At 47.1% G+C, this 224,274-nt stretch overlaps 1 protein-coding gene across 2 annotated transcripts; it reads right to left on the reverse strand.

The window, feature by feature from the left end:
- Positions 1-45,638: 45,638 nt before the first annotated feature.
- On the reverse strand, positions 45,639-194,574 carry LOC147116901 (uncharacterized). Of its 2 annotated transcripts, XM_085987347.1 has the most exons (6): positions 194,366-194,574; positions 165,773-165,961; positions 158,156-158,242; positions 148,883-149,086; positions 113,168-113,301; positions 45,639-46,016 (listed from the first exon to the last, which is right to left on the reverse strand). In XM_085987347.1, the coding sequence occupies exons 1-6, from the start codon at positions 194,529-194,531 to the stop codon at positions 45,708-45,710; spliced, it is 1,089 nt and encodes a 362-aa protein (XP_085843473.1). In that variant the 5' UTR covers positions 194,532-194,574; the 3' UTR covers positions 45,639-45,707. The 2 variants fall into 2 exon arrangements, with proteins under 2 accessions (XP_085843473.1, XP_085843474.1); XM_085987348.1 differs by lacking the exon at positions 158,156-158,242.
- Between the last annotated feature and the right edge of the window lie 29,700 nt (positions 194,575-224,274).

Here is a 224,274-nt window from a genome sequence, read left to right on the forward strand (position 1 = left end):
ACCATTCTAGTAAATCTCCTCTGCACTGTTTCCAAGATCTTGAAATCCTTCCTAAAGTATGGTGTCCAGAATTGGCCACAATACTCCAGTTGGGGCGCAGCCAGTGTTTTATAAAGGTTTAACAAAACTTTCTTGCTTTTGTACTCTATGGCCGCAATATCCCCTACCTCGGCGGGTCCAGTGTGGCCGGGGTCGGTGGCGGGTCCCGACCTCGCTACTGGCTCTAGCCCGCTGTCCAAAGTGATTTTACATTGATTGGGCTTGTTAAGCCCGCCCAGCGTGTTTGCCGGCCAATTGAAGGAAGATGGTCGGATGACGTCATTTGATGATGCGTCATCAGCCGGTTTCCTTAAAGGGACCATGCGCAAATTTATTTTGACAGTTGTGCTGTCAGTGTTCTACAGCATTCAGATGCTGCAAACACTGACAAGCACTGCACAGAGGTGCACAGCTGCACCCAGGCTCTCCCATTACTCCCTCCATATGCATACGGAGGGAGTCATAGCACGCAGGGAGATTCTCTTCCATTACAATGGACGGAAGAGACCTCCCCAGGAGATCAACACAGTCTGGTTGCACATTGCACAGGAGGACACAAGCAGGGATGTTGTCAGGAGGACCAGGCTGCAGTGGCGCAAACGTTTCAACAATCTCAGTAGATCACGAAACATTACTGCAAAGCCACACTCAACCTCATCCTGCTGTGCCACTCATCACATCCCCATCACTCTGTCTTCCCTACCCAACTCCTGCACATCCTTACTCACACCAACTTACTTTGCACCTCCACCCATCCCTCTCTATCTACATTATCACTTCATAAGAACATAAGAACAGAAGACGTAGGAGCAGGAGTAGGTCATTTGGCCCCTCGAGCCTGCTCTGCCATTCAATAAGATCATGGCTGATCTGATCTTGGCCTCAACTCCACTTCCCTGCCCGCTCCACATAACCCTTGACTCCCTTATCGTTCAAAAATCTGTCTATCTCCACCTTAAATATATTCAATGATCCAGCCTCCACAGCTCTCTGGGGAAAAAAATTCCAAAGATTCACGACCCTCTGAAAGAAGAAATTCCTTCTCATTTCTGTTTTAAATGGACGACCCCTTATTCTGAAATTATGCCCCCTAGTTCTAGATTCCCCCACGAGGGGAAACATCCTCTCTGCATCTACTCTGTCAAGCCCCTTCAGAATCTTATGTTTCAATAAGATCCCTCTCATTCTTCTAAACTCCAATGAGTATAGGCTCAACCTGCTCAACCTTTCTTCATAAGACAACCCCTTCATCTCCGGAATCAACCTCGTGCACCTTCTCTGAACTGTCTCCAATGTAAGTATATCCTTCCTTAAATAAGGAGACCAAAACTGTACATAGTACTCCAGGTGTGTTCTCACCAACACCCTGTACAGTTGTAACAGGACTTCCCTACTTTTATACTTCATTCCCTTTGCAATAAAGGCCAATATTCCATTTGCCTTCCTAATTACTTGCTGTACCTGCATGTTAACTTTTTGTGATTCATGTACAAGGACCCCCAGATCCCTCTGTACCTCAGCATTTTTTAATCTCTCCCCATTTAAATGATAATTTGCTTTTTTATTTTACCTACCAAAGTGGATAACCTTGCATTTTCCCACATTATACTCCATCTGCCAGATTTTTGCCCACTCACTTAGCCTATCTATATCCCTTTGGAGATTCTTTGCGTCCTCCACACAATTTTCTTTCCCACTTATCTTTGTATCATCAGCAAATCTGGCTACATTACACTCGGTCCCTTCATCCAAGTCACTAATATAGATTGTAAATAGTTGAGGCCCCAGCACTGATCCCTGCGGCACCCCACTAGTTGCAGTTTGCCAAACTGAAAATGACCTATTTATTCCAACTCTCTGTTTTCTGTTAGTTAGCCAATCTTCTTTCCATGCTAATACCCCCAACTCTGTGAGCTCTTATCTTGTGCAGTAACCTTTTATGTGGCACCTTACCAAATGCCTTCTGGAAATCCAAATACACTACATGTACTGGTTCCCCTTTATCCACCCTGCTCGTTACATCCTCAAAGAACTCCAACAAATTTGTCAAACATAATTTCACTTTCATAAAACCATGCTGACTCTGCTTGACTATATTATGATTTTCTAAATGACCTGCTACCACTTCCTTTATGATGGACTCCAGCATTTTCCCAATGACAGATGTTCGGCTAACTGGTGTATAGTTGCCTGCTTTCTGTCTTCCTCCTTTCTTAAATAAGGGCGTTACATTTGTGGTTTTCCAGTCCGCTGGGACCACTCCAGAATCCAGGGAATTTTGGTAGATTACAACCAATGCATCCACTATCTCTACAGCCACCTCTTTTAAGAACCTAGAATGCAGGCCATCAGGTCCTGGGGACTTGTCCACTTTTAGTCTCATTAGTTTGCCTAGTACTTTTTCTCTAGCGATAGTGATTGTTTTAAGTTCCCGCCCCAATAGCCCCTTGATTATCCATTATTGGGATGCTTTTAGTGTCTTCTACCGTGAAGACCGATACAAAAAATTTGATCAAAGTCTCCACCATTTCCCTGTTTCCCATTATTAATTCCCCAGATTCATCCTCTAGGGGACCAAAGTTTACTTTAGCTACTCTCTTCCTTTTTATATATCTTAAGCTCTTACTGGCTGTTTTTATATTTCTTGCTAGCTTACTCTCATAGCTATCTTCTCTCTATAATTTTTTTAGTTGTCCTTTGCTGGTTTTTAAAAATTTCCCAATCTTCTGGCCTTCCACTATTCTTCACAACATTGTATGCCTTTGTTTTCAATTTGATACCATTCTTTACTTCCTTAGTTAGCCACGATGGTTCATCCTTCTCTTAAGAGTCTTTCTTTCTCACTGGAATATATCTTTGCTGAGAGTTATGAAATATCTCCTTAAATGTTTGCCACTGCTTTTCTACAGGCTTACCCTGTAATATATTTTCCCAGTCCACTTTAACCAAGTCTGCCTTCATACCTTTGTAATTACCTTTGTTTAAGTTCAGGACACTAGTTTGAGACCTAGCTTTCTCATCCTCAAACTGAATTTGAAATTCTACCATGCTATGATCACTCTTCCCAAGAGGATCCTTCACTTCAAGATCATTAATTAATCCAGCCTTGTTACACATTACCAGATCTAAAATAGTCTGCTCCCTGGTTGGTTCCACAATGTATTGTTCCAAGTAACCATCCCGTATACACTCTAAGAACTCTTCCTCAAGTCTACCTTTGCCAGTTTGCTTTGTCCAATCAATATGAAGATTAAAATCGCCCATGATTATAGCCGTACATTTCTTACAAGCCTCTATTATTTCTTGATTTATACTCTGTCCTACAGTGTAGCTACTGTTTGGGGGCCTGTAGACCACTCCCACCAGTGATTTCTTACCCTTATTATTTCTTATCTCCACCCAAACTGATTCTACGTCTTGATCTTCTTAGCCAATGTCATTTCTCACTACTGTATTGATCTCATCCCTTATTAACAGAGCTACACCACCACCTATTCCTTTCTGCCTATCCTTACAAAATGGCAAATATCCCTGAATATTCAGTTCCCAGCCTTGTTCATCTTGCAACCACGTCTCTGTAATGGCTATCAGATCATTCCCATTTATTTCTATTTGTGCTGTCAACTCATCTATCTTGTTACAAATGCTGCATGCGTTCAGATATAGAGCTTTTAATGTTGTCTTTTTACCATTTTTCCCTACTCTGACCCCTCTTTCTGATGCACTCTTATGTGTATACGCTCTGTCCCTTCCTGTCACACTCTGGTGATCATTACCCCTATCGCGACCCTGCACTTTTGCCTTCTCATTTTTCTTTGACTTTTTAAATTTCCGCTCAGCGGATCCCTCCCCCCCACTATTTAGTTTAAAGCCCTATCTACAGCCCTAGTTATTCAATTCGCCAGGACACTGGTCCCAGCCTGGTTCAAATGAAGCCCGTCCCGACAGAACAGCTCCCTCTTACTTCAGTCCTGGGGCCAGTGCCCCAAGATTCGAAATCCATTTCTCCCACACCAATCTTTGAGCCACTCGTTCATCTCTCTGATCCTATTTACCCTATACCAATTTGCACGTGGCTCAGGCAGTAATCCAGAGATTATTACCTTTGCGGTTCTGCTTTTTAATTTAGCCCCTAGCTGCTCATACTCCCTCAGCAGAACCTCTTTCTTTGACCTACCTATGTCATTGGTACCTACATGGACCATGACAACTGGATCTTTCCCCTCCCACTCCAAGTTCCTCTCCAGCCCTAAGGAGATGCCCTTAACCCTGGCACCAGGCAGGCAACACAGCCTTCAGGACTCACTCTCTCGACTACAGAGAATCGTATCTATCCCCCTGACCATACTGTCCCCTACCACTACTACATTCCTTTTTACTCCCCCAACTTGAATGACCCCCTGTACCATGGTGCTGTGGTCAGTTTGCTCATCCTCCCTGCAATCCCTGCTCTCGTCCACACAGGCTGCAAGAACCTCGTACCTGTTGGACAAGTGCAACGGCTCAGGCTCCTCCAATGCTAACTCCTGGATCCCCATACCAGCCTCACTTGCAGTCACACCCTCCTGGCCCTGACCATGGACCAGATTTGAAGTACTTAACCTAAGGGGTTGTGACTGCCTCCTGGAACAAAGTATCCAGGTAACTTTCTCCCTCCCTGATGTATCGCAGTGTCTGAAGCTCGGACTCCAGCTCATCAACTCGGAGCCGAAGTTGCTCGAACTGCAGACACTTACTGCAGATGTGGTCGCTGTGGATCACACAGGTGTCCACCAGCTCCCATATGCTACAGCTGCAACACATCGCCTGCCCTGCCAACACAATGCGAAGACAACTCCCGACCTCCTTACCCGACGTGATCTCCAAGCAGCGTGGAACCCGTGGGTGACCTCGTAAACATAAGAACATAAGAAATAGGAGCAGGCATAGGCCTTTTGGCCTTTCGAGACTGCTCCGCCATTCAATAACATCATGGCTGATTTTCTACCTCATCTCCACTTTCCTGCACTATCCCCATATCCCTTGATACCATGAATATTCAAAAATCTATCGATCTCTGTCTTGAATAGAGTGAACGACTGAGCATCCACAACCCTCTGGGGTAGAGAATTCCAAAGATTCGCCACCCTCTGAGTGAAGAAATTTCTCCTCATCTCAGTCCTAAATGGCCGACCCCTTATTCTGAGACTGTGACCCCTGGTTCTAGACTCCCCAGCCAGAGGAAACATCTTCCCTGCATCTACCCTATCAAACCCTGTAAGAATTTTGTATGTTTCAATGAGATCACCTCTCATTCTTCTAAACTCCAGAGACTATAGGCCAAGTCTACTCAATCTCTCCTCATAGTACAATCCCCCCATCCCAGGAACCAGTCTGGTGAACCTTCGTTGCACTCCCTCTATGGCAAGTATATCCTTCCTTAGGTAAGGAGACCAAAACCGTAGACAATATTCCAGGCATGGTCTCACCAGGGCCCTATATAATTGCAGTAAGACGTCTTTACTCTTATACTCAAATCCTCTTGTAATAAAGGCCAACATACCATTTGCTTTCCTAATTGCTTGCTGTACCTGCATGTTAACATTCAGTGATTCATGTACAAGGACACCCAGGTTCCTCTGAACACCATTTCCCAATACTCTGCTTTTCTATTTTTCCTACCAAAGTGGATAACTTCACATTTCTCCACATTATATTCCATTTGCCATGTTCTTGCCCACTCACTTAGCCTGTCTATATCCCCTTGAAGCCTCCTTGCATCCTCCTCACAACTTACATTCCCACCCAGCTTTGTATCATCAGCAAACTTAGATATATTACATTTGGTCCCCTCATCCAAATCATTGATGTAGATTGCGAATAGCTGAGGCCTAAGCACTGATCCTTGCGGTACCCCACCAGTTACAGCCTGCCAACCCGAAAATGACCTGTTTATTCCTACTCTGTTTTCCGTTATCCAATCCTCAATCTATGCTTGTATATTGCCCCCAATCACATGAGCCCTAATTTTGTTTAATAACCTCTTGTGTGGCACCTTATCGAATGCCTTCTGAAAATCCAAATACACCACATCCACTGGTTCCCCCATATCTATTCTGCTAGTTACAACCTCAAAAAACTCTAACAGATTCATCAAACACGATTTCCCTTTCATAAATCCGTGTTGACTCTGCCCAATCCTATTATTATTTTCTAAGTGTCTTGTTACCACGTCCTTAATAATAGATTCTAGCATTTTCCCTACGACTGATGTCAGGCTAACTGGTCTGTAGTTCCCCGTTTTCTCTCTCACTCCTTTCTTAAATAGTGGGGTTACCTTTGCTACCTTCCAATCTGTGGGAACCATTCTCGAAACTATGGAATTTTGGAAAATGACAACCAATGCATCCACTATCTCTATAGCCAACTCTTTCAAAACCCTAGGATGTAGGCCATCAGGACCAGGGGATTTATTGGCTTTCAGTCCCATTCATTTCTCCAGTATTTTTTTACTAATACTAGTATCTTTTAGTTCCTCATTCTCGCTAGACCCTTGGTTCTCCACTATTTCCGGGAAGTTTTTTGCATCTTCTTCCGTGAAGACAGACACAAAGGGCTCGAATTTCCAAGCCCCATGGAGTTGGGTTTGGAGGCGGGAGTGGTGGGAAAATTGCAGAATCGGGGGGGCAGGAACCCATCCCGCCCCCAACCCACCTCCGTGCCAATGTCCCAGGAGGCAGGTATCCGACCTGTGCTGGGAGCCACCTCCACGAGGCGGGAAGGGGATTAGTGCCAACTAACTGCCTGTTAACAGGTAGTTAAGAGGCAGTTTTTTGCCTAATCCCTATTTTTAGCCCTGAAGTGTGGGCTTCCCAATGGTGCCGAACCACGCCAAGTTAGCGAGGTGGACCGTCAGTCTGAAGGGGTTGGAGGGGTCAAGATGTCCGTTGTGCAGGTGAGTGATGGGTGCATGTGTGCAGAGGTAAGTGTGTGAGGTGTGTGTAAAGTGTTTTAATAAGTTTTACTTACCTTTACTTTCTCCTGCAGGCTTCCTTCCTTCAGTTCTCGGGAGTCCCTCAGTTCACCGGCACAGAAAGCAGAATGGCCGCTGAACTATCAAAAGCTGCAGCATTCTGCTTTCTGGTCTGGAGAGATCTCTAACTGAGTCAGTAGAAGGGCTCAAGTTAGAAGACAGATTGTCAGTGTTTGACAGCTTCACAGAGCTGTCAAACGCTGATTTTTCATCTGTCAAAAGCTCTTGACGGATGAAATGTCAATCACTGACATCACCAGTAACCAGGTGTCCCTTAATTGGCCTGCTGAGCCCAGTGGGCGGGCTTAACAAGGTCAATCAAGGTAAAATAGCGTGAGTTGGCCACAAGTCGATGGAGACGGGACTACAACCCAAAAAAGTGGGAGTCCCGCCTCCATCACATCCCCATTGACAAAATCCAGCCCAAAGTATTTGTTTAATTTCACTGCCATTTCCTTATTCCCAATTATAATTTCTCCTTTCTCAGCCTGTAAGGGATCCACATTTACTTTCGCTAATATTTTCCTTTTTACATAACTATAGAAGATTTTACAGTCTGTTTTTATGTCTTCCGTACATACGTAGTTTGCTTTGTTTAGATTTAAGACCCTAGTTTTGGATTTAACCAAGTCACTTTCAAACTCAATGTAAAATTCTATCATATTATGGTCACTCTTCCCTAAAGGCCCCTTTACTACAGGGTTATTAATGAACCTTTTCTCATTGCACAATACTAGATCTAAAATAACCTGTTCCCCAGTTGGTTCCTCAACATACTGATCTAGAAAACTATCTTGCATACATTCCATGAATTCTTCCTCCACACTATTACTGCAAACTTGGTTTGCCCAGTCTATATGTAGATTAAAGTCCCCCATGATTACTGTATTATCCTTGTTATACGCACCTGTAATTTTCTGATTTATACTCTGCCCTACATTACAACTACTGTTTGGGGGCCCATAAATAACTCCCACCAATGTTTTCTGCCCTTTGCTGTTTCTTAGCTCCACCCAAACAGATTCTACTTCTTGATTTTCAGATCTAAGATCTTTTCTCTCCAGTGTCTTTATCCCATCCTTTATTATCTCCTCCTTTTCCATTTTGCCTTTCTCTTCTAAAAATTAAGTATCCTGGAATATTTAGTTCCCAACCTTGGCCACTTTGCAACCACGTCTCCATTATGGCTATTAGATCAAACCTGTTAATTTCTATCTACGGTATTAATTCATCGATTTTGTTGCGAATGCTTCGCGCATTCAGATATAGTGCCTTTAGCTTTGACTTATTTCTATTTTTCCCTGATGTCACCTTAGTCACTGATGCCTTATTACCTTTGTTACTCTCTCTGTCCCTTCCTGACCTACTCTGCTTATTTTTACCCAAAACGCTTCTCTGCTCCTATAGCCTTGACATTTCTCTTGCTGCTTTTAAATTTACTCTTTCTTGAATCCTCCCACCCTCCCCTTCATTAGTTTAAAGCCCTGTCTACTGCCCTAGTTATTCAGTTCGCCAGGACACTGGTCCCAGCCCAGTTTAAGTGGAGCCCGTCCCAATGGAACAGCTCCCTCTTTCCCCAGTACTGGTGCCAGTGCCCCATAAATTGAAACCTCTTCCTCCCACACCACTCTTTGAGCCACGCATTTAAACCTCTAATCTGTTTGTCCCTATGCCAATTTGTGTGTGGCTCAGGTAACAATGCAGAGATTATTACCTTTGAGGTTCTGCGTTTTAATTTGGATCCTAGCTCCTCAAACTCCCTCAGCAGAACCTCATTCCTAGTTCTACCTATGTTGTTGGTTCCTACGTGGACCACGGCTATTGGATCCTCCCCCTCCCACTCTAAGTTCTTCTCCAGTCGCAAGGAGATGTCTTTAACCCTGGCACTGGGCAGGCAACACAACCTTCGGAACTCTCGGTCGCGGCTGCAGAGAACAGTATCTATCCCCCTGTCTACACTGTCCCCTACCACAACTACATTCCCTTTCACTCCCCCCACTTGAATGGTCTCCTGCACCATGGTGCCATGGTCAGCTTGCTCATCCATCCTGCAGGCTTTTCCCTCATCCACATAGGCAGCAAGAACCTCATACCTGTTGAACAAGGGCAAAGGCTGAGTCTCCTCCAGCACTACACCCGGGGTCCCCTTACCTGCCTGAGTTGCTGTCACACCCTCCTGTCCCTGACCACGAACTAGACCTGTACCACTACCTAACCTAAGGGGTGTGACTGCCTCCTGGATCAACGTGTCCAGGTAACTCTCCCCGTCCCTGATGCCCCGCAATGTCTGCATCTCAGACTCCAGCTCAAAAACTCTTGAGCTGAAGTTCCTCAAGAAGCAGACACTTACTGCAAACATGGTTGTCCGGGATCACAATGCTCTCCACAAACTTCCACACGCTGCAGTTGCGGCACACCACCTGCACTGTCATCCCTATATGACCTTGTTTTATTTAATTAAATTTGTAATTAGGTAACTTAGTTTACAGTGTAGTTTCTTGACTACTTACCTGCTCTAGATTAAGTTAAGAGTACTGAAATTAAAAATCTACCTGTAACACAAAGCACTACAAGTAGTGTAGGCAAAAAGCAACAACTCCTTCCCCCTCTTCTCCAAATTCACACTCTTTCCAAATTCCCAAATAAAGCACTCTGTTCAAGTCCACTCCATTTAATCCCACTCTGTGCAGACCCAGTAGGCTCTGGGCCAATGGCCGAGTGGGAGTCAGTGTCAGTAAAATTTAAAGGTGAGCTCAAAATACTTTTTACATAGATACATAGAAGATAGGAGCAGGAGTAGGCCATTCGAGCCTGCTCCGCCATTCAATGAGATCATGGCTGATCATCCAAATTCAATACCCGGTCCCTGCCTTCTCCCCATATCCCTTGATCCCTTTAGCCTCAAGAAATATATCCAACTCTTTCTTGAATATACTTAATGAACTGGCCTCCACCGCCCTCTGTGGCAGAGAATTCCACAGGTTCACCACTCTCTGGGTGAAGAAATTCCTCCTCATTTCAGTCCTAAATGGCTTACCCCTTATACTTAGACAATGACCCCTGGTTCTGGACTCCCCGGCTATCAGAAACATCCTTCCTGCATCTAGTCTGTCCAGGCCTGACAGAATTTTATAGGTTTCGATGAGATCCCCTCTCAATCTTCTAAACTCCAGTGAGTATAAGCCCAATCGACACAATCTCTCCTCATACGTCATTCCTGCCATCCCAGGTATCAGCCTGGTGAATCTTCACTGCACTCCTTCCATGGCAAGAACATCCTTCCTCAGGTAAGGCGACCAAAACTGCACACAATACTCAAGGTGTGGTCTCACCAAGGCCCTGTACAACTGCAGCAAGACATCCTTGTTCTTGGACTCGAACCCTCTTGCTACGAAGGCCAACATACCATTTGCCTTCTTAACCGTCTGCTGCACCTGCATGCTTACCTTCAGCGACTGGTGTACAAGAACACCCAGGTCTCTTTGCACTTCCCCTTCTCCCAATCTATTACCATTCAAATAATAATCTGCCTTCCTGTTTTTGCCACCAAAGTGGATAACCTCACATTTATCCACATTATAGTGCATTTGCCATGTTTCTGCCCAATCACCCAACCTGTCCAAATCGTGCTGGAGTTTCATGACATCCTCCTCACAGCATACCCTCCCCCCCAGCTTTGTGTCGTCTGCAAATTTGGAGATATTACATCCAATTCCCTCGTCCAGATCATTAATATATATTGTGAACAGCTGGGGTCCTAGGACCGATCCTTGCAGTACCCCACTAGTCACTGCCTGCCACTCGGAAAATGACCCGTTTATTCCAACTCTTTGCTTTCTGTCCACCAACCAGTTCTCTATCCAAGTCAATACCTTGCCCCCAATCCCATGTGCCTTAATGTTGCACGCTAACCTCTTATGCGGGACCTTATCGAAAGCCTTCGGAAAGTCCAAATACACCACATCCACTGGTTCTCCCTTATCTATTTTACCAGTTACATGCTCAAAAAATTCCAGCAGATTAGTCAAGCATGATTTACCTTTTGTAAATCCATGTTGACTTTGTCCGATCCAGTCACTGCTTTCCAAGTGCTCTGCTATTACATCTTTTATAATGGACTCTAGCATTTTCCCCACTACTGATGTCAAGCTTACCGGTCTATAATTCCCCGCCTTTTCTCTACCACCTTTTTTGAATAGTGGGGTAACATTAGCTACCCACCAATCCATGGGTACCGTTCCAGAGTCTATCGAGTTCTGGAAGATGACCAGCAATGCATCTACTATTTCTAGGGCCACTTCCTTAAGTACCCTGGGATGTAGATTATCAGGCCCTGGGGATTTATCGGCCTTCAGTCCCATCAATTTTCCTAACACCATTTCCCTACAAATACTGATTTCTTTCAGTTCCACCCATTCATCAGACCCTATGTTCCCCGGCATCTCTGGGAGGTTATTTGTGTCCTCCTTTGTGAAGACAGAACCAAAATATGTATTTAGTTGGCCTGCCATTTCTTTGTTCCCCATTATAAATTCCCCTGATTCTGACTGCAAGGGACCTACGCTTGACTTCATCGATCTTTTTCTCTTCACATATCTATAAAAGCTTTTACAGTCAGTTTTTATGTTCTCTGCAAGCTTACTCTCACATTCTATTTTCCCTTTCTTAATTAATCCCTTTGTCCTCCTTTGTTGAATCCTAAACTGCTCCCAATCCTCAGGATTATTGCTTTTTCTGGCCAATTTATATGCCCTCTCCTTGGACCTTATGCTATCCCTAATTTCCCTTGTTAGCCACGGTTGGGTCACCTTTTTTGTTTTATTTTTATGCCAAACTGGGATGAACAAATTCTGTAGTTCATCCATTCGGTCTTTGAATGTTTGCCATTGCCTATCCACCATCAACCCTTTGAGTGCCATTCCCCAATCAATCCTGCCCAACTCGCTCCTCAGACCATCATAGTTTCCTTTATTTAAATTGAGGACCCTAGTCTCCGAGTCAACTACTTCATTCTCCATCTTAATGAAGAATTCGATCATATTATGATCGCTCCGACCCAAGGGGCCTCTTACAACAAGATTGCTAATTAATCCTTTCTCGTTACATAATACCCAGTCTAAGATGGCCTGATCTCTGGTTGGTTCCTCGACATATTGGTCCATGAAACCATCCCGTAAACACTCCAGGAATTCCTCCTCCACAGTATTGTTATTCATTTGGTTGGCCCAATCTATATGTAGATTAAAGTCACCCATGATGACTGCTGTGCCCTTATTGCACGCTTCTTTAATTTCTCTTTTAATGCCATCCCCAACCTCCGCCTTACTGTTTGGAGGTCTATAAACCACTCCCACTAACGTTTTATTCCCCTTAGTATTTCTCAATTCTACCCATACAGATTCCACCTCATCAGAGCTAATATCCTTCATTACAATTGTGTTAATCCCTCCTTTAACCAGTAATGCTACCCCACCTCCCTTTCCTTTTTGCCTATCTTTCCTGAATATCGAATACCCCTGGATGTTGAGTTCCCAGTCCTGGCCTTCCTTGAGCCACGTTTCTGTAATCCCAACTAAATCGTATTTGTTTCCTTCTATTTGCGCAGCCAATTCATCCACCTTATTACAAATGCTCCTCGCATTAAGACACAAAGCCTTCAGGCTTGTTTTTTTAACGCTCTTAGACCTATTAGAATTATTATTTACTGTGGCCATGTTTGATTTAAACCGTTGATTTCTCTGACTGCCACTTTTGTTTTTCTCCTTCCTATCTTTTGCTTTTATCCTTGTTTCCCTTTCCTCTGTCTCCCGGCTCAGGTTCCCAACCCCCTGCCATTTTAAGTGGTTCTTAACAAGGTCATAATGACCTAAATTGCCTCCCCTGCCGCTGCATGTCGGATCTGTTCAGCGTTAACAGACCTGACATCTGGGAAAATCACGTGGCAGCAGGTTGACAGCAGGTTTCCGACCCGCTGTCAAAAAAAAATTCCCACCCGACCCGCTGCCAAGCATGCCCGCTGATCCCCCTCCCCCCCCAAAAGATTCCCCCCAAGTCTCTTTTTATAAAGCCAAGGAACCCTCATGCCTTTTAGTAGACTTCTCAACTTTTCCTGCCACCTCCAAAGACTTGTGTACGTACACCCCCAGGTCTCTCAGTTCATGCACCCCCTTTAAAACTGTAACATTTAGTTTATATTGCCTCTCCTCATTCTTCCTACCAAAATGAATCACTTCACACTTCCCTGCATTAAATTTCAGCTACCATGTGTCTGCCCATTTCACCAGTATGTCTATGTCCTCCTGAAGTCTGCTACTATCCTCCGCACTGTTTACTACATTTCTGAGTTTCGTGTCATCTGCAAACTTTGAAATTATGCCCTGTATTTCCAAGTCCAGGTCATTAATATATATCAGGAAAAGCAGTGGTCCTAATACCGACCCCTGGGAACACCACTGTGCACCTCCCTCCAGTCTGTAAAACAACCGTTCACCACTACTCTCTCCTTTCTGTCACTTAGCCAATTTTGTATCCACGCAGCCTCTGCCCCTTTAATCCCACGGGCTTCAATTTTATTATATGGTACTTTAACAAACGCCTTTTGAAAGTCAACTGCCCTACCCTCATTACTTCATCAAATAATTCAATCAAGTTGGTCAAACACAATTTACATTTAACAAATCTGTGCTGGCTTTCATTTACTAACCCATATTTTTCCAAGTGCCAATTAATTTTGTCCCAGATTATTGGGCTGGATTTTAACTTCACAATGCATCTCGTTTTAGTGATGCCTCCCTGGCAATGTTCCCCTCATTTTTTTTTGGGTGTGCGGTCCCTTTAACGGGATGCGCGGTCCATTCAAAGTTTCATGCATGCGCAAGATTTCACATTTGAAAAGCCAGTCCCAGGCTGCGCGGGACCGACAAACAGCTGTGCGGCCACGCAGCTTAGCTGGAACGTTGCTACCTGGATGTGCTGCTGAGGGCTATTAGGGCCCGCAGGGCGTGGCTGGAGATTGCCCATGAGGTCAGCAGCAGAAGCATGGTGTCACACTTGTGGATTCAATGCTGAAGCAGTTTAATGACCTAAGCAGAGCAGGAAAGGTGAGTATAATAGTGGCACATTCACCTACATCCTGATGTGTGTATCATCTCAACCGCCTCACTCTGCCTTCTTAAGCCTACTCTAGCACATCACTCCTTACACCAACTCACCTTGCAGGTACGCTTCCTCACATCCCCATCTGACAATCCACCACTGACACTCACCCTCCTCCTTATGTAATGTCATGCTTCTCCCTCATAGTCACCCTCAACAAATGCTCTCTATCTATCCGTTCAACACATGCCATTACTCTCACTCATAGGTCTCTTCTTTCCCCCCTTGAGGAGAGGCAGAGAACCGGAGGTGACCCTCTAGCCATCTTCAAACTGACAGGTGCAGGGGAGGAGGCGCTGGACATCAGTGAAGTCTCGGTGTGCCTGGCCATCGGAGATGGGGAGATAAGGGCCTCCCAGCCACCTGGTGGCAAAATTAAATATCAGACAGCCACAAGGCATACAACACTTACTCATGTTGACTTGCAGCGAGTGAAATATGGTCATGTGCATAATGATCACTTAAAACATTCTTACCTTGACAGGTCTAATTCATGTCTTTAATCTCCAACAGGGCCATTAAGAACCCCACAGGAGGTGGTCCAAGAGGACGATGACGACTCATCAGAGGTCACTGCCTCTGAGTGTGCGCCGTCACAGGACTTATGCAGAACATGCACCAGCTCAGATACTCACACTTCGGTGGGACCAGTAAGGTAGGTTTTTACCTGGTAACTCACACATCACAAGTAATCAAGAGGAGATGGTGAAGACAGGGAGAGCAGTGGAGAGTCCACGCTGGAGGACGCAGGATGCTTCAAGCTCTGCTCAGCTGAATGCAGATGCTGTAACTCTGGGGCCACCGACGAACAAGATACTTCTTGAGCAGCAGCAAAGAATGTGCAACGTACTGGCAGGCGTTCCAGCCGCACTCTGCCTGCTTGCAGAGAGATTGGAGGAGTCAGTCTCAAGCATGAGTGGCGATGATGTAAGAACATAAGAACATAAGAAATAGGAGCAGGAGTAGGCACTCAGCCCTTCGAGCCTGCTCCGCCATTCAATGAGATCATGGCTGATCTTCTGCCTCAACTCCATTCACTGGCCCTATCGCCATATCCCTTGATGCCCTTACTAGTCAGAAATCTATCGACTTCTGTTTTAAATATACCCAATGACTGAGCCTCCACAGCCCTCTGGGGTAGAGAATTCCAAAGATTCACCACCCTCTGTGTGAAGAAATTTCTTCTCATCTCAGTCCTGAATGGCCTACCCTTTATCCTGAGGCTGTGGCCCCTGGTTCTAGACTCCCCAGCCAAGGGAAACATTCTCCCAGCATCCACCCTATCAAGCCCTGTAATAATTTTGTATACTTCAAAGAGCTCCCCTCTCATTCTTCTGAATTCAAGAGAATACAGGCCTAGTTTACTCAATCTCTTCTCATACGACAGTCCCGCCATCCCAGGAATCAATCTCGTGAGCCTTCGTTGCACTCCCTCTACGACAAGTATATCCTTCCTTGGGTAAGGAGACCAACATTGTACACAGTACTCCAGGTGCGGTCTCATCAAGGCCCTATATACTTGGAATAAGACTTCTTTACTCCTGTACTCAAATCCTCTTGTAATGAAGGCCAGCATACTGGAATTTTTTGAGGATGTAACTGGTAGAATAGATACCCTCCAATCCATGGGAACTGTTCCAGAGTCTATAGAATTTTGGAATATGACCAGCAATGCATCTACTATTTCTAGGGCCACTTCCTTAAGTACCCTAGGATGTAGATTATCAGGCCCTGGGGATTTATCGGCTTTCAATCCCGTCAACTTGCTGCAGTTGTACAGGGCCTTGGTGAGACCACACCTTGAGTATTGTGTGCAGTTTTGGTCGCCTTATCTGAGGAAGGATGTTCTTGCCATGGAGGGAGTGCAGCGAAGATTCACCAGGCTGATACCTGGGATGGCAGGAACGACGTATGAAGAGAGATTGGGTCGATTGGGCTTGTATTCATTAGAGTTTAGAAGAATGAGAGGGGATCTCATTGAAACTTATAAAATTCTAACAGGACTAGACAGACTAGATGCAGGAAGGATGTTCCCAATGGCGGGGGAGTCCAGAACCAGGGGTCATAGTCTAAGGGGTAAGCCATTTAGGACAGAGATTAGGAGGAATTTCTTCACCCAGAGAGTGGTGAACCTGTGGAATTCTCTACCACAGAAGGCAGTTGAAGCCAATTCATTAAATATATTCAAGAAGGAGTTAGATATATTTCTTAAGGCTAAAGGGATCAAGGGATATGGGGAGAAAGCAGGGACAGGGTACTGAATTTGGATGATCTCATTAAATGGCGGAACAGGCTCGAGGGGCCGAATGGCCTACTCCTGTTCCTATCTTCTATGTTTTTATGTTAACCATCCCAGTCAGAGAAGCAAGAGAAAAAAGACAGTGAAGCTGAAGAGACACCGGCACTCGATCTTACACTCGCAGCCAGCACCTCAGAGACTGATGACCATCTATTTTTGAGCTGAGGATAGAGGAGCGATCTGCACGTGGTGAGGCACTGGGCACAAGTGCAGAGGAACCAGAACAGGGGAAAAGTATAGCACAGGTGCCAGCTTGCCCAAGTGCATGGTTACACACTGGTTCTGCTGCAGAGGAGTCAGATGAGGACTTCAATGGGCCAGATTACAGAAGATGGGTGTATATAACCAAATGCTTGGTGCACTGGAAAGACTGTGCTCAATGTCAAGGAGCATGGAGGACTCCAGCACCAATTTGGCACAGAGCTTTGCACAGACCTTAGACCTCATCCTTTCCAACATGGAACGGATGGTCACCTCCATCAGCACACCTGTGGAACCCACCATGATGCAGCGTCTGATTGCTGATGTCACAGTTTCCATTGCAGCACAAACAGCTTCCTCAGAGGTCTGAGTGCTGCAGTGGAAGCTCAGACTGCTGCCATCATGGCTCCGGATACCACTGTTCAAAGGGGCCTCCAGGGCATCACAGCCGTCCATCAGTGTGCTCTCCAACAGATCAGTATGGCTACCCCAGGAGAATGGCAGTAGCTCCACAGAGCACAACATTCCTGCTCCCACCCTGCCAGTGCCCTTGTTGTTGCCTGTCAGCCAGCCAGCCCAGACTGCTGCAGCCCAGGCCGAGATGGTGCAGTCTGAAGCTGGGCCTTCTAGACCCAGAGCTGCTCGAAGGTGCCCTCCAAGGATATCTGCAGACTCCTCAATTGAAGGTCAGCAGTCTTCCACCAACCATGTTGAAGCCACTGGGGAAGCACCTCGTAGGAGCACTAGGACAGGTACAGGCACACAGAAGATAGGCACGAAGGGAATGCACAAGGGTGATTCGTTTATTTTTCTTTAAATATGTCATGATTAAATTTATAAAATTGGATTAGAATGTGCATTTTCTGGTGGCTTTTATTTTTGTGTTGTCGGAAAAAGGTAAAGGTCAGTGATAGAAGAAAGGTAAACAGCATGGGAATGTTGGAGAATGGGGAGGTGTGGTTGAGGTTACCCATATTGCTCATGAATTATCTGATCATGTAGAGCCCGGGCAAAAAAGGGCTGACGACATTACAGTCTTCCCTCCTCTTTGTGTTCCTCCACTTCCTGTTGCACTTTCTCCTCCTCTACTTCCTCCTCCTCCTCTTCCTCATGCTCCTGCTCGTCAGTTTCTCGCCTGATAGGTGGTGGCAAGGGCTGCTCCCTTATAATGGCCAGGTTGTGAAGCATACAGAATACTAGTAAATCTTGATACCTGCTCAGCTGAGTACTGTAGGGCTCTTCTAGAGTGGTCCAGGCAGCGGAAGCTTTGCTTAAGGACACCGATGGTGTGCTCTGTAAGCTTCTTTGTGGCAGCATGGCTCTCGCTGTAGGCCTGCTGTGCACATGTGCATGGGTTCCGGACTGGAGTCATGAGCCAGGTCATGAGTGGATAACCACTGTCGCGGAAGCTCCGGAGTGGTCTCTGCTACATTGGGGAAACCAAATGCAGATTGGGTGACCGCTTTATAGAACATGATGATGATGATCCGTTCAGTCCACAAGGGTGACCCCGAGCTTCCAGTCGCCTGTCACTTTAATTCTCTGCTGCACTCCCACTCTGTCCTTGGCCTCCTACATTGTTCCAATGAAGCTCAACGTAAGCTCGAGGAACAGCACCTCATCTTTCAATTAGGCACTTTGCAGCCTTCCGGACTCAACATTGAGTTTAACAATTTCAGATCATAACCTCTGTCCCATTTTTTCAGACAGCAGCTGCAGATAATCTGCTATTTCCATTTACGCCTCTTCCAGACCCACTTGTTTCTTTACTTGCCTCATTACCGGTTTGCTTGCACCCTCATCCCTTTTGTCATTTAATCTCTCCTGCCTTCCACCCTATCACAGACCTTTTCTGCCCCTCCCCCTTTCTCCTTCTGTACTTGCTTAAAACCTGTTACATCTCTTAACTTTTTCCAGTTCTGATGAAAGGTCATCGACCTGAAACATTGGGCTGGATTTTGCAAGGGGGTCAGCGGGCACGATCGGTGGTGGGTCGGGTGGGAAAGTTTTTTTTGCCAGCGGATCGGGACCCCGTTGTGAACCCGCCACCACGCGCCTTTACCAAATGTCGGGTCTGTCAGCGCTGAGCAAACTCAACACGCAGCAGCGGGGGAGGCAATTCAAATCATTAGTGGCTTGCTTACAGCCACTTATCAATGTTTTTCCCCCAACTTTTTGGATTGACAGGTCGCCCACCAGTTTCCCGCTGTGCCTAGACCTCATCTTTGAAGCTGAGGTGGGAGGTCAGTAGCCACTGAATCAGCTGATGAGTTGGCAGCTTCAAATGTCAAGTCAAAGCTCCCAACTGATTGAGAAATGTTCCCTTAACCACTAGCTTCTCTAAACTGCATTTCCACTACAGATTCAGGATGCTGCAAGTCTTTACACAAGTCTCCATCCAGTCTGACCTAATTACCTCTCACCATTGACAGATCGCTTCTGTCATCTCTACTTCACCTGCCATCTATTCCATCAGCATGGGTGCCCTTGAAACTCTCTCACCTTGGTCCTCAGAATCCCACCACGATCAGCCCCAAAACCAGCATCACCAGGCACAGAAGCATCACCAGGCACACCAGCAGCGCCAACAACAACACCAAACTTCTCACAATCAACTGCACAGGACACAGGGCATCAGCACCGGACCACATTGCTGCCCAGGAGGCCAGGGATGGCATCACCATGGCCAGATCTACTTCAGTTGATGCTGTACACCCTGGATGCCACATGATGCGCCAGGTTGGCACCACCCCACATCAACACCATAAAGCATCCCTACAATGCCCAAGCCATTCTTTCACACTCATCACCATTGCAAGGGGCACCGTTATGTCTCACCATTCACTGTAACTCACTAAGCCACTTCCAAAGGTGCACACAAATCTGTCCAAGAGCGCAAAGTGTTGAAAATAAAGATTTCAATGTTTGACACCACATTAACAGAAAATTTACATGAACATTGCATAAAACACTCAAGTGCCTACCCTTTTGTGTTGTTAGCTGGTATGATTGCACTAGGATGAGGGTGAATGTGAGGGGTGGCTAGTGAGATGGGGATGTGATATTGTAGATAAAGAGGAATGGGTGGAGGTGCAAGGTAAGTTGGTGTAAGGATGTGTAGGAGTAGGGTAGGGAAGGCAGAGTGATGGGGATGTGATGAGAGGCACAGCAGGATGAGGTTGAGTGTGGCTTTGTACTAACGTTTCATGACCTACTGAGATCATTGAAACGTTTGCGGCACTGCACCCAGGTCCTCCTGATCAGATCCCTGCTTGTGCCTTCCCCTGCAACCAGGCTGTGTTGATCTCCTGGGGAGGTCTCTTCCGCCCATGAGAAGGGAAGAGGACCTCCCTGTGTGATGTGAATCCCTCCTACTTCTTGTGTTCTAATTATGTGTTAGATTTCAGGAGATGGTTCTATTCCTGTTCCTGGCTGGGGTGGAGATCACCTTTTACAGAAGGTAAGTACTGTAGAAAATATAGGGACAGAGTGATCTCCTGGACGAGTTTCGATCGCCTAGATGGGTCGGAGAGGAATTTCCCAGATTTTTTCTCCCAAATTGGCCATTGGGTTTTTTATCTGGTTTTTCGCCTCTCCTGGGCGATCACATGGGTTCAGGTGGGATGTAGAGTGATAGTAGATTTGAGGTTAGGATCAAATCAGCCATGATCTTATTGAATGGTGGAGCAGGCTCGAGGGGCCGATTGGCCTACTCCTGCTCCTATTTCTTATGTTCTTATAAGCACATGGAGGGAGTCATGGGAGAGTCTGGGTGCAGCCCTGCACCTCTGTGCAGTGCTTATCAGTGTTTGCAGCACCTCAATGCCCTCAATGCTGTAGAACACTGACAGCACAAATGTCAAAAGAAAGTTGGCCATGGTCCCTTTAAGGAATGCGGCTGATGACACGTCATCAAATGACGTCACCAGACCCGCTTCCTCTAATTGGCCAGGAAACGCGCTGGGCGGGCTTAACAAGCCCAATCAATGGAAATTCATTTCAGAGGCCGAGATGAAGGCAGCAGCGGGGTCGGGACATGTCACCGAAGTTGCACGCCACGGACCTGCCGAGGTTTGCAAAATCCAGCCCGTTAACTCTGTTTCTCTCTCCACAGATGCTGTCTGACCTGCTGAGTATTTCTAGCATTTTCTGTTTTTATTTCCATCATCAGCAGTATTTTGTTTTTGTTTTAGTGTTAATATAGGCCTTTTTCTCTAATAAGTATATGCATTTTGGAGTCAGAAGGTTTTCCTTTTTTATGTTGTTAAAGCACTTCTAAATCATGTATGAGCTGTAGATATTGAGCCAAAATTTACTGTAAAATTAATGATGAGGCTAACGACACTCACCGTTATTTATGCGCAAACTTCAGCTGAGCACAGATGAACAGTTAAACGCAAAAATCCGGAGGTTGCTGTCCAAGATGTGCCGCTCCTCCATAAGCTGCGCGAACCGGCATCTCAACATCTGGCCCCCCATTCAAATGTATTGGACGCGTGAAATTCCTGTACTTGCAAGGTAGATACGAACTGAACTCGCCACAGAAAGTTAGGGCTTGTCCATTTCAGTTTAATTACTCTTTTTAACGGCGTGTTGTTTTAATTACTGCCAAACAACTCTCTGGCACTGAAAATTAACTTTTACAAGTTTGGAGTCTCATTCCTTCAGCTTTTAATTGTTCTTGAAGATTTAAAAAGAAATGGAAATTTTGTTTTTTACTTTTTCTTTCTGTCTCTTTTTCCTCTCTCTGTTAATCCAGTCTTCCTTTCCCTCTCTTTATTTTACTTTCTGTACCAGATTTGAGATTGAATTCACTATTTTAACTTAACTTCCTGGTTCAGACTGCGCTGTTCATTATCAGTTCTTCAATCTGATTGGTTAAGGGGACACACAGCTGCTTGCCCTGGCCACAGAGGTCCCAGAAAAAAAAGATGCCCTGTAGATGGTGCCTCGCCACTTCACACCATCAGCAACTTGCTGTGCAAAAGTTCATGGAAATTAAAAGGGAACAAACGGTGGCCATTGTTCGTTCACAAATACAGTAAATTCTGCCACATTGTTTAACTCTAGGTCCATATTTATCTGGTATATAATAAATGATCCTTTCTTTTAAAGCCATGGTTTATGTCTGGAGTTTTTTATTAAGATAAAGAGCCCATTACATAGGTACATAGGAACAGGCCCTCGAGCCTGTTTTGCATTAAATTAGTTCATGGCTGATCTGTATCTTAATTCCATCTACCCACCTTGTTTCCATAACCTTCAATACCGTTGCCTAATCAATCTCAGTTCTGAAATTTCATTTGTCCCTCGGCCTCAACAGCTTTTTGGGGGAGGAAGTTCCAGCTTTCCACTACCCTTTGTGTGAAGAAGTGCTTTCTGACATCACCCCTGAATGAGCTAGCTCTAATTTTAAGGTTATGCCTCCTGGTTCTGAACTCGCCCAACAGAAGAAATAGTTTCTCTCTATCGACCCTATCAAACCCATTCATCATCTTAAACACTTCAATCAGATCACCCCTTAATCTTCTATATTGAGAGGAATACAAACCTAGTCTCTGCAAACTGTCCTCATAATTTATCCCTTTCAGCCCCGGTATCATTCTGGTAAACCTGTGCTGCACCCTGTCCAAGGCCAATATATCCTTTCTGAGGTGCAGTGCCCAGAACTGAATGCAGCACTCCAGAGGAGGTCTCTCCAGAGCTCTGTACAGCTGTAACATAACTGTCACCCCATTCAAGCCAATATTCCATTAGCCTTTTAAATTATTTTTTGTACCTGTCCACTAGCTTTTAGTGATTTCTGTTCTTGGACCCCTAAATCGCTCTGCTCATTCACAGTTCCTAGCTTCTCACCATTTAGAAAATACTCTGATCTAGCTTTCTTAGATCCAAAGTGGATAACCTCACACTACCCCACATTGAACTCCATCTGCCACAGTTCTGTCCACTCACTTAATCTATCAATGTCGTTTGCAACTTTCTGCTCCGATCTACACTATTTACTGTGCCTCCTAACTTGTCATCAGCAAATTTAGATATACAGCTCTCTACTAAATTAAATATAAAATTCAGATCTTGTGGAGATAAAAAGGCATTTCCCCAAATTAAAGAATAAAATCACATTGCACCTTCGCTCCCTACACAGCCATGTAACAACCTTGTTAGTAATATTGAGATAAATTATTGGAATGATTTCACGCTGTGTGCTAGAAAAGCCGGTGAGCAACTAGCACAGAGGAAGCACTGAATTAGGAGAGCAGACCCAGGCCCAATTTTTTTCTGGCCCAGAATTCCCTGCTCTTGTATCTTGGTGATATGAGGAAATGGTTTGCACCAATTTCCTGCAAGAGCCTCAATAAGGACCCAGATTTAATGCAAAAATATTTAAATTCACACAGAGCACAATTCAGTGGTATTTGTTACAGCTTTGCTTTTTTCTTTGTACACCTATTTGGAATGGGGGCAAGGGAAGTTCCATGGGTGCAGGAGCTCTCAAAACACCCTGTAGATGATTTTTGTAATGATTACAATAGCTTTATGGAACAGGATTTTTTTCATATTTCTGAATTTTTTATGAAAATAGGGAGCCAATTAAACCCTGGAATCATTCAAAAAATAATTGGGCATTGGGTTTTATCTGGATGGATGAATTCAGATGGGTTGAATGTTCCTCCTCACTTGTAATTTTATTGTTATCTTTCCCACCGAATACATTTGAACAGGTCCTCGAGCCTGTTTTGCATTAAATTAGTTCATGGCTGATCTGTATCTTAATTCCATCTACCCACCTTGTTTCCATAACCCTCAATACCATTGCCTAATCAATCTCAGTTTTGAAATTTCATTTGACCCTCGGCCTCAACAGCTTTTTGGGGGAAAGATTTTTACCCAATATCAGCACTTTGACGCTTTTCTAAAGGCAGGGCTATTGATGGTTGCCAGAGGATGATTTTGTTCTCCCAGCAGGAAATGGGCAAATAGTGGGGAAAGAGCAAGGGCTGCCAATAAGATTTGACAGGGAACGGGTCGCAGTTACCAAGTTGCCCCTCATTTGTATGGCGGAGCTGCCAACATGAAATGGGCTCCCCATAGGTAGCTTGACAATTAGGAGGTGGAAAATCAGGCATTGCTGCAAATTAGGGGTCTGCAGTACCTTAAAAAGAGGGTGCTTTTTTGGTGGGTAAAAGAGCAAAGCAAGTGTCCCCAGGTTTTCGAATGCTGCCATGGAGACTCAGGTAGAGCAAGTGAACAACCAAAAAAGAAAATCCTCTTCTGCACACATGTTAGACGTCTGCCATGGAAAACTGGTGAGTGGGCATGGGGAGCATTTTTTCATGATCTGACTGAAATAAATTTAATGATCTCACCAAGAGTGTCAAGGAGCACTCCCCTTCACATCTTTCGTACCTTCTTTAGAGCCATTAAAGGCCCTACCTTTCACTGCTTACAATGGTGCCCCATAAGTCAGCAGAGACAACTTTACTGTACCTCCTTTCTGCCTGCACGCACACCTTCAAAAGCTTCTACAGCCCTCACAACTATTTCTCCCTCTTGGTCTCATTTGCAGCTTCTTCCTATCATTATGCACACTGCTGGCTCATATATGTTGAAAGCCCTTGCCCAGGGCTCATATTAACTCACATCTACTCTTTCTACATGAGAACCTGGCATATAACAGGCAGAAAAAACCCAGCACAAGAGGAGCACCCGGTGCACTACAAACAGTGACACTATCTACATCATTGGAAGTCACACAACAGTCAGCATAAGAACATAACAAATAGGAGCAGGAGTAGACCATACGGCCCCTCGAGCCTGCTCCACCATTCAATAAGATCATGGCTGATCTTCGATCTCAACCCCACTTTCCTGCCCTATTCCCATATCCCTTGATTCCTCTGGAGTCCAAAAATCGATCTATCTCAACCTTGAATATGCTCAACGACTGAGCAACCACAGCACTTTGGGGCAGAGAATTCCAAAGATTCACAACCCTCTGAGTGAAGAAATTCCTCCTCATCTCAATCTTAAAAGGCCGACCCCTTATCCTGAGACTATGCCCCCTAGTTCTAGACTCTCCAGCCAGGGGAAAAAATCTCTCAGCATCTACCCTGTCAATCCCCCTCAGAATCTTATATGTTTCAATTAGCATTGAAGCACAAACAGGGCAGTAAAGAGACAAAAATTGCCCCACAGAATTTTACCGCACAGAACATGCCATTTGACTGATCAAGTTTGTTTTCAAAGCAGCTGAAATATATACTTCATGGTTGAGATGGTGCAAGATGAAAGAAGGCATGCTGGGAGATCATTAGGCCCCAGACCATTATGTAGCCCTCAGCATATTTGCCTGTCAATGATGCAGGAAAACTATAACAGGTCAACCGCACATTACTTTTTTATTTGCAGCAAGGGTACTTGCAACAAACTTACAATATAGGACAGCACTGCTGGTGCTTGGCAAGATCACCAGTGCTCTCAATTGTTAGTTATATGGATCATTCTTAGCCAGCAATCCAATATCAGGTATTGTATAGATCCAGGGGACTGGGAGAGATATAAAGAACAGCCAAGAAGGACAAAAAGGTTAGTAAGAGCGGCAAAAATGGAATAAAAAAAGAAATGGTGAGAGATATCAAGATTAACACAATAAAGATTTTACAATTATTACAAAATATTACAAGGTATTTACAGCACAGAAACAGGTCATTTGGCCCAACAGGTCCACACTGGTGTTTATGCTCCACACGAGCCTCCTCCCACCTTCCTTCATCTCACCCTATCAGCATATCCTTCTATTCCTTTCTCCCTCATGTACTTCTCTAGCTTCCCCTTTAATGCATCTATGCTATTCACTTCAACCACTCCATGTTGTAGCGAGTTCCACATTCTAATCGCTCTCTGGGTAAATGAGTTTCTCCTGAATTCCTTTTTGGATATATTAGTGACTATCTGATATTTATGGCCCCCTAGTCATGGTCTCCCCTGTAAGATTCGAAATTTTCATTAATAATCACGCAGGAAATTAGGGTTAATAAGACAGTTTTATTGACCAAAAGAAGCTTGTATAGAAAACCTTTGATAAAAGGGCACACAAAATGGCCGCCAGACCTCGTGACCAGCTTCTGGGACCATTTGAATTTCTGTTACTGCAAGCCAGACAGGCTTGTGGATTGAAGACATTAAGCCCGCGAAAACCAGTTTCGGGAAACCGAAACTCATGGAACTGAGTATACATATTGATTAGATTATAAGTACAGGACAGATTTGGGTAGCAGGATGAGGCCCATCAAGGAATGGGCGGACAAGTGAATGAACACTTTAACCCATTTACTGTACAAAGAAAAGCCGTTTAACAGCCATCAAGGGCAATCTCCAGACCGATCAATATACAAACCGAGTTACGGTGACAAAGCAAAGACATTATCGGCCCAGGAAGGCCAGTTAAGCTATCACCGGCTCCCGTTATGAAGACAAAACACCCCTGCAGAGAGTTCTGCCCGCCAAAATTATTACAAAGACAGGACTATGATTTGGCGGGAGATAAGAATGTTCCAAAAGGGTATAACTGTGGACTGAAAAAGTCCATCAGTACGCTTCGACGCTTCACTTCAACTTCACTTCTTCAATGCTTCAGAAACGCTTCGGGACAGACTTTTCGGTTGAGACCTTCGCACAGCACTTCGGTGCGGAACGGAAGACGACGAGAAGACTTCGGCTTGGAAGCCAGCTCGGCCAGGCAAGGCCCGGCCACGACGGGAAGACGACGAGGGTGGCCCGGGTACTTTTGTCGGGAGATCATCGACGACCCAGGCCGAAGGAGAAGACACCCTGTACTCCAGCTCTGCTTCAAACCAGAAGGACAATTATTATGACTGTATAAGACTTCTTGGGACCAGCGTCCCGCCCCGAGGAAGACTATCGAGAGACCGACGACCCAGGTCGGAGAAGAAGACACTCAGGGTCCAACACTCCAGTGTCTCAACATCACATCGGTGGCGGATTCTTCCATGTGCATCCAGTTCTTAAAGTCACGTCGGTAATGGATTCATCCATGGCGAGCGCTCACCAAGGCTGTATCGGCTGCCCCATCGCAGGAGAACCAAGAGGAAAACAAGCTGCACCAGAAGTTTCCAAACCCACGTGACAACGGAAAGCTGTGTCGAAAGGCTGTGAACCCCTTTTCGCAATTCAAATCAAATCAAATCAAATCAAATCAACTTTTATTGTCATTGTTAGTGCACAAGTGCAGTACAACGAAATGTAGGCTTGCGGCTCCCGAGAGTGTACAATTTGGATTAAGACACTTAAACATTTCAACATACATTTGTACATATATATTAGCATAAATATGACCATAATAAAGCGCATCGGCAGATGTGCAGGCTTTAGTGTTTATTTGTGGAGTTCAGTAGGATGACAGCCCTGGGAAAGAAGCTGTTCCTAAATCTGGTCGTACGGGTGCGAATGCATCTGTAGCGTCTTCCAGATGGTAGGAGGGCGAACAGACTGTGGCTGGGGTGGGTAGGGTCTTTGATGATGGACCGTGCCCTCCGTAGGCAGCGTTTCTGATATATATGTTCTATGGTCGGTAGCCGGGTGCCGGTAATGCGTTGGGCAGTTTTGACTACCCGCTGCAGGGCTTTCCGGTCATGGGAGCTACAGCTGCCATACCATACCGTGATACAGTTTGTCAGGATGCTCTCTATAGTGCAGCGGTAGAAGTTAGAGAGGATCGGGGGTGACAGATTACATCCCTTCAGCCTCCTCAAGAAATATAGGCGCTGCTGGGCCTTCTTCACCAGAGAGGAGGTGTTGAGGGACCAGGAGAGGTCTTCTTAAAGTGGTGAGCATGATCCCGAGTTCCTCAAGTCGAAACTTAGTTAGGTCTAGGGGAGGGGGTTAAGGGTAGTTGTATTGTGTTACCCCTTTTACGATGTGCCGTGTGTTCCCCATTTCCATAGAGTTAAGTTTATAGATGTGTGCATGCTTGTAGTTGTTTTAATCTGTGCATATGACATGTATTTTATAATGCTGCAAACTGTTTAATAAAGGCATCCATTTTGTGCTATTCAACCTGGTCTATTGAGTTTTTCTGCACTACAGCTCCCTGCACCTAAGTCCAAGGTCGAGAACCGTAGGGGCGAGTGGGTCGAACCACTCACGGGTAATTATTGCAAGAAGCCTGGCAGGAGACCAGAGCAAGCAAGAGAAACCCCCTACACCCCCGCAAGTGGAAACATCTTCTCTATGTCTACCCTATCGAGCCCTTTCATAATCTTAAAGGTATCTATCAGGTCACCCTCGGTCTTCTCTTTCTTGATGGGTAAAACCTCTCGTAAACATAGAGATATAGAAACAAAGAAGATAGGAGCAGGAGTAGGCCATTCGGCCCCCCGAGCCTGCTCCGCCATTTAATGAGATCATGGCTGATTATCCAAATTCAGTACCCTGTCCCTGCCTTCTCCCCATATCCCTTGATCCCTTTAGCCTTAAGAAATATATCTAACTCCTTCTTGAATATATTTAATGAATTGGCCTCAGCTGCCTTCTGTGGTAGAGAATTCCACAGGTTCACCAATCTCTGGGTGAAGAAATTCCTCCTCATCTCTGTCCTAAATGGCTTACCCCTTATCCTTAGACTGTGACCCCTGGTTCTGGACTCCCCTGCCATCGGGAACATCCGTCCTGCATCTAGTCTGTCTAGTCCTATTAGAATTTTATAAGTTTCAATGAGATCCCCTCTCATTCTTCTAAACTCCAGCGAATATAAGCCCAATCGACCCAATCTCTCCTCATACGTCATTCCTGCCATCCCAGGTATCAGTCTGGTGAATCTTCGCTGCACTCCCTCCATGGCAAGAACATCCTTCCTCAGATGAGGCAACCAAAACTGCACACAATACTCAAGGTGTGGTCTCACCAAGGCCCTGTACAACTGCAACAAGACAACTTTGCTCCTCTACTCGAATCCTCTCGCTACGAAGGCCAACATACCATTTGTCTTCTTAACCGCCTGCTGCACCTGCATGCTTTACCTGTGCTAAATGGGATAGATTCAGAACAGATCTAGCAGCTCAAAACTGGGCATCCATGAGGCACTCTGGTCCATCAGCAGCATCAGAATTGTTTTCCATCACAATCTGTAACCTCGTGGCCTGGCATATCCCCCACTCTAATATTACCAACAAGCCAGGTTCAATGAGGAGTGTAGAAGAGCATACCAGGAGCAGCACCAGGCACACCTAAAAATGAAGTGCCAACCTGGGGAAGCTACAACATAGGACTACATATTTGCTAAACAGCGGAAACAGCATGCTATGGACTGAGCTAAGCAATCCCACAATCAAAGGATCAGATCAAAGCTCCATGAACATCCCCGTCCTCAATGATGGTGGAGCCCAGCACGTGAGTGCAAAACACAAAGCTGAAGCATTCGCAACCATCTTCAGCCAGAAGTGCCGAGTGGATGATCCATCACGGCCTCCTCCTGTGGTCCCCACCATCACAGAAGTCAGTCTTCAGCCAATTCGATTCACTCCACATGATATCAAGAAATGGCTGAGCACACTAGATAAGCAAAGGCTATGGGCCCCGACAACATCCCGGCTGCAGTGCTGAAGACAGTGCTCCAGGACTAGCCTCGCCCCTAGCCAAGCTGCACAGTACAGCCACAACACTGGCATCTACCTGACAATGTGGAAAATTGTAGGTATGTCCTGTCCATGAGAGCAGGTCAGAGGCTGGGTATTCTGCGAACAGCTTCATAATTTTGAAGACCTATTTCAGGTCACGTCTCAGTCTTCTCTTTTCTAGAGAAAAGATCCCCAGCCTGTTCAGTCTTTCCTGATAGTTGTATCCGCTCAGTACCCTATCATCCTTGTAAATCTTTTTTGCACCTTCTCTGGTGCTTCTACATCCTTTTTGTGCTTCTTTATCCTTTTTAGTCTCTTATTTAATTCTCAGATACTAAACCTCATCATCACACTAGTGCAATTTGGTAGAAAGGGCTAGTAGTTGGTAACTACATGATGGTGCTCAAACAAGTTGTCAAACGGATTGGCAGAATTGCCACTACAAAAATAGACTCCTGTGTATATATGTATATATATGTGTGTGTGTATTCACATCATAACTGATGGCATTCGTCTAAACTAAAGTCCGGTTTTGATAGCAATGTACTTACCTTCAGACAGCAGCTTTACTCTGTTATACATTAAGCTCTTTAATATTCTTCGCACCCATGAAAAACTCCTCAGCAATAAATTTTTAATGGACATAACATAATTTCATAAAGAACAAAGCCCTGTGCAACAGATATGAGAACTGTGCGGGCACATATCAGCCGGTGTAATTGATTGGCCCTGTAACTCTCATCTGAGTTAGGGTTTGATTAAATGTCAGGGTCTAAACTGAAAACTGATATTCCAACATTTGGTGACAATTTAAAATGCATCAATAAACTAGATGATACATGTAATGATTTTAAATAATTGTGCGAATTATATCCATTCCAAAAATCACTTTAGTCAACTAGGGCAGTTTTATGTATCTCGGCCCTGTGTGAGTGTGTGTGCACATGCATGTATGTGAATCTCAATCTTTTGAAACTGTCAGGATCTAGAAAAGAACACAATCCCTTATCACTTCCAGAACAGGTAGCCATTAAAATAAATCCTGAAAAATAAAAGACTTTAGACTGGATTTTAACGGGGAAGGCGGGTTGGGGGGCTCCGAGGCAGTCGGGAAACCTGGGTTTCTCGCAGGCCCTGCCGATTTTAACAGCATGGTGGCCGGGGTTGGCTGGAGGAGCACGGGGGGAAGGAGGGTAGGTTGGTAGGGATCAAGGGGGAGGGAGGTAAGAGGATCATCGGGGGCCGGGTGGCAAGAACAGCCAGGGGTTGTGAGGAACATCGGGGGGGTGCAAGGATCATCGGGGTGGGTGGGGGGGGGGGCACCGAGGATCATCAGGAGCCGGGTGGCAGGAACATCGGGGTAGAGTGCGAGGATCATCACGGGCCGGGCGGCAGGTATAGAGGGAACAGAATTCTTAAAATGCATTCAGGAGAATTTTTTTAGCCAGGACGTTGCAAGCCCAACAAGAGAGGGGGCGATTCTGGACCTAGTTTTAGGGAATGAAGCTGGGCAGGTAGAAAGGGTATCAGTGGGAGAGCATATTGGTGGTGGTGATCATAGAGTCACAACGGCACAGAAGGAGGCCATTCGGCCCACCGAGTCCGTGCCGGGTCTCTATGGAGCAATCGAGTCAGGCCCATTCCCCCGCTCTATCCCTGTAGCCCTGCAAGTTTATTTCCCTCAAGTGCCTATCCAGTCTCCCCTTGAAAACATTGAGTGTGTCCACTTCCACCACTTCCGTCTACAGTGGGTTCCAGGTCATCACCACTCGCTGCATAAAAAAGTTTTTTCTCACAACTGTAGGATTCTCAAAATTAACAGATCCCCCAAAACAAAAGAAAACCCTATTAAAATTGACTTTGGACCCTTGCTAAAAACTTCAGGAGGATAAAAGGAATATTGGGCCTACAGAGGGAAATTCAAGTTCGAAAACCAAGATTTTACATTTTTAAAGGCATGTTTGGGCTTGTAAAGAAAAAGGCTGTAACAGGAAATGGGATCAACCTCTGTAAAGACAGTTTGGATATTGGTGTTAATCAGTTAATCAAGCTGTCTGGGTAACTATCTAAACATCACTCAGCCCCTATCAGACAATTTACATTCTAACAATAGACCCACAGAAGAACAGCCTCACCCAAAATACAGAACCCATCCAAAAACATGCATAAAACAAATCGCTTCGCCAACCTACAAAGAATCTCAGACCCCACGGGAAACTCAAACACTCAGGACATTTCACTACAATTAAATAAGAGCTCAACAGCTCAGGAAACCATCCCGAAACCACTTCTCACATTCTTAAACAACTTCAACAGCTCAGGAAACCATCCCGAAACCACTTCTCACATTCTTAAACAACTTCAACAGCTCAGGGAGCCATCCCGAAACCACTTCTCACATTCTTAAACAACTTCAACAGCTCAGGGAGCCATCCCGAAACCACTTCTCACATTCTTAAACAACTTCAACAGCTCAGGGAGCCATCCCGAAACCACTTCTCACATTCTTAAACAACTTCAACAGCTCAGGGAGCCATCCAGAAACCACTTCTCACATTCTTAAACAACTTCAACAGCTCAGGGAGCCATCCCGAAACCACTTCTCACATTCTTAAACAACTTCAACAGCTCAGGAAACATCCAGAAACCACTTCTCACATTCTTAAACAACTTCAACAGCTCAGGAAACCATCCCGAAACCACTTCTCACATTCTTAAACAACTTCAACAGCTCAGGAAACATCCCGAAACCACTTCTCACATTCTTAAACAACTTCAACAGCTCAGGAAACATCCAGAAACCACTTCTCACATTCTTAAACAACTTCAACAGCTCAGGAAACATCCAGAAACCACTTCTCACATTCTTAAACAACTTCAACAGCTCAGGAAACCATCCAGAAACCACTTCTCACATTCTTAAACAACTTCAACAGCTCAGGAAACCATCCAGAAACCACTTCTCACATTCTTAAACAACTTCAACAGCTCAGGGAGCCATCCCGAAACCACTTCTCACATTCTTAAACAACTTCAACAGCTCAGGAAACATCCAGAAACCACTTCTCACATTCTTAAACAACTTCAACAGCTCAGGAAACCATCCCGAAACCACTTCTCACATTCTTAAACAACTTCAACAGCTCAGGAAACATCCAGAAACCACTTCTCACATTCTTAAACAACTTCAACAGCTCAGGAAACATCCAGAAACCACTTCTCACATTCTTAAACAACTTCAACAGCTCAGGAAACATCCAGAAACCACTTCTCACATTCTTAAACAACTTCAACAGCTCAGGAAACATCCAGAAACCACTTCTCACATTCTTAAACAACTTCAACAGCTCAGGAAACATCCAGAAACCACTTCTCACATTCTTAAACAACTTCAACAGCTCAGGAAACCATCCAGAAACCACTTCTCACATTCTTAAACAACTTCAACAGCTCAGGAAACCATCCAGAAACCACTTCTCACATTCTTAAACAACTTCAACAGCTCAGGAAACCATCCAGAAACCACTTCTCACATTCTTAAACAACTTCAACAGCTCAGGAAACATCCAGAAACCACTTCTCACATTCTTAAACAACTTCAACAGCTCAGGGAGCCATCCCGAAACCACTTCTCACATTCTTAAACAACTTCAACAGCTCAGGGAGCCATCCCGAAACCACTTCTCACATTCTTAAACAACTTCAACAGCTCAGGGAGCCATCCCGAAACCGCTTAAACAAATTACACAACTCAATGTTAAACGAGCCCGCCAAAATCTAACAATGAACCGAGACTGATTAGGCGCGCAGATTAGCAGGCCTCGATTAGTATAATTGGAGGCTTGTTCAAGAAGTAAAACAGTTCCAAGTACAAGTTGAAGAAAGGAGTTCAAGAAGAGCCATCATCGAGTAACATCAAGATCAAGGAGCAAGCATCTCGAAGCAGTTCTCTCTCTCTCTCTCGAAGAAGAAGAAGTAACACACCATCGGGCACCTCGTGGCACCAAGGGCCCCACGAAACAACCAACCGAATATTACCCTCAGTCAACCGGGTAATATTGGGCCACCACGACCAACGGAAAACCAACTCGGAAGAAACCAAAGATCCGCAAGTTTTTCCACTCTACAAACTATCCTGACCTACCCCTGGGTAAGATTTTATTCAAAAAGACTCTAAGCCCTATTTCTAACCAAAGAAAATTGGGTACTCACCTGATAGATCCAATACGCATCCTACCGCATCTGCGGACTCGCGAAGACTGACCAGATACGCAGGTGAAGTCCTCTACCGCGTCTGGGGTACGGCAGGCCCCAACTGACACATCCAGCAAAGCCCGAAACCGCGAACCAGCCCAACTGTCAAGGATTCGTTTGGTGAGCATTATCCCTGGTCCTTTAGAGTCCAACTTAGCTAGTAAGGTAGGATTGGGAGGGGTGAGGTATTTTTCTACTGTAATTCCCTCGTGTGTATCGAAGTGTTCCCCATTTTATTAGAGTGTTAAGATTATTGTGTTGTATTTTCTTTCTCAAATAAAGATCAAAGTTTTCTTGCACCAAAACCAGTTGTCTGCTGCACTTTTGTCACAACACCCAAATAAGTCCAAGGTCTAGAACCAAGGGAGTGGGAGCGATTCGAACCGCTCATAAGTCAAAGGTGAAGCTGACCCCAAACACCACCCCCTACAGATCACCCCTGTATCTCTTGCCCAAAACCTTAAATCTGTGTCCCCTAGTCCTTGTACCATCAACTAGCCTTTCCCTGTCTAGCCTATCCAAACCCATCATAATCTTGTACACCCCTATCAAATCACCCCTCAACCTCCTTTGCTCTAATGAAAACAAATCCAGCTTCTCCAACTTGTCCTTGTAGCCAAGATCCCCCATCCCCAGAACCATTCTGGTAAATCTCCTCTGCACCCTCTCAAGGGCCTTCACATCCTTCCTAAAGTGTGGTGACCAGAACTGGATGCAATACTCCAGTTGTGGCCTAACCAGCGCTTTATAAAGGTTCAGCATAACTTCTCTACTTTTGTACTCAATACCTATATTTATGCAGCTCAAGATCCCATATGCTTTGTAACCCACTCTCTCAATATGTCCTGCCACCTTCAGGGACCTACACACATTAACTTCCAGGTCCCTCTGTCTCTGCACACTCTTTAAAACTGTACATCATCATGAATGGATTCATCATCTGAGAGCAGTGGACTAAAATAAATTTTATAATAATATTCAAGGGACAGATGTAAAAATGTCACCCTTTATGTGCAATCTTTGCACTTATTACAGAGAGGTGCACACATAAGCACACAAGGATAGAGTTTCCACTTTGGGCACAGTCGCTGAAACGGGCACATATTGCGCCCGTTTTGAAAAGAGTATTTTTCTCCTCAAGTTTCCACTCAAATTTATTTGCATATTGCCAAAAGCAAAATCTGCCATGGACCAGCGAATTAAAATGTAATTTTTTTTTTAAATTGCTTTAAAAAATATTCCTTGATATCTTTAAGAGTGGTAACCAGGTGCAGTTTGATTAATACAGCTAAAAATGGGTTTATAACAAAAAAATAAGCAGTGTCAATCCATTACCTGTGAGTAGTCTGATTTTAAATGATTGAAAATGACTTTTAAAAAATATACCGAACCATTTCCTAGTTATATTGGGGTACAGTAGTTAGTTTCCTAGTAAATTAAAAAAATTATATTCAATAGCTTTTGAAACGTTCCTATTACATAGATACATAGATACATAGAAGATAGGAGCAGGAGTAGGCCATTCGGCCCTTCGTGCCTGCTCCGCCATTCGATGAGATCATGGCTGATCCTTTAATTCAGTATCCCGTCCCCGCCTTCTCTCCGTAACCCTTAACCCCTTTTGCCCGTAGAAATATATCTAATTCCCTCTTAAATATATTTAATGAGCTGGCGTACACTGCCCTCTGTGGCAATGAGTTCCACAGGTTCACCACTCTCTGAGTGAAGAAATTCCCCCTCATCTCTGTCCTAAATGGTTTAGCCCTTATCCTTAAATTATGTCCTCTAGTTCTGTTCTCACCCGCCAAGGGAAACATTCCTTCTGCATCCAGTCTGTCTAGACCTGTCAGAATTTTATACACTTCTATGAGGTCCCCTCTCAATCTTCTAAACTCCAGTGTGTACATCCCTAAACTACATAGTCTCTCCTCATAGGTCATTCCCGCCATTCCTGGTATCAGCCTGGTGAATCGCCGCTGCACCCCCTCCATGGCAAGAACATCCTTCCTCAGATGAGGTGACCAAAACTGTACACAGTACTCGAGGTGTGGTCTCACCAGTGCCCTGTACAGCTGCAGCAAGGTATCCCTGTTCCTGTATTCTAACCCTTTTGCTATGAAGGCCAGCATACCGTTTGCCTTCTTGACCGCCTGTTGCACCTGCATGCTCGCCTTCAGTGACTGGTGTACAAGAACACCCAGGTCTCTCTGTACTTCCCCCTCTCCCAATCTATTGCCATTTAAATAATAATTTGCCCTCCCGTTCCTGCACCCAAGGTGGATAACTTCGCACTTGTCCACATTATAGTGCATCTGCCATTTATCCGCCCAATCGCCCAGTCTGTCCAAATCGCTCTGGAGCTTCCTGGTCTCTTCCTCTGAGCCCACCCCCCCTCCTAGTTTAGTGTCGTCTGCAAATTTGGAAATGCTGCATCCGACTCCCTGATCCAGGTCATTAATGTAAATTGTGAACAGCTGGGGGCCCAGGACAGATCCCTGTGGTACCCCACTTGTTACTGCCTGCCATTCAGAAAATGAGCCGTTTATTCCAACTCTCTGTTTTCTATCTGACAGCCAGTTCCCTATCCACGCCAAAACTTTCCCCTTTATCCCATGAGCCTCAATTTTCCATGCTAATCTTTTATGTGGGACCTTATCGAAGGCCTTTTGGAAGTCCAGGTACACCACATCTACTGGCTCTCCCCCATCTATTCTACCAGTTACTCCCTCAAAAAATTCCAATAGATTAGTCAAGCACGATTTACCCTTTGTAAATCCATGTTGACTCTGTCCTATCCTGTCCCCATTTGCTAAGTGCTCCGCTATTTCATCCTTAATGATGGACTCCAGCATTTTGCCCACAACTGATGTAAGGCTTACAGGTCTGTAATTACCTGCTTTTTCCCTACCCCCCTTTTTGAATAGTGGGGTAACGTTAGCTACCCTCCAATCCATCGGCACTGTTCCCGAGTCTAATGAATTCTGAAAAATCATCCTTAGTGCATCCGCTATCTCTAGGGCCACCTCCTTCAGTACCCTAGGATGCATGTTATCAGGCCCTGGGGATTTGTCCACCTTCAATCCCTTTAGCTTCCTTAACACCATATCCTTAGAGATATTGATTTGCGTCAGTTCCTCCTTTGCCAATGTCCCTATTTTTCCCGATATCCCAGGGAGGTTTTTTGTGTCTATTAGTGTCCTTGCAACAGCTTTATTTTCAGAGCCACCTCGAAGGCCTGCAAACGAGCACAATTAGCAGAAACTCCCAAAGGTGCTTAATTTACCCTGGCCAGTTTTGTGAGCGGGGCCTGCTTCTAGCAACAACAACTTGTATTTCTATAACGTCTTTAACGTAGTAAAACGTTCCAAGGCACTGCACAGGAGTATTTTAAGCACGATGTTTTTAAACTACCGCAAAAGATCGTAGAGTCTCAATTTGCGCTGAGCATAATTTGCAATTAAAATTCCTCAATCTTTTTTTTATTCGTTTATGGGATGTGGGCGTCACTGGCAAGGCCAGCATTTATTGCCCATCCCTAATTGCCCTTAAGAAGGTGGTGGTGAGTCACCTTCTTGAACCGCTGCAGTCCGTGTGGTGAGGGTAGGGAGTTCCAGGATTTTGACCCAGCGACAATGAAGGATTGGCGATATACTTCTAAGTCAGGATGGTGTGTGACTTGGAGAGGAACTTGGAGGTGGTGGTGTTCCCATGTGCCTGCTGCCCATGTCCTTCTAGGTGAAAGAGGTCGCGGGTTTGGGAGGTGTTGCCGAAGAAGCCTTAGTGAGTTGCAGCAGTGCATTTTGTAGATGGTACACACTGCAGCCACGGTACGCCAGTGGTGGAGGGAGTGACCGTTTAAGGTGGTGGGTGGGTTGCCAATCAAGCGGGCTGCTTTGTCCTGGATGGTGTTGAGTTTCTTGAGTGTTGTTGGAGCTGCACTCATCCAGGCAAGTGGAGAGTATTCCATCACACTCCTTACTTGTGCCTTGTAGATGGTGGAAAGGCTTTGGGGAATCAGGAGGTGAGACACTTTCCACAGAATACCTAGCATCTGACTGGCTCTTGTTGCCATAGTATTGATGTGGCTGGTCCAGTTAAGTTTCTGGTCAATGGTGACCCCCCAGGATGTTGATGGTGGGGGATTCGGCGATGGTAATGCTGTTGAATGTCAAGAGGCGGGGGTTAAACTCTCGCTTGTTGGAGATAGTCATTGCCTGGCAATTCTGTGGCGCGAATGTTACCTGCGACTTATTAGCCCAAGCCTGAATGTCATCCAGGTCTTGCTGCAAGCGGGCATGGACTGCTTCATTATCTAGATATTCACCATCTAGAATCGGGGCAGAGGGTATTTAAGAATAATATTAATAAATTTAATTAAATACATAGAATGGGAGATCAGGTGATGTGTTGCTGCTGCAATATGTGGGAGCTGGTGGACACCATTGATGCTCACGGTGATCACATTTGCAGTAAGTATTGGCTGCTCGAGGAATTCTGGCTCCATGTTGAAGGGCTGGAGTCCGAGCTTCAAACACTGAGACACATCAGGGAGGGGGAGAGTTACCTGGACTCTGTGTATCACGAGGTATTCACACCAATTAGATTAATTAATTCAGATGTAGTCCGTGGCCAGGGTCAGGATGGTGTGACTACAAGTGAGGCAGGTACGGGGATCCAGGAGGTAGTGTTGGAGGAGCCGCAGCCCTTGCACTTGTCCAACAGGTTCGAGGCTCTTACTCCCTGTGAGGATGGGAACAGGGACTGCGGGGAGGATGAGCAACCTGGCCACAGCACCGTGGAGCGGGGGGCCATTCAAGTGGGGGGAGTTAAAAGAAATGTTGCAGTGGCAGGGGATAGTATCGTTAGGGGGATAGATAGAGTTCTTTGCAGCCGAGAGCGAGAGTCCCGAAGGCTGTGTTGCCTGCCCGGTGCCAGGGTTAAGGACATCTCCTCTGGACTGGAGAGAAACTTGGAGTGGGAGGGGGAGGATCCAGTTGTTGTGGTCCATGTTGGTACCAACGATATAGATAGGACAAGGAAGGAGGTTCTGCTGAGGGAGTTTGAGCAGCTAGGGGCCAAATTAAAAAGCAGAACCACAAGGGTCTGGATTATTACCTGAGCCACGAGCGAATTTGGCTAGGACAAATAAAATTAGAGAGTTAAATGCGTGGCCCAAAGACTGGTGTGGGAGAAATGGGTTTTGCTTCCTGGGACACTGGCACCAGTACTGGGGCAGGAGGGAGCTGTTCCGTTGGGATGGGCTTCACTTGGCCAGTGCTGGGACTAGAGTCCTGGCGGATCATATAACTAGGGCTGTAGAGAGGGCTTTAAACTAACTAGTGGGGGGGAGGTTCCTAGAGAGCAAATAATAAAAATGACAACAGAGAAGGTCATAGGCTTAGGTAGCAGTGGGGAAATTAAAAACCAGAGCGTGTCAGGAAGGGGCAGAAGGTATGGAGTAAAAGGTAAAGTAATAAAAAGGGCAAAAGCAGGAACTAAGTGTCACAAAACATCTTTGAAAGTTCTCTATCTGAATGCACGTAGCATTCGTAACAAAATAGACGAGTTAATGGCACAAATAACTACATATGGGTATGATCTTGTGGCCATTACAGAAACATGGCTGCAGGGTGACAATGCCTGGGAATTAAGCATACCAGGTTATTTAATGATCAGGAAGGACAGGCAGGAAGGAAGGGGAGGTGGGGTGGCTATGTTAATAAAGGAAGGAATCACTGTAATACAGAGAAATGATATTGGGTCAAAAGATCAGGATAATGAAACAGTTTGGGTGGAGGTAAGGAATAATAAGGGGAAAAAAACACTAGTGGGCGTAGTCTATAAGCCTCCGAACAGTGGCAACTCTGTTGGATGGAGTATCAATCAGGAAGTAGCTGAGGCTTGTAATAAGGGAACATCTATAATTATGGGGGATTTTAACTATCATATTAATTGGACAAATCAAATTGGGCAGGGCTGCCTTGAGAATGAGTTCATTGAGTGTATTAGGGATGGGTTTCTTGAGCAGTATGTAACTGAACCGACCAGGGGGCTAGCAACCTTAGATCTGGTCCTGTGTAACGAGACAGGATTAATTAAAAATGTCCTAGTAAAGGATCCCCTTGGAATGAGTGACCATAACATGGTTGAATTCCATATTCAATTAGAGGGTGAAAAGGTTGGATCTCAAACAAGCGTGCTAAGCTTGAATAAAGGAGACTATGAAGGTATGAGAGCGGAATTGAGTAGAGTGGATTGGGAAAATAGATTAAAGGGTAAGACGATACATGATCAGTGGTGTACATTTAAGGAGTTATTTTACAACTTCCAAAAAATATATATTCCACTGAGAAGAAAAGGGTGTAAAAGAAAAGACAGCCATCCGTGGCTAAGTAAAGAAATTAAGGATAGTATTCGACTAAAAACAAGGGCATATAAGGTAGCCAAATCTAGTGGGAGGATAGAGGATTGGGAAAACTTTAAAAGACAGCAAAAAAATAACAAAAAGATTGATTAAGGGAAGATAGATTATGAAAGTAAATTAGCAAAAAATATAAAAACAGATAGTAAGAGATTTTATAGTTATATAAAAAGAAAAAGGGTGGCTAAAGTAAATGTTGGTCCCTTAGAGGATGAGACCAGGAAATTCATGGTTGGAAATATGGAGATGGCAAAAACACTGAATGAATATTTTATATCAGTCTTTACAGTAGAAGACACTAAGAATATCCCAACACTGGACAAACAGGGGGCTAAAGGGGGGGAGGAGCTAAACACGATCAAAATCACTAAGGAAGTGGTACTCGGTAAAATAATGGGACTCAAGGCGGATAAATCACCTGGACCTGATGGCTTACATCCTAGGGTCTTGAGGGAAGTGGCAGTCGGGATTGTGGATGCATTGGTAATAATTTTCCAAAACTCCCTGGACTCGGCAAAGGTCCCGGGAGACTGGAAAACTGCTAATGTAACACCCTTATTTAAAAAGGGCAGTAGACAGAAGGCTGGAAACTATAGACCGGTTAGCCTAACATCTGTGGTAGGTAAAATTTTGGAGTCCATTATTAAGGAGACAGTAACAGGACATTTGGATAATCATAATTTAATAGGACAAAGTCAGCATGGTTTTATGAAGGGGAAGTCATGTTTGACAAATTTGCTGGAGTTCTTTGAGGAAGTAACTTATAGGGTGGATAAAGGGGAACCAGTGGACGTAGTGTATTTAGACTTCCAAAAGGCATTTGACAAGGTGCCACACAAAAGATTATTGCTTAAGATAAAAAATCACAGGATTGGGGGTAATATTCTGGCATGGATAGAGGATTGGCTATCTAACAGAAGGCAGAGAGTTGGGATAAATGGTTCGTTCTCAGACTGGCAATCAGTAACTAGTGGTGTTCCGCAGGGGTCAGTGCTGGGTCCCCAACTCTTTACAATCTATATTAATGATTTGGAGGAGGGGACCGAGTGTAACATATCAAAGTTTGCAGATGATACTAAGATGGGAGGGAAAGTAGTGAGTGAGGAGGACATAAAAAACTGCAAGGGGACATAGACAGGCTAAGTAAGTGGACAGAGATTTGGCAGATGGAATACAATACTGGAAAGTGTGAGGTTATGCAGTTTGGCAGGAAAAATCGTAGAGCAAGTTATTATCTTAATGGCAAGAAACTTGAAAGTACTGAAGTACAAAGGGATCTGGGGGTCCTGGTGCACGAAACTCAAAAGGTTAGTATGCAGGTGCAGCAAGTGATTAAGAAGGCCAATGGAATGTTGGCTTTCATTGCTAGGGGGATAGAATATAAAAATAGGGAGGTATTGCTTCAGTTGTACAAGGTATTGGTAAGACCGCACCTGGAATACTGCGTACAGTTTTGGTGTCCATACTTAAGAAAGGACATACTTGCTCTTGAGCCAGTACAAAGAAGGTTCACTCGGTTAATCCCGGGGATGAGGGGATGGACATATGAGGAGAGGTTGAGTAGATTGGGACTCTACTCATTGGAGTTCAGAAGAATGAGAGGCGATCTTATTGAAACATATAAGATTGTGAAGGGGTTGGATCGGGTGGATGCGGGGAGGATGTTCCCGATGATGGGTGAAACTAGAACTAGGGGGCATAGTCTTAGAATAAGGGGCTGCTCTTTCAAAACTGAGATGAGGAGGAACTACTTCACTCAGAGGGTGGTAGGTCCATGGAATATGCTGCCCCAAAAAGCTGTAGAAGCTACATCATTACATAAATTTAAAACAGAAATAGACAGTTTCCTAGAGGTAAAGGGAATTAAGGGTTACGGGGAGCGGGCAGGAATTTGGACATGAGTCTAGGTTCGGATCGGTCATGGCCCTGTGGGTAGCGGAGCGGGCCCAGGGGCCGTGTAGCCTGATCCTGCTCCTATTTCGTGTGTCTAATTCTGTTAGATTCAGGAGATGGTTCTGTGATAGTGGATTGGCGGTTAGGATCAGGTCAGCCATGATCTTATTGAATGGCGGAGCAGGCTCGAGGGGTCGATTGGCCTACTCCTGCTCCTATTTCTTATGTTATTCTTATGTTATCTGAGGAGTTGTGAATGGAACTGAACACTGTGCGGTCATCAGCAATATCCCCACTTCTGACTTTATGATGGAGGGAAGGTCATTGGTGTAGCAGCTGAAGATGGTTGGGCCTAGGACACTGCCCTGAGGAACTCCTGCAGCGATATCCTGGGGCTGTGATGATTGCCCTTCAACCACCACAAACATCTTCCTTTGTGCTAGATATGACTCCAGCCAGCGGAGACTTTTCCCCCCGATTCCCATTGACTTCAGTTTTACTAGGGCTCCTTGATGCCACACTCGGTCAAATGCTGCCTTGATGTCAAGAGCAGTCACTCTCACCTCACCTCTGGAATTCAGCTCCTTTGTCCATGTTTGGACCAAGGCTATAATGAGGTTGGGAGCTGAGTGGTCTTGGCAGAACCCAAACTGGGCATCAGTGAGCAGGTTATTGGTAAGTAGCGCTTGATAGCACTGTTGCTGACACCTTCCATCACTTTGCTGATGATTGAGAGTAGACTGATGAGTGGTAATTGGCCGGATTGGATTTGTCCTGCTGTTTGTGGACAGGACATACCTGGGCAGTTTTCCACATTGTCGGATAGATGCCAGTATTGTAGCTGTACCGGAACAGCTTGGCTAGAGGCACGGGTAGTTCTGGAGCACAAGTATTCAGCACGATAGCCGGGATGTTGTCGGGGCCCATAGCCTTTGCTGTATCCAGTGTGCTAAGCCATTTCTTGATATTACGTGGAGAGTCAAATTGGCTGAAGGCCGGCTTCTGTGATGGTGGGGATCTCAGGAGTAGGCCGATATGGATCATCTATTTGGCACTTCTGGCTGAAGATGGTTGCAAACGCTTCAGCCTTGTCTTTTGCACTCACGTTCTGGGCTCCCCCATCATTGTGGCTGGGGATATTCATGGAGCCTCCTCCTCCCATTAGTTGTTTAATGGTCCACCACCATTCACGACTGGATGTGGCAGGACTGCAGAGGTTTTAATCTGATCCATTGATTGTGGGATCGCTTAGCCTTGTCTATAGCATGCTGCTTCCACTTTTTAGCATGCATGTAGTCCTGTGTTGCACCTTCCCCAGGTTGGCACCTCATTTTTAGGTACGCCTGGTGTTGCTCCTGGCATGCTCTTCTACACTCCTTATTGAACCAGGGTTGGTCCCCTGGCTTGAGGGTAATGGTAGAGTGAGGGATATGCCGGGCTATGAGATTACAGATTATGGTGGAATACAATTCTGCTGCTGCTGATGGCCCACTGCGCCTCATGGATTCCCAGTTTTGAGCTGCTAGATCTGTTCTGAATCTATCATAGAAACATAGAAGATAGGAGCAGGAGTAGGCCATTCGGCCCCTCGAGCCTGTTCCACCATTTAATGAGATCATGGCTGATCATCCAAATTCAGTCCCTGCTTTCTCCCCATATCCCTTGATCCCTTTAGCCTTAAGAAATATATCTAACTCCTTCTTGAATATATTTAATGAATTGACCTCAACTGCCTTGTGTGGTAGAGAATTCCACAGGTTCACCACTCTCTGGCTGAAGAAATTCCTCCTCATCTCAGTCCTAAATGGCTTACCCCTTGTCCTTAGACTGTGACCTCGGTTCTGGACTTCCCCACCATCGGAAACATCCTTCCTGCATCTAGTCTGTCTAGTCCTGTTAGAATTTTATAAGTTTCAATGAGATAGCACGGTGGTAGTGCCACACAACACGATGGAGGGTGTCCTCAGTGTGAAGATGGGACTTCGGCTCCACAATGACTGTGCGGTGGTCACTGCTATCAATACTGTTATGGACAGATGCATCTGCGACAGGTAGATTGGTGAGGGCGAGGTCAAGTAGGTTTTTCCCTCATGTTGGTTCTCTCACCACCTGTCGCAGGCCCAGACTGGCAGCTCTGTCCTTCAGGACTCGGCCAGCTCGGTCAGTAGTGGTGCTACCGAGCCACTCTTGGTGATGGACATTGTCTGTACCCTTGCTACTCTCAGTGCTTCTTCTAAGTGGTGTTCAACATGGAGGAGTACTGCTTCATCAGCTGAGGGAGGGCGGTAGGTGGTAATCAGCAGGGTTTCCTTGCTCATGCTTGACCTGAAGCCATGAGACTTCATGGGGTCCGTAGTCAATGTTGAGGACTCCCAGGGCCACTCCTTCCTGACTGTATACCACTGTGCTGCCACCCCTGGTGGGTCTGTCCTGCTGGTGAGACAGGACATACCCAAGGATGGTGATGGAGAAGTTTGGGACATTGGCTGAAAGGTACGGTGGCATAGTGGTTAGCACTGTTGCCTCACAGCACCAGGGCCCCGGGTTCAAATCCGGCCTCGGGTGACTGTCTGTGTGGAGTTTGCACATTCTCCCCGTGTTTGTGTGGGTTTCCTCCGGGTGCTCCGGTTTCCTCCCACAGTCCAAAGATGTGTGGGTTAGGTTGATTGGCCATGATAAAAATTGGCCCTTAGTGTTAGGGGGGATTAAATACGTGGGGTTACGGGGTTACTGGGATAGGGCTTGGGTGAGATGGCTGTCGGTGTAGGGACCGGGTGCTAGGGTTTGGATGATCAGCCATGATCTCGTTGAATGGCGGAGCAGGCTCGAAGGGCCGAATGGCCTACTCCTGCTCCTATCTTCTATGTATGATTCTGAGTATGACTATGTCAGGCTGTTGCTTGACTAGTCTGTCCGACAGATCTCCCAGTTTTGGCACAAGTTCCCAGATGTTGGTGAGGAGGACTTTGTAGGGTCAACTGGGCTTTTGCACAAAAAAAACAGCACAACCGGGCTGAAACTCCAGGCGAGAAAGACTATCCTTTGTAATTTTAACCTAACCCGCCAGGCGGGAAAGCCATGACTTCAATAGAGAGCAAAATCGGGCAGGGTGTAAAACCAGCATTGCACCTGGTCCCGTCAGGTTCCCACTAGGCGATTTCCCCCTTTGAGATGTATTTTGCCCACGTACACGTGTCAACCACACGTTTATTTTTTGGACTGCTACTACATATGAATTTGAGAAATAAACTATGCAAGGGGATGTGAATTGATAATTTGTGATCCATTTCCCTGTTTATCAAAGCTGTTGTAAGTGCCTAGTTTATTCTGGAGCAAAACTATGTACTAAATGTATCATCATTTTTCAGAACAAATTTAATATTAGCAGTTTCATTCATGTCTGATGCAGTGCCTGTGAACTTTGCTGGTAAACATGGCACGGAATTAATAATCAAGTGGATTATAGAACGTGCAGCTTTCATCTAAGACAATTTTTTTTGAGGGAAATTAGATGAATGATAGTGTGCAATGGACTAAAATTTTATATTTTAATTCTCTCTCCCACCCTCAACTGGGCTTAATTATGAAATGAGTGCCATTACATATCTGAATTTAACATGTTTACTGTTACCAGTTAATCCTGGCTATTATCTTTGATCGAGGTGATTAGCAGGATTGATGCTCTGGTTTTACTGTACTATTAATTCTGACATAAAGAAGGACTACTTCCTGTTTCTCATTGTTTTATTGAATGAGAACTAAATTGTGTTAGTTCTCTATCTGCTGCGAGGACATCTACCAAATAAACATTGGTCGCCCATCAGCCACTGACAAGTTCCACAGAGAGGTAAATAGTACCATCATGTTCTTCAGTAAAGGTGGTGGAGTGTTCTCAACTATCAATTTTTTCAGATAGTCTTGATTATTGTAATTTTCGAACATTACTGGGCACTGTGGTTTTTCCTTAAGGATTCCATAGCTGTTTACTATGAATTCTGCAAATGTGGAATGGTTGACGGGGCAGTACCCATAGTTTCTCAGATTGTCCATTATCTCAGTATTTCGAGCATTCATCTCATCACGTTGCCTACCTCCTCCTGCAACCTGGAGAACAAATGTAGACTTTCATGAGACACCATCCTTTATTACATTATGTGTTGTCTCTTTTACATATGGTGGAGTGTGAGAGAGGTACACATTTCCCTGATAGGCCTCTATCTGTACTGTGAGGTTTCTGTTTCTGATTTGTAAAGAAACATGAGGTTTAGAAATGAAAACAGAAAATGCTGGAAATGACTGAAACCATCGACCTGAAACGTTAACTCTGTTTATCTCTCCACAGATGCTGCCTGACCTGCTGAGTATTTCCAGCATTTTCTGTTTTTATTTCAGATTTCCAGCATCCGCAGTATGTTGCTTTTGTATGTGAGTTTTTTGATGAGTTTCTTGAAAATAAACAAATAGTACAAGGAGCAAATGACTGCACAGGGCAGCACAGGGAAGTGTAGAAATGCAGTCGTCACAGGGAATTCGATAGTCAGGGGCAGACAGGCGTTTCTGCAATCGCCGAATTGAGTCTTGCATTACGTTACCTCCCTGGTGCGAGGGTAGAGGATGTCACGGAACGAGTGGGATGGGCACTAAATGCAGGCCTAGCCAGCGACGCCCACATCCCATCAATGAATTTAAAAAAATAAAAATAAAAATTCTACTGGGGCGGGGGGGGGAAGAACAACTAGAAGTCGTAGTTCATGTTGGAACCAATGACACAAGGGCAGAAAAGAGTTGAGGTACTGCAGAGTTTCAATCCAGAGAAGTGTGAGGTAATGCATTTGGGGAGGGCTAACAGGCAAGGGAATAGACAATAAATGGTAGGATACTGAGAAATGTAGAGGAACAGAGGGACCTTGGAGTGCATGTCCACAGATCTTTGAAAGTAGCCGAGGCATAGAATATAAAAGCAGAGGTTATGCTTGAACTGTATAAAACACTAGTTAGGCCACAGCTAGAGTACTGTATACAGTTCTGGCCACCACATTACAAGAAAGATGAGATTGCACTAGCAAGGGTGCAGAGCAGATCCGCGAAGATGTTGCCAGGACTGGAGAATTTAAGCTATATGGAAAGATTGGATAGGCTGGGGTTGTTTTCTTTGGAACCGAGGAGGCTGAGGGGAGATTTAATTGAGGTATATAAATTTATGAGGGGCCTAGATAGAGTGGATAGGAAGGACCTATTTCCCTTAGCAGAGAGGTCAATAACCAGGGGTCATAGATTTAAAGTAATTGGTAGAAGGATTAAAGGGGAGTTAAGGAGAACTTTTTTATGAAACTCACTGCCTGAAAGGGTGGTAGAGGCAGAAACCCTCATCGTATTTAAAAAGTACTTGGATATGCACTTGAAGTGCCATAACCTACAAGGCTACGGACCAAGAGCTGGAAAGTGGGATTAGGCAGGATAGCTTTTTTTCAGCCGGGACAGACACGATGGGCTGAATGGCATCCTTCTATGCCGTAAATTTCTATGATTCTTTGAGGAGCTAGGGAGCATATTAAAGAGCAGGAAGGAAAAATTCAGTTGCTTTGCGCCTCCCGGTGCAAAGCAACTAGCGCCCGGTCGTGGCGCCGCCAACACCTCCCATGAAAATCAGCGGGAGGTCAGCGGCAGCGGTAACCGGTAGCACCCCGCAGCGCTGTGCCACCGGCGATGACATCATCGCCATGCACAGCGCCCCGCTCGCGATCTTCGGGAACGTCCCCTGACGTACCGCCGGACACGATGTCCGACGGGGTCAGGGGGGCCTACCTGCGGCCGGGGAAGCGCTAGTTAAAGGCGAGGTTTGGGGCGGCCATTTTTGTTGCTGGTCGCCTGCCAGCACCTTACTCCGCTCCAGCCCCCGACCTCCTTACCCACCCCCCCCCCCCCCGGCGTAGTGCCGGCTGCGTTCCATGAGTCCGGCACTTCTCTTGCGTGCTGGGCTTTTTTGCCGGCACTCCCAATCCCCGGGGGTCCAGCTGGGCCCCGGGTCGCGCTGCACAAGGCCCCTCCCCTTTAAAAAGGGGAGGAAGGCCTGCAATACCGCGGTGCAACGATATTCCCTCGCAGTGCCCCAAGAGGAAGGCGGGGCGCTTCTAGTAGCACCCCGCTTCCCTCTTGGGGCGCTACCACTCAATTTCCATCATGGGGGTGCCCCGGTGAAGTTAGCACCCCAAAGGGGGCGCTACTCAATTTTTAGCCCCAGGACTTCAAAGGTTATAATCTTTGAATTACTCCCAGTGCCATCTGCTAGTGAGTATAGGAACAGCAAGGACAACAGATTAATGCGAGGCTGGAGAAATGATGCAGGAGGTAGGGTTTCAGATTCCTAGGCCATTGAGATCAGTTCAGGGGCAGGAGATACCTGTACAAGGTGGACGGGTTGCCCCTAAACAGGACTGGGACCAATGTACTTGCAGAGAGTTTAGCTAGTGCAGTGGGGGAAGGTTTAAACTAATTTGGCAGAAGGAGGGGAACGAGGATGAAGCTTCAGAGAGAAGAAACCAGGTGCATAGAGGATTGGGAGAGACAAAGGGCTAAAAATTTGTGGGCTTAACGCCACCTGCTACCGGCAAAAAAAATGGCAAAAGAACGGCAGCCGTCACTCTTTCGCCAGCTGGTGGCGGGTCCTGCGGCGGCCTCCATTTTGCTTCTCCTCGTAGCGCTGCCGGTAAGTTTTAGCGCCCTGCAAAAGGAAATAGCAGATTGGTGACATCAGTCGGCATTGCACGCTGACTTAACATCACCACGGCCAACTTCGACCCTAGTTCTGAATTCAGCGCTGTGTCCTAAGTACGCCTGGCATGCAAGCAGGCTGACAGTGGCGACATTAACGCCTCTTAAAGGGACACACACATCAGTCAGGTAAGTTTGGATTTAAGCTTTTGGACTGGTTTTTAAAAATTTTATTGAAGTAGTGGCTTGCTGCAATAGATGTTGAAGGTATTTTAAGTGTGTAGGGAGTGCTGCTGTATGCTTGGTAAATGAAGGCCTCTGAGAAGACAGAAAATGCGACAAATATTCAGCAGGTCAGGCAACATCCGTGGAGAGAGAAACAGAGTTCACGTCTCAGGTCGAGATGCTGCCTGACCAGCTGAGTATTTCCAGCATTATATGCTGTCATTTCAGATTTCAGATTTCCAGCATCCGTTTGCAGAGGAAAGAGGAAGACACAGAAGAGGAAGAAGCCAAAGAGGGGGAAGCAGAAAGAAGGATGCAACCTAGACAGCCCCTTTCTGGCCGGGATATCCGGGATGGAATCATCTGCCTGCGTTACCAGTGACTACAGCCCAAATTCTCCTTTCCACATTTGTCCCACACCTTACTGTAGCGTATGTACCTTTAAGACAGAACTACTTTTACAGCTCCTGTATACTGTAGTACCGGCAGTGACCACACCTGTATATAAGCCTTGCGCATGCCTCTGTACCCCCAGTCTTGAGACTACCCTCCTCTAGTAAATACCTGTTGATTGTTAAGTTACAGCATCCATTTGGTTATTAAAAAAAATCATACTCTCAGAATCACGGATCTAACACTGGCGATGAGTGTCGATTCGAATCTACCTGCAACTCTGCATTTCCCTTCGAGGATTCGCTCCGGGAGGGCGGTGGAAGAAAGTCGAGGCCAGAAACACGGGCGTCGACCACGAGCAACCGCCCAGTCGTCCGGCAGAGAGTGAACATCGCAGGGGAGGCTGTGGAGAGCCGGGCTTGGTTCCCCAGTCACGACGATCAGCAAGAGACAGACGACCGGTACAGCACAGACCCTTCCCGGACAGCGGCGGCTGGAGCCGACCGACGGCGGAGACAAAGCCGAGCAGCGTCGACGGGGTAAGATAGAGGGTGAAGCGCACAGGGCGCAGCCGGGGGTTGAAAACCGAGCGGCGTTGAGAGAAAAAAAAATGGAGAGAGGGTAAAGCAACAGCCGGGTTCAGGACCGAGCGGCGGAAACGAAAAAAAAAAAATGCGCAGAGCACGGCCAGGGCTCAAGTGCTGAACAGTGTCCGCGGGGAGAAGAAGGGAGAGCGCGGGAGACGCCATTGAGCCGCGGAGAAGAAGGAAGAGCGCGGGAGATGCCATTTTTAGAAGCCGCAGCAGAGAAGAAGGGCGAGCGCGGGAAGGAAGGAAAGCACGGGAGACGCCATTTTGTGCCAGTGGAGATGAAGGGGAAGCACGGGAGACACCATTTTTGACAGTTAAATCACACCCAGGGATGCCGAAGAGTGGCAGTATCTCTACGTTCGACAATGAAGTCGAAGATTGGGCAACATATGTGGAATGTATTGAGGTGTACTGCAGGGCGAATGAAGTGCCAGATGCTAGGAAAGCACTGGTTTTGTTAAATTCCATGGGTGCAAAAACTTATGGGTTACTGCGAAACCTAATAACCCCAGAGAAGCTGGTGAACAAGAATTTCGAAAGCATAGTAGAAATCCTACAGGACCACTTAAACCCCACACCGCTGCTGATAGCAGAACGATTTAAGTTCCATAAAAGGAACCAACACAAAGATGAAAGCAATGCTGAGTACCTAACGGAACTGCGCAAGCTATCGAAACACTGCCAGTTTGGAGCGGGACTAGCAGATACGTTAAGGGACAAGTTTGTGTGTGGGCTGCAAAGTGAAGGAACCCAGAAACGGCTTCTATCAGAAAAGGATCTTACGCTGGACAAGGCTTTCAGTATGGCAGTATCACACGAAGCAGCCGCAAGGGGCGCTGCAGAGATACAACGGAGACCGCAAGAATATGGCACCAATGAAATGTCCTATGGAACAGGGAAGTGCTATCGCTGCGGCAGAACAACACATGACCAGAAGGATTGTTGGTTCAAGGACCAAGTGTGCAGACAGTGTGGAAAAGCAAGCGAGAGACACATAGCAAGAGTCTGCAGGTCTGGGAAGAAAACCAACAGTAAGAAATCTCCACAGGAGAAGTACAAAAAGGTACACCAGGTGATGGACAGTAGTTCAGACGAACAGAAAAGTGACACAGACTCCGGAAGCAAGGAGCTGGGTTGTCTGAAACTACATAAGGTAACCAAAATGGAGGATCACCAGACTATCTGGGTTACACTCAAGATAGACGGAGTCCAAGTGAAAATGGAATTGGACACAGGATCAGCCCTAACCGTCATAAACCAAAGGGACTATAAGCGGCTATTTTCACATATACCCTTGAAAGCTACTGAGATTGTCTTGAAGACGTACACGGGGCAAAAAGTCTACCCCAAAGGAAAAATAAGGGTGAAAATGATATACAAAGGCCAGGAAATACCTAAAATGGATATATATGTATTGCCAGATGGAGGACCACCACTGCTAGGACGTGAATGGATCCGGAAGCTACAATTAGATTGGCATTCCATACAGGCACTGAAGGTTGAGGCCAAAAAGGATGACGATGTCACACCTGGACGACTGTCAAAAATGCTAACTGACGCAAAAGAAGTGTTCCAGGAGGGACTCGGAACACTAAAAGGCATAACAGCAATGATTAAAATAGAGGAAAATGCAAGCCCAAAGGCCTAGAAATTCAGTATAGCCACTTTTGGGGCAGTAAAGTCGGGCGGCCGCTAAAGTTTGCGCCCGGCGCAAAGTCGCGCCCCCTTCGCCGATATTCAGTCGCATCGCCCCAAGAGGTTGCTGCTGCGCTAAAACAGGCGATGCACGACTATCTTTAGGCGCTAAGCCGGCGGTGCTGAGCGATACCCCCGAGGCCGGGCGCAGCGCAGGTGCGGAGAGTTCTTGATTGACGGCAGACACTCTGGCGCCGGTCATCTCTTAAAGGGGGAGGGTGGATTTGTTTGCCTGCCACGCCCTGCACACTGCAGCCCTCAATCTAGGCCTGACCACTTCAGCTTCACCTGTACAACGCCCAGGACTATGGAGAAGGCCAGGGAGAGAGCGCAGCGCTTCAGCGACGGAGACCTGAGGGTGCTGGTTGGCGGAGTGGAGCGCAGGCGCCATGTTTTGTTCTCAGAAGGTGGCAAGAGGCCACTGCCCAGCACCTACCGGAAAGCCTGGAGGGAGGTGTCCAACAGGGTGTCTTCCAACAGCGTGGTTGCCAGGACTCCTGTGCAATGCCGGAAGAAGTTCAACGACCTCACTCGGGTTGTCAGGGTGAGTACCCTTTCCAGTGTCCTCCTCATCCTTGCATGTGCACCTGACATTATGGGCAAAGGGACCTGAAAGCCCTAATGGCCAGCCCTCATCCAGCAGCTATGGGACTGGCATGAAAATCAATTGCACATTCAGCACTTTACACACTGTCCAAGCTATTCGACCATGGGAGGCAGTGCAGACAAGATCAGGGCTACACACTGTACTTAGAGGCCGTCCTTTCTCTTGCAGGCCAAGGTTGCGCACAACCGGCGCAACCGAACTGACACCGGCGGAGGCCGTCCTGACCTCAAAGAGCTCTCCGACCTCGACCAGCGTGTGGAGCGCATTATGGGAGGCCGGCTGATTGGCTCCGTCGCCAGTGGAGATGCCGACCCTGTTCTGGGCACCAATGGTAAGGGCATCACCTTTTGGACCTCTCTCGTTCCACTTGCGCATCAGATCAGCATCCTTTGCCACTGTCCGACCAATGCGGTGAATGGCACCACTCATGCCTCCCTCGCTGCCGCCCTGTCCTCACTCTAAAGCTACTCTTGTGCCTTCCTGCTTTCAGATGGTGAATCGCCAGGTGAGGAGGCGGGCCCTCAAGCTGCCACTGTCAGCCCTTCGGAAAACGAGGAGGAGGAAGAGGAAGCCGGCCCATCAGTGCCACCCTCAGCCGCGCCAGCCCATGGCGATGTAGGGGACACGTCTTCCCTGGAGGGGAGCCGGGGGGAAGGTGATGCGCCATCAATTACCCAAAAGATTGAGGTTAAGCGAGTAACAACCAGGCTTTTATTAACTAAAGAATGAAGGTCTTGTCTCGAGTGGTCGACCCGTCCAGAATACTAAGGGACTGGGAGGTAGTCACTTATATACCTGGAATAGTGGGAGGAGTCAGCTGAGGCATGTCCAGACCTGTACCTAGTGGAATACACATACACATACAGACAGGTATAACAGTGGTTTACCACATTCACCTCTTGTTTAAAAATGAGTCCGGCGGGGTGAAGTGTATTTAAAAGTTCGTGTATTGGAGTCTCTCCGGAGGTCTTGTCTGCCGCTGTGATCGACGTGGCGACGGCAGGGGTGGTGGAGCTTCCGGCGTCGCGTCCCGTGTAGGCTGGGCCCTGGAGTGTAGTCCTCGTGGGTGACAGTTCAAGGCGAGCCGGCTGCTGGGGTTGGATATCGGGTCGTGGGGGGGGGGTGGGTGGTAATGTGTAGTGGGTTACAGCGGTCCCCGAGGGTGCGAGGTCTCGTGTGGAGACTGTGTCCTCCCGCCCTACAGCGGTCCCCGCGGGTGCGAGGTCTGGTACGCAATGTAAGCGTACTGGGGGTTGGCGTGGAGGAGGTCGACCCTCTCGACCAGGTGGTCCATTTTATTGGCCCTCACGTGTCTTCTCAGTAGTACCGGCCCTGGGGACGTCAGCCATGGCGGTAACGATGTCCCCGATGTGGACTTCCTTGGGAAGACAAACATTTTCTCTTGAGGGGTGGCATTGGTGGCAGTGCAGAGCAGTGACCGAATCGAGTGAAGCGCATCGGGGAGCACCTCCTGCCAGCGCGAGGTCGGAAGGCCCCTAGACTTTAAGGCTAGTAGGGCGGCCTTCCAAACTGTTGCATTCTCTCTTTCCACCTGTCCGTTCCCCCGGGGGTTGTAACTGGTGGTCCTGCTTGTGGCTATACCCCTAGCGAGCAGGTACTGGCGGAGTTCGTCGCTCATAAACGATGAGCCCCGGTCGCTATGGATATAGCTGGGGAAACCGAACAGGGTGAAGAGGCTGTTCAGAGATTTAATGACCGTGGCACTGGTCATGTCCAAGCAGGGGATAGCGAATGGGAAACGGGAGTACTCGTCAATGATGTTGAGGAAGTACACATTGCAGTCGGAGGAGGGGAGAGGCCCTTTAAAATCGACGCTCAGGCATTAGAAAGGGCGAGTGGCTTTTATCAGGTGGGCTCTGTCTGGTCTATAAAAGTGCGGTTTGCACTCAGCGCAGACTTGGCAGTTCTTGGTCATGGTCCTGACCTCCTCGATGGAGTAAGGCAGATTGCGGGCCTTGATGAAGTGGAAGAACCTGGTGACCCCCGGGTGGCAGAGGTCATTGTGGAGGGCCCTCAGCCTATCGATCTGCGCGCTGGCGCAGGTGCCACGCGATAGGGCATCTGGGGGTTCATTGAGCTTCCCAGGCCGGTACAAGATCTCGTAGTTGTAGGTGGAAAGTTCGATTCTCCACCTCAAGATCTTGTCATTTTTGATTTTGCCCCTCTGCTTGTTGTTGAACGTAAAAGCAACTGAACGCTGGTCAGTGAGCAGGGTAAATCGTTTTCCGGCCAGGTAGTGCCTCCAATGACGCACAGCCTCCACAATAGCCTGGGCCTCCTTCTCGACCGCGGAGTGTCTGGTCTCCGGGCCCTGGAGGGTTCGTGAGAAGAATGACACAGGTCTCCCCGCCTGATTAAGGGTGGCGGCCAGAGCAAAGTCGGACGCATCGCTTTCCACCTGGAAGGGGATGGATTCGTCCACTGCGTGCATGGTGGCTTTGGCAATGTCCTCCTTGATACGGTGGAAGGCCAAGCGGGCCTCTGCCATCAGGGGAAAAGAGGTGGATTTGATCAGCGGACGGGCTTTGTCTGCATAGTAGGGGACCCACTGAGCGTAGTAGGAAAAAAACCCTATGCGCCTCTTCAGGGCTTTTAGGCAGTGGGGCAGTGAGAGTTCCATAAGGGGACGCATCCGGTCCGGGTCGGGACCGATGACCCCGTGTTCCACAACACAGCCAAGGATGGCGAGGCGGTCTGTGCGGAATATGCACTTCTCCTTGTTATATGTCAGGTTCAGGAGTTGGGCGGTGCGGAGGAATTTCTCGAGGTTTGCGTCATGGTCCTGCAAGTCATGGCCACAGATGGTCACATTGTCTAGGTAAGGGAAAGTGGCCTGCAGCGCGTTTTGATCGACCATCCGGTCCATCTCCCTTTGGAAGACGGAGACCCCATTGGTAACGCCGAAGGGAACCCTAAGGAAGTGATAGAGGCGGCCGTTTGCCTCAAAAGCAGTATACTGGCGGTCTTCAGGGCGGATGGGGAGCTGGTGGTACGCTGATTTCAGGTCAATGGTCGAAAAGACGCGATACTGCGCGATCTGGTTGACCATGTCAGCTATGCGGGGGAGTGGGTAGGCGTCCAGCAGGGTGTAGCGGTTTATTGTTTGGCTGTAGTCGATGACCAGGCGTTGTTTCTCGCCGGTCTTAATGACCACAACCTGGGCTCGCCAGGGGCTGGAGCTGCCCTCAATAATCCCCTCCTTCAGGAGCCGCTCCACTTCGGTTTTGATGAAAACCCTGTCCCCGGCACTGCATCACCTGCTCTTTGTGGCGATGGGCTTACAGTCGGGGGTGAGGTTAGCAAACAGTGGGGGGGGGTGGGACTCTGAGTGTGGAGAGGTTACATCTGGTGCGCGGTGGGCAATTTGGAGGCTGCTGGCTGTGGACTGTGAGTGGGGGGAGGGGGCCACCGTACGCCATCGTAACGCTTTTGAGGTGGCACTGGAAATCCAACCCCAGTAGGACGGTAGCGCAGAGGTCGGGCAGGACCAGGAGTTTAAAATTATTGAACACAGTCCCGTCTACTACTAGTGTCACCACGCAGTAGCCGCCAATGTCTGCTGACTGGGACTCGGAGGCCATAGAAATCCGCTGGTGCGCAGGCAGGACTGGGAGAGAGCAACGCCGCACCGTGTCGGGGTGGATGAAGCTCTCTGTGCTCCCGGAGTCAAAAAGGCAGTTTATTGCATGGCCGTTTACCTTAACGTCCATTTTGGACCGAGCTAGTTGGTGCGGTCTCGTTTGGTCCAGCGTAACAGAGGCCAGCGTAGGGGTCGGTGTGTCGCTGTGGGTATCAGATGGGGGGGGGTTGGCGGTCTGCTGCGTCCCAGCTGGTGTCCAAGATGGCGGCATCCATGATTCCCATGTGGCTGGAGTCGTCCAAGATGGCTGCTGCTGCGGTGGTTCGCACATGGCTGGGGAGGCCCAAGATGGCGGCCCGCACGCGGCGCTGTTGGGGGCCCAAGATGACGCTCGCCCGGCCCACACGCGGCGCTGCTGGCGTTCGGGGTGGCTTTGGCCTTGCAGACGCTGGCGTAGTGTCCCTTTTTCCCGCAGCCCGAGCAGGTCGCATTCTTCGCCGGGCAGCGCGCTCTGGGGTGTTTGGCCTGGCCACAGAAGTAGCATTTCTGGCCTTGGGCTACTGCTGTCTGGCTTTGGGACACTGCTGCGGTAGTTGGGCCGTTGTTGGGCTGTGTCTGTGGTGGCACGGTGCTATGGGGCTGTCCTACCGTGTCCCAGGTTGTCGTTCCCCGCGGCGTCCACGGTGCAGAGGAGTAGGCATCCATGCCCCGGTAGGCTGCGTCCAGCGTTAGTGCGATTTTGGAGGCTTTGTCGAGGGTGAGGTCACTCTGCTCCAGCAGTCGCTGTCGGGTGTAGTTGGACCTGTGGCCCACTACGAAGGCATCCCGGATCAGTTCCTCCGTGTACTTAGCGGGCGTTACCGCCTTACACCCACAGGCCCGGCCAAGCACGGACAGTGCTTGGAGGTATTCCTCAGTCGATTCCCCAGGTTGTTGCTTGCGACTCCCCAGAAGGTGCCTGGCGTATACTTCATTCACAGGGCGCGTGTACTGGGTCTTGAGAAGCTGGAGGGCGGCTGTGTACGAGGTCGCGTCCCGGATGACTGAGTACGCTCGGTGGTTCACCTTGGAGACCAGGACAGACAGTTTGTCCGCATCCGTTACGACCGCAGTGGAGGCAGTCAGGAATGTCTCGAAGCACGTGAGCCAGTGAGCAAACTTGGTGGAAGCGTCCGCTTCCCGACTGTCCAGGTCCAGGCATGCTGGTGTGAGGATCTTCTCCATTATAAAAAATTTAGTTAATAAAATTGATGCGCCATCAATTACTCAAAAGACTGAGGTTAAGCGAGTAACAGCCAGGCTTTTATTAACTAAAGAATGAAGGTCTTGTCTCGAGTGGTCGACCCGTCCAGAATACTAAGGGACTGGGAGGTAGTCACTTATATACCTGGAATAGTGGGAGGAGTCAGCCGAGGCATGTCCAGACCTGTACCTAGTGGAATACACATACAGACAGGTATAACAGTGGTTTACCACAGAAGGGTCGGAGGAGAGTGAAGCTCCGGGGCCCAGCGGCCTGCAGCAACGTTGGAGGGGTGGGGAAGCTCGGCGGACTTCTCCCCAGAGGGTGTGTGCGGCCTCCAGTCCTGCGACGGTGAGCGCAGAGGAGGTGCGCCTCCTAGAGGAAATGGCCGTTCAGGCTGAGCGCAGGCACACTGAGCTCATGGCTGCAGTGGCAAGGATGCCTGACTCCATAGAGTCACTGGCAAGCAGTGTGCAGAAATTTGGGGCAGCACAGGCCAGGAGTCTGCAACAATTCAGTGCAGCACAGGCCAGGAGTCTGCAGGACATCGCGGCAGCACAGGCCAGGAGTCTGCAGGACTTCGCGGCAGCACAGTCGGCTTCTAGCCAAGTGCTCAGTCGTGCCGTCCATTCACTGGCTGGTGTCATGCGGACACAGACCAGGGCCACACGGGCACTAACTGCTGCCACCCTCGCTGGATCAGCCAGGCATCGCCAGGGCACCTGCCGCGCAGCAGCAGCCCAGCAGTCTGTCCTTCAGCTGTTTGCTGCGCATGCTGCAGTGCTGGCCCGTGCGAGTGCCAATGTGTCAGGCGACCAGCGAGCACCTGCGATCTGCCAGGTTGCCACCATTCCTGCAGCCGACACTGCCACTCCGCCATTGCAGCTGCCACGAGATGCTGGACAGACTGCTGCCGCCCAGCCAGAGTTGGAGCAATCAGCAGCCGGCCACTCCAAGGCCAGAGCTGGTGCAGGCCGACCCCCAAGGGCATCTGCCGTCTCGCCATCTGACCCTCAGCAGCCTTCCCCCAGCCACTGGGCTCCCATTGAGGAGAAGCAGCAGGGCGGGCAGGGGCCAGGCAAGGATGCGCAAGGCATCGCCCTCGCAGGGCAAAAAGTAGAGGCATGCACAAATGCCTGGTGCTTGTTGTAAGGCCGACACTGGTGCAGTTGTTTTTGTGTAAGGCCGAGACTGGTGTCTTTATTTCTTTATGTAAGGCCGAGACTGGTGTCTTTATTTCTTTATGTAAGGCCGAGACTGGTGTCTTTCTTTCTTTTTGTAAGGCCGAGACTGGTAGTTTTGTGTTTTTGGAGGGGGCTTCTCCACATGAGCATGTAATGTGGGAAGGGCAGAGGTTTGCAATAAATTATTGTTGTTAAATTGCAGTGTGCATGGTTTTTTGGTTAAGTCCTGGTTGCCCTGCTCGGCTGAGGGCTTGTGGAGCGGCTACATTCATCTGCTGACATTGGCACAAGCCAGTCCCTGAGAGGGGGCCTAGAACCGACGTTCAATAAGCCGGCGACGGGCGGCCCTTGCACTTTCTGCCTCCCTCCTGTGCTGGTCCTCCTCCTCCTCCTCCTCCTCCTCAGGTGGTCCTCCAATCTGTGGTGGCAGTGGCTGAGTCCTGCGGATAGCCAGGTTGTGCAGTATGCAGCAAACGATCACGAAATGGGAGACTCGCTCCGGCGAATATTGTAGGGCTCCACCGGAACGATCCAGACAGCGGAACCGTTGCTTCAGGACGCCGATTGTTTGTTCGATGATGTTCCTGGTCGCTTGATGGCTCTCGTTGCATCTCTCATCAGCAGGGGTGCTGGGCGCACGGAGCGGGGTCATCAGCCAGGTACACAAAGGATAGCCTTTGTCCCCGATAAGCCATCCGCGTGGGTGAGGCTGGGCCTGGAACATGTCTGCCACAGAAGTCTGTCGCAGGATGAAGGCATCGTGGCTGCTGCCTGGAAAGCGGGCATTGACAGCTAGGATGAGCTGCCTGTGGTCACACACCAGCTGGACGTTCAGCGAATGGTAGCCCTTCCGGTTGCGGTAATCCTCGGCATTCTCCAGAGGTGCCCGCAAAGCCACATGCGTGCAGTCAATGGCGCCCTGCACCATGGGGAAGCCCGCGAATGCTGCAAAGCCCATTGCACGCTGTTGCTGCTTGGCAAGGGCCATGGAGAAGGAGATGAACTGACGTCTCCTTTTGAAAAGGGCATTGGTGACCTGGCGGATGCAGCAATGCACGGCGAACTGGGAGATGTTGGCAATGTCCCCAGTAGCGGATTGGAAGGAGCCGGTGGCATAGAAGTTGAGAGCCACCGTCACCTTCACTTCCACCGACTGAGATGTCCTGCTCCTCAGCTGTGGCTGCAGATCACCGCCAAGCAGCTGGCAGATCTCTGTGACCACGTCCCTTCTGAATCGCAGCCTCCGAACACACTGCTCCTCAGACATGTTGAGATAGGAGAACTGCTGGCGGTATACCCTGGGTGGGTAAGGCCTCCTTTGCCGACGCCTGTTGCCCCCTCTCCGTCTAGCCAGGGTTGCCACTCTCTCACGGCGTCTGTGAGCCCTTTGGATGTAATTGAGAAAGCCTGCGTTGACACCCATTGCAGCCCCCATAATATGCTGGCAAACAATGAGATGTTAATGAAGGCAAAGACTACTGGAAATCTGTGGCCTGAAGCCAGAAGTACCTGTCCGAGTGTTGGGCCAAAGCAGAAAGCTATCTACCTTGGTCTCTCTCCAAAGATCCGTTTCGCAAGAGGGAGTGCTGCGAAATGGCAGCCTTTTACATTGCAGAAGGAGTGCCCTTTAATTTGCGCCCCCGCGCCCCGCATCGGCTGAGCACCGTTCCACTTAACAGTCGCGAGGGCCGCCAGGCGCACAATGGGGCGTTGCCACTGAAGTTCCGGTTGGGGGCGCACAAAGGGCGTTGCACGAGGAAATGATGTCATGATTTGCGCGCGCAGCTGAGCGCGCGCAAAGACTTTGCGCCGCCGCTAAATCGCTAGTGAAGTTGGGGCGAGGCGCAGTTCTCGCTGCGCCCGGGCGCTACCCGCCTAGCGCCCGACATCTACTCCTCCTAAGGCGCTAACGGCTGGCGCAACCAACTGAATTTCTAGGCCAAAGTTTCTTACGGCCAGACCAGTGCCTTATGCGATCAGACCAGCTGTCGAAGCAGAGCTGGAAGGGTTGGAACGTTCAGGAGTACTGTCCAAAGTAGACTGGAGCGAGTGGGCTACATCCATCGTTCCTGTAATGAAGAGGTCGTTGAGTAATACGCCTGGGGAACCAAAGAAGGTCCGCATCTGTGGGGATTTTAAGGTGACAATGAACCCAGTCCTTCACACGGTACAATATCCGCTTCCACGAATTGAGGATATTTTCGCCTCGCTATCTGGAGGTAAACGCTTCACCAAAATTGATCTAGCCCAGGCGTACTTGCAAATGGAGGTAGAAGAAGCTTCGAAACAATACCTTACGATTAACACTCATAAAGGTCTCTATCAATATAACCGGCTGGTGTTCGGGGTAGCATCGGCTCCGGCTATTTGGCAAAGGGCAATGGATCAAGTCCTGCAAGGGATTCCAGGGACCCAGTGTTATTTGGACGACATCTTGGTCACGGGCGAAAATGACAGTGATCACCTCGCCAACTTGGAGAAGGTGCTCACCAGATTAAAGGAGTATGGGCTACGAGCTAATCGCCACAAGTGCGAGTTTTTCCAGAAACAGATCTTGTATTGTGGCCACGTCATCGATGAATAGGGGTTACATAAGTCCCCTGAAAAGATTGAGGCAGTAGTCAAGGCTCCAGCACCGGAAAATGTGTCACATCTGAGGTCGTTCTTCGGGCTGGTAAACTACTACCACAAGTTCTTACCAAATTTGTCGACGGTATTACACCCACTGAACACCCTACTGCAAACAGGGGTACCATGGAAGTGGAATGACGATCGTAGACGAGCTTTCCAGAAGTGTAAAGAATTGATCACATCAAAAGAGGTGTTGGCCCATTTCAACCCAGCACTACCAATTCGTTTGGCATGTGATGCATCACCCTATGGTATTGGAGCGGTGCTGTCACACAAATTCCCAGACGGGTTGGAGAGGCCAGTAGCCTTTGCGTCTCAGTCACTAACCTCAGCCGAGCGCAACTACGCCCAGATTGACAGGGAGGCCCTCAGCCTAGTATGGGGAGTAAAAAAATTCAACCACTATCTGCATGGGCAGAAGTTCACCTTGCTGACTGACCACCAACCACTTGTCTCCATCTTTAGTTCTAAGAAGGGCATTCCAGTGATGAGTGCACAACGGTTACAAAGATGGTCCCTGTTTCTAGGGGCGAATCAATATGAAATAGAATATAAAGGCACAAAACAGCATGGAAATGCTGATGGGCTATCGCGCCTGCCACTGCCTACTGTGGAGGAAGCACCAGCAGTGGACCCTATCGAGATATTTTATTTGTCAATAATTGAACGATTGCCAGTAACGAACACGGATATAGAGAAGACCCGCAATGATCCGACGCTGTCTCGGGCATATGATTTGACGGTGAGGGGATGGCCAACACATGGCGACTCACTGTTGCCAGCATTCTCATCCAGAAGAGAACAGCTGTCAGTATGCCAGGGGACAGTGATGTGTGGATCCAGAGTGGTGATTCCACCCAAGTTAAGGGAGAGAGTGCTAAATGAGCTACATGAAGGTCATCTGCGGGGAGTGAAAATGAAAAGCCTTGCTAGGGCTTATGTGTGGTGGCCAGGAATCGATCAACAAATCGAAGACCTAACCAAGAGCTGCTCAGGATGCCAGAAGGTCCAAAATGCACCACCACATGCCCCTCTACACCCATGGGAGTGGCCCTCCTCTCCATGGCAACGGGTGCATATTGATTTCGCTGGTCCATTCATGGACTCAATGTTCTTAATAGCAGTGGATGCTCATTCGAAGTGGCCTGAGGTGATAAAAATGTCCTCAACCACTACAGAAAAAACGATTGCAGTCCTACGGACCATATTTGCCAGAAACGGCTTGCCAGAGCAGATTTGCTCTGATAATGGACCACAGTTTGTGTCTGAAGAGTTTCAAAAATTTGAGAGAAGGAATGGGGTAAGGTATTACACATCCGCCCCGTATCATCCAGCCACAAATGGATTGGCTGAGAGGTTCGTACAAACCTTTAAGAAGGCGATAAAGGCCATGTGCGATGAGGAAATTCCACTACAGCATAAGGTGGACAATTTCTTATTAGCCTACCAAAACGCGACACATGCAGTTACCAACCAGACCCCGGCCATGATGTTCTTTAACTGAAGGTTGAGATCTCGTCTGGACTTGCTCAGACCAAATGTGCGAAGAAATGTTGAGGATAAACAATTCCAGCACATCAATGAGAAGCCGACAAGGAGCTTCAATGTAGGACAACCAGTCTTGGCCCGTGACTACCGAACAGAGAAATGGCAACCTGGAACGATATGCACAAGGCAGGGGCCATTAATGTACACAGTGGATGTCGGGGAGAACATTGTGAGACGTCACGTCGATCAGATCTTAGCGTCACAGGAACGAGTCAACCCCACGTCTCGAGTACCTGGGGATGAACCCGACATACCGGTAGCATCTACCTCAGAACCAGTAGCAGTGGAACCCGATGAACTACCCGAAGAAAAGGGGCCAGAATCGCCTCCGCACCAAGAACAAGAACCTCAGGAAAGGCGCTATCCCGAAAGGATCAGGAAGCCGCCCCAAAGACTGAATCTATAAATGGACTATTGTTGTTTAATGTACATGTTAAAGTGTTAATTGTTATTTGAATATTAGGGGTACTACTAATCTAAAAGGGGAGGAATTGTAGTGTATGTACCTTTAAGACAGAAGTACTTTTACAGCTCCTGTATACTGTAGTACCGGCAGTGACCACACCTGTATATAAGCCTTGCGCATGCCTCTGTACCCCCAGTCTTGAGACTACCCTCCTCCAGTAAATACCTGTTGATTGTTGTTACAGCATCCGTGTGGTTATTAAAAAAACATCATGCTCTCAGAATCACGGATCTAACACTTACCTTCCCTCTGTTACTGACCATCATAGCGTCCTCTTGGCCACAATGCTGAAATAAAAGCCACCACAAAGCAAACTTTCCAATCCAACTTTATACATTTATCCATCAAGAAATCAACTCATCACTCTTATGCAATCTCTTAGTGACTATCTTGTGTGTGCATTTGCCTCTTCTCCTGATATCACGTAGTGCTACCCCAGTGGCTGCAGCATGGTTGGTGGAAGGCTGCTGACTTTAAGTGGGGGACACTGCAAATGGCCTTGCTGGTCGACCTTGAGGAGCTGGTGGCTGGGAGTATCAAATCAAGTGACGGTGTTTCTTCTTCTTCACTCTCCTCTCCCTCTTCTTGGTCAACCACTGACTGGGCAGGCTGCATTTCTTGGGTGTGTGAAATGAGGAAGGCACAAAAGAAAGAAAAACTTGCATTTATACAGGGCCTTTCACGACCACCAGACGTCCCAAAGCGCTTTACAGCCAATGCAGTACTTTTGAAGTGTAGTCACTGTTGTAATGTAGGAACAAGGGTCGAGTTGTGGTGACAGGAGGGCGGGAATGCAAGAGTTGCATGACAGAAGGAGGATAACGTATGACGATCCCAGCATCTTTCATCCTTTCAGCCCCGCTGCTGGCCAAGGGCTCAGCCATGCCCCTGCCAAGAATGACCTGCACCATCTCCTCCAAAGGGGTGAGGTGAGGCTAGGAGTGATTTGTGCACATTGTCGGTAGGTGAGTGATTGGGGGTGGGGGTCGTGCGTTGAGCAATGTGTGAGGCTAGTGGTGCAGTTGGTAGCAGATGGTTTTTGAAGATGCATTCACTGACCTTGACGTCTGAGGTCATGAAGCTTCTTTGGGCACTGGTGGGGGGCGACACTGCTAGAACTGACGGCCTCGGTGATGTAGACCCACAACCTTCTTTCTGGAGGGTCTCCTGGTCCCCGTGACCCCCTGCACAAAGCTGGAGTGCTGCATGCAAGTCCCTGGGTGCCCTTGCCCTGGCTTGCCGAGCTATTTGTGTTAGTGCTGAGGTTCGGAAGGGAATTCAACATTAAGAGCTGAATAATCACATTTGGGACTTCTTTTTACTGATAATCTTATTTTGAAAGGCAGTGAGAGTTGAAAACTGCATTTTTCAGTGCATTTTAATTTGTATTAGTTCTGAGTGCATCGCCCCTTTAATTCATAGCCCTTTTAATTGCCCACAATTCCTTGCGAGCTCCACAACCTCGCTCCCAGAGACTGTGCGAAGCTCAAATGCCACTTCAGGACAGGAACTTTGCCTCGGGGGTCTCCACTAACACCACCAGGATGGTGTTGCATGGAAGGTTAGCGCTGCGCCACCAATCTCCAGCCCCCCCAGTCAAATTTATTCTCTTCAGCATGGTGGCCATTTTCAGTGGTCGTTAACTCCAGTTGCTGGTGATACCAACAACAACAACTTGTATTTATATAGTGCCTTTAACATAGTAAAACATCCCAAGGCGCTTCACAGGAGTATTATAAGACAAAAAATTTGACACCGAGTCACCTAAGGAGAAGTTAGGGCAGGTGACCGAAAGCTTGGTCAAAGAGGTAGGTTTTAAGGAGCGTCTTAAAAAGGAGGAAAGAGAGGTGGAGAGGTTTAGGCAGGGAATTCCAGAGCTTAGGGCCTAGGCAACAGAAGGCATGGCCACCAATGGTTGAGCGATTCATGGAGAACGTGAATTTCTAGCCCAAACAGTATTAGAATAAAGAGTAGTCCAGAAAGAAGAGGGATCAGACAGCAGAGATATGAAAAGCAGGTTTGGAGAGTGTGTGCATAAATGCATAGAGTGTGACAAATTAAGGTTTGTGAGATGCAGGCAAAAGTTATCATATGGGCTTATAATTTAGTGGTAATAACGGAAACCTGGCAGAAACAAGGGCAGGAATGGAAACGTGAGCTTCCTGCTTACAATGTATTCAGGAGGAATAGGGAAGGGGAAAAGGAAGAGGGTGGCAGAATTGATTAAAGATACTGCTACAGCTCTGGAAAGATGTAAAAATAAAAGAAAAATGATCATTGGGAACTTAAACTATCCAAATATAGATGTTAATGGGCAAGGAAAGGGAGGAATTCCTGAAATGTGTACTGGAGAACAATCTTGGTCAGTACATTTTGGGCTCAACGAGGCAGGAAGCAGTGTTGGATCTAGTTCTGGGGAATGAAGTGGGTTGAGTGGAGCATGTTTCAGCGGGAGAGCATTTGGAGAACCATGATCACAGTATCATTAGATATAGAGTACTTATGGAAGGAGATGAGGGACAACTGAAGGGAGAATCTGTTTAAACATCCATGACAACAAGAAGAACTTTAACGATGCCTAAACCACATTAACTGCAAGCTGAGAAACAGGAATATTAACAGGCATTGGGCTAAAAATCTGATTGCGTAGCGCCCGTTGATTGGGCACTACGGGTGCCAAATTTGCTCAAAAATGGCATCCGAGCAGTGTACTCACACTTCTGGTGCAGGCCACGCTGGACACCATTTTGGTGAGGGCGTTAGTGTCGGCGCTGGGAATGTGCGCCTGAAGTATACAGAGTAGGCAGATCGTACATAAAAATATAAGAAATAGGAGCAGGAGTAGCCCATTTGGCCCTTCGAGCCTACTCCGACATTCAGTAAGATCATTGCTGATCTTCTACCTCCTCCACTTTTCTGAATTATCCCCATATCCCTTGATTCCCTTAATATTCAAAAATCTATCGATCTGTTTTGAATATACTCAACGACTGAGCCTCCACAGCCCTCTGGGGTAGAGAATTCCAGAGATTCACCACCCTCTGAGTGAAAAAAATTCTCCTTATCTCAGTCCTAAATGGCCGACCCCTTATTCTGAGACTGTGACCCCTGGTTCTAGACTCCACAGCCAGGGGAAACATCCTCCCTGCATCTACCCTGTCAAGCCCTGTAAGAATTTTGTATGTTTCAATGAGATCACCTCTCATTCTTCTAAACTCTAGAGAATATAAGCCTAGTCTACTCAATCTCTCCTCATAGAACAATCCCCCCATCCCAGGAATCAGTCTGGTGAACCTTCGTTGCACTCCCTCTATGGCAAGTATATCCTTCCTTAGGTAAGGAGAGCAAAAGTGTAAACAATACTCCAAGTGTGGTCTCAACAGGGCCTATATAATTGCAGTAAGATGTCTTTACTCTTATACTCAAATCCTCTTGTAATAAAGGCCAACATACCATTTTCATTTCTAAATGCTTGCTGGACCTGTATGTTAACTGTCAGTGATTCGTGTACAAGGACACCCAGGTCCCTCTGAACACCAACATTTCCCAATCTCTTACCATTTAAAAAATACTCTGCTTTTCTATTTTTCCTACCAAAGCGGATAACTTCACATTTCTCCACCTTATATTCCATTTGCCATGTTCTTGCCCACTCACTTAGCCGGTCTATATCCCCTTGAAGCCTCCTTGCAGCCTCCTCACAACTTATATTACCACCCAGCTTTGTATCATCAGCAAACTTGGATATATTACATTTGGCCCCCTCATCCAAATCATTGATGTAGATTGTGAATAGCCGAGGCCCAAGCACTGGATCCTTGCGGTACCCCACTAGTTACAGCCTGCCAACCCGAAAATGACCTGTTTATTCCTACTCTCTGTTTCTGTCCGTTAACCAATCCTCAATCCATGCTAGTGTATTACCCCCAATCCCATGAGCCCTAATTTTGTTTAATAACCTCTTGTGTGGCACCTTATCGAATGCCTTCTGAAAATCCAAATACACCACATCCACTGGTTTCCCCTAATCTATTCTGCTAGTTACAACCTCAAAAAACTCTAATAGCTTTGGACAAACACGATTTCTCTTTCATAAACCCAATCATAAGCCCAATCCTATTACTATTTTCTAAGTGCCCTTTTACCACGTCCTTAATAATAGATTCTAGCATTTTCCCTACTACTGATGCCAGGCTAACAGGTCTGTAGTTCCCTGTTTTCTCTCATAGAAGATAGGAGCAGGAGTAGGCCATTCGGCCCCTCGAGCCTGCTCTGCCATTCAATGAGATCATGGCTGATCATCCAAATTCAGTACCCTGTCACTGCTTTCTCCCCATATCCCTTGATCCCTTTAGCCTTAAGAAATATAACCAACTCCTTTTTGAATATATTTAATGAATTGGCCTCTACTGCCTTTTGTAGTAGAGAATTCCACAGGTTCACCACTCTCTCTGGGTGAAGAAATTCCTCCTCATCTCAGTCCTAAATGACTTACCCCTTATCCTTAGACTGTGACCCCTGGTTCTGGATTTCCCCGCCATCGGGAACATCCTTCCTGCATCTAGTCTGTCCAGTCCTGCCAGAATTTTATAAGTTTCAATGAGATCCCCTCTCATTCTTCTAAACTCCAGTGAGTATAAGCCCAATCGACCCAATCTCTCATCATACGTCATTCCTGCCATCCCAGGTATCAGCCTGGTGAATCTTCACTGCACTCTCTCCATGGCAAGAACATCCTTCCTCAGATAAGGCGACCAAAACGGCACACAATACTCAAGGTGTGGTCTCACCAAGGTCCTGTACAACTGCAGCAAGACATCCTTGCTCCTGTACTTGAATCCTCTTGCTATGAAGGCCAACATACCATTTGCCTTCTTAACCACCTGCTGCACCTGCATGCTTACCTTCAGCGACTGGTGCACAAGGACACCCAGGTCTCTTTGCACTTTCCCTTTTTCCAATCTATTGCCATTCAGATAATAATCTGTCTTCCTGTTTTTGCCACCGAAGTGGATAACCTCGCATTTATCCACATTATACTGCATTTGCCATGCATCTGTTCAATCACCCAACCTGTCCAAATCATACTGGAGTTTCTCGGCATCCTCCTCACAGCATGCACGCCCACCCAGCTTTGTGTCGTCTGCAAACTTGGAGATATTACATCTAGTTCCCTCGTCTAGATCATTTATATATATTGTAAATAGCTGGGGTCCTAACACTGATCCCTGCAGTACCCCACTAGTCACTGCCTGCAACTCGAAAAAGACCCGTTTATTCCAACTCCTTGCTTTCTGTCTGCCAACCAGTTCTCTATCCAAGTCAATACCTTACCCCCAATCCCATGTGCTTTAACTTTGCACGCTAATCTCTTATGCGGGACCTTATCGAAAGCCTTCTGAAAGTCCAAATATACCATATCCACTGGTTCTCCCTTATCTATTCTACCAGTTACATCCTCAAAAAATTCCAGTAGATTAGTCAAGCATGATTTACCTTTTGCCTATCCACCGCCAACCCTTTAAGTAACGTTCCCCAATCCATCCTAGCCAACTCGTGCCTCATACCATCGTAGTTTCCTTTATTTAAATTCAGGACCCTAGTCTCTGAGTCAACTACTTCACTCTCCATCTTAATGAAGAATTCTATATTATGATCGCTCCTCCCCAAGAGGCCTCGCACAACAAGATTGCTAATTAATCCTTTCTCATTACATAATACCCAGCCTAAGATGGCCTGATCTCTAGTTGGTTCCTCAACATATTGGTCCAGGAAACCATCCCGTATACGCTCTAGGAATTCCTCCTCCACAGTATTGTTACTAATTTGGTTAGCCCAATCTATATGTAGATTAAAGTCACCCATGATAACTGCTGTGCCCTTATTGCACGCGTCTCTAATTTCCCATTTAATGCCATCCCCAACCTCAGCATTACTGTTTGGGGGTCTGTATACAACACCCACTAACGTTTTCTGCCCCCTGGTATTTCTCAGCTCTGCCCATACAGATTCCACATCATCAGAGCTAATATCCTTCCTTACTATTGTGTTAATCTCCTCTTTAACCAGCAAGTAACCCCAGTAAACATAAGAAATAGAAGCAGGAGTAGGCCATATGACCCCTCACGCCTGCTCCGCCATTCAATAAGATCATGGCTGCTCTTCGACCTCAACTCCACTTTCCCACCCAATGCCCACATCCCTAGATTCCCTTAGAATCTAGCGATCTCAGCTTGAATATACTCAACGACTGAGCATTCACAGCCCTCTGGGGTAAGTAATTCCAAAGATTCGCAACCTTCTGAGTGAAGAAATTTCTCCTCATCTCAGTCCTAAATGGCCGACTACTTATCCTGAGACTATACCTCATGTTCTAGACTCTCTAGCCAGGGGAAACGGCCTCACAGCATCTACCCTGTCAAGCCCTCGCAGAATCTTGTATGTTTCAATGAGATCACCTCTCATTCTTCTACACTTTAGTGAGTATAGGCCCATTCTACTCAATCTCTCCTCATAGGACAACACTCCCACCCCAGGAATCAATCTAGTGAACCATCATTGCACCCCCTCTAAGACAAGAATATCTTTCCTTAGGTACAGAGACCGAAACTGTACACAGTACTCCAGCTGTGATCTCACCAAATCCCTGTACAATTGCAGCAAGACTGCCTTACTCTTGTACTTCAACCCCCTTGCAATAAAGGCCAACATACCATTTGCCTTCCTAATTGCTTGCTGTATATGCATGTTAACTTTCTGTGTTTCGTGTACCTCTGAACATCAACATTTAATAGTTCCTCACCATTTAAAAAAATATTCTGTTTCTCTATTCTTCCTACCAAAGTGAATAACCTTAAATTTCACATTATACTCCATCTGCTACCTTCTTGCCCACTCACTTAACCTGTCTATATCCCTTTGCAGACTCTGAGGCCACAAATTCAATAGACCTCAGAGGGCAGGTATGGAGGCGGGTCAGTAGCAAAAATCGGAAAAATTGATGGTGGGCTGTGAACCCGCCTCCACTCGACTTTGGCAAGTGTCGGGTCAGCGGCTCCTGAACTGACCCAACACTAAACGGCGGGAGAGGCACTTAAGGCAGTTAACAGCTTGTTAACTGCCTGGATAATCTTATTTTAGCTGCCTGATCAGATTTTGCAGCTTTATCTGTATGCAGCCTGCCTTCAAAAAAACACGCCAGCTGCATTGAGCCAGGTTTAACGAAGACATGAATTGTTGGCAGCTGCTCGATCAGCTTAAAAGCGGTCATGCAATCCCTTATAGTTTCAGATGCCACAACTTAGTGCTTTGAAGTTTGGGACACTTTTTGCAGCTCTAATAATCTTGTGTGTGTTCACGCTGAAATCCATGTGCAGTGTGACTTCCTTGGAATACCCTCTGGCCATATTGCCTGAGCGCAAACAACCTCCATTCCTCAACTGAGGTATATACCAGCAGTATGGGAACCATTTATATCCTCTCATCCTGGTCGTCAGATTTGGAGGAAGAGCAGCCATGGCGGCAGCACAACCAGGCACAGCAGCAGCACAAACAACAGGAGCGCCAACCTTCTCCTCAGCCAGCTAATGATGCACAGGGCAGAGGGTGTCAGCGCAGGCCTGCACCTCTCCGCACGAGATACCCCCAACACTGGGTTTATAGGCAGAGGATGAACTCCCTCAACATGAGTGAGCAGCAGTGCCAAAGGAGGCTGAGACTTCCGCGAGACGTAGTCGCTGACATCTGCGCAATGCTGCACCAACACCTGGAGCCCAGGGGAGCGTGTGGACACTCCTTACAAGTGGCGGTCAAAGTCACCACCCCACTCAACTTCTTTGCTTCGGGCTCCTTCCAGGGATCAGCTGCACACATCAGCGGCATCTCCCAGTCGGCCGCACACGCCTGCATCATGCACATTACCGATGCCCTCTTTGCAAAGGCCCACATTTACATCCGCTTCTCCACAGATGAAGCAAGTGTGGTCACGTGTGTGGTTGGCTTTGCAAATATGGCAGGCTTCCCAAGGGTGCAGGGTGTCATAGACTGCACACTTGTGGCCATTAGGGCAACCCATCACAACCCAGCTATATTTCTCAACCACAAGAGATTCCACTCCCTTAACATCCAGCTGGTGTGTAACCACAGGAAGATCATCATGCATGTTTGCGCAAAGTACCCTGGCAGTTGCCATGACTCCTTCATCCTGCGGCAGTCTACTGTGACTCAGCTCTTCAATCCGCCAACCCAACTTTCTGGATGGCTGCTTGGCGACAAGGGCTATCCCCTGAAAAAGTGGCTCATGACACCAATGAGGAGGCCATCAAACGAGGCTGAGGAGCGGTACAATGAGAGCCACATTTCCACCAGAAGCATCATAGAGCAAACCATCGGCTTACTCAAAATGCGATTCCGATGCCTCAACAGATCTGGTGGAGCCCCACAGTATGCACCAGCCAGGGTTTCCAGAATCATCGTTGTCAGCTGTGCCCTGCACAACATCGTACAGCAGCGTGGCTTGGTGCTGCCTGAGGAACAAATGGCTCAGCGCAGAGCTTCCTCAGAAGACGAGGAAGAGGACGAGGAGGAGGACAAGGACAAGGAGGAGGAGGCATGCCTTGCGGGGCCGGATGTGGCCAATGCAGCAGCACTCGACCACATTGCTGGTCATCATGCAAGGGATGCATTCATCCATGCCAGATTCGCGTAAGCTTACACTTCAACCACAGGTGGCTGGCATATGGATATGAATGTGTGGACGACCTTCTGAACACGCCATACATCATCTCTCCAATAAATAGTGCTTTCCTATCACTCTCAGCACCATCATTACAATTGCAAGTCACCCTGAGCCCTCAATGTGCAATTTCCAATTCCCAGAACACATAGGCCAGAACTTCAACTCTATGCCATCACTTTTGTTTAATCACATCACAAAAGGATGACAATCGAAACTTTACAAGAGAACAAAACACCCAAGTGACTACCCTTGTGACTATTTGTGTGTTAACTTCCTCTTACACGTGCTTCTACGTGGTGCTTCCCCTGTAGCTTCAGCAGATGTAGAGGAACCTTGTTCACTTTCATGCTGCACTTGCTTAGATGCCTTTGGCGGGTGTCCTCTGGGTTTGGGAGCCTGGGAGGGCTCCTCCACAGTTTGCTCTTCCTGTGGCTGTGCAGGGGCTGAGACGGCCATCTCAGTTGGGTGAGGAATCTGGGGCTCTGACCGAGGGCTCCGCAGTGGCATGGAGTGGTGTGAGCGCTTGGAGAGGAGCCCACACTTCCTTGTTGTCTGTCACCAACATCCCTCTCATGGGTCACCCGCACTTCAGTGCTAGCAAGTGGCTGGAGAGCACTTTGCTGTACATCAGTGGGTCCATGAGAATCCATCTCTGTACTGACAATCCTCATAATGGGGACGTCCATGTACCTCTGGTGTCTCTCCTCAATAGATGCCCATCTATCCTCCATAGCAGACCATCTATTTAGAAGTCACCATGTTCTCCTGATTCTGGCGACTTATGTCCTCCATGGAGGTTGCCACCCTCTCCATGGCAGCATGTTCATGCGCCATTGCCTCCACAAAGGCAGTGCTCATGTTTCAGGTAGACTCCTCCATTCTCTGCACACTCGCAATTACCATGGATGCAAACCCTGTCAAAGACTCCTGTACTTGTTCCTGGAGTTCCAGCACCGCTCTCTTTCTGGATGGCCCCAGAGGCACAGAGTCTACATGCAGCTGAGCAGAGCTAGGAGTGTCCTGCGACCTCCGACGAGGACTCTCCACTGCTGTCGCTGTCTCCACCATCTGTTGATGCTCATTTGTGAGCAGTGATACACCAGGTGACAACACCACTCTATGTCGCGAAGGCCCCGCCAAGGTGTGCATTTCTGTGCTGGTGCTGAGTGCGCTGAGTCCTGGTGATGCTGCTCCCTCAGAGGCTGCAGGTTCCTCTGAGGAGTCGTCCGGCTCTTCCTCCTGGACAGTGGGGAGAGTAAAGGCTTGAGTTAGGCATCTGATTTTTAGGTAGCAGATACATCCTATTGTGCAGATGATCAAAAGTCAATCTCTATGAACATCATATGCCATTGCAGTCAATCATGAAATCTAAATGCGAGGGTTGAAAATCTATTCTGTCACCAGCTTCATCTATTGCGCCCGTCTCTCCATCCCCCACTTCCAGCTCCTCGCCACCTCCCATGATCTCGTACACAGCCTCCTCAGCACTTGTCAATGTCACCAGGGATGGTGTGCCACCTCCTGTCTTCGCTCTCTCCCTCTTATTGTGGGCTATCTTTACCTGCAAGGAGGGACACAAGTGGAGTTTCAGTGAGAGTGATGGAGTAACTGTGAAGAATCCGTAACATAGAAGCTTAGAGGGAGACCAAGATGGAGTGAGGTGCCAAGAGGAAGCTGCTTCCCTGTGCGTTGTTAGTTATTGTCATTGCATAACAGTGAGAGCGAGTGTGAGGGGTGCATACTAGGATGGTGAAGTGATTCAGTAGAGAGAGAGAGATGGATAGGTAAGGGTGCAAGGAAAATAAGGGTAAGGTGGGATGTGGAGGAGCAGGCTTACAAAGCAGAGTGCTGGTGATGAGAAGAGAAGGGAAGCAGATTGAAGGTAAGTGTGATGTGATACTCACTTTTGATGTTCGCAGAAGATCATTAAACCGTTTTCGGTACTGGACCCAGGTGCGTGAACATAAGGACCTAGCGCATACCACCTCAACAATGTGCAGCCAGGCTGCTTTTGTTTGCTGAGGAGGCTTCCTCCGGCCATTGGGAGGGAACAGAATCTCCCTGCGCCCTCTTACTCCCTCCACAAGAGTTTGCAGGGAGTCCTCATTGAACCTTGGAGCAGCCTTGGCTTTGGCAGCAGTCATTGTAGCCAGAGCCCATTCAAAAAGCAGCAGAAATGAGAAATGAGAGGCTGAGGCTACATGGGCCCCTTAAAAACTGCAGCAATGTGGCACCGTTGTCAAATGCTTATTGAAAATCCAAATACACTACATCCACTGGTTCCCCCTTCTCTACTCTGCTAGTCACAACCTCAAAAAGCTCTTAACAAATTAGTCAAACACGATTTCCCTTTCACAAATTCGAGTTGACTCTGCCCAATCATATTATGGTTTTCTAAGTGCCCTGTTACCATGTCCCTAATAATAGTTTCTAGCATTTTCCCTACTACTGATGTCAGGCTAACTGGTCCATAGTTCCCTGTTTTCTCTCTCCCTCCATTCTTAAATAACGGGGTTATGTTTGCTACCTTCCAATCCATGGGGACTGTTCTAGAATCTAGCGAATTCTCGAGGATCAAAACCAGTGCAGCCACTATCTCTGTAGCTACCTCTTTTAAACCCTAGGCCATCTGGTGCAGGGGATTTGTCGATATTTAGTCCCATTAATTTCTCCAGTACTATTTCTTTACTAACACTAATTTCTTTAAGTTCTTCATTCACATTAGACCCTTGGTTCCCCACTATTTCTGGAATGTTATTTGTGTCTTCTACCATGAAGACAGATACAAAGGGCTGGATTTTCCCAGGTCCCACCTTCACATGCGGGGGGACCAGGGAGACGCTGGAAAACCCGGAAGTTTGGGTTTCCTGGCATGCTGTGGCATTTTAACTACACAGTGTACATGCGACATGAAGGGCGGGTTCCCCACCCCCCCACCCGGATTTCAGCCTGATTGACAGGCTGACTTCCAGTCATGTGACGAACACAGACCAGGAGGCCACAGGACAAGGTAAATGCTGGGCCCAGAATGGTTGGGGGTGTTCCAAGCTGTAGGGGTTCCGATCCCCGACTCCCGGGGCTGAGTCGCGATCCACAGGGAGGGGGCTATGATCCACGACCCTCGACCCTGGGGCCGAGTCGCGATCCCCAGGGGGGACCAATCCCTGACCCCAGGGCCGAGTCGCGATCCCAGGGCAGGGTTGTCCTATAATGGCCGACCACTTATCCTGAGACTCCTAGTTCTAGAATCTCCAGTCTGGGCATACATCCTCCCAGCATTTACCCTGTCAAGCCCCTTAAGAATGTTATATGGCAGGTTTTTCGGCGCTACAGGTGCCATTGTGAGTCCAAAATGGCAGTCGTGCCACGTTTTGCACACTTCTCGTGATCTCATTATCACGGGCACTGGGAACGTATGCCAGAAGTATGCACATTGTGACGTTTACATGCCGATTTGTCGCCAGGGCTGCCATTTTCGACCTCAACGCCGCAGCAAATGCCCTCTCTTAAACACACACAACTGAACATGCATTCAGTAGCAGACAGGAGCCCCCACCAGCATATTTAAAGGAATTATCAACTGCTTTAAGGTTAGTTGCTGATTGATTTCCAATCGATCTTGGTGAGTTTGTAGAACTGTTTGGTGATTTGTGATCTTATTTGAAGTTGCTTAACTGTCCAGGGAGCAGTGTGACAGGTTACTTCAAGGCTTCTGCTCAGACCAGTTGCTCCCAGATATGGGTGCGGTAGTTTGTATTCCCCTTAGCCTGCAGCATGATAGGGAGAATGAGCAGAGGCGACACAGAGAAGGAAAAGCTGCTCGAAGAAGGAGCAGGAGGAGGGGGAGAAGGGCGCTCAGCAGGAGGTCATATCCACCCAGGGTCTTCAGGGAGCAATTCTCCTACCTCAACTTCAGCGAGGAACGGTGTATGCGAAGTCTCCGCTTCACTAAGGAGGTGCTCACTGAAATCTGCCACTTGTTGAAGGCAGAACTGCAGCCTCAGAGGAGGGCGAGGACGGCAATGCCAGTGGCTGTGAAGGTGAGCGTGGCCATGAATTTTTATGTGTTGGACTCATTCCAGTCTGAAGCAAGTGATATTTTCAACATCTCCCAGTTTTTTTTATTCATTCCTGGGATGTGGGTGTCACTGGCAAGGCCAGCATTTATTGCCCATCCCTAATTACCCTTGAGAAGGTGGTGATGAGGCACCTTCTTGAACCGCTGCAGTCCACGTGGTGAAGGTACTCCCACAGTGCTGTTAGGGAAGGAGTTCCAGGATTTTGACCCAGCGACGATGAAGGAACGGCGATATATTTCCAAGTCAGGATGGTGTGTGACTTGGAGGGGAACTTGGAGGTCATGGTGTGTTCCCATGGGCCTGCTGCCCTTGTCCTTCTATGTGGTAGAAGTTGCGGGATTGAGAGGTGCTGTCGAAGAAGCGTTGGTGAGTTTCTGCAGTGCATCTTGTTGATGGTACACACTGCAGCCACGGTGCGCCAGTGGTGGAGGGAGTGAATGTTTAAGGTGGTGCGTGGGGCACCAATCAAGGGTGCTGCTTTGTCCTGGATGATGTCGAGCTTCTTCATTGTTGTTGGAGCTGCACTTATCCAGGCACTCCTTACTTGTGCCTTGCAGATGGTGAAAAGGCTTTGGGGAGTCAGGAGGTGAGACACTCGCCACAGAATACCCAGCCTTTGACCTGCTCTTGTAGCCACGGTATTTATGTGGCTGGTCTAATTAAGTTTCTGATCAATGGTGATGCCCAAGATGTTGATGTTGGGGGATTCGGCGATGGTAATGCTGTTGAATGTCAAGGGGTGATGGTTAGATGCTCTCTTGTTGGAGACAGTCATTACCTGGCACTTGTGTGGTGCGAATGTTACTTGCCACTTATCAGTCCAAGCCTGAATGTCATCCAGGTCTTGCTGCATGCGGGCATAGACTGCTTCATTATTTGAGGAGTTGCGAATGGAACTGAATACAGTGCAATCATCAGTGAACATCCCCACTTCTGACCTTATGATGGAGGGAAGGTTATTGATGAAGCAGCTGAAGATGGTTGGGCCAAGAACACTGCCCTGAGGAACTCCTGCAGCGATGTCCTGGGGCTGAGATGATTGGCTTCCAAAAACCACAACCATCTTCCTTTGTGCTGGGTCTGACTCCAGCCAGTGGACAGTTTTGTTGGGTAGATGCCAGTGTTGTAGCATTACTGGAACAGCTTGGCTAGAGGCGCAGCTAGTGCTGGAGCACAAGTCTTCAGCACGATAGCCAGGATACCTCAGGAAGAGGCCCAGATGGATCATCCACTCAGCACTTCTGCCTGAAGATGGTTGCAAATGCTTCAGTTTTGTCTTTTGCACTCGCATGCAGGGCTCTGCCATCATTGAGGATGGGGATGTTCATGGAGCCTCCTCCTCCCATTAGTTGTTTAATGGTCCACCACCATTCACGACTGGATGTGGCAGCACTGCAGAGCTTTGATCTGATTGGTTGGTTGTGGGACTGTTTAGCTCTGTCTATAGCATGCTGGTTCCAGTGTTTAGCATGCATGTGTTGCAGCTTCCCCAGGTTGGCACCTCATTTTTAGGTACGCCTGGTGCTGCTCCTGGCATGCTCTTCTACACTCCTCATTGAACCAGGTTTGGTCACCTGGCTTGATGGTAATGGTAGAGTGAAGGATATGCCAGCCCATGAAGTCTCATGTGTGAAGATGGGACTTTGTTTCCACAAGGACTGTGCGGTGGTCACTGCTACCAATACTGTCATGGACAGATGCATCTGCGACAGGTAGATTAGTGAGGACGAGGTCAAGTAGATTTTTCCCTCGTGTTGGTTCTCTCACCACCTGCTGCAGGCCCAGTCTGACAGCTATGCTGGTGGGACAGGACATACCCAGGGATGGTGATGGCAGAGTCTGACTGAAAGGTATGATTCTGTGAGTATGACTATGTCAGGCTGCCGGGCATTGTTGCTTAAGGGAGGTCACTTAGGCTACATTTCATTGTTTCTTGCCAGAGAGAAGCAGGCAAAGCAAGAACACAGCTTCGCCAGGATAGCAGACTTCCTCCTGGTGCAGGATGCCATTGACTGCACACGTCGCTTTGCGGGCGCCACATGTGAATTCGGAGAGGTTTTGCAATCATAAGGGATTCCACTGTCTCAATGTCCAGCTGGTGTGCGACCATGCTCAGCGCATCAAGCAGGTCATTGTTCATTATCCTGGCAGCAGCCATGATGCCTTCATTCTGTGGCAATCTGCTATACCATCTGCATTTGAGCCACCACGAGAAACCAGAGGGTGGTTACTGGGCAACAAGGGCTATCGCTGACCACCTCGCTCATGACTCCAGTGCGCAATTCAAGCACATGTGGGGCAGCATGCATGTAATGAAAGCATTTCTGCCACACAGAATCTGATAGAGCAGACCATTAGCGTGCTTAAACAATGCTTCCACTGCCTGGACTGCACTGGAGAAACCCTGCACTACTTGCCAGAGCGCGTCTCAAGATTCGTCTTGGCCTGCTGCATGGTCCACAACCTCGCCATCATGAGGGCACAGCCCTTGCCACCACGTTTACAGTGAAGATCTGAGGAGGAGAAGGAGGAGGAGGAGGAAGAGGAGGATCAGGAAGAGGGGGAGGAAGAGGAGGAGGAGGAAGAGGAGGAGGAGCAAACCAACATAGACCCTTTCTGACTGGCTGTCCGTAATCGACTCATCCAAGTGCAGGACCAGTGAACACAACCCCAATTCCACATTCACCAACAGTCCCACACCTTACCTTCCCAGCAGCCTCTTGGCCATAATGCTATAATAAAAGCCACCACAAAACAAACATTCCAAATAACATTTACAAATCAAACCATCCAGTATTACACAACAAAGTCAACTAATCACCCTTGTGCATTCCCTTAGTGCCTGTCTTCCATGTGTCTTTGCCTGTCCTAATGCTCCTACGCAGTGCTATCCCAGTGGTTGCAGCATGGCTGGTGGAAGTCTACTGACTTTCATTGGGGACTGCAGATGGCCTTGGAGAACAACCTAGAGCAGCTCTGAGTCTTGGAGGCCCGGCTTTGGACTCCACCACCTCAGCATGGGCGGCAGCAGGCTGGGCTGGCTGGCTGACAGGCAAAAACAAGGGAACTGGCGGAGTGGCAGTGGTGACAGCACAAATGCTGTCATCCTGAGAGAAGACAGCAGGTTCGTGCTCCATGGAGCCACTACCACGCCCCCTGGGCGACGCCTCGGCAATCCTAGTAATCTGTTGACGGACAGACTGCTGAACTGCTGTGACACCCTGCAAGCCCCTTTCAACACTGGTAACCGCAGCCACGATGGCAGCAGTCCGAGCTTGCATGGCAGCAAGCTGAGCCTGAATAACAGAAGTCTGAACTTATACTGCAATGGAAGCGGAGACATTGGCCATCAGATGCTGCATCATGGTTGGGTCCACAAGTGCGCTAATGAAGTTGCCCATCAATTCCATGCTGGAAAGGATAGGCTTCAAGCTCTCCACAAAGCCTTGTGCAAGGTTGGTGCTGGACCCCTCCATGCTCCTTGACAGTGCACTCAGGCTTTCTGGCAGGTCTGCCAATGCACCAAGCATTTCATTGTGTATACCCATCAGCCTTCTTCTGTAGGCCGCCACATCAAAGTCCTCACCCGAGTTCTGTGCAGGATGACTCAGGGACTGAGAGACAGGGTGTACAGGTTCTCGGATGTGGCTTTGGAGGTTGTGGTGGAGGAGGTCCAGAGGAGGAGGAATGTCCTGGGGGGAAAGACGCTACCTCCCCCTCCTGACCCTCTCTCCTGCAGCAGCTGGTGCTGCTGTGCCTGGCCTCATGTCCTCCTCCCATTCCTCGTCCAGACCAAGGGGGACCCCTAGCCCATGACCAAGCACTCCTGTTCTCCTGGTGACTCCTATAAGGTGTCCAATAAGGTGGAGTAGCACAGTGCTTATTCTTATTAGGTGAAATCCTCATAAGATTTCTGGAATAAATGTTGTTCGAGTGTTGGTGAAGTCTTGACAAAGTGTCCCACAAAGTTTCCCAATATGTTTCAGAGGTGCACTTCACATCTCCAGCAGCAATGACCATGAAATGGTCATTATCGCTTTAAGTGCGAGTAGTGCTTGAAATCGACATCAACGCCGTGTTTACTCCCAGTCAGCTGGTCCCTGTTAGGAGAGGGCATTAGTTGAAGCGCTTGCCATCAAAATGCCGTGCAGCCTCTTTAATAAGCACTAGCAGGCATTTTAAGTGACAATCAGCTATTTAACAAGCCTCCGGGCGGTCATTCCTAGCGTTAGCTTCAACTCCTGTACCAAGATGGTGTCTTGCGCTAAATGTGGCTAAACCGGCGTTTCAGCTTAAGACCCCACCTTGGCCACCTCTTTACCTTGTAAGCGCTGAAGTATTCGGCGAAAATCACCACCCCCCTGGATTTTATACCCTATGCCTCTATTTATAAATCCCAGGATCCCATACGCTTTATTATCTGCTTTGTTAACCTGTCATCTTCAAAGATTTGTACACAACACCACCAGGTCCCTCTCTTGTACCCCTTTTAAAGTTGTACCATTTAATATGTATTGTCTCTCATTCTTTCTACCAAAATGTATCATCTCACACTTTTCTGCATTGAATTTCATCTGCCACATGTGCGTCCATTCCACCAGCCTTTCTATGTCCTCTTGAAGTCTATTACTATCTTCCACACTGTTTACTGCACTTCCAAGCTTTGTGTCATCTGCAAATTTTGAAATTGTGCTCTGTAACCTCAAGTCCAAGTCATTAACATGTATAAAAAACGTATATGAGAGAAGATTAACAGTAGAGGATAAGGATAATATACCGGAGAAACAAAGAAAACTAAAAATAAACCAAGGGGAGGAACTAAATAGATTCAATGTAAGTAAAAACATGGTGATGGATAAACTAATGTTATTAAAGATAGACAAATCTTCAGGACCCGATTTCTACACTAGGGTGTTAAAAGAAATAGGTAAGGAAACTGTTCCAAAACTCTCTCGATTTAGAAATTGTCTCCTTGGATTGCAAAATTGCCAATGTCACTCCACTATCGAAGAAGGGTAAGTGAAATAAACTAGGACATTATAGGCCTATTGGTCTACTGTCAGTTGTGGGGAAGTGACTAGAATCTGTTATTAGGGACAAAGTGACTGAGCATGTGAACAAATATGAGCTGATCAAAAAGAGTCAGCATGGATTTATAAGGGTAAGTCACGTCTAACAAACCTAATTGAATTTTTTGAGGATGCAACTAATGTGGTAGAGAAGGGAGTGTCTATTGATGAGAGCTCATGGAATTGGTGGCAACCTACTGCCTTGGATAGGGAATTGGCTAGGAGGTAGGTGACAAGAGTGTAGGGATAACGGATATGTACTCAAATTGGAAGGATGTGACTAAACATATCCCCCAGGGATCTGTACTGGGGCCACAGCTTATATCACTATACTAGCTGGGGGGGCCCTGCGTTGCCAGGGCTGTTTTGGGCCGGGCGGTTTAAATCGAGTCCCAGGCTTTCGGGCCTGCCTCTGTGTCCCTCTGTGAATCTGCTGCCGGGCAACATTTCTACCTTTTAATACCTTGAAAGATGAAAGTGAAAGTACTTATAAAACATTTTTAGTAAATCTTATGTTATTTTTAAAAAGAGATACTAACTTTTTAGAAGCTGGATTAGCAGATTTTGAGCTGGAAGTAGTTGAAGCAATGGCTGCCAGATCCCTGAGATGAAAATGATTAGTCCCGCCCACACACACACCGATTGGCCAACCATCAGGTGACTGAACTGTAGGATTGGTCAATCATGACGACACAGGATTGGTCGACCTTGACGTCAGTCAATCAATGGTAATTAGCAGATAATGAGTTTAATTTTGAAGGTTTTTTGTATAACGTGCGATCAATTTTTGTCCGACCGAAAAGTAAATACGCTTCCAACCGTCCTGGAATGGTAAGCTTTCTTTGGACGTAACGCACGTGTAGGTACGCTCTATAACTTTCGAGTGTATAGCCGGACAGACACACTGAAGGACAGACAGACAGACACAGATCAATCCTTTTATATATATAGATTTAGAAATGACTTGGATGAAGGAATAACGAGCCATATATCTAACTTTACTACTGACACTAAGTTGGCACAGTAAATAGTACATTTGGCAGCAAAAAGTTGCAGAGACATTGATAGATTAAGTGAGTGGGCAAAACTGTTGCAGATGGCGTTCAATGTAACAAAGTGTGAGGTCATCCACTTTGGACCTAAGAAAGATAGATCAGAATATTTTCTAAATGGTGAGAATCTAGAAACTGGATGAGCAGAGAGATTTAGTGGTCCAAGTACAGAAATCACTAAAAGCTAGTGGACAGGTACAAAAAAATCATTTAAAAGGCTAATGGAATGTTGGCCTTTATCTCAAGAGGGCTGGAATATCAAAGAGTGGAAGTTATGTTACAGCCATACAGAGACCCCATCTGGAAAGCTCATCTACATTCGTCACTCCACATCCATGGCACCCCAGTTTGCAGTAGGGTGTTCAGTGGGTGTAGTATTGTAGACAAATTTGGCAAGAACTTATGGTAGTAGTTTACCAGCCCGAGGAACGACCTCAGTTGTGACACATTTTCCGGTGCTGGAGCCTTGACTACTGCCTCAATCTTCTCTGGGGACTTATGCAACCCCTCTTTATCGATAACGTGGCCACAATACGAGATCTGTTTTCTAAAAAACTCGCATTTGGGGCGGTTAGCTCGGAGCCCATATTCCTGCAATCTAGTGAGCACCTGTTCCAGGTTGGCAAGGTGATCACTGTCATTTTCGCCCGTGACCAGGATGTCGTCCAAATAACACTGGGTCCCTGGGATCCCTTGCAGGACTTGTTCCGTTGCCCTCTGCCAAATAGCCGGAGCTGATGCTACCCCGAATACCAGCCGGTTGCATTGGTAGAGACCTTTATGGGTGTTGATTGTGAGGTATTTTTTTTTATGCTTCTTCTACCTCCATTTGCAGATACGCCTGGGCCAGATCAATCTTAGTGAAGCGTTTCCCTCCAGATAGCGAGGCGAAAATATCTTCAATCCACGGAAGTGGATATTGTACGGTGTGAAGGACCGGGTTCACTGTTACCTTAAAGTCCCCACAGATGCGAACCTTCTTTGGTTCCCCAGGCGTGCTGCTCAACGACTTTTTCATCACAGGGACGATGGGTGTAGCCCACCCGCTCCAGTCTACCTTGGACAGTACACTTGAACATTCCAGACTCTCCAGCTCTGCTTCGACAGCTGGGCGGATTGCATAAGGTACCAGTCTGGCCTTAAAAAATTTTGGGCTTGCGTTTTCTTCAATTTTAATCATCACTGTCATGCCTTTTAGTGTTCCGAGTCCTTGCTGGAACACTTCTTTCGCGTCAGTTAGGATCTTTGACAGTTGCCCAGGTGTGACGTCGTCATCCTTTTTGTCAGCCACAGTCAGTGCCTGTATGGAATGCCAATCCAGTTGTATTTTCCGGATCCATTCACGTCCCAGTAATGGTGGTCCTCCATCTTGCAATACATACAGGTCTAGTTTTGGTGTTTCCTTACCGTTATATATAACGGTCACCCTTATTTTTCCTTTGGGGTAGACTTTTTGCCCCGTGTACATCTTCAAAATAATTTTTGTGTCTCTCAAGGGTATGTGTGAGAATAGCCGCTCGTAGTCCCGTCGGTTTATGACTGTTAGGGCTGATCCTGTGTCCAATTCCATTTTTACCTGGACTCCTGCTATCTTGAGAGTGACCCAAATGGTTCGGTGATCCTCCGTTGTGATCACATTATGTAGTTTCAGACAACTCAGTTCCCTGCTTTCGGAGTCATTATCACTCTTTTGTTCGTCTGAACTACTCTCCGTTATCTTATGTACCTTCTTGTACTTTCCTTTGGTCGGTTTCTTATTGCTGGTTTTCTCTCCCGACCTGCAGACTCGTGCTATGTGTCCTACTTTTCCACACTGTCTGCACACTTTGTCTTTGAACCAGCAATCATTCTGGTCGTGTGTTGTTCTGCCGCAGCGATAGCACTTCTCTGTTTCATATGACATTTCGTTTGTGCCATATTCTTGCAGTCTCTGTTGTATCTCTGCAGCGCCCCGTGCTGCTGCTTCATATGATACCGCAATGCTGAAAGCCTTTTCCAGCGTAAGGTCCTTTTCAGATAAAAGCCGTTTCTGGGTTCCTTCACTTTGAAGCCCACACACAAACTTGTCCCTTAAGGTATCTGCCAGTCCCACTCCAAACTGGCAGTGTTTCGATAGTTTGCGCAGTTCTGTTAAATAATCAGCATTGCTTTCATCCTTATTGCTGGTTCCGTTTGTGAAACTTGAATCTTTCTGCTATCAGCAGCGGTGTGGGGTTTAAATGTTCCTTTAGTATCGTTACTATGTCTTCAAAACTCTTTTCCATTGGCTTCGTTGGGGTTACTAGATTTCGTAATAAACCATACGTCTTTGCACCCATTAAATTTAACAATACCGACGCTTTCTTGTCATCTGACACCCCATTTGCCTTGCAGTACACCTCTATTCGTTTGACATATGTAGTCCAATCTTCGACTTCATTGTCAAATGCGGTGATACTGCCACTCTTCGGCATTTTGGGTGTGGTTTAAAATGGCGTCTCCCAATGGCTTAAAATGGCGTCTCCCACGCTTTCCTTCCTCCCCCGCTGCTGCCGACGCCGCTCCCAGCGGTTCTCGTGGCAATGGCGGCGCCCTGTAGGTTTCGCGCGCTTCTCCTGCGCTGCTGCCAACGCCGCTGTCGGCGGTCCTCGTGGCAATGGCGGCGCCTCGTGAGTTTCTGCGCGTCTCTCTCTCCCTCTCTCCGACGCTGCTTGGCCCCTGAACACCGGCTGCGCCCTGTGCGCTCTGCCCTCTCTCTCTCTCCCCGTTGACGCTGCTCGGCCCTTTGCTGTGCCGCTCGGTCGGGCTCTAGCCCGCCGCTGTCCAGGAAGGGTCTGCGCACTACCTGTTGCCAGCCCGTTTCACTGGACCACCTTGACTGGAAAGCCAAGCCTGGCTCTGGACAGCCTCCCCCGCAATTCTCGAGTCTCTGCTGGATGACTGGGCGGTTGCCCGTGGTCGACGCCCGAGTCTCTGGCCTTGACCTCCAATCCACTGATCTCCAGGAACGAATCCCCGGGAGGTGATGCAGAGTTGCAGGTAGGTTCGAACCTGCCTCGTCGCCAATGTTGCGTCCGTGTATAATAAGACACAGACTGCGGAGAACGGTACAAAAGGTGTTTACTCAACGTGGCTCACACTGCAACTGATCTGTACAGATTACTACTCAGTGTTATATACAGGTGTGGTCACTGCCGGTACTGCAGTATACATGAGCTGTAAAACATAGTTCCCCCATTAAAGGTATATACATTACAGCTAGGTCATTTGAAAATTTCAAAACTGAGAATGATAGATTTTTGTTAGGCAAGGGTAATAAGGGTTATGGAACCAAGTGGGGTTTGAGTTAAGATACAGATCAGCCATGATCTAATCGAATGGCAGAGCAGGTATGAGCGGCTGTATGGCCTACTCCTGTTCCTATGTAATATAAAAGGGAACACTAAAGTCTTTAATAAACATATAAAGAGTAAAAGTGTAGTCAAAGGAAGGATGGGACAGATTAGGGACCAAATAGGAAATCTTGTGGAGGCAGAAGGCATGGCTGAGGTAATAAATGAGTACTTTGCATCTGTCGTCACCAAAGAAGAGGATGCTGCCAAAATCACAGTAAAGGAGACAGTAGTAGAGAAATTAGATAGGATAAAAATAGATAAAGAGGAGGTACTTATAAGGTTGGCAGTGCTCAAATTAGAAAAGTCACCCTGTCCAGATGGGATGCATCCTCGGTTGCTGAGGGAAGGTAGGAAATAGCAGCAGCTCTGGCCACAATCTTTCAATCCTCCTTGGATATGGCAGTAGTAAGAGACTGGAGGGTTGCATGTGTTACACCGCTGTTCAAAAAAAGGGGAGATATAAACCAGGTAACTACAGGCCAGTCAGCCTCACGTCGATGGTAGGGAAACTTTTACAGACCATAATCCACGACAAAATTAATTGTCACTTGGCAAAACATGGGTGACTAAATGACAGCCTGCACGGATTTGCTAAAGGCAAATCGTATCTAGCCGACTTGATTGAGTTCTTTGGTGAAGTAACGGAGCGAGTTGATGAGGGTAGTGTGGTTGATGTTGTGTATATGGACTTCCAAAAGGTGTTTGATACAGTGCCACATATTAGATTTGTTAGCAAAATTGAAGCCCATGGGATTAAAGATACAGTGGCAGCGTGGATACAAAATTGGATAAGAGACAGAAAGCAGAGAGTAGTGGTGAATGGATGTTTTTCGGACTGGAGGGAAGTATGGGAACATAGGAACAGGAGTAGGCCATTGAGCCCCTCAGGCCTGTTCCGCCATTCAATGAGATCATGGTTGATCTGTGACACTAACTCCATAACCTTTGGTTAACAAAAATCTATCAATCTCAGATTTAAAATTAACAATTTATCTAGCATCAATTGCCATTTGCGGAAAAGAGTTCCAAATATCTACCACACTTTGTGTGTAGAAGTGTTTCCTAATTTCACTCATAGAATCATAGAATGGTTACAGCATGGAAGAAGGCAATTCGACCTGTCGAGCCCGTGCCGGCTCTCTGCAAAAACACTTCAGCTAGTCCCACTCCCCTGCCCTTTCCCCATAGCCCTGCAAATTTTTTTCCTTCAGATACTTATCCAACTCCCTTTTGAAAGCCACGATTGAATCTGCCTCCACCACCCTTTCAGGCAGTGCATTCCAGATCTTAACCACTCGCTGCGTAAAAAAGTTTTTTCTTACGTCACCTTTGGTTCTTATGCCAATCACCTTAAATCTGTGTCCTCTGGTTCTCGACCCTTCTGCCAATGGGAACAGTTTTCCTCTATCTACTCTGTCTAGACTCCTCATGATTTTGAACACCTCTATCAAATCTACTCTCAATCTTCTCTGCTCTAAGGAGAACAACCCCAGCTTCTCCAGTCTATCAAAGTAACTGAAGTCCCTCATTCCTGGAATCATTCTCGTAAATCTTTTCTGCACCCTAAGGCCTTCATATCCTTCCTAAAATGCGGTGCCCAGAATTGGACACAGTACTCCAGTTGGGGCCGAACCAGTGTTTTTTAAAGGTTCATCATAATTTCCACACTTTTGTACTCTATACCTCTAGTTATGAAGCCCAGAATCCCGTAAGCCTTTTTAACTGCTTTCTCAACCTACCCTGCCACCTTCAACGATTTGTGCACACATACCCCCAGGTCTTTCTGTTCGTGCACTCCCTTCCGGATTGTACCATTTAGTTTATATGTCCTCTCCCCATTCTTTCTACCAAAATGTATCACTTCACACTTTCCTGCGTTAAATTTCATCTGCCGCGTGTCCGCCCATTCCACCAGCCTGTCTATATCTTCCTGAAGTCTATCATTCGCCTCCTCACTGTTCACTATACTTCCAAGTTTTGTGTCATCTGCAAATTTTGAAATTGTGCCCTGTACACGCACGTCCAAGTCATTAATATAGATCAAGAAAAGCAGTAGTCCTGGAACCGAGCCCTGGGGAACACCACTTCCTCCTGTCCGAAAAACAACCGTTCACCTGTTTCCTGTCACTTAGCCAATTCCATATCCATGCTGCCATTGTCCCTTTTATTCCACAGGCTTAAACTTTGCTGGCAAGCCTATAAGGTGGCACTTTGTTGAATGCCTTTTGGAAATCCATGTACACTACGTCAACTGCATTACCCTCATCAACCCTCTTTGTTACCTCATCAAACTCAATCAAGTTAGTTAAACACGATTTGCCTTTAACAAATCTTTGCTGGCTTTCCTTAATTAATCCACACTTGTCCAAGTGACTGTTAATTTTGTCCCTGATTACTGTTTCTAAAAGCTTCCCCACTACTGAGGTCAAACTGACTGGCCTGTAGTTGCTGGGTTTATGTTTACACCCTTTTTTGAACAATGGTGTAACATTTGCAATTCTCCAGTCCCGTATCTAAGGAGGATTGGAATATTATGGCCAGTACCTCCGCGATTTCCTCCCTCAATTCCTTCAGCATCCTAGGATGCATCCCATCCACTCCTGGTGATTTAACTACTTTAAGTACAGCCAGCCTTTCTAATACATCCTCTTTATCAATTTTTATCCTAAGTATCTCCACTACCACCTCCTTTACTATGTCTATGGCAGCATCCTCTTCCTTGGTGAAGACAGATACAAAGTACTCCTTTAGTACCTCAGCCACACCCTCTGCCTCCATGCATAGGTCTCCTTTTTGGTCCCTATCGGCCCCACCCCTCCTCTTACTACCATTTTACTATTACTCATGAAAGGTCTGGCTCTAATTTTTAGACTATGCCCCCTAGTCCTAGAATCCCCAACCAGGGGAAATAGTTTCTCTCTATTCCCCTTAATATCTTGAAAACTTCGATCAGATCGCCCCTTAACCTTCTAAACTCTAGGGAATATCAACATTTCATTGTGCAGTACACACGTCTGTTGCATATATGACAAATAAAATTGAATTGAATTGAATACAACCCTAATTTGTGTAATCGCTCCTTGTAACTTAACCCATGGAGTCCGGGTATCATTCTGGTAAATCTACGCTGCGCTCCCTCCAAGGCCAATATATCCTTCCAAAGGTGTGGTGCCCAAAACTGTTCACAGTACTCTAGGTGTGGTCTAACCAGGCTTTTGTTTGGCTGCAGCATAACTTCTACCCCCTTGTATTCTAAACCACTAGATATAAAAACTAGCATTCCATTAGCTTTTTTGATTATTTTCTGTACCTGTTCATGACATTTTAATGATCTATGTACCTGGACCCCAAGTCTCTTTGGACTTCCACTGTTTTTAGATTTTCACCATTTAGAAAATACCCTGTTCGATCCTTTTTAGGTCCAAAGTGGATGACCTCACATTGCCTACACTGAAATCCATTTGCCACAGTTTTGCCCATTCACTTAATCTATCGATATCCCTTTGTAATTTTATGCTTTCATCTACATAGCCCACAATGCCGCCTATCTTTGTGTCATCAACAAATTTGGATATATGACTTTCTATGCCATCATCGAAGTCATTAATAAATACTGTGAATAGCTGAGGCCCCAACATAGATTGCCTGCAAGACACCACTAGTCACATCCTGCCAATTTGAGTACCTACCCATTATCCCTACTCTCTAAACCTGCCGCTCAGCCAAATTTCCTAACCAAGTCAATAATTTGTCCTCCATTCCGTTGGCTTCTACCTTAGTTAATAGTCTCTTTTGTGCGACTTTATCAAAAGCCTTCTGGAGGTCACATAAATAACATCCATAGACATTCCCCTATTCAAAAAATTCAATCAGGTTCGTCAGGCACGACCTACCTTTCACAAATCCATGCTGGCTCTCTCTGATCAACTGAAAATTTTCAAGGTATTCAGTCACCCTATCCTTAATTATAGACTCTAGCAATTTCCCGACAACAGATGTTAAGGCTAATTGGTCTATAATTTCCTTGATTTCCCTCTCTCGCCATTCTTAAATAGCACAGTGACATGCGCAATTTTGCAATCTATGCAATGTGCTCACCTACTTCCTTTAAAACCCCGGGATGGAAACCATCTGGGCCTGGGGATTTGTCACTCTTCAGTGCCATTATTTTCTTCATTACTATTATTTTACTTACATTAACTTTATTGAGTCCCTGTCCCTGATTCAATATTCGTTTCTTTGGGATTTCCGGCATGCTATACTCTTCTACTGTAAATGCTGACGTAAAGTAATTAGTCATAGAGTCATACGGCAGAAGGAGGCCATTCGGCCCATCGAGTCCGTGCCGGCTCTCTGTAGAGCAATTGAGTCAGTCCCATTTCCCCACTCTATCCCCATAGCCCTGCAAGTTTATTTCCCTCAAGTGCCTATCCAGTCTCCCCTTGAAAACGCTGAGTGTCTCCGCTTCCACCACTTCCGTCGGCAGCAAATTCCAGGTCCTCACCACTCGCTGCGTGAAAAGGTTTTCCCTCACATCCCCCCTGTATCTCTTGCCCAAAACCTTAAATCTGTCTCCCCTAGTCCTTGTACCATCAACTACATCATCGACACTGGAGGAGGAGAACCTGCATGGGAGCGGCAGCAGGACCTGAGAGAAGGTGCTGCGGCCATATAGGAGCGCGGCGGAGGAGGCCCAACACTGGACGAGGCGGACCTGTGTGGGACCGGAGGAGGCGGACCTGCGTGGCAGCGGCAGCAGGACATGAGAGAAGGCAAAGGAGCATGGCAGAGGAGGCCTGACACCAAAGAAGGTGGACCTGTGTGGGACCAGAGGAGGCAGACCTGCGTGGGAGCGGCAGCAGGACCTGAGAGAAGGCGGAGCGGCAGAGGAGGCCCAACACCGGAGGAGGCGGACCTGCGTGGGAACGGCAACAGGACCTGAGAAGCAAAATTCAAAAGAGTGACGTCAGAGTGAAAAAAGTGACGTCGGCACTAGAGAAGGAGCTGATTGGTGAGTAGTTGGTGAGTGTTTTTTGTAAGTTTTAGAAGTACAGGAAACGCTTTGGTATCCGGCACCAACGGGACCGGCGCGTTGCCGGTTAATCAAAAATTCCGGATGACGAAGAGGGTTATTTACCGAGGCTATTTTTAACAAATTGTTGAGGAGTAAAAAGGGTATGATCACACTATTGGGGGCATTCTATAGGCCTCCAAATAGTGTGAGGGAGGTAGAGGAGCAAATCTGCAGGGAAATCGCAGAAATATGCAAGAGCTATAGAGTGGTGATATTGGGGGACTTTAATTACCCAAATATCAATTGGGATAATGCTAGGGTAAAGGGAAAGGAGGGGGAGGAATTTCTGAAATGTCTTCAGGAAAATGTCCTTGACCAGTATGTTCTTGGCCCAACTAGGAAGGAGGCATTGCTGGATCTGGTGCTAGGGAATGAGGTCGGCCAGGACGACCAAGTGTCTGTGGGAGATCACTTGGGTACGAGTGATCATCGTATCATAAGATTTAGATTAGCTATGGAAAGGAACAAGGAACAATCTAGAGTGAAACTTCTAAACTGGAATAGGGCTAACTTCAATGGGATGCGAAAGGATCTAACCAGGGTAAAATGGAACCAAAGACTGACAGGAAAAACTGTAACAGAACAATGGGTGATCTTTAAGGAGGAGATGTTCCAAGTACAGGCTAGGTACATTCCAATAAGAGGGAAGGGTAAGGGAACCAAAGCAAGGGCTCCTTGGATGACAAGGGAGATAGTGAAGATGTTGAAACAAAAAAACAGGGTGTATGATCATGTCAGGTGAATTCTTCAAGGGAGAACCAGACCAAATACAGTAAGTTGAGAGAAGAAGTGAAGATGAAAATAAGATTGGCAAAGCGGGAATAGTAGAATGGCGGTTAACATAAAAGGGAACCCCAAAATCTTCTACCGGCATGTAAACAGTAAGTGGGTAGCAAGAGGCAGGGTGGGGCCTATTAGGGACAAAGAAGGTGATATATGCTTAGAGGCGCAGGGCAAGTCTAGAACACTCAATGAGTACTTTGTATTGGTGTTTACTAAGGAAGTGGATGCTGACAAAATATCAGTAGAAGTGGAAAAGGTAGAAACAATGGAAGGGGTGAAAACTGATAGTCAGAATGTACTAGAAAGGCTGGGTATGCTTAGAGTGGATAAGTCGCCTGGGCCAGATGGCTTGCATCCCAGGTTGCTAAGGGAATTGGGGGAGGAGATAGCGGAAGCGCTTGCCATAATTTTCCAATCTTCCCTAGATGCGGGGGAGGTGCCTGAAGATTGGAAAGTGGCAAATGTGACACCATTGTTCAAGAAAGGGTGTAAGGACAATCCTAGTAACTATAGGCCGGTCAGTTTAACACCAGTGGTGGATAAAGTTTTAGAAACAATTTAAAGGAAAATACACTTCACAGGGGCATTATCAAACGAAATTTGACACCGAACCATAGGGAAATATTAGGTAGATTTTAAGGAGCGTCTTAAAGGAGAAGAGAGCGGTAGTGAGACGGAGAGGTTTAGGGAGGGAATTACAAAGCTTAAAGCCTAGGCAGCTGAAGGCGAGGTTTAGGGAGGGAATTACAAAGCTTAAAGCCTAGGCAGCTGAAGGCGAGGTTTAGGGAGGGAATTACAAAGCTTAAAGCCTAGGCAGCTGAAGGCGCAGCCACCAAAGGTGGAGTGATTAAAATCAAGAATGTGCAAGTGGCCAGATTGGAGGAGTACAGAGATCCCGGAGGGTTTTAGGGCTGTAGCAGGTTACACAGGGAGGTGTGAGGCCATGGATGGATTTGAAAACAAGGATGAGAATTTTAATATCGAGGCGTTGCCAGACCGGCAGTCAATGTGGGTCAGCAAGCACAGGGGTGATGGGTGAACAGGACTTGTGCGAGTCAGGGTACGGGCAGCAGAGTTTTCAATGAGTTCAAGTTTACGGAGGGTGCAAGGTGGGAGGCCAGCCAGCATAGCATTACAATAGTCAAGTCTAGAGGGAACAAAGGTGTAGATGAGGGTTTCAGCAGCAAATGAGCTGAGGCAGGGACGGAAATGAGCGATGTTACGGAGCTGGAAGTAGGCTGTCTTGGTGATGGAGCAGCTGTGTGGTCGGAAGCTCATCTGCAAGGTTGTAAACGGTCTGGTTCAACCTCCGACAGTGGCCAGGGAGAGTGATAGGCTAGGGGATGGAGTTTGTGGCGGATAACAAAGACAATAGCTTTGGTCTTACCAATACTTAGTTGGAGGAAATTTCCATGTCCGACAAGCAGTGTCACAAATCAGAGACAGTGGAGTGGTCGAGAGAGGTGGTGGTAAGGTAGACTTGGCGTCGTCAGCGTACATGTGGAACCTGACACTGTTTACGGATTATGTCGCTGAGGGGCAGCCTGTAGATGAGAAATAAGAGGGGACCAGGATACATCTTTGGGGACACCAAAGGTAATGGTGTGGGAGCGGGAAGAGAGGCCATTGCTGATGATTCTCCGGCTATGAGTGGATAGATAAGAAAGGAACTAGACAAGAGTAGTCCCACCCAACTGGATGACGGAGGAGAAACGTTGGAGAAGGATGGTCTGGTCAACTGTTTCAAAGACTGCATACAGGTCGGGAAGGATGAGGAAGGATAGTTTACTGCGGTCACAGTCACATAGGATGTCAGCTGGAGTATTGGTATTCTGGGCACCACACTTTTGGAAGGATACATAGATACATAGATACATAGAAGATAGGAGCAGGAGTAGGCCATTCGGCCCTTCGTGCCTGCTCCGCCATTTAATGAGATCATGGCTGATCCTTTAATTCAGTATCCCGTCCCCGCCTTCTCTCCGTAACCCTTAACCCCTTTTGCCCGTAGAAATATATCTAATTCCCTCTTAAATATATTTAATGAGCTGGCATACACTGCCCTCTGTGGCAATGAGTTCCACAGGTTCACCACTCTCTGAGTGAAGAAATTCCCCCTCATCTCTGTCCTAAATGGTTTAGCCCTTATCCTTAAATTATGTCCTCTAGTTCTGTTCTCACCCGCCAAGGGAAACATTCCTTCTGCATCCAGTCTGTCTAGACCTGTCAGAATTTTATACACTTCTATGAGGTCCCCTCTCAATCTTCTAAACTCCAGTGTGTACATCCCTAAACTACATAGTCTCTCCTCATAGGTCATTCCCGCCATTCCTGGTATCAGCCTGGTGAATCGCCGCTGCACCCCCTCCATGGCAAGAACATCCTTCCTCAGATGAGGCGACCAAAACTGTACACAGTACTCGAGGTGTGGTCTCACCAGTGCCCTGTACAGCTGCAGCAAGGTATCCCTGTTCCTGTATTCTAACCCTTTTGCTATGAAGGCCAGCATACCGTTTGCCTTCTTGACCGCCTGTTGCACCTGCATGCTCGCCTTCAGTGACTGGTGTACAAGAACACCCAGGTCTCTCTGTACTTCCCCCTCTCCCAATCTATTGCCATTTAAATAATAATTTGCCCTCCCGTTCCTGCACCCAAGGTGGATAACTTCGCACTTGTCCACATTATAGTGCATCTGCCATTTATCCGCCCAATCGCCCAGTCTGTCCAAATCGCTCTGGAGCTTCCTGGTCTCTTCCTCTGAGCCCACCCCCCCTCCTAGTTTAGTGTCGTCTGCAAATTTGGAAATGCTGCATCCGACTCCCTGATCCAGGTCATTAATGTAAATTGTGAACAGCTGGGGGCCCAGGACAGATCCCTGTGGTACCCCACTTGTTACTGCCTGCCATTCAGAAAATGAGCCGTTTATTCCAACTCTCTGTTTTCTATCTGACAGCCAGTTCCCTATCCACGCCAAAACTTTCCCCTTTATCCCATGAGCCTCAATTTTCCATGCTAATCTTTTATGTGGGACCTTATCGAAGGCCTTTTGGAAGTCCAGGTACACCACATCTACTGGCTCTCCCCCATCTATTCTACCAGTTACTCCCTCAAAAAATTCCAATAGATTAGTCAAGCACGATTTACCCTTTGTAAATCCATGTTGACTCTGTCCTATCCTGTCCCCATTTGCTAAGTGCTCCGCTATTTCATCCTTAATGATGGACTCCAGCATTTTGCCCACAACTGATGTAAGGCTTACAGGTCTGTAATTACCTGCTTTTTCCCTACCCCCCTTTTTGAATAGTGGGGTAATGTTAGCTACCCTCCAATCCATCGGCACTGTTCCCGAGTCTAATGAATTCTGAAAAATCATCCTTAGTGCATCCGCTATCTCTAGGGCCACCTCCTTCAGTACCCTAGGATGCATGTTATCAGGCCCTGGGGATTTGTCCACCTTCAATCCCTTTAGCTTCCTTAACACCATATCCTTAGAGATATTGATTTGCGTCAGTTCCTCCTTTGCCAATGTCCCTATTTTTCCCGATATCCCAGGGAGGTTTTTTGTGTCTTCCTTCGTAAAGACTGACCCAAAGTATGCATTTAGTTGATCTGCCATTTCCTTATTTCCCATTATATATTCCCCCGTATCTGACTGCAATGGACCAACTTTGGTTTTCACCAGTCTTTTCCTTTTGATATACTTATAAAAGCTTTTGGAGTTAGTTTTTATATTTTCCGCCAGCTTGTTTTCGTAAGCTATTTTGCCCCTCTTGATTATGCCCTTTGCCCTCCTTTGCTCTATCTTAAACTGTTCCCAATCTTCCGCTCTGGCGCTTTTTTTGGCTATTTTATACGCCCTATCTTTGGATTTTATGCTGTCTCTAATTTCCCCTGTTATCCACGGTTGAGTCACCTTTTTAGATTTCCTTTTATGCCAGATTGGTATAAACAATTTTTGCAATTTTGTCATTCTATCTTTAAATGTTTGCCATTGTTTATCTACCTCCAGTCCTCCCAGGAACGTTGTCCAATCAGACCTACTCAGTTCCCGTCTCATGGCATCATAATTCCCCTTGTTTAAATTCAGGACCTTAGTCTCTGAGTCAATTTCTTCGCTCTCCATTTCGAGTGAGAAATCGATCATGTTATGATCGCTCTGACCCAAGGGTCCCCGTACAACAAGATTACTGATTAGTCCCTTCTCATTGCACAGTACCCAGTCCAATATAGCCTGTTCCCGAGTTGGTTCCTCGACATATTGATCCAGATAACCATCCCTCAAACACTCAAGGAATTCCTCCTCCTCATTATTTTTACTGATTAGGCTAGTCCAATCTATATGTAAGTTAAAGTCACCTATGATGACAGCTGTGCTCTTATTGCACGCTTCTCTAATTTCCCTCGTGATGCCCTCCCTAACCTCTATTTTACTATTTGGAGGCCTATATACCACTCCTATTAATGTCAAGGCCTTGGAGTGGGTGCAGAGGAGATTTAGTAAAATGGTACCAGGGATGATGGACTTCAGTTATGTGGAGAGTCTAGAGGTTGGGATTGTTCTCCTTAGCGCAGAGAAGTTTAAGGGGAGATTTAATAAAGGCGTTCAAAATTATGAAGAGTTTTGACAGAGTAAATAATATCTCTCAGCCAAAATCCCAGAGTCCTCCATCACCAACCCTGTCGTGTCCCACTGGCAGAGGTGGAGGCATAGTGATATACAATCAGGTAGGCATGTCCCTGGGAGTAATCAACATTGACTCTGGACCTCATGAAGTCTCACACATTCAGGACTAAGAGGGCCAAGGAAACCACCTGCTCATCACCAACTACCAATGAATCAATACTCCTCTATGTTGAACATAACTTGGAGGAAGCTCTGAGGGAAGCAAGGGCATAGTATGTAGGGTTTCTTTCATGTGCACTACCAAGCATAGCTCATTAGTACTTAAGGACATAGTTGCCAGGCTGGACCTTCATCAGGTGGTCAGGGAACCAACATGAGGAAGTGACGTATTTGGCCTCATCCTCACTAACCTACATGTTGTAGACACATCTGTAGAAAAACTCTCATCTTCACTGTGAGGACACACTCCATCTTGTAGTGTAGCACTGCCAACGTGCTAAGTGGAACAGACTTTCCATCCCAAAACTAGGTATTTATGAGGCGCTGTGGGCCATTAGCAGCAACAGACCATAGTATGTAATGACATGCCCGTCACATCCCTCACTCCCTGATTATCATCAAGCCAGGAGACCAACCACAGTTCATTGGGGAGTGTAGAAGGACATGCCAGGAGCCGCACCAGGCACACCTTTGAATGAGGTACGAGCCTGGTGAAGTGCTAGATAGAGATACCTGCATGCCTACTCCAACTCCTATTTCTTATGTTCTTATGTTCTAAACACCAAAAGATGCAATCTATAGACAGATATAAGCGGTTCCACAGAGCTGGAGAACAGAGCTTGGAGACAGAGCTGGATGAACACAATCGGAGTGGATCGCAAGCAGAGTGGAAAAATTTGGTAATAGCAGGAATCGGTGGAGAGGAGGAAGGCGGTTAATAGGCCCGAGAACGGACCTGCGGGAGAGCGAGAGGAGCGGCCGGAGATAAAGGTAGGCCCGAGAGCCCAGAGGGAGCGCGAGTGTCAGGGAGCGAGGTAAAAAAAACTAAAGTGATGTTAGCACAAGATAAGGAGCTGATTGCTAAGTAGCTGGTGATTTTTTTTAAGTCTTGAGTTTATTTCTGTTAAGTTAGATAATAGTCTATTAAATAGAGGCATGGCAGGGCACCTCAGTCCTGTTGAATGCACATCTTGTGCCATGTGGGAACTCTAGGATGCTTCCCATGTTCTGGACAACCACATGAGCAGGAAGTGTCGTCAGCTGGAGGAGCTCAAGCTCCAGGTTTCGGAGCTTGAGCAGCAGCTGGCGTCACTGTGTTGCATTCGTGAGGCTAAGAGCTAAATGGATAGCACGTTTCAGGAGGTGATCATGCCGCAGCTTAAGAGTGTGCAGGCAGAGAGGGAATGGGTAACCACCTGACAAACAAGGAGGACCAGGCAAGAGTCCCCTGAGTGCATCTCACTCTCTAACTGGTATCGAGGTCTAAATGCTGGTGAGGGCGATGGTTCCTCTGGAGAGTACAGCCAGAGCCAAGTCCACGGCACCAAGGGTGGCACGGGGTGGGGGGGGAGGAAGAAGATCGGGAAAGCAATAGTCATAGGTGTCAGGATCAAAGACATCACTGAGCGACTGCAGGACATTCTGAGGGGGGAGGGTGAACAGCCAGAGGTCATGGCCCGTATCGGTATCAACGACATAGGTAGAAAGAGGGATGAGGTCCTGCAAGCACATTTTAGGGAGCTAGGAAACAGATTGATAAGCAGGACCTCAAAGGTAATAATCTTCAGATTGCTCCCGTTGCCATGAGATAGTGAGTATAGAAATAGGAGGATAGAGCAGATGAATGTGAGAACATAAGTAATAGGAGCAGGAATAGGCCACTTGGCCCCTCGAGCCTGCTCAACCATTCAATAAGATCATAGCTGATCTAGGGCTCAAAGGCACTTCCCAGCCCGCTCCCCATAACCCTTCACTCCCTTATCTTGCAAAAATTTGTCTATCTCCACTTTAAATGCATTTAATGACCCAGCCTCCACAGCTCTGGGGCAGAGAATTCCACAAATTTACGACCCTCTGAAAGAAGAAGTTCCTCCTCATCTCAGTTCTAAAAGGGCGACCCTTTATTCTGAGACTGTGCCCCCGAGTTCTAGATTTCCCCATGAGGGGAAATATCCTCTCTGCATCTACCCTGTCGAGCCCCCTCAGTATCTTATATGTTTCGATAAGATCACCTCTCATTCTTCTAAATTCCAATGCTCAACCTTTGCTCATAAGTCAAATCCCTCATCTCTGGAATTAACCTAGTGAATCGTCTCTGAACTGCCTCCAATGCAAGTATATCCTTCCTTAAATAAGGAGACCAAAACTGTACGCAGTACTCCAGGTGCGGTCTCACCAATACCTTGTACAGTTGTAGCAGGACTTCCCTGCTTTTATACTCCAACCCCCTTGAAATAATGGCCAACATTCCATTTGCCTTTTTGATTAATTGCTGTACCTGCATGCTAACTTTTTGTGTTTCATGCACAAGGACCCCCAGGTCCCTCTGAACTGTTGCATTTTGTAATCTCTCTCCATTTAAATAATAGTTTGCTTTTTTATTTTTCCTGCCAAAGTGGATAGCCTCGTACTTTCCCACATTATACTCCATCTGCTAAATGTTTGCCCACTCACCTAGCAGATTCTTTGAGTCCTCTGCACAACTTGCTTTCCCACCCATCTTTGTATCATCCGCAAACTTGGCTACATTACACGCGATCCCTTCATCCAAGTCATTAATGTAGATTGTAAATAGTTGGGGCCCCAGCACCGATCCTTGTGGCACCCCACTAGTTACTGTTTGCCAACCAGAAAATGACCCATTTATCCCGTCTCTCTACTCTCTGTTAGTTAGCCGATTCTCTATCCGTGCTAATATATTACCCCCAACTCCGTGAGCTCTTATCTTCTGCAGTAACCTTTTATGTGGCACCTTATCAGATGCCTTCTGGAAATCCAAATACACCACATTCACTGGCTCACCCTTGTCCACCCTGCTTGTTACATCCTCAAAGAACTCCAGCAAATTTGTTAAACATGATTTCCCTTTCCTAAAACCATGCTGACTCTGTTTGACTGCAGTATGTTTTTCTAAATGCCCTGCTACAGCTTCCTTAATGAAGGACTCCAGCATTTTCCCAACGACAGATGTTAGGCTAGCTGGTCTATAGTTTCCTGCTTTCTGTCTCCCTCCTTTCTTAAATAGGAGTGTTACATTAGCGGTTTTCCAATCCGTTGGGACCTCTCCAGAGTCCAGGGAATTTTGGTATATTGCAACCAATGCATCCACTATCTCTGCAGCCACTTCTTTTAAGAGCCTGGGATGCAGGCCATCTGGTTCAGGGGACTTGTCATCTCTTAGTCCCATTATTTTACCAAGTACTATTTCCTTAGTGATAGTGATTGTCTTTAGTTCCCCACTCCCTGTGGCCCCTTGATTATCCATTATTGGGATGTTGTTAGTGTCTTCTACAGTGAAGACAGATGCAAAATATTTGTGAGGCAAGAGAGTTGGTGCAGGAGGGAGGGCTTTAGATTCCTGGGACATTAGGACCGGTTCTGGGGGAGGTGGGACCTGTACAGGTCGGACGGGTTGCACCTCAACAGAGCCTGGACCAATATCCTTGGGGGGGTGGGGGGATTGTTGCTAGTGCTGTTAGGGAGGGTTTAAACTAATTCGGCAGAGGGATGGGCATTAGAAAGGAGAAACAAGGTGCACAAAAGATTGGGAGAGATAGATAGCACTAGAGTAAGAAATAGTACGGAATTAGGTGGGGTCAGACTAAGAGAATACAAGGAGGTCTCAGATAGGTTTACAGTGCATGTGTGTAAACACACAAATCAGGGTAAATAAGGTTGGTGAGCTGCAGGTGCAAATAGCCACATGGGAATATGATGTTATGGCGATAACGGAGACCTGGCTCAAAAATGGGCAGGATTGGGTATTAAATATTCCTGGATATAAGATGTTCAGGAAAGATAGGGAAGGAAGGAAAGGAGGTGGGGTGGCAGTATTGATTAAAGAGAATATTACAGTGCTAGAGAGAGAGGATGTCCTGGAAGGGTCAAGGACAGAATCTATTTGGTTAGAATTAAGAAACAATAGTGGTGTCATTACACTACCAGGTGTATTCTTTAGGCCACCAACTAGTGGTAAGGAGCAGAGCAAATTTGCAGGAAAATTACAGAGAGGTGCAAGAACTATAGAGTAGTGATAACGGGGTCTTCAATTATCCTAATATAGACTGGGATAGAAATAGTGTAAAGGGCAAAGAGAGGGAAGAATTTCTGAAGTGTGTTCAGGAGAACTTTCTTGATCAGTACGTTTCCAGCCCAACGAGGAAGGAGGCATTGCTGGATCTGGTTCTGGGGAATGAGGTGGGTCAAGTGGCGCAAGTGTCAGTTGGGGAACATTTGGGGAACAGTGATCATAGTATCATAAGGTTTAGATTCGCTATGGAAAAGGACAAGGAGCAATCTAGAGTAAAAATACTTAATTGGAGGAGGGCCAATTTCAGTGGGTTGAGAATGGATCTGGCCCGGGTAAATTGAAATCAAAGATTGGCAGGTAAAACTGTAATCGAGCAATGGGCTGGCTTTAAAGAGGAGATGGTTTGGGTACAGTCGAGGTATATTCCCACAAGGGGGAAAGGTAGGGCAACTAAAGCTACAGCTCCCTAGTTGACAAAAGAGATGGACCGGAAATTTCCCTTCCGAGTCAGGTCAGGAGCGACTTTAGAGTAATGGCCCCTATTAAAGCAGGCATGCGCGGTTCACGGCCCTATTAAATGGTGCGGGTCTGATGATGTCATCGATGACTCGTTCCAGCACCCATATTTAAAGCAGTCGTGCACTGAACTCACTTGAAGGTTTCCAGAGGGGGGTGGAAGGTGTGAAAGAAAGGCCACAGGAGAGATAAAGGGGGAAAAATTGGTTTGATTTGCGCCTCTCGTTAGCACCCCAGGGGGGGTGGTAATAGGGCACAAATCCCCTAGTGCCTGGGCGCAGTGCCACTAACGACTCCCTCGAAATTCAGCGGGAGGTTAGCGGCGGCGGTAGCCGGTAGTGCGCCGCAGCGCCGCCAATAGTGTCATCGCCGTGCGCAGTGCCCCGGCCGCAAACATCCCTTGCGCCCTCTGATGTATCGCCAGACAATATGTTCAACAGGATCAGGTGGCATTTTTGCAGCGGTGGTGGCGGTAGGTGTCGGGCGACCATTTTTTTGGGGCCCACTGCCAGCACCTGCCCCCTTTCTCTTTTTTTCGGGGTGCCGGCCGCGATCACGCAGCCTGGCACTCCTCTTGATCAGGGGAGGCGGCCTGCAATGACGCGGCACGACGTGCCACCGCGCATGGCACTGTTGCACGTAGCACCACGTTCTTCAGTAGTAGCACTCCACTGGGTGCCACCCAATTTTTCCCCAAGAACTTTTTAAACATGGATAGCCAAAGGCAGAGGGTTGCAACCCAGATCTCGGATTCCGCCTTGCATACTCTTGTGGAGGCTGTCAGAGCACGCAGGGAGGTCCTCTTCCCTGATGACAGGCTAAGGACACCTCCACAAACAAAGAGAGCCTGGCTGGATATTGCTGAGGAGGTCAGCAGCAGTGATGTGGTCAGGAGGACCTGGATACAGTGCAAGAAGCTCTTCAATGATCTCATGAGGTCAGGAAAGGTGAGTGCAATGCCACACTCACCCTCATCCTGAAGTGCCTGGCAACACATTCCCAAGTCTTCCCAAGCCTATTCCTGCACATCATTACTCACACCAAATTACCTTGCACGTCCAGCCATCCCCCTCTCTCTATGTACATACTCACATTCCCATCTGATTAACCACCCCTCACCATAGAAGGAGGCCATTTGGCATTGGCACCCCACTCCTTCATAGTCACCCTCTACAGATGTAACCCATTCATTCCTTATGCTCATTCCATCACTCTCACTCAAACTTCTCTTCTTTCCCTCCTTGCAGGAGAAGAGAGCCCACAACTACAGGGAGAGGCAGAGAACCGGAGGTGGCCCATCTGACAGCAGCAGAGGAGGCGGCTCTGGAAATTTCAGGAGCTCGAGAGATGTTAACGGTGGGAGATGGAGAGAGGGGCATGACATGAATCAGTCATTCATGAAAGAAAGACTTATGAAATAATACTGAGCGGCCTACAGGTGGCGCTGTCCAGGGAGAGTATAAATACTCGGGCACGGGTCCAGCTTGCGCAGGACATTCTTAACAGGAACTAGTGAAGGGCACAACTAGACCTCCATGTTATAAAACAGTTGATTAAAGCTTTGTTTAACGCTTAGACCAAGTGCCGAGTAGTTTTCTTACGTCAGGGCACATCCCAGCAATCTGGTGACAGAATCACATCTCATAAACCCACATGGCATACAACAGTCACCCATATGGTGACTCATGTCAGCAGATTGTGAAATGTCATCATGTGCATAATGGTACCCATTCTTATTATAACACTTCTAATTCATCTCTTTACTCTCCCACAGGTCCATCAACTGTCCTTCCCCCCAACACCCTCGCCACAGTCCAGCCGGAGGAGGAAGACGACTCCTCAGAGGAACCTCTAGCCTCCGAGGGTGCAGCGTCAGCAGACCCAAGCGCACCCAGCACCGGCGCAGATACGCACACCTCAGTGGGTCCTTTGCGCAATAGGGTAGAGTTGTCATCTGGTGTCTCACAATTCACAAGTGAGAAAGAAGATAGTGTTGATAGGGACAGCAGTGGAGACTCCTCACCGGAGGGCGCAGGAAGCTCCAAGCTCTGCTGAGCTGCATGCAGACACTGAGCCTTGGTGGCCATCGAGAAAGGGGGTGATCCTGGAAGGGCAGCAACAATTGCATGAGGCTCTGGTCGTGATGTCTGCAAATGTTCAGAGAATGGAGGAGTCCAGCCGATGGTGATGATGTGCTCTTCCATGGAAAGGATGGTCACCTGCTTGGAGCAGCAAATACACCACTCACATGCGCACGTTAGCTATTGACAACAGATGGCAGGCGCTCATAGACCTCCTTTCAAAGGGTTGCAAACGTTGACTTGGGCCTTCATCGCCCCATTGCTGTGGAGCAAGGTGCTCGCCAGCTCCTTGCTAGCAGGGAAGTGCGGGTGGCCCATGAGAGGGATGATCGTGAGAGGGGACATGGAATTGGGGGCTCTTCTCAAAGCACTCACACTTCTCACCCATTACCTCCCCCTCAGTCAGAGCCCCAGATGCTTCTTCGGATCACGATGGCCGAGTCTGTCCCTGCAGAGTCGCAGGGGGAGCAGACTTTGGTGGGGCCATCACAGGCTCCAAAACCCAGAGGATGTCCACCAAAAGTGTCTACGCAGTCGCAGCAGGGAAGTGAGAAGTCTGCAACTATCTCTGCTAAAGCCACAGAGGTTGCACCTCGTAGAAGCGCTCGCAAATGAAAACTGACACAAAAGTAGACGCACAGGGGTAATCACATGGGTGTATCAACAAATGTTAGTCCTAAGTTTCAGTTGTTTTGATTGTACACATAAATGTTTTTCTTTGCAACACTTTCGGGTCTTGTCCATTTTTGCCTCAAAGCGTGGAAGTGGCTTTGTCACTTGGAGTGAATGGCGAGACATTATTTAACCTCGAGAATTGGGCCTTTGGGTGAGAGCAATGGCTTGGTCATTGTAGGGATGCTTTATGGTGTTGCGGGAGGTGGGAACTTAGTGCAGGCATGTGTCTGCATTGGAGCAAGTTAAGTAAATCTGGCCTTGATGTAGACATCCCGGGCAGCAATGTGCACTGCTGCTGGTGGCTCCCTCCTCCTCATCTTCCACCTGCTCGTCCTCCTCCTCCTCCGAAGAGGCTGTGTGCCATGCTCCTCCTGCAGCTCCAATCCTCGCTGCTGCGCAATGCTGTGCAGTGTGCAGCAGATGACTATGATTCTGGGGATCCTGGCAGGCGCTTACTGAAGGGCTCCTCCAGATCTGGCAAGGCATCTGATGCACATCTTTAGCATGCCTATTCCTTGTTCTATGACACATCTGATGGAGATGTGGCTCTCATTATTACGCTCCTCGGCCTCAGTACTTGACCTCCTCAGGGGTGTCATGAGCCACATCTTCAGTGGATAGCCCTTGTCTCCAAGCAGCCAGCCGGTAAGTCTGTTTCGAGGTGCGAAGAACTGAGGGAGGGTGGACTGACACAGCATGAAAGAGTCATGACAGCTGCCAGGGAACCTGGCGAACACCTGCATAATCATCTTTTTATGGTTGCAATGACCTGGCATGATAGCCTGAGCCACCTGAAGCACTGCTGCTCAGTCATGTTGAGGAAACTCAATCTCTGCTTGCATACACTGTGTTGGGGGTATCGCCTCCAGCGTGCTGCGGCCCTGTGGTGCCCCCCTCTCTGCCACGGTGCATCAGGTCATTGAGGAGAACGCTGGCGTTGTGGTTGCTGCTGCTGTGGCTGGTGTTGTTGCTGGTGGTGCTCATCTTGATCGGATTCCATGGGCCAAGGTGAAACAGTATAAGCGGCACCCATGCTGATGTCGTAGATGGCAGGTCAAGTAGCGATCAGAGGGCCAATCCCACAATGGTGTGACAGTGAGTAGCAAAGTAAAAGTAAATGTGGGTCCCTTACAGGCTGAGGCATGAGAAATTATAATGGGGAATAAGGAAATGGCAGAGAAATTAAACAAATACTTTGGGCTCGATTTTCCAAGCCCTGAGGAGGCGGGAGTGGTGGGAAAATTACAGAATCGGGGGGCAGGAACCCATTCCGCCCCCAACCCGCCTCCGTGCCAATGTCCCATGAGGCGGATACACGACCTGTGCTGGGAGCCGCCTCCCCGAGGCGGGAAGGGGATTGGTGCCAATTAACTGCCTGTTAACAGGTAGTTAACGGGCAGTTTTTTGTCTAATCCCTATTTTTAGCCCTGAAGTGTGGGCTGTTCGACGACTCCGAACCACGCCAAGTTAGCGAGGCGGACCGTCGGTCTGCAGGGGTTGGAGGGGTCGAGATGTCTGTTGTGCAGGTGAGTGATGGGTGCATGTGTGCAGAGGTAAGTGTGTGAGGTGTGTGTAAAGTGTTTTAATAAGTTTTACTTACCTTTACTTTCTCCTGCAGGCTTCCTTCCTTCAGTTCTTGGGAGTCCCTCAGCTCACCGGCACAGAAAGCAGAATGGCCGCTGAACTGTCAAAAGCTGCAGCCTCTGCTTTCTGGTCTGGAGAGCTCTCTAACTGAGTCTGAGTAGAAGGATTCAAGTTAGAAGACAGATTGTCAGTGTTTGACAGCTTCACAGAGCTGTCAAACACTGATTTTTCATCTGTCAAAAGCTCCTGACAGATGAAATGTCAATCGCTGACGTCACCAGTAACCAGGTGTCCCTTAATTAACCTGCTGAGCCCGCTGGGTGGGCTTAACAAGGTCAGCGCGTGGGTTGGCCACAAGTCGATGGAGGCGGGACTACAACCCAAAAAATGGGAGTCCCGCCTCCAAAAGCCCATTGACAAAATCGAGCCCTTTGTATCTGTCTGCACGGAAGAAGACGCAAAAAACTTCCCAGTAATAGTGAGGAACCAAGGGTCTAGCGAGAATGAAGAACTGAAAGAAATTAGTGTTAGTAAAAAAATAGTACTGGAGAAATTAATGGGACTGAAAGCCGCTAAATCCCCTGGATCTGATGGCCGACATCCTAGGGTTTTGAAAGAGGTAGCTATAGAGATAATGGCTGCATTGGTTGTCATTTTCCAAAATTCCATAGATTCCAGAACGGGTCCCGCAGATTGGAAGGTAGCAAATGTAACCCCACTATTTAAGAAAGGAGGGAAGAGAGAAAACGGGGAACTACAGACCAGTTAGCCTGACATCAGTAGTGGGGAAAATGCGAGAATCTATTATTAAGGACGTGGTAACAGGGCACTTACAAAATAATAATAGGATTGGGCAGAGTCAGTACGGATTGATGAAAGGGAAATCGTGTTTGACAAATCTGTTAAGAGTTTTTTGAGGTTTCAATTAGCAGAATAGACAAGGGGGAACCAATGGTGGGGTACCGCAAGGATCAGTGCTTGGGCCTCAGCTATTCACAATCTACATCAATGATTTGGATGAGGGGACCAAATGTAATATATCTAAGTTTGCTGATGGTACAAAGCTGGGTGGCAATGTAAGTCGTGAGGAAGATGCAAGGAGGTTTAAAGGGGATATAGACCGGCTAAGTGAGTGGGCAAGAACTTGGCAAATGGAATATAACGTGGAGAAATGTGAAGTTATACACTTTGATAGGAAAAATAGAAAAGCGGAGTATTTTTTAAATGGTGAGAGATTGGGAAATGTTGGTGTTGAGAGGGACCTGGGTGTCCTTGTACATGAAACACTGAAAGTTAACATGCAGGTACAGCAATCAATTAGGAAAGCAAATGGTATGTTGGCTTTTATTACAAGAGGATTTGAGTATAAGAGTAAAGATGTCTTACTGCAATTATATAGGGCCCTGGTGAGACCACACCTGGAGTATTGTGTACACTTTTGGTCTCCTTACCTAAGGAAGGATATACTTGCCATAGAGGGAGTGCAACGAAGGTTCACCAGACTGGTTCCTGGGATGGGGGATTGACCCATGAGGAGAGATTGAGTAGACTAGGCCTATATTCGCTAGAGTTTAGAAGAATGAGAGGTGAAACATACAAAATTCTTACAGGGCTTGACAGGGTAGATGCAAGGAGGATGTTTCCCCTGGCTGGGGAGTCTAGAACCAGAGGTCACAGTCTCAAAATAATGGTTTGGCCATTTAGGACTATGAGGAGGAGAAATTTCTTCACTCAGAGGGTGATGAATCTTTGGAATTCACTAACCCTGTGGAGACTCAATCATTGAGTATATTCAGTACGGAGATCGATAGATTTTTTAATATTAAGGGAATCAAAGGATGTGGGGATAGTGCAGGAAAGTGGAGATGAGGTAGAAGATCAGCCATGATCTTATTGAATGGCAAAGCAGACTCGATGGGCCATATGGCCTACTCCTGCTCCTAATTCTTATGTTCAATGTGGTGAGAGTGGCTTCCGAGGTTGCAGAAATGACCTGCAAACTCCTGAAACCTAACTCTGTGCACAAAATGGAGTCATCAACAGCCTTTCCCTTAGGCAACTAATGAAGTGTGTGTATTTATCTGGCATTCCCAATTGTCAATTAATGCCCTCACACAGCGGTCACTGAGCTTCCCCTTCCCCTTCACAGGCAAGGTTCCCGAGCTGTGTGCTTCCCGTGCTCATAAAGTTAAATTCAGAAGTTGCAGTTAAAAACCCTGTTGAGGGTCTGATAACAAGGATTTAATGAGCTTAATTAGGTTACCCGATCCCGTGCTGGCAAACACCCCCGAATTAAAGACGCAAGGAGGCGGGATGATGGCGGGTTGCCGCCGCGCCGCTGATTGTCGCTATTTTTACAGCCGAACTGCCTCCAAACCCGCTTGCACAGCAACGGGAAAATTTCGGCCATAGAGGGTAAGATGAAGCAGAAAAAGGGGGCGTATAACAGATGTCAGGTTGAGAATACAAGTGAGAACCAGGCTGAATATAGAAAGTTCAGAGGGGAAGTGAGAAAGGAAATAAGAGGGGCAAAGAGAGAGTATGAGAATAGACTGGCAGCTAACATAAAAGGGAATCCAAAAGTCTTCTACAAATTTTACTACAAATAGTAAACGGGTAGTAAGAGGAGGGGTGTAGCCGATTAGGAACCAAAAAGCAGACCTACGCATGGGAGGCAGAGGGCATGGCTGAGGTACTAAATGAGTACTTTGTATCTGTCTTTACCAAGGAAGAAGATGCTGCCAAAGTCATAGTGAAAGAGGAGGTAGTTGAGATACTGGATGGGATACAAATTGATAGAGAAGGTAGTAGAAAGGCTGGCTGTACTTAAAGTAAATAAGTCACCAGGGCCGGATGGGATGCATCCTTACTTGCTGAGGGAAGTAAAGGTGGAAATTGCAGAGGTACTGGCCATAATCTTCCAATCCTCCTTAGATACGGAGGTGGTGCCACAGGACTGAAGAATTGCAAATGTTACACCATTGTTCAAAAAAGGGTGCAAGGATAAACCCAGCAACCACAGGCCAGTCAATTTAACATCGGTGGTGGGGAAGCTTTTAGAAACGATTTCCAAGACAAAAATAACCATCACTTGGACAAGTGTGGATTAAGTAAGGAAAGCCAGCACGGATTTGTTAAAAGCAAATCATGTTTAACTAACTTGACTGAGGTAACAGAAAGGGTTGATGAGGGCAATGTGGTTGATGTGGTGTACATTGACTTCCAGAAGGCATTTGATAAAGTGCCACATAATAGGGTTGCCAGCAAAGTTGAAGCCCATGGAATAAAAGGGACAGAGGCAGCATGGATATGAAATTGGCTGAGTGACAGGAAACAGAGAGTAGTGGTTGTTTTTTGGACTGGAGGAAGGTATACAGTGGTGTTCCCCAGGGGTCGGTATTAGGACCACTGCTTTTCTTGATATATATTAATGATTTGGACTTGGGAGTACAGGGCACAATTTCAAAATTTGCAGATGACATAAAACTTGGAAGTATAGTGAACAGTGAGGAGAATAGTGATAGATTTCACGAGGATATAGACAGGCTGGTGGAATGGACGGATATGTGGCAGATGAAATTTAACACAGAAAAGTGTGAAGTGATACATTCTGGTAGGAAGAACAAGACATCGTTTATTGCATCAAGGATCCAACAGGGATGGCATTTCATCAATACACAAACATTCTCCCAATCTGCACACAGACCTGGAGGTTATATCCCTTGCCAGCTATACCCACACAGCCTTGGTTCTTTGGCAGGTCTCATCCGAGAGCCTCGGGGAGACCTTTGGCTTGGAATTGGACATAGTAGTTTCTCAGCAGATGTTGCAGGTGGTGCAGCATAGGCATCAAGGATTAGTTGCAGGTGCCAGAACTTGTCTCTGAGCACTTTTAGAAGGCCTTCTGAAGTCGGAGATGCTGCAGCTTGAATCAATCAACTGTGGGACTTCCTTGGAAGACCCTCTCCCTACTTGCAATGAGCGCTTCCCCAAAGGAGGCATCTGCAAGCAGCATGGGAACCATTCATTTTCTTTCTGCATGGACCTCAGATGAGGATGAGAAGGAGGAGGAGGAGGCGGAGGATGAGGAGGAGGAGGAGGAGGAGGATCTGGAAGAAAAGGAGGAGGAGCAGGAGGAGGTCAGAGCGCCGTTGTATCAACCAGCGGCAGCAGCAGCACTGAAGCACATGGCTGCCCGGGATGCAAAGGATGAACTTATCCTGGCCAAATTTGCATAGGTTGCCCAAGTTGGCACATGTCCTTGGCTCCATCCTAGGACATCATTGACAATGGACATGACACTCTGGCCTCCTTTCACTCAGGCCACCAACCTGACAACGCAAGTGTGGCGAAGCCCACAATGTGGAGCTACCTAAGGCGAAAGAACATATGCCATAACACCAACATTTTGGCTTCAAATCATTTTAATGCTTTCTAACAAGGATGGCATTTCATCAATACACAAACATTCTCCCAATCTGCACACAGATCTGGAGGTTATATCCCTTGCCAGCTATACCCACACAGCCTTGGTTCTTGGCAGGCCTCTTCCTCCCAGATGAGTGGAAGAGCACCTTCATGCTAGCTGTCACCCCCTCAAACAACATTTGCAGCGCCTCATCCGAGAGCCTCGGGGAGACCCTTGGCTTGGAATTGGACATAGTAGTTTCTCAGAATATGTTGCAGGTGGTGCAGCATAGGCAGAAATGCTGTGGAATGAGCCAAGGCAGCAAGAAACCATAAAATCAAACTGGAAAAGTGATGTCAACAGAGGCGGGTTTCAGTCCCAAAACACTAATTGACCAAGGGCAACCCACACCTCTGAGATCAAGTGGCCAATCATGGGAAAATCTCAATTCTTTGAAAACTATCAGTGGAGGTGGGTTTCAAACCCACCCAAGCTGAAATCCGCCTCCATCTTGTCTCCAGAGGGAAAATTGCCCCCATTGTGTCCAATTCTGCGCACTGCAATTTAGGAAGGATGTGAAGGCCTTAGAGAGGGTGCAGGAAAGATTTACAAGAATGATTCCAGGAATGAGGGACTTCAGTTACGTGGATAGACTGGAGAAGCTGGGGTTGTTCTCCTTGGAGCAAAGAAGGTTGAGAGGAGATTTGATAGAGGTATTCAAAATCATGAGGGGTCTGGACAGAGTAGATAGAGAGAAACTGTTTCCATTGTCAGAAGAGTCGGGAACCAGAGGACACAGATTTAAGGTGATTGGCAGAAGAACCAAAGGCGACATGAGGAACAACCTTTTTATGCAGCGAGTGGTTATGATCTGGAATGCACTGCCTGAAAGGGTGGTGGAGGCAGATTCAATCATGACTTTCAAAAGGGAATAGGATAAGTACCTGAAGGAAAAAAAATTGCAGGGCTACGGGGAAATGGCGGTGGAGTGGGACTAGCTGAAGTGCTTTTGCAGAGAGCTGGCACGGACTCGATGGGCTGAATGGCCTCCTTCTGTGCTTTAACCATGATTCTATGATCAGAACAAAGCACTGTAGCCCTACTACATACAGTCAGGAATGGTGGTGGAGAAAACAGGCAACTAACTCCTCCTGAGCAGTTCACTTCATCTGATATCAAGAAGCAGCTGAGTTTACTGGGCACAGCAAAGGCTATGGGCCCCAACAACATCCCAACTATTTGAAGACATGTTTACCAGAGTTAGCTACTCCCCTCTTGTGTTCATGTCTGAATCACATGAATTTCAAACTGAATTTAAAAGAGTACCATATCCTAAGAGGGTGTGTTCACTACCCAGGAGGACATGGGGGGAGAATTTTCCTCCACAATCCTGTCTGAAATTGGGCTGGATCATGGTGGAGACTGATGAGAAATTTGGGCCTACTGTTGCCTCATTACCTCAATCGGGACTTCCAGCCCTGGCTGCCCCTGGGGCTGCCAATAGCCACTCCTTCCCCACTTGCCGCATGAAAATGGCCAGCGCTCCCAGTGAATTTCCCTCCTGTCTCCTCCCATTACCATCACATCCCAGAGATCAAGGCATTCAGTGAGAGCATTCATTCCAATTTTTGCAGCACTTCTGTCCCTTTAAGGTCCCTTGATGACTGTTCTGGTGCTGCAAAGACATTCCCACTGCAGCACCTCGGTTGCATTGGCAGGCTCCTCTTGATTCCTCCTCTTCAATCTGTTCAGGAGCCCACTGTGCATATGGAATGAACCCTAACCCAGGAAAATGGATTGGGGTTGTAATGGATGTGAGGGAAAGGTAGAAGTCCTACCCTGACGGAGTTACATCCCAAAAAGGAGAATCACTGCTAGGATGTTCAGGAAGAAGGGTCTTCACCACACAATATGATAGTTTGAAATAGCCTTGTGTCTCTTACCTGCACATTGGACGCAGGTACAAAAAGCTTAATATTTACCTGAATATGACTCGCAGTGTCATCACCAATTTTGCAATCCACCATGGATTAAATACCTTGGTACAACATTGCAACCTACTGTACATGGTATCAAGAAAAGATCCCTCAGTACACCACCCTGTGAAGGCAGGACATGCCCTTGACAGGGCACAAAAAGAAAGTAAGGCTTGCATTTATATAGTGCCTTTCACTATCTCAGTACATCCCACAGCATTTTACAGTCAATGAAGTACTCTGGCAATGTGAGCACTGTAAATGCAGCAGTCAATTTGCACACAGCAAGGTTCCATAAAAAACAATGTGATACAAGGTTCCATAAAAAAACAATGTAATAGTGGCCAGATAATCTGCGTAAGTGATGTTGGTTGAGGATAGATATTGGCCAGGACACCTGGGGGAACTCCGCCGATCCTTTTCGAATAGTGCCATGGGATCTTTTACGTCCTCCTCAGAGTACAGACAAGTGCTCAGTTAACAACTCATCCGAAAGACAGCACCTCTGACAGTACTCCTTCAGTACTGCACTGGAGTGTCAGCCTAGATTTTGTACTCAAGTCTCTGGAGTGGGACTTGAACCTACAATCTTCTGACTCAGAGGTAAGAGTGCTACCACTGAGCCGCGGCTATGTCATCTACGTGGCAGATGAACAGGAGAACAGCTTGTGGTAGAACCCAGGAGCAACACCCAGCTGCTGTTCAGAGATGGACCGGCTGCAGGGGCAACACCTGCACTGGGCCCAGATGCAGCAGGTGTACCCAACCACACAATACGGGGACTGTAGCTGATGCAAGGAATCAGGTGCACCAGACACAGGGGTTTCACACCTCTTTAGCAGGTTTCCATGTGGGCTCCTGGAGGCTAGGAGGGTTGGTTGGCATCATAGCACACCTAGTGAGGAATGCAAAGTATTCATGAGCAAGCAGTAGGGCTCACACACAAACCACCGACCCCGGGGAGGGGGGTAATGTCATGTTTTGAGATTCTTTGGCCATTTTTTCATGGATCTAGATATAGGTTATGTTAAGTTGTGTTTTGAAGCTTGCTTTAAAGCATCTAGTCTCTCTGAACAGCACGATGCTGGGTTGTGAATCCAAAGTCAGACAAAAGATGGTTAACATGATAATTTGAAGTTGCTTCTCCCAGAGATCAAACAATAAATGATTAGTTAGTCTGTCTGGGTATTCCGAAAGTGAGACAGACTTCTAAAAATGAGAACATGTACACCAAAAAGTCAGATAGACAGAAGAATGCTGCAAGGTTAATAAAGGACAGGAGGTTGTGGGGGAAAAGACTCTGCCCTCGACTGTAGGACAAGATGAAGAGATTTAGTCTGTTTACATTAAGAAAGATGACCCATTAAAGCGTCATATGTTCTTTATTGTGTATCATTACGCGAATAGAAGTTGTTTTGTTTGAACTAAGCTGCTCTGACCATACCTGCTGCTCTGTACATTTCACCTTACTGTTGAATAAAGCAGCTTACAATTCAAACCAATCATCATCTCATCTAATATTAACATGGTATGCATCCGCAGAGAGTGAAGAAATACATGTACATAGAGATTTAGCCCAGATCACAGGGGTTTCATTGTTACACTCCCAGGTCTCGCTATCATAGCTATAGGGAAAGTAAGGTGCTTAGATCGCTTAAGGGAGCGACAGAAGCCACTGAACTAAAGAAGAAAGAAAAGAACTTGCACTTATATAGCACCTTTTACAACCTCAGGATGTCCTAAAGCACTTGACAACCAATGAAGTATTTTTGAAGTGTAGTCACTGTTGTATGTCGGAAACGTGACAGCCAAGTTGTGCACAGCAAGGCCCCACAAATAGCAATGTGATAATGACCAGTTAATCTTTTTTTAGGATGAGGGATAAACATTGGGGCGAACTCCCATGTAGAAGGTCTCTATGGCAGACCTGAAATCGTAAGAATTGCCTTCGCTCAAGTATATGTGGTACAGGCACGATGGGCCGAATGGTCTCCTTCTGTGCTGTCAGATTCTATGATTACAGAAAATGAATCCTAAGCCCTTCCTAAAAATATGTAGAGCTCCACTTCAGCATACTGACCTCATTGATTTTTTCATTGATATCAGGTATTCTGAATCCGTACAATCGGAATTGATCAATGAAGATGTAACTCAAAATTCTACGATCCAACTGAAAGGCAATTTCTCCAAGAACGCGATGAGGTGTCTCCGCTTCTGAAAGAAAAAGTTCAATTCAGTAGAAAACTCACTGATCGAAGGGGAGGAAAATATTTAGTTTAGTTGATCTCTTCTAAGTGAACCATCCATTAACTAAATGGCAGGTAAGAATGACATTTTAGCATATTCCCTTCCCTCTGTTACCCAAGTCTTGTTTCAGGACCCAATCTAGCCATGTTCATATTGTACCTTCCCCCATTCCCTGTTAAATCAAAATTAATATAATTTCCTTTTCAATGCTTCAGCTTATTCATTATTTGCTACTATATTCCATTAATCAAATTTTTGGTGATAACTTTAACCTAATCTGCTCAGTGGGAATGGGTTGGTTTCAAGTCGAACGCCCATTTTACACCCCGCCAATTTTACGGTCTGTTGACTTCAATGGAGTGTAAAATCAGGTGGGATGTAAAACAGGCGTCCGACACAAACCTGCCCCATTCCTTCTGGGTGGGTTAGGTTAAAATGACCCCTAATTACTCTAAGCCTGACTTAATTTTCCCTTAAAGAGGAAGAAAGGTCTATGGGGTGCACATGTCACAAATGAAGTGGCTCCATTTTCTTTAATGGAGTGAACAATAACATGGGATGACAACTTCTGGTTGCTGATGACACACGTGTGGGACTCCTCGGGGTCGATTTTGTGGAACCTGTCGGGAAGAAGGCGGGACTCCCCCTTTCGGGTTTCTGACCCGCCTACTTCGACATCCGGCCAATCCGCTCGATTTTCCCTTGATTGACCTTGTTGAGCCCGCCCAGCGGGCTCAGCAGGCCAATTAAGGGCCACCCGGCAACAGGTGACGTCACAGACTGCAATTTCATCTGTCAAGATTTCTGACAGATGAAATATCAGTGTTTTACAGCTGTTTGAAGCTGTGAAACATTGACAGTCTGATTTCTAAGCTGAGTCCTTCTACGCAGACTCAGTTAGAAATCTCAGCAGCACTAAAAGCTGCAGGCTGTCACTTTTGACAGATCGCAGCCGTTCAGCTTTAAGTTCCGGCTGACTGATGTGCTCCCGACGCCTAGAGGAAGAAAGGCTGTGAAGGTAAGTAAAAGTTCTTTACACACTTTAGACACACCAAACACACTTACCTTTACACTCATGCACCCATCACTCACCTGAGCACCGACATAGCGACCCCTCCAACTCATTCAACCCGACGGCCCGCCGCTCCAACCTGGCGTGGTTTGGAGCCGTCGGGAAACCCACACAAAACCCCTCAAAATGGGGATTAGGCTAAAAACTGCCTGTTAACTACCTGTTAACAGGCAGTTAATTGGCACTAATCCCTTCCCGCCTGGTTTCAGCGGGTCCCAGTGCGGGGCGGTACCCGCCGCCCCTGAAACTTAAGTGGGGCGGGGTTTTGGGCGGGATGGTGGCGGGACCCCCAAAGTCGGGATTTCCCCCCCCCCCCCCCCACACGCCTGAAACCCTGCCTGACGGCTCCCCGAAAATCTAGCCTCTCCAGTCTGAGCATGTCACTCAATACATGGAGGGGTGAGGGGTCCTGTCCCACTTCCTTTACCAGACCACCTCTACCCCACCCAGAAATGAGTAGTTTTCATAAGGAAGATCCAGGCCTTTATGTCAAAGGAAGTTGTGAACAGTTTGCTGCTCGGGCCACACCTTGACTCCCTTGTGTAATGCTGGACATTGAGGCATAAGGGAGCTACTGATGTGTTGGGGCCAGTGCAGAGAAGATCCATAAGGAGGATCGCAAAATGTAGGAGAAAACAACATAGATTCCAATATGGAATGATATCAAGAAATCAATATTCACACAAACACTTGATTCAAGGTGAGCCAAATGGCCTTGCTTATCTATATTTATTTTTGTGATTTTTTTTTTGAATGAGGAAGAGGAGTAATGAAAGGAGGATGAGCAGCATTTTTAGATACACATAACCCAAATGCAGAGCAGCTGTAGGAGTGAAGAGGAGGCACTGTGCAGTTTGTGTTGCCTGCAATTTCCATCAGCTATCAGCCCCTGTCTCAGCCTATTTGCTACTGAAACCCTCATGATTGCTTTTGTGGCTCATGCGCTCAGCAGTGCAGCCGCAACATGCCCTTAGACTTGCACGAATGGTCAGGACCTCTCACCCTGACCGAGGTGGACGAGAAGCCAGCACAGCCTCTCCGCGTCAAATATGACAACGCTGACATAAGTGTGCTGGGTAAAAAGTGCTGACCCCGACCCAGGTACTAACTGCAGCTGAGAGCCGAACACACAGGAACAGTTACAGAGCCTGGAGCGTGCAACAAGAGGCAAAATAAAAGGATGAATTAATCTGCGTGTAAAGTGCCTAATGGCACGTGTGGGAATCAATTCAGCTGCTGGAATAATACAAATAGTAGGTGAGGGAGCACTGTCAGGCTGACCGTAACATTGGGCTCTATGTTGTGTGCCATTGTATCACTTTCGGCTTCTGTTAAAATTAGATTTCAATTTAATAACTATTGAAAGCAAACTGAATAAATGCTGAAATATTTCTTTTAAAGTGACTGCAGTAGAAGTTGCATTTATTTTGCTGCTGCAAAGCTGGCTGCCATCTTCTTATACCACGACTGGGCCTCCTGCATGAGACTGTTCGACTGTTGGTCGCAAACTTTCCAGCAATTTAAAAGTTAACAAACCCCTGTGGGAATTTTGATACTTTTTCTTAACTTTTAATAAATGATGTTGAGTATTTATTAATATTTTATAGACATCTCCACTTATGTCGAGTTTGCGTAGGTTTAGAAACATGCAGCTCTTTGTGGGATACGTTATTTATAATTTTATGATGAAAGCTGAGGCATTTTCCCTTCCCGCCGCAAGCTCAGAAATTTCCCGGTCAGTGTACCAGAATTGCTCTGCAGCCTATCAATTGAATACTATGGGACCACCACTTACAAGTCTGACTAAACTGATGTAGTGCTAACAAAATGTGGTCCTAGGGCCTTTCCAAAAGATTATGATAATTACAGATGAGGTAGGCCATTCGGCCCACCTTAATTCAACCATTCAAGTTTCACATCAAGTAAGTAAAAAATAATAAATGTATATGTTTAATTGTATAACTAATTTTTATACAGAAAAAATACTCGTGTTGCGTTACGAGGGTGTTAAAACTTGCTTGTGTCCGGTGTGCCATCATATCTCTAGGCCATCGTCCATTATTAGGATATGCTAATATTGGAGATTAGTTGGGACAATGGAAGTAGCAACTAGCAGACATGTTGGCTACATCCCATGTGAGGTGCGTGTATCAGGTATTGGCCAGAACAATGGAAGCACCCAAGCAGTGTCACAGTAACTATGTGGGATTGTCTAGGTCGTCCCGTTCCTTTTGTAATGTTAAGGCAGGATGCCAGGTTCCAAATTGGCTGATGATACAAAGCTAGATGGCAGTGTCAGTTGTGAAGAGGCTTCAAGGGGATCTCGACAGGCTCTGAGTGGGCGAGAACATGGCAGATGGATTATAATGTGGATAAATGTGAAGTTGTCCACTTTGGTAGAAAAAACAGAAAGGCAGAGTATTTCCTAAAAAGGGTGAAAGATTGGGAAATGCAGATGCTCAAAGGGACCTGGGTGTCCTTGTACATGAGTCACTGAAAGTGAATATGCAGGTGCAGCAAGCCATTAGGAAGTCAAATGGTATGCTGGCCTTCATTACAAGAGGATTTGAGTATAGGAGAAGAAGAATAGAGGTAAAGAAGTCTTACTCCAATTATATAGGGCCCTGGTGAGACCACACCTGGAGTATTGTGTACAATTTTGGTCTCCTTACCTAAGGAAGGATATACTTGCCATAGAGGGAGTGCAACGAAGGTTCACGAGATTGATTCCTGGGATGGTGGGACTGTCGTACGAGAAGAGATTGAGTAAACTAGGCCTGTATTCTCTTGAATTCAGAAGAATGAGGGGATCTCATTGAAGCATACAAAGTTATTACAGGGCTTGATAGGGTGGATGCTGGGAGAATGTTTCCCTTGGCTGGGGAGTCTTGAACCAGGGGCCACAACCTCAGGATAAAGGGTAGGCCATTCAGGACTGAGATGAAGAGAAATTTCTTCACATAGCAGGTGGTGAATCTTTGGAATTCTCTACCCCAGAGGGCTGTGGAGGCTCAGTCATTGGGTACATTCAAAACAGAAGTCGATAGATTTCTGACTAGTAAAGGCATCAAGGGATATGGCGATAGGGCCGGTGAATGGAGTTGAGGCAGAAGATCAGCCATGATCTCATTGAATGGTGGAGCAGGCTCGAAGGGCCAAATGGCTTACTCCTGCTCCTATTTCTTATGTTCTTAAACTGATTAACAGTTAAACCATCAAGATGGCTATTATGTCAAGTCTGGAGGTTTGGCGAGAAGGAACCTCACTTCAATATACATTCTGAGCATCATCTGATATGATTCACGTTAAAAGGGGAGGGTACTTTAAGGATGCCTGGAAGGTTTTTGAACATGTGACAGATGACAAAAGAGGGATACAAAAGAACAGGTAGCTGCCTTCTTGTAGTTAGAGCTCACAGGACGGTCAGAAGTCCAACACCTACGGAGGCAAAGTTTGATCACCTTGGGTCTGCAGGAAACCAGGTTGTATGAGTCTATTGTATAACCGTAATAGTTATTACACTATTGGTGTCTGAGTAATAAACTTGCATTTGGATAATACGCTCGAACCTGAATCACGAGGAATCATTTAATTGAGTTTAAGAGATTTCCTTACATATTGGCGTCCTTGGGTGGGCTAGAGTTCAAGTGTTGAAAAAAGTAAGTTGGATTGCTAGACACGGTTCCAACGGGAGGGGGCCGGTTTGCGACTAACTTAAATAAATTAGTGGACCACCCTTCGGGTTATAAAAAGGGAGACGTTTGCGACTAAGTGAAATAAATTAGTGGACGGTCTCTCGGTCACAAGTTGAGTACAGGAGGTAGGCGCCATGGCAGAAGAGTTAGTCAGTACTATTCAGAAATATGTGGACAAGAAGCTAGGAGCATGCAAATCATTAGTGTCTGAGGTAGACAGTCTGGGACAGATGTCGGAATTACACAAAAGATTAAGGAAGGAAAAGAAAATTAAACGACATGATTGGAAAGCCATGATTATTCTGTGGAAAACGCAGAAAATAACCAAATTAAAAGAAGAATTAGAAGGACAAAAGGGAGTGGCGGAGATGAATCAGAGTAGGTCGAGTGAGGTTCAGAAGCAGTCAGAGGACAAAAAGCAGCATTGCGAGTCTCTGTCCGGATCACTTTATTTGCGGATTGAGGTTGGCGATAAGATCAGAAAATTGATGCAGTGTGAGGCAGAGCTGGGAGAAAAGAAAGGGCTGGTAGAACAATACCAAAGGAAAACCGATGCACTGAGTACTGTTCTTAAGCAACGAGTGGAGGACCAGAACATTGCTGGAAAGGGAGACAATCATGATGTGTGTCAAAAACAGATTCGGGAGTTAAAGGATAAGCTGGAGCAACAATGGGGTCTTATGTTCGCTGTATCGGGGCGTTGGGTTGGGGAACAGGAATGTTCAGCGGGAGAAATAGAGTGCAACAATGTCGCATAGGCTGCATGGGAATATGAATGTAGAAGGGAAGAACAGGGCGACCTGAATAAGGGCTGTGCAGGCATGAGTGTAGAGGGAAAAGGGGTGATGATGCCCCTTAAGGTAACAAAGATGCAAGAGGGGAGGATGTGGGAACCACCACGGTAGCATTTGATGTTCTTCAATTAAGAGATAGCCCAGAATATCCCACAGATTAAGCCTAGGGAGGACCCGAGTCCCAGTATAACCGCAATAGAACAAGTAGCTGACCTCCAAAATTACAATGAGGGGGAAAGGGTGAAATTGCTACTCCATGTGTGTCATCCAGATGTGTACAAGACTCTTCTCACCTCATTTAAGAAAGGTGCTGGGACCTGGAGAGGGGTGAAAGAAGTGGTGTGGAAAGCCACTGGTCATGGGTCAGTGGCCGATCGCAATGCCCTAAAAGGCCTGCTAGATTGCAAGCAGGAGGCCAGTGAGCCCCCGAATGCGTTTGCAGTCCAATTATGGAATCACTATCAGGCAGCCTTTTCCAGGCGCGATCGTGATAGTGACGATCGGTTCGCAGTATGACAGTGGATTCACTACCTGATTGGGGCCGTGCATGAAAAGTATAATGCAATTAATGATATTTACGATCTCTCCAATGAAAACCACAATGAGGAGTGGGTAAGGGGGTGGATGAACCAGAAGTGGGAACAAGTAAAATCCCAAAAGGCAAAAATCCATGTGATCCAGCCCCCGGGTGTACATCCCACAGCGCGCCCATGGAGGAACGAGGGGCACCCACAGTATGGGCCCCCCGTCCAGCACTCCCTTAAAACCCAGACTCGGTCAGCTCCAGGGTGTTGGAACTGTGGATAAAGGGGCTATTTTTCTAAGCAATGTCCAAATGGGGGATCTAGCTGGCCTCATGGGAGGGGCCCAATATGAAGAGGAACCGATGAGGTGGACTGTTTGCAGAAAGAGATTGAGGAATTAAAACGATATATGAGGGAATCCAAACCGGTGGGGTGGGTGTACGCCACAGGGCCCGGGCCGAGTGATGCTCCAAGTCCACTATGACAGTTGGCAGCCACGCCGGTACAGGGATCTGTGAGTGAGTTGCATTCAGACCTCTACGGCGGGCCCCATGTAACTGCAACAGTGGGGGGTATTTCCTGAATGTTGTTGGTCGAAACCGGGCGACCCACATGTGTGTGTGGAGAGAAATTCCCCAGACATTCGCCTATAAAGGAGTGATAGAATTAGGAGGCTTTGGGGGAGGAATGGACCACGGTCAGCTAGTAGAAACCCGCCTGACCGTGGGCACCTTGATCACCCATCACCCACTTGTTTGGACAAAGGGACACAGCAAGGAGTCAGATGGCATATTAGGGGTGAACTGGCTCCGGAAACATGATATTATGTTAGACATGATTAATCAATGTCTGTGGCGGTGGAATACGGACACAGGAGGGAAGGTAGTAGTCTGACCCAAAGGGAAAATTTGGTCCATGGGGGTGAGGGTTGAATACCGCCTCAACCAACATTTCATGCACAATTTGCCCGAGGTTGAGGGGGTGATCAAGTAGGCTACATGTTGGGCCAGACATAAAAACGAGTGTGGGAGGATGGAAGTTGATATACAATGCCCAGGTCCCATCCGGCCCGCTAGACAGTAATGGTTCCCAAATGAAGCAGAGGGACCTGTGGCACAAGTTTGCAGATGACACAAAGCTGGGTGGGTGTGTGTGCTGTGAGGAGGATGCAGAGAAACTCCAGTGATTGGGTGGGTGATTGGGCAGAAGCATGGCAGATGCAATATAACGTGGATAAGTGCGAGTTTATCCACTTTGGTGTCAAAAACAGGAAGGCAGATTATTATCTGAATGGCAATAGATTGGGAGAAGGGGAAGTGCAACGAGACCTGGGTGTCCTTGTGCACCAGTCGCTGAAGGTAAGCATACAGGTGCAGCAGGCAGTTAAGAAGGCAAATGGTATGTTGGCCTTCGTAGCGAGAGGGTTTGAGTACAGGAACAAGGATGTCTTGCTGCAGTTGTACAGGGCCTTGGTGAGACCACATCTTGAGTATTGTGTGCAGTTTTGGTCGCCTTATCTAAGGAAGGATGTTCTTGCCATGGAAGGAGTGCAGCAAAGATTCACCAGGCTGATACCTGGGATGGCAGGAATGACGTATGAGGAGAGATTGGGTCAATTAGGCTTATACTCGTTGGAGTTTAGAAACATTCTGACAGGACTGGACAGACTAGATGCAGGAAGGATGTTCCCGATGGTCGGGGAGTCCAGAACCAGGGGTCACAGTCTAAGGATAAGGGGTAAGCCATTTAGGACAGAGATGAGGAAGAATTTCTTCACCCAGAGAGTGGTGAACCTGTGGAATTCTCTACCACAGAAGGCAGTAGAGGCCAATTCATTAAATATATTCAAGAAGGAGTTGGATATATTTCTCAAGTCTAAAGGGATCAAGGGATATGGGGAGAAAGCAGGGACCGGATACTGAATTTTGATGATCAGCCATGATCTCATTGAATGGCGGAGCAGGCTCGAGGGGCCGAATGGCCTACTCCTGCTCCTATCTTCTATGTTTCTATGTTATCGAGTCCTTGGTAACACAGGGGGTGCTGCGTAATACGGCCAGTACCTGTAATTCCCTCGTCTGGCCAGTCCGGAAACCCGATGGGGCCTAGAGTTAACGACTGATTACAGAGAAGTCAATCGTCATTCCTGAGCTGTGGCTCCAACAGTCGCCTCTTCGCCGGAGGCTCAAATACGGACCTCGGCCACATCAAAGGTCTTCACAGTACTGGATGTCTCAAATGGCTTTTGGTCCGTCCCCCTCCCTGAACCATGTCAATATAAATTTGCATTTACCCTGCAGGGGCAACAGTACACGTGGTCATGCCGATCACAGGGCTTCCACAATTCCCCGTCCATCTTTCACCAAATGTTACAAGACCAATTGGCGCACTTTTCGCGGAGGGGGGCCCTGGTCCAATATGTGGGCGATATCCTACTCCACATGGACTCCATGCAGGACCATGTGAAACTGCTCCAAGAATTGTTAACATTGATCACCCAGTGGGCTGAAATTAAATCCCAAAAAGGCACAGATAGCACAACACAACGTAACCTATCTGGGCATTATCCTATCGCACAGATGTTGGAAAATTGCTTAGGATAAGGCAGACGCCATAAAGAGTACCCCGATACCTCTTGATGTCCCTTCGTTGCGACGATTCCTCGGGTTAGTAGGTTACCATAGGATGTTTATTGAGGACTTTGCGGCTCGAACAGCCCCCTTGTATGCATTACTTAGGGAAGGCGCTCTCTGGGAGTGGGGGCCCTTGCAGGAACAAGCAGTGGAACAGGTTAAACAGGCCATCGCAAATGCGCCAGCATTAAAAACTCCGGAAGCAGGGAAATCCTTCACCATGGAGGTAGCTATCAACGATGTATCCCTGTCAGCGGTCCTTTTGCAGGACAGACACGGGACACTGATTCCTGTGGCATACGCATCCCACAGCCTATCTATCTCCTGTGGAACAGACGTATAATGAATGTGAGCGACACCTACTGGCTGTGTACTGGGCCACTTAAAGTTCGCATATATTACTGGTTTGGAGGAGGTGGTCCTCCTCACTGCTCATACTCCCACTGAACTGTTACTGTCGGGTTATTGCGGGATGAAACGGTATCCAGTAACAGGATTGCACGATGGACGTCTGCAAAAATGTAACCTGATAGTCAAACATACAGCCACCCCCTTGTATTTAACAGCTGGTCTTCTGATACCAGGAAAACCGCACGAGTGCACTTTGGTGATACCAGAACCAGGTGAAGGGGCGTTTGGCACCCACCTATACCTGACTTACTGCATGTCTTTGCCGACGGGATTAGCATCCTTACACCAGAGGGACCTGTGTCAGGATTTGGAGTTATGCACCCAAGGAGGGCATAGGAAAATCAGTTAAATTGTTGGGAGGGCTGAACTGGCCACTGTAGCCTACATCCTCCAAATGCCAGTAGGGGAAAAGCCTTTACCTATCTTCTCTGATAGGCATTTAAAAAGTGACTATCCCTAACCGATTATCTACCCATCTGGGAAAAGAGAGGCTTTGCCTCCGCGGATGGGAAACCACTTCCCACGGCTGGATTACTGCAGGCGAGGGAGCGGCAACATCCCGTGACCATAGTGAAGGTTATAGCACATTCTAAAAATACCCCCTGGACAGATGAGAACCGAAAGGCTGATGAATTGGCCAGAGGCTTCCAGGAGAGTGGGAGGAATAAGAACATAAGAAATAGGAGCAGGAGTAGGCCAATCGGCCCCTCGAGCCTGCTCCACCATTCAATAAGATCATGGCTGATCTGATCCTAACCTCAAATCTTCTATCACTCTGCATCCACCCGAACCCATGTGATCTCCCGGGAGAGGCGAAAAACCAGATAAAGACCCAATGGCCAATTTGGGAGAAGAAAATCTGGGAAATTCCTCTCCGACCCATCTAGGCGATCGAAATTCTTCCAGGAGATCACTCTGTCCCTATATTTTCTACAGTACTTACCTTCTGTAAAGGCGATCTCCACCCCAGCCAGGAACAGGAATAAAACCATCTCCTGAAATCTAACACAGAATTAGAACACAGTAGGAGCAGAACCAGGCTACACGGCCCCTGGGCCCACTCCACTACCCACAGGGCCATGACCATTCCGAACCTAGACTCATGTCCAATTTCCTGCCCGCTCCCCGTAACCCTTAATTCCCTTTACTTCTAGGAAACTATCTATTTCTGTTTTAAATTTATTTAATGATGTAGCTTCCACAGCTTTCTGGGGCAGCAAATTCCACAAACCTACCACCCTCTGAGTGAAGAAGTTTCTCCTCATCTCAGTTTTGAAAGAGCAGCCCCTTATTTTAAGATTATGCCCCCTAGTTCTAGTTTCACCCATCATTGGGAACATCCTCACCGCATCCACCCGATCAAGCCCCTTCACAATCTTATATGTTTCAATAAGATCGCCTCTCATTCTTCTGAACTCCAATGAGTAGAGTCCCAATCTACTCAACCTCTCCTCATATGACCACCCCCTCATCCCCGGGATTAACCGAGTGAACCTTCTTTGTACTGACTCGAGAGCAAGTATGTCTTTTCTTAAGTATGGACACCAAAACTGTATGCAGTATTCCAGGTGCGGTCTCACCAATACCTTGTACAACTGCAGCAATACCTCTCTGTTTTTATATTCCATCCCCCTAGCAATAAAAGCCAACATTCCATTGGCCTTCTTAATCACTTGCTGCACCTGCATACTAACTTTTTGAGTTTCATGCACCAGGACCCCCAGATCCCTTTGTACTACAGTACTTTCCAGTTTCTTGCCATTAAAATAATAACTTGCTCTATGATTTTTCCTGCCAAAGTGCATAACCTCACACTTTCCAGTATTGTATTCCATCTGCCAAATCTCTGCCCACTTACTTAGCCTGTCTATGTCCCTTTGCAGGTTTTTTATGTCCTCCTCACTCACTACTTTCCGTCCCATCTTTGTATCATCTGCAAACTTTGATATGTTACACTCGGTCCCCTCCTCCAAATCGTTAATATAGGTTGTAAAGAGTTGGGGACCCAGCACTGACCCCTGCGGAACACCACTAGTTACTGGTTGCCAATCTGAGAATGAACCATTTATCCCAACTCTCTGCTTTCTGTTAGAGAGCCAATCCTCCACCCACGCCAGAATATTACCCCCAATCCCATGATTTTTTATCTTGAGCAATAATCTTTTGTGTGGCACCTTGTCAAATGCCTTTTGGAAGTCTAAATACACTACGTCCACTGGTTCCCCTTTATCCACCCTGTATGTTACTTCCTCAAAAAACTCAAGCAAATTTGTCAAACATGACTTCCCCTTCATGAAACCATGCTGAGTTTGTCCTATTAAATTATGTTTATCCAAATGTCCCGTTACTGTCTCCTTAATAATGGACTCCAAAATTTTACCAACCACAGATGTTAGGCTAACAGGTCTATAGTTTCCAGCCTTCTGCCTACTACCCTTTTTAAATAAGGGTGTTACATTAGCAGTTTTCCAATCTGCCGGGACCTTTGCTGAGTCCAGTGAGTTTTGGAAAATTATTACCAATGCATCCACAATCCCTACCGCTACTTCCCTCAAGACCCTAGGATGTAAGCCATCAGGTCCAGGTGATTTATCCGCCTTGAGTCCCATTATTTTACCAAGTACCACTTCCTTAGTGATTTTAATCCTATTTAGTTCCTCCCCCCCTAGAGCCCCCTGTTTGTCCAGTGTTGGGATATTCTTAGTGTCCTCTACTGTAAAGACTGATACAAAATAATTGTTCAGTGTTTTTGCCATCTCCATGTTTCCCACCATTAATTTCCCGGTCTCATCCTCTAAGGGACCAACATTTACTTTAGCCACCCTTTTTCTTTTTATATAACTATAGAAACTTTTACTGTCTGTTTTTATATTTTTTGCTAATTTACTTTCATAATCTATCTTCCCTTTCTTAATCAATCTTTTAGTTATTTTTTGCTGTCTTTTAAAGACTTCCCAATCTTCCATCCTCCCACTAGATTTGGCTACCTTATATGCCCTTGTTTTTAGTCGGATACTGTCCTTAATTACTTTACTTAGCCACGGATGGCTATCTTTTCTTCTACACCCTTTTTTCCTCAGTGGAATGTATATTTTTTGGAAGTTGTAAAATAACTCCTTAAATGTACACCACTGATCATGTATCGTCTTACCCTTTAATCTATTTTCCCAGTCCACTCTAATTAATTCCGCTCTCATACCTTCATAGTCTCCTTTATTCAAGCTCAGCACGCTTGTTTGAGATCCAACCTTCTCACCCTCTAATTGAATATGGAACTCAACCATGTTATGGTCACTCATTCCAAGGGGATCCTTTACTAGGACATTTTTAATTAATCCTGTCTCATTACACAGGACCAAATCTAAGGTTGCTTGCCCCCTGGTCGGTTCAGTTACATACTGCTCAAGAAACCCATCCCTAATACACTCAATGAACTCTTCCTCAAGGCTGCTCTGCCCAATTTGATTTGTCCAGTTAATATGATAATTAAAATCCCCCATAATTATAGCGGTTCCCTTATTACAAGCCTCAACTATTTCCTGATTAATACTCCGTCCAACAGAGTTGCAACTGTTCGGAGGCCTATAGACTACACCCACTAGTGTTTTTTTCCCCCTTATTATTCCTTATCTCCACCCAAACTGTTTCACTATCCTGCTCCTTTGACCCAATATCATTTCTCTGTATTATAGTGATTCCTTCCTTTATTAACATAGCCACCCCACCTCCTCTCCCTTCCTGCCTGTCCTTCCTGATTGTTAAATAACCTGGTATGTTTAATTCCCAGTCATGGTCACCCTGCAGCCATGTTTCTGTAATGGCCACAAGATCATACCCATATGTCATTATTTGTGCCGTTAACTCATTCATTTTGTTACGAATGCTACGTGCATTCAGATAAAGAACTTTCAAATATGTTTTGTAACACTTAGTTCCTGTTTTTTCCCTTTTTAGTACTTTACTTTTTACTCCATACCTTCTGTCCCTTCCTGGCACATTCTGTTTTTTAATTCCCCCACTGCTACCTAAGTCTATGGCCTTCTCTGTTGTCATTTCTATTATTTGCTCTCTAGAAACCTCCCCCCCACTAATTAGTTTAAAGCCCTCTCTACAGCCCTAGTTATATGATTCGCCAGGACTCTAGTCCCAGCACTGGCCAAGTGGAGTCATTCCCAACAGAACAGCTCCCTCCTGTCCCAGTACTGGTGCCAGTGTCCCAAGAAGCAAAACCCATTTCTCCCACACCAGTCTTTGAGCCACGCATTTAACTCTTTAATTTTATTTATCTTAGCCAAATTTGCTCGTGGCTCAGGTAATAACCCAGAGATTATTACCCTTGAGGTTCTGTTTTTTAATTTGACCCCTAGCTGCTCATACTCCTTTAACAGAACCGTCTTCCTTGTCCTATCTACGTCGTTTGTACCAACATGGACCACGACAGCTGGATCCTCCCCCTCCCACTCCAAGTTTCTTTCCAGCCCAGAAGAGGTGTCCTTAACCCTGGCACCAGGCAGGCAACACAGCCTTCGGGACTCCAGTTCTTGACTGCAGAGAACCCTATCTATCCCCCTAATGATACTATCCCCTACCACTACAACATTTCTTTTTACTCCCTCCACTTGAATGGCCCCCTGTACCACGGTGCTGTGGCCAGGTTGCTCATCCTCCCTGCAGTCCCCGCTCCCGCCCTCACAGGGAGTAAGAACCTCGATCCTGCTGGACAAGAACAAGGGCTGCATCTCCTTCAACACTACATCCTGGATCCCTGTACCTTCCTCACTCGTAGTCACACCGTCCTGTCCCTGACCACGGACTACATCTGCAGTAATTAACTTCATAGGTGTGACCATCTCCTGAAACATATAGAGTCCAGGAACTTCTGCCCCTCCCTGATGTGTCGCAGTGTCTGAAGCTCGGTCTCAAGCTCCATAACATGGAACTTGAGTTCCTCTAGCAGCAAACACTTGTCGCAGATGTAATCACCGTGAGCCTCAATGGGGTTCACCGGCTCCCACATCTCGCAACAGTAACACATCACCTGCTCCATTCTATATAATTAATTTAATTTCTTATTATTAGTTATGAAGACCCTGCCCGGATATATATGATAATATCACACCACTATTCAATAGGACTTACCAACTTAAAGGTATAAAAGAGAAGAGAAGGAAGAAAACCAACCAACCAGCTGATCACCAACCTCCTCCTTGAATACTGTCTGTGGAGCCTGTTTGGTTGACTCGTCTCGCTGCTCCGCCTCCGCAGTGCTGTCTAAGCCTGGGAGTGGGGAACAAAACAGAGCAAAAAACACACCCTCACCTCCCACTTATCCGAACTCTCCCACTTAGCAAAACTCCAACAGCACTCAATGCACAAAGCACTCCGGCAATGGGCAGCCCCGACCGTGGCTAAGGCTCCCATTACTCCGCTGCAACCCGCCCGTCGGAATAGCCCGACGTTGGTCGAAATGCAGAGCCAGGACCCTTGGATTGCAGCAATCAGGCAAGCCATGAAGGGCACCGTGCCATGGCCCCAAGGGTGTCCCAAAAACAAGGAGGGCATTACATGGGAACCAGATCAATTATTACAGTTCCAAAACCAGGTGGAAATCCCAGACTCTCTACGGGCCAAAATTATCCAATGGACACATGTGTCCAGGGGACATCAGAAGGGAAAGGGTCTAACATGGAGATTATCCCAAAATATGTGGTGGCCTAACAAGACAAATGGTGGACAAAGTGGTGGATCAGTGTATTGTCTGTGCCCAGTACAATCCAGGCCCGAAAATCAAAGTCCCAACGGCCCACGTAAAAGCAACAAGTGGTCCATGGAAAACCCTCCAAATTGACTATATTGGACCCCTGCCTCGCACATGGGGAGAGGCAAAGAGTTTGCCTTGGTGGTAGTAGATTGTTTTTCAAAATGGGTAGACGTTTTCCCAGTCAGCAAAGCTACTGTAAATCAAACTGCAAGGGTCCTGATTGAGCATGTTTTCACCCAGTGGGGTCTGCCAGAAAATATCGAATCTGATCAAGGTACCCATTTCACAGGTCAGGTGATGGAAAGAAACTCTTAAATTGTTAGGGATTAAGTCACGTTTACACATCCCGTATAATCCCCAAGCAGCAGGAATAGTGGAACGAATGAACCAAACCCTTAAACACCGGTTAGTGAAAGCCCTCACTGATTCAGGGAAGGAGTGGTACAGCCTGCTACCCCTCCTTCTAATGGCTATTAGGGGAACCCCCTCCAAGAGTACAGGGTTGAGCCCCTATAAAATTATGGCTGGGAGGAGAATGCGGCTGCCAGAAATGTGGGTGGCTGGTTGTCTGTCCGGCCCCCAAGTGGAAGGAGTCCGCATGGATCAAAGAATGCAATTGCTCAAAAACCATTTGAAGCAGGTGCAGAGGTCCGCAGCCCGTAACTTGGGTATGGCCAGAATAGGGTCCCCTGGGTGATCGTCAGCCGATTCTGAAGGTTATAAGGTGGGAGACCAGGTGATGGCCCAGGTCAATCATCAAGAGGGGAAATGGAACCCAAAGTTCGAGGGTCTTTACCCAATAATTGACAAATTAAGTCCACAAGTATATAAAATACAGTGTCAAGGGTCCAAGTGGAAAAATGCAAACCAGTGGGTCCATGTTAACCAACTGAAACCGTATAAAGGTCCAGTACCTAAGGAACAAGTAGACAGTTTAAAAATTATCATGCTGGATAATGCCGATGAATGGTGGCCACATGATGAACCAATGGCCATTACCGACAGGGAGCTGCGGCCCCGTCCAATTACCCGGCCCGCATGGGTACTGTCCGGTGACTATATGTCCCCGGGACCCTCTCCCTCACCCCAGTTATCCTCGCACTGGCCAAAACAGGACTGGAGGCGAGACCAAAAGAAACAGCAAATAGACTGATAAGTAACCAGATACTGTGTTTGATCGTTGGGTGTATGTGTATGATAATCGAGTTGGACATGCTTCAAATGTGTCGCTCAGCAGTGATTAAGGGTTGGTGCCAAAGTGGCCCTCAAGATGAACGGTATAAATATAATCTGATCAGAGAAGAAGGGTAAGACAAACCGAGGAACGACTGAGTCGACGGTGGAACTGCCACTGGGAGGTGGCACGGATTAATCAGGGACAGTCAGCATGGATTTGTTAAAGGAAGGTAGTGTCTGACTAACTTGAGTGAATTTTTTGAGGAGGTAACAAGGAAGGTCAATGAGGGTAGTGCGTTTGATGTCGTCTCTGTGGATTTCAGCAAGGCTTTTGATAAGGTCCCGCATGGCAGACTGGTCACGAAAATAAAAGCCCATGGGATCCAAGGCAAAGTGGCAAGTTGGATCCAAAATTGGCTCAGAGGCAGGAAACAAAGGGTAATGGTCGAAGGGTGTTTTTGTGACTGGAAGGCTGTTTCCAGTGGGGTTCCAAAGGGCTCAGTACTGGGCCCTTTGCTTTTTGTGGTATATATCAATGATTTGGACTTGAATGTAGGAAGTATGATTAAGAAGTTTGCGGATGATACAAAAATTGGCCGTGTGGTTGATAATGAAGAAGAAAGCTGCAGACTATAGGAAGATATCAATGGACTGGTCAGGTGGGCAGAACAGTGGAAAATGGAATTCAATCTGGAGAAATGTGTGGTACTGTAATACATTTAGGGAGGGCTAACAAGGCAAGGGAATACACTATAAATGGTAGGACACTGAGAAGTGCACAAAATCAGAGGGACATTGGAGTGCATGTCCACAGATCCCTGAAGGTAGCAGGACGGGTAAGATAAGGTGGTTAAGAAGGCATACGGGATACTTGCCTTTATTAGCCGAGGCATAGAATATAAGAGCAGGGAGGTTATGTTTGAACTGTATAAAATACTAGTTAGATCGCAGGTAGAATACTGCATGCAGTTCTGGTCACCACATTACAGGAAGGATGTGATTGCACTAGAGGGGATGCAGAGATTTATGAGGATGTTGCCTGGGCTGGGGAGTTTTAGCTATGAGGAAAGATTGGATAGGCTGGGGTTGTTTTCTTTGGAACAGGGGAGGGGAGACCTAATTGAGGTGTCTAAAATTATAAGGGACCTAGATAACAAGAAAGAACATAAGAAATAGGAGCAGGAGTAGGCCATTTGGCCCCTCGAGCCTGCTCCGCCATTTAATGAAATCATGGCTGATCTGATCTTGGGCTCAGCTCCATTTCCCTGCCCGCTCCCCATAACCCATCACTCCCTTATTGTTCAAAAATCTGTCTATCTCCACCTTAAACATATTCAATGACCCAGCCTCCACAGCTCTCTGGGGCAGAGAATTCCACAGATTTATGACCCTCAGAGAAGAAATTCCTCCTCATCTCAGTTTTAAATGGGCGGCCCCTTATTCTGAAACTCTGCCCCCTAGTTCCAGATTCCCCCATGAGGGGAAACATCTCTGCATCTACCCTGTCAAGCCCCCTCAGTATCTTATATGTTTCAATAAGATCACCTCTCATTCTTCTAAACTCCAATGAGTATAGGCCCAACTTTTCTTCATAAGTCAACCCCTTCACCTCAGGAATCAACCTCGTGAACCTTCTCTGAACTGCCTCCAATGCAAGTATACCCCTCCTTAAATAAGGAGAACAAAACTGTGCGCAGTACTCTCGCGAGTGGCGCAAACATCACCGCGCTCAGGCGCTGGTCGCTTTGCGCCCCGTTAGCGCCCTCTTCTTAGGGCGCTAACAGGGGGCACTAATCAACCGAATTTCCCCCCCCCCCCCCCGAGTCATAAAGGCGCAGATGGAGGCCATTTGGCACATCGAGTCCATGCCGGCTCTCTGTAGAGCAATCCAGTCAGTCCCATTCTCTCACTCTATCCCCGTAGCTCTGCAAGTTTATTTCCCTCAAGTGCCTATCCAGTCGCCCCTTGAAAACATTGAGTGCCTCCGCTTCCACCACTTCCGTCGGCAGCGAGTTCCAGGTCCTCACCACTCGCTGCGTAAAAAAGTTTTTCCTCACATCCCCCCTGTATCGCTTGCCCAAAACCTTACATCTGTGTCCCCTAGTCCTTGTACCATCAACCAGTGGGAACAGCCTTTCTCCGTCTAGCCTATCCAAACCCGTCATAATCTTGTACACCTCTATCAAATCACCCCGCAACTTCCTTGGCTCTAATGAAAGCAAATCCAGCTTCTCCAACCTGTTCTTGTAGCTAAGATCCCCTATCCCTGGAACCATTCGGGTAAATCTCCTCTGCACCCTCTCAAGTGCCTTCACATCCTTTCTAAAGTGTGGTGACCAGAACTGGACGCAATACTCCAGTTGTGGACTAACCAGTGCTTTATAAAGATTCAGCATAACTTCTCCACTTTTGTACTCAATACCTCTATTTATGAAACCCAAGATCCCATATGCTGTGCTAACCACTCTCTCAATATGTCCCGCCACCTTCAGGGACCTATGCACATTAACTTCCAGGTCCCTCTGTCCCTGCACACACTTTAAAACTGTGCCATTAAGTGCATATTGCCTCTTCCTGTTCCTTCTGCCAAAATGCATTGTAGTGTCTGAGGATCAATAATGCTCAGACTGCAGGAGAACAATAAAACAGGTATTTGCTGAACAGAGAGCAATTCAAGACTGAAATACAGAAGCCTGCTATGGCTTTATATACAGGGGTGGTCACTGCCAGTACTGCAGTATAGAATCAGTTCTTCTCTTAAAGGTACATACACAACAATTCCTCCCCTTTTAGATAAACAGTACATAACATTCATTTAACAACTAAATAATAACTAATTACAATTTTCTCTGTACTATATACATCAACTGAAATAATCATTTATAAGTTCAGTCTTTGAGGGGGCTTCCTGATCCTGACTGGATAGCGCCTTTCTCGAGTATCCTGTTCTTGCGGCGGAGTTGATTCTGGCTCATTGTCATTGGTTGGTTCGTCAGCTTCCAATACCACTGCTTCTGAGGTAGACGCAATCTGTACTTCGGGTTGATTACCAGGTGCACCTGCTCGTGGTATGGGTTTCGCTTGTTCCTGTGACTCTAGAATCTGGTCAGCATGGCGTCTCACGATGCTCTCTCCAACGTCCACTGTGTACATTAGTGGTCCCTGCTGTGTGCATATCGTTCCTGGCTGCCATTTTTCTGTTCGGTAGTCGCGGGCCAAGACTAGTTGCCCTATCTTGAAGCTCCTGGTTGGCTTCTCATTTATGTGCTGGAATTGCTTATCCTCAACATCTCATCTTATGTTTGGTTTGAGCAAATCCAGGCAGGGGGATGGGATACAGAGGGGAGCTGAAATAGGGGGTGATGTGCTGCCAATTATAGAGAAAAAAACAAGTCAGCTTGGTAGACAGGGCAAACATATAAGGGCAAGGCTGGATGGCATCTATTTTAATGCAAGGAGTCTTGCAAATAAGGTGGATGAACTGAAGGTGTTGATAAACACATGGGAGTATGATATTGTTGCTATCACGGAGACATGGTTGAGGGAGGGGCAAGACTGGCAGCTCAATATTCCGGGGTACAGAATCTTCAGGCGAGACAGAGGGGGAGGTATAAGAGGAGGGGGTGTCGCAATATTAATTAAGGAGTCAATTACTGCAGTAAGGAGGGATGATATATTAGCAGGTTCCTCTAATGAGGCCATATGGGTGGAGCTTAAAAACAGAAAGGGGGCAAGCACTTTGCTGGGAGTGTACTATAGGCCTCCAAACAGTCAGGGGGAGATAGAGGAACAGATGTGTAGGCAAATCTCAGAGAAATGTGCAAATAATAGGGTAATAATAATGGGGGATTTCAACTTCCCCAATATTAACTGGGATAGTCAGAGTGTGAAAGGCTCAGAGGGTGTAGAATTCTTAAAGTGCATCCAGGAGAGCTTTTTGAGCCAGCATGTAGAAAGTCCTACAAGAGAGGGGGCGGTACTGGACCTAATTCTAGGGAATGTGGCTGGCCAAGTGGAAAAAGTGCTAGTAGGTGAGCACTTTGGTGACAGTGACCATAATATGGTAAGATTTAAGGTGGTCATGGAAAAGGACAGGGATGGGCCGGAAATAAAGGTTCTAAATTGGGGGAAGGCCGATTTTAATAGGATAAGGCAGGATCTGGCCAAAATGGACTGGGATCAGCTACTTGTAGGAAAATCCGCATCTGAGCAATGGGAGGCTTTCAGAAGGGAGATTGAGATCATACAATTGCAACATGTTCCCGTAAAGGTCAAGGGTGGTTCCAAAAACCACAGGGAACCTTGGATGTCAGGGGATATACGAGAATGGATTAGGAAAAAAAGGAGGGCTTTTGGCAGATACAAAAGGCTAAAGACGGAGGAAGCCCTAGAGGAGTACAAAAAGTGCAGGGGGATACTTAAAAAAGAAATTAGGAGATCAAGGAGGGGCCATGAAATAACACTGGCGAGCAAAATAAAGGAAAATCCTAAGATGTTTTATAAGTATATTAAGGGTAAGAGGATAACTAGGGAAAAAATAGGGCCCATTAGGGACAAAAGTGGCAATGTGTGTGTGGAGCCGGAAGATGTAGGAGGGGTTCTAAATGAATTTTTTGCATCTGTTTTCACTATGGAGAAGGACGATGTAGACATAGAAATAGGGCGGGGGGACTGTGATATGCTCGAACATATTAACATCGAGAGGGAGGTGGTATTGGCGGTTTTAGCTGGCCTAAAAATGGATAAATCCCCAGGCCCGGATGAAATGTATCCCAGGCTGCTGTGTGAGGCAAAGGAAGAGATTGCGGGGGCTCTAACACATATATTCAGGACCTCTGGCCACAGGGGATGTGCCAGAGGACTGGAGAACCGCTAATGTAGTACCATTATTCAAGAAGGGAAGTAGGGAAAAACCGGGGAACTACAGGCCAGTGAGCCTAACATCAGTGGTAGGAAAATTATTGGAAAAAATTCTGAGGGACAAAATTTGTCTCCACTTGGAGAGGCAAGGATTAATCAGGGATAGTCAACATGGCTTTGTCAAGGGAAGATCATGTCTGACTAATTTGATTGAATTTTTTGAGGGGGTGACTAGGTGTGTGGATGAGGGTAACGCAGTGGATGTGGTATACATGGATTTCAGTAAGGCCTTCGATAAAGTCCCACACAGGAGACTGGTCAAGAAGGTAAGAGCCCATGGAATCCAGGGTGCCTTGGCACATTGGATACAAAACTGGCTTAGTGGCAGAAGGCAGAGTGTGATGGTCGAAGGTTGTTTTTGTGACTGGAAGCCTGTGGCCAGTGGGGTACCACAGGGATCGGTGCTGGGTCCCTTGCTGTTTGTGGTCTACATTAATGACTTGGATATGAATGTAAAAGGTATGATCAGTAAGTTCGCGGATGATACAAAAATTGGTAGGGTGGTAAATAGCGAGGAGGGTAGCCTCAGTCTGCAGGACGATATAGATGGGTTGGTCAGATGGGCGGAACAGTGGCAAATGGAATTTAACCCGGAAAAGTGCGAGGTGATGCACTTTGGGGGGGACTAACAAGGCAAGGGAATACACAATGAATGGTAAGACCCTACGCAAGACGGAGGGTCAGAGGGATCTGGGTGTGCAAGTACACAGATCCCTGAAGGCGGTGGAACAGGTGGATAAGGTGGTAAAAAAGGCATATGGGATACTTGCCTTCATTAGCCGAGGCATTGAATATAAGAGCAAGGAGGTTATGATGGAGCTGTATAAAACACTGGTTAGGCCACAGCTGGAATACTGTGTGCAGTTCTGGTCGCCACACTACAGGAAGGATGTGATCGCGTTGGAGAGGGTGCAGAGGAGGTTCACCAGGATGTTACCAGGGCTGGAGCGCTTCAGCTATGAAGAGAGACTGGGCAGATTCGGTTTGTCTTCCTTGGAGCAGAGGAGGCTGAGGGGGGACATGATTGAGGTGTACAAAATTATGAGGGGCATAGATAGGATGGATGCTGAGGAGCTTTTTCCCTTAGTAGAGGGGTCAATAACTAGGGGGCATAGATTCAAGGTAAAGGGCGGGAGGTTTAGAGGGGATTTGAGAAAGAACTTTTTCACCCAGAGGGTGGTTGGAGTCTGGAACTCACTGCCTGAAAGGGTTGTGGAGGCAGGAACCCTCACAACATTTAAGAAGCATTTGGATGAGCACTTGAAATGCCACAGCATACAAGGCTACGGACCAAATGCTGGAATATGGGATTAGATTAGACAGGGCTTGATGGCCGGCGCGGACACGATGGGCCGAAGGGTCTCTATCCGTGCTGTATAACTCTATGACTCTATGACATCTTAGCCTTCGGTTGAAGAACATTATGGCTGGAGCTTGGTTGGTGACTGCATGTGTCGCATTCCGGTAAGCAAACAAGAAATTATCCACCTTGTGTTGTAGTGGTATGTCGTCATTATGCATTGCCTTTATGGCCTTTTTAAAGGTCTGAACAAACCTCTCAGCCAATCCATTTGTTGCTGGATGATATGTAATGCTTCACCCCATTATTCCTCAGAAACCTCCGGAAATCCTCTGACACAAACTGTGGCCCATTGTCGGAGCAAATCTGTTCTGGCAAGCCATTCCTGGCGAAGATGGTCCATAGGACTGCAATAGTTTTCTCCGTGGTGGTGGAGGACATTTTGATGACCTCTGGCCATTTCGAATGGGCGTCCACAGCGATTAGGAACATTGATTCCATAAATGGACCAGCAAAATCAATGTGTACCCGTTGCCATGAAGATGAGGGCCACTCCCATGGATGTAGCGGGGCCTGTGGTGGAGCGTTTTGGACCTTCTGGCATCCTGTGCATCTCTTGGTCATATCCTCGATTTCTTTATCGATTTCCGGCCACCACACAAACGCCCTGGCTAGGCTCTTCATTTTTACCCCTCCCAGATGACCCTCATGAAGCTCATTGAGCACTCTATCTCTCAACTTAGGTGGAATTACCACTCGGGATCCACACATCAAGGTCCCCCGGCACACTGACAGCTGTTCTCTCCTTGGCGAGAATGCTGGCAACAGTGAGTCGCCATGTGCTGGCCATCCCTTCACCGTCAAATCATAGGCCCGAGAGTGTGTCGGGTCATTTCGGGTTTCCTTCGCTATACTTGAGTTTGTAACAGGTAGACATTCGACTATGGTCGCATGGAATATCTCAACAGGGTCCACTGCAGGTGCTTCCTCTACCGTAGGCAACGGTAGGCGCGACAGCCCATCAGCGTTTCCATGCTGTTTCGTACCCTTGTACTCTGTGTCGTACTGATGTGCCCCTAGAAAAAGGGACCATCTTTGCAGCCGTTGCGCCGTCATCACCGGAACGCCCTTCTTTGGGTTAAAAATGGAGACCAGGGGCTGATGATCAGTCAGTTGGGTGAATTTCTGCCCGTGCAGATAGTGATTGAACTTCTTCACCCCCCACACCAGGCTGAGGGCCTCCCTGTCAATCTGGGCGTAGTTACGCGCAGCTGAGGTTAACGAGCGCGACGCAAAGGCTATTGGCCTCTCTGAACCGTCAAGGAATTTGTGTGACAGCACCGCTCCGATGCCGTAGGGAGACGCATCACATGCTAACCGAATCGGTAGTGTTGGATTGTAGTGGGCCAATACTTCTTTTGAAGTGATTAAGCACTTACATTTCTGAAAGGCACGCTTACACTCATCACTCCATTTCCATGTTACTCCAGTTTGCAGTAGGGCATTCAGTGGGTGCAGAATTGTAGATAAATTCGGCAAGAACTTATGGTAGTAGTTCACCAACCCGAGGAACGACCTCAGTTGCGACATATTTTCCAGTGCTGGAGCCTTGACTACAGCCTCAATCTTGTCCGGCGACTTATGCAACCCTTCCTCATCAATCATGTGGCCACAATACGAGATTTGTCTCCTGAAGAACTCGCATTTGGGGCGGTTGGCTCGTAGCCCATATTCCTGTAATCTCGTGAGCACCTGCTCCAGGTTGGCAAGGTGTTCACTGTCATTTTCGCCCGTAACCAGGATGTCGTCCAAATAACACTGGGTCCCCAGGATCCCTTGCAGGACTTGTTCCATTGCTCTCTGCCAAATAGCCGGGGCTGATGCTACCCCGAATACCAGTCGATTGTACTGGTAAAGGCCTTTGTGAGTGTTTATCATGAGGCATTTCCTAGACGCTTCTTCCACCTCCATTTGTAGATACGCTTGGGCCAGATCAATCTTTGTAAAGCGTTTCCCTCCAGATAGTGAGGTGAAAATATCTTCTATCCGTGGAAGTGGATATTGTACTGTGTGCAGAACTGGGTTCACAGTTACCTTGAAGTCCCCACAGATGCGAACCTTCTTCGGTTCCCCAGGCGTGCGTCTGTCATTTTTTTTACTTTCTTGTACTTTTCCTTAGTAGTTCTTGTAGTGTTGGTTTTCTTTCCCGACCTGCAGACTCTTGCTATATGTCCCATTTTCCCGCATTGCCTGCATACTTTGTCCTTAACCCAGCAGTCCTTCTGATCATGGGTTGTTCTGCCGCAGCGATAGCACTTTTCTGCTCCATACGCCATTTCGTTAGCGCTGTATTCCTGTGGTTTCTGTTGTATTTCCGCAGCTCCCCGTGCTGCTGCTTCGTAGGATACTGCCACGCTGAAAGCCTGTTCTAGCGTCAGGTCCTTTTCCGAAAGTAGTCGTTTCTGGGTTCCTTCACTCTGGAGCCCACAGACAAACTTATCCTGTAAGGTGTCTGCCAGTCCTGCTCCGAACTGGCAGTGCTTCGATAACTTGCGTAGTTCCGTAAGATAGTCAGCATTGTTCTCATCTTTGTGCTGGTTTCTTTTATGGAACTTGAATCTTTCTGCTATCAGCAGCGGTGTAGGGTTTAGGTGTTCCTGTAAGATATTAACAATCTCTTCAAAACTTTTCTCCATTGGTTTAGCTGGGGTAATTAAATTCCGCAATAGGCCGTACGTTCTCGCGCCCATCAAATTTAATAATACCGACGCCTTCTTTCCATTGGCCACCTCATTGACATTGCAGTACACTCCAATTCTTTCCACATACGTGGTCCAGTCTTCTACCTCGTTGTCGAAAGCAGTGATACTGCCACTCTTCGGCATCTTGGGTGATTTAAAATGGCGCCTCCCGCGCTTTTCCTTCTTCCCCAATGGAATAAAATGGCGCCTCCCGCGCTTTTCCTTCTTCCCCTTGCTGCCACGCTGCTCCTAACGTTCTACAGGGTAATGGCGGCGAACCGCGGCTTTGGCGCGTCTCACTTTTCCTTCCCCGCGTTCTATCCTCTCCATGCTGCCCTGTTCTTGAGCACTGACCGCGCCCTGTGTGCTCCACCCTCTCTCTCTCTCTTTTCCTCCCGACGACGCTGCATGGCCCCTTTGCAGAGCCGCTCGATCGAGCCCGAGCCCGCCGCAGTCCGGAAGGGTCAGCGCACTACCTGCTACCAGCACGACTTGCTGGAACACCTCGACTGAGGAGCCAGGCCCAGCTCTCCACGGCCTCCCCTGCAACTCTCCGATGGATCCCTGGGCGGTTGCCCGCGGGCGACGCCCGCCGTTCTGACTTCGACCTCCAAGAAGCTTCTCTTCAGGGAAAAGATCCCCGTGAGGTGATGCAGTACTGCAGGTGAGTTCAAACCTGCCCGTCGCCAGTGTAGTGTCCGAGGATCAATAATACTCAGACTGCAGGAGAACAATAAAACAGGTATTTACTGAACAGAGAGTAATTCAAGACTGAAATACAGAAGCCTGCTATGGCTTTATATACAGGGGTGGTACTGCACTATAGAATCAGTTCTTCTCTTAAAGGCACATGCACAACATGCATCACCTCACACTTCTTTGTATTAAATTCCATCTGCCACTTGTCTGCCCATTCTGCTAGCCTTTCTATGTCCTGTTGCAGTCGATTGGTATCATTAGCACTGTTTGCCACACCCCCAAGTTTGGTGTCATCAGCAAATTTAGAAATTCTACTCTGTATTCCAATATCCAGGTCATTTATATATATCAAATAAAGCAGTGGCCCCAGCACTGACCCTTGGGGAACACCACTGTCTACCATCCTCCAGTCTGAAAAACAGCCATTTACCATTTGCTGTTTTCAGTCCTTAAGCCAATTCCTTATAAAAAGCTGCCACTTATTCCATGAGCCTGTGGCGACACGCCACCACTGGACATAATCCGCTCACGGCGGCACAGACAGTCTAAGCAGAAGCCCCCTGCCGGGGGCCCTTTCCTCCAGCAACTTGTTTCCCGCAGGGACAGGCTGCCGGGAGCACTTCCTGTCTGGGAAGTATTTAAGTGGATGCGCGGGCTTTTCTAGTTCCTGTTTGTCATGTGGTTGGAATAAAGCAGTTGTGTGTTCAATAGCTCTGGTCTCGACTCCCACGTTTGCCGCGGTATCTCAACACTGGTGACCCCGACGCTCAGGACGAATCCTAAGCTAGCATGGTGGATACAAACGCAGTCACGGTTAAATTACCAGACTTTTGGGAGAATCTCGCCGAAGCCTGGTTCGTTCAAGCTGAGTCCAGATTCCGGCTGAAAGGCATTACAGTCGACGCCACGAAGTACGACTACCTCGTCGCCTTGCTCACCTACGCTACAGTCCCCAAGGTTTGGGCAGCGCTGCAGAATCCACCAACGGAGGGCAAGTACGAACATCTGAAGGCTGCGCTACTTAAAAAATTTCAAACGTCCTCTTACCAGCGCCACTGCCGACTCCTGGACCTCCCCGGCCTTGGTGACGCTTCACCATCAGACCTGCTTTCCCACATGCTGTCCCTCTCAGACGACAAAAATCCCGGCGCCCTTTTTCGCACGCTTTTCATTCGGCAGCTCCCCGCCAGCATCCGCCCGCTCATTGTGGAGTCTGACTCCACGGACCTGAATGATATAGCCGAAAAGGCCGACCGGCTGCTCTCTGCACAGGCCGCTCGCGACGTCGCGCCCGACCTCACGGCAACGACCACGCGGTCTTCCCGGGCCGCTAGGCCCGACCGCCCTACCACTCCGGGTCACTGCTACTACCACACCCGTTTTGGCACTAGGGCTCAACGCTGCACGCCACCGTGTTCCTTCAAACCCCCCCCCCGCACCGGCCCCCGCGATGGCCGCGGGGCAGAAGGAGCCCCTACTGTACGTCACCGACGACAGAACCAACCGCCGATTTCTGTGCGACACAGGGGCCCAGCACAGCATCACCCCCGCCTCCGCCCTCGAGATCCAACGCGGCACACGGGGTATCACACTGGCTGCAGCCAACGGCTCTGAAATCCGCACATATGGCACCCGCATGGTCACGCTCGACCTCGCGGGCCACCGCTACGAGTTCCTCACAGCCAAGGTCCTCTGCCCACTCATCGGCGCCGACTTCCTACGCGCCCACGGCCTCCTTGTCGACATTCCGAGGCACCGCCTCGTCGACATCAACACTATGGCCCCCATCCCCGGCGCCTTTACCCCGGCCCGTTCGGCCGGCCTGACGACCTACTGCCTCGCCAGAGCCACGAACGACTACTCGGCACTCCTAGCTGAGTTTCCCGCCCTCACTAACCCGACCTTTTCGGCCAAAGCCGCCAAGCACGGTGTGGAACACTATATCCCCACCACCGGCCCCCCAGTTTCTGCCCACGCCCGCAGACTCAACCCGGCCAAGCTGGAAATCGCGCGGGCCGAGTTCACCAACATGGAACAACTCGGCATCATCCGCCGCTCCAGCAGCCCTTGGGCCTCGCCCCCAAGCCCGGCGGAGGCTGGTGCCCTTGCGGGGACTACCGCCGCCTCCACCCCCGACCGATACCCGGTGCCACACATCCAGGACTTCTCGGCCCGACTGGCCGGACGAACCATCTTTTCTAAAGTCGACCTGGTGCGCGGTTACCACCAAGTCCCCGTACACCCCGCGGACATCCCCAAAACGGCCGTCATCACCCCATTCGGCCTGTTCCAGTTCCTGAGGATGCCCTTCGGCCTCAAGAATGCAGCACAGGCTTTCCAGCGCCTTATGGACTCAGTCCTCCGGGACCTGAACTTCCTATTCGTCTATCTAGACGACATTCTCGTGGCCAGCTCCTCCAAACAGGAACACCTCGAACACCTTCGCATCCTGTTCGGGCGCCTAGCCCAACACGGGCTCATCCTCAGCCCGGCGAAGTGCCAATTCGGCCTAACCGAGATCGATTTTCTCGGTCACCACATCACCCCTGCTGGGGCCGTCCCCCTGCCCAACAAGGTGCAGGCCGTCCAGCAATTCCCCCGCCCCACAACCATCAAGGGCCTCCAGGAGTTCCTCGGGATGGTGAACTTCTACAACAGGTTCATCCCCAGAGCCGCAGCCCTCATGAAGCCCCTATACGACTCCCTCCGAGGAAAATCCGGCAAGATGGACGTAGCCTGGACCACTGACACGGCAGCCGCCTTCGACGCCACCAAAAACGCGCTCGCCGACGCCACTCTGCTCGCGCACCCGAGGGCCGATGCCCGGGTCGCGCTCACCACCGATTCCTCCGACCACGCGGTCGGGGCCGTGTTCGAGCAGTGGGTCAATGGCGCGTGGCAGCCACTTGCCTTCTACAGCCGCCAACTGCGCCCCCCGGAGGTCAAATACTCCACTTTCGACCGCGGGCTTCTCGCACTCCACCTGTCGGTCCGCCATTTCAGGTTCCTCCTGGAAGGCCGCCCCTTCACCGCATATGTGGACCACAAGCCACTCACATACGCGATGGCCAAGCACACCGAACCCTGGTCCGCTAGGCAGCAACGCCAGCTCGCGGCCATCTCCGAGTTTACTACGGACATTCAGCACGTCTCCGGTAGAGACAACGTGGTCACCGACTGCCTTTCCCGTCCCGCCGTCTGTGCGAATCACCTCGCGGTCGACTACGCACAACTAGCAGCGGCCCAGCTCACGGACCCAGACCTCCTCTCGGCGGCTACCAGCCTGCCAGGGCTACGCCTAGCCAAGGTCGCGCACGGGCCCGAAGCCACGGCAGTCACGTGCGACGTCTCACTCGGCCAACCCAGGCCGGTCGTCCCTGAGACCTGGCGCCGCCGCGTCTTCGACGCGCTCCACGGGCTCTCTCACCCGGGTTCCCGCGCATCCGTCAAACTCCTCTCCAAGCGCTTCGTCTGGCGCGGCCTCAGCAGAGATGTTCGGACTTGGGCCACCTCCTGCCTCGCCTGCCAACGGGCTAAGGTACAGCTGCACACCAAAGCACCCCTGGGAGACTTCGAGGTACCCAGCCGCCGCTTCGACCACGTACACGTCGACATCGTCGGTCCCCTGCCGCCATCGCAAGGCCAAACTTATCTCCTTACGATGGTCGACCGCTACACACGCTGGCCTGAGGCAGTGCCGCTGACCTCCACCACCACAGCTGACATCGCCAGGGCGATCGTTAACACCTGGGTTGCGAGGTTCGGCGTACCGGCCGACATAACCTCCGACAGGGGCGCCCAGTTCACCTCCGAACTCTGGACGGCCACAGCACGCAACCTCGGGGTGACGCTCCACCGCACCACGGCGTACCACCCGCAGGCCAACGGACTTTGTGAACGCTTCCACAGGTCACTCAAGGCCTCACTCCGCGCCGGCCTGCAGGACAGTACCTGGACTGACCGCCTACCGTGGGTGCTACTCGGCCTACGCACCGCGGTCAAGGAAGACCTCCAGTCCTCGGCAGCGGAGTTAGTCTACGGACAACCGCTGCGCGTCCCAGGCGAATTCCTTCCGGAGCCTACCAAGCCTTGGTCGGCCGAACAGCAGCGGCTCGACTTTCTCTTCCGCTCAGCAGTTCGCCCCACTTCCGGTCAACCGACACGGCGAACTCGCACCTGACGTCCCGCCAAATTTACAGCAGGCGCGCTTCGTCTTCGTGCAACACGACGCGCACCGCGGGCCCCTGCGACCCCCGTACGACGGTCCGTATGAGGTACTACAAACCGGGGACAAGGTCTTCAAGCTGCGACTCGGCGACAGGGTCGAGACAGTCTCCATCGACCGGCTCAAACCAGCACACACAGAACCAGGGGAACAGGTCCCCGTGGCCCAGCCTCCAACTAGAGGCCGTCCCCCCGGCAAGCCAGCACAGCCGGCGGCGAACCGCCCGACCCAACCAACCAGACCGGCGACCACTCAGAGCCGCTGCGGCAGAACCATTAGACCACCGTCACGACTCGTCCACTCCTCCTAAGCGGATTCTGGGGGGAGCTCTGTGGCGACACGCCACCACTGGACATAATCCGCTCACGGCGGCACAGACAGTCTAAGCAGAAGCCCCCTGCCAGGGGCCCTTTCCTCCAGCAACTTGTTTCCCGCAGGGACAGGCTGCCGGGAGCACTTCCTGTCTGGGAAGTATTTAAGTGGATGCGCGGGCTTTTCTAGTTCCTGTTTGTCATGTGGTTGGAATAAAGCAGTTGTGTGTTCAATAGCTCTGGTCTCGACTCCCACGTTTGCCGCGGTATCTCAACAAGCCTCAATTTTGTTAACCAGCCTTCTATATGGTACTTGTCAAACACCTTCTGAAAATCCATGTAGACAACATCCATTGCATTCCCTTCATCAATCCTCCCTGTTACTTCATCAAAAAATTCAATTAGATTACTCAAACACGATCTGCCTTTTACAAATGCGTGTTGGCTCTCCTTAATTAGCTCAAACCTTTCCAGTGCTTGTTAATTTTTTCATTGATTATTGTTTCTAAAACTTTACCCACCACTGATGTTAAACTGACCGGCCTGTAGTTACTAGGATTGTCCTTACACCCTTTCTTGAACAATGGTGTCACATTTGCCCCTTTCCAATCCTCAGGCACCTACCCCGCATCTAGGGAAGATTGGAAAATTATGGCAAGTCCTTCCGCTATCTCCTCCCCCAATTCCCTTAGCAACCTGGGATGCAAGCCATCTGGACCAGGCAACTTGTCCACTCCAAGCATACCCAGCCTTTCTAGTACATCCTGTCTATCACTTTTCACCCCTTCCATTGCTTCTACCTTTTCCACTTCTACTGATATTTTGTCAGCATCCACCTCCTTAGTAAACACCGATACAAAGTACTCATTGAGTATTCTAGCCTTGCCCTGAGCCTCTAAGCATATATCACCTTCGTTGTCCCTAATAGGCCCCACCCTGTCTCTTACTACCCGCTTACTGTTTACATGCCGGTAGAAGATTTTTGGGTTCCCTTTTATGTTAACAGCCATTCTACTCTCATATTCTCTTTGCCAATCTTATTTTCATCTTCACTTCCCCTCTCAACTTATTGTATTTGGTCTGGTTCTCCCTTGAAGAATTCACCTGACATTCATCATACACCCTCTTTTTTTGTTTCATCATCTTCTCTAGCTCCCTCGTCATCCAAGGAGCCCTTGCTTTGGTTCCCTTACCCTTCCCTCTTGTTGGAATGTACCTGACGTAAGAAAACTACTAGGCACTTGGTCTAAGCATTAAACAAAGCTTTAATCAACTGTTTTACAACATGGAGGTCTAGTTGTGTCCTTCACTAGTTCCTGTTAAGAATGTCCTGCGCAAGCTGGACCCGTGCCTGAGTATTTATACTCTCCCTGGACAGCGCCACCCATAGGCCGCTCAGTATTATTTCATAAGTCTTTCTTTCATGAATGACTGATTCATGTCAGTACCTAGCCTGTACTTGGAACATCTCCTCCTTAAAGATCACCCATTGTTCTGTTACAGTTTTTCCTGTCAGTCTTTGGTTCCATTTTACTCTGGTTAGATCCTTTCACATCCCATTGAAGTTAGCCCTATTCCAGTTTAGAAGTTCCACTCTAGATTGTTCCTTAACCCTCTCCATTGCTAATCTAAATCTTATGATACGATGATCACTCCTACCCAAGTGTTCTCCCACAGACACTTGGTCGACCTGGCCCACCTCATTCCCCAGCACCAGATCCAGCAATGCCTCCTTCCTAGTTGGGCCAACAACATACTGGTCAAGGAAATTCTCCTGAATACATTTCAGAAATTCCTTCTCCTCCTTTCCCTTTACCCTAGCATTATCCCAATCGATATTTGGGTAATTAAAGTCCCCCAACATCACCACTCTATAGCTCCTGCATATCTCTGCGATTTCCCTGCAGATTTGTTCCTCTACCTCTCTCTCACTACTTGGAGGCCTGTAGAATACCCCCAGTAGCATGATCATACCCTTTTTGCTCCTCAACTCAAACCAAATTGATTCTGACCTTGTCCCTTCAAGAACATCCTCCCTTTCCAACACTACAATGTCTTCCTTAATCAACACTGCCACCCCTACTCCCTTTTTTCCTTCCCTATCTTTTCTGAACACCTTTTACCCTTGAATATTAAGTACCCTCTCTATCTACGCTATCAACTCCTTTAATCATCCTAAACACCTCAATTAGATCACCCCTTCATCTTCTATACACAAAGCCTAGTCTGTGCCAGCTATTTAACCCTTTTAGCTCCGTTATCACTCTGGTGAATCTGCACTACACCCCTTTCGAGGTCAATACATCCTTCCTGTGGTGCGGTGCCCAGAACTGAACACAGTACTCCAGACAGGGTTTAACCAGAGCTTTATATAACTGTAACATAACTTCGATTCCTTTGTATTCCAGCCCCCTTGAAATAAAAGCCAACATTCCATTAGCCTTTTAAATTATTTGTTGTACCTGCCCACTAGCTTTTAGTAAGATGTTGGGGCAGTAATTCCTCCCCAAACACGTGAGCACGGAAGGGGTACTCACGCGTCTGGCCGGAGGAAATGCCGGTTTTCAGCATGCACAGCGCACGCGCTGAAAACCGTCATTTCCTCTCCTCTAACCCAAGAGGTGAAGAGGCTAGCGCGTGCGCTGTAGGGGGCAGCGTGTGCGTCTTGGATTTCCTCTGTTTTGGGGGATTTGCGCATGTGTAAAGGCCTCCGGTCTTTACGCTTGTAAAAAGCACACGTAAGTATTTATTTTTACAGGCAAGTGGTGTTTTAGTGCAATTTAGAATTTTTTTTCCCCACAGGTTTATTATTTTAAAGAATCTACAATAAGGTAAGTTTAGTTTTAGACCCTTTTTATTAAAAATTTATTTTTCTCAAAAAAAAAAATTATTGTTTAAATTATTTTTTTAAACTTATTTATACTTAATTTAATGATTGGGATGTTTTTTTTAATTTTATTTAAAGTTTAAGTAGTGTTTTGGGGTGCAGTACTTCTCATGAGTTTGACAGTTCTTACTCTCAAACTTATGAATGAAGTTTCCCCTCCCCTGATTGGCTGAACAGTGCTCACCTGATCCCAGCCGGCACATCACACTAACTACGCCGCTGGGTCAGGTTAGCACAGCGCGCCGACATCAGAACCGGGCCACTGACAGGAAATCCACTGCGGGCCAGGTTTCAGATGTCGGCGCGCCGGGTAAGTGCACATCGGGGGCTTGCAGGCGCGGCAAGCCCCCGACACCAGGTTCTGGGCCGCTATGTCAAAGCCAGCAGTAAGTAACCAAGAATAATGAATGAAGAAAAATTAAAATGCAGAAATGAAGGCCACCCCAGCAAAACCAAATAATGTATGAGGCAAAAGCAAAATACTACGGATGCTGGAAATCTGAAATAAAAACAGAAAATGCTGGAAATACTCAGCAGGTCAGGCAGCATCTGTGGAGACAGAAACAAAGTTAACGTTTCAGGTTGATGACCTTTCTTCAGAACTGGAAAAAGTTAAAGAGATGTAACAAATTTTAAGCAAGTGCAGGGGCGGGGAGGGGAGGAAGCAAAATGGAGCAAAGATTATATGCAAATACAAAAAGAAGCATACTTTAAACAGGCAAGGTTCCAGGACTCCAAAGTGTTCACATTTCATAGGTGAAGCTGGTGAGCTGGCTATGGGGAAAGAATAGGGGAACAGGGGAGTGGGAGTAATTGGATAGCTCTTATAAAAAACTGGCACAGGTGCGATGGGCTGAATGGCCTCCTTCTGTGCTGTATGATTCTAAGCTCATGCTGAGTGGGTGGATCACCACTTGAAGACGTAAAATCTGCCATTGCACCAGAATTTTTGAAATTAAATTAAGTTGTGCAAGCCAATGGCATGGCCTCAGTATTTAATCACCTTTTGGAAAAACAGACGGTCTGGGAATCAGGTATGCGATGTTGGACACCCAATTTTCCAATTTCCAAGGAAGGCCCCACAGCTCACAAAAAGTACCTTATTATGTATTTGACTATTAATTATTGTCCATTAAATGTAATGGATGGAAAATCAGCGGCTGAGGTTGCGTAATTTCACAATATGAATTCCCAGTATGCACCATGAGCACATATTCAGAAAATGTATCCTATAGTAAGCTTCATTTAATATTCCAAAATAAAACATCTGAATTTTAAAAAACTTCTGTAGATTACTGGACTTGCAAACAAATTGGAAGTATTGGTAATAATGGTGTCAAGACAGATAGGGAGTGATTTCCTCACCTGAAAAATGGGAGGCTAGGAGGGAAAAATTGGGATGGGTGGGGAAGTTCGGCCTTGAACGTCCAAGGCCCACCTGATGCAATTTTTAGATGGGCCTGTAAATGAGTGCACAGTAGGTCTGCCCATTTTCAATGGGAGGCTGTTTTAATATGTAAATCAAGGTTCTATGCTGTGCAGGACCCCAATTGCAATTTTGAAGGACAAATAAGCAGAGCATGCGCTGTGCAAGCTCCACCCATTTGTACCAGGCAGTGTGCAACCTAACCAGTGGTTCTTAATGGGACCGCTAGTGGCCATTCCACAAAAGGGACTCAAACATTTTTGTCTTTTATTCTTGTGAGGTCAGGAGGAGCAGGAGAGCTCTTGCTAACATTTTCACGTTTCATAAATTTGAATATGATTAAGTTCTGTCAGGCACCATTTTGATTGGAGGACTCATAAATCTATTTAAAAAATCCTTTTCTAACTAAAATATATACCACTACTTTTTTTTATTTATCTCCCCTTTATTTATTTTCCTCCTCACTAGCCCAAGCTAAAAGATTGGCAGGTGAACTACATTCAGGCCTCTCCAAAAAAACACTCTTGATTGAATCAGCAAGAGCCATGTATGGGAAGCATGCTGATTCATTCCTCCTAAGCCATCTCCACCATTCCCAATCCCAATTTGCTTATAATTCTTGTAAGATCAGATCAGATTTCTCCATATGAGAAATTACAAGCATTGACTTGCATTTTATATCACTGTTCCTTTATCATCACTGGGACAAAGTCTTGGAACTCCCTACATAACAGCACTGTGGGAGTACCTTCACCACACAGACTGCAGCGGTTCAATAAGGCATCTCACCACCACCTTCTCAAGGGCAATTAGGGATGGGCAATAAATCCTGGCCTTGCCAATGACACCCACATCCCAAGAATGAATAAAAAATTAATGATCCTACGGCACCCAACATTACAGAATCAATGTGCCATGCTGCCCTTAAAAAAAAAGACTATTAAAATCACAAATTTCCTCTTGTTGTTAGTACCTTTCCCACGGTTATTCACCGCCACTGCCTGAACATCACCCCTCCTTCCAGCAGCAGCACTTTGACATGGGGGATTGTTTGCAGGTTTGTTGCTGACGGGAGCAGCTAAGTCAATGGCACGTTGAGGCCGTTTCGGTCGTTGTTGAATTGAAGCTTGAACAGATGCATTTCTTCTCAAGCATGTGCTTCTGCGCCTTTTTGGTACTGTCATTAAACAAAGAACAAAAGTAGTTCAAAACTTACAAAGCAATAGTCTAACTACAGAAAGTGCTGATTAATACTATCAAATCACAAATACAATCAAATTGAACAAATAACCATTTAGTAACATGGGCTGTTAAAGGAATATTCTAGAAAAATCACATTTCTGAGACTAAAGTAAATTACTGTGATATAAGTATTTAAGTTAATTTTTTTCGATACAGTTCAGGCCTCAACAAACACTTTTGATTTGTGCTCATGTCAAAAAGACAACTTCTATTTAAATACAGATGCCAGTCTTCAGCCAACTCGATTCACTCCATGTGATATCAAGGAAGGGCTGAGCACACTGGATACATCAAAGGCTATGGACCCCGACAAAATCCCGGCTGTAGCGCTGAAGACTTGTGCCCCAGAACTAGCCGCGCCTCGAGCCAAGCAGTTCCAATACAGCTGCAACACTGGCATCTACCCAAAAATGTGGAAAATTGCCCAATTATGTCCTAACCACCAAAAGCAGGACAAATCCAATCCAGCCAATTACCGCCCGATCAGCTTAGTCTCAATCATCAGCAAAGTGATGGAAGGTATTGTCAACAGTGATACCAAGTGGCACTTAGTAACCAATAAGCTGCTCACTGATGCCCAGTTAGGGTTCTGCCAGGACCACTCGGCTCCAGACCTCATTACAGCCTTGGTCCAAACATGGACAAAAGAGCTGAATTCCAGAGGTGAGGTGAGAGTGACTCCCCTTGACATCAAGGCAGCACTTGACTGAATGTGGCATCAAGGAGCCCTAGTAAAACTGAAGTTATTGGAGATCAGTGTCAGCTGTGGCTCAGTAGGTAGCACTCTCTAGGTAGGAGGGGCTGAGAGAGAGCAGGTGTTGCTGGGTGCTTGATTACAGCAGGGTGTTGGAGTGAGTTTGTAAAAAGTTGGTGGTGGGTTTTTTCAGGTTATAGGGCCTTTTTGTTCCATAAACAGCAGCCAGATGGCTGAGGGGCCCGGAGTGCCAGGCACCTCAGAGGACAATGTTCCTAGGATGAATTTAATCAGGGGAGAAAATGTTGGGGGAAGGGAGAATAAAAGGCTTAAAGATTTGGGCCGGGACTCCAAAACATTTGGAAAATAAAACACGGTGGTGGTTCAGTGCGAGGATAAGGAGATACAAGCTTGGGATATTATCCAGGTGGTACATGAGGACTGCGGCGAGGGAAGCTGCTTTGCCTGCTGACCAAAGCCGAATGTTGGAGGTGACGGTCAATGGCCAAGAGGAGGTGGAAAGACTTTTACTGATTTTGAAGGTTGGAGATAAGTTCTTGGAGGTATCTCTGCTCTATTCTGAAGAGGTGGTGGTCTGATTCTTAAACCTGCCAGTTTATATTGAGGACGATGTGCTAATAAAAAAGTTGGAGTCGTGGAACATTAAAATTTGCTCGGCAATAAAAAGGAGATACTATCCAGGAACGCAGGTAGCAGATGGAACCCGTTATGTAAAGGTGCGGTTCCCAGAGGGGGTGAAGTAATTGCCGTATAGCATGAAATTCGAGACAATGGAAGGAGTGCAGTACTTCCGGGTACTGCATGATAACCAGGTGAAGGTTTGTTATTATTGTCTTGGACACGCCATTTTGTAAGAAGCTGTCCAGACTTGTACTGTTATAACTGTGTTGTTGGGGGTGGGTGGGTGGGGGGGGGGGGTGGTCCCAGTGGAGAGAAATCTAGAATGCTAAAGAGAAAAGACAAGGAAGCAGTGCAGGAAAGTGATTGGGGTAAGGATAACCAGATTGTGTCAGGAAGGGACAGAGTGTACAAGCAATGGAGTGCACTAACAAATAGGGTCCGGGTAAGAAAAAATGGCAATAAGACAAATAGGGCCATAGTACAAAAAAAATGTTAAGATGTCTAAAAATGTTAAAAAGACAAATCTAAAGGCACTGTATCTGAATGCACAAAGCATACATAATAAAGTACACAAATTAACAGTGCAAATAGTTGTAAACGGATACAATATAATTGCGATTACGGAGACATGGCTGCAGGGTGACCAAAGCTGGGAGCTGAATATCCAAGGATGTTCAATATTTAGGGAGGACAGGCAAAAAGGAAAAGGAGGTGGGGTGGCGTGGCGTTGTTAGTAAAAGATGAAATCAGAGCAATAGTGAGAAAGGATATTAGCACAGAAAATCAAGATGTAGAATCAATCTGGGTGGAACTAAGAAGCACCAAGGGGCAGAAAACATTGGTGGGAGTTGTCTATGGGCCTCCAAACAGTAGTGGTAATGTAGAGGATAGCATCAAACAGGAAATTAGAGATGCATGTAACAAGGGTACTACAGTAATCATAGGTGACTTTAATCTACATATAGACTGGCCAAACCAAATTAGCAATAATACTGTGGAGGATGAATTGTGTATGAGATGGATTTTTAGACCAGTACGTTGAGGAGCCAACTAGGGAACAGGCTATCCTAGATTGGGTATTGTGCAATGAGAAGGGGTTAATTAATAATCTTGCTGTGCGGCGTCCTTTAGGGAAGAGTGACCATAACATGATAGAATTCTTCATTAAGATGGAAAGTGAAGTAGTCCAATCCGAAACTAGGGTCCCAAATCTAAACAAAGGAAACTATGAAGGTATGACGAGTGAGTTGGCTATGATAGATTGGGGAGCTTCATTAAAGGGCATGACGGTGGATAGGCAATGGCTAACATTTAAGGAACGAATGCATGAATTGCAACAGTTATACAGGAAACTTTGGTTTATCCGGAGGTTAACTGTCCGGAATGCTCGAGTCACCGGCAAAAATCAGGAGCCGTTTCGTTAGTTTTTTTTTTCTTTTCAATGCTTTTTTTTCACCAGTCAGGCTCTGCAAGGTCTCGCTGAAGCTATTGCTAAGCTACAGAGATGCTTGCAAGGTACGGCCGACTGTTTAGAAGCAGCAACAGGGTTTGTTGCCAGATACGGAGCTCAAAATCTCTGGGCTAGAAATTCAGTGGGCTTTGCGCCCAGTTACCGCCCAAATAGGGTTTCTGCGCCAGTGTAAGAGGGTGCGCTGATATTCAGCGCTGCGGTAATGGCGGCGGTAGCCGGTAGCGCTGCGCCGACACCGATGGCGTCATCGGTGTGCGCAGTGCCCCAGTTCCGCCCCGCTTCCGGCCCAAACCCCATATTTAGTTGCGGCCGCCTCTTCTGCAGCGGCCGCAAACAGCGATTGAAAAACGGGGCCGTACTGCTGCGCTACTGGGGCGCTTTAAGGTGGAGGTGCGGCCGGCCGCTTTTTCGGCGGCTGCCTGCCCGCACCTCCTTCCCCGGCCTCCTCCACCCCCCCCCCCGCGGCATTGCCGGCTGCTTTCCGTGAGCCCGGCACTTCTCCGTGGTGCCGGGCTCATTTGCCGGCACAATCCAGCGGCGATCTCGCTGTTGCAGGCACCTCCCCCTTAAGAGGAGGAGGAGGCCTGCAGTACCGCAGCCTGCCGCTCCGCAGCGGGTGGCGCAGCGGGGCCTACAGCGCAGAAATTCAGTTTCAGCGCCCCAAGCGGGGGCGGGCACACCCTGGAATAGCGCCCGGTTCCGACTTGGGGCGCAAAAGCCGAATATCTGACGGGCGCACCTGGCTCCGCGCGCATCGCTAACTTTTGGGCGTTAGCCTGCTGGCGGGCCTTAACTGAATTTCTAGGCCTCTATGTTTCAACATTCGCGCTGGTTTGTCCGGCAGTTTTGATGGGACGACAACAGCTCGGTCCCGTCGGTGCCAGATAGCACAAAGTTTCCTGTACATTCCTTTCTGGCGCAAGAACACAAAAGGAAAAGCGGCCCAACCATGGCTAACAAAATAAATTAAGGATAGTATTAGATACAAAGAGGAGTCATATAAAGTTGCCAGAAAAAGTAGCAAGCCTGAGAATTGGGAGCAGTTTAGAGTTCAGCAAAAAAGGACCAAGTGATTGATTAAGAGGGGAAAAATAGAGTAGGAGAGTAAACTTGCAAGGAACATAAAAGCAGATTATAAAAGCTTCTACAAGTATGTAAAAAGAAAAAGATAAGTGAAGACAAATGTAGGTCCCTTACAGTCAGAAACAGGAGAATTTATAATGGGGAACAAGGAAATAGCAGAGCAATTAAACAAATACTTTGGTTCTGTCTTCACAGAAAAGGACACAAATAACTTCCCAGAAATGCTACGGAACCAAGGGTCTAGTGAGAAGGAGGAATTAAAGAAAATTAGTATTAATAAAAAAATTGCGCTGGAGAAATTAATGGGACTGAAAGCCAATAAATCCCATGGGCTTGATAATCTGCATCCCAGAGTACTAAAAGAGGTAGCCATGGAAATAGTGGATGCATTGGTTGTCATCTTCCAAATTTCTATAGATTATGGAACAGTTCCTACAGATTGGAGGGTGGCAAATGTAACCCCACTATTTAAAAAAGGAGAGAGAAAACAGGGAACTACAGACCGGTTAGCCTAACATCAGTGGTAGGGAAAATGCTAGAGTCTATTATAAAGGATGTGATAACAGGACACTTAGAAAATATCAACAGAGAGTGCTGCGAGTTGGGTGAGTCAGGGAGTCTTAACTGTTTGCTGAAATCAAACTTTTTGTTTCACATTTAGTTACTGTTTAAAATCTAAATTTCCCAGCTTTAAGCAGGGTTATAAAAGGGATATACAAGGCCTACGATTCAGAGCAGCTGAAGGCAGTTAATTAGGGAAACTAGATTAAACTGGTTCTCCTGTAGCAGAACCCAGCAAGATCCGTTGTTTCAGGGCCTATAAAAACAGGCTTTGAAGTGCGGTTTAAACAGAGTGCTGCAAGTTGGGTGAGTCAGGGAGTTAGGTAAGGAGTGGAAAGAGGAGCCCCCTTGCTTCGCCTTTGTTTTTCTTATCTTTTCACCCTGTAGAAATTGGTTCTTACTTTACACCAAGGAAAGAGTCCGAGAGTGGGAGCAGTCAAACAACAACAACTGCAAAACCGCTAAAGTGACATCACAACCAGGGAAGGAGCTGATTGGCAAGTAGGACCTGGTGAGTATTTCTACAGTCCAGTCGTTAAAGTCAAAGTAAGGTCTCCAGTTTAGAGTAAGTAGTTTTTAAAGGGCAGTAAAGTCCCTAGTGTATTTAATATTCTTTAATGTAAAGGGAGTAAATTTAAGGGTAGGATATGGCAGGGCAGCTCGGCTGCATGGAGTGCTCCTCCTGTGCTATGTGGGAAGTCAGGGACACTTTAGGTGTCCAGGGCGAACACATGTGCAGGAAGTGTCTCCAGCTGCAGCTACTCGAAATCTACGTTTCAGAGCTGGAGCTGCAGCTGGAGTCACTGTGGAACATCTGCGAAGCTGAGATCTTCGTGGATAGCACGTTTAACGAGGTGGTGACACCGCAGGTAAAGAGTGCACAGGCAGACAGGAAATGGGTGACCGCCAGACAAAGTAAAAGAACAAGGAAGGTAGTGCAGGAGTCCCCTGGGTCCATCTCCCTCTCCAACAGATTTTCCGTCTTGGATACTGATGGGGGAGATGGTTTCTCAGGGGAATGCAGCAAGAGCCAAGTCCGTGGCACTACGAGTGGCTCAGCTGCACAGGAGGGGAGGAAAAAGAGTGGGAGAGCAATAGTGATAGAGGATTCCATCGTAAGGGGAACAGATAAGACATTTCTGTGGCCGCAGACGTGACTCCAGGATGGTATGTTGCCTCCCATGGGTAGAAAGAGGGATGAGGTCCTGCAACAAGAATTTAGGGAGCTAGGTAGCAGATTAAAAAGCAGGACCTCAAAGGTTGTAATCTCTGGATTACTCCTGGTGCCACGTGCTAGTGAGTATAGGAATAGGAGGATAGAGCAGATGAATGCATGGCTAAAGAGTTGGTGCAGGAGGAAGGGCTTTAGTTTCCTGGATCACTGGGTCTGCTTCTGGTGAAGGTGGGACCTGTACAAGTCGGACGGGTTGCACCTGAACCAGAATGGGACCAACATCCTTGCGGGGAGATTTACTAGTACTGTTGGGGGGGGGGGGGGGGGTTGGGGGGTGGGAAGGGGGGTTTAAACTAACTTGGCAGGGGGATGGGATACAGAGTGGAGCTATAGTAGGGGATGATGCACAGCCAAATATAGAGGAAAAAACAAATCAGCCTGGAAGGCAGAGCTAATATGTAACGGCACAAGGCAGTATGGCAAGGCTGGATGGCATTTATTTTAATGCAAGCAGTCTTGCGAGTAAGGCAGATGAATTGAAGGTTTTGATGAACACATGGGAGTATGATATTGTTGCTATCACAGAGACATGGCTGAGGGAGGGGCAGGACTGGCAGCTCAATATGCTGGTGTATAGAATCTTCAGGCGAGACAGAGGGGGGTGTAAAAGAAAAGGGAGTGTCGCAATATTAATCAAGGAGTCAATTGCTGCTGTAAGGAGGGATGATATCTTAGCAGGTTCCTCTAATGAGGACATATGGGTAGAATTTAAAAACAAAAAGGGGGCAAGCACTTTGCTGGGAGTGTACTATAGGCCCCTAAACAGTCAGGGGGGGATAGAGGAACAGATATGTAGGCAAATCTCAGAGAAATGTAGAAATAATAGGTTAATAATAGTAGGGGATTTCAACTTCCCCAATATTAACTGGGATAGTCAGAGTATGAAAGGTTTAGAGGGTGCGGAATTCTTAGTGCATCCAGGAGAGCTTTTTGAGCTAGCATGTAGAAAGTCCTACAAGAGAGGGGGTGGTACTGGACCTAATTCTAGGGAATGTAGCCGGGCAAGTGGTAGAAGTGTCAGTAGGAGAGCATTTTGGTGACAGTGACCATAATTCGGTGAGAATTAAGGTAGTCATGGAAAAGGACAAAGATGGACCGGAAATAAAGGTTCTAAATTGGGGGAAAGCCAATTTTAAAGCAGGATCTGGCCAAAATGGACTGGGATCAGATACTTGTAGGAAAACCCACATCAGAACAGTGGGAGTCTTTCAGAAAGGAAATAGAGAAAGTACAACGCAACATGTTCCCGTAAAGGTCAAGGGTGGGACCAACAAACCCAGGGAACCTTGGATGTCAAGGGATATACAAGAATGGATTAGGGAAAAAAGGGAGGCTTTTGGCAGATACAAAGGACTAAACAGTGGAAGCCCTAGAGGAGTATAGAAAGTGCAGAGGGGTACTTAAAAAAGAAATTAGGAGAGCGAAGAGGGGGCATGAAAAAACACTGGCAGGCAAAATAAAAGAAAATCCCAAGGTGTTTTATAAGTATATTAAGGGCAAGAGGATAACCAGGGAAAGAGTAGGGCTCATTCGGGACCAAAATGGCAATCTGTGTGTAGAGCCGGAAGATGTAGGTGAGTTTTTAAATGAATATTTTGCATCTGTGTTCACTATGGAGAAGGATGATGTAGGCATAGAAATCAGGCAGGGGGACTGTGATATACTTGGACAAATTAGTATTGAGAGGGAGGAGGTACTAACGGTTTTAGCGGGCTTAAAAGTGGATAAATCCCCAGACCCCCGATGAGATGTATCCCAGGCTGCTGTGTGAGGCAAGGGAGGAGATTGCAGGGGCTCTGACACAAATTTTCAGAGCCTCTCTGGCCACAGGGGAGGTGCCAGAGGACTGGAGAACAGCTAACATAGTACCATTATTCAAGAAGGGTAGTAGGGATAAACCAGGGAATTACAGGCCAGTGAGCCTAACATCAGTGGTAGGGAAATTATTGGAAAAAATTCTGAGGGACAGAATTAGTCTCCACTTGGAGAGGCAAGGATTAATCAAGGATAGTCAGCATGGCTTTGTCAGGGGAGATCATGTCTAACCAATTTGATTGAATTTTTCGAGGGGGTGACTAGGTGTGTGGATGAGGGTACTGCAGTTCATGTAGTCTACATGGACTTCAGTAAGGCTTTTGACAAAGTCCCACATGGGAGACTGGTCAAGAAGGAGACTGGTCAAGAAGGTAAGAGCCCATGGGATCCAGGGCAATTAGGCACATTGGATCCAAAATTGGCTTAGTGGCAGGAGGCAGAGGGTGATGGTCGAATGTTGTTTTTGTGACTGGAAGCCTGTATCCAGTGGTGTACCGCAGGGATCTGTGCTGGGTCCTTTGCAGTTTGTAGTGTACATTAATGATTTAGATATGAATGTAGGAGGTATGATTGGTAAGTTTGCAGATGATACGAAAATTGGTGGAGTGGTAAATAGCGAGGAGCGTAGCCTTAGGCTACAGGACGATTTAGATGGGATGGTTAGATGGGCAGAACAGTGGCAAATGGAATGTAACCCTGAAAAGTGTGAAGTGATGCATTTTGGGAGGACTAACAAGGCAAGGGAATACACAATGAATGGTAGGACCCTAGGAAGGACAGAGGATCAGAGGGACCTTGGTGTGCATGTACATAGATCCCTGAAGGCAGCAGGACAGGTAGATAAGGTGGCTAAAAAGGCATATGGAATACTAGCATGGAATAGAAGAGCAGGGAGGTTATGATTGAGCTGTACAAAACGCTAGTTAGGCCACAGCTGGAATACTGTGTGCAGTTCTGTTCGCCACACTATAGGAGGGATGTGATTGCATTGGAGAAAGTGCAGAGGAGATTCACCAGGATGTTACCTGGGCTGGAGCACTTCAGCTATGAAGAGAGACTGGACAAACTGGGGTTGTTTTCCTTAGAGCAGAGAAGGCTGAGGGGCGACCTGATTGAGGTGTACAAAACTATGAGGGGCATAGATAAGGTAGATAGAAAGGAACTTTTCCCCTTAGTAAAGGGGTCAATAACCAGGGGGCAGAGTTTCAAGGTAAAGGGCAGGAGGTTTAGAGGGGATTTGAGGAAAAACTTTTTCACCCAGAGGGTGGCTGGAATCTGGAACTCTCTGCTTGAAAGGGTGGTAGAGGCAGGAACCCTCACAACATTCAAGAAGCATTTAGATGAGCACTTGAAACGCCATAGCATACAAGTCTACGGACCAAGTGCTGGAAAATGGGATTAGAATAGGCAGGGCTTGATGGCCGGCGCGGACACGATGGGCCGAAGGGCCTCTTTCTGTGCTGTATAACTCCATGACTCTATAACTGTATAATTAGACAGTTACCTGCACCAGGTGGTAAAGGAGGTGCATTCAGTTTAAAATTAACAGCGGGTACAGGCACAAAATTAGTCAAGGATCCATATCCACGTTCTGAAATGAATAGAGAACAGAAGTACTCAGTCAAGCATTGCACTCCACACAAATCCAAATATGGATGATAGCAGATACATTAGCACACCTACTCTAATCATCAAATTTAGCCAACTTTAATAATAAATTCTTTTCCCACCTACTCCAACCAGCAAACCCAAACGAACCTTCTATTATCTATCTAAATGCAAATTTTTCTTTCTTTCTAATTAAAAATATTGTAGTCTAGAAATTGCAATCCTGGAGCGCAATTCTGGGGTGCAGGAGGAAAAAGGGAGGGAAGGCAGCTTTCCATCCTATTCAAAAGAAAGAAAAAAAATCAGAAAATTGCAGGTGGTTGGGGGGGGGGGGGGGGGCGGGGGTGGTGGGGGGGGCGGCAGGAGGGTAGGGTGCTTCTTCTGCATGCCCATTTACCTTCCGCTAGTACATTGGGGTGTGTTAGGAGCATTCCCAGGCTACCCAGGGAATCCTGCAATATGTGCCCCAATAAATCCAACTATGAATATGCATTAGGTTCAATTCCGGGTCAAGTGAAGTAAAAAAAGTGAAAAATCTAATTACCGTTGCAGAGTGGCTCTACCGTTCTGTCAAAAGAAATAGAAAAATAAAAATCTCTCGCTCCTCCTTTCAGAGTAGCAGGGTGCTGCTCCAAGATTCTTATTTGTCCACCGGGCAGGCTATAGCACAGCTACAGTCGCAGCTGTTCCCTCCTAATAATTGGATGGTTTTGTCCCCAGTATATCCTGATTTTCCCCCTTGTGTCTGTTCTTTGTAATACTATAGTCCCGATTTTAACTCTGAGCATGTTCAGGTCAAGCGCTGTACGGGTGGGAGGGAAAGCATTGTGGACTCCTCAGTTTTAACTCCACGGCGTGCGTCTTTTTTTATTCAACAGGTTCCCCGCCTGGAGGTCCGATCCCGGGGGAGGGTAGGATCCTCGACTGGCGTGGTGGGTGATTTGATCCCCGAAGGGGTTGCTTTCCCCGATCCAGGGTTCTTTGGCATAGGAGGGGAGGGGGGGTCCGATGGGTTGGGGTTGGTCGATGGCAGGGAAGAAGGTTGCTTGGTGGGCTGGGAGTAAGCACTCTTGCTCCTCCTGGCCCACAAGCAGTGCTGTAAGGCAGTGGTTCTCAAACTGGGGTCCGTGGTCCACGAAACATTGCCCAATTGTCCTTCTATCTCCCTCCCTACTGTAAATGGTTAGTGCAAAGTGTCTTGCTTACAGATTGCATACCAGTTTGGCTTCTGAAAGCAAACACTCTGCTCAGTGGTTGGGTTTAAGTATTTTTAGCCCTCCTCATACCTCACTTACCAATTGAAGCATTTACTGTTGACGCCAACTAAGCTTTATAAATGGAAATTCTCTGACTTCGGGGACTGATCGATGGTTCTGTTATCCAATCAGCGCCTTTGTCGGTGGTTTATTTGGAACGTTACTAACAGGTTTCATCCAATCGGCACGTGGCCAAGATGGGACTTCCCGCGTGTGAAGGTAGGTTGAGGCGCAGTAGCCTCAACCTACCTTCTAGCGCGGCCTCTTGGTACCTTCCTGATTCAATCACGTGACATGGCTGCCCTGCCGGTTGTGGGTTGCAGAAGAACCCACATGCGGCAGCGGTGAATCAACAGCAGGCCCGCTCAAACACCCCCGCTGCAGGATTTGGGCCTGTAAGACAAACGTACATGGGGACCCTGTGAATGTGAATTGCGAATCAGTAGGGCAGCGAGCGACAGCGCAGGGATTATGTAATGAGGAGCCGGCAGCGTAAACTACATCAAGTGTATCTATCCCGAGGGTGAAGGATGGAGGAGAAACACAGCAGCAACATCATCTCTAGCTTTGCGCAAAAGCTTAAACTCAGCAGGTAAATGCAGCATGGATCAGCCTTCAGATTGTATTAAATAAAATTTGGATCATCCCAAGCATCCAAATGTGATTCTGAACCAACCCGCCTCACTGAAGCCTGAGTGAAATTGGCACAATTAATCTTAATCCAATGAAGAGCAGCCTGCTTAAATTGATGAATCAGCTATTTTGATTTCAAGTAGAGCAAACAGAAATAAACAAACCATGGAATGAAATTTTATGTATGTGAATTGATATTTCCGATTTGCTGGAATGGCTTTTTTCAGAAATTAAATTTTTTTTGGGGGTGGGTGAATCCAAGAATTTAGAAGTGAGTGTGGGGCTCTAGCTAAAGGGGGACCAAGCTAAATTGAACCAAAAGAATGATCAGAGGGGTCTTAGGGATAGGGGACAAATGAACACATCTTTCTAACAGGACACAGAGTCGTAAATGGGGGCCTACTGAAATGTAACATGAAGGAATAACTAGGTGGATTTAGTTTTTCCATCTAATTTTCTCCCTTCCTGACTTGAAGCTACCAAGTCTTGGTATAGGTGCTGGCTGCCCTGTGGTACCTTGTTCATAGTATCCAAGTTCACATGAAGAATGGACATAAGTATTGGCATGCTATGATCTTGTCCTCATCAGTGGCCACACAAGTGCACTTCCAGCAGGAGCCTTTGAATAGTAATTAAGATTGGGAAATTTGGCCCCTTCTTAGAGTAGGTTGCTGACACCAATTGTAGTGATCCTCTGCACTCTGACACCAGCCAAGTCATTGGAGACCAGGGATCTAACCTGAGACCTTCCTGATCTGTGAAGAGTGTCACACTTGTGAGTGCATTTAACCATGGAGTAATTGGAGGAGCTCAGGTGACATCTGGCTTACTGGAGGGTTAAAGTGCTGTCACTGAACGGCTGCAGGGCATCCTGAAGGGGGAGGGTGAACAGGCAGAGGTCGTGGTTCACATTGGGACCAACGACATAGGTAGGAAGAGGGATGAGGTCCTGCAGCAAGAATTTAGGGAGCTAGGTAGCAGATTAAAGAGTAGGACCTCAAAGGTTGTAATCTCTGGATTACTCCCAGTGCCACGTGCTAGTGAGTATAGGAATAGGAGGATAGAGCAGATGAATGCATGGCTAAAGAGTTGGTGCAGGAGGAAGGGCTTTAGTTTCCTGGATCACTGGGTCTGCTTCTGGGGAAGGTGGGACTTATACAAGTCGGACAGGTTGCACCTGAACCAGAGCGGGACAAATATCCTTGCGGGGAGGTTTGCTAGCACTGTTCGGGGGGGTTTAAACTAAAATGGCAGGGGGTTGGGAACCTGAGCAGGGAGACAGAGGAAAGGAAAACAGGGATAAAAGCAAAAGATAGGAAGGAGAAAAACAAAAGTGGCAGTCAGAGAAATCAACGGTTTAAATCAAACGTGGCCACAGTAAATAATAATTCTAATAGGTCTAAGAGCGTTAAAAAAACAAGCCTAAAGGCTTTGTGTCTTAATGCGAGGAACATTTGTAATAAGGTGGATGAATTGGCTGCGCAAATAGAGGTAAACGAATATGATTTGGTTGGGATTACAGAAACATGGCTCAACGATGGCCAAGACTGGGAACTCAGCATCCAGGGGTATTCCATATTCAGGAAAGATAAGCAAAAAGGAAAGGGAGGTGGGGTAGCATTACTGGTTAAAGAAGGGATTAATACAATTGTAATGAAGGATATTAGCTCTGATGATGTGGAATCTGTATGGGTAGAATTGAGAAATACTAAGGGGAAAAAAACATTAGTGGGAGTGGTATATAGACCTCCAAACAGTAATGCAGAGGTTGGGGATGGCATTAAAAGGGAAATTAAAGAAGCGTGCAATAAGGGCACAGCAGTCATCATGGGTGACTTTAATCTACATATAGATTGGGCCAACCAAATTAGTAATAATACTGTGGAGGAGGAATTCCTGGAGTGTTTACGGGATGGTTTCGTGGACCAATAAGTCGAGGAACCAACCAGAGATCAGGCCATCTTAGACTGGGTATTATGTAACGAGAAAGAATTAATTAGCAATCTTGTTGTACGAGGCCCCTTGGGTCGGAGCGATCATAATATGATCGTATTCTTCATTAAGATGGAGAATGAAGTAGTTAACTCAGAGGCAAGGGTCCTCAATTTAAATAAAGGAAACTACGATGGTCTGAGGAGCGAGTTGGGTAGGATTGATTGGGGAATGGCACTCAAAGGGTTGACGGTGGATAGGCAATGGCAAACATTCAAAGACTGAATGGATGAGCTACAGAATTTGTTCATCCCAGTTTGGCATAAAAGTAAAACAAAAAAGGTGACTCAACAGTGGCTAACAAGGGAAATTAGGGATAGCGTAAGATCCAAGGAGAGGACATATAAATTGGCTAGAAAAAGCAATAATCCTGAGGATTGGAAGCAGTTTAGGATTCAACAAAGGAGGACAAAGGGATTAATTAAGAAAGGGAAAATAGAATATGAGAGTAAGCTTGCAGGGAACATAAAAACTGACTGTAAAAGCTTTTATAGATATGTGAAGAGAAAAAGATTGGTGAAGTCAAGCGTAGGTCCCTTAGTCAGAATCAGGGGAATTTATAATGGGAAACAAGGAAATGGCAGACCAACTAAATACATATTTTGGTTCTGTCTTCACAAAGGAGGACACAAGTAACCTCCCAGAGATGCCAGGGAACATAGGGTCTAATGAGAGGGAGGAACTGAAAGAAATCAGTATTTGTAAGGAAATGGTGTTAGGAACATTGATGGGACTGAAGGCCGATAAATCCCCAGAGCCTGATGGTCTACATCCCAGGGTACTTAAGGAAGTGGCCCTAGAGATAGTAGATGCATTGCTGGTCATCTTCCAGAACTCGATAGACTCTGGAACAGTCCCCATGGATTGGAGGGTAGCTAATGTTACCCCACTATTCAAAAAAGGTGGTAGAGAAAAAGCGGGGAATTATAGACCGGTAAGCCTGACATCGGTAGTGGGGAAAATGCTAGAGTCGATTATAAAAGATGTAATAGCAGAGCACTTGGAAAGCAATGACAGGATCGGACAAAGTCAACATGGATATACAAAAGGTAAATCATGCTTGACTAATCTACTGGAATTTTTTCAGGATGTAACTGGTAAAATAGATAAGGGAGAACCAGTGGATGTGGTGTATTTGGACTTTCAGAAGGCTTTCGATAAGGTCCCACATAAGAGATTAGCGTGCAAAATTAAGGCACATGGAATTGGGGGCAACGTATTGACTTGGATAGAGAACTGGTTGGCGGACAGAAAGCAAAGAGTTGGAATAAACGGGTCGTTTTCCGAGTGGCAGGCAGTGACTAGTGGGGTACCGCAAGGATTGGTCCTAGGACCCCAGCTGTTCACAATATATATTAATGATCTGGACGAGGGAATTGGATGTAATATCTCCAAATTTGCAGACGACGCAAAGCTGGGTGGGAGGGTAAGCTGTGAGGAGGATGTCATGAAACTCCAGTACAATTTGGACAGGTTGGGTGATTGGGCAGAAACATGGCAAATGCACTATAATGTGGATAAATGTGAGGTTATCCACTTTGGTGGCAAAAACAGGAAGGCAGATTATTATTTGAATGGCAATAGATTGGGAGAAGGGGAAGTGCAAAGAGACCTGGGTGTTATTGTGCACCAGTCGCTGAAGGTAAGCATGCAGGTGCAGCAGGCGGTTAAGAAGGCAAATGGTATGTTGGCCTTCGTAGCAAGAGGGTTCGAGTACAAGAACAAGGATGTCTTGCTGCAGTTGTACAGGGCCTTGGTGAGACCGCACCTTGAGTACTGTGTGCAGTTTTGGTCACCTTACCTGAGGAAGGACGTTCTTGTCATGGAGGGAGTGCAGCGAAGATTCACCAGGCTGATACCTGGGATGGCAGGAATGACGTACGAGGAGAGATTGTGTCAATTGGGCTTATATTCACTGGAGTTTAGAAGATTGAGAGGGGATCTCATCGAAACCTATAAAATTCTGTCAGGTCTGGACAGACTAGATGCAGAAAGGATGTTTCTGATGGCCGGGGAGTCCAGAACCAGGGGTCATAGTCTAAGGATAAGGGGTAAGCCATTTAGGACTGAAATGAGGAGGAATTTCTTCACCCAGAGAGTGGTGAACCTGTGGAATTCTCTGCCACAGAGGGCGGTGGAGGCCAGTTCATTAAATATATTCAAGAAAGAGTTGGATATATTTCTTGAGGCTAAAGGGATCAAGGGATATGGGGAGAAGGCAGGGACAGGGTACTGAATTTGGATGATCAGCCATGATCTCACTGAATGGCGGAGCAGGCTCGAGGGGCTGAATGGCCGACTCCTGCTCCTATCTTCTATGTTTCTATGAGGCGTAGCAATAAATTGTCAAACATCACACCAAGGATAGACAGAGTCTGCAGCGAGAAGCAGCCATACTGATATCTAAGTAAATACCTGTTTTCATAAAAACATTATTAAAACACTCTTTACATACAGCACTTTCATATTATGAATATTCGATAGTATTATAATTTAGATTGGGGGGGGTGGGGGGAGTCCGTGATTACTAATCAATTTGAAAAGGGGTCCTTCAAGCAAAAAAGTTTGAGAACCACTGCTGTAAGGGCACTTTTTCTTCCCCAAAGCTGTTCTCGCCTCCCTTGAGCTGCTGGGTTTCTCGAGGCCTGGGAAACCTGGTCAACCTGGGTTAAACCTGTAAGATGGGTTAAATGTGAGGCTCCCAGCCAAATTAAAATATTTAAATGGTCGATTGCCCGCCCCTTGTGCTGCCTCCGTTAAATCTGGAAGTGGGCGAGTTGGAGGCGGGTTGGATCAGGTTTGAGATCTTTCAAATTTTTTACATCTCGACCCCAACCTCAACCCATTTTTGGGGGTTAAAATTACACCCAGAGAACTGGTAGATTCACATATATAAATCTTTGAAGGTGACAAGATAAGTTGATAAAGCTGTTAAAAAACCATATGGGGTCTTTGGCTTTATAAACAGAGGCAGAGGGTACAAAAGCAAGGAAGTTATGCTAAATCTTTATAAATCACTGGTTAGGCCTCAGCTAGAGCATGGTGCCCCTTTAGGAAGGATGTCAAGGCCTTGGAGAGGGTGCAGAGGAAATTTACCAGAATGGTAAAGGATGAGGATCTTCAGTTATGTGGAAAGACTTGAGAAGCTAGGATTGTTCTCCTTAGAGCAGAGAAGGTTAAGGGGAGATTTCATAGAGGTGTTCAAAATTATGAAAGGTTCTAATAGCATAAATAAGGATACTGTTTCCACTGGCTGCAGGGTTGGTAACCAGAGGGCATGGACTAAAGGTGATTGGCAAAAGAACCAGAGGCGAGATAAGGAAGAACCTTAAGAACAAGTAGTTAGGATTTGGAATGCACTGCCTGATAGGGTGCCGTATACAGCTTCAATAGTAGCCTTCAAAAGGAAATTGGATAAATACTTGAAGGAGAAAAATTGCAAGAGTTATGGGGAAAGTACAGGTAAGTGGGACTAACTGGATTGCTCTTCGAAAGAGCCGGCACAGACTCGATGGGCCAAATGGCCTCCTTCTGTGCTGTACTGTTCTATGATTCTATGCATAACTATCCAGTACCTCATCATAATGTATTTAAATTCAAATATATTTCTATTTTAATAATCTTACTATTACCTTTTTTACGCACAACTGGAGCTGCAGCTGCACCTGCTCCATAACAAACGTTTTGCACTACTTTGGTATCGGGTAGGGCACAGACTTGAGGTGGTGGAGCCGTAGGTTGAGCCATTGGTGGAGCCATAGGTGGTGTTGAGGCCATCACATTTGGTTCTTCCACAAAAGTTGAAACCCACCAGTCTAATCCTAAACAAGAATAATAGGTTATACACTGAAAAATCTTATAATTTATAGCAGTATATTCACTAACAAAGCAAAAGTATAACATAAAAAAGGTAATTATTTTGTTTTATATGGACTGATAAAAGACCTAGTGACAGTTATTCATGTCAACTGGCAAACAACCAGGTCACCTACTCATCAAAGGTGACATCCCAATTCTTAAACAAAAGTCCTTTTTTTTTGTTGTTGCTATTCTTGACTATATTTTAATAGCAATTAATGTCACCACAATGAAAACATAACCCAATGAGGCTTGAATGTCTGGGGCCGATTTTCCTAATTCTTGCCCCTGGAAAATGGCCAGTTCCCTAGGCGCAAAGATCATGAATAAGGAGCAGAGACATTTAACACTGTTGCTTAATCTATCCTCCTCTACTGCCTCACTTCCTTTGGTTCCACTTCAATTTAATGGAAATAGCCATCATATCTCTAGCAATGGCTTATCTTCCCTCCCCACATTGTCACCCCAGGAGTTTTCCAGAGATCTATCCGTGGTTCAAACCTTTTACTTAAGAACATAGGAACAGGAGGAGGCCATTCAGCCCCTCGAGCCTGTTCTGCCATTCAATTAGATCATGGCTGATCTGCGACCTAACTCCATATCCCGCCTTTGGCCCGTATCCCTTAATACCTTTGGTTAACAAAAAGCTATCAATCACAGATTTAAAATTAACAATTGACCTAGCACCAATTCCCATTTGTGGAAGAGAGTGACAAACTTCTACCACCCTTTGTGTGTAGCAGTGTTTCCTAATTTCACTCCTGAACGGTCAGGCTCTAATTTTTAGACAATGTCCCCTAGTCCTAGAATCCCCAGCCAGCAGAAATAGTTTCTCTCTATCTACCCTGTCTGTTCCCCTTAATATCTTGAAAACTTTGATCAGATCACCCCTTAACCTTCTAAATTCTAGGGAATACAACCCTAATTTGTGTAATCTCTCTTCGTAACTTAACCCTTGGCGTCCAGGTATAAGAACATAAGAAATAGGAGCAGGAGTAGGCCAATCGGCCCCTCGAGCCTGCTCCGCCATTCAATAAGATCATGGCTGATCTGATCCTAACCGCCAATCCACTATCACAGAACCATCTCCTGAATCTAACAGAATTAGACACACGAAATAGGAGCAGGATCAGGCTACATGGCCCCTGGGCCCGCTCCGCTACCCACAGGGCCATGACCGATCCGAACCTAGACTCATGTCCAAATTCCTGCCCGCTCCCCGTAACCCTTAATTCCCTTTACTTCTAGGAAACTGTCTATTTCTGTTTTAAATTTATGTAATGATGTAGCTTCTACAGCTTTTTGGGGCAGCATATTCCATGGACCTACCACCCTCTGAGTGAAGTAGTTCCTCCTCATCTCAGTTTTGAAAGAGCAGCCCCTTATTCTAAGACTATGCCCCCTAGTTCTAGTTTCACCCATCATCGGGAACATCTTCCCCGCATCCACCCGATCCAACCCCTTCACAATCTTATATGTTTCAATAAGATCGCCTCTCATTCTTCTGAACTCCAATGAGTAGAGTCCCAATCTACTCAACCTCTCCTCATATGTCCATCCCCTCATCCCCGGGATTAACCGAGTGAACCTTCTTTGTACTGACTCGAGAGCAAGTATGTCTTTTCTTAAGTATGGACACCAAAACTGTACGCAGTATTCCAGGTGCGGTCTCACCAATACCTTGTACAACTGAAGCAATACCTCCCTATTTTTATATTCTATCCCCCTAGCAATGAAAGCCAACATTCCATTGGCCTTCTTAATCACTTGCTGCACCTGCATACTAACCTTTTGAGTTTCGTGCACCAGGACCCCCAGATCCCTTTGTACTTCAGTACTTTCCAGTTTCTTGCCATTAAGATAATAACTTGCTCTACGATTTTTCCTGCCAAAGTGCATAACCTCACACTTTCCAGTATTGTATTCCATCTGCCAAATCTCTGCCCACTTACTTAGCCTGTCGATGTCCCCTTGCAGGTTTTTTATGTTCTCCTCACTCACTACTTTCCCTCCCATCTTAGTATCATCTGCAAACTTTGATATGTTACACTCGGTCCCCTCCTCCAAATCGTTAATATAGATTGCAAAAAGTTGGGGAGCCAGCACTGACCCCTGCGGAACACCACTAGTTACTGATTGCCAGTCTGAGAATGAACCATTTATCCCAACTCTCTGCCTTCTGTTAGATAGCCAATCCTCTATCCATGCCAGAATATTACCCCCAATCCCATGATTTTTTATCTTAAGCAATAGTCTTTTGTGTGGCACCTTGTCAATGCCTTTTGGAAGTCTAAATACACTACGTCCACTGGTTCCCCTTTATCCACCCTATACGTTACTTCCTCAAAGAACTCCAGCAAATTTGTCAAACATGACTTCCCCTTCATAAAACCATGCTGACTTTGTCCTATTAAATTATGATTATCCAAATGTCCTGTTACTGTCTCCTTAATAATGGACTCCAAAATTTTACCTACCACAGATGTTAGGCTAACCGGTCTATAGTTTCCAGCCTTCTGTCTACTGCCCTTTTTAAATAAGGGTGTTACATTAGCAGTTTTCCAGTCTGCCGGGACCTTTGCCGAGTCCAGGGAGTTTTGGAAAATTATTACCAATGCATCCACAATCCCTACCGCCACTTCCCTCAAGACCCTAGGATGTAAGCCATCAGGTCCAGGTGATTTATCCGCCTTGAGTCCCATTATTTTGACCGAGTACCACTTCCTTAGTGATTTTGATCGTGTTTAGCTCCTCCCCCCCCCTTTAGCTCCCTGTTTGTCCAGTGTTGGGATATTCTTAGTGTCTTCTACTGTAAAGACTGATGTAAAATATTCATTCAGTGTTTTTGCCATCTCCATATTTCCCACCATTAATTTCCCGGTCTCATCCTCTAAGGGACCAACATTTACTTTAGCCACCCTTTTTCTTTTTATATAACTATAAAAACTCTTACTATCTGTTTTTATATTTTTTGCTAATTTACTTTCATAATCTATCTTCCCTTTCTTAATCAATCTTTTTGTTATTTTTTGCTGTCTTTTAAAGTTTTCCCAATCCTCTATCCTCCCACTAGATTTGGCTACCTTATGTGCCCTTGTTTTTAGTCGAATACTATCCTTAATTCCTTTACTTAGCCACGGATGGCTGTCTTTTCTTTTACACCCTTTTCTTCTCAGTGGAATATATTTTTTTTGGAAGTTCTAAAATAACTCCTTAAATGTACACCACTGATCATGTATCGTCTTACCCTTTAATCTATTTTCCCAATCCACTCTACTCAATTCCGCTCTCATACCTTCATAGTCTCCTTTATTCAAGCTTAGCACGCTTGTTTGAGATCCAACCTTTTCACCCTCTAATTGAATATGGAATTCAACCATGTTATGGTCACTCATTCCAAGGGGATCCTTTACTAGGACATTTTTAATTAATCCTGTCTCGTTACACAGGACCAGATCTAAGGTTGCTTGCCCCCTGGTTGGTTCAGTTACATACTGCTCAAGAAACCCATCCCTAATACACTCAATGAACTCATCCTCAAGGCAGCCCTGCCCAATTTGATTTGTCCAATTAATATGATAGTTAAAATCCCCCATAATTATAGATGTTCCCTTATTACAAGCCTCAACTATTTCCTGATTGATACTCCGTCCAACAGAGTTGCCACTGTTCGGAGGCCTATAGACTACACCCACTAGTGTTTTTTTCCCCTTATTATTCCTTACCGCCACCCAAACTGTTTCATTATCCTGATCTTTTGACCCAATATCATTTCTCTGTATTACAGTGATTCCTTCCTTTATTAACATAGCCACCCCACCTCCCCTTCCTTCCTGCCTGTCCTTCCTGATCGTTAAATAACCTGGTATGTTTAATTCCCAGGCATTGTCACCCTGCAGCCATGTTTCTGTAATGGCCACAAGATCATACCCATATGTAGTTATTTGTGCCATTAACGCGTCTATTTTGTTACGAATGCTACGTGCATTCAGATAGAGAACTTTCAAAGATGTTTTGTGACACTTAGTTCCTGCTTTTGCCCTTTTTATTACTTTACCTTTTACTCCATACCTTCTGCCCCTTCCTGACACACTCTGGTTTTTAATTTCCCCACTGCTACCTAAGTCTATGACCTTCTCTGTTGTCATTTTTATTATTTGCTCTCTGGTAAATCTACACTGCACTCCCTCCAAGGCCAATATGTCCTTTCTAAGGTGTGGTACCCGGAACTGCTCACAGTACTCTAGGTGCGGTCTAACCAGGGTTTTGTACAGCTGCAGCATAACTTCCATCCCCTTGTATTCTGGTCCTCTGGGATATAAAGGCCAGCATTCCATTAGCCTTTTTGATTATTTTCTGTACCTGTTCATGACATTTTAATAATCTATGTACAGGAAACTTTGGTTTACCCGGAGGTTGTATGTCCGGAAACCTCGATCTAACGGCAGAAATCAGCAGCCGTTTTGGTTAGGTTTTTTTTCTTCTCCTAGCATTTTTTTTTTTTTTTTTTTTTTTTTTTTTTTTAAAACAATCAGTCTCTGGAAAGCGTCTCTGTAGCTTAGCAACAGCTTCAGAGACGCTTCCAAGGTACGGGCCGAGTGTTTACAAACTGTTGCTAAGCAACAGTATTTGTTGTCAGATACGGAGATGAAAACCTCCGTATCCTTCAACATTAGCGCTGGTCTATCCGGAAGTTTTGATAGATCGGCAGCAGCTCGGTCCCGTCGGTGCCGGATATCGCAAAGTTTCCTGTACCTGGACCCCCAAGTCTCTTTGGACCTCCACTCTTTTTAGCTTTTCACCATTTAGCAAGTACCCTGTTCTATCCTTTTTAGGTCCAAAGTGGATGACCTCACATTTGCCTACATTGGAATCCATTTGACACAGTTTTGCCCATTCACTTAATCTATCGATATCCCTTTGTAATTTTATGCTTTCATCTACACTGCCCACAATGTCACCTATCTTTGTGTCATCAGTAAATTTGGATATATGACTTTCTATGCCATCATCTAAGTCGTTAATAAATACCATGAATAGTTGAGGCCCCAACACAGATCCCTAGGGGACACCACTTGTCACATCCTGCCATCTACGTCTTACTCCATATGATGTTGGTGACATCATCCACAGACGTGCAGTCAGCTGACGATACCCAACTCTATATCTCCACCACTTCTCTCGACCCCAAAGCCACCAGTGCTGTCAGACTGTCTGGCATCTTGTTCCCCAATTGGCCCCAATTTTAAAGGGGGGACAGGAATGGAGCCTGTGATCCCCGAAGCAGGTGATGAGTCCAGAAGTGCTGGAGATGTGGAGGCATGGCCAATTTTAACGAATGAGCTTCATTTCCATAATCTTGCCAGGTTTTCCAGCCAATTGGCGTATCTGCAGGTGCCCTGCAGCCATGACGCAATTTCCAGTGGGAGTTCTGGCCAGTATTTAAATCATGAATGCACCTCATAAAAAGGAGGCTGCATTCACTGAGGGCACAAAGCAGAGGTTTAAACTTACATGGGAAAGTGTCTTCATGACCGGTAAGAGAGGCAAGGTGGCCCCCCACATTCTCAATGTCTCTCCAGAGGTGGTGATAGCAGCAGTGAGGGCCAGAAAGAATGTCTTATTCTCAAGGAATGGTGATGAAAAAATCCAGCTCCTTCACTATGAAGGCGTGGCTGAGGGTTGCTGAAGAGGTGAGCAGCAGGAGTATGATACAGTGTCGCAAAAGATTCAATGACCCAACTAGGTCAGGAAAGGTCAGTACAGCTCCTTCTTTACCCATCTCTTGCAGGTTTTTATTTTTTATTTTTTTTATTTATTCATGGGATGTGTGCATCGCTGGCTAGGCCAGCATTTATTGCCCATCCCTAACTGCACTTGAGAAGGTGGTGGTGAGCTACCTTCTTGAACCACTATAGTTCGTGTGGTGAAGGTACTCCCACAGTGCTGTTAGTGAGGGAGTTCCAGGATTTTGACCCAGTGATAAGGAACAAACGCCAATATATTTCCAAGTCAGGATGGGGTGTGACTTCGATGGCAAGTTGTAGGTGGTGGTGTTCCCATGAGCTTGCTGCCCTTTTCCTTCTAGTTGTTAGAAATTGTGGGTTTGGGAGGTGCTGTCGAAGAAGCCTTGGCGAGTTGCTGCAGTGCATCTTGTAGATGGTAAACACTGCAGCCGCGTACGCCGGTGGTGGAGGGAGTGAATGTTTAAGGTGGTAGATGGGGTACTAATCAAGTGGGCTGCTTTTTAAGATGGTGTCGAGCTTCTTGAGTGTTGTTGGAGCTGCACTCATCCTGGCAAGTGGAGATTATTCCATCACATTCCTGACTTGTGCTTTGTAGATGGTGGAAAGGCTTTAGGAGTCAGGCGGTGAGTCACTCGCCGCAGAATACCCAGCCTCTGACCTGCTCTTGTAGCCACAGTATTTATGTGGCTGGTCCAGTTAAGTTACTGGTCAATGGTGATCCCCAGGTGGAGGATTCGACGATGGTAATACCATTGAATGTCAAAGGGAGGTGGTTAGACTCTCTCTTGTTGGAGATGGTCATTGCCTGGCACTTGAGGTACGAATATTACTTGCCACTTATCAGCCCAAGCCTGAATGTCATCCAGGTCTTGCTGCATGTGGGCATGGACAGCTTCATTATCTGAGGAGTTGTGAATGGAACTGAACACTGTGCAATCATCAGTGAACATCCCCATTTCTGACCTTATGATGGAGGGAAGGTCATTGACGAAGCAGTTGAAGATGTTTGGGCCTAGGACACTACCCTGAGGAACTCCTGCAGCGATGTCCTGGGGCTGTGATGATTGGCCTCCAACAACCACAACCATCTTCCTTTGTGCTAGGTATGACTCCAGCCAGTAAAGAGTTTTCCCCCTGATTCCCATTGACTTCAATTTAACTAGGGTTCCTTGATGCCACACTCGGTCAAATTCTGCCTTGATGTCAAGGGCAGTCACTCTGCTTTCAGTCCCTCTCATTCCTCCAACACCATTCATATCAATCCTAACCCCTGCCTTACTTTCCTTACAACCAATCACAAGGTCACATTGTACCACCTCTGATCCTCACTGCTAACATATCTTAACCTCCCGCTTTCTCCTTTCACTGCTGACACTAACGCCATCCTGATCTCATCTGCTCTAAGTTGCTGTACCTGCACCTCCTATAAAAATTAGCATAGCCAGGTGGTGAAGGATAGAATACTAACTCAGTAGCTTACAAGCCTTTATTTACAGAGACACACATTACATACTGTGCACCCCCCAAGATAAGCTTTCTCCCCCTTTCCGAGCCTGCTCCCACACAAGAGTCCCCAATTAATACCCACCACCTGAATACAATTAACAGATTTCCTTTTCTCTCTTTAAATAAAAAATTAAACTTTATATTATCTATCTATCTATCTATTTTATATATATAAAGCGGTTCTTCTGTCTGTCATTCCGTCTGTCTGTATTGAATAAACTCGAAAGTTATACAGCGTACCTACATGTGTGTTACATCGAAAGAAAGCTTACGATTCCAGAACCGTCATAAGCGTATTTACTTTTCGGTCGCACGAAAATTGTTCGCGCCTTATGCAAAAAACCTTCAAAATTAAACTCATTATCTGCTACTTAGCATTGATTGACTGACGTCAAGGTTCAACCAATCCTGTGCCGTCACGATTGACCAATCCTACAGTACAGTTCCCTGATGGTTGGCCAATCGGTGTGTGTGTGTGTGGGCGGGACTAATCGTTTTCATCTCAGGGATCTGGCAGCCATTGTTTCACTGCCATTACTTCAGCTTCCAGCTCAAACTACTTTGATCATCCAGCTTTGAAATAGTATCTCTTTTAAAAATAACATAACATTTACCAAAAATGTTTTATAAGTACTTTCACTTTCATCTTTCAAGGTATTAAAAAGGTAAAAATGTTGCCCGGCAGCAGATTGAGAGAGGGACACAGAGAGGCCCCAAAGCCTGGGACTCGATTTAAACCGCCCGGCCCAAAACAGCCCTGGCAACGCCGGGCTCCCCCCAGATACAGATATACATATATTATATATTATATATTATTAATACAACCAAAATTTCAAATTAAATACTTCCATATTCTGTACAAAGCATTACATTGTGAGATGACACTTCTCCAGGACCCCTAATCATTTCTTCGTACATGCATTTTTTTTAGTAAGACGATCCGATAGCTGATGGCTTGAATCCACCCATTTAATTTTAGAGGTTTCCTTTCTCTTCAACATTTGTTTCAAGCCAGCAAGGCCAATTCGTAATCTTTTCTCACTCACATTTTTCTTAGAGTGTACATTAACATTCAATGGGTATACTGTCCTCAGTACTCCCACTGTACTGGATGTCACTCAAGATACTTGCCAAGTAGAATCCCATTTACACTGCCTCCACAAGAGCCAGTGTTTCAGCAGCTAGAGTACATTTAACAACCCTTTTTATTTTGTTAGCTTCCCAAGCTAAAGGACAGCAGTTCCCATTCTCACCCATAGAAACACTGAAACCAGCTGCACTAGAATACAGATCAGGAAGATTAGCATGTGAAGCATCACTAAAGATAACTAACTTCATGTTCTTTGGGTCACTTAAGGATGGGAACTTAAGTACGCATTTATCCAGATTAAATTTACGATGGACTAGAAATTCATTATAGCCAAGGAATGGGCGGTGTCAGTAGAAAATTTGGAGAATTAGGGCCAGGCGCATGCAAAATTCATGCTCACTGCTCAAAAAAATGATTGGAGTCCGAATTCAAGTCTTAAAGCCCAAGCTCATTGGCGTTACACTCAATGGGTGGCTCAATATCAGGTACAGTGTAATCGCAAGTCACGATTGCCACAGGCTTTTCTCAGTACTTAAAGAGGAGATTCATTGATGTTGCAGAACCTCATTCTCAGCATTGGAGGAGGAAAGAGAACCAACAACACCAGAAGGGAGCATTCAACCACTGCCTCCCTTAATTGCCATCATTGATTGCTCTCCATTTTGGGAGAGGGAGAGATGGGAGGAAGAAACCATCAATACAACAACAGAAACATCATCATCTGTTTGGAAGGAGGGAGAGCCAAAATCATCATCAACAGGTGGGTGTTTGGGTACATGCTCAAAAAAAGACTGTTACTTATGGGTGTTGGATGAAAAAAGAAAAGGCTGGAACATCATGGGGGGTTTGTGTGAGTGTGTGTGTGGCTCTTGTTAACAACTAGGCCACACACACTACTAATAAGCACCTCTCCCCCACTGCCTGGCCTGGGACAGCTGGAGCTGCCTGGTTGAAGCCCCTTTTCATTTTCCCACCAATAAGACGTGGTGGAGGACTGAGCCTGGGTATTTCCAGCTGAAGACATCTTCTCGCCCCACCAGAAGATCAACATCGTTATAGACTCTGTGTAATTCCAACGGAGAGTGCACCCCCTGCAAGCATCCACCCACCATCGGAGAGAGGAGACCCCGCCCTTGTGGCCTCCCTCCTTCCTCATCTCTCTCTCTCTCTGTGTGAGAGGCACCTCTATTTTTTAATTGATTATTGAAAAGTCCCCTCTCCCATCATAACAACAAAAGGGAGAGGCAGGTTTTCCTCTGTAATCCCTCATGCTCAAAGAGCATAAAACAAAGCCCTCAGTACAAACATCGGGCCTAAGACTTGGGGTGAGTGTAGCTCCTAAAAAGAACACCCTGTTGTGGTGATTCCATCTTCGCCGGTGGCGACGCCGGCAAGGCTGTATACGGGCGTGGCAGCCACAGCCACAGCTAGCGTGGGAGGAGGACACAGAAGGTGCATTTTTTGTGCACCACGGGGAGACAGCCTACCGCGTCTTCTGGACATCGGATGGTGTGCGGTGCCACGCCTGTAAGGAGGTGGGGCACATAGGGGAAAACTGCCCTGCCTCCAAAACACCTAATGCAACCGAGGCTGGCGCCGCAGCCACTCCTCTCCCCCTGATCCTGTCCACGCATCAGAACCACCAGATGCGCAGTCGATGTCGGAGGGGACGGAGAGCGTCCGAGCGGAAGGAAGGCGTGGAGGAAAAAGAAAGATCAAGTGGCGAGTCCCCTCGAAAACTCCAACGGCCCCATAACCATGCTCAGCCCAGAAGCCACTTTAGTGACCGTGAGCGCGAGGGATCCCATGCCCGAGCTCGTGACCACACCCACTTCCGCAGAGAATTTACAACCCACTGTCGGGCTCGGGCACGGGAAAGTAAAAAAGGAGGGAGCGAAGGCAGAAGCCTCACCAGACATGGATATCTCCCTACCTCCGCGTCCCTCCGGACTAAAAAGAAGGCGCCGCTACTTAGAAGTAGAGGACCGAGAAGAGGGAGGTCCCGCCGTGCAAGAGGAGTCGTGCCCATCGCGAATCCCGCGCCCCCCACCACCGTCGCCAACATGCACCGTCGGCGAGAGTCACCCGTCCCTCAGGAGGGTGAGACAGGTACGTCTGTCCAGCCTGTGCCTCCCGGGGATGGGGAAGCCCTGCCCGTGGGGTGGGGGGGTTGCAGAACCACCCGCCCCTACTACTGTACCACAACTGTTACTCATCACCGGGTCCTGGGGGCTCACCCAGTCACACCCTGACATCTCCCAGGAACTGCTCGACCTGGTGGAAGATTTTAATAAAAATACCCAACTCGCTGGGTCAGTGGGTGTCGGCGGGGAGGGGGAAGGCCCCCTAACTCCGTCTCTGACGCTGGTGCCGGGTGTTTTTGAGGAACCGGCCATGGTTTTCTCCCCGGTTTCTCCATACAGTCTGGCGCTTGAGGCGGAGGGGGACTCCGAACCGCCACAGCCTCCCAGCCCGGCATCCCTGGAGAAGCCCAGGGAGTCCTGGGGGTGGGATCGTGACAGAGATAGGGCCGGCTGGTGCGGCCGAGCCATTTGCTCTACCCTGTGCGGTGGACGGGTCGGCCGCTGGTGAAGACCTCCTGGAGGAGGACGGGGACTCGGTGGAGGGCACTGGGGACAATTTGGACAACATCACCAGTGAGGTGGTGGATGCCCCTGTGCCCCCTACCAAGTCTCCCCTCATCCCCATTGCGGAACTCCTGGATTTTCTGGCGAAGTGTCTGGGTCGTTCCTGCAGGAAACCCACACCGTTCCTTATATTCCTTAACCGTGCGTCGATCAGCACTACTTAGTGAATCAAGATAATATTGTAACCAACCAATCTACCCCGCATACGGTTGAAGTACATGCACTATCTAATACCGCACAATTAAAGGAGTCTGCGACTAATACATTCATCACAGGATTAAAACTCCTTGTGACCAGTATAATCTATTCATATTCATCATTATCTTCATCCTCTTCCTCCGAACTACATTCTTCATTTGTTATTTCAAAGACCCTGGCGCGAAATTTGGTTACCGCCCCCAATTTAAGGCCGGACATTTAGCGCCCAGCGCGGAAGTACCGCCCCGGTCGCTAAATTCAACTTACCGCAATGTCGGGCGCTCCACTTCCTGGTGGGGCGGTAACGTCAGGGCACAATCGGCGGAGGCTCCGCGGAGCGCTGCCGCGTTTCAACGCCCCTCCCCTTCAGGTAAAGGGGAGGGCCGCTGTGCACTCTGCAGGGCCTCCGATGGCCCACACTAGGCCACCAGGGCGGCGTAGTGCTGTGGCAGCAGCCCGGCGGCGATGGCGGCCAGGACCACGCCATGGCACACCACGGAGGGCCGACCTGGAGGTCGGCCAAAAAAAGAAAATGGCGGCAAGGCTCACGACCACATCTCCCCTTTAAATGCTGCCCCGCGAGCGGAGGTTGGACCGGTTTGCGACCCGTGAGGCTGGCGCTGACACCGCCCACGGCAGCCTTGCGGGAACGCAGCCTAATTTCTGCCATGGGGCGGTAAGGGCCGCAGTGGGGCGCTAAGGGGTCGCGGTGCACGGCGATGACATTATCACCGGCGGCACAGCCGCCCGGGGCGCTATTGGCGGGGGCGTGGCGCTATCGGGTAGTGCCTCAGCAACGCTCCGCCAATTTTCTCGGGAGGTGCTTTTTTCTCTCCCCCGGACGATAAGCCCTTTGCGCCCGGTTAGCACCCCCGGAGGTGCTAACGGCAGGCGCAAAGGAGCCAAATTCCTAGCCCTCTGCATCTTCGCTCTGGGCAATTCACCACATAATGATACTTAAGAGTCATATATAAAGCACCTACTGACTTTTCCTTGGGTATTCCTGGAATTCATTCACTTACTATTATTGTCCCAATTTTGTCCTCTGTTGATATAACCAGATTTGCTGTATATGCTTTTATCACCACTCTGTCTGTCTTTAATCCTTCCGTATCTGGAATATTTCGAAACCTGCTAACCATCGAATCTTCTATTGTTTGTGTCACAGCAGAATGCCTTATTTGTTCCATGAAGGCTGAAGGGATTGACTGTTTACCCAGGAATTTTTTTTAAGGCAGCAGACACCTGATGCAACAGAGTCTCCTTTTCCAAGAACTGGACGCCATTTAGGACCAGTTGCCTATCCATTTGAAACACCTTAGCACAATCTAGTAGGAGCAGGAAGGAGATTACCTTTGCCAGCAACAGGAAAAAGAAATCTGCTGCTGTCACCAAGAAGGCGTTGTTAGAGGTGGCTGAGGAGGTCAACAGCAGGAGTATTGTGTCTCGTTCCTGGATCCAGTGCAGGAAGTGGTTTAATAACTTAGCCAGGTCAGGAAAGATGAGTACAGTTGCAGATTCACCTACATCCTGTAGTGCACGCTTCTCACCCTTCACTCTGTCTTGTCAATTGTACTCCATCACATCACTCCTCACAGCCACTTAAATTTGAAGAGCACCGATCGTTCACTTTCTATGCACTTCCTCACCTCCCTTCCCATTTATCCATCCACCACTGCCACTCACCCCGATCCTTATGCAATGTGATGCATCTGAAAGCACTGCATCCGTCGGGTGAACACATGCCTTACAGACACTCATAGGTCTGTTATTCCCCTGTTGCAGAAGTGGGCACAAAATACAAGGAAAAGGACTGGAGGTTACTTCCCACAGATAGTGCAGCTGACATCAGCAGAGGAAGAAGCCATGGAGACAAGTGGACTATCTGTATCCCTGTCCATTGGAGATGAAGAGACTGGGACTTCACAGCTGCCTGGTGACAAAATTACAACTTACATTTATATAGCACCTTTAACGTAGTAAGCCATCGCAAGGAGCTTCACAGGAGCATTATCAAACAAAATTTGACACAGGTCCACATCTATTTCTATATATATATATATATATATAAAGGAATCGATCTGTCAGTCTGTCCTTGGGTGTGCGTCTGTCCGGCTATGCGCTCGAAAGTTATACAGCGTACCTACGCGCGCGTTACCTCCGAAGAAAGCTTACGCTTCCGGGACGCTCGTAAGCATATTTACTTTTCGGTCGGACGAAAATTGTTCGCGCCTTATGCAAAAAACCTTCAAAGTTAAACTCATTATCTGCTAGCATTGATTGACTAACGTAAAGGTTCGACCAATCCTGTGCCGTCACGATTGACCAATCCTACAGTACGGTCCCCTGATGGTTGGCCAATACCGGTGTGTGTGTGTGTGTGTGGGCGGGACTAATCGTTTTCATCTCAGGGATCTGGCAGCCATTGTTTCACTGCCATTACTTCAGCTTCCAGCTCAAACTACTTTGATCATCCAGCTTTGAAAAAAGTTAGTATCTCTTTTAAAAATAACATTAAGATTTACCAAAAACGTTTTATAAGTACTTTCACTTTCATCTTTCAAGGTATTAAAAAGGTAGAAATGTTGCCCGGCAGCAGATTCACAGAGGGACACAGACAGGGCCCAAAAGCCTGGGACTCAATTTAAACCGCCCGGCCCAAAACAGCCCTGGCAAAGCCGGGCTCCCCCCAGCTAGTAAACCTATATTAGTGAAGATGACAAAAGCTTGGTCAAAGAGGTAGGTTTTAAGGAGCGTCTTAAAGGAGGAAAGAGAGATAGAGAGGCGGAGAGGTTTAAGGAGGGAATTCAAGAATTTAGGGCCTTGGCAACTGAAGGCACAGCCTCCAATGGTGGAGCAAGTAAAATCGGGGATGCTCAAGAGGCCAGAATTAGAGAAGAGCAGAGATCTCGGGGGGGTTGTAGGCAATGTTCCCTCTAATTTTTTTTGGCCCACACGGCCCCTTTAACGGGCTGCGCGAGCCATTCAAAATGCCGCGCACGTGCGGGTTTTCTATTTAAAAGCCGGCTCACCGGCTGCGTGGGACCTTCAAAGATTAAAGGGAACATTGGTTGTAGGGCTGGAGGAGATTACAGAGATAGGGAGGGGCAAGGCCATGGAGGGATTTGAAAACAAGGATGAGAATTTTAAAATCGAGGTGTTGCTGAACCGGGAGCCAATGTAGGTCAGTGAGCACAGGGGTGATGGGTGAACGGGACTTGGTGCAAGTTAGGACACGGGCAGCAGAGTTTTGGATGACCTCAAGTTTACGGAAGGTAGAACGTGGGAGGCTGGTCAGGAGTGCACAGGAATAGTCAAGTCTAGAGGTAAAAAAGGCATGGATGAGGGATTGAGCAGCTGAGCTGAGGTAGGATCGGACTAGGCGGTCTTAGTGATGGCGCGGATATGTGGTCGGATGATCAGCTTGGGGTCAAATATGATACCAAGGTTCCAAACAGTCTGGTTCAGCCTCAGACAGTTGCCAGGGAGAGGGATGGAGTCGATGGCTAGGGAACGGAGTTTGTGGCGGGGACCAAAGACAATGGCTTTGATCTTCCCAATATTTAGTTAGAGGAAATTTCTGCTCATCCAGTACTGAATGTCGGACAAGCAGTCTGACAATTTAGAGACTGTGGAGTGGTTGTGAAACGTGGTGGTGAGGTAGAGCTAGGTGTCGTCAGTGTATATGTGGAAACTGACGCTGTGTTTTCGGGTGATGTCTCCAAGGGGCAGCAGATGAGCTGAGGCAGAGGTGAAGACAGGCGATTTTACGGAGGTGGAAGTAGGCAATCTTGTTGATGGACAGAATATGAGTTCGGAAGCTAAACTCAGGGTCAAATAGGATGCCAAAGTTGTGAACGGTCTGGCTCAGCCTTAGACAGTGGCCAGCGAGAAGCTTGGAGTCGATGGCTAGGGGACAAAGTTTATGGTGAGGACTGAAGACAATGGCTTCGGTCTTCCCAAGATCTAGGAAAATTAAATATCTCTGACACACATCTCATACAAGACATAGTCATGTTGACTTGATTTCAGCAACGAGTGGAATACGATCATCTTAATTATGGCAAGTAGCAACATTTTTACATTGCCAGTACTAATTCATGTCCATCTCTTCTCTCCACTAGGGCTTTCACACATAGAACGTGGACTTCCATGTGAACTTTCCAAATGGCAATTCCTCAGAGGAACTGATCTCCAGCGTTTCTTCCTCTGCAGTTGTTAACTGGGAAATCTGCAGAGGACCACCTCCGGTTCCCTCCCTCTCCCTAGTTTTCTGTGCTCTCTTCTCCTGTAATGGGGGAAAGAACAGACCTATGAGTGACTGTAACGTCATGTGTTGACCAGATGGATGTTGTGCATTTGGTATGGGTAACTATCAGGGAGTGGCATGAAACTGCATGAGGATGAGAGGCAGCAGTGGATAAATGGGGATGTGAGGAAGTGCACAGAAAGAGAATAGGTGCGCTTGCAATGTAAGTGAGTGTTAGGATTGATGTGATGAAGTAAGCTTGACACGGCAGAGTAAGGGGGTGGGGAGATGCGCACAGCAGGATCTAGGTGAATGTGCAACTGTATGCACCTTTCCTGACCTGGTTAGGTCAGTAAAGCTCTTCCTGCACTAAATCCAGGAGCATGGCACAATGTTCCTGCTGCTCATCTCCTGGGCCACTTCATTGAAGCTGGGGCGCAGCCTTTGAGCGTCCTGAATCCATTGTCAAAGTTCTTCCTCTCTTGCTTCCAACTTCAAACACCTCCAAATTCCATCTTTGGACTGATCCTTTAAAAACTAGAGCTGAGATTGTGTCATGCGGGTACTCATTATGCCCACTACGAAACAATCAACGCCAAACCCGGAAGTAAAATATACTGAGCTAGCTGCATTAAAGTGCCACTGACAGACGCGCTAAACCTACGTTTCACACGCGATATCGGACGCCCCCCCCCCCCCCAAATAACACGCCTCCTTCAATCAATACCACTAAAAAACAGTGCTGTGCAAATTGGCTGCTACATTTCAACGTTATAACAGTGCTTGGAGGTCATGAAAGGTGTTATATAAATGCAAGTTCCTTCTTTCTGTCTTAATTGCATAAGTTTAAATATATAAAGTGTAAATATGCACCTTCAAAAGGTCTGATTTTGCATATATAAATGTCCTTTAGGAAAGGAAATCTGCCATCCTTACCTGGTCTGGCCTATATGTGACTCCAGACCCACAGCAACTGGTTGACTCTTAACTGTCCTCTGAAATGGCCTAGCAAGTCACTCAGTTGTAACTAACCACTACGAAACAAAATAATAAGAATGAAACCAGACGGACCACCCGGCATCGACCTCGGCACCGGCTACGGACACGACAATGCCACACCCAGCCGACCCTGCAAAGTCCTCCTCACCAACATCTGGGGACTTGTGCCAAAATTGGGAGAGCTGTCGCACAGACTAGTCAAGCAATAGCCTGACATAGTCATACTCACAGAGTCATACCTTTCAGCCAATGTCCCGAACTCCATCACCATCCCTGGGTATGTCATGTCCCACCGGCAGGACAGACATAAGAACATAAGAAGTAGGAGCAGGAGTAGGCCATACGGCCCCTCGGGCCTGCTCCGCCATTCAATAGGATCATGGCTGATCTCAATCTAGACTCACGTCCACTTCCCTGCCCTCTCCCAGTAACCCCTAATTCCCTTATCTGCTAGGAAACTGTCTATCTCTGTTTTAAATTTATTTAATGTTGCAGCTTCCACAGCTCTCTGGGGTAGCAAGTTCCATAGATTTACTACCCTCTGAGTGAAGAAGTTCCTCCTCATCTCAGTTTTGAAAGGGCAGCCCCTTATTCTAAGATTATGGCCCCTCGTTCTAGTCTCACCCATCAGTGGAAACATCCTCACCGCATCCGCCCGATCAAGCCCCCTCACAATCTTATATGTTTCGATAAGATCGCCTCTCATTCTTCTGAACTCCAATGAGTAGAGGCCCAACCTACTCAACCTTTCCTCATAAGTCAACCCCCTCATCTCCGGAATCAACCGAGTGAACCTTCTCTGAACCGCCCCGAGAGCAAGTATATCTTTTCTTAAATATGGAAACCACCAATACCCTGTGTAACTGCAGCAAGACTTCCCTGTTTTTATACTCCATCCCCCTTGCAATAAAAGCCAAGATTCCATTGGCCTTCCTGCACCTGCTGCACCTGCATACTAACTTTTTGTGTTTCATGCACCAGGACCCCCAGATCCCTTTGTACTGTAGCACTTTGCAGTTTCTCTCCATTTAGATAATAACTTGCTCTTTGATTTTTTCTGCCAACGTGCATAACCTCACACTTTCCAATATTATATTCCATCTGCCAAATCTCTGCCCACTCACTTAGCCTGTCTATGTCCTTTTGCAGGTTTTTTATGTGCTCCTCACTCACTGCTTTCCCTCCCATCTTTGTATCGTCGGCAAACTTGGATATGTTGCACTCGGTCCCTTCCTCCAAATCGTTAATATAGATTGTAAAGAGCTGGGGTCCCAGCACTGACCCCTGCGGAACACCACTAGTTACTGATTGCCAGCCCGAGAACGAACCATTTATCCCAACTCTCTGTTTTCTGTTAGATAGCCAATCTTCCACCCATGCCAGTATATTACCCCCAATCCCATGATCTTTTATCTTGATCAGTAATCTTTTGTGTGGAACCTTGTCAAATGCCTTTTGGAAGTCCAAATACACTACATCCACTGGTTCCCCTTTATCCACCCTGTATGTTACGTCCTCAAAGAATTCGAGCAAATTTGTCAAACATGACTTCCCCTTCATAAAACCATGCTGACTCGGTCCTATTAAATAATGTTTATCCAAATGCTCTGTTACTGTTTCCTTAATAACGGACTCCAACATTTTGCCAACCACAGATGTTAGGCTAACTGGTCTATAGTTTCCAGCTTTTTGTCTACTTCTCTTCTTAAATAAGGGTGTTACATTAGCAGTTTTCCAATCTGCTGGGACCTTTCCTGAGTCCAGGGAGTTTTGGAAAATAATCACCAATGCATCCACAATCCCTACCGCCACTTCTCTCAAGACCCTAGGATGTAGGCCATCAGGTCCGGGGGATTTATCCACCTTAAGTCCCATTATTTTACCGAGTACCATCTGCTTAGTGATTTTAATCGTGTTTAGCTCCTCCCCCCCCCCCCCCCCCATTGCCCCCTGTTTGTCCAGTGTTGGGATATTTTTAGTGTCCTCTACTGTAAAGACTGATACAAAATATTTGTTCAGCGTCTTTGCCATCTCCATGTTCCCCACCATTAGTTTCCCGGTCTCATCCTCTAAGGGACCAACGTTCACTTTAGCCACCCTTTTTCTTTTTATATAGCTGTAGAAACTCTTGCTATCTGTTTTTATATTTTTTGCTAGTTTACTTTCATAATCTATCTTCCCTTTCTTAATTAATCTTTTAGTTATTGTTTGCTGGCTTTTAAATGCTTCCCAATCTTCTATCCTCCCACTAGATTTGGCTACTTTATATGCCCTTGTTTTCAGTCGGATACTATCCTTTATTACTTTACTTAGCCATGGATGGCTGTCTTTTCTTTTACTCCCCTTTTTCCTCAATGGAATATATTTATCTTGAAAGATGTGAAATATCTCCTTGAATGTAGACCACTGCTCTTGTACCGTCTTACACTTTAATCTGTTTTCCCAGTCCACTTTAGTCAATTCTACTCTCATACCTTCATAGTCTCCTTTATTTAAGCTCAGTATGCTGGTTTGAGATCCAACTCTCTCACCCTCAAACTGAATTTGGAATTCAACCATATTATGGTCACTCATTCCAAGGGGATCCTTTACTAGGACATTTTTTATTAATCCTGTCTCATTACACAGGACCAGATCTAAGATTGCCTGCCCCCTGGTTGGTTCAGTTACATACTGCTCAAGGAACCCGTCCCTAATACACTCTATGAACTCTTCCTCAAGGCTGCCATGCCCAATTTGATTAGTCCAGTCAATATGAAAGTTAAAATCCCCCATGATTATAGCTGTTCCCTTATTACAAGCCCCAACTATTTCCTGATTTATACTCCGACCAACAGAGTTGCAACTGTTAGGAGGCCTATAGACTACGCCCACTAGTGACTTTTTCCCCTTATTATTCCTTATCTCCACCCAAACTGTTTCACTATCCTGATCCTTTGACCCAATATCATTTCTGACTATTGCAGTGATTCCATCCTTGATTAACATAGCAACCCCACCTCCCTTTCCTTCCTGTCCTTCCTAATTGTCAAATACCCTTGTATGTTTAGTTCCCAGTCATGATCATCTTGCAGCCATGTTTCTGTAATGGCCACCAGATCATACCCATGTGTAGTTATTTGTACCATCAACTCGTCTATTTTGTTACGAATGCTGCGTGCATTCAGATAAAGAACTTTCAAATATGTTTTCTGACAATTTATTCCTGCTTTTACCCCAGGGGTGGTAGCACAGTGGTATACAGTCGGGAAGGAGTGGCCCTGGGAGTCCTCAACATTGACTCTGAACCCCATGAAGTCTCATGGCTTCAGGTCAAGCATGGGCAAGGAAACCTCCTGCTGATTACCACCTACCGCCCTCCCTCAGCTGATGAATCAGTACTCCTCCATGTTGAACACCACTTGGAAGAAGCACTGAGAGTACTCTGGGTGGGGGACTTCAATGTCCATCACCAACAGTGGCTCGGTAGCACCACTACTTACCGAGCTGGCCGAGTCCTGAAGGATGTAACTGCCAGTCTGGGCCTGCAACAGGTGGTGAGAGAACCAACACGAGGGAAAAACTTACTTGACCTCATCCTCACCAATCTACCTGTCGCAGATGCATCTGTCCATGACAATATTGGTAGCAGTGACCACAGCACAGTCATTGTGGAGATGAAGCTCCGACTTCATACCGAGAACACCCTCCATCGTGTTGTGTGGCACTACCACCATGCTAAATGGGATAGATTCAGAACAGATCGAGCAGCTCAAAACTGGGCATCCATGATGCGCTGTGGGCCATCAGCAGCAGCAGAATTGTATTCCACCACAATCTGTAACCTCATGGCCTGACATATCCCTCACTCTACCATTACCACCAAGCCAGGGAACCAACCCTGGTTCAACAAGGAGTGTAGAAGAGCATGCCAGGAGCAGCACCAGGCGTACCTAAAAATGCTGTGCCAACCTGGGGAAGCTGCAACATAGGTCTACATGCATGCTAAAAAGTGGAAGCAGCATGCTATAGACAGGACTAAGCGATCCCACAATCAACGGATCAGATCAAAGCTCTACAGTCCTGCCACATCCAGTCGTGGATGGTGGTGGACCATTAAACAACTAATGGGTGGAGGCTCCATGAATATCCCCATCCTCAATGATGGTGGAGCCCAGCACGTGAGTGCAAAAGACAAGGCTGAAGCGTTTCAACCAACTTCAGCCAGAAGTGCCGAGTGGATGATCCATATCGGCCTACTCCTGAGGTCCCCACCATCACAGAAGCCAGTCTTCATCCAATTCAATTCACTCCACGTGATATCAAGAAACAGATGAGCGCACTGGATACAGCAAAGGCTATGGTCCCCGACAACATCCCACTATCGTGCTGAAGACTTGTGCTCCAGAACTAGCCACGCCTCTAGCCAAGCTGTTCCAGTACAGCTACAACACTAGCATCTATCTGACAATGTGGAAAACTGCCCAGGTATGTCCTGTCCACAAAAAGTAGGACAAATCCAACCCAGCCAATTACCGCCCCATCAGTCTACTCTCAATCATCAGCAAAGTGATGGAAGGTGTTGTCGACAGTAATATCAAGCAGCACTTACTCACCAATAACGTGCTCCCTGATGCCCAGTTTGGGTTCCGGCAAGACCACTCGGCTCCCAACCTCATTACAGCCTTGGTCCAAACATGGACAAAGGAGCTGAATTCCAGAGGTTTAAATCAAACATGGCCACAGTAAATAATAATTCTAATAGGTCAAAGAGCGTTTAAAAAACAAGGCTGAAGGCCTTGTGTCTTAATGCGAGGAGCATTCGTAATAAGGTGGATGAATTAGCTGCGCAAATAGAGGTAAACGAATATGATTTGGTTGGGATTACGGAAACATGGCTCCAGGGTGGCCAAGACTGGGAACTCAACATCCAGGGGTATTCAATATTCAGGAAAGATAGGCAAAAAGGGAGGTGGGGTAGCATTGCTGGTTAAAGGGATTAACACAATTGTAAGGAAGGATATTAGCTCTCATGATGTGGAATCTGTATGGGTAGAACTGAGAAATACCAAGAGGCAGAAAACGTTAGTGGGAGTGGTATACAGACCTCCAAACAGTAATGCAGAGGTTGGGGATGGCCTTAAAAGGGAAATTAGAGAAGCGTGCAATAAGGGCACAGCAGTCATCATGGGTGACTTTAATCTACATATAGATTGGGCTAACCAAATTAGTAACAATACTGTGGAGGAGGAATTCCTGGAGTATTTATGGGATGGTTTCCTGGACCATTATGTCGAGGAACCAACCAGAGATCAGGCCATCTTAGACTGGGTATTAGGTAACGAGAAAGGAGTAATTAGCAATCTTGTTGTACGAGGCCCCTTGGGTTGGAGCGATCATAATATGATCGAATTCTTCATTAAGATGGAGAATGAAGTAGTTGACTCAGAGACTAGGGTCCTGAATTTAAATAAAGGAAACTACGATGGTCTGAGGCGCAAGTTGGGTAGGATTGATTGGGGAATGTCACTCAAAGGGTTGACGGTGGATAGACAATGGCAAACATTCAAAGACCGCATGGATGAACTACAGAATTTGTTCATCCCAGTTTGGCATAAAAATAAAACAAAAAAGGTGACTCAACCGTGGCTAACAAGGGAAATTAGGGGTACCATAAGATCCAAAGAGAGGACATATAAATTGGCCAGAAAAAGCAGTAAACCTGAGGATTGGGAGCAGTTTAGGATTCAACAAAGGACGACAAAGGGATTAATTAAGAAGGGGAAAATTGAATATGAGAGTAAGCTTGCAGGGAACATAAAAACTGACTGTAAAAGCTTTTATAGATATGTGAAGAGAAAAAGATTGGTGAAGTCAAGCGTAGGTCCCTTGCAGTCAGAATCAGGGGAATTTATAATGGGGAACAAAGAAATGGCAGTTCAATTAAATTCATATTTTGGTTCTGTCTTCACAAAGGAGGACACAAATAACCTCCCAGAGATGTCGGGGAACATAGGGTCTGATGAAAGGGAGGAACTGACAGGAATCAGTATTTGTAGGGAAATGGTGTTAGGGAAATTGATGGATTGAAGGCCGATAAATCCCCAGGGCCTGATAATCTACATCCTAGGGTACTTAAGGAAGTGGCCCTAGAAATAGTAGATGCATTGCTGATCATCTTCCAACATTCGATGGAATCTGGAACAGTCCCCATGGATTGGAGGGTAGCTAATGTTACCCCACTATTCAAAAAAGGTGGTAGAGAGAAAACGGGGAATTACAGACCGGTAAGCCTGACATCGGTAGTGGGGAAAATGCTAGAGTCCATTATAAAAGATGTAATAGCAGAGCACTTGGAAAACAGTGACAGGATCAGACAAAGTCAACATGGATTTACAAAAGGTAAATTGTGCTTGAGTAATCTACTGGAATTTTTTGAGGATGTAACTGGTAAAATAGATAAGGGAGAACCAGTGGTTGTGGTGTATTTGGACTTTCAGAAGGCTTTTGATAAGGTCCCGCATAAGAGATTAGCGTGTAAAGTTAAGGCACATGGGATTGGGGGCAAGGTATTGACTTGGATAGAGAACTGGTTGGCGGACAGAAAGCAAAGTGTTGGAATAAACGGGTCTTTTTCCGAGTGGCAGGCAGTGACTAGTGGGGTACCACAGGGATCGGTCCTTGGACCCCAGCTATTCACAATATATATTAATGATCTAGACAAGGGAACTAGATGTAATGTCTCCAAATTTGCAGATGACACAAAGCTGGGTGGGTGTGTGTGCTGTGAGGAGGATGCCGAGAAACTCCAGGGTGATTTGGACAGGTTGGGTGATTTGGCAAAAGCATGGCAGATGCAATAGAACGTGGATAAATGTGAGGTTATCCACTTTGGTGGCAAAAACAGGAAGGCAGATTATTATCTGAATGGCAATAGATTGGGAGAAGGAGAAGTGCAACGAGACCTGGGTGTCCTTGTGCACCAGTCGCTGAAGGTAAGCATGCAGGGGCAGCAGGCGGTTAAGAAGGCAAATGGTATGTTGGCCTTCGTAGCAAGAGGGTTCGAGTACAGGAACAAGGATGTCTTGCTGCAGTTGTACAGGGCCTTTGTGAGACCACATCTTGAGTATTGTGTGCAGTTTTGGTCGCCTTATCGGAGGAAGGATGTTCTTGCCATGGAAGGAGTTCAGCGTAGATTCACCAGGCTGATACCTGGGATGGCAGGAATGACGTATGAGAGATTGGGACGATTGAGCTTGTACTCGCTGGAGTTTAGAAGAATGAGAGGGGATCTCATTGAAACTTATAAAATTCCGACAGGACTGGACAGACTAGATGCAGGAAGGATGTTCCCGATGGTCGGGGAGTCCAGAACCAGGGGTCACAGTCTAAAGATAAGGGGTAGGCCATTTAGGACAGAAATGAGGAGGAGTTTCTTCACCCAGAGAGTGGTGAACCTGTGGAATTCTCTAACACAGAAGGCAGTAGAAGCCAATTCATTAAATATATTCAAAGGAGTTGGATATATTTCTTAAGGCTAAAGGGATCCAGGGGTATGGGGAGAAAGCAGGGACTGGGTACTGAAATTGGATGATCAGCCATGATCGCATTGAATGGCAGAGCAGGCTCGAGGGGCCAAATGGCCTACTCCTGCTCCTATCTTCTATGTTTCTATGAAGTAAATGGGAATCAGGGGGAAACTGGCTGGAGTCATACCTAGCACAAAGGAAGATGGTTGTGGTGGTTGAAGCTCAATCATTACAGCCCAAAGACATTGCTGCAGAAGTTCCTCAGGGCAGTGTCCCAGGCCCAACCATCGTCAGCTGCTTCATCAATGAACTTCCCTTCAACATAAGGTCAGAAATGGGGATGTTCGCTGATGACTGCACAGTGTTCAATGCCATTCACAACTCCTCATATAATGAAGCACTCCATGCCCGCATGCAACAAGACCTGGACGACATTTAGGCTTGGGCTGATAAGTGGCAGGTAACATTTGCGCCACACAAGTGCCAGGCAATGACTATCTCCAACAAGCGAGAGTCTAACCACCGCCCCTTGACATTCAATGGCATTACCATAGCCGAATCCCCCACCATCAACATCCTGGGGGTCACCATTGACCAGAAACTTAACTGGACCAGCCACATAAATACTGTGGCAACAAGAGCAGGTCAGAGGCTGGGTATTCTGCGGCGAGTGTCTCACCTCCTGACTCCCCAAAGCCTTTCCACCACCTACAAGGCACACGTAAGGAGTGTGATGGAATACTCTCCACTTGCCTGGATGAGTGCAGCTCCAACAACACTCAAGAAGCTCGACAGCATCCAGGACAAAGCAGCCCGCCTGATTGGCACCCCATCCACCACTTTAAACATTCACTCCCTCCACCACTGGCGTACCGTGGCTGCAGTGTGTACCATCTATAAGATGCACTGCAGCAACTCACCAAAGCTTCTTCGGCAGCACCTCCCAAACCCACGACTTCTTCCACCTAGAAGGACAAGGGCAGCAGGCGCATGGGAACACCACCACCTCCAAGTTCCCCTCCAAGTCATACACCATCCTGACTTAGAAGTATGTCGCCAATCTTTCATCTTCGCTGGGTCAAAATCCTGGAACTCCCTACCTAACAGCACTGTGGGGGTACCTTCAACACACGGACTGCAGTGGTTCAAGAAGGCGGCTCACCACCACCTTCTCAAGGGCAACTAGGGATGGGCAATAAATGCTGGCCTTACCAGCAACGCCCAGATCACATAAGCGAATTTTAAAAAATACTAGAAATTGATTCCATCTAGCAAAAATGCTGACTAGATGCCTCCATTTTTTTCCTCCAATGCTTCTGGAATATAGATTGTATTTTTGGCCTTTGCTGGAGTCAAGGGTCTACAGGATTCTTATTTTGAGAGACACCCAGCTATAATCTTTTCAACCACACTCCTCACTGGTCGTCTGCAGTATCTTTTATTCACTGCATACCTAATAAGAGCTTGAGCACTTTTGTCGCCATTTTTATAAAAACTTCAACCAATTTGTGGTCTTTAAAAAGGGTTAGTCTAAAAAAAGGATTTTTTTGGTCTCAATTTTATTGAGTCAATCAACTCTGTCGGTCCTCTGTCAGTGAGCAGCCGAGTTCAATCAAAGAAATTAAGGAAAGATTGTGTCTGACTAACTTGATTGAACTTTTTGAGGAAGGTCGATGAGAGTAGTGCGTTTGATGTAGACTATATGGATTTTAGCAAGGCTTTTGATAAGGTCCCACATGGCAGACTGGTCAAAAAAGTAAAAGCCCATGAGATCCAAGGCAATGTGGCAAGTTGGATCCAAAATTGGCTCAGAGGCAGGAAACAAAGGGTAATGGTCAAAGGGTGTTTTTGTGACTGGAAGGCTGTTTCCATGACTGGAAGGCTGTTTCCAGTGGAGTTCCACAGGGCTCAGTACTGGGTCCTTTACTTTTTGTGGTATATATCAATGATTTGGACTTGAATGTAAGAAGTACGATTAAGAAGTTTGCAGATGATGCAAAAATTGGCCCTGTGGTTGATAATGATTAAGAAAGTTGCAAACTGCAGGAAGATATCAATGGACTGGTCAGGTGGGCAGAACAGTGGCAAATGGAATTCAATTAGGAGCTGAGGTAATGCATTTGGGGAGGGCTAACAAGGCAAGGGAATACACTTATAAATGGTAGGATACTGAGAAGTGCAGAAGATCAGAGTACATGTCCACAGATCTCTGAAGGTAGTAGGACAGGTAGATAAGGTGGTTAAGAAGGCATACGGGATACTTGCCTTTATTGCCGAGGCACAGAATATAAGAGCAGGGAGTTTATGCTTGAACTGTATAAAACACTAGTTAGGCCACAGCTAGAATACTGCGTGCAGTTCTGGTCACCACATTACAGGAAGGATGTGATTGCACGAGAGGTGGTGCAGAGGAGGTTTACAAGGATGTTGCCTGGGCTGGGGAATTTTAGCTATGAGGAAAGATTGGATAGGCTGGGGTTGTTTTCTTTGGAACAGAGGAGGCTGAGGGGAGACCGAATTGAGGTGTATAAAATTATGAGGGGCCTCGAAAGAGTGGATAAGAAGGACCTATTTCCCTTAGCAGAAAGGTCAATCACCAGGGGGCATAGATTTAAAGTAACTGGTAGGAAGTTTAGAGGGAATTTGAGGAGAAATGTTTTCACCCAGAAGGTGGTGGGGGTCTGGAACTCACTGCCTGAAAAGGGTGGTAGAGGCAGAGACCCTCATCACATTTAAAAAGTACTTGGATATGCACTTGAAGTGCCATAACCGACAAGGCTACTGCCCAAGTGCTGGAAAGTGGGATTAGGATGGATAGCTCTTTGTCGGCCGGCACAGATAAAATGGGCCGAATGGCCTCCTTCTGTGCTGTAAATTTCTATGATTCTATGGAATCAAGAGGAAACACCGCTGTTGCGTAACATTTAAAAAAAATAAGCTACACTACAAGTAGATATAATTCTAGAAGCAGAGAACTTTCGCAGAAGTTGGGGTAAAAAAGGAATAAATTTATATCCATTACTGTAATATTGATATATATTAATGACTTGGACTTGGGTGTACAGGGCACAATTTCAAAATTTGCAGATGACACAAAGCTTGGAAGTATAGTGAACAGTGAGGAGGAGAGTGATAGACTTCAGAAGGAAGACGTAGACAGGCTGGTGAAATGGGCGGACACGTGGCAGATGAATTTTAATGCAGAAAAGTGTGAAGTGATACATTTTGATAGAAAGAATGAGGAGAGGCAATATAAACTAACGGGTAAACTCCTAAAGGGGGTGCACGAACAGACAGACCTGAGGGTATGTGTGCACAAATCGTTGAAGGTGGCAGGGTAGGTTGAGAAAGCAGTTAAAAAGGCTTACGGGATCCTGGGCTTCATAAATTGAAGTATAGAGTACAAAAGTGTGGAAATTATGATGAACCTTTATAAAACACTGGTTCGGCCCCAACTGGAGTACTGTGTCCAATTCTGGGCACCACACTTTAGGAAGGATGTGAAGGCCTTAGGGAGGGTGCAGAAAAGATTCACAAGAATGATTCCAGGAATGAGGAACTTCAGTTACATTGATAAACTGGAGAAGCTGGGGTTGTTCTCCTTGGAGCAGAGAAGATTGAGAGGAGATTTGAGAGATGCTCAAAATCATGAGGGGTCTGGACACAGCAGAGAGAGGGAAACTTATCATTGGTAGAAGGGTCGAGAACCAGGGGACACAGATTTAAAGTGATTGTCAAAAGAACCAAAGGTGACATAAGAAAAAACTTTTTTACACAGCGAGTGGTAATGATCTGGAATGCACTTTCTGAAAGGGTGGTGGAGGCAGATTCAATCATGGCTTTCAAAAGGGAGTTGGATAAGTATCTGAAGGAAAGAAAATTGCAGGGCTACAGGGAAAGGGCAGGGGAGTGGGACTTACTGAAGTGCTCTTGCAGAGGGCGCATGGGCTCGGCGGGTCGAATGGCCTTCTTCTGTGCTGTAACCATTCTATGATTCTATCATTCAGCTGATTCTGCCAGTCCGCTGGCAGTATAACTTGATTGCAGAGAAACGATTAAGAGAAGCCCATAAAGTACTTCAACCATTAACACAAAATATAACTTTTAAAAAGTTTTACAAGTAGACTCACAAAGAAGAGTGCAGTAAATCCATTTTGTTTGAAATATACAGCTGGCTTATAAAAAACATTTTTTATATGAATTTGACTTAGCTCTAATTTTTTCTTACAGGAGCACTAAGGCTCCTAGAAACTGGTTTGATATTTCTCATCTATACTCACAAAGTCTAATTTAGGATTTCCCGTCTATAGGAACTTGTACTACATTGTGGTAACCACCACGAAGGGGTGAGCAGGACAACTGAAATGTTTTTTATTAATAAAGAGAAACTTCACTGCTAAAGAAACCAATTGCGGCGCTCACCATCTTCTGCAGGTGATGTGCTTGCTGCACCACTGTTTCCGAAACCTAGGTCAATTAAAGGAACGTAATTTGGATCATCGAATGGCAGCTGTCGCTTGCAGACCCTATTTCGTCCCCGGGCAGCAAGCATTTCAAAGTCCCGTTTAATTTCATCCTCTGAATCCATTGTACTCCTCCCCTATCAACGCTTACTGAGCTGTCTGCTGCGGCGCGCAGCTAACCCGCCCCAAGGGCGTCAACATTCAAAGCTTTATGACGCGCCTTGAGAAACTCATTGATGCAATAATTAAAATGCTTCTGATTTTGTTTTATTAATAACAGAATGACGACAATGGAAACAAAAAAGTGCATATGGAGGACTGGGTAAAAAACGGCAATTATCGTTGCAAAGACCATCGTTATTTTCGATAACTTATAACAACCACGCTGCTTCAGTTATTAATTTCAGCGGTGTTCTACGAAACAACATTATTTCAGCTAACTAGACCTGCAAATGCTTTTAAATTAATCCAGACCTGTTACCCCACAATCTTAGAAATGTCATAATGGGCACTAATGCCAGGTTCCCTATTCCATTCTCTCAGAGACATTGCACAGACAAGGGAAACCCTAAAATGTTAACGAGAAAGGAAAAGTAAACGAGGTGGAAAAACTCGGATGTCCAAAAGAAGGGAAGATTGGTCTTCCATCCCCTGTGACTATAGAATCAACTGCCAGAGCAACTGGACAGATGCAAATGCGGAGGAGGACTGGGAAACGGATCCAGATGTGATTAACTACGGCAGCGACAGAGATCTGAGATGGGGAAGGTTTAGTCAGTCTTGCAGCGTGGAATCAATATCAATAGCTTCAGGTGATTTAAGAAAATACAGCAAAAACGTGACATGAGAAAAATTAACATCGTTTACAAAGGCAGAGAGGTTTTTTTCCATTTAATTTATTATTTGGGTACATTGTATTTTTCAAATCAAATATAAGTGTAAGTGTAGTTAATTCTAATTTACTAATCTCCTCTGCACCCCCTCCAAGGCCTTGCCATCCTTCCTAAAGTGTGTTGCCCAGAATTGACCACAATACTCCAGCTGAGGCCTAACCAGTGATTTATAAACGTTTAGCACAATTTCCTTGCTTTTGTACTCTATGCCCGGGATGTTCTCCTCCATGGGGCAGGTCAGCTGGTTTCCGGGTTCCAGTCTCGCCCCCAGCTGCCTCCGCTCTGCAGACATGATTTTCCCTTGATTGGCCTTGTTAAGCCTGCCCTGCGGGCTTACCGGCCAATTAACAGGAAGCGGGTCTGATGACATCATTTGATGACGCGTCACCTGCCGGTTTCCTTAAAGGGACCTTGCACAATTTTATTTTGACAGTTCATTTTTCAGTGTTTGACAGCATTGAGGTGCTGAAAACACGGACAATCACTGCACAAAGGTGAACTCGTGCACCCAGGCTCGCCAATGACTCCCTCCATATGCTTATGGAGGGAGTCGCAGTATGCAGGGAGGTTCTCTTCCCTTCCAAGGGGGGAAGACACGTCCCCAGGACACCAACTTACCTTGCACCTCCACCCAACCCTCTCTATCTACTTTATCACTTCCCCATCTCACTAGCCACACCTCACACTCACCCTCATTCTACTGCAAGCTTACCAACTAAAAACACACAAGGGTGGGCACTTGAGCGGCTTAGCCAATGTCCATGTGAAGTTTCTGGTAATGTGTTGTCAGTGAAATCTTTTTCAAAAAGTGCCCCTTATTGGACAGATCTGAGCACACCTTGAGAATTGTCTTACTGAGCTCCAGTGATTATTCAGTTGTAACTCCTCCCCCCCCCCCGCTATAGTGATATGTGTGCATGGAATGGTTTGGACATTAAAGGGATTCTTCACGGTGCTGGTGTGGGATGGTGTCAACCTGGCGAATCATGTGGCAGCCAGGGTATACAGCATCAAATGAAGAAAGTCTGGCCATGGTGATGCCATCACTGGCCTCCTGGCCAGCAATTTTGTCAGGGGTTGATGCCCTGTGTCCAGTGCAGCATCAGGTAATGGTGGAGAAGGTTGGTGATGAGGTTGGTTATGTTGGTGTTGGGGATGATTGTGGAAGGATTCGGAGGACCAAGGTCTGATTGTTTCATTGGCTCTGATGTTACTGGAATAGATGGCAGCTGCAGATGAGATGACATAGAAACATAGAAAAATAGGAGCAGGAGTAGGCCATTCGGCCCTTCGAGCCTGCTCCGCCATTCAATATGATCATGGCTGATCCTCGATCTCAATACCATATTCCCACTCTCTCCCCATACCCCTTGATGCCTTTTGTCTAGAAATCTATCGATCTCCTCTTAAATATATTCAGTGACTTGGCCTCCACAGCCTTCTGTGGTAGAGAATTCCACAGGTTCACCACCCTCTGTGAAGAAATTTCTCCTCATCTCAGTCCTAAATGTCCTACCCCATATCCCGAGACTGTGACCCCTCGTTCTAGACCCCCCAGCCAGGGGAAACATCCTCCCTGCATCCAGTCTGTCTAGCCCTGTCAGAATTTTATACGTTTCAATGAGATTCCTTCTCATTCTTCTAAACTCTAGTGATTACAGGCCTAGTTGACCCAATCTGTCCTCATTCGACAGTCCTGCCATCCCAGGAATCAGGTTGGTGAACCTTTGCTGCACTCCCTCTATGGCAAGCATATCCTTTCTTAGGTAAGGAGACCAAAACTGCACACAGTACTCCAAATGTGGTCTCACCAAGGCCCTGTATAACTGTAGTGAGACATCCTTGCTCCTGTACTCAAATCCTCTTGCAATGAAGGCCAACATACCATTTGCCTTCCTAACTGCTTGCTGCACCTGCATGCTTGTTTTCAGTGACTGGTGTACAAGGACACCCAGGTCCCTCTGTACATCAACATTTCCCAATCTATCACCATTTAAATAATACTCTGCCTTTCTGTTTTTCCTACTGAAGTGGATAACTTCACATTTATCCACGTTATACTGCATCTGCCATGTATTTGCCCACTCACCCAACTCAAAGGCCTTCAACACCGTCAACCATAAGGGATTATGGAGTGCCCTCCTCAAATTCGGCTGCCCTCAAACGTTTGTCACCATCCTCCGCCTGCTTCACGACGACATGCAAGCCGTGATCCTGACCAACGGATCTATCACAGACCCAATTCACGTACGGACCGGGGTCAAGCAAGGCTGTGTCATCGCACCAACGCTCTTCTCGATCTTCCTTGCTGCAGTGCTCCATCTCACCCTCAGTAAGCTCCCCGCTGGAGTGGAGCTAATCTACAGAACAAACGGGAAACTGTTCAACCTCCGTCGCCTCCAGTCCAGATCCAAGGTCATCCCATCCTCTGTCATCAAATTACATTATGCAGACGACGCTTGCGTCTGCGTACTTTGAGGTCAAACTCCAAACCATCGTCAACACCTTCACCGAAGTGTACGAGAGCATGGGCCTTACACTAAACATCCGTAAGACAAAGGTCCTCTACCAACCTGCCCCTGCCACACAGTACTGCTCCCTGATTATCAAAATCCATGACAAGGCCTTGGACAACGTGGACCACTTTCCATACCTCGGGAGTCTACTGTCAACAAGGGCTGACGTCGATGACAAAGTCCAACACCGCCTTCAGTGTGCCAGTGCAGCCTACGGTCACCTAAGGAAGAGAGTGTTTGAAGACCAGGACCTCAAACCCAGCACCAAGTTCATGGTCTACAGAGCAGTAGTGATACCCGCCCTCCTATATGCTTCAGAGACATGGACCATGTACAGCAGGCACCTCAAAGCACTGGAGAGGTACCACCAACGCTGTCTCTGCAAGATCCTGCAAATCAATTGGCAGGATAGGCGCACCAACGTCAGTGTTCTCTCTCAGGCCAACATCCCCAGCATCGAAGCTTTGACCACACTCGATCAGCTCCGATGGATGGGCCACATGGTCTGCATGCCCGATAGAAGTCTCCCCAAACAAGCGCTCTACTCGGAGCTCCAACATGGCAAGAGAGCCCCAGGTGGGCAGAGGAAACACTTCATGGACACCCTCAAAGCCTCCTTGAAAAAGTGCAACATCCCCACCGACACTTGGGAATCCCTGGCCCAAGACCGCACAAAGTGGAGGAGAAGCATCCAGGAAAGCACTGAACACATCGAGTCTCTTCGCTGGAAGCCAAGCGCAAACAGCGGAAGGATCACACGTCAACCCAAGCACCCCAGCCACCCGCCCCTTCAACCACCGTCTGCCACACCTATGACAGAGACTGTAGGTCCCGCATTGGACTCATCAGTCACCTGAGAACTCATTTTTAATGTGGAAGCAAGTCATCCTCAGTTCCTGAGGGATTGCCTGCCTACGAAGAAGGATAACTTCACACTTATCCACGTTATACTGCACCTGCCATGTATTTGCCCACTCATTCAACTTGTCTAAATCGCCTCGAAGCCTCTTTGCATCTTCCTCACAACTCACAATCTCTCCTAATTTTGTGTCATCAGCAAACTTGGAAATATTACATTTGGTTCCCTCATCCAAATCATTGATATATATTGTGAATAGCTGGGGCCCAAGCACTGATGCCTGCGGTACCCCACTAGTCACCACCTGCCACCCCGAAAAAGACCCATTTATTCCTACTCTCTGTTTCCAGTCTGTTAACCAATTTTCAATTCATGCCAGTAATATTACCCCCAATCCCATGTGCTTTAATTTTGCAAACTAACCTCTTATGTGGGGCTTTATCAAAGGCCTTCTGAAAATCCAAATACACCACATCCACTGGTTCTCCCTTATCTATTCTACCAGTTACATCCTCAAAAAACGCCAGTAGCTTTGTCAAACACGATTTCCCTTTCATAAATCCATGTTGACTTTGTCTAATCCTGTTGATATTTTCTAAGTGTCCTGTTATCACATCCTTTATAATAGACTCTAGCATTTTCCCTACTGCTGATGTTAGGCTAACCGGTCTGTAGTTCCCGGTTTTCTCTCTCCCTCCTTTTTTTAAATAGTGGGGTTACATTTACCACCCTCCAATCAGCAGGAACTGTTCCATAATCTATAGAAATTTGGAAGATGACAACCAATGCATCCACTATTTCCATGGCTACCTCTTTTAGTATTCTGGGATGCAGATTATCAGGCCCTGGGGATTTATCAGCTTTCAGTCCCATTAATTTGTCCAGCACTATTTTTTACTAACACTAATATCCTTTAATTCCTCCTTCTCACTAGACCCTTGGTTCCCTAGAATTTCTGGGAAGTTATTTGTGTCCTTTTCCATGAAGAGAGAACCAAAGTATTTGTTTAATTGCCATGCCATTTCCTTGTTCCCCATTATAAATTCTCCTGTTTCTGACTGTAAGGGACCTACATTTGTCTTCCCAATCTTTTTCTTTTTACATACTTGTAGAAGCTTTTACAGTCCACTTTTATGTTCCTTGCAAGTTTACTCTCATACTCTATTTTTCCCCTCTTAATCAATCATGCAGTTCTGGTCACCACATTACAGGAAAGATGTGATTGCACTAGAGAGGGTACGGAGGAGATTTACTAGGATGTTGCCAGGAGTAGAGAATATAAGTTATGAGGAAAGACTGGATAGGCTGGATCTGTTTTCCTTGGAACAGAGGAGGCTGAGGGGAGACCTTATTGAGGTGTATAAAATTATGAGGGGCATAGATAAAATGGATAGAAAGGACCTATTTCCCTTAGCAGAGGGGTGGTCAAAAACCAGGGGGCACAGGTTTAAAATAATTGGTGGAAGGTTTAGAGGGGATTTGAGGGGAAATTTCTTCACCCAGAGGGTTGTGGGGTTCTGGAACTCGCTGCCTGAAAGGGTGGTAGAGGCAGGAACCCTAACCACATTTAAAAAGTACTTGGATATGCACTTGGGATGCTGTAACCTGCAGGGCTACGGACCAAGAGCTGGGAAGTGGGATTAGGCTGGATAGCTCTTTGTTGGTCGGCACGGACACGATGGGCCGAAATGGCCTCCTTCCGTGCTGTAACTTTCTATGATTCTATGATCTCTTGGTCCTTTTTTGCTGAACTCTAAACCCTTCCCAATTCTCAGGCTTGCTACTTTTTCTGGCAACTTTATTGGACTCCTCTTTGTATCTAATACTATCCTTAATTTCTTTTGTTAGCCATGGTTGGGCCGCTTTTCCTTTTGTGTTTTTGCACCAGAAAGGAATGTATAACTGTTGCAATTCATGCATTTGTTTCTTACATGTTAGCCATTGCCTATCCACCATCATGCCTTTTAATAAAGCTCCCCAATCTATCATAGCCATCTCACTCCTCATACCTTCGTAGTTTCCTTTGTTTAGATTTAGGACCCTAGTTTCAGATTGGACTTCTTCACTTTCCATCTTAATGAAGAATTCTATCATGTTATGGTCACCTAAAGGACCTCGCACAGCAAGATTATCAATTAACCCCTTCTCATTGCACAATACCCAATCTAGGATAGCCTGTTCCCTAGTTGCCTCCTCAACGTACTTGTCTAAAAAACCATCTCGTACACACTCCAGGAATTCATCCTCCACAGTATTATTGCTAATTTGGTTGACAGAAGCAATCTGTCACTGGTGAGAGAGGTTCTCCCAGTGAGGTAGCACTGGACATACAGTTGGATTTAAAAACTTGTAAGCTAAAGAAATCTGTATATGTATTAAAAATGCAGTAACCAACATTTTCTTTGCTCTGAAAGTCAACATGTGCAACATTGCATCCTTGACACCACTTCTGCAGCTGTCATCTTTTCACAAACATCAGACCAGACTCACAACACACCACACTTACCTGGCGTGTCGTCCGGATGTCGTTAAACCCGAATCAGAAGCTGGAAAACCGAAAAAGACCCTGAAAACTGCTCACAAGTATTTGTTAATGGGCAGTTAATTGCCTTTAATCCGTTTCCTGCCACTAGATGCCGGGTCCATTTGCAAATCTGGGACCCGACTCTTGGGAAAGTTGTGTGGAGGCACTTTGACGGCGGGTGCGGAACCCGCCGTTAATCAAAACGACTTTAACCTCTGACCTGCCTCCAAACTCGCCCTCTGAGCACTGGCAAAATCGCAGCCTATGTCTCTATAATATATTTGTAAGTGTCAGCTGTGGCTCATTGGGTAGTACTCTCGCCTCTGACTCAGAAGGTTGTGGGTTCAAAACCCCACTCCAGAGACTTGAGCACAAAAATCTAGCTGACTCTGCAGTGCAGTACTGAGGGAGTGCTGCACTGTCGGAGGTGCTGTCGGAGGTGCCGTCTTTCAGATGAGATGTTAAACCAAGGCCCCGTCTGCTCTCTCAGGGGGACGTAAAACATCCTATGGCACTATTTTGAAGAAGATCAGGCGAGTTCACCCCGGTGTCCTAGCCAATATTTAACCCTCAATCAACATCTAAAAGACAGTTTATCTGGTTATTATTACATTGCTGTTTGTGGGAGCTTGCTGTGCGCAAATGGCTGCCATGTTTCCTACATTACAACAGTGACTACACTTCAAAAAATACTTCATTGGCTGTAAAGCGCTTTGGGACATCCGGTGATCATGAAAGGCTTTAGACAAATGTAAGTCTTTCTTTCTATAAAGCCGTGGGCCTTTTTAACAGCATAATCAACTTCTGTATGTAAACCCACAGGTTTCTCTGCTCCTAGAATCATAGAACCTTACAGCACTGAAGGAGGCCATTCAGCCCATCAGGCCAGTGCCGGCTCTTTGAAAGAGCTATCCAATTTAGTCTCACAGCCCAGCTTATTCGCCATAACCCTGCAAATTAGTCCTCTTCAAGTACATGTCCAAATGCCTTTTAAAAGTTTCTATGGCATCTGATTCCACCACACTTTCAGGTAGTGTGTTCCAGAGCTTCTGTGTAAAAACATTTCTCCTTATTTTCCCTTTGCTTCTTTTGCCAATTATTTTAAATCTATGACCTCTGGTTGATGACCCACTTGCCAGAGGAAATAGTTTCTCCCTACTTGCTCTATCAAAACCCCTCATAATTTTGAATACCTCTATTAGGACTCCCCTTAACCTCCTCTGCTCTAAGGAGAACAACCCCAGCTACTCCAATCTCACCACATAACTGAACTCCCTCATCCTTGGTAGCATCCTGGCAATTCTCCTCTGTACGCTCTCCAGGGCCTTGTTATCCTTCCTAAAGTGGGGTGCCCAGAATTGTACACAGTATTCCGGCTGAGGCCTAATGAGAGATGTGTAAAGGTTTAGCATGACTTCCTTGATTTTGCATTCAATTCCCCTATTTACAAAGCCAAGTATCCCATATGCTTTCTTAACTGCCTTATCAACTTGCCCTGCCAGCTTCAAAGATTTGTGAATATGCACTCGCAGCTCCCTCTGTTCTTACAACCCCTCAAAATAGTACTATTTAGATTATACTGCCACTCCATGTTGTTTCTCCCAAAGTGCATCTCTTAGGAACAAAGGAACATAGGAACAGGAGTGCCATTCAGCACCTCAAGCCTGTTCTGCCATTCAGTGAGATCATTGCTGATCTGCGACCTTACTTCATATACCCGCCTTTGGCCCATATTCCTTAATACCTTTGGTTAACAAAAAGCTATCAATCTCAAATTTAAAATTAACAATTGATCCTACCATCAATTGCCGTTTGCGGAAGGAAGTTCCAAACTTGATTATTTTCTGTACATCCGCTACTGAAACCCTCATCCATGCCTTTGTTACCTCTAGACTTGACTATTCCAATACACTCGTGGCTGGCCTCCCACATTCCACCCTACGTAAACTTGAGGTCATCCAAAACTCGGCTGCCCGTGTCCTAACTCGCACCGTCCTGTTCACCCATCACCCCTGTGTTCGCTAACCTACATTGGCTCCCAGTTAAGCAACGCCTCGATTTCAAAATTCTCATTCTTGTTTTCAAATCCCTCCATGGCCTCACCCCTTCCTATCTCTGTTATCTCCTTCAGCCCCACAACTGCCCCACCCCCGAGACATCTGCACTCCTCTAATTCCTGCCTCTTTGGTGGCCGTGCCTTCTGTTGCCTAGGCCCTAAGCTCTGGAATTTCCTGCCTAAATCTCTCTGCCTCTCTACCTCTTTTTCCTCCGTTAAGACACTCCTTAAAACTTAGCTCTTTGACCAAGCTTTTGGTCACCTGCCCTAATTTCTCCTTATGTGGATCGGTGTCAATTTTTTTGTCTTATAATACTCCTGTGAAGTGCCTTGGGATGTTTTACAATGTTAAAGGCACTATATAAATACAAGTTGTTGTTGTTGTACCTGTTCATGGCATTTTAAAGATCTATGTACCGGAACCCCCAAGTCTCTTTGGACGTCCACTGTTTTTAGCTTTTCACCATTTAGAAAGTATCTTGTTCTATCCTTTTATATTTTAAATATATTCAAGAAGGAGTTGGATATATTTCTTAAGGCTAAAGGGATCAAGGGGTATGGGGAGAAAGCAGGGACGGGGTACTGAATTTGGATGATCAGCCATGATCGCATTAAATGGCGGAGCAGGCTCGAGGGGCCGAATGGCCTACTCCTGCTCCTATCTTCTACGTTTCTATGTTTTTATGTCCAAATTGGATGACCTTACATTTGTTTACATTGAAATCCATTTGCCACAGTTTTGCCCATTCACTTAATCTATCAATATCCCTTTGTAACTTTATGCTTTCATCTACACTGCCTACAATGCTGCCTATCTTTGTGACATCGGCAAATTTGCATTAACTTGCATTTGCCTTGTGTTTGCTCATTTCACCAGTCTGTCTATGTCCTCCCAAAATCTGCTGCTATCATGCTAAATATTTACTACATTGCCAAGTTTTGTATTGTCTGCAAACTTCAAAACTGTAGTCTCTTTACCCAAGTCTAGGTCATTTATCTGTAACAAGTAAAGCAATGGTCCTTTTTCTGCCCTCGCAGCGCGTTCCTATGCAGAGCTAGACAGGTAGCTAACAACTTGATATCTTCCCATAAAAATCACAAGGCTTGACTTTTCTTGTAAAGCTTTACTGAAAGATTCTTATTGTAAAACTGAAATACAACACAGAAATGGAAGCACACATTAGTATACAAGCGCATAACTGATATGCATACACAAATTTAGGTACGCCTGAGCAACACAGTACATTTGGCATGTAAATTACCAAACACGTGGAAACACAGCTTACTGTGAATATACGTTTAGCAAACTGGAAGGCATTCTCTTTAAATTAGCCCTGTACATAGTGCATCAAAATACAGCTACTAGTTAACCAGCTAGACAGAGAGCGAGCACTTCACGGCTAGCTGTGTAAGTTTGCTTACAGAGAAAAGTTACAAACTAAACATTTTCTGCAACATGCAGTGTACACTAATCATCTATAACATTCTCAAGTACTTACAGACAAATAATATCCAAGACTCAGGCGTGGGAACAATATACTTTCCAGAGCATGTGCCGCTGTAGGTCTGTAGTATATGGTAGTTTACTTTACTGCACTTACTGTGCTTTACTGCACTTTACTGCGCTTTTACTGCAGTTGCTAGGTACCAAATAGCCACTAGGTGGCAGCACACAATGGGAATCGACCCAACTTACTCAAACCCCTGAATTAACTGGAAAACTAACATAAATTGCTACAGAGAGACAGCACACTCCCCGCTTGGTACAATTCCATTGTACCACTACAGATACAAAATAAACCTAAAGAAAACGTCCTTTGGCTGCAAACATACTCAGAATCCGTTCTCTAGGTTTCTTCAGAAAGGAGGACTACGATCTCTGAGACTGGCCTCAGAAACACTTTGACAGTACCCTCCTTGACAATCTTCACCTCCACCTTGCGGACCCTCTTGTCCCTGCTCGGCAGAGTTTTGACAACCAGTCCCACTGGCCATTCATTTCTGTGTGCTTGGCTGTCTTTCAGCAAGACAACATCTCTCACTTTGACATTTGGCTTGTCTTCTGTCCATTTCCTACGGCTCTGTAGGGTGGACAAATACTCTCCTCTCCATCTCTTCCAAAAAGTGTCTGCAAGACACTGGACTTGCTTCCACTGCTTCCTGTGCAGCTCAGCCATGTCAAAGTTTCCAGAGGGGGCTGAAATAGCACTCATCTTTTGAGTCAGGAGCATCGTTGGGGTGAGGACTGCAGGCATGTCTGGGTCAGTGGACACCGGCACCAGGGGTCTTGCATTCATGATCGCCATGACATCAGCCATGAGAGTGCTTAAGACGTCGTGTGTGAGACGAGTAGGTCCCGTCCGAAGCAGCATAGCATCCAGAATACGCCTGGCAACACCGATGAGCCTCTCCCATGAACCACCCATGTGGGATGAATGCGGGGGGTTAAACACCCACGTGCATCCTTTCTTTTGGAGGTAGCTTCCTACCACTGCATCGTCCGTGTGGATGTCCAACTCCTTACAGGCACCCACGAAGTTAGTCCCTCTGTCAGAGCGAAGAAGTTTGGCTGGACCACGGATTGAGAAAAACCTCCTCAGGGCATTGATAAAGCTGTCTGTTGACATGGATTCGATCAGCTCAATGTGCACAGCTCTGGTAGACATGCACGTAAAGAGCACCGCCCAGCGCTTGCTGCCTGCACTACCTCCTCTTGTGCGACGCGTCATGATGGTCCATGGCCCAAAGACGTCAAGGCCCACGCTGGTGAATGGAGGCTCTGGAGTGAGTCTGTCAGCGGGCAAGTCTGCCATCTTCTGGCCCTCTAACCTCCCTTGTAGCTTGCGGCAGGTAACACACTTGTGGATAACGGAAGAAACCAGACGCTTGCTCCTGATTATCCAGTATCCGGCTGCTCGGATAGCTCCTTCTGTTATGTGTTGTCCTTGGTGAGCCACTTGCTCATGATAGTATCTCATGAGTAGTGTGGCAATGTGATGGGTGCGCGGGATGATCAGAGGGTGCTTTTCTTCTCTTGACAAGTCTGCGGATGATATGCGCCCTCCGACCCGGAGCAAACCATCTTCATCTGTAACTGGGTTGAGCTTTTTAAGTGGGCTTTGCTTGGGGAATGTCTGTCCCTCTTCAAGACATTTGAATTCCTCCTTGAAGATATCATGCTGGACAAAGCGAATGATCACACCTTTGGCTTGTGAAAGCTCACTTGTGCTGGATACTTCTTTAGAACATTTCCATCCTTTGCGTTCTACGTTGTCCGAATTCCCCTTGAAGGATGCTGCTACATGAATGAGTCGGGCTGTGGTTCGGCAGAGTGTTCTCCAGCTTGAGAATCGCTCGAAGCGTTGTGAGCCCAACTGAGATTCTGAGGCTTTGGTGACCAGGGTCGTAACTTCAGGCTGAATCTCAGTATCAGCTTCAGGCTCCACAAGGGTGAAGGGATTGGACTCAGGAGTCTCCTCTGTGTTGACATTAGACAGGAAAGAGGGGCCCGAGAACCAACTGCTTTGCTGCAGGTGTGCTGCTGGTATAGACCTGGTAGCATGGTCTGCAGGGTTCAGGTCTGTGGAGACATAGCACCACTGGTCAGGGTGAGTGGATCGTCTGATACGAGTCACCCGGTTGGAAACATACACATAAAACCTTCTTGTGGAGTTGTGGATGTAACCAAGTACAATCTTGCTGTCCGTGAAGAACTTGACGGCGCCCACATCGATGTCAATCTCGTCTCTGATCAACTCGTACAGTTGAACAGCCAACACAGCTGCACAAAGCTCGAGACGTGGAATGGTGTGGGCAGGCCGAGGGGCCAACTTGGACTTCCCCATAACGAATCCCACATGGTATTTCCCATCGGTGTCAGCTGCTCTCAAGTAGGCCACAGCTCCTATTGCTACTGTGGAAGCGTCTGAGAAGATGCACAGCTCTCTTCTCTGTGTTGAAGACAGCGAGCCTGGAATGTAGCACCTCTCTATGTGCAAGTCTTCGAGAGCCTTCAAGGACTCCTTCCATAGGTTCCATTTTGCTTCTTTTTCTGGGAGGAGTGGAGCATCCCACTCACTCTGATCCGATGAGAGTTCCCGTACTAATGCTTTTCCTTGCATTGTTATGGGAGCTACGAACCCCAAAGGGTCGTACAAACTGTTGACTGTGGACAGGACGCCTCTCCGTGTGAATGGCCTTTCTTCACGGGACACCAGGAATGTGAAGCTGTCTGTTTCCAGGTTCCAGGAGAGCCCCAGGCTCCGTTGAAGGGGGAGAGGATCCACTCCAAGGTGCAAATCCTTCAGATCCTTGGCACGGTCCTCTGCAGGGAAGGCTTCCATCACCTGTCCACTGTTCGATGCTACCTTGTGTAGTCTCAGGTTGGACTCTGCCAACATCGCTCTGGTTCTTGTCAGGAGATCTATTGCTTCTTCAGGTGTGGTAACCGAGGTAAGACCATCGTCAACATAGAACTGTCTCTCAACAAAATGCTTCGCATCGGAGCCATATTCTTGCTCACCTTTCTGAGCGGCTCGCCTCATGCAGTAGATAGCCACAGCAGGTGAAGGGCTGTTTCCAAACACGTGGACCTTCATCCTGTACTCCACCACATTCTTGTTGATGTCGTTGTCCTCATGCCACAGGTAGCGGAGATAGTCCCTGTGGTCTTCTCGGACGACGAAGCAATAAAACATTTGCTGCACATCTGCTGTCAGGGCTACAGGTTCTTTCCGACGTAGATAGGACAAGGAAGACGGTTCTGTTAAAGGAGTATGAGCAGCTAGGGGTCAAATTAAAAAACAGAACCTCAAGGGTAATAATCTCTGGGTTATTACCTGAGCCACGAGCGAATTTGGCTAGGATAAATAAAATTAAAGAGTTAAATGCGTGGCTCAAAGACTGGTGTGGGAGAAATGGGTTTTGCTTCTTGGGACACTGGCACCAGTACTGGGACAGGAGGGAGCTGTTCTGTTGGGACGGACTCCACTTGGCCAGTGCTGGGACTAGAGTCCTGGCGAATCATATAACTAGGGCTGTAGAGAGGGCTTTAAACTAATTAGTGGGGGGGAGGTTTCTAGAGAGCAAATAATAGAAATGACAACAGAGAAGGTCATAGACTTAGGTAGCAGTGGGGGAATTAAAAAACAGAATGTGTCAGGAAGGGACAGAAGGTATGGAGTAAAAAGTAAAGTACTAAAAAGGGAAAAAACAGGAACTAAGTGTTACAAAACATATTTGAAAGTTCTTTATCTGAATGCACGTAGCATTCGTAACAAAATGAATGAGTTAACGGCACAAATAATGACATATGGGTATGATCTTGTGGCCATTACAGAAACATGGCTGCAGGGTGACCATGACTGGGAATTAAACATACCAGGTTATTTAACAATCAGGAAGGACAGGCAGGAAGGGAGAGGAGGTGGGGTGGCTATGTTAATAAAGGAAGGAATCACTATAATACAGAGAAATGATATTGGGTCAAAGGAGCAGGATAGTGAAACAGTTTGGGTGGAGGTAAGGAATAATAAGGGGAAAAAAACACTAGTGGGTGTAGTCTATAGGCCTCCGAACAGTTGCAACTCTGTTGGACGGAGTATTAATCAGGAAATAGTTGAGGCTTGTAATAAGGGAACAGCTATAATTATGGGGGATTTTAATTATCATATTAACTGGACAAATCAAATTGGGCAGAGCAGCCTTGAGGAAGAGTTCATTGAGTGTATTAGGGATGGGTTTCTTGAGCAGTATGTAACTGAACCGACCAGGGGGCAAGCAACCTTAGATTTGGTCCTGTGTAATGAGACAGGATTAATTAAAAATGTCCTAGTAAAGGATCCCCTTGGAATGAGTGACCATAACATGGTTGAGTTCCATATTCAATTAGAGGGTGAGAAGGTTGGATCTCAAACAAGCGTGCTGAGCTTGAATAAAGGAGACTATGAAGGTATGAGAGCGGAATTAATTAGAGTGGACTGGGAAAATAGATTAAAGGGTAAGACGGTACATGACCAGTGGTGTACATTTAAGGAGTTATTTTACAACTTCCAAAAAAAATATATTCCACTGAGGAAAAAAGGGTGTAAAAGAAAAGATAGCCACCCGTGGCTAAGTAAAGTAATTAAGGATAGTATCCGACTAAAAACAAGGGCATATAAGGTAGCCAAATCTAGTGGGAGGATGGAAGATTGGGAAGTCTTTAAAAGACAGCAAAAAATAACAAAAAGATTGATTAAGAAAGGGAAGATAGATTATGAAAGTAAATTAGCAAAAAATATAAAAACAGACAGTAAAAGTTTCTATAGTTATATAAAAAGAAAAAGGGTGGCTAAAGTAAATGTTGGTCCCTTAGAGGATGAGACCGGGAAATTAATGGTGGGAAACATGGAGATGGCAAAAACACTGAACAATTATTTTGTATCAGTCTTTACAGTAGAGGACACTAAGAATATCCCAACACTGGACAAACAGGGGGCTCTAGGGGGGGAGGAACTAAATACGATTAAAATCACTAAGGAAGTGGTACTTGGTAAAATAATGGGACTCAAGGCGGATAAATCCCCTGGACCTGATGGCTTGCATCCCAGGGTCTTGAGGGAAGTAGCGGTAGGGATTGTGGATGCATTGGTAATAATTTTCCAAAACTCACTGGACTCAGCAAAGGTCCCGGCAGATTGGAAAACTGCTAATGTAACACCCTTATTTAAAAAGGGTAGTAGGCAGAAGGCTGGAAACTATAGACCTGTTAGCCTAACATCTGTGGTTGGTAAAATGTTAGAGTCCATTATTAAGGAGACAGTAACGGGACATTTGGATAAACATAATTTAATAGGGCAAACTCAGCATGGTTTCATGAAGGGGAAGTCATGTTTAACAAATTTGCTTGAGTTTTTTGAGGAAGTAACATACAGGGTGGATAAAGGGGAACCAGTGGACGTAGTGTATTTAGACTTCCAAAAGGCATTTGACAAGGTGCCACACAAAAGATTATTGCTCAAGATAAAAAATCACGGGATTGGGGGTAATATTCTGGCGTGGGTGGAGGATTGGCTCTCTAACAGAAAGCAGAGAGTTGGGATAAATGGTTCGTTCTCAGATTGGCAACCAGTAACTAGTGGTGTTCCGCAGGGGTCAGTGCTGGGTCCCCAACTCTTTACAATCTATATTAACGATTTGGAGGAGGGGACCGAGTGTAACATATCAAAGTTTGCAGATGATACAAAGATGGGAGGGAAAGTAGTGAGTGAGGAGGACATAAAAAACCTGCAAAGGGACATAGACAGGCTAAGTAAGTGGGCAGAGATTTGGCAGATGGAATACAATACTGGAAAGTGTGAGGTTATGCACTTTGGCAGGAAAAATCATAGAGCAAGTTATTATCTTAATGGCAAGAAACTGGAAAGTACTGTAGTACAAAGGGATCTGGGGGTCCTGGTGCACGAAACTCAAAAAGTTAGTATGCAGGTGCAGCAAGTGATTAAGAAGGCCAATGGAATGTTGGCTTTTATTGCTAGGGGGTTGGAATATAAAAACAGGGAGGTATTGCTGCAGTTGTACAAGGTATTGGTGAGGCCGCACCTGGAATACTGCATACAGTTTTGGTGTCCATACTTAAGAAAAGACATACTTGCTCTCGAGTCAGTACAAAGAAGGTTCACTCGGTTAATCCCGGGGATGAGGGGGTGGTCATATGAGGAGAGGTTGAGTAGATTGGGACTCTACTCATTGGAGTTCAGAAGAATGAGAGGCGATCTTATTGAAACATATAAGATTGTGAAGGGGCTTGATCGGGTGGATGCGGTGAGGATGTTCCCAATGATGGGTGAAACTAGAACTAGGGGGCATAATCTTAAAATAAGGGGCTGCTCATTCAAAACTGAGATGAGGAGAAACTTCTTCACTCAGAGGGTGGTAGGTTTGTGGAATTTGCTGCCCCAGAAAGCTGTGGAAGCTACATCATTAAATAAATTTAAAACAGAAATAGATAGTTTCCTCGAAGTAAAGGGAATAAAGGGTTACGGGGAGCGGGCAGGAAATTGGACATGAGTCTGGGTTCGGAATGGTCATGGCCCTGTGGGTAGTGGAGCGGGCCCAGGGGCCGTGTAGCCTTGTTCTGCTCCTACTGTGTTCTAATTCTGTTAGATTTCAGGAGATGGTTTTATTCCTGTTCCTGGCTGGGGTGGAGATCGCCTTTACAGAAGGTAAGTACTGTAGAAAATATAGGGACAGAGTGATCTCCTGGAAGAATTTCGATCGCCTAGATGGGTCGGAGAGGAATTTCCCAGATTTTTTTCTCCCAAATTGGCCATTGGGTCTTTATCTGGTTTTTCGCCTCTCCCGGGAGATCACATGGGTTCGGGTGGATGCAGACTGATAGAAGATTTGAGGTTAGGATCAGATCAGCCATTATCTTATTGAATGGTGGAGCAGGCTCGAGGGGCCGATTGGCCTACTCCTGCTCCTATTTCTTATGTTCTTATGTTCTTATAACTCCCAACAAGGTGTTGTTCAAGTCTGGGCCGCTGAGGAGTACATCGTTCAGAGACACTCCTTTACATTCAGCACTTGAATCAAACACAACTCGTAACTGGTCTGGCTTTTGTGGGTGATACACACCGAATGTTGGCAGGTACCAGTGTTCTTTACCTTCCTCCAGAGGTGGAGCAGGCTCGGCTTGGTCGTTGTCCAGCATCTTCTGCATGAACTCTATGTAATGGCCCTTCATTTCTAGCCTTTTCTCCAGTGTTCTCCTGAGTGAGCAGAGGCGCTTCATAGCTTGTTCCCTGTTACTCGGAAGACGGCGTCTGGGAGAGTGAAATGGTAAGGGTGCCACCCAGCTGTGTCCATCGTCCTGGTAAACCTCCTCATCCATGATGGTTAGGAAAGCTTTGTCGTCCATGGATAGTGCTGGCTTGTCATCATCCTTGGACCTTTCAAACACTGAGCATCCTAGGCTGTCTGTGCTCACAGTGAGGCCTGCCTCTTCCTCACAGGCAGAGGAGGTTGACCTATGATGCTGCGTCATGCCATCGTAGTCTTCCTTTACCTGGATCCTGTTTGGGCATGGGCTGAGAAAGGATGTGCGACCGTTGTGCAACACGTTTGCTTTATAGACGTTGACACCCGCTGGTTTGTGGACTGTTCCCAGGCAAACTCCACCCACGAGGACCCATCCCAGGTCAAGCCGCTGCGCATAAGGAGCATTGTGGGGCCCGTTGATTTGCTCACGCACCTTGTGCACCCTTAAGATGTCTCTTCCCAAGAGCAGGAGGATTGGAGCGTCCGGGTCCACAGCTGGAATCTTGTTGGCAACTGGCTGTAGGTGGGGCTGATGGCGTGCAACCTCTGGGGAGGGAATTTCCGTCCTATCATCTGGCATCATGTCACACTCAATTAAGGTGGGGAGGGGAAGCTGTAGTTTCCCATCCATGGACTCGATCATGAAGTTCCCAACTCTCCTACCCGTAGTCTCTGTTGTCCCTGCACAGGTTTTTAGCGTGTACGGAGCTGCGCTGGCCTTGACTTCAAAGAGATTGAAGAATTCTGTCTTCGCTAGAGACTTGTTACTTTGCTCATCAAGCACTGCGTACATTTTGATTGCCTTCTCCTTTCTCCCTGCAGGATATGCTTTAACCAAGCAGATTTTGGAGCATGAGCGTGGGCTGCTTGCATTTCCACAAACCTCTGTACACTTGGAGGTGACTGAAGAAGATGTGCTTTCGCTTTGCTCCCCGCTATCCTCTTTGTCAACCGCAGCACTCTCGGTGGTTGAAGGAGGAGGACCTGGATGCAGGGCTGCGATGTGTTTTTCACTGTTGCACTCAAAGCACTTGATTGTCGCCTTGCAGTCTTTTGCCATGTGCATAGTCGACCCACAACACCTGAAGCAGATGCGATTTTCTTTCAGGTATGGTTTGCGCTCATCAATAGGCTTGTCTCTAAAGCTTCGACACTTTTTGAGTGGGTGGGGCTTCTTGTGTATTGGACACTGACGATCTGGGTCATCCACTTTATTCCCAGCAGAACTGGATTGGTTGACTGAGGGTTCGGCTGGAACATCTGTTTTGTGCACGCTCACAGAGGCTTTATTGCTGTACTTTGTGGGTTTCTCTGTTCTCGAAGGAGCGTAACTGCTGGAGGTGGAGAAAGTGAAACTTGGATCATTCCTCACCTTTGCCTGTTGTTGGATGAACCTGGAGAAGAGAGAGAAGGGGGGAAATGCCACTCCATTGTCCTCCTTGTACTTGGATCCCTTAGCTATCCATTTCTCTTGAAGGTTGTAGGGGAGCTTGTCCACTATTGGGTTTACCCCACGAGCTGTATCCAAATACGAGAGGCCGGTCAGGTAACCTTCTCCCTTGGCACACTCCAGTTCGAGGAGAATGTCACCCAGTTCTCGGAGCTCGACATTATCTTTGTTGGTTAGCTTCGGAAAGTCCTCAATCTTCTTGAGCAGTGCGTGTTCAATGACTTCTGGTGTCCCATAAGAGACGTTGCCAAACCAGGTTGAGGCCTGCTGTGGGATTGCGGACGTGCGCTGAGCGAATTCTCTTCGCCTGTTCTGACGACTCAGCTCCGAGCCATTTTGTCATCAAATCTAGTTCTTCTCTGGCTGACAGATTCAAGTCCTTGGTGGTACTCAGGAAGGACGCTTTCCATGACCAATAATTTTCAGGATGGTCATCAAATTCTAGAAGGCCTGAACTTAACAATTCTCGGCGGATAAGGTACCTAGCGAGGTCTTGTGCACCTTGTGGCTCGGGTGAGGACTGCTTGGCTGGATTGGCCGAGTGCTGTGGAGGTCTCTGCAGGTAAGTCTTACTTGTTTCTTCTCCTTTAAGCTCAGTGTCTCCAAAAACAGGCTGTTTGCTACTGTGGTGAGTAGCTGGTTCTGCGTCGAGATACCTGGATGTTTCCTTGAAGAACAATTTGGAGTGTTGTTGGACATACTCACTTGTACGTTGCACTGGACTGAGGGGCTGTTCTAGAACATATGCTTCATGGCTGGGCTCCCCGCCTTCGTTCTCCTCACCTTCTTCATAAGCTGCAGCTTCAGCTTCAGCGGCAGCGGCAGCTCTCTGGCTTTGGAGAATGTGGAGACTGGCGTCGAGGTCAGCTCTCTGCTTCATCGCACTAGCGTCGAGGTCAGCTCTCTGCTTCATCACGCTAGTGTCGAGGTCAGCTCTCTACTTCATCACACTAGCTTTGTTTTCAGCGAAGGACAATTGAGCCTGGGCAGCTTTTGCCTTGGCACGTGCTTTGGCGGCTGCAGAAGCTGTCGATGATGACGATCTGCTGGACCGCCGAGATGATCTAGAGGATGCTTTAGAGGACTGTGACTTGGCATCATTTGCTCGGAGAGGCTCATGCTTCTCGATTGGCTGGTCGATGTCCTCTATGGTATATTGTCTTCCTGAGCGTAGGCTCATGGTAGCTGAGTGGTATCTTCTTGTGCTTGAGCCCGCTGTGCATTTGTCTTTTTACTTTTCTGCCCTCGCAGCGCGTTCCTATGCAGAGCTAGACAGGTAGCTAACAACTTGATATCTTCCCATAAAAATCACAAGGCTTGACTTTTCTTGTAAAGCTTTACTGAAAGATTCTTATTGTAAAACTGAAATGCAACACAGAAATGGAAGCACACATTAGTATACAAGCGCATAACTGATATACATACACAAATTTAGGTACGCCTGAGCAACACAGTAGATTTGGCATGTAAATTACCAAACACGTGGAAACACAGCTTACTGTGAATATACATTTAGCAAACTGGAAGGCATTCTCTTTAAATTAGCCCTGTACATAGTGCATCAAAATACAGCTACTAGTTAACCAGCTAGACAGAGAGCGAGCACTTCACGGCTAGCTGTGTAAGTTTGCTTACAGAGAAAAGTTACAAACTAAACATTTTCTGCAACATACAGTGTACACTACGCTGCGCCGGCACCGATGACGTCATCGGTGTGCGCAGCGTCCCGGTTGCCGTGGTGACGGGCCCCAGCGCCGAAATTCAGTTGCGGCCGCCTCGCCTGTGGCAGCCGCAACTAAGACTCTGGCAACAGAGTCTTACACGACTTTGCGCCGGCGCATAAAGGTGGAGCGGCGGCTGGCCGCTTTCCCGCCGGCCGCCTGCCCGCACCTCCCTCCCCGGACTCCCCCACCCCCCCCCCCCCGCGGAACAGATGCTTCTCGGCTGCGAGCCCGGCACTTCCCCGAGGTGCCGGGCTCATTTTTGTGGCGATTTAACCGGCCAGCGGGCGGGTGCAGGCAGCTCCTCCTTAACTGAAGGAGGAGGCCTGCACTTCCCGAGCCTGCCGCACCGCATCAGGCGCCGCAGCGCCGGAATAGCGCCGCAATGCGGCGCGTAGCGCCAGTTTTCAGGCGCAAACAGCCTTCAGTAGCGCCGGCAGCCGTTTGGGCGCGGCGCTACTGAATTTTTGGCGCGCACAGCGCGACTTAGCACCGGCGCTAAATTTCCGGCGTTAAGCCCCGGCGCAGCGCAAACTCAATTTCCAGGCCAATATACTTTCCAGAGCATGTGCCTCTGTAGTATACGGTAGTTTACTTTACTGCACTTACTGTGCTTTACTGCACTTTACTGCGCTTTTACTGCAGTTGCTAGGTACCAAATAGCCACTAGGTGGCAGCACACAATGGGAATCGACCCAACTTACTCAAACCCCTGAATTAACTGGAAAACTAACATAAATTGCTACAGAGAGACAGCACAGTCCTAATGGACCCCACTGCATACTTCTCTCCAGTCTGAAAAACATTCGTTCACGACTCCTGCACCTCCTTTAAAATTGTACCATTTAGTTTATATTGCCTCTTTATTCTTCCTTCCAATGTGTATCACTTCACACTTCGTGTTAAATTTCAATTGCCATATGTCTGCCCATTTCACCAGTCTGTCTATATTCTGCTGACGTCTGCTACTATCCTCCTCACTGTTTACTAGTTATCAGAGTTTACTACTTTATTTTGTATTTAAAGCTACTTATTTTCGCTTGATTTTTTATGCCTAAGCTAATGCCTCGTTCCTTTCTCTCCTATTCCATGCTTATAATTGGTTGATTTGATTTTTTATTTGGCTCCCTTTATTACATCTGTATGCTATCCCTTTTGCTATATTCTATTTTATTTGTATATTGTCCCTGTCTATTTCTACTTTCACCACTTGCTCTTTGATTCCTTTCAATTTACCTGCCTAGTTTAAATTACTTCACTTCCCTATTGATCCATTTTTTAATTCATTCTTGGGATATGGGTATCACTAGCAAGGCCAGCATTTATTGCACATCTCTAGCTGTCCTCGAGATGGTGGTGGTGGGTCTTCTTCCTGAACCGCTGCAGTCCATGTGGTGAAGGTAATCCCAGAGTGCTGTTACGTAGAGATTTCTAGGATTTTGACCCAGCGACGATGAAGGAACAGCAATAAATGCTCCAGTTGAATGATGTGTGACATGGGACGGAACTTGGAGGCGATAGTGTACCTATGCATCTTCTACCTTTGCCCTTCTAGGCAGTGGAGGTCATGAGTTTGAGAGGTGCTCTCAAAGAAGCCTTGGCGATATTACATTTGTAGTTAGTACACACTCCAGCCACAGTGCGTGGATAGTGTAGGGAGTAGATGTTTAAGGTGGTGGTGGACTGCTTTGTTCTGGATGGTGTCTGGCTTCTTGAGTGTTGTTGGAGCTGCAACCATCCAGCCAAGTGGAGAATATTCCATCACACTCTTGACTTGTGGGTGGTGGAGAGGCTTTGGGGAGTCAGGAGGTACATCACTCGCTACAGTTTGCCAATCCTCCCTACAGTCCTTTTTCTCATCCATACAGGTAGCAAGTACCTCGTACCTGTCAGACAAGGTCAAGGGCTGAGGCTCCTCCATCACTACATCCTGGGTCCTCTTACTTGCCTGACTTGCAGTCACATCCCTCCTGTCCCTGACCACTGACTAACTCTAAAGTACTACTTAACCTAAAGGGTGTGACTGCCTCCTGGAACAAAGTGTCCAGGTAACTCTCCCCCTCCCTGATGCATCGCAATGTCTATAGCTCGGACTCCAGCTCAACAACTCTGAGCCAAAGTTTCTCAAGTTGCAGATGTGGTTGCTCGGGATCTCGCTGGTCTCCACAAACTCCCACGTACTGCAGTTGTGGCACACCACCTGCACTGCCACCCTATATAACCTTGTTTTATTTATTTAATTAATTAAACCTGATGTATTTAATTAACTTGGCTTAGTTTAGTTTTTTAACTAATTTCTAGATCTAGTTTAAGTTATAGGTAGATTAAATTAAATATTTAACTGTAACACAAACCACTACAAGAACTGGAGGCAAAAAGCTGCACCTCCTTCCCCCCTCTGCACCGAGTTACCACTCTCTCTCCAAACTCGCAACTTTAACACTCTGTTTAAGTGCACTTGGTTTAAGACCACTCTGTGCAGACTACTAAATTTACTTTTATACACCTTTGAGCCACACCCAAGTTACAAGTGCTGACTCAGCTTCCTGCTCACCGTAATTAGCACCTATTCAGACAAACACTTACAGCTGATTGAGTTAACTGCCACTGACAGGCAGTTTCCGTTAACTAGTTTTTTAAGTTCTAAGTTAAATTCAAAATGTTAAACTAAATTTCAGTTTTCACCTAGTACTCACCCAAACTCATCCAGTACATACCAGAGACTTCCACTCTCTCCAAATTCCTAACTTTAACACAATAGCAAAATACTGCAGATGCTGGAAATCTGAAACAACAGAAAATGCTAGAAACACTCAGCAGGTCAGGCTGCATCGTGGAGAGAGAAACAGTGTTAACATTTCAGGTCGCTGACCCTTCGTCAGAACAGCCATGCAGTTGGTAGAACCCCAGTCTGGCAGTTCTGACGAAGGGTCATCGACCTGAAATGTTAACTCTTGTTTCTCTCTCCAACTTTAACACTCTGTGTAAGTGCACTCCGTTTAAGACACTCTGTACGTCAGCAGATATTGTTTTTTGTCTGACTTTGTCTCCACAAGGACTATGCGGTGGTCACTCCTACCATTACTGTCATGGACAGATGCATCTGCGACAGATAGATTGGTGATGATGAGGTCAAGTAGGTTATCTCTTCTCTTAAGCAGTCCCTTGGAACCGAGGATGACTTGCTTCCACATTAAAGATGAGTTCTCAGGTGACTGATGAGTCCAATGCGGGACCTACAGTCTCTGTCATAGGTGGGGCAGATGGTGGTTGAAGGGGGTGGGTGGGTGGGGTGCTTGGGTTATATGCTCGTGTTGGGTCTCTCACCACCTGCTGCAAGCCCAGTCTGGCAGCTATGTCCTTCAGGACTTGGCCAGCTGAGTCAGAGGTGGTAGTACTGAGATGGACATTGAAGTCCTACAACAAGAGTCTATCCTGTACCCTTGCTACCTTCAATGCTCCCTTCAAGTGGTGTTCAACTTGGAGGAGGACTGAATCATCGGCTGAAGGAGGGTAATCACCAGGAAGTTTCCTTGACTACGTTTGACCTGAAGCCCTGAGACTTCATGGGGCCCAGAATCAATGTTGACGATTCCCAGGGCCACTCCTACCCGAATCTATACCACTTGCCTCCAGTGTCAGTTCTGGCTCAGTGGTAGTACTCTCACCTCTGAGTCAGAAGGTCGTGCTCGAGGCTTGAGCGCAAAATCTAGGCTGACACTCCAGTGCAGTACTGAGGGAGTGCTGCACTGTCAGAGGTGTCGTCTTTCAGATGAGACACTAACCTGAAACCCCATCTACCCTCTAGGTGGACATAAAAGATACCATGATACTATTTCAAACAAGACCAGGTGTCCTGGCCAATATTTATTTCTCAACCAACACCACTAAAAAAAGATTATCTGGTCATTATCTTATTATTGTTTGTGGAACCTTGCTGTGTGCAAATTGGCTGCCGCATTTCCCACATTACAACAGTGACCGACACTTCAAAAGTACTTATTTGGTTGTAAAGTGCTTTGGGACATCCTGAAGTCATAGAAGGCTCTATTTCTTTCTTCTTTCTTTCTCTGGTTTTCTGACTTAAGTTTTCCTAGAGCTCATTGGTACCACACTCAGTCGAATGCTGCCTTGATGTCATTGGCAGTCATTCTCAGTCACCAGGGATGGTGATAGAGGAGTCTAGGACATTGGCTGATAGGTATGATTATCAGGCTGTTGCTTGACTAGTTTGTGGGACAGATCTCCTACCTTTGGAACCAAATGGCCCAGAAATTCGGGTCTCCACAAGTGAGTACGTACGGGGTACTCACCCGTAGGCCCAATGGAAGTGCCGGTTTCCTGCATGCACTGCGCATGCGCGGGAAACCGGCACTTCCGTTCCCCTGAACAAAGGGGTTCAGAGGTCGAATGCGTGCGCAGGAGAGGCTGCGCGTGCGCATCGAACATCGTTTTTTTTTACAGGTTTTCCCGGGAGCGTAAGTCTCCAGAATTTAGAAATGTAAAAAACAGGCGTAAGGCCTGCTTTTTACAAGGTAAGTGCTGAATTAATTAAAATTAAAACATTTTTTCCACAAGTTTATTATTTTTAAATACTTTAAAGCAAGGTAAGTTTATTTTTAGCCCCGTTAGAAAATAAAAAAAAAAAATTCAAAAATTTATATTGTTTCAAATAGTTATTTCATGTAATTTATAGTTTACTAGCTGAAGTGCCCGACGGTGCCGAGGGTCTTTTGAGGGCATGTTGTTGTTGGAAGAGAGAGAGAGAGAGCGAGTGGGGGGAAGAGAGAGAGCGACTGGGGGAAGAGAGAGAGCGACTGGGGGGAAGGGGAAAGGGGGGGAAGGGAGGGGGAAAAGTGGGGGAAGGGAGGGGAGAAAAGGGGGGAAGGAGGGGGTGGGGGGAAGGGGGGGAGAAAAGGGGGGAGGGGGGAAGGGGAGGGGGGAGGGTGAGAGAGGGGGGGAAGGAGGGTGAGAGAGGGGGGGAGGGGGAGAGGGGAGGGGAGGGGGGGAGGGGGAGAGGGGAGAGGGGGGGGAGGGGAGAGGAGGAGGGTGAGGGGAGGGGGAGGGGGGCGAGAGGAGGGGGGGGGTGGGGGAAGGAGGGGGGGGAGAAAGGGAGGGGGGAGCCAGCAGACCCTCTCCCCTCTGCCGGCGCTGGCTCCGCGCCGCCCCACGCACTGACATGCCGAGCGCAGCGCCCCGGTCAACCCGAGCCCCGCCCTCCTGAGGCTGGGCCTGAGGCAGCTTGAGATGGCCGATTGCGGCTGGCCGGGCCCGGTTGCCTTGGTAACCCTCCTCCCCTCTCCGCCTCCCGATCTCCGAGACCGGGCCTGGGCCTGAGCGGCTTGAGACGGCCAATTGCGGCTGGCGAGCCCGGTTGCCGGGGTAACCCTCTCCGCTCCCCCTCCACCCCCCCCCCCCCAGAATGAAGCACGAGGAGCTTGCAGTGAGCCCAGCCAGCCAGTACCAAGATGGCTGGCCGCTGGTTCGGAATCGGGCCCAGCGGGGGGGTGGGGGGTGCTTGCCACAAAACAATTGCCTAGAGTCCAGCATGGCTGGCAACAGACGCCCAGGCTTCGAGGACTACCTGCAAAAACGGGGAAAGGTAGGAAAATTAATGAGATTAGATAAAAGATTTAGAAAATAATAAACTTTTTTTAAAAACAATATGGCCTAGATTTTCAGTATAGACAGTTTTGGGGCGCTAACCTTAGCGGCCGCCTGAAGTTAGCGCCCGCCCCAAAGTAGCGCCCCGTTGCCGGAAATTCAGTGGCTTCGCCCTAAGAGGTTGGTGGAGCGCTAAAAGAGGCGTTCCACTACTATCTTTAGGCGCTAAGCCTGCAGCGCCCGAGTTCGGGCGCAGCGCACAGCAGACACTCTGGTGCCAGTGAGCTCTTAAAGGGGAAGGGTGCATGTGTTTTTTTAGGGGGGGGGGGGAGGAGGAGGAGGAGGAGGAGGAGGAGGAGGAGGAGGAGGAGTGGTGGTGGTGGTGGTGGTGGTGGTGTCCGGAAACATAAATACGCCTTTCAGATTTTACAAACGCTCTGGACGCCAGCCGCACAATGGGGCGGTCCGACTGAAGTTTGGATTCGGGGCGGCCAAAGGGCGTTGCACGAGGATGTGACGTCATTTTCTGCGTGCGCATCCGGGCGGCCGCTAAACTTTGCGCCGGCGCTAACAGGCAACTTAATTTGGGGCGGGGCACAAACTGCGCTGCGCCCGGGCGCTACACGCATAGCGCCCGAAAATCACTTCTCTTAAGGCGCTAACTGCTGGCGCAAGCAACTGAAAATCTAGCCCTTTGTGTTTTACAAGCAACTTTTCTTTTAAAGACGCAGAAAGCGGGAAAAAGAAATGAAAAGTTTGGAATCAAGATGGCGGCGACTCACCTCGGTTCAGAACGATAAGGCCCACCCACACACGCACCGATTGGTCGACCGTCAGGTCACCGAAGCGTAGGATTGGTCAATCGTCCCGTCACTCGACTCTAGGCGGGCCCGCCCGCACGCACCAGGAAGCCGCCCCCGCCACGCAGCGATTGGTCGACCGTCGGGTCGCTCAACCGTACGATTGGTCGACCTTAATGTCACTCTATGCGAATGAGCGGATAATGAGATGCTAATGAGCGGAATTTTGAACGTTTTTTGGATACCACGGGCGCAACTTTTGTCTCGCCGAAACGGAAATACGCTTATAACCGTTCCGGAATCGTAAGCTTTCTTTTGATGTAACGCACGTGTAGGTACGCTCTATAACGTTAGAGTGTATAGCCGGACAGACACACCGAGGGACAGACAGACAGACAGATAGACAGACAGACAGACAGATCTATCCTTTTATATATATATATAGTAGCTGGGGTGAGCCCGGCATTGCCGAGGCTTTTTCGAGGGCATGTTGTTGTTGGAAGAGAGAGAGAGAGCGACTGGGGGGGTGGGGGGGCGGCAGAGAGAGACTGGGGGGGGGGGGAACAGAGAGAGACTGGGGGGGGAACAGAGAGAGACTGGGGGGGGAACAGAGAGAGACTGGGGGGGGAACAGAGAGAGACTGGGGGGGAACAGAGAAGCTCTCCCCCCCCCGTGATTTCCCGAGGCTCTCCCCCCCCCCGCGATTTCCCGACGCTCTCCCCCCCGCGCGATTTCCCGAGGCTCTCCCCCCCGCGATTTCCCGAGGCTCTCCCCCCCCCCCGCGATTTCCCGAGGCTCTCCCCCCCCCGCGATTTCCCGAGGCTCCCCCCCCCCCGCGATTTCCCGAGGCTCTCCCCCCCCGCGATTTCCCGAGGCTCTCCCCCCCCCCGTGATTTCCCGAGGCTCTCCCCCCCCGCGATTTCCCGAGGCTCGCCCCCCCCGGCGATCTCCCGAGGCTGTGTGCTGGCGTCACGGGGGCCGTGCGCATGCGTGCCAGCGTCAAGGCGGCTGCGCAACTGGCGGCCTCTTCATTTTTTTAAACTCATGCGTGCTGGCGTCACGGGGTGGCGGGCCGTGCGCATGCGTGGTTTCAAGACCGCCAGCGTGCCCCGTTGCCGGGGGTAACGGGGGCCGTGCGAATGCGTGCCGTCGTCAAGGCGGCCGCGCAACTGGCGGCCTCTTCTTTTTTTTTTAAACTCATCTTTCGCCGAGTAAGAGGAGATTAAATAAATAGAGAGCAGCAAAAGAGGAGGAGGGAGTAGGAGTCGCTCGGTAGGGCCCATGCAAGAAGGACGGTAGATGTGAATAGGAGGCAGGGCTCGGCTGCCGGTTAACTAAGTGGCCCCTCGGGTCGGACGCAGGCCTGGTCTCGAACGAGGAGCCAACTGCCCCGCCCACCGCGTGCGCATTTGCTAAACACAATTTAAAACACAAATAAATTGTTATTTAATTCCCTAACACATCATTAAAATATTTACCTTAGTTCCCTAACACACAGAAAGTGTGGGGGAAAATATCGTGAAAAATCAAGATGGCGGCCACTCACCTCGGTTCAGAAGGATAAGGCCCGCCCACACACGCACTGATTGGTCGACCGGTCAGGTCACCGAAGCGTAGGATTGGTCAATCGTCGAGTCACTCGACACTCAACTGTAGGACGGCACGCGCCAGGAACCCGCCGTACGATTGGTCGACCTCGACGTCACACGGTCGCTAATGAGATGCTAATGAGCGGAACGCTGAACGGTTTTCGGATACCGCGGGCGCGGTTTTTGTCCGGCCGAAAGGTAAATACGCCTATGACCGGTCCGGAATCGCAAGCTTTCTTTTGAGGCGACGCGCGCGTCGGTACGCTCTGTAACTTTCAAACGTATAGAACACAGACAGACAGACATCAGGACAGACAGAAGAGCCGCTTTATATATATAGATATGTATATAGCTGGAGTGCCCGGCGGTGCCGAGGCTTTTTCGAGGGCATGTTGTTGTTGGAAGAGAGAGGGAGAGCGACTGGGGGGGAAGAGAGAGAGCGACTGGGGGGGGAAGAGAGAGCGACTGGGGGGAAGAGAGAGAGCGACGGGGGGGGGGAAAGAGAGAGCGACTGGGGGGGGAAGAGAGAGAGCGACTGGGGGGGAAGAGAGAGAGCGACTGGGGGGGAAGAGAGAGAGCGACTGGGGGGTGAAGAGAGAGTGACTGGGGGGGGAAGAGAGAGCGACTGGGGGGGGGAAGAGAGAGCGACTGGGGGGGGAAGAGAGAGAGCGACTGGGGGGGGAAGAGAGAGAGCGACTGGGGGGGAAGAGAGAGAGCGACTGGGGGGGAAGAGAGAGAGCGACTGGGGGGGAAGAGAGAGAGCGACTGGGGGGGAAGAGAGAGCGACTGGGGGGGAAGAGAGAGAGCGACTGGGGGGGAAGAGAGAGAGCGACTGGGGGAAGAGAGAGAGCGACTGGGGGGGAAGAGAGAGAGCGACTGGGGGGAAGAGAGAGAGCGACTGGGGGGGAAGAGAGAGCGCGACGGGGGGGGAAGAGAGAGCGCGACGGGGATAAGAGAGAGCGCGACGGGGGGGAAGAGAGAGCGCGACGGGGGGGGAAGGTGGCCCGATGGACCCCTGCGAAGGAAGAAGGTAAGCTCTCCCTCCCTGTCCCAC

This window comes from Somniosus microcephalus, chromosome 5 (genome assembly GCF_052327205.1).
Source record: "Somniosus microcephalus isolate GS21.2 chromosome 5, FLI_Smic_1.0, whole genome shotgun sequence".
NCBI classification, from domain to species: Eukaryota; Metazoa; Chordata; class Chondrichthyes; order Squaliformes; family Somniosidae; genus Somniosus; species Somniosus microcephalus.

Bases quoted from the DNA above. Each gene is read 5' to 3' on its own strand.
- LOC147116901 (XM_085987347.1), bottom strand. From the start codon at position 194,531: ATGGATTCAGAGGATGAAATTAAACGGGACTTTGAAATGCTTGCTGCC. The intron at 158,243-165,772 runs GTAATAGTAAGA...TATTCATTTCAG, and splicing joins TCCAGTTGTGCGTAAAAAAG to AACGTGGATATGGATCCTTG. The intron at 113,302-148,882 runs GTACTAACAACA...TTTTTCTTTCAG, and splicing joins GGTGAATAACCGTGGGAAAG to AAGCGGAGACACCTCATCGC.